This window comes from Vicugna pacos, chromosome 20 (assembly GCF_048564905.1).
Source record: "Vicugna pacos chromosome 20, VicPac4, whole genome shotgun sequence".
NCBI lineage: Eukaryota > Metazoa > Chordata > Mammalia > Artiodactyla > Camelidae > Vicugna > Vicugna pacos.
This window is the reverse complement of record NC_133006.1, coordinates 19,885,920-20,122,422: the sequence shown is the minus strand read 5'-3', so window position 1 is coordinate 20,122,422 and position 236,503 is coordinate 19,885,920. Positions and strand designations below refer to the sequence as shown.

At 41.5% G+C, this 236,503-nt stretch overlaps 6 protein-coding genes and 2 long non-coding RNA genes across 21 annotated transcripts; 2 read left to right on the top strand and 6 right to left on the bottom strand.

The window, feature by feature from the left end:
- Nucleotides 1-14,581: 14,581 nt before the first annotated feature.
- LOC140687869 (uncharacterized) lies at nucleotides 14,582-15,921 on the bottom strand. The gene is made up of 3 exons (XM_072945816.1): nucleotides 15,906-15,921; nucleotides 15,258-15,473; nucleotides 14,582-15,093 (listed from the first exon to the last, which is right to left on the bottom strand). Exons 1-3 carry the CDS (start codon nucleotides 15,919-15,921, stop codon nucleotides 14,582-14,584), a joined length of 744 nt encoding a protein of 247 aa, XP_072801917.1.
- On the top strand, nucleotides 15,008-106,602 carry KCTD20 (potassium channel tetramerization domain containing 20). 5 transcript variants are annotated; one of them, XM_015237498.3, is made up of 10 exons: nucleotides 15,008-15,136; nucleotides 28,967-29,173; nucleotides 54,969-55,091; nucleotides 92,368-92,573; nucleotides 95,219-95,492; nucleotides 98,185-98,287; nucleotides 98,652-98,772; nucleotides 99,850-100,047; nucleotides 101,464-101,574; nucleotides 102,940-106,602. In XM_015237498.3, the coding sequence occupies exons 4-10, from the start codon at nucleotides 92,414-92,416 to the stop codon at nucleotides 103,230-103,232; spliced, it is 1,260 nt and encodes a 419-aa protein (XP_015092984.2). In that variant the 5' UTR covers nucleotides 15,008-15,136; nucleotides 28,967-29,173; nucleotides 54,969-55,091; nucleotides 92,368-92,413; the 3' UTR covers nucleotides 103,233-106,602. The 5 variants fall into 5 exon arrangements, with proteins under 5 accessions (XP_015092984.2, XP_015092980.2, XP_072801216.1 ...); XM_015237494.3 differs by lacking the exons at nucleotides 15,008-15,136; nucleotides 28,967-29,173; nucleotides 54,969-55,091 and adding exons at nucleotides 75,897-76,035; nucleotides 89,744-89,797; XM_072945115.1 differs by lacking the exons at nucleotides 15,008-15,136; nucleotides 28,967-29,173; nucleotides 54,969-55,091 and adding exons at nucleotides 75,897-76,035; nucleotides 89,744-89,884.
- ETV7 (ETS variant transcription factor 7) lies at nucleotides 28,141-47,850 on the bottom strand. 5 transcript variants are annotated; one of them, XM_072945117.1, is made up of 8 exons: nucleotides 47,676-47,850; nucleotides 46,082-46,217; nucleotides 37,769-37,933; nucleotides 37,299-37,424; nucleotides 35,605-35,835; nucleotides 33,871-34,013; nucleotides 32,220-32,320; nucleotides 28,141-28,636 (listed from the first exon to the last, which is right to left on the bottom strand). In XM_072945117.1, the coding sequence occupies exons 1-8, from the start codon at nucleotides 47,679-47,681 to the stop codon at nucleotides 28,543-28,545; spliced, it is 1,002 nt and encodes a 333-aa protein (XP_072801218.1). In that variant the 5' UTR covers nucleotides 47,682-47,850; the 3' UTR covers nucleotides 28,141-28,542. The 5 variants fall into 5 exon arrangements, with proteins under 5 accessions (XP_072801218.1, XP_031544325.1, XP_072801221.1 ...); XM_031688465.2 differs by lacking the exons at nucleotides 28,141-28,636; nucleotides 37,769-37,933 and adding an exon at nucleotides 29,878-32,102; XM_072945120.1 differs by lacking the exons at nucleotides 28,141-28,636; nucleotides 46,082-46,217; nucleotides 47,676-47,850 and adding exons at nucleotides 29,878-32,102; nucleotides 44,516-44,646.
- On the bottom strand, nucleotides 50,466-67,918 carry PXT1 (peroxisomal testis enriched protein 1). The gene is made up of 3 exons (XM_015237337.3): nucleotides 67,746-67,918; nucleotides 55,906-56,036; nucleotides 50,466-51,132 (listed from the first exon to the last, which is right to left on the bottom strand). The coding sequence occupies exons 1-3, from the start codon at nucleotides 67,915-67,917 to the stop codon at nucleotides 51,028-51,030; spliced, it is 408 nt and encodes a 135-aa protein (XP_015092823.1). The 5' UTR covers nucleotide 67,918; the 3' UTR covers nucleotides 50,466-51,027.
- LOC140687710 (uncharacterized) lies at nucleotides 99,619-102,944 on the bottom strand. The gene is made up of 2 exons (XR_012062176.1): nucleotides 101,998-102,944; nucleotides 99,619-99,804 (listed from the first exon to the last, which is right to left on the bottom strand). It is a non-coding gene; the product is annotated as an uncharacterized lncRNA (long non-coding RNA).
- Nucleotides 106,603-109,035: 2,433 nt separating the features above from the next.
- Nucleotides 109,036-177,806, bottom strand: STK38 (serine/threonine kinase 38). 6 transcript variants are annotated; one of them, XM_072945110.1, is made up of 19 exons: nucleotides 177,328-177,806; nucleotides 169,458-169,556; nucleotides 163,708-164,023; nucleotides 159,352-159,423; nucleotides 156,337-156,458; nucleotides 149,342-149,514; nucleotides 142,541-142,676; nucleotides 132,833-132,884; nucleotides 131,797-131,919; nucleotides 130,192-130,275; nucleotides 126,395-126,518; nucleotides 124,004-124,158; nucleotides 120,777-120,879; nucleotides 119,873-119,934; nucleotides 113,960-114,077; nucleotides 112,780-112,903; nucleotides 112,491-112,586; nucleotides 111,497-111,591; nucleotides 109,036-111,020 (listed from the first exon to the last, which is right to left on the bottom strand). In XM_072945110.1, exons 7-19 carry the CDS (start codon nucleotides 142,669-142,671, stop codon nucleotides 110,890-110,892), a joined length of 1,398 nt encoding a protein of 465 aa, XP_072801211.1. In that variant the 5' UTR covers nucleotides 142,672-142,676; nucleotides 149,342-149,514; nucleotides 156,337-156,458; nucleotides 159,352-159,423; nucleotides 163,708-164,023; nucleotides 169,458-169,556; nucleotides 177,328-177,806; the 3' UTR covers nucleotides 109,036-110,889. The 6 variants fall into 6 exon arrangements, with proteins under 6 accessions (XP_072801211.1, XP_072801215.1, XP_072801213.1 ...); XM_072945114.1 differs by having other exon boundaries at nucleotides 142,541-142,673; XM_072945112.1 differs by lacking the exon at nucleotides 156,337-156,458 and having other exon boundaries at nucleotides 149,342-149,401.
- Nucleotides 177,807-178,027: 221 nt separating this feature from the next.
- SRSF3 (serine and arginine rich splicing factor 3) lies at nucleotides 178,028-185,084 on the top strand. The gene is made up of 6 exons (XM_006202064.4): nucleotides 178,028-178,183; nucleotides 179,965-180,172; nucleotides 181,430-181,564; nucleotides 183,722-183,760; nucleotides 183,992-184,078; nucleotides 184,257-185,084. The coding sequence occupies exons 2-6, from the start codon at nucleotides 179,967-179,969 to the stop codon at nucleotides 184,282-184,284; spliced, it is 495 nt and encodes a 164-aa protein (XP_006202126.1). The 5' UTR covers nucleotides 178,028-178,183; nucleotides 179,965-179,966; the 3' UTR covers nucleotides 184,285-185,084.
- A 10,859-nt stretch (nucleotides 185,085-195,943) lies between these two features.
- Nucleotides 195,944-221,896, bottom strand: LOC140687597 (uncharacterized). The gene is made up of 4 exons (XR_012061996.1): nucleotides 221,789-221,896; nucleotides 218,224-218,398; nucleotides 196,948-197,204; nucleotides 195,944-196,534 (listed from the first exon to the last, which is right to left on the bottom strand). It is a non-coding gene; the product is annotated as an uncharacterized lncRNA (long non-coding RNA).
- Nucleotides 221,897-236,503: the final 14,607 nt, after the last annotated feature.

Here is a 236,503-nt window from a genome sequence, read left to right as displayed (position 1 = left end):
TGAACCCATAGCTCCCCCAGAGCCTCCAAAAGGAACACAGCCCTGCCAACACCTTGGTTCTTGTCCATACAGACGGACTGTGGCCATCTGACCTCCAGAACTGTAAGATAATTAATTCACGTTGTTACAAAGCCACTGACTTTGTGGTACGTGGTTACAGCAGCAGTAGGCAACGATTACAGCTGGAACCAGAGGCCACGTCCTGCCCCTCATGGCTGTGGGCAGCTCCTATGGCTTTTCTGGCCCAGTATCTTCATCTGAAACATGCCTGAGACCTGCCTGTCTGTCTCACAAACTATTAAGAATCGTTCACAAGACAGCTTGGTAAATGGTAACTCTGTTCTCCCAATTGCTCAGACCAAACATTTGAAGTCACCCCAACTCCTTTGTCTCTTTCTCTCACTCCCCACATCTGATCCATCAGTAAAGGCTGTTGGCTCCACTTTGAAAGCACATCAGGACCTGAACCACGTCTCCCCACCTTCTCCACCGCCACCCAAGTCTAGGCCCTGACTCTGCTCACCTGGACCCTTGCAGTCACCTCCTAACTGGTCTCTCTGCTCTACTCTTGTCCTCCTTCCAGTAACTTCCCCCTTAGCAGCCACAGGTGCTCACTATGCAAGTTAGAGCCTGACGCTCTCCTGCTGCCAGTGACCCAAGGTCAGAGTCTTTATGGCTGCAAGGTCCTACCCACCTGGCCCCATCACCTCCCTAGTCCCCTCTCACTCACCCCACTCCACCCCCTCATGCAGCCCTGCTCACTGTCCTCCAGGCCTTCTCCACCTCAGGGCCTTCATATTGGCTCTTCTCTCTTTCTAGAACATCTTGCACTAGACCTCCCTGTGATTTGTTCCTTCACTTCCTTCAGACCTCTGCTCAAATGTCACCTTCCCAAGTTCGGGATTAACACACTACTATATATAAAATAGACAAACAATAAGGACCTACTATATAGCTCAGGGAAATATATTCAATATCTTGTAATAACCTATAATGGAAAATAATCTGAAAAAGAATATATATATATATATTCAGTTATATATATATATATATATATATATATATATATATATATATATATATATATAACTGAATCACTTTGCTGTACACATGAAACTAACACAACATTGTAAATCAACTCTACTTCATTCTTTTAAAAAGTCACCTTCCCGTAGAGGCCCTCCCAGGGCACCCCCATTAGCACACCCTCTCCCCCTTTACCTCACTGCCGGTGTTAAGAAATATCATATCTTTATGTGTTTAGTGGTTTAACGTCTGAGCCTCTTTTCCTCCCTTTTGTCTGTTTCGCTAGGTCTTGTATCCTGAGTACCTAGAACAAGGCCGACCCACCATTGGCTCTGAGTAAGTACTTGTTAAACAAAGGAATAAATGTATAACACAAACGCTTAGTAGACTGTACAATACCTAAAGATGTGTAGTTAATGTACAACAAATGTATTTGGACCAGTTCCATCTTAAAGCAACAGGGACCCTTTTGTTCTCCATCCAGAATGAAGCAGCTGCCCATGGAAAAGACAAAAGAACACCCTCCTCGTGGGCAGCATTTTAAGCAGGCCAGGGTGTGGGTCGTGCACTTGACTTGTGTGTCTTTAACCTGAAACTCCCAGGGCTTTCCAATTTTTCCAAAGTTGTTCAGAAACCCTTTGCCCTTTGGTGGAAGTTAAGAGGAAAATAGAAAGAGAAAGAAAAATACCATATGATATCACTTATATGTGGAATCTAAAAAAAAAAAAAGGACAAATGAACTTATTTACAAAACAGAAACAGACTTACAGACATAGAAAGCAAACTGATGGTTACCAGGAGGGAAGAGGGTGGGAAGGGATAGATTGGAAGTTTGAGATTTGCAGATACTAAGTACTGTATAAAATAGATAAACAACAAGTTCATACTATATAACACAAGGAACTATATTCAAAATCTTGCATTCTGTAATTTATGGTGAAAAAGAATATGAAAACAAATATATGTATGTTCATATATGACTGAAGCATTGTGCGGAACACCAGAAATTGACACAACATTATAAACTGACTATACTTCAATAATATATATTATAAGGGAAAAATAAAATATAGTCTTGAATCTTAAACCCTGAGCTCCCAGAGATTCCATAACTCTAAACCCCTATTCCAGTGTTTAGATTTATGGATTGCCTACTCTAATTTGTAATTATAGCCTCGTCATGCATTTACTGAGTATTATTTAGTGTATTAAGTATTTCTGTATTTACATTATATCTCTTGCATTTACCAACTGATTCATTACATGAAAATGTACTTTATTACTCTTTCCAGCTTAGAGGCAAAAATAAGAATGTAGAATTGCAATTTCAGATGTGCAGGGATCCATGCGAATGTGAGGAAGATACGTAAAGAGAGAGAATGAAAGGTCTGGGGAGATACAGAGAGCTTCGAAGGTGACAGTAACAGTCCAGATGCCTTCCTTCCTTTAAGCACAGGTCTGGGCAGGAAGGACTAGGGAGGATGGCCAGAAGCTATCGGGTATCGGCAGCACTGCTGGGTGTCCACACGTGGACAGTATTGGAGGAAATGAGAAAACGAAGAAGCAGGCAATTTGGAAGGCTTTATTTGTTGTCTAGTGTTCCTTAAAGAAACATCTGAGTTATATGAACACTTATAGTAACACACATCTGTATTTTATATGAAAATTGACTATTGTTTTCGAAAGCCTCAGAGGCTGCCTTATGGTTGTGCTTCCGAAATGTGGCTAAGTGGGATAAGGAGAAGAAATCATAGAAGAAAATATTTTTTCTTTCTTCTCATTTATTTCTTCCAACAAACATTTAATAAGCACTCACTATGCACCAGAAAGTATGCTCAGTGCCAGGGATATGATAATGGACAAGATACAGGTTGTACCCTCAAAGAGAATGCTCTGGGCTTCAAATGGGTGGGAGTAGGGGTGTGAGCAGGTGGTGGTGACAGTAATGCTCTGTTCCCCTGACAGTTGCTCTCTCTTTAGTGGCATAGGGTCTCAAGAGAAGACAAATTTAGGTCGATCTTAAAATTTGATTTTAAGATACAAGTAAGCTGAGCCAGAAATATTCACTGCTTGGTTATTCCGTATGCTCCTGTGGTCAGGGCAAACTGGATGAGGTTGGCAGAGAAGCTGTTCGGCAACAGAACCACCAAACCAGCCAAACACACAGGACACGTTTGCTCAGCTCAGCCCCTCTTCTTCCTGTGCTAACTTGGCTCCAGGGGGCACGCTGCACAGAGGGCAAGAGCATTTTTCCCCAGCTAATGAGAAAAGAGGCACAGTAATCTTTTAAAAAGCTGTCATTGCTATGGAAATGGTTTTCACCATGGCTGATGGTCATAGTGTCCTCCTACCTCATTCAAAGGACACACTGCTACTTCTAATCAGAGCATCGATACAACTCCACCAGGCACTGGTTTCCCTTCACCATGTTTTTTCAAGAAAACTGCCTTGATTTGGCCAACCTCTCCCTGGAACAGTGCCCTGAGCCCAGAGGGAGGTGAAGGAAACCAAGAGGAGCAGCTGCGGCAGCCCCAGAGGCAGGGAGAGGCGGGGTGGGTGATGTATGACCATGGCCATCCAAGAGTGTTTCCCCAGTGAAGAGTCTCCACAATCTTCCCAGGCCTCTCAACTTCAAATCCAGTGGCCTCTTCCCATTCCTCATCCTCCCTCAAGGTGCTAAAGCTTTTGATACCATGTCCACTTCCATCTTCCTGCAGATCTCTCCTCTCTCGGCAGCTGTGATGGAGCTCAGCTCGGCTCTCCTCCTACCTCTCTGGCCTCCCCAGCGGCTCCTCCTCTGTAATGTTCCAAAGAGTCTGCCTTCCAGTGCTAGGCCCAGGGATTGAGAGAGGGTGGCTGGCCTAGGAGGGCAAACCCACCCACCCCCAGAGACACCCTAGAAGATCCTCTCTGGGGCAGATATATCCCCAGACTTTTAAAGTCTCTAAACCCTGAAAAGACTGTTTTAATATTACCTCCCCCTCATACCTACATAGGCACATAAATTTGATGTGTGCTGAAATCAGATCTTTCCAGACTTTCTGATTGTAAAATTCTGCCTGTCCAGAATTCATCAAAGCAAGATTTTCTCCTTCCTTCCTCTTTTTTCTTGTTTTGTGCCCCTGCTTTACCTGGGGCTTCACCCAGGTTCTGCCTGTTGGGGAATCCCACCCTATCTGGGACGTGCTTCCAGACAGTAACCCCTAGAAAGCAGCAAACCTTCACTGCATGGAAACCAAGCTGCTCTTGTAAACTTGTTGATTGCCTTGGCAGAAAGTGGGTTTCAGAACAAAGTTCAAATCTGCTCAGAAATACCCAAGTGACCTGCAGATCACAGGACTTCTGATAAGATATGACGTACACCGGTGACATGTTTAAAAACGACAATAACCACCAGAGAAAATGTATAGAGTTGACCTTGAGTTATTGCGGAGCAGGAAGTTTGCCAGTTTTTCACAAGCATGCTGCCATTTTGGGTTTATTTTCTAGATTATACACTGACCTCATGTATACACCATTCTCTAATTCATGCTCCTGGAACATTACAACGTTACTCTGTAACTGCTCTGGTGCAGTCTCTTGCTCCCCTTCTCCACCCCTGGACTTTGCACAATATTCAACAAACAGCTGGCTATTCCAAGGGAGAGTGTCTGTGGACGAGAGTCACACCCACACACACTCATTGCTATAGACTGAAGGTTTGTGTACCCCTCCAATTCATACGTTGAAACCTAGTCCCCAGTGCAATGTAATTAGAAGGTGGGGCCCTTGGGGTGATTACATCATGAGAACAGAGCCCTCATGAATGGGATTAGCACCTTTATAAAAGAGACCCCAAAGGGCTCCCTCACCCCTTCCACCATGTGAGGACATAGAGGCCTGGTCCATGAACCAGGAAGCCCTCGCCAGACATTGAAACTGTAGGTACCTGAGTCTTGGACTTCCAGGCCCCAGAACTGTGAGAAGTAAATTTACCCAATCTACGGTAGTTTGTGATCACAGCCCAAACGGGCTAAGACACTCATGTGACCGAGAAACATGCTCACATTCACTGTAAACTTACAAGGACTCACAACACCCTGGAATTTCCCACCCCATGTGTAAAGGGGATAATTATCTGAGTATCTAATTTGTTGTCTGCCCTCCCTGTCTAACTCCAAGTTCCAGAGAAAGGGCCTGAGCCTGCCTGGTTCCTGCTGTGTCCACGCTGCCTGGGAGGCTCTCAGTGTTTGAGGAACGAATAAACGATACACAGATATGTGCAGACACAACCAGCTCACCTGCAAGCTGCCACACAGCAACCCTTTATTTCCATGATCTCAGGTCAACTTGGCCACAGCCCTGGCTGGGCTGGCAGTGGGGAACTGAGGCTCTGCTTGCCCAGGGTCCCATAGCCAGGAAGGGGACAGAGGTGGGGCTTCTCTGGATTCTAAATTCTTTCTTCTCTCTCGGAAGTTAAGTGGCCTCCCATAAACACACAGACACACACGCACTTAGAGGTGAGCAAATCTGCTGTCTCATACCGCCAGAGATCATCACGTCCACACACGTGCCTTCCGTGACCTATGCATGGAGTCACACATTCACATGTGCCCAGGTATTGACACTTATGTCCCAGAGGCAAGGTGTCATAGGGTGGGGCTCACAGACCTCTTGGCTGGAAGCCAGTCAGGCGGCTGGAGGGTCAAGGGCTGCACCCTGAGCTCATGTTCACGTCTCATCAGCACAGGTGGCCCCATGGACATTCTGAACCCCAAAAGTGAGTGCCTGTTCAAGCCCAAAGCCTTTCGCCTGGGTTCCTGAGATGGCTCGAGGGACCTGAGAAGTATCCAGCCCACCTCCTGTACGGCAGGACTCCTCTGTGCCGCATTCCCGACAGGCAGACTAGCACCCCCTGTTGGAACACTTGCTGCAGTTGGAACTCACCACTTTCAAGCCAGAACATCCCACTGCTGGCTACTGAGAATTAAAGACAGTCCTCCTTAGACTGAGCTGACACGGCAGGCAGCAGTCCTTCACACCTGAGGAGAGGTCACCTCACTTCCTAAGTACTCTCTGTTTCAGTTCATCACCCAAAGGCCCATGTGTCTAGGTGGTTCCCCAAGTCACACTGCTTCTGGACCAGTCCCCTGCCTGGGCACCCATCCCTGGGTACTCCTCAGCTGGTCCCTCTTCACTTCAAAACATGAGGCCAGTGGGGAGGGTATAGTTCAGTGGTAGAACGTGTGCTTAGCATGCACAAGGTCCTGGGTTCAATCCCCAGTTTCTAAACTAATTAATTAATTAATTAATTAATTAATTAATAGGGTGAGGCCAGTCCTGGACAGGGGCCTCGAGTCACAGCAGAGCCCAATAGGATCTTTGTACAAAACTTCAGATCACAGAGGCATCTTAACAGCCACTTTGTGCCACTGAGGGTATCAACTATGCCTGGGCCAACCCACAGCTCAGTGTAAAGGCTGGCTTGGGCCATCTGCTGATCCTCATTGTCACCATCAAACACACATCCCCTAGTGCCTATTTTCCAAAAGGTCAGGGATTTGCATCTTTTGAGGATCTTTTGAAACCCAAAAGAATGAACTCCCTAGTGGTGGAATCTCAGGCCCTGTGATACAGCAGTGGGGTCAACTTGTGGGGCCAGTGAGGTCATTACTTGCAAAGCTGGAGGACTCCAAAGACGAACACGGCTCCCCTCCATCCAACACTAGAGTTTGTGCTCTGCATGTGCCCCCACCTCTTCCCGACCCCGTCCAGTCCTCTATCTAAGACCACAGGCCATGCAATGTTATGATCCCTCCTCAGATCCCTGTCAGAACAGCAAGCCACCAGAACTCTTTTCATAAGATCTCCTTGTCCCTGGTCTAGCTTACAAGAACCTTAAAATGATAGAACCATAGGTGATAACATAATATATAATAGCCATAGGTAATAACAACACCTCCATTTATGTGGTTTCCCTTTACTATGTACCATCACATAAAGTCTATAACTTGACTTCTACAACATCCAGTAGGGAAATGAGCAGGAGAGGAATGTAACGCTGCCTCCATTCTACAGATGAGGAAACTGAGGCCCAAGGAAGTGAAGATCTTTGCTCAGGATTGCTGAGCTAGTAAGCAGCAGGGCTGGGACCTGAGTTCAGAGCTTGTAACTCCAAGTTAGTTCAGAGTTTTTGCATGACACCAGGTCAAGATCACATCATTGAACTTTCTAGCTTTCTAGAGATGAAGAGCCTGAAGTCCAGCAAGCTAGACGCAGCGTTGAGACTGAACTCAGGGTCTACCCTCCTATCAGGACTCCAAGATACCTACCCACTACTCCAGCCTGCTAAGGAGAGAGTGTCATTCAACCAACCTCAGACCACGAGAGTCGCTCCTGTCCCAGGACACTTTCAGATGGGATCTCCCGACCCGGGAGCTCTGTATCGGGTACCCGCTTGCAGCGTCTAGGCACTACTCTCTGTCTGCTGGAAGCTGTATCCAGTGAGGGGGAGTAGGCCCAGCTGTCTCAGGGTGAAGGTGCTGCCAGTTTCCAGACTGTCTCAGAAGATGCTTTGGTCAGAGTAATATATATCCTTTCTCCCAGGAGGTGAGCGCATGGGCAGCCAGTGCAGGGGCCGCCCCTACCACCCCATCATCCTATCCCAGGGCTGCTTCCCTCTCTCCCAGCGATAGGAGGCTTACCTCAGCTTCCCTGGAGAAAAATAGTTTCACTTGACAACTTCCTTATTACACCTAAACCCCAACAAGAAACCAGCGCTCAGAAAACAACCTTAGGCCTGGCTGGAGGAAGGCCAGTCCATGGGCTAGAAAACAAGCCCTTACGGGAAACACAAGGGGGTGGGAGGGGCTAGTTTTAGCACCTGTACACTCTCCTCAGTTCTCTCCTAAGAACTGAAGAGGGAAGAACTCAGAAGGAAAGGTCACTGAATGCAATACAGACATTCCTTGACCTGAAGACAAAGTTCAGAAGGAGTTGCTGAGGGGTATGTTTTTCAAATCCTGCTATCCCTGGGTAGGGTCGCCATGAATCTTGACAGAACATTCTAAGAAGTTTTTTTACACTTTCTGTAGTGCTTGAATTTTTTTTAAAAAAAAGAGAATTTATACCTGTTTGTAACCAGAAAAGAAAAACTAGTTTTATTCAAAAAATGTCAGAAATCCTGTTTAAGTTGATTGACACAGGGAGGCATTACAAAGTAAATATTGAAAGCACTGAGCTTTAAAGTCTCCCAGCCCTGGAACCATCTGCCAGCTGTGTGACCTCCAGCAGGGGATACAACATCTCTGAGTTTGTTTCTCACTCAGAAACTGAGTGGCCACCTTAGAGGGTGATGTAGGGTGAAATGTGATAATGCTCACAAAGAAAAGAAGAAAATGTATTGACTGCCAGGCACTTTCCTAGGTCCTTTCTGTATTGATTAAGGGCCAATATTTTATTATCAGTAGCAGAGTTATTAAGGCTTTATTCATACTGTCAGCAAAAAGGTTTTGGATCCAGCTATGTGCTGGGCACTGACTCAACACTGAATTTAGAGAATTTATTAGCCCAAGAACCAGCCCAGGCTTCAAACAAGGGTTAAATTATATCTCATATTTTTATTTATTTAACAAAACTGTTTTCTTAGCCATCTCCTCCAAGCCCTGTGCGCATCATACATGCTCCTCCTTATTCAGAGGTGAATTAGTGTTCCCCAACCCCCACCCTCATGGAGTTCGTAGTGTAGTTGGAAAGAGACATACAGAAAAAAATCATAAAATCAGGTGGAAGGGAATGGGGAGTTATTGTTTCATGGGTACGGAGTATCACTTTGAGAAGATGAAAAAGTTCTAGAGAGGGATGGTGGAGATGATTGTATAACAATGTAAATGTACTTAATGCCACTGAGCTATACACTTAAAAATGGTTAAGATGGTCAATTGTATGTTATGTATATTTCATCACAATTTTTTTTAAAGGCAGATGGAAGCACAGGGGCAGACAGCCAAGCGGGACATTGTGCGGGAAACTATCCTCTGACCCAGTAATTCCATCTGCAGAAAAGTACAATCTCAGGTTCTCACAGGAGGGGAGCCATCACGGGCATTCGGACCTTCTCTAATCAGGCAGAGGGGCAACCCAGCCCTGTCCTCAGTGCCTGTCAAAGACCAAGCCTTGGGTGAGGATCTGTGGAGAGACACTGGCAGCTGCCTGTGGCACCATAGGGTGGTGACACGATGTGTAAGTCCCAGTGACAAATGCAGAGAGTCCTAAGTTGAAAAAGTGTTGAGGATTTCAAAAAGACAGAGACCACAGACCATGAAACCAATCGCAAGCCCTTCTAAGTGCTGAAGCAATACAGGTCGCGTGGCCTCGAATGGGACTCTGATGAGGACAGCTCCCACCCACATGCCGTGAGGAAAGATGACAGAGGAAGGGGGAGAGAGAGACTGAGAGAGAATATTTTTTGAATTTTTAATTCCAATATAACATACAGAAAAGTGCATGAATCACAACTACACAGCTTGATGAATTTTCAGAAAGGGAATAAATGTGTGTACCCAGCACCCAGATTAAGATGCGGAACATCACCAGCACCCTAGAAACCCCTTCATGCTTCTCATGGGTACCACTGTCCTGACTTCACAGCTTAGATTATTTTGCCTGTTTGGGGGACTTATATGAATGGGAATTAGACTGCATGTTTTCTTTTATCTCTGGTTTTTTTTTTCTCACTCTATTTCATGTTTGTGAGATTCAGCCATATGCTTGCTGTGTGCAGCTGTAGTTGTAAATTTTCAGATTGACAATATCAAGTGTCAGAGAGGCTATGGGGCAACCAGACCTCTCATATACTGCTGGTGGGAGTGGAAAATGGTATAGCTACTTTGGAAAATTGAGTGGCAATGTTTAGTAAAGCTGAAGAGACACCTAGCCTGTGACCCAGCACCTCCACCCCTAGATACACACACAACAGAAATGCAGGCACAACCTCCCTCAAAACAACACTAAAAGATTGTTTATATCAGCATCACATATAATAGCCAGAAACTCAAGAACTTGAAATGACTCAAATGCCCCATGACAATAAGAAGAGTAAATAAACGGTGGTATATTCCCAAAATGGATAATTTTTTCCCCCAAGAGTCTGTATATTTGTTTGTTTAGAAAGACTATTTACGTAAAGTAAGCCAAAAAGAGAAAGAAAAATACCCTATGATATTACTTATATTTGGAATCTTAAAAAAAAAAAAAAGACAACATTACGTACAAAATGGAAACAGACTCACAGACAGTAAACAAACTTATGGTTACCAGCGCAGGAAAGGGTGGGAAAGGATAAACAGGGAGTTCGAGATTTGTGGATACTAACTACTATATATAAAATAAACAATAAGTTTATACTGTATAGCATAGGAAACTATATTCAATATCTTGTAATAACTTATGGCTAAAAAGAATATAAAAACAAATATATGTATGTTCCTATATGACTGAAGTATTGTGCTGTACACCAGAAATTGACACAACATTGTCAACTGACTACAATAAAAAAAAAAAAAGAAGACTATTAACCCTCTTGTGTGGCCTGGGTATGTAACACAGGGACACAGAAGATAAACCTGGTCTTAAGTGAAAAGGCAGGTATCACAATAAGAGGGGTGAGAACAAGAGAGAGCCCCAAGTCTCAGCAGCCCTAGGTAGAGCAATTCTGAGTGACATATTTAAGAGAAGGAGAATTTTCACATGAGACAATTAAACCTGTCTGCTTGGAACTCCAGTTCCCAGAAATCTGCCCCCAGCCTGGCAAGATAATTTGCATTATGGAAACAGAGTGCCTTTGGTGACTTGCAGGAGCAAAGATCAAGAGTGCAAACACACTCTCCTTGCCAGGGCCACACCCTCTGCCTGGAATCCACCAGTTCAAGGTCCAGCCTATCCTGAGTTTGGGCCTCCCACCTGCTGAGCTTCCTGGAGAGATGTCTTCTTCCTTCACAGTGAGAGATATCTGAAAGATTGTGACCTCATTCTTTCCCAAGCCAGGGGAGGGCTGAGGACCAAAGTCCCCCGACCAGAAAATAGTCTCAGAACATTCTTTTGGTTCGCATGCAAAATGACTGAATTTAGGTCTTGTGGCTAAAGTGCTCAATGAATCTCAATCCCCACCCACACTCCCCTGACTCCTCCCAGTGACTCCCAGAATCTCCTCCTCCTCAGTTGTTTCTGGGTCTCCACTCGAAGTGGGTAACTCAGGTGACCATCATGATAGCCTAGCTTTGACACTGGACAGAGCTGTACCGAAACCCCAGCTCCTCACTCCTCAGTCATGCAAATGATCCTATCTCCCAGTTCCTCCAATAGGAACTGATCCCTCAGGCCACTGGACATGCTGTTCTCTTTGCCCAGAACATTCTTCCTGCTACCTGCCCTCATCCATCTTCACACGACCTGCTCCTTCTCACTCTGCAGGTCTCTGCTTGGACATTACCAGCTCTGGGAAGCTTTCCCTGATCTCCCTAGTGTGGCTCAGAGGCCTCTGCTCTATCCCCCTGGATGCCCCTATGCTGCCCCATTCAGCACTTGTCACGTTGGGTTGTGGCTGTCTCCCTAGCAGGACAGTAAACACCCAGAGCAGAACAGCACATCTGTTACTAGTATTTTCTCCACAAAGTTTTGTTGACTGAATCATTTCTACCAGGCGTTGGCAAAGTTTTTATGTAAAGGAACAGATGGTAAATATTTTCAGTTCTGTGGGCCATATGATGTCTGTTGCCATGATTCAACTCCCTGGTTGGAGCGAAAAGGCAGCCATAGATAACTTGTAAACAAATAAGCGTGGTCGTGTCCCCCCAAAATTTATGGACATTGAGTTTGAATTGCATATGCTTTTCATAGGTCATGAAATATTATTCCCCAAAAAAATTTTTTTTCAACCATCTAAAAATGTAACTACTCTCAAAAGCTGTCAGGACATACAAAAATAGGTGACAAACCATAGTTTGCTAACCCTGATTAATACTGAGGATCACATGCTTTGGGTTTTCCAAGTCACTCTCAGGGATATAGTAGGATTACTTAGAGCAATAATATAACAGTATTTCTTAATATCAAGCAGAAAATTAAACTTGCAAGTGCATTAAATGACTTAGCCATCACATCCTGTAGACTATATTTAAGAAATCCAAGATGTTTTAAGATTAAGGAATTGTTACTATCAAGGAACTATGTCAATAGGTTGACAATTTCTCTAAGAAATCCTAATGGGAATTTTTTAAACTAGGCATGAAAGGACACTTATTTTTTTGTGATAAGAATTATTTATCTTAAATAATATCAAAAATATTATTCAGATAAATAAAAGTAACCACTAGAAAAACTGAAGGTAGAAATTAAGTGGGACCAATTGCCTCCAGGAAGTGGAAGGGAGTGTGGGTTTTCTACAATGCTAGGTTATGTTTTTGGTTCATCGTTGTTGTTTTTCTTAACCTGGTTTCTTATATTACTATGATGTGTTGAATGTTAATGAGGCTGTGGGGATACAGGAACTTCTGTGCTTCACTGGGGGAGGGGGCATGTGGACTGGTGAGCCATTCTGGACAACAATCAGACAGTATTAGTAAAAACTGGTGTCCATATTCCCCAGGGACTAGCAATTCCACTCCTAGCCATTCTCACATAGCTATTTAAGAGCAAAGAAAAAACACTCATAGATAGCTGAAGGGGTATGCCTGGGGTTGGGACGCGGGTTTTGTTTCACAATGTGACTTTTATGAGATACTTCTTTTTCCTGGCAGGCAGCCTTTGCCCAATTTGTCCAACTGTGATGACGTGTTCCTCACTGCCCAGAATTTTCTTGTGCGTGGTAAGCAACCTATTATGAAACTTGCTCATCTGTGACCACCTTGTTCTTAGACAGGAGTCTTGTACTTCGAACATGGTTGTCTCTCATATATAGGTGGTAAGTGCTCTGGCAGCATTTAGGTGCTCAATCTGTGGCCACCAATTTTAGTTTCCAGTTTGCTTTCAGGAAAATCCACAAGTTTAAATCTAAACCAAATGCATTCTAATTCAGAAACCAAAAGAGCACGCACCAGAAGGACAATCTGCTTTTATTGAAATCCAGAATAAAGTCAGAGAACTTGACCAAAAGGAGGGAGCTTGAAATCTGAGAGGAGACTCATCCAACCAGAAGCAGAAGGTGACTCTCAGAATCATCGAGCTCAAGGGGCTCAGTGCAGGTACCTCTCTCAGTTCTGAGAGTCACTGCCCCTCCAGGGGTTATCTCCTTTGGATCCTACTTCTGACATCATTGAACATCAACCTAAATAAGAAGATAAACTGAGGCAATCTCAGATTACCAGAGATTTGAGTTTATTTGGGAGTAGCAGAAGAATTTCAACTCAGGAAATGCATGCTATAGCAAGATACAGTGAGTCCACTGAGGGTTTGGGGTGGGCTCTATTTATGGGCAAGGAGTACAAAAAGGGGGAAATCCAGCCAGAGTCCAAGCAGTAAGTTCATTGGCTTGAGGATGGGGAGATATTCTTGGTGAATATTCATTGATAAGGAGGTAAGTCTCAGTCTTCTGTAAATCAGGCATTTAATGGCAATCAGTCTCTGCTTAAGTTATGTTCTTCTGAGGGCACATGTGTGAGATTTCCCATTTCATATTTTCATTCATGTTAGATTGAAATCCTTTATATAGATATGGATGATAGAGATACAGGTATAGGAAGGAAATATTATCACTTGTAAAAATATAATTATACAGCCAGAAAATTGGAACCAACTCAAAATTTTTGAACACAAAAGACCTTTGTGCAAAGTAAATCCACACAAAAAGTTTTTCTATTTACTGTTATTTACTATATTTTCTATTTACTATTTACTATATTTCTATATAACCAGTTAGAAGGTGTGATGGCAGAAAATATTCCAGCCACAATAGCAATTTTTAAATATTCTAACTACCTCTAAGAACTGTATTAGATCCATAAGCTATATAAAAGATGTAACAAAATATAGAAACATCCATACTCTTGAACGGAAAGCTAATGAAAAGAATTCAACTCTCGGTTAATCATAGTTCATCACACTTCACTTCCAACTACAATTTAAAAGAATGTGACACAATTAGAATTTAGAGATTGACAAAATTTCCCTGGCTTTATTTCACTGGGAAATAAAGTTAACAGATGAGTTTACTACAAAATTTTTGTTAAAGAAAAATAAGTTGTATGAGGAAGGGACATTTTCTCTGCTGGATATTAAATGTATCATAAAGCTACAGAAATAAAACAAGGCTGTATCACCAAGAACTAATGGACAAACCAAAAAAAGTAGATAACTCTGAAACTACTCCAAATAACATACGAATTTACTGAGAAAGGAAGCTCACCAACCAACGAGAAGAGGGGATTATGCGGCAAATGGTGTTGGAAAAACAGCCTGGAAGTCAGAGGATCATTTTAGATCTACACTTTATACTGTAGTGTAAAATACTTTCCAGACGCATTAAAGCATTACATGTAACAATAATGCCACTTAAAAAAAACCTAAAATAATACGCAGATAACTAAGTTTGGATGAAAGACTTTGTAGAATAAAAATGAGAGGCTGGCGGGGCGCCGCGCGGGAGGCTCGCGCACTCGGTGGGTCGGGCTGCGGCCGCGGCGGCGGCGCTCAGGCGCCGCGTGTGAGGCGCCCCGGGCGCGTCTGCGTTCCGGCTCCGCCACCCGCACCCCAGTGGGCTGCTGAGAAGGGAACGGCTCCAGCCCTGGGACCCCCGAGCACACCTCCAGCACGGCCCCCTTCCCGTCGCAGCCGCGGGCCTCGCTCGGTGCTGGGCGACTCCGAGGGGAGGCGGCGGCGGCGGCGGCGGCGGCGGCTGCGGGTCTGTGTGGAGGAGCCCTGCCCTCCAGCCTGGCTCCGCCGCCGGGCCCAGTAGGGCCCGAGAGAGCTCGGCGCCCGCCCTTCCTCTAGCCCCTCGGTCAACCGGCTGGAGCAGCGTCGTCCCGGAGGTCTCTGGGCCGAGGCGGCGGCAGCTCCTCCGGCTCCACCATGTCCGCGGGGAGAGACTTCGGGACTCTGCGGAGGAAATTCAAGCCGGCGTTCCTGCGGGCGCAGAGCGGTGAGTGTGCGGCTTCCCCGCGCCCCCCAGCCCCATGCGGCCCTTCCCCGCGCGGAGGCTCCGTGCGGGCCTCGCGTTCGCGCTCCGTTGCACCCCGCAGCCCTTGCCCGTGTTCGCCGACCCTCCTTAGCCACCGGCTCCTCTTCGCCAGATCCGTCGGGCGGATCTTGACCCTTGCGTCCCCGACTCCGCCGGCTCCTTTCCCCGGAGCCCAGCCTCTCCCGTCGAGCTGTCCTCACCCCGCCCAGTCCCGGCCTCCTTCCATCCCTTTCTTCCTCCGTCTGCGTCGTCTCAAAACCCCAGCTCCCCTCCTTGAGCCCCACCCTCGTCCCGTGCTCTTTTCCCAGCTCGTCAGGCGTGTGAGGCCCACCCGGGAAGCCCCACTCGGGAGAACCGGCCCCTTGCCACCGGGCGCGCGGCGGGTGGGATCTGAGCGTTGTTTTCCGCGGAGGCTTGGCCCCGAGAAGTTTGGAGGGAAAGTGGGGGGTCCTAGAAGACTCTTGGATTGTTTTCACCTGGGTGGGGAGTTGGTCTGGGTTGCAGAGGATATGTATTTGGAGGAGACTTGAGGAGGGGGTAGATGGGGAGTGAAGGAGTGGCGGCGGTAGTGGCGATTTTTGCCCCCTTGGGTTTGGCTGTGTCTTGTTGAAAACCTCGTTTTCTTCTCTTAACTTTAATCCCCGACAGTTCTTTGGCGGTGTCAGTTGCTTTCCCCATCTCTGCCAGATGCTTACCTTGATCGCTTTACTTGGAATTTTTCACGTCTCACCTGATTCTCCTGTCATGCAAACAGAAATTACTGGGACGTGTTAATCATTCCATTTCTTCTTGAGTATTTTCCATTTACAAATTTAGGATTCCTGTGAGAGCGGACTTTAGAATAACGAACATCTTTGTTTTGTAGGATTTCCTTTGGGGTTAGGGAATAATAGAGAAGGCATAGATTCATCATCTAGATATTTAAATTAGATTTAAATGTGTAATACCATTTTGGCTAAATTATTCTTTTATGGTTGATAGTCCATAGTCTCTGATGAGTGAAAGTATTATTTACCTATTGAGGCTTCTGCTGTCTCTGTACTTTGTATTAGATACAAGATTACGATTTCGTGATGACTATCTCTAAAATCACTTCATGTGGTAACTCCAATTTTATGCTGTAATATGCAAACTTCACACTCTACAATTTAGAGATTATCATCATCCATTGTTTTTCTCACACTTTTCCTGACCATCTTTAAAATTGAGACATTGAGAGATTAGTTCCTCCCAAGTCACGGGACAGTCATCAGGTGTTTTAGATTAAACTGTGGGAAACATTTATTTCTTTTGGTTGAAAAGAAGATAACTGATAGAAATTTGGAGCTTTCATTACTACCTTCAAATTCAGAGCTTTTGTTACTACCTCCAAATTACTACAAATTAGTATAAATGCAACATCTTATATTAGGATGGTACATTGTTGTTATTAATGAACCAATATTTCTGCATTATTAACTAAAGTCTATAGTTTATTTAGATTTCCTTAGTTTTTTTTTTTTCTGTTTAAGCATTCAATTCAGGATACCAGATTACATTTGATTTCCCTGTTTCCTTAGGCTCCTCTTAGTTTGTTTTTGTTTTTGTTTTTTTAAGTTATGTGTTTACATGCTTTTTAACTCTGTGAAACTGGGTAATTATTTTTTAAGGCTACTATATTGGTAAGTAATGCCATCCAACAGCTTTGACAATGAAACATTGGTCTCTGTTCTCATGGGCAATGTCTGCAGTTTTCTTAGCATTCGCAAAGGTCTGTAGAATCTATGTCATCTTGATGTAACTTTTAATGAATTTTTTCATTTTTAGGTTTTAAACGTTCACAATTCATCTTTCAAAGACTAATCTGTAGCAAAGCCTTGTTTCCTTAATAGCATTTACTACATTTATAATTCTTATTTTTTATGTTTGTTTTGTCTGTTTCCCATAACAGAATGCAAGTTTCATGGAGATTAAAAACTTTTTTTTTAATTCATTGTATACCCAGTGCGTACAATAGTGCCAGGCTTGTAGTGGGTACTAAGAAAATTTGGTAAATGAATGATGGTTGAATCTAATAGTAACCAAAGCTAGTAGTCATCTTTGCTATGGTGAAGTCTGTATTTTTGCCTTATGCAATTAATAGGTTAACAATAACATTTTATATTTACATTATTTGATTGCATACAGGGATACTCCAGATGCTCAGGAAGCCTGGACCCAATAATTTGTAACATTTACTGTGTTACCAAAAAAAAAAAAAAAAAAATACAACAGACTAAAGTATCAAACTTTTTTTTTAGTTGAATAAAATTATTTTGTTTTGTTAAAGTTATTGTTATTTGCTAGTTGTATAACATCTAAAAGTATGTCAGATGATTATTTAAAATTATTTTTTTATTTAAGTATAATTGGTTTACAATGTTGTGTTAATTCAAATGCTTATTAAAGACATGTTCATGGAACAGATTTGAAATTAGGTATACTATTTTATTTAGCTTTTCAAAAATTTAAGGTTCTGTGCTCTATAATGAAGATAAATTGTTTCAGTATATGAAGCCTCATATTAAATGAATGACATCAGTCTTGGTTATGTTCCTGTAAACTCTTATGGTTTCTTTAGATTTCGGTAGTGTACATGGTTTAATAAAAGGAACGTTAAAATAAAAAAAACCCCACAACACACCAGCAACAATAATAATGAGAGGAGGCACAAAAAAATGATAGACTTTACTAAGTCAAAATTATAAACTTCTGCACATCATAACCACCATAAAAGGTTAAAAGACAAACAAACTAGAAAAAATTATTTGCAACAAATAATACAGGCAGTGTCACTCTCCTTATTTTATAAAGGTTGCAAAAATAAATACAAATTTAAAAGTAATCAATAAGCACATAATAAATGTTATAAATGTTTAACTTCATTGTTAATGTATAACTACACCTTGTAAACACTGTTTACTTCCATTTATATATGTTATAACACATTAAGTAGAAAAATCAGAATATAAAACTCCTTATGCAGAATAATCCAAATGATGTTGAAACATACACATATGTTTTTTAAAATGGAAATACAACCACCTAAGTATTTTAAATGACTTTCCTTTGAAATGGAATTACAGGTGGTTTTATTTTTTTATTCTTTGCCACACGTTCCAACTTTTCTATGGTAAATGTGTATTATTATTACTGAAATTTAGTTAACAGTATTTCCCTGGCTTGGTCCCCACCAGGCGAATTACAGAAATGGCTTGCCTCTTTAGCAAAGGAGGTTTGAAGGGAGGATTCCTGGAGTATCTCCCCCAGTGATAGCTTCCAGGTTGTTGTGCTTCACAGAAAGCTTCCTTCCTATCCACATGGGGCCTCAAACCTGTCACCTTGGGTTTCAGGTTCACAGAGAAACTCTGGCTGTGCGGGCCAGGCCCTCTTTATTAAGACCTCCCTCCCAAAGAGAACACCAAGCAGTGACTCTGGCTTTCTGGCCACTGAACAAACCCAAATCAAATCTTCCCATCTGGGAGAGCTGTGGGGGAGAGAGATCCCCATTAGCATAAGGCCTGGGAGTGAGGGGAGGGGAGCAGAGGAGGGGAGAGGAGATTCGAGAAGGCCCTGTTCCTTGGAGGTGCCCCACGTGCCCCAAAGTGTCTATTTCTTACTCCATTCAGCATCCCTGTTACTTCTGCAAATGCGCTTCATTACACCCATCTTCCTGCCATGTCTGAATTTGATGAAAGGATGCAGTTTAGTCTCTAGGAACTGGGACCTCTTTTACAGATAGGAGATTATGCAAATTATTAGGCAAAGAGAAATTTGCAACATGCTGTAAATAACTGCTGTAGCTCAAGGACAATGAGAGCAGCAACTGCCCTTGGTCTCAGTGGGTCCCTCTATGTAGTGGGTTGAGCAATGACTCCTAGAAGGGTAAGTCCAAGTCCTAAACCCTGGAATCTCTGAATGTGACCTTATTCAGAAAAAGTCTTTGCGGATATAATTAAGTTAAGAATCTTAAAATGAGATCATCCTAAGTTTAGAGTGGACCCTAAATCCAAAGACAGATGTTTTTATAAAAGAAAGGCATAAGGAGATTGTGAGAGACACACAGAGGGAAGATGGCCATGTAAAGATGGAGGCAGAGATTGATGTGAAGCATCTGCAAACCAAGGGATGCCAAGGATTAACCACTAGAATCTAGGAGAAAGGAGAAGAGGGTACAGAGCTCAGTGGTAGAGCATGTGCTTAGCGTGCACAAGGCCCTGGGTTCAATCCCCAGTACTTCGATTAAAATAAATGAATAAAAACCTAATTACCTCTCTCCCCCAACACACACACACAAAACTTGAAGAGATATGGATTAAATAAATATTTTTTAAAAATCTAGAAGAAAGGCCTGGAATGAATTCTTCCTCAGAGCTTCCAGAGGAAACCAACCCTGTTGAAATCTTGATTTTGGACATCTGGCCTCCTGTGAAAGAGTACATTTCTGTCTTTTTAAGCCCCCGAATTTGTGGCAATTTCTTAGGGTAGCTACAGGGAACTAATACATACTCTTTCACACACAGCCATTCAGCAGTCTGGGTCTCCAGGTCCTGGTACCCCCACCCAGCTTACTGTAACCCAGTCTCATGATTCAGCTGCCTCTGTCTCCTCTGAGTCAGGAACCCACTGGGATATTCCCCTTCCTGGTGGAGGAAGCACTCGGGAGCATTCACTTTAATTGCCTGATTGTCCAGCAGAAGGGGTGTGTGTCAGACAGATGACAGTACCATCCTGTCATTTCAGAATGTTCCCTTCATGGCCCTAAAAAGTAAGTAAATAAAATGAAATAAAAGAGAAAATAATTCTTCTTGAAGTAAAAAATGTGAAGCCAGTATCAAGGGAACTGAAGGCATGTTTGATCGCTAGTGTTCCTCACAGCTTTTTCTGCCCTTAGTGACTTTCATTCTTAGTCAGCGCTGACTTTCCATTGAAGTCCAAAGTAGACCAGGTTTCTACCTGCAGAGGTTGCCCGCACGGTGAAACCTGAGGGCCAGGCCCTTCTGACGGTCCTGAAATTCCCCAGGATCAGATGGGGAGATTTCAGGCACTAGGGCCCAACCTGGAAGGAGCCATGTTTCAGGGAAGAGGTGGCCTTTTGCGTTAGCAGGTGACTGTGCTCTCGGTTACTTGATAAGTAAGATCACTCCACTTCCCCTAGGAAACCAGAAAATGAGCTGTCCAGGACAGATTTGGAAGGTCTTATCTTACCAAACAAGAGCTTTATTGACAGGTAGGCAAGCCTCTTGGGCCAACTTTGCTGGGAGCAGAGCTACCACATTGCTGCAGTAATGCATGTCTGTTTATTAGCTGAAACACTAGGGACCCCGTAACTCCCCCACACATGGGAGAGAGTCATGTTTTGAATATGTTCTTCTGGGATACTTTTAATAGAAAATAGCTTAGCATCATTTTTATTATTATGATTATTATGATTATTATTATTATTATTTTCACAGATGGGAGCATTCAATATATACTATTCCACAACTTGCTTCTTTTTTAAAAAAACATTCTTGTGGCAGTGATTCCACAACATTGTCTTAAGGGAGTTTTTGGCCAAAGAGCAAAGCCTCCCTTCTCCCTTTCAAGCCCCAGATTCTTTTTTTTTTTTTTTTTTTTTTAATTTAGTGTGTGAAAGGGTTCAGAACTCCAAGAGACAGTCAGTAGTATGGAGGGGTGTTATGCAACGTTTTAGTATTTCCCACACAAGATGACATGAAGAAAATTGCATTTTACCCACACTGGCTCCTTAGCCTTCTGCAGATGACCTTTCTCCCTGACTTTGAAAAGTTAGAGTGGAACTCTCAATCCCCCCACCTCAACTTAGGCAGGCAGGGAGGGGAGGGGAGAGGATGAGGACCCAGTGCTTCAGAGAATCTCTCTAAATATATTTTTGTGTTATGTGAGGACATTTCTGAAAGATATATTCTTAAGAAGTAGAATGGTTAGGTCACAAAGGAGACACATTTAAATCTTTGGTCAACCTGACAAATTCCCTTCCAGAACTTTGTACCCCTTCACACCTCCAGCTGTGGTCTGTGAGAACAGCTGCATCTTCTCACTCACGACACCACTGAACCTGTTCATTGCTGTCCATCGGATGAGCCACTTTCGTTTTAATTTGCCTTTGTTCAGTTATTATTAGTGACACTAAGCATCTTCTCAAATGCTTCTTGGCATCTGAGTTTGTTCTTGAGCAGCTGGTTCTTTAATTGAAAAAAAAATCGACTAATCAAGTTATATTGTTTCCTCCAGGACGTGCTCATTATGCTCAAGAGAATACTCGGAAACTCTTGCCTCCAGTAACACACAGGAGTTTCTCACTTCCTGTAGAGAAAGCAGTTATTCACTTCAGCATCACCTAAACGCAAAATACTCAGAGTCAGATATGAGAACTTCTTAAAGGAAACCACTTCTCCAGATTTCAAGGGTGTGTCACAGACAGGGCTTCAGGGGTAAATTTGTATACTTCACAGACGGGGAAAAAGTCATTTCACAGTGCCAATACAAAAAAAAACCAAAAAGCACCATCAGTTGTTTAGCTCAAATAGGTATTGAACCAAGTTAAATGTTAATTTAATATATTAAATGTTAAATTTATTTAAACTTTATTAAATATTAAAATCTTGATGATCCTGATGGACTGAACCCATTCATATTCTTCTCAACCTCCTCCGAGTGTCTCTTCCTCTACTTCACAGGCTAGAAAGCCGAAAAGTGTGTTTCCCAGGCTCTTTTGCAGCTTGAGTTTCCGGTGTGAGTTCAGATCTGACAATTACATGCTCTGGCCTGTGATTTGGAAGGAGCAAGTGAGCAGGGGGCAACTTTCTGTGGATCCAGCTACTGCTGGAACATGGAAGGTTAAGAGAAGCTGTGTATTTTTTTTATCAGCAGGGTCCCAGCATGTGGGTACCCCCTTCATAGAGCAAGGGTGGCCCCCTTGCTGGCTGGTGGTGGTGTTCTGGAACATTCCTAGAGGTCCCACCTGGAACCCACTCCTCCAACCCTTTGAATGACTTTGTAAGCCCTTGGTTCATTTTCTGCTAAAATTAGCTGACGTAGTTTCTGTTTTCCTTCAATTGAGCCCTGACTGATACAGCTCACAAATACTTACCTTGACGGAGCCATGTGAGATACGAAAGAGAAAAGGCTAGACAAAGGGCAATGTAGTCGTGAATCATGCTTATTATGGTTTTCCTAATAGCCCTTTAATCAGATATCTCGTCCCTGTAGGAAATTTGAAAAATACATAAAAAAATGCAAAGAATGAAGTAAAAACCATTTGTTATTCCACAAGAATCAAACATTGATGAACAGAAAACATTCTGTGCAGTTTGGTGCAGCCACTGTGGAAAACAGTATGGAGATTCTTCAAAAGACTAGGAATAGACTTACCATATGACCCAGTAATCCCACTCCTGGGCATATATCCAGAGGGAACCCTACTTCAAAAAGACACTTGCACCCCAATGTTCATAGCAGCACTATTTAAATAGCCAAGACATGGAAAGAGCCTAAATGTCCATCGACAGGTGACTGGATAAAGACGCTGTGGTATATTTATACAATGGAATACTATTCAGCCATAAAAACCGACAACATAACACCATTTGCAGCAACATGGATGTCCCTGGAGAATGTCATTCTAAGTGAAGTAAGCCAGAAAGAGAAAGAAAAATACCATATGAGATCACTCATGTGTGGAATCTAAAAACAAAAGAAAGAACAGAAAAAGACAAATGAACATAAATACAAAACAGAAACAGACTCATAGACATAGAATACAAACTTGTGGTTGCCAGTGGGGAGAGGGGTGGGAAGGGACAGACTGAGAGTTTGAAATCTGTAGATACTGACAGGTATATATAGAATAGATAAACAAGATTATACCATATAGCACAGGGAAATATATACAAGATCTTGTGGTAGCTCATGGTGAAAAAGAATGTGACAGTGAATATATAGTATATGTTCATGTATAACTGAAAAATTGTGCTTTACATTGGAAATTGACACAACATTGTAAACTGACTATAACTCAATAAAATAAAATTAAAAAAAAAAAAGAAACATTCCACCTCTCTGAAATGTTGGTCCTGATCAACCAGCTGCTGCTGTTTATTGAATGCAGAATGACCAGCAAGCCAAGGGGAGCCTGGGCTGATTTTGGTGCTCATCTAATGTGAGTGCAGAGCAGCTCCCAGTCCCTTCTCGAGAGTAAGGGAGAAAAGTTGTGGCAACAGAATGTGATGTTAATAACTTATCCAATTTGTCTCCTACTTTCCAACCCACAGCCCTGGTGGCACTAGTGGGAGGTTGAGTGTCTGTACTCTTTCTCTCTTCAGTCACCCTCCCTCTCTTTCTGGCTTACTTCACTTAGAAGGACAATCTCCAGGTCCATCCATGTTGCTGCAAATGACATGATTTTATTCTTTTTTAAGGCTAAGTAATATTCCATGGTGTGTGTGTGTGTGTGTGTGTGTGTGTGTGTACGCGTGCGTGTGTGTGCATGTATAAAATCCACAGGGATCAAAATAGCTCAGAAATCCCACCGATTGGACAGGACAGACCCTGTCAGGACCCTACATCACCTTCTTGCTTCCCTGGCATCCCTTCAGGGCAGAGGGCATGGCCACCACCAGTTTGGGGATAACTTCCCTGCCAGCTCCAGTTAGAAAAATCCAGGGAAGATCTCTGATTGGCGTTTCCTGGGTCATGTGCCATCTCTGGCCCAATCACTGTGGTCAGGGAAATGAGTGTCTCTCAATGGCCCTGCCTAGGTTAGAGGGCTCTCCCGCATCACCAGGAGCAGGAGGCTTTGATGGAGTAGGAGAGCCGCTCCCAGAGGCAAAATCAGTTATCAACAGAAGGATGGCAAGAGGGGTGCTGGGCTGATATCTGTATTACCTCACTGCCAATCCCGTTTAGGGATTAGGCATTGCAGATTCATGTTTCAAGTTCAGATACATTATTGAGGGAAATTTGAGGGATTCCATCACCTGCATTAAAACATCATCACAGGCTAATTTATCAAAGTACTGAGCCATAACACGAAGGCTTAAAGGGCTAGAACCCAGGACAGGACATGTAGTGGTTTGCTCGGGCTACCATAACAAAGCACCACAGACCAGGCGGCTTAAACAACAGATACTTACTTTCCCACAGTTCTGGGGCTGTTGAAGGTGCCAGCAGAGTTTATTTTTTCTGAGGTCTGTCTCCTTGGCTTGCAGACAGCTGCCTTCTCATCATGTCCTCACGTGGTCTTTATTCTGCGTACGTACACACCTCCGATGTCTCTCTGTGTCCTGATCTCCACTTTTTATAACACAGCAGTCTCTGATTGAATTAGGGCCCACCCTAATGACCTTCTTTTAACTTAATTACCTCTTTGAAGACCTTATCTCCAAACATAGTCACATTCTGAAGTATTGGAGGTCAGAGTTTCAACATAGGAATTTGGGGGATACAATTTAATCTGTAAGAGGATGTTAGAAGATACAGAGCAGGCCATGGACTGTGCAGTTTTTAATTTATATATATTATATATATGTATATAGTTATATATGTAGTTATATATAAACCTCATGGTAACCACAAACCAGAAACCTATAATAGATACACACACACAAAGAGAAAGGAATTCAAACATAATACTAAGGATAGTCATCAAATCACATGGGAAGAGAGCAAAAGAAGAAGAAAGAACAAAAAAGAACAGAAACAACCCAAATATAGTTTTTAAAATGGCAATAAGTATACGCCTGTCAACAATTACTTTACGTAAATGGACTCAATTTTTCAATCAAAAGACAGAGAGTGGCTGAATGGATACAAAACAAGACCCATATACTGCCTGTAACAGACTCACTTTAGACCTAAAGACACACAGATTGACAACGAGGAATGGAAAAAGATATTCATTATTTACAGTAGCCAAGATATGGACACAACCTAAGTGCCCATCAATAGAATGGATAAAGAAGATGTGATACAAACACACACACACACACACACAGAGGAATGTTACTCAGCCATAAAAAAGAATGAAATCTTGCCATTTGCAACAACATGGATGGACCTAGAGGGTATTGTGCTGAGTGAATTGAGTCAGTCAGGAAAAGGCAAATACTATATGATTTCACTTATGTGTGGAATCTAAAAACCAAAACAAATGAATAAACATAACTAAGCAGAAACAGAATCATAGATACAGAAAACAAACAGGTGGTTGCCTGAGGGGAGGGGGGGAGGAAGAGAGAAATAGTTGAGAGACATTAAGAGGTACAAACCTTGCAATTACAAAATAAATGAGTCATGGGTATGAAATGTACAGTGTGAGGAATATAGTCAATAATTACATAATGTCTTTGTATGGTGACAGATGGTAACTAGACATTGTGGTGATCATTTCAAAAAGTATAGAAATATCAAATCACTATGTTGTGTGCCAGGAACTAACATAATTTTGTCAGTCACTTAGTCTTCAAAAACAAACAAACAAACCCATGGAAAAAGAGATCAGATTTGTGGTTACCAAAGGAAGAGTGTTGGGGGTGGGGGGAAGAATTGGAAGTAGGTAGTAAAAAGTACATTCAGTTATAAGATAAGTAAGTACTAGGTACTGTACAACATGATAAATATAATGAACACTGCTGTATGTTACATATGAAAGCCATTAAGAGAGTAAATCCTGACAGTCTCATCACAAAAAAAATTTTTTTTCTATACTGTGGCTGATATATGGGTTGATAACCTGAGTATGTCACTGGCTGGAGTGGGTGATCATCTGACTGAGGGGAAATCCCTTCCTAATCGAATTTCTGGGATATCAAGAGCCATATTTAGAACCCCGGGGCTTTCTAGCCAGAGCACTGTGGATGATACACAGGGCTTCCTTGAGTTTGGATGTTTAAATGGGCCTAACCTGGAGCCGTGAGGTCTGTCCAGGAGACTTTGTGATCTCATTGGTCTTAGCTTGTGGCTCCCCCACAGGCAAAGGAGCCGGACAGAGAGGGATAGCTCTGGGCTACGTGGTCTCCTCCTGGGCTCCTGTCTTCATTATTCATACCCATTAGGATTGCGTTAGGTTGCACATAACAGAAACTAACAGCACTGGCTGTCTCGGGTGTGAGTTTCATGGTAGAAACCACAGGCCAAAGAGAAGGGGGACAGGCAGATGACAGGCGAAAAGTTGATGTAGGTGAAGATGATTTACTCCTGCTTTCACGTGCTTTTCACATCTCTGGCAGCTCAGTTTAAAATCAGACCCCTTCACTTGGCTGTATTTTATTTTCCTTCTAGGTGCTTATCAGCACCTGACAGGAAATGCTGTATTTATCACTTACTTATCTGCTTACTGCTGTTTCCCCAGTTTCTAGAACAGTGCCTGGAGTATCACAGGTGCTTAATAAATACTTGTTAAATAAATGAATACATTATTTCATTTGAAACTTCTTAACAACTTAATGTGGTAAGCAGGAGGGAGCATGCTGTTACTTATTTCACAGATGTGGAAACTTAGGCCCAGAAGGCTGACTTCACTAAAGCCACCAGGAACTGAGGGAGCCTTAATCCTTTTGATTCATAGTCAGGGGCTGGGTGTGTAAAGTGAGGGTAGAGAGGCTTTTGACACACCCCTGGCCCATATCCCAGAAAGGCCTCATCTGGGCCTCTGCTCAGAAAGTTGATAAACTACTCAGGAGTAAAGTGATAAGAAAAGGAAATAAGTTATTCCCAACAAAGAGACTGGGAAGATAGAAACTTCAGAAACCGTTGTCCTGTGGGTTGGGAGAGTAAGGGTGATAATCACTGAACAGGCAGCTTTTTGGTGCCCTCAGTTTCACCCCCACTCCAGCTACTAACTCTGCCCCAAAAGATAGTGAGCTCCCCATCACTGGAGGTGTTCAAGCAGGGGCTGGATGTCTACTTACAGAGCATGCCTGAGTTGGGAAGTTTTTCTCACATCTTAGTAGGAGGAGCAGGCATTCTCCATCACAGCACAGACGCTGTCAGCGTAGTGGTCCCATCACCAACACAAGAGGCTTTGCGCCACCTGGTGGGTATGGTTTTAAACTGCAGACCCTTCCAAGGATAGAAGCCTGCAGCTGTGTCCCCAGAATCCTAGGCAATGAAGCTAGGATAGAGTTTCTGACAGTTTCATGAGCACCACAGAGTTTGTGAGAACTCAGAGGCACCCCTGCACTCATCAGAGAAGTCACCATTACAGGGAAGACTTATTAACAGGACTCAGGCTGAGGCATGTCTCTGGGATTGGAGGGAACACATCCTTCCCAAACTTTATTCTAGATTCTTGGGATAATAACCTGGGAAACTACCTGAGGGAGGGAAGGAGGAGGTTCATTTGTTCACTCTTATTTGTATTTGGGAGTAACATTGAATTGCCTTTGCCCAGGTGTAAAATTTCCCAATTGAGTTCAAATCTGCATAAGTCTCGATGAAACCACCAAACAAACAACACCCCCCCAAAAAACCTCTATGTTTTTGCTCCATGGGTATCAAATTCAGAAAGGTTTTGTCTATCAAAGTGCATATTTTCATTATATTTGTTGTACTATTATTGTCATACTGTATCATTTATTATCATCAAAGACCTTTGTAACTGCTGGTAGATGTCATAATGAGCTTCATGTGTTAGCCTTACCACACAGAGTACATTTAATTTGAGCAAAACAAAGGCATTTGAGAGTTCAGTGGGCCAGCGCAGCCCCATCTGAAGTGAGCGTTGGATTCTGCTCGGCCCTCCTACAACCCTGAAATGGGCCCCGGCTCCCACCCAAGACTCTGCTCTGGACAGTGAATCCCAGGGTTCAGCTGTCCCTGAGGGGAACGTGCCCCTGTTCTGGGCCAGCTGCTCCTCTCACCGTTTCTCCTTCTGGTTTCACTTCATTTCTGAGAAAAGAGCACAGTTTTAATCAGTGGTCCATCCTAAGCCTAGATCTGGGCATCAGAGGCCAGCCAGGCTCCTGTGACACGTTACAGGGAAGCCCCCAGCACAGGGCAGGGAACCGCGCACTTCTCAGTAAAGTCTGTTGGGTGAACAATTGGAGGCTCCCTGTGGACTGGCTTCAAACAATGGGGTTGCTTTCCTCACGGCATCAGTTGCCTCATGAAGTAGGTAATGTGTAGGTGGTGCTGTTGAGAGTTTCTCCCTGCCATTCCTCGTGGGTCAGACACAGGATGACCCCTCCCTCTCCCTAAAGGCTCCCTCCTCACCTTCTCAGGGTCTCAGCCCCAAGTCTGGTCGGCTTCCCTGTGTGAGTGAGCCAGGCTGACCCAAGCACGAACCTCAGGGGACCCCTTTTTCCTCCCTCAGGGATGGGCCTCTGCAGTCAGCCTTGCTTCTGTTTCCCCTGCACCTCGAGTTCTCCCTGACCTCTCATGATGAGAAGGCCCTCCACGCTGCTGTACCTCCAGACCTCACTCCTACAAAAGGGAAGGAGAAAAACAGCAGAAGCCTGTGTGATCCTTGTTAGGGACACCCTCCCTGGCCCTTCCCAAGCAGAATTCACCAGAGCCACTTTTTTCCCCACATCCACCTTGCATTCACCTCTCCCTGGGCACTGTGACAGCGTCTGCTCAGCTACTTCTGCTTTCCCTGCTGATGTGTGAGCTTCCCAAGGGCAGGGCCTAGCTCTGCTTTGTATGCCTCCCCCACCCTTCCCCATATGAGCAATTATCTTATAAGGGTTAGGGAATTTTAAAAATTAGGATCATGATTAAAATACTTTTTAAACATGCACATTCTGATTTCAGGACAACCCGCTTTAAACTGGCCATCCGAACCTTGGGGCTGTCCCAGGAGCCACTTAGTTCAAAGGTCGTACTGAGTGGCCAAGCCAGCACGGAGGAGGGGACTGAGGGGACCTGACACCAGTATTGGACAGGCTCCTTCTGAGCCTCGACCACCTTCACATTCACCATTAGATGCTGGATGGCTTGGAGGCATCAGGATCTTGCTCTGTAAGTTTCTGTGTTTTCTGTGTGTCTCTACAAAACTTTTAAGAGAACACTGGGGTAGAAAATGTCAATTAACATCATAGGGAGGAACCAGAGGAAGAAGCCAAGGAAGGCTGTCACAAATAGGGTCCTGCATGAGAAAGACACTGGGTCACCAGCATCAGCCCAGGCTTCCTGCAGTAAGAGCTCGAGACGTGGCAGGGCCACCAGGATTAAAGAAAGGGCTAAATGTTACAACCTTAAACTTATGCAGTGTTATATGTCAATCATATCTCAGTAAAGCAGGGGGAGGTGGGGGAGGGCTATATCTGGAGCTTCCTTTTAAGAGAAAAAGACTTTGTTGGCAAGAATTCATAAAGGAGAAGATGGACATAATGGAGCCCACGGGTTAATGCTGTAAATGGCTTGACCAGGAGACAGTGACTTGCATCATGAACTTGTTAATATACTCACTTTATTCCCCATAAACTCTTTACTGTTGACATTAATGTAATCTGGCAAAAAAAGGACATGGCTGGCTACTTTTCAAACTGTGGGACTCTGTTTCCTGCTTCTTAAAATTATTTGTGAGGAAGTCTATTTTGACAAATGTTGTTTTCAGTGACCCAACACTTTACAGGAATCTAATTATGTAAAAAGTGGGTATAAACCCAGAGCCTCCCCTGATGCCAGGTACATAGCAGGTAGTCAATTAATGCTCATGGAAGGAATTGCTGAATAAATCCGTTTATTCCTGGTACCCAGGTGTTCATCCCAGACCAGGGCCTAATGTGCCTGGAGAAATGAGATATAGCTTAGCCCAGAGCTGAGTGGAGAGTCCAAGGGTCTGGGATCTGAGGTAGTGGACCCTATCCAAGCCCACAGCCCACTCCTGGCCCCAGCAGTCCCAGTGCTGGATGAGATTTAACTCCCCCTGCCCCCTCGATAAAGACATAATCCTTGGGATACACAGCTGTTGGCAACCATTAACACACCAGCAGGCAAATGCCAACATCATAACTGGAAGAAGAGACTTATGACTCCATCCTCTCATTTAAACCTTTGTGTCTTAGACCCATGAGTGAGATGCGAGACAAGAATAAATGAGGCAACATTAGGAGGCAGCACGCGGAGCAGGGCTGTATGTCCTTGGGCAAGTCACTCCCCATCTCTGGCCTCAGCTGCCTTATCTATAAGAGGAGAGGCTGGACAAGTTGATTTCAACGGTCCCTCCCAGTCCAGTTATGTAGTTCTGGGCCAGGGATGATGAGGAAAGCTGTGGTTCATCCTGGAGCAAAGTCAAGGAGATGGGATAGTCTCAGGGAAAACTTTAGGGGCCAAGGATTTTCCTGCTGGACCTTTTTGCCAAGGTCCCTGCTTGGCCCTTCTGGTGTGAAATTGTCAAGGGCCCCAGATGGGACTAAGTCAGGACTTCCTTGCTCGTGAGTGGTCACAGCTTTGAGTTTCCAAATCCTAGAATCCTTATCAGGCTCTCTGCAGTGACTCAAGTCCAGCTTGGGCCCAGCTAGATGGGGGGTGGTTTCCTGACATGCTGGAGGCAAGAGGCAGAGGTAATTTCCTCCTTCCAAAAAAGAAGATGTGAATCTAGGTTCGGTTTTCAATGAAGTGAAAGCACTCTCTTCCCTTTCCCCCCCAGTTTCCCGGGGGTCGCAAGGGCAGAGGCTCTGCCCTCATCGGGTCATCCCTGGGCTGGGGAGCTGAAAAGAGAAGCTGAACCTATAGGAAAGGCACTTTCATGCTTTAGAGCAGCTTTGGGTTTGCAGAGTTTTCTTAGCTCCTTACACAGCTGGCATACACCAAGCACTGCACAAATCCTGTCTTCTTGAAGTTTTCTGGGAATCCTGTGAGGTCAGGTCGGGAATCACATCCCCATTTTGCCGATGAGAAACATGAGGCTCCAGAGAGATTGAACAACCTGCCCATGGTCACATGGCAGATGCAGGTATAGGAGCATAGGAAGCTGGTGGGGGTCGGGAGGTCAGGGGGATCTTCACTGAGTCACAGTCACAGAGTAACCCCAGGACTGAAAACTGAGGGCAAGGGTGTTGGGCCAGGTGAAATGAACTGTTCAGTGATGATGATGAAGGCAGAGAGGTAGGACCATGACCTCTGCCTAAGAAGTGCTCAATACATTCAGAGGCACTAAAAGAAAACAGGTCACAGCACTGGATTCTGGGGAAACATCCCAGCTCTGTAAGCCTCTGCCTCCATTTCCCCATCTTTAAGCCTCAGAGGGTTGGTAGGTGAGTTGAATGAAATAAAATATAGGTAGTACCCTTGGCACAAGGCCTGGCACATAGTAGGCACGTAAATGTTAGGTCATTATTATCATTAGTAAGACTGACAAAACAGTCATTTTTTCCATTTCATACATCAGCATATTTTCATGAGCATGGCCCTTTTGCAGATGAAGAAAGTTGAGGTTCAGTGAGGGACCTCTGCTTTCTTCTGTAAATTGAAGGAGTTGGGCTGGATGTTTGCTCAGTGACCAGCTTCCTCTCCTGAGCTGGGCAGGTACTAATGGGGAGGACAGGGAGAGACCTCACGCCCTGTGACCCCCAGCCCAGGGCTGCCCTACCTGAAGAACAGTGCCCCCACAATGTCCTGGATGTGAGGCCTCCTGGTTCTCAGCCCTTCCAGGTCCCTGGGCAGCTTTGAGGTCTGAGACACCAGCTGTGATCCTATGAGTGTAAAACCCTGCTGGGGTTCCCTGCTGCCCTGGGAGGAGAGAGGAGGCCCTGTACAGCTAGCTGCCTTCATGGGAGAATCAGTCTCTGCCCTGTTGATACCTGGTGCCCGAAGTCCACCTGCCCTTCACTGAGAGACTTCCAATATCTCCTCCTTGAAATCCACCCTGTCCTGCTCCTGGCCCTCCAGCTGCTCCCTGCTGCTGCCTTTGTCCTGGATGATCTTCCCAGGTGTCTTCAGAAATCTGGAATTCAGGTCCCAGCAGCAAATCAGACCCTGCCCCAGCCGCAGAGGGCTTTCCACCCCCCCCCCCCACCCCAGCCCTACTCCTTTTCTGCACCTTGGCCCTTAGGCCACTCACCTGAACAGGAGTTTCTGCCCAGGTTCCTTCTTAATGATGTTCAGCTTATAGTAGTGGCGCAGGGCACGTGACATCTTCTCGTAGGTCATGTTCACCCGGTTCTGGAAGACAGAGCAGCCCCACATTACCCCCGGTTTCCCATCCTGCTTCTTCTAGTTCTTCGTTTTCACACCTGGAAGGGAGCAGGTTGGACTGGATGGTTTCCTAAGTCACTCAGCCCAAGGTTCTATTAGGACACATGAGAGCTCTCTCATATGTTTGGAAGGAGAAAGGCAGGGGAAGAGCTGGGGGAGAAATAATGGGATGGTTCTGCCACCTACCTGGCTGTGACCCATAGGGGGCAGGAGTGAAATGCATTGTTGCTTTTAAATAGTGAATAGCGAATCGTCACAAGTAGTAGCAAATAAATACGTATTTCGTGGGAGAGACAGCGTGGTGGGGTGGCACAAGGGCCTTGCCACCAGCTGTGTGACTTTGACCAAGTCATTTTTTCCTCTCTGAGGGGGCCAGTGCAGAGTAGGGGCAAAGAGGCTGGGCTTTGGTGTCACTTAAAGCCCCAGCTCCCCCATTTAGCAGCTGTGTGACCCTCGATAAGTTTCTTTACCTCTCTGAATCTGTTGCCCCAGCTGTAAAATGAAGATAAAAACACCCATCTCACAGATTTGTTGTGAGGATTAAACTAGCTAATCCATGAGAGCACTTAGCACGGTGCTCTGCACATAGTCTGTGCTCATTAAATGGAATTGCTACTCCCTGGGCCTCAAGTTTCCCTCCCTCCAGACAAGGTTGCCCCGACTGTAGTCATTTGCATCTTTCCAGCCAGCAGCACTAGGGAGAAGACACAAAATAGAGTGTGGTCCAGAGCTGGATTCAAGTCTCTGTTCTGCCACTTGCTGACTGCAAACTCTGACAAGTTGATAAAGCTCTCTGTGCCTCAGTTTCCCCATCTCATAATATCCTCCTCCTGAGGTGGTTGTGAGGATTAAATGAGTTAATGTGGGTAAAGCCCTCAGAGCAGTGCTTGGCAATAAGATGCTGTGCCATTTTAGGAAATGAATTTATTTATAGACTAGGACACTGGCTTTATATCACTGCTGTAAATCATGAGATTGACAAGGCAGTTGAATTTTATAATCGTAATTCTTACTAAAATAAATACTTAGTTCTTCAAATTTGGAGCAAACCACCTAAAATCCCCTAGCAGGTACCCATGGGCATTCCTCACGTTGGGAATGCTGTCCTCAGTCGTCCCCAGGCCTTTCCAGCCCTGATACCCAATGATCCCACGGGGTGTGAGACCTGGGTTTGTGTCCTAGCTTCCTCCAGGGACCCAGCATCCTCATCTGGCTTAACAGCATGCGATGTATGATTCATGTAAACGCTCTTTGAAAGCCTCAACTGCTAAACAAAGGAGGGATTAAGAAATTAGAGGGCAAGATTACTAAATTCCAGAGACAGTCCCCATCTTCAAGAAGTAACTGCCTGTCCCTTGGGATCTCTCCAAATAAGAGGATCCCAATACTTCTGGGGCTGCTGGTGAAGCCCGCAATCAGTTGAGGCCTGTCCCCTAGTACTGAGAGATCCACTCTGGCCCGTGCCCTGTCCTCTTCTGGTTATGTTGAAACCATCCTGCCAGCTGGCTGAGGTTCACCTTGTGATTTCCCCAGAGTCTGGCGAGCCCATTCGGATCCACAACTCGGAAGATCTTGGCGTTCTTGTCTTCCCACTTGATGTAGGGCTCGTACCTGGTGTCAGAGAGCAGCTGGTACACGTAATCCCACAGCAGCCGGCAGTCTGCAGTAGGGCACAGGGGGTGCAGACAGGGCACTTTCCTGGAGCTATAAGGATACGCATGAGAAAGGCACTCTGGGCTCTTGAAGCTGGGGCCCAGGAGTGTAGCAGGATGGTCAAGATAATGGTACTAACAGAAGCAGTCACATGTGGGGACTCATTACTCACTGTCTCATTCAATAATCCTAACTCCAGGAGGTGGCTACCTTTACCCCCAGGAAGGGGTGAGGAAATGGGCTCAGAGAGGTATGGACATGTCCCAGTCACCAGGCTCCTGAGTGGCAGGCAGAGCAGGGCGTCTAACCCAGCTCTGCAGGCACAAAAGCCAATGCCCTTTGCTTGGGGGCAGGTGGCAGGGGTGCTGGCCAGTGGCTGGTGGCCAGAGCCCTGCCTCCAAGTCCCTCTCTGCCTCTAGCAGAGTCTCCTGGATCTCTGTTAAATCAGGATTGTAGCATTCATCCTATCCTGCCCCCTAGCAGGAGGTTAGGGGAAATCAGATGTGCTATTATGGAGGGCAAGTGGCAGAGGGAGCCTGGAAGCAAGATCTTAAGTCCTATCTGGGCTGTCTGGTTGCCAAGCCACAGTTTCCTCATATGGGGTGATATGAGAATTAAGTAACATAATAGACCAAAAAACCCTTAGCACAGGCAGTACCTCTGCCTGGTACAGAGTAAAGGTTTAAAGAATGGTAAACATTATATTTAAAACATTATATTTAAAATAATTGTGTTTCAGTGATTTCCAGTCATTTCCAACCCAGGAGCTAGGATTCTGCTCCCTCTGTGGTGTCTTGGAATAAATGAAGTGCCTCCCCACCCCCCATGACTAGAAAACACATTTTGGGAAGGCAGGCAGCTTATCTGTCAGTCAGTCTGGCTGCCTGTCTGTTAGTCCTTTAACAGTGAATGTGGAGAATAGTATCACCTGGTTAGATCTCGGGCCCTAGAACCAGATTGCCTGGATTCACACTTCATTTCTGCTACTTACTGCTGTGTGATCATGGGAGGGTCACTTAACCTCTCTGTGCCTCATTTTCCTTATCTGTAAAATGGGGCTAATAATTCCAACCTCAAGGGCTGTTGTGGGATTAAATAAAAGCTTTAGAACCATGCCTGGTACATAGTAAGCACTCAACTATTTAAAAATAAGATTCTTATTAACTAAATAAGGGGTGGGGGGTGTAGCTCAAGTGGTAGAGCACATGCTTAGCGGGTTCGAGGTCCTGGGTTCAATCCCCAGCACCTCCTCCAAAAATAAATAAGTAAACCTAATTACCTCCCCTGGCCAAAAAAATAAACAAACAAACAAATAAATAAAATAAAATAGAATAAAATAAAAATAAAAATAAGGTTCTAAAAAGGAAGGGGAGATACTCCAGTCCAATCTGACTATGACTGGTAAATCGTCCTTGCCCTGGACACAGGGTAGGTGGGCTTGGTGATCTCGGCAGCACTCACTGCCCGCTGTGGCCAGACTGTGGCCAGCACACAGAATGGTCACCCCACACCCTCACCACCAGGCACAGACCCTCTCATCCTCCAGATCAAAACAACCCATCTCTCTCTAGGCCAGGGGAGCACAGCCTCCTACTCACCGGCAATCCTACCATCGATGGGGGCCTGGGGCGTCCTGGGGAAGGAGCAGACTCCCTCAGCCCTGCAGCCGAGCTCCGCCCAGTGAGATAAATTGAGGGACTCCTCCCTGCTGAGGGGCCAGCTGGCTGGGTCAGGGCCATTCCGATGGCTCAAGGAGCTGCCAAGCCCCGGGTCTGGTGGCTGCAGCAGGAGGCCTCTTTTGGGGGTCACCTGCAGGGGCCTGATGCTCTCTGCAAGCAGATGAGAACAGTTCATTCTTTGGGTCCAAAGCGTCCCCTAGTACAGACCCCCTCAGTGACATGCCAGAGCCCCATGCCGCTGTGCTCCTAGTGTTCTCCCGGGACTCAGGCTGGGGTTAGAAGATCAGGGAGACAGAGGAGGGGGTGGGTGAGGCCAGATAGGTCAGATGTTAACCCCAGCTCCCAGACAAGTAACTTAGTCTCTCAAACCTGCTCCCTCATCTGTAAAATTGTTCACAAAGCCAAAGGTGGCAGAGCCAGGTCCAGAACCCAGGTACCCCCTCCATCCACCCAATAAATATTTGTGGAGGACCTTCTATGAGCCAGGCATTATTCTAAGAATCTTGAGGACACATCACTGAACTCAAAAAAGCTTCTGCCCTCATGGAGCTTATATTCTACTGGGGTGGGGAAGGGAGACAGATGATTAAAATTAAAAAATGAAATAGAAACAGTATACAATATGGGGGAGTGAATAAAACACTACAAGGCAAATAGAGAATTCTGGGAAAGGCACAGGTGGATGTTGGTCAGAGAAGGCTTCAACGACATGTTAACATTTGAACAGACACCTGAAGAGGCAGAGGAGTGAGCTGTGTGGGTATGTGGAGAAGAAAATGCCAGGCAGAGGGAACAGCAAGTGCAAAGGTCTGGAGGCAGGGGCATCTCTGTCTGACTTGTTCAATGAGCAAGGAGGCCAATGTGGCTGGAGCAGTATAAGCAAGAGAGAGAGGAGTGGGAGAGGACAGCAGAGGGTGGGGTAAGGACTGTGGCTTTAACAGGTGAGATGGGAGCCACTGGAAGATTTTGAGCAGAGAAGTGACATGACCTGACTTATGAAACTCTGGTGGCTCTGTTGGAAATAGATCATAGGAGATCAAGGGCAGAAGCAAGGAGGCCAGTGAGGAGGTTCTCCAAAGGTGGCAGGGGCTGGACTCTAGGCAGCAGTACAGGTATGTGAAGTGGTTGGATTCTGGGTAGATCTTGAAGATAGAGCCAACAGGATTGGTTTACAGTTGGGATAAGGGTGAGAGAGAAAGAAAGCAATCAAAGATGTCATCCAGCGTTCTGGCCCAAGCAATTGGAAGCTTGCAGCAGTGAGTAAGGACTGCGAGTGACATGGACAGCCCCGTGTGCAGGTCCCTGGAGACCCTGACAAGAGCGGTTTCCATGGAGACATAAGGAGAAGAGACAGAGATGCCACACAAACAACTCTTTGCTGGAAAGGAGAGCAGAGAAGGAGGAGAGGAGAGGCAAGAAGGCCAGAGAGCCACCACAGCACCAAGGACAGTCCCAGAGGGCAGGAGGTGAGGGCTGGGGAGGCAGGGCAGAGCCAGATGAGGAGCTTGGCCCACACTGCTGCCTCTTTTATCACTTTGCCTGGAGGAAGCCCTGCCCTCCTGATGAGGTCCATCTGGGGGAGGGTCTCAGCGCCCCTAGAAGAGCCTCCTCACCTTCCAGGGAGCAGGAGCAGGGCTGAGTGAGCGCTGTCTGCCTGAAGGCCCCCCCGAAAAATGGCCCACACACCAGGGCTCGCCGCTGGGTCTTGATGAACTGGAGTAGCTCATACAGAACGTCACCTGGGGGTGGGACAGGAGAGCAGGCTGCTGACCAGGCCCGGTGGTCACCTGCCTCTCAGATGAGGCCTGGCATGTGCTGTCACAAGCTTGGTGCTGATGGAGATGTGAGACCATAGGGTGGAAATGTGGAGGTGAGAGTGAGGGAGCAGGACTGACTCCTGGGGCTCTGAAAAACAACAGCCAACAACAGACTCCTTTGCTCTAGCTGGGAACCACCAGGCAAACATGTATGGAAAGAGGGGCGTCTTTGGGGCTGGGAGCATGAGCCTCCCACCAACACCCCCTTCATCTCCCTCCCGGGGCCCACCTGGGTTTGCATCAAGAAGCCAGTGAGTGTCCCTGACCTGAACCTGGGGCGCGGAGCCGGAAGTCGTCCTTGGTGAGGATGCACAGGGCTCGGCCATTCATTTCAAAGCCATGCTCCCCCGTGTGCTGCAGAGAGTACTCCTGCTCGGCCCAGCGCAGCCAGTGCAGCACGTCCTCCCTGCTCCAGAGCACAGGCTGGATGCCTGCAACCACAAGGATGCGGGCATGGGGGCGGGCATGGGGCTGGGGCCAGGGCTCTCCCCACATCAATCTCTCATCCTCCTACTCAGGCCTTTGTTTGAATGTCAGCTCCTCAGAGAAGCCCACCCTGAATGCTTCGGCTGAGCAGATGCTCTCCTGTCCTTCTCCCCACCACCAGTCATTTTCTCTGTCCTGTTCTTTTCCTTTTGTCACCTTACTTTCTTTGCAGTTATGCCTTACATTTGATATAATTGTATGTTTATCATTATGTATGCATTACGTATATATTCACTTATTTTTAGTACCCCCTTTGCCCACCCCCAATGCCCATTTGCCAACTATTCATATAACAAATGTTTAATGTAGACCTACTATGTACCAGGCACTTGGCTAGGTGTGCTGGGTACAGTGGTGTGTGTATTCAGCACCTAGGACAGTGCCTGGACCATAGTAGGTGCTCAGTAAATACATGTTGAATGACTGATGAATGACCAAACAGTCCTACGAAAGAAATGTTATTGTCACTGTTTTCCAAATGAGGAAACAGGCTCACAGAAGTTGTGACTAGCTCGAGGTCATTAGGTATCATGGGGTGCAGCCAGGCCCAGAACCAGGTCTGTCTTGTTGCTGTACTTTTTCACTTTGTTGTGCCAGCTCAGATCTGGGTTTGCTCAGGGGACAACCCTGGGGACAGGGGAGGATCCCACACCCCTCTTCATCACAGTTGGCCTTTATTGTACTACATATACACAAAGCCATATAATTGAGATTTGATGGCATTAACCTAAGATTGACAAGTACCACTGGAAAAGAAGAGAGGGCCCAGGTGTGTGTGTGGAGTTAATTCAGTGGGACAGGAAAGTTAATGGAAGATATGATAAAACCACAGCTGGCTTTCTACCTGGAAAATCTATATTTGGACCCTCACCTCCCATCAGTCACAAAAATCAATTCCAGATGGATTAAAGCCTGATGAATAGAACAATAGAAACCCTAATAAAAGTGGTAATAGGACACTGTATGCACTGAAAAAGGGTAGCAGAAACCTCAACTGTGACAGGAAACACAAAGGTTGTGATAAAAACGAAACACACATTTGACATTAATTTTTGTATATGTGTCAAAAGATACCATAAACAAAACTAAAAGAGGCTGGATTTCAGGGAAACACTTGCATTGCAGATGACAGATAAAGGGCTAATGCCTGTCATAGGTCAAAAACATCTCCAAATTGATTTTTTTTAAGAAGACCAAAAAAACTTTACCAGCAGTTCACAATGCAGCAGGATTTCTCAGCCTCAGCACTATCGACCCTTTGAACCTGACAGTCCCTTCCTGTGGGCGCTGTCCTGAGCTTTGTAAGATGTCTGGCAGTATCCCTGGCCTCTACCCTCTGGATGCCAGCAGCACCCCTCCCCCATTCACAAGTTGTGACAACCAAAAGTATCTGCAGATATTGCTACATGTCCCTGGGGAAGGGGAGAAAAGCCGCTGCCAGTTGAGCAGCTCTGCGGGAAAGCAGATCCACTAATAAACATGTGGCAGGACACCTCTGTAGTCAGGGAAAGGCACAGAGAAGAATGAGGTGTCATTTTAATGATAATACCTATACCTGGCACGAATGCAGGGAAGAGGATGCATTGCGGGTGAAAATAGGGATTTAGAGCTTTCGTGGGAGATCAGCCCGGTGATACAGAAGTGCGACACAAAAAGCTGTATGGTGTCAAACTCGGACACTGCACGATGGTGACATTCAGGAGGCAGCCAGCCAAGACTTCCCGGACTCTGGGGATCAAATGCCAACTGCATTTTTGTACATGGTTTCCTAATCCATGATATTTGAGCATATCAGCCAGGAAAATTCAAAACTACAATTCCTGAGTCAGAGGGGTCTGTTTTCCTGAGTTTGGCCAGAGAATGTAGATGGATTCCACACCTCTCTGGCTGTTCTGCCTCCATGAAAACACAAAAACTACACTGAGAGGGAAAAACCTTGAATTTTGCAGACATAATCAGCCACAGATGTGGTCCTGCTCCCAGGTCCAGAGAGGTGGGCGGGGGACTTCCCAGCTGTCTCTGAAGGACCCTGAGGTCACACACAGCCCCCAGTAACACCTGAAACTTCGAAACCTGTCATTTTCCTGAAGTGTAATTCGGTTTTTCTTTCATTTCCTTGTGCTTACTTCTACTCTCACCCTTCATCCCATTGCAGTCAGTATCTGTAATACAGTGATAAAGAAAAGGGCCTTTTTTTGTTCCTGTGTCTTCAAAGAATGTTAAGGTCAAAAGGCTTTTCCAATAGGACTTGAACCCCAGGAAAGGACCAGAATCCAAGCACTGGCTCAGCCACTAAGGTTCCATCAAACCAGCAGTGGGTCAAGGCCCCTCACACCAGTTGCCACTCACTGGATCAGCCACCTAGCTTGGGGCCAAATCTCCAAGCTCAGAGTCCAGGTTCCAGCTCAGCCCCTTACCCATCAAGTCACTTCACAGAAGCCACTCATCCTCTCTTAGCCTCAATTTCCCACTCTGTTAAATGAGATAATAACTCTGCCACTCTGGGCTGCTGGGCTTAGACGTCGTGGAAAATTTAGACGCCTAGGCCATACACCATACAGACTTTCCACCCCCAAGTAAAGACCTAAGAGACATGGTGAACGCATCCACCAGAAGACATGCATGTTAGTGTCCACAGCGACTCTGATCACAATAGAAAAGGACTGGAACCATCCCAAAGATCCATCAGCCAGAGAATGGACAATCTGATTGCAGTGTTTCTGTGCAATGGAATGCTGGCTGGCAATAAACCAGAAAGTACAAACGACTTCAACTCATAACACGTGAATGAAGCTCAAAGATGCTACACTGAAGGAAGAAGTCAGATACAGAAATACGATCGAGAACAGACAGCGCTAATCTAGGGAGAGAAATCACAGTAGTGGTGGCCCTCTGGAGGAAAACTGACTGGGAAGAGGCACAAGGGAACTTTTTGGGGTGTTGGAAACGGCCTAAATCTTGATCTGTGTGGTGGCTACACAGGTGTACACATGCATAAAAACTCGTGGAGCCATACACTTAAGATATGTATACTGGACTGTACATAAGTTATACCTCAAAAAAAAAGTAAAAGTGAAAACATACAACAACAAAAACTACTAATGATGGTGCCAGGCCAGCTGTAAATGTTGGGACTTAAATGATTGTCTCAGTTTCCTTGTCTCCAAAGTGAGGTCGATGATAAAAATAGTACCAGTCACACAGGACAGTCATGAGGATCCTATAAGATAGTCCATTTTAAGGCCAGTGTCTGGCATGTGGTGTGTGCTTTCTGAGACAAAAAGAGCTTTTAATGTTGGAGGGAACACATGTGAAATGCTTGGCACAGGGCCTAGCACACCTGGGAGCTCAACTGATGCTGGCGAGTGTTAAGGTGTCAGGTCCCCCAAGATGTCTCTCTAATCTAGTGACAGGTGAGCCTAACCAGATCTCCCTTCACCAATCTAACCAAATCTTTGAGGCCTCACTTGCAGACCAGCCCATGGCTTCTCCCTCTCTTGGCAACAACCCACTATATTTTCAGTTTCTTCACATCAACCATCTTTTTCTCTCAAGATTCCAGGAAGATAACACCTTACTCTCTCTGCTCTGGGGGCCTGCGCACTGGGGATTTCCAGCCTGGCCGGCTGCCAACTTTTGGACTGATACAAACAGAGCTCCCGGCAGGGACAGCGGCCTGTCCAGGACACAGTGGGAAGGCTCAGGTGTCTCCCTGAGAAGTCAGCACTCTGTCGCCCCCATTTCCAGAGCTAATATTGCTTTGCTTGGTAATCACACTCAGCTTTATGGTCATCACCAGTTATGGGAGCAGAGCCAACACATACACAAGGGCACCATGGTAGGGAGGCCTGGGACAGTGTGGGTGAAACCCAGCCAAGGATTGTCTTGGCTTCTTCCCAAACAAGAGGTCATTTCCATTTGCACAAAGATGCACACTGTATAGCCCTGCCCCTGAGTTTGGGGACAGGGAGGCTCTTTGTTCTCAGATTGTTAGTTTGGGGAAACTCCCTTTTGTTTGTTGCTCGCCACATTCCCTTTCATTTTCAGGTAACGACATCACTGTCAACACTGCTTCCAGAACATTTACTTCTGGTCTCTACCCTCCCCACTCCATCTCACCTCTCTCTTTTACACCTGCATCCATCTTACTGCTTCTAATATGCCATGATCTAGAGCAGCATTTCTCAGACCACTCTGACCTCAATCCACAGTAAAAATTACATTTTATGTCATGACACACACCCATGTATATATAAATAGCCAAAACAAGTTAATTATGAAATCACAGCTACTTTGACTGTTTATGATGTACTCTGATATATCCTGTTTCATTTTTTAAAAATACTTACCTTCACTCACTAAATTGTTTTCACCTCCTCAGAGAGTCTTGACCAACACTTTGAAAATCATTGTTAGGACAGCTGCGTAAGATGTGGTCCTTGGATGCATTTCCAGCAGCCATAGCAACACCCAGGAGTTTACTAGAGATGCAGAATCTCAGGCCCCACCCAGACCTACTGAATCAGAACCTGCATTTCCATAAAGCTCCCAGGGGATTCATGTGCCCATGAAAATTTGAGACACCCTGGTCTAGGATACCAGGAATCCACGCTTGCTAGAATTGTATCTATTAAAATAAGAGCCCAGAGACTCTCTTGTAAGTGAAGGACATGAACTTGAGCAGGGGCACAGAAGATCTGCTGGAGCTCCCCAGGGGCTCTTTCCCCTTTTACATCACCAGGGGGTTGCCGAGAGGTGTCTTTCCTCTGCCTGTGACACCTGAAAGTCAGGGGTGGTGCTGTATATCTCTTCCTGTGGCTTAGTCGCAACTAGGAACTTTGAAAGTCAGTTTCAAAACACAAAGATATATCAGTCTCTCTACATCCAACAGTGGGAAGTTCACAGCTTTTTTCCAGAAATAAGTTCCTGGAAAGTGAGGAGACTCAGGACCAAGAACTAAGTCCTGTGTGTGAGGCCCTGTCTGATCATTAGTGGAGTCTCAGTTTCTCTGTCATTGAATGAGGCTGTGCTGGTGACCATCTCTAAACTGCCTCCTTTCAAAATCCCCTGAGTTTTCCCTGGAGGTTGCACCACCTCCTCCCAGACTTACTCCCTTGTGACCTCAGGCCGGGTCCTGCAAGTGGTCCTAGGGCCTGCATTGCCTTCATAGCTCCTGACTCTCCCTGACTTGGCCTCAGGCAGACCCTCATGGATGCAGACCAGAGGAGGGAGGAGGGATGTGCGAATCCCCCTTTACTCTCCACTTCCTCAGAGGGAAGCATGGTTGTGAATCTCCTTTTGTGAGTGGGGGGTTCTCTGCCGGAGCCCCTTGAACCCCACCCTCCATCCCAGGCCCCCTCCTGTCGCTGGACATGACAGTCATCTTCAGAGTGGACTTTCCACTGCTCTACTGCACATCTTTGTCAGGCCGATAAACGGAAAAGTAGGCTCTACAGGGAAATGGCTTGTGTGCTTCACTTGGTGCCGACTCACAAGGCTAAGAAAGATTTGTTTTGTTGCTCACCTTCCTGCAGCGGAAAATCAGCCCTGATGATGAGAATGGAAGCTGGAGGTGGAGATGGGAATGGGGTGGGTGACTGGGAATAAATGTCAGAGAGATGCCAACGATGGAAACCCAGTTTCCAGAAATGTAAGAAACGGGGCTGACATCGCCCCAGCCATCTGAAAGGTCAAACCCTCATTTTGGGTGTCAGCAGTTTGCTTATTTGGGATGCTGTTGACAGGAAAATGAGTCATTTAGTGTACCTTATCTTTCAAGACTGTTATATATTTACCAAGGGCCAGAACTGTATTGTCTGAATATTTTCAGAAGTAAATATGAGTCATGGAATCTAAGATGAGAAATATAGAAGACGCTGTTGTATAGAAGGTCCTGTCTGTGACCCTGGACTCTCACCTCTACACTCTGAAGGCGGGGAGATGCCAGATGCCAGCACCTGACTCTACTGGACTCAGCCGGTGCACAGGGCACCTTGGAAAGCTAGGAGTCAACACGCCTGGAAGCAGCCCTCATCCCATGATGGGTGGGAAGTGAGTGGATAAAGACCCAGCTTCCTTACCCCTGGGCTGGGGTAACTGTCCCCCACAAGTCCCCATTGGTTTTGAGCTCCAGTTGCTAATAGTGCTGCCTGGCCTGAGAGGACACTCTTGGATTTCCTTCTCCCTTCTGTGGGGAAGTATTTCAGAGTCTGCTTCTGGGGAAATCTAACCCATAGCAACGGGATTAGAACTCAAAATAGGTCCTGATTGCCCTGCACCTTAAGTCGAGTAAACAAGAAACAGGCTGGGTCAAGAGGGGAGGAAATTCATTAGAAAAGTGCAGGAAGACCTGGTGACTACCTCAGCGGGGCCCCACCGCAGGGAGCTTCAAAAGCTAAAAGGGTTGCGTAATTGTATTCTACAAGGTGGTGATTAAACTTGCTAAATCCCCACTTCCCCTCCTGTACCCTTTCAGCAACTGTGAGCTAGGAACCCAGCGGAAGGGAGGGGACTGAAGGTTACCTGACCTTGGGCAGAACACACCTCCTGGGCCTCAGTTTCGCTTGGAATATGAGGGAGTTACCAAGGTGACATCCAGGGTCTCTACCAGTGTCAACCTTCTAGAACTTGGTGAACCTGTGGCGGGTGGTCTGTGAATATGGGGGAGATGAGGGGGACAATCCAGAGGGCCCTGTGAGACCTGCAGAGAAACCTCCCTTCCTAGGTCTCTGTGTCCTCAGCTGCAACAAGGGGCCTGGATCAGATGACCTCTAGGGTCCTCAGCAACACCACTTGGGGACTTCAGGTCTGTCGCCAAAGTCCTGTTTTTCCTCATCACCACAGCTTGGGCCAGGAATGGAGCCCAAATCCTGCCCGCTGTGTAATCTGTGCCAAATATCTACTTGGAGCAGCCAGCCCTAAACCCCAAGCTACTGGGCAGGGTTGGTATTTGGACAAAAGGAAGCTCCCCGTGCCCTACCCAAATCACGCTGCTGTTCCATCTGCTGCTCTGAGGCACCAGGGCATCCTCTACCTGGGGATCTCTCATCTCCCCACCTTCCCTCTAACCATGAAAGCACAGGCTCTTGTTCCCCATTAGAAGAATGCCAGGCAGTGGATGGCAGAGGCATTTGCAGGCAGCAAGGTCTTCCCAAGACCTGTGAAGACATACCTCACATTCCGCTCAATCCCATTACTGACTCAAAAGTCAGGTTGAGGCCAGAAAATCAGAAGGGTGTGAAATTATAAAGCAGTGTTCCAGCCCCTGGACCAGCAGAACAGGATGTGGACTGGATGCTTTACAATGGGGTCAGATGCGCCTGCCCATAGCTGCTCCAAGACCCCTGCCCAGGTTAAGGATCCCACCAGCCGTCAGTTCGCTGCCTGCCCTGTGATTTCCACAGCTTAGTAAGTGTTTCTAAAAATCCCTTAGAAGGTTATCCGTAGAACCAGGATTTGGCCTTAGCATGGAGACCTTTGTGATCTTAAGCTTGTCACTCAGCTTTTCCATCTCTCAGCTCTGCCACATAAACATTAATCTAAAGCCTAGTTATGAGTTTCCTCGGGCAAGAGCATTACTTAGGAAAATGAAATGAAAGGACGTGGCCAGTACGTTCCCCATGGTTATCTTTGGGTGGATTTGATTGTTCTGTGTATTCTTATGCTTCTCTGTCATTTCCCAATTTTTGACAATAAGCATATGCTATTTTTGTAAGAACAAAAATTAAATATAATTATTTAAAAGAGGGTTCTACATACATACAACTGTTCACTGGTTCACCCTGTCTGATTTCCTCACTGGCAATGTCCTCAACAATTTGTCCTTAGGCTGGAAGGGACCCAATAGCTCATCCAGTCCCAACCCTCGTCTTACCAAGGAGGAGACTGCCTGCTCTCACACTAGGCCTTGTCAGCTGTATACCCTGCAGGAGAAGTCACACTGACCTCTTCTGACTTCCTCACCAAGGAAAGTTTAAAGAAAACCCAGCAGAGACAAAAGCAGATGGAGGGGAAGGCAATTCCTTAGATAAGAAGTTTATACATCAAGTTTATGTCCTTTAAGAATATTCGCCTTTCTCCTCCCCTCTACTCACGGAGTCTTCCTGGCAGCCTGCAGATTCCCCTGTCACCTAGCAGGTTCACTCGAGCTTCATATCTGGCTTGGGCCTGGGTGCCAGGGGGCGGTGTGGCTGCCTTGGGACTCACAGGAGAACCAGCCAATGCTCCCTCCTAGAGACAGAGAGAAAACCAGGGCAGTCAAAGATGAGCATCTTGGTGAAGGCTCAGTCATCCTTAAATGTATTAAGAATGTTTTTTCAAAGGGAGGAGTGTCCATCACCATGTCTGCCTGAAAGGTAGGAACCACATATATCTTCAGCTTGGTACAGTCAGCGTCTTATGCACAATGGACACTTGATAAATTTCATCTTTCTGATTCAAGTTTTTCATGCATCTGTCTGAGCCTACCAGAAGAAGGTTCCCCCGTCAAGACTTGACTTGTAAACTGGAAATCTGAGAGCCTAGAAACCTTGGTGAGAGGACACAGGGAACCTGGGGGCCAGGATAAAAAAGACCTTAAATCAGAAACAAACAAACAAAAAATGCTATTTTCAAAAGAGAAAAAGAAAGAATAAATTTCAGAATCCCAAGTTCCAACCAAGGGAAGTCTGTATCTTTACATGTTATAATCAGCCTAGCCCCTAGAGGTGATTCGGTTCATTCATCAGGATGAGGGGATTAAAAAGTGACAGGATTTTGTAGATCCCTGGAACTCATGCCTAGCCACAGGCTGCCACATCCTGAAAAGTAAAAGTGAAACCAATTCCAGCAAGAGCCATTGTCTTACTCTGGGAATCTTTGAGAGCCTTGTGTTCATCTTTTGGTGTCTGAGGAGGGCAATGTGCAGCAAAAGACTCTGGATCTAGAGCCAGCAAGGCAAACTCCGGAAGCCATGGCCGCCACAGAGGAGGATTCGACAACTTTTGGGGTAGTTCCCACTGCATTTCTTGTCTGCCCCCAGCCCCCATGTCTCAGGTGGTGCTGTTTCCCAGGTAACCCCACCTCAAAGATTGCCACCTGACAGAGGGGGCTTGCGAAGCTGGAGAAGGGGCTTAAGGCCTAGACTTGGCTCCCTGTCTACTCTTCCAAGTATGAGGAACAGGGAATCCCAGGCTGTGACTGCCTGGGAAATGCCAGCCAGGGAGCTCCAGACAGTTAGAGCTCTGGGTTTCAGCATGAAGGCCAGGGAGAGGTCTGATAAAATATGGTTGTGGGTGTGAATCTTGGAAAGAGAGAAGTGGAGGTGAGAAGGCGGCCCAGCTCTGGGGGGTTCTGAGGCTCTTGAAGAAATAAGGCAAATGTAGAAAGACCACTTAAGGAGGGGAGTCCCTACAGGGCTGCATTTGCCAGCTGTGAGGGTCTGGCTTGTGCAGGAACTACATCTGGTTGGCATAGGAGTGAGAAGAGGTATAGCGGAGCAGTATAGACACAGATGGGTTTCAAACAAAAAGTGAGGAGCTTGAAGTGAGTGAAGGAGAGTGAGAAGCGGTGAGGGATGGATAGTGAGGTGTGGGAATATATTGGAAAGCGATTCCAGCCAAGGTCTGATAAAATGGGTATGGGAATTGAGGTGGTGGAGGGCAGGTGGCTCCTTGTGCACGCTGCGTGCTCCGGCTGCCAGGCTCTTACCTGCATTACAGGTGAAGGTGAGGGAGCCACCCGCTGTCCGTGGTGAGCGCTCTGGTGGCTGCAGTTGCTGGGCTCTCCGGCGTTCTCAGGCCCTCCGCTAACTTTGCCCTCAAAACTGGAAGGTCGCGTGGGAGGAAATCTCTTTCAAATTGCGCCTGGTGCTGCGCGCTCGGGTTCCCAGGCGAGCAGGCGCGCAGGGCGCTCCGGTAATTGCTATCCTTCCGGGAATCGAAAATGAAAGAGCGGGATCCGGCTTCCACTCCCGCCTGGGTCGTTTTACGGGAGGGAAGGGGCTGGTCCCTGCGGGAGCGGAGTCCCTGGGCGCTGTAGCTCGCCGGCTGGGAAGCGTCGGTCCTGCTCTCATCCTTTCGCAGAGGGACAGCCCCTCCCTCGCGAGGGCTGCCTGGCACTGGCTTCCAGGGGGACTGAGATGGGATTCTGCGAGACCTGGAGAGCCAAGGGAACCCCTAGTCCTGGGCTCGCGACAGCGACAGATCAATTTCATGTCACCCTTGTGCGTCTCCGCAGGTGGATAGGTGGGGGCCTCCTATACTGTCTACGTGAACCAGGTGCTTCTCCCCTTAGGGGTGTGAAGGTCCCAGCCCTGACCTGGCCTCGGCCTTTCCTTTGGCCCAGTGGACGCCCCACCACCCCAGGCCCGAGCACCACCATCAGAGAGGCTCTTCCTGACCTAAACCAGAGTGCTCAGTGGATCCTATGGCCACCTTTTCCCTGGCCTCTGGCAGCTCTAGGTGTGGTGCCCACCCCATCCCCCAATGTATACCTGCCTCAGTTCCCTCTGCCTTAAGGGGAAGCCAAGAATGTTTGTAAGCACTACAGCAAATAAACATACACAGAGGAAAGGAAGCAAGAAAACAATAACCTGCCAAAAATCTGAAGGTGTAGATGCTGTTGGCTTGGCACTGATAAATCGTGAGCTCCTAGAAACCAGTAAGAACAAGACCAGAAACTCAACAGAAAAATGAGCAAAGGCTATGAATAGACAGTCCACATTAAAACAAGATGCTGGTTGGCTCCTGAGCATAGAAAAAGATGCTCAGACTCGCCCATTATAAAAGATGTGTAAATTAAAGTTATTCTAAAAACAAAAATAAAGTTATTCTGAGATACCAATTTTAGCCCATTAATTTGGAAAACATTCAAACGTTTAATAACAATCTGCTGTAGAGGCTGCGGGGAACAGAGAACACTGGGCATATGGAGTGGCATAACCCCATGGAGGGTAGGAGGGCAGGATCTAGCAAAGTCAAATGTATTTATCCTTCACTCTGTTATGGAAACGACAGGCCAGTTAAGAAACAAGCACCACTTGGAGGGTTGGAGTACTCAGCTGTATTACGCTGGCGGGCTCAGAGGGGCTTCTGCTCCGAAGCTCTGAGCACCTGCAAGACGTGCACGTGAGGTTTTATAGGGTAAAGTATAAGCTTGGGGTATTCGGCCAATAGGCATGGAACAGCTTTAGCAGCATTATCATCACAAAAGTGGAGGCGGGGAGGCAGCAGACCAACATTCCAAAGCCAGATATGTATCTTTGAAAATCCAGCTGGCTAGCAAAAAACCTGAACAGCAAACCAACACTAATTAGCCTAGATTTACAAGTTAGTCTAGCAGAACTCAGATCAGTATTCCAATACTTAGATTTGTGAGTTATCTTGTTAGCCCAGCCCAGCCTCTCCTTCACATTCCTAGACTTGTGAGTTATCTTGTTAGACCAGCCCGGTTTTTCCTTCACAACTCAGCAATCCCAACACTGGAAACATACTCAACAAATATACTGCACATATCCAAAATGTACGTGGTTATTTATTTCAACATGACTTATAATGCTGAATGATTAGAAACAACCCAGGCATCCATTAAAAGGGAGCTGACAAGATAAATCACAGTACATCCATTTAGCAGAATCCTGTGCATGGTCTGACAGCGCTCTCTGTGGACTGTGGCAGGCTCTCCAAGAGGCAGTACAGCAGAGTGGTTAAGAGCCTGGACTCTCAGGACAGCCTGCCAGGCTTGGACAGTGACAGCTATGTCACTTACTGGCTGTATGCCCTTGAGCAACTTAGTTAACCTCCCTACTGCCTCTCTCTATTAGCAACGACCTCAGTTTCCTTAACAGTAAAATAGAGCTGATAATAATCCCTGTCTCATAAAGTTCTTCTGAAGACTAAATGGTTTAACATTTGTAAAACAACTAGAATAATGCCTGACCACCACCACGCTAAGCAAAAAAATCAAAGTCTGTACCTTGCATATATTATACACTACCGTGTGTGTGTGTGTGTGTGTGTGTGTGTGTGTGTGTGTGTGTGGTGGTACTGGTACAAAGAAACTCTGGAAGGATATGTAACAAACTAATAAACATAATTGGGATTCAGGATAGAAAATAAGAGCAAGAATTTTCATTGCAAATCTTTTTATACGATTTTGATTTTTTAACCTTATGAATAAATAAACTCAAAAATGTAAAAAATAAATAAGGAAGACATTTTAGGAACTGTTCCCTTCCAGGAAGTCAAAACGTAGGTGATGATGGGACTAAATAGACATTGCCTGAGATGAATTTTTTAAACGGGGACATTTCCCTTTGGAAGGACAAAGATGATGCTACATACGATCCAACTCTACAAAGTAATGAACCCATATGAGCAGGGACAAATGGAATTTCTCCATCAAAAAGGAAATTACGCACAGGTGTCTCATGCTCAATAAAATAACCATGTTTATTTCATTTTTTAAATTACTAATTTTTAAATAACACTTTTCCTACAAAGAACTCAAAATGCATATACAAACTTATACAACTTTCTTGATACTTGTACTTCTTAAGGAGGGGAGGGAGGCAATATGAGGTAGACAGGAAGGTAAAAGGAGGACGGGGCACTGCAGACCTGGACATGGGCAACAGGAGTGGGGCCAACAGTCACTAGAGGGCCTGGTACCCAGGGAGGGGGCCCAGGAGAAAGCACCCATTTCTGTCTGTGACCTCTGGTTTGGGGATGAGGTTGTTTCACTCATGGAAGGAAACGCTGAAGGTTTCCTTACAAGGAGCGCTGGGACATCCACAGCGCTGGTGTTTTCTAAGCAGCACGACCTCCTGGGTTCCTAAGCTCCTCAGGCTCTACCATGAGGCCATCACAGACGTCTCCTCTCTGGTTGCCCTGAACAGACGAATGGCCAGTGAGTCCGCAGTTCTCCAACAAACCAGGCATAAAACAACAGTGGTGGGTGGAAAGAGAGGGAGGTGGAGAAGGGTCTTCTTCCCATCCGCCCTGGTGCATTCATGTTTTGTCAAAGGGTAGAAGGAAAGCAGAACCTGACATTTACATTCCTTTTACATCAAATGGTTATTCCAGAGAAAGCGCAGCAACACGTGAACTCCTCCAAAGAAAACTAAGACATAATGAGCCAGGAGAGCTCTGCCTTCCTGTTGAAAATCCTTTTTTAAAGAGAGAGAGAGAGAGATTAATTTTCTTTTTAAGCGATAAAATAATCCAAAATTAGAAATTCAGTATTAATTCAATCAACACCACAAACAAGCTTCTTGGGCTGCTTTATAACGTGTGTGAGTGAAAGAATCGGTCTGTTCGATTATGTCCATACCCTCCCCACCACCTTGGGAAGTTTTCTTTTGGACATGTTTTCCCGTCTTCACCATCAGCAAATTGGGACACACTTTTCAGGGTTAATAACCTCTTCCTCTGGCTTCCGAGAGCATTCTTAGTCCTCTCAAAGAAGCAAGGAAGTCTGCTTGATATCTAGGGGTAGGAAGAAAAAACGAGCACAGCAGGTTTACGGAGTCAAAAGTAAACCCCATTGTTTATATGGGAACATCAGGAGAAGCTCCGGGTCAGACACAAAGGGCTTCCCTGGCCCTGCCCTCCTCCTGCAGTCTGTTCTCAACACTGAGCCTCCCAGACTGTTGAGATGTGGCCCCTCTGCTCTGCTCTCCAACGGCTCAGCCTCACTTAGAACACCCTTATGGTGACTGCAAGGCCTTACCCACCACCCACCTCTCACCATACCTTCACTGCTTTCCCCCTTACTCAGCTTCAGCCACCCTGGCCTCCTTGCTATTCTTCAAACATGCCAGACATGCTCCTGCCTCACAGTCTGCTTTCTACCTGCGTCCACTGCTCTCCCCGATATCCACGGCCCCTTCCCTACCTCTGTCAAAGTGTTGCTCAGAAGGCATCTCAGTGAGGCTTTCCCTTAAAATTTCAAATCCCCCAACACTCCTCATCCTTTCCCTTGCTTTATTTTTCTCCAAAATATTTATCACTGTCTGATAAACTGTAGTCTTTATTTGTTCGTTTATTGTTTGGCTCCATGAGGTCAGGGAGTTTGTCTCTTTTGATAACTGCCTGACGCATAATAGGTGTTGACTGAATGCATGATAAACCATAAGCAGCAGGCCAAGGAACTGAGACCTTGTCCTGTTAGTAACTGGAGATCTCGAAAGGACTTTTTTCCCTTTTTATAGTTGATACCAGTTAGAAAAACCAAATGAACTTCCTTCCAGCGAGGCAGATGGAAAAAATGTACAGAGCACTGAGTCAGGCGTTCATATATTTAAATTCTGGTTTTGCCACTTAGTTGTTGAGTGACCGTAGGTTATCTAATCTCTCTGAACCTCAGATGCTTCTCCTGAAATACTTATTCCACTAATTCATAGGGTTATTAGGAAAATTAAATGAAACATGTGAAAGTATCTCAGAGTACCTAGAAGAAAGTGTTTAATAAATGTTAGTTTCTCCCTCCCACCCCTAGCTTTCTAACAAACTAAGAAATTCCCTGAACATTACTGTCAGGGTCCTAGAGAAAACAGATGGCACATGCAAATTAGGATCATTCAGGGAGGACTAGATAAAGACACTATCTAAGAAGTGGGGGAGAGGGGAGGCCCAAGGGTGGTGCAACAGTGGGGCTGATAACAGCAGAGTTGTTACCACTCCTAGGCCTGTAGGGACAGGGAGGGGCCAGCTTCTAGAACCCAGGAGAGACACCTGTGGGGAAAAGTTTCAAAGGCACATTTAAGATCCTAAAAGCAATGGGAAGACTAACTATTTTAAAACACACTGTATCTAGGAAAATTACATGCCCCAGATTAAACAAACAAACAAACAAAACAAGTCCTCGAACACAAATCCCTCAAAACTAAATGGCAAAATAGAAGATGTTATTTTGAGAATCAAGGCCAGTTTGAAAACACGGGAACACTTGCTTAAGTGAAAAGAATTAAAAAGTCAAGCTATGTGGTAGCTCAAGGACAATCAATTCAGCAGATGAAAATAGACCTTGGTGAACTCCCTGCTAGGGAGTTCCAAGAGCAAGAATAAAAGTTTATTTAAATACATCAAAAGCAGGAAGCTTTTTGGAGAATCAATGTGACCATTTGATTAAACCGAGTACAAAAGGTGAGTAAATGACTATATAGGAAAGAAATATACCATGCCAGACTTGAAATTCTCTTAAAGTTGCTTGATTTAAGCCTTAAAACAGCAGAATAAAGCCTTTAGCATTTTAGAGCCAAACTAGGAGGAATTTTAAATATTATTTTAAAAATATTCTGTGGTCTGTTTAAAGTATTCTAGAATGCAATATTTTAAAGTATCCTAGAAGACAACTTTTAAAAGTCTAGGTCAAAGCTAGCTTTGTAAAATGCTGCAAGAAAGCTAGGGCAGGCATAAGAATAGACATGTAGATCAATGGAATAGTACTGAGGGTCCAGAAATAAACCCAAACATTTATAGTCAGCTGATTTTTGACAAGGGTGCCAAGGCAATTCAATAGGGAAGAGGAAGAGTAGTCTTTTTAACAGATGGTACTGTGACAACTGGATACCCATATGGAAAAGAATGAAGATGAACTTTTAACTCACACCATGTACAAAAATTAACTCCATGGGTCAAAGACCTAAATTTCAGAGCTAAAACTCTAAATCTCTTAGAAAGAAACATAGGTATAAATCTTCATATCTTTGGATTAGGCAACGCTTTCTTAGATGTGACCCCAAAAGCACTAGCAACAAAAGAAAAAAATAAATTGAAATTCATCAAAATTTAAAACGTTTTCACTTCAGCAAACACCATGAAGAAAGTGAAAGACAAGAAGAGAAGCACAACATTAACCATCGGGGAAGTGCAGATCAAAACCACAGTGACATTTTGCTTCACAGCTGCTCGGCTGGCTACAATCAGACAGTTAGCAACAAATGTTGACAAGGATGTGGAGAAATGGAACCCTCATACCCTGCTGGTGGGCCACAGTGTAAAATGGCACAGCCACTCTGGAAAACAGCCTGGAAGTTCCTCAAAAAGTTAAACATAAAGTTATCATATGACTCAGCAATTCCACTCTGAGATATGTACCCAAAAGAACTAAAAATGTATGACTACACAAAAATTTCTACACAAGTGTTTACAGCATCATTATTCATAATAGTCAAAAAGTGGAAACAACCCAAATGTTCATCAGTTGATAAGTGGATAAACAAAGTGTGATATATACATACAATGGAATATTATATACTGTTTAAATAAGTGAGTTTGTTTTCTCTTTCAGTGGGTCGGACTCTGTTCTAACTGATTAACATAGATTATCTCCTTTGAAGTTCACAAACACCTCCTCTCTGCACCTCAGCTAGGCTTCATTCTAAATGCAAATCAGCTCATGGCACTCTCCTGCCTTTCCTCCCCAGAAGCTTCCCTTGTACTTAAGGTAAAACCCAAACACCTTATCACTCCCTCTAAGACAGAGGCCAACTCCTGGATCTCAACTCACTCCGTTGCAGCCATTCTGGCCTCCTTGCTGTTCGTTAAGTCTGTTCCTATCCCAAGAGCTTTCACTCCCAGGTCCCTTTGTCTGGAACAATTTTCCCCAGCTTTTCTCATGGCTCGCTCCCTCCTTTCCAGTCTTTGCTCCAATACCACCTCCTCAGAGAGACCTTCCCTGATCACCTACCCAAAGTCACTCCCCATCACTCAGTATCCTCAGTTCTTCTTTGAACCCACATTGCTGTCTGACTAGGCTAGAGTCTGGTATCTGCTTTACCGTTTGTCTCCCTTCTACATTGTGAATCCTAGGAGAGCAAGCTCATCTTCCATCCTGCTCTCTGCTCTAGTTGCCTGGAACTGAGTCTGGCATGTGTAAAGCACTCAAAAATATTTTGTTTGTGTGAAGTTGCTCTATCGACATTTTATTTGATTTTGTTTGCTTCCTTCTTACTTTTAGTAACGTTATTTGTGGGGATCTTCTGTCCTTGTTTTGTATCAGGGAACGTTTTCTTTGAGTGAATGCCTGAGTATTGCCACATTTGGACCAGAGCCTAGAAGAGGACTTGGCACACTTGAAGCCAGCATGATGGCAGCAGCTGTGATGAACAAGAAAGCACCACAGGTACCTGTTCTGCGATGAATTTAAGGGCAGGAAGTTGGGCTCAGAAGGGCAGCTGCCCCTCCTACCTCAGGGTCCCATGTGCTCATTCTCTCTCCACTGCCAAGCCCAGGTTGTTCTGGAAGAAAACTAAGCTGACTGCAGATTTCATTACCCCTAAGATTTCAAACAGTAATCATTATTCTTTCCTGTTTCCCTAATTATCTCTCACAATAATCAGGAGAAACAAATTAGGAGTCAGGCCTAGATAGTAACCTCTGGGTTGGTTCAAGGAGGTTAAGCACAATCTAAGGCAAAGGGTCTCCTCCCTGACTGAGCATTAGATTCACCTGGAGAGCTTTGAAAGTGCCTGATGCCCAGCCCACAACTCATGCCAATTAAATCAGAGTCTCGAGGTGGAGCTCGGGCAGCTATGGTTCTTAAAACTCCACAGGTGACTTTAACATGCATCCTACTTTGAGGGTGTGGAGCAGAGTTTCTCACACTTTAATATGCATGCAAATCCTCTAGGGTGTGTGTAAAATGGTAAATTCTGATGCCAGCATCTTGGGCTGGGGCCTGAGACATTGCATGTCTGACTAGCTGCCAGATGGTGCTGATGCTGCTAGACTGCGGACCACAGTTTGAGTAGCAAGTGTGAAATCAAATACTGGCTTTGACTCAGGTTCACAGCTTTCAGATCTAACATTTGGTCATCGGAGAGTATTAATCCATGTGTTTTGCTAATTCCTGGGCATCCCAGCTACTGGGCAGCCATTGTTTTGTTTGCTTTTTCCTCCTCCATGACAGGCCCTTGCTGGGGAAACTGAAGTCTCACCTCTTGAACCATCCTATGATCAATGCTGTCCCCAATGTTTCTCAGTTGCATGGCCAATTTGTGGATTACTTCTTCCTGGTGATGGTTCTGGCCAATGCTATTCTCCTTGGGCTGAGAAGGTGGGTTGTGACCTGCATTGACAGAACAGAGTTCAAAGAGAAAATAAGCTACAAGGATATATGGTACAACATGGGGAATACAGCCAATATTTTATAGCTATAAATGGAGTATAACCTTTAAAAATTGTGAACCAATATATTATACACCTGTAACTTATATAATACTGTACAGCAACTATACTTTAATTTAAAAAAGAATTCAAGGAGACAACTCCATTAACTATCTGTAGATCACTCACCACTAGTCACTAAAAACTATCTGAGACAATGAGAAGGACAAAATCCCAACATCATAATGATTATTGAAAAGCAAAGACTTGTTTTGGAATAGATCAACTCTGTCCAGTAGAAATAAAATTCCAAGCTACATATTAATTTCAAATTTTCCAGTGGTAAAATCAGGGAAAAATAATTTTAGTAGTATACTTTACCTAAGACAGCATATCCAAAGTATTACTGTTATAACATATAATCAATATAAAATTATTAATGGTATGTCTTATACTCTTTTAATTATATTTAAGTCTTCAAAATCCAATGTTTATACTTACAGCACATCTCAAATCGGGTTTTAACTAGTTTCATGGAAAACCTTAATTTATATTTCATGAAGTTTACAGTTAAAAAGTAAATTCATATACCCAAGTTGTTCCAAACATACTTAACAGTTTTCCAACAATTAAATTAAGTGTCAGTTTTTAAACTTAAATTAATTAAAATTAAATAAAACTTAAAATTCAGTTCTCCAGTTGCACTGGCCACATATCACATACTTTATTATTTTCCAAGGATTGAATTTTTAATATCCAGAGGGAAAAAGTATCTCACTTTATGCTGAAAAGTTGTGTGGATATGGATATATCCACACACAGTTCTGAAAATAAAATCACAATCTAAAGGGCCTAGTGGGGAATTTGGAAAACCTTTTTGGTTAATCTTTTTGCAAGAATAATTCCTTCATAAGGCAAATAATAAGCCTCAAGGTATTGGAATTAAAATGTGTTAAAAATATTGTCATACATTAAGAATTCTTCAGCTGCATTTAGGAAAACTTTTAAGCAAATATGCTGTTAAGGTTTTGTAAGTGCTATTCCATTGCCAGCTATCTATAATGTGAATATTTTATTTTCTCATATGGTGGTCATCCTTTTATAATCTTGATCTTGTTTACTAAAAACAGAGGTCTGGGACTTCTGGTTCAAGACTGAGCACAAGCATTAGCCTCTCCATTTCTCCTAATCTTTCCCAAGACCCCACCAAAATGAAAGTATAGGAAGAGGATGAGACCACAACAGTGAAGAGAATGAGAGGCGAGGCAGGGACAATAGCAGATGAGAGATCAGTACATGTTTCTGGAAGGCAGAAAGCAGATGACACAAGATACAGACATGTGAGCCAGGCAGAGAAAGTGCCAAGAACCCACAGCAGGGGGTCCTGAGGCTTGGAAGCCCGTTTACTCCACCAAGACCCTGAAGCTGGGAAAGGGAGACACGCCATTGACTAGAGATCAACCGTACCACTTGGTACCTGTGACAGATTTAAATTAAAAAGTCCAGACCACTCTTCTCTAATAGAAGGGAACAGATTTTGTGGAAAAAGCTAAAACTTTATGAATGTTGGTGCCTCAGATTAAAGTTGTCCTTGTTCTGGCATTTGGGAGGCCTGGGGCCAGAAAGCCAGCTTCCTTATTCATCACCCTAAAGACCCCTCAACTCAGAGGCCTCCTTTGCCCCATTTTATTCCCCACTCAGTGGGAAGTCGTGGAGAGGCAGTTGGGCATAGTGGTAAGATTCTGAAGCCAAATTATTTGGGTTCAAATGTAAAATCCACTACAGTTAAAACTAGGTAACCAGGGAAAGTTACTTAATCTCTCTATGCCGCAGTTTCTTCAAACATAAGATGGGAATAGTAATGTATTATTTTATCAATGTTAAGATTTTATAATTCTGCCAAAACAGAATGTGTTTTATAATCTATGGCATGTTGTATTTCAACTGTATTCTTTACCTCTGGAGTAGTAAACAAAATAATGGTAGATTTTACAATTGATGGAGTATTAAACCTAATGAAACACCACAGTAACTACCTCTTAGAGAGGTTCTTGAGATGGTTAACTGAGTTAATATATTTAACATGTGCAGGACAGTGCCAGGAACATGGAAAAATACTATACAAACGTTAGCTACTGCTACCACCTGGGAAAACAGTCTTACTCACATAACAGCAGGAAAAAAAAACACAGCAGCTACTCAGTCCATATTTCTTTAAAATAATAAAGGATAACCAGACAAGTGAGAAGAACCACAGAATGAAAGAGAGATACCCAGTAAATAAACAAAACAGTAATACCGAAGAAAACATATAATTCAGGCAAGACAAGAGAATGTTTGCAAATTCTAATGTATATGTTTAGAGAAATTTAAGAAAATATTACACTCAGGAAACAAAAGAGTGCCATGAAAAAAGAATAAACCTACAATAAAATCTTCCAGATTTTAAAAATGTGATTGCTAAAATTAAAAACACAATTGATGGTCTGAAAAAATAAAGTCAAGGGAATCACTCAGAAGAGTCATCAGAAGTTTAAAAATATGAGAGAAAAGAAAGGTGATCTAGAGAACCAATATGGAAAGCCCAGCATCTGATTAATAGGAGTCGCAGAAAGAGAGAAATCAAGGAGAGAAATTATAAAAATAAATAGCATAAGACAACTTCCCAGAGCTAAAGGACACCAAATTTAAGATTAGAAAGTCCCACCCAAAAAAAAAAAAAAAAAGCCCCACCAAGTTCCTAGGACAACAAATGGGGAGATAAAATCCTCATCTCTAGAATATACTGAAATTTCAAAACACTAAGCATAAGGAGATGCTAAAAACCTCCAGAGGGAAACATGAATTAGTTTGACAACTGACTTTCCATCAACAATGGAAGCTAGAATATAGTAGAACAATTAATGTCCTCAAGGATTTTATTAAAAAATTATTTTCAACCTAGAAGTTTATATCTAGCTAAACTCTAAATAATTTGTAAGAAGTGAATGAAGATATTTGCAGACATGCAAGGACTCAGGACGTTGTTCTCCCATATACAGTTTCTTAGGAAGTCTCTTGGGGAAGTATTCCAGTAAAACAGAGTATGACTAAACCAAGAGAAAAAAAAAAATTTAGCAAAGGGTGGATCTAACCCATGCGAAGGGGAGTCCCAGGATGACAGTGGTACCTGGAGGCCTAGAGAGTGATGAGACTGGAGCAAGAGAGCAGCGCTAGATGGGAAGTCCCTGGGGAAAGGGAGATTTGCTAGAAGAGACAGTATGGTTGAAAATTTGGGGAAACCTGAGGATATTGTAACTGTAAATCATGTGGGGGAGGCAGTGAGAAAGTCCAGAAAACAAAAGGTCATACAGGAAGTTTATGGTCCAAATGTGAAGCAAATTAAAATGTGGCTTAAGTTGAAACTGAAGAAATTGCTTTATAGTTCGTTCCAAAAGGGTATTCCTCTGTGTTAAAACTTTATAGTACTTTCCCTGTATGATTAGTGATGAAATAAAATTCATATTTAAAGGCAAGATGAGAAAAATTTAAACATAAAAGTTTTGCTTTGCCCATTTGGGCCTCCTCCCTCCCCTTCAGTGTGTACTGTGCATCGGCATTAACCAGACCTCCTTAGGAGATAACCTTTCTTCTTAATCTTGTAAGGGGCCACGATGACCCATGACCCACTACTTGTAGATCTGGATTGGGTAAACTGTCAATAATACATCATTTAATGTACAGCCCCTTGTCTCAAAAATTTATGTAACTGTGCTTTGACCTTTAACAGGCAGAACAGTTCTGGGAGCTTTCAATTATAATCCTCAATTTGGCTCGAAAAGAATTTCCATTTCTTTTTTAGGTCAATTGATCAATTCTTTTGTCGGTACTAGGCATAATATTAAGCAATCACAGCTTTAATCCCCTATTTCACTACTGGGAGGTGATTATTCTCAAGGAAAATCATTCCATACAGACTTTATTGCTAGTAGTGACCACCTCTAAATCCCAGAGCATTAAGAGACTTTGAAGAGTATTTGCCCAGCCTTTTACCTTTATAAAATAACAAGTAGACAAGACAGTACTGGGAGGCTTAACCTCTCCACATGCTGGACCATCTGCTTCCAGATTGGAAAACATGTGCCTCCCTTTTTTAGAGACACACCACCTCCCCGAACTCAAGTCTTCATCTCTCACTCAGCATGACCTCTTATTTAGTTAAGGCAAGTGGCTTCTTTTAGGAGAGCTTTAAGCCATTAGGTAGTGCTTAAAATTCAGTCACTTTGTACATTGAAATCTTTCAAGAATAAAATCAACAATAATTGCCCCCTTTCAAAGGATACACCTTCTCATAATCAATTAAATATATTACAGTTGACCCTTCAATTCCTAATAATACCTAATCTGAGTCATAATTTCCAAAAATGTGCTTACATTTAGCAGGACTACTGGTCAATCTCAGGAAGGCCCAAAGTCTCATACCAAGGACACACTGCTCCTTTAAAAAAGAATTGCTAGTATCACCCAGGACTGAAATACAGCAAAAGAGAATTAGCCATGCAACTAGAATGAAAGGAAGTTTGCATGGCAGTGAAGTTGGAATTCAAGCTGCCAGACTAGACTTGCCATCAGTACGTGTAGACTACTCTTCCAAGAGGTGCCCTGATGAAACAATGAGAGAGAATGGACAGAAGCAAGAGGAAGAAGTGTGATGAAGGAATTCTCTAAGCTGAGAGTCTTGACCAGGTTTGTAGGTTGAGGAGAGGAATTAAAGCAGGAGTAAGGGAAAATGGAAGATAAAGCAGGGCAAACCACTGAAGCAAAGTCCCAGAGGTTTAGGAGAAATGAGAATGGAAACATGAGGAAGGATTAATTTTGAACAGGAGGGGGTCTCCCTTCCTTTGATATATAATAGATAAGATATGATGCTCTTGTAAGGAAGTCTGGAATGAGGGGTAAGGAGATTAAGGTGTTTGCCCTGATGACATCAATTTTGTATATGAAACAGAAAACTCGCCTGCTGAGAAAGAGGGGAATCCTGAAGTGGCTGAAATTAGTCACTAACAGAAATGGAAAAAAAAGAAAACTGACCAAAGTTGCATAACAGGAGCTAAAGACCACCATCACCCCCTCAAAAAAAGAGAAAAAAAAAATATATATATGTAACCTTGATGTGCATTCTTTTTCCAGTTGGCAGGAGTCCTAAACTTGTATCTAAAGAAAAGAAAATTTTATCCTGTCCTCACATAGGAGAAAAGTCTTGACTCATTACTTTCTAATTACCTGTTCTTAGCTTCTCTATACCTCAGTTTCCTTATGTGTTAAAAAGGGACTTTAAGATTATTATGAATATTAAACAATAATGTTCATGAAGTCTTACATCATATGTCTTAACTACTACCACTGGACCTGGTGTTAGACTATATTTACATAGATACAATAATGTAAAACAAGGTTGTTGGTTTTTAACTTTTAGAATCAACTGATGGAAAAAAAGCACAGAAGAGTTGGTTGCAGCTAGAGGACAGAGTGTAAATGTTAAAACTCAAGCTAATAATTAAAAAGTACAGTTGTCCTTTGGTATCTGTGAGGGATTGGTTCCAGGACACTCCCCTCTCCTCTGGTGGATATCAAAATCTGAGGATGCTCAAGTCCTCTTATATAAGATGGTGTACTATTTGCATATTACTTACACATGTCCTCCCATATACTTTAAATCATCTCTAGATTACTTACAATAACTAATACAATGTAAATGCTAGGTAAATAGTTGCCACTCGCACAAATTCAGGTTTTGCCTTTTGAAACTTTTTGGATTTTTTTTTTTTTTTTGATCTGAGGTTGGTTGAATCCGATGATGGAGAACCCAAGGATATGGAGGGCTGACTGCATAGGGGACAAATAGCAGGCTCTGGAAGGCTAGTGATAAGAAGGCAAGGAAGTTAGCATCTTCCTCTTATAAAATAGAGTTGTGTGATACTGCTGAAAATATATGAAATAAGAAATAGAAGTTTAAATTATTTAAGTTTGCAAAGACAACAAATAGAAGTATTAAAACAATAATTTAACTACCAAACATAAGAAGAGTGCCTCTGGGCACTGGCGGGTACCGCACCACACTTCACAGATAGCACTGGTCCCAGAGCTCGAGAACTCTACACAGAGTAAAGAGTGGGAGGAATGAGATGGGGGAGCAGGGAGGGCAGGGTATCAGCCAAGGGTAAGCCCCTAAGTAGGTGGCTGAAATAGTAGGTGAAGTATGTAGCCCTCTGATCAAAATTGCAACTGTACTGCCTGTCATTTTAGTTTCTATTGTTGTTTTAAAGAGTATCTCACCTCAAGCCATTTTGAAATGACACCCTAACAATTAGTTGACACCCCAGCAAGGGTAACTTGACAATTACCTGAGAAAAGGTGAGGGCACCAGTAGGGGCTGAGCACTCACCCAAGAGGGAAGGTGCCCAGAGAGACGAAAGAGCAGCCAAATGGGGAGACCCTCCCCCAAACAAATGTCATCTACTTCACAATAGTTTTAGGGCCAGCCCTGCCTGTGCCAATCAAAAGCATAATGGTTTGCAACTATTATTTTAACTGATTCATTGTCACTAGGGAAATATAAAATCTAGTATATGCAGTAAGAAGACGGAATACCAGGTGGATAAGTTCCAGTAATCGACATTGGGAGAAATGAAAGAGCTTATGAGGATGTCCGCAACCTTGGGTATCTCCATTGGGTAGACAGAGGCAGAGAAGGAAGGACCTTAGAGATAGGATGCATCAAAGGATTGAGCGTGCCCCAAGCAAGAGGTGCGTTTTGCATTCTGGAACTCAACATAATAACTATTTTTATTTTGTACATGTCTGATCAACTAAATGGTGAAACCCTTGAGGACATGTATCTATTTCATAACTCTAGGATCTAGCTGGGTGCCCTACACAGATATTGTTGATTATGATTATAAAGATGCAGTTGCATAAGGGGGTGGAGAGGAGGACAGAAAAGGTTAGAGTTGGAGGGAAAATTCTGGCTACTCTTGTCAGTTTATCTAAGGACAGTCCTACCTTTTAGTTTGTCTTAAAGACGGCTCTCCTTTCATTTAAAGTTGCAAAATGGCAACAATAATGCACATTCACGTATTTTAAATGTGGTGGTGGGCAATGTATCCATCAAATTTTATGAATGCACATATGCTCAAGGTTATCCTTTGTAGCATTGGTTTCAATATTCAGTGTTTGAAAACAACCCAGAAGTACAGCAACAGGAAACATTTAAATAAATAATGGTGTAACCAGACTATGGAATATTATGCCACTGTAAATAAGAATAAGGAAGCTCCATATTAATGCAGAAAGATCTCCAAATCATGTGTTAAGTGAGAAAACAAGAACAGCGTGCTTAATATGCCACCTTTGTCTAAAAGGGGAGGGGGTATAAACATCTCTATTCACAATTGTTCATTTTCACATAAAGAATCTCTGGAAGGACACCCCAGAATCTAAGAACAATGCCTATGATAGAAGTGGTAAATTTGCAGCAACATGGATGCTCCTAGAGAATGTCATTCTAAGTGAAGTAAGCCAGAAAGAGAAAGAAAAATACCATATGAGATCGCTCATATGTGTAATCTAAAAAACAAAAACAAAAAGAAACAAACAAACAAAAACAAAGCATAAATACAGGACAGAAATAGACTCATGGACAGAGAATACAGACTTGTGGTTACCAGGGGGGTAGAGGGTGGGAAGGGATAGACTGGGATTTCAAAATTGTAGACTAGATAAACAAGATTACACTGTATATAGCACAGGGAAATATACACAAAATGTTATGATAAATCACAGAGAAAAAAATGTGACAATGAGTGTGTATATGTCCATGAATGACTGAAAAATTGTGCTGAACACTGGAATTTGACACAACATTGTAAAATGATTATAAATCAATAAAAAATGGTAAAAAAAAAAAAAAAGAAGTGGTAAGAGCGGGAACTGAGCAGATGGGGGCAAGAACGTAGGAGACTTTTCACTACATGCCTTTTTGTATTCTTTAGTTTCTCAACCATGAAAATGTATTTTTTTAAACAAACACTTATATAGCACTTATAATGTGTCAGTCACTGTTGCAAGCCACTTAAATAAGTAATGCATTTTTCTTAATTTTTATTAACATAAATATTTATTCAAATTTTAACTTTAAAAGTATCTCAGAAGTCATAATTGTATTGTGGTTATGCAGAAAAGTATCTTTGTTCTTAGGAGACAATACCGGGAATTACTTAGAGATGAAGTTAGTTTGCAACTTTATTTCAGATGGTTTAGCAAAGAAAAAAAACTGTGCGTGCATTCATGAGTGCATGTGCATATGTGTGTAGAGAGAGTGAGAGAGAGAAAGCAAATGCGGCCAAAAAATGATAAATCCATGTGAAGAGTATATGAGTAACCACAGATTTATTTGTGCAACTTTTTTGTAAATTTTAAATTTTCCAAGGTAAATGTTGGAAAGGAAAAGTATCTTAGACAAGTCCTTAAAACTTAATAAAACATTTCTGTTTAGTTTCTACAAACTCTTTGGACTGGTTTTCAAGGCCCTTGGAATAATCTCAACTTACCTGTCCATCCTCTTTACTCTTCTTCTTGAATCTTATGCGAGAATAAACTGTTATCTCTATTTGATCAAATCTCACCTGTGAAGCGTATCTCAAAAATTGCTTTATCTAAGATGCCTTTTTTTAGTCCTCCAAAATAATGCGATCTCTCACCACTTTAAATATCTATAGCACTTTCAGTTCTATTGAGATAACATCATAGTTTAGATTTTGCTGGTCATTGCATGTTTTCATTATGTAAAATAACATGATAATGCCTATTAGATGTGTATATCACTATACTCACTTACGGGATACACAGTGTCTATAATAATAATTATGGGTTACCAGTTACACCCTAAATGAACTTGGGATTGAAAGGAAAGTGTCTTCTGAGAACTAAGAGGCAAGTTTAATGTATGTATAGAGGAAATGGGTAAGATAGGCAGTCATTGGAAGAGGAGAGGCTACTAGGTCTCCCCTGCAAGCTGCTCCCTCTGCCTGCAGTTTGCATCTTCCTTAACCTCCTCAGGTCTCAGTACAGAGTTAAATCTTAAGGAAAGCCTTCTCTAACCTCCCTGCTAGGTCAAAAAGCCCCATTACAGCATCTGGACCTTTTCTTAGCACCAGTCACATTACATATTATTGGTATGTGTAACTGACTGCTATCAAGAGATAGCAGTACCTTTACCAGTGTCTGCTCCAGGAAAGAAAGGGCTGTTACTGTTTTTGTTCATCATTGTCACCCGAGTACCTAGCACAGTGCCTAGAATATAGTAGGCCCTAGTATTTTTTTTTTTTTTGAATGAGTGAAAAAGTAAATGTGTCTTTCACGAGGAGGCAGGGAAGGGGTGGTGAGCCTCAGAAGCACATACACCAAAAAAGGGGCAAAAATGTGCATTTGCTCACTCTCAAAGGGAGAAAGAAGTTGAATAACTGGATCCTCTACTGACTTCTACAATTAATATCTCCCATTTATACTACCTATACATATATATTAAATATATATATATATAAATATATATATATATATATATATATATATATATATATATATAATTCTGCCCTTTCCTATCAATAATTATTGTATTTTTAGAGGTGGACTTGGCCTCTTTCCACTTTCATTCATTTTTGTTTTCCCAAGAGCGTCTAATTTCTCCTAAATGATGTATCAGTTTGGTTGCTCTGGACTTCCCAAAATCCTACCCACCTCCTCTAAGTGTCTTTAAGTTCCCCATACAAGTATTATGGTCTTTTTCCCCCAAAGAGTTCTGTTCATATGTATAGTGTAGATGTCCCTAAAGTAACAGATAAATTTGGGCTCAGCGAGTCACTTTCCAGCGAACAATGGTTTGGGGCAGTATTTAGAGTGTCTATCTTACCTATCTACCTACCTATCTGTCTACGTACTTAACTACCAACCTGTCTAATTTTCTAGGTTCTTAGCCAGAGAGGCCCCCAGGGTCCTCCGTGCGACCTCCCGCCCCGCTGTGCTGCCGAGACCCGCTCTCCTGCGGGAAAAGCGCTTGGGGCGGGGCTGCGGCGGAGGTCACGTGGGCGGCTGTGACCAACAGAAGCGCACACGGCGCGAGGCGGCCGGAGGCCCGGGCGGTGGCGCGCGCTGCTCGTTCCTCGCTTCCGACGCGAGAGAGGCAGGGAGAGCCCGCGCCCGGAAAACACCTCCCGGCGCCTCCGATTACCCGGCTTTCGCTTTCTCGACGCCGTAATAACCACCCCATGTCCCTCTCACACCGCCTCCCTCGGTCAGTACATCCCCTGTTCCTTCAGCGTTATCATAAAACATAAAAGGATAAAGGCGCTGCTGCCTGACGGGCCTGTGAGGGAAGGAAATCGAGGGCTTGTGTCTGCACCACCTCTATGTGGGGTCCCCTTTTTTCTGTTTGGCGGTCGTTTAATGCACACTGGTGGCCGACCAGATGAAAATGCCAGGAGCAAGTGAGGTTTTACATATCTAGTAAAATGAGAGCTCTATAGACAAGAAAACAAACGTGTAGATTAGTTTGTTGGCGTTACTCTCCGACTCTAAGGTCTTAGCATTATTAATTCTTAACTCTGCTTCTGCTTTTAAGGTGAAACCGTTATTAGGAAAACTTTGGGGGTAAATGTGGCAACCGCCCACAGCGCACCTCAGTTTCGTGAGGAATCTGTGAGGATTAAGCAGTATAGTGAGTGTGAAAACTCTAAAAAATGTTTACAGTCAAATACAAGTTATAGAATAGTGTACAACCTTGTTAATACACTAGAAAACCACTGAATTGTGCGCTTTAAAATTTGAACTTCATGGTGTACGAATTACATCTCAAAAACCAAAATATATGTTCTAGAAGGTATTCATAGGTGACAGTCTCAGGCTTTGAGAAATAATTGTTGACACCTGCCCAGATGAAAATCCAAAATTTTACTCTATTGAATTCTTTCTAGAAAATGGCGACTGTATTTGATACGGTGATAAGAGACTATAAGGATGCTTGAAATTTCCACATTCTCAGTGGCATGTAATTCTTTTAAAATTGGACAGTAGTTTGAGATTGGTTTTAATAATTCCTTTCAGGTTTCTAGCATATTTTTAATCTAAAAGTCTAAAACCCCATATATTTAACTACAGCACTCTTTAATGCTTTTCAAAACATAACTCTTTAGTTTTCCAACATTTTGGGACATTTAAGAATCATACATTTTTGCAAAACAAAATTTCAAATTTATCTTTCCCTCATGTTCTTTCCTATATCGATAAAATCAAGAGGAAACCTAAACTGAATTTTCCCTACCATTACAATGCAGACATACTCAGGTCAGGTTTAAAGATAAATATTTATTAAAAGATAAATTTGATCTAGTTTAGTCTATTTGGGATCATCTTAATTAGTTGTTACTTCAATGATTCAGGGCTAATAGAAACTAAGATTTCTACCATGAAGCAAGGTCAGTTTTAGATTTTTAACACATAAGAACTTTGATGAATAGATTTATCACTACTACTTAATGTTTAAATGCTCTATTTAATGCCTGATTTTATGTCCCCAATACTAAGAAAAATACATGGTAAATAGAATATTTAACTTAGTTTAATGCAAATAATACCTTACCTGGGTTCCTTGACATGGCTGAAACTGGCTGGGAGCTGACAAGTTGGGTCATGTAAGCCTTCTGAACACTGTATTTCACCCACAGTGATTTGTAACAATTTGTTACTTTGGGAGAGGGATTCAGAAGTTCTTTGGGTTTACAAACAATAGCATCATGTTTTTTCTTCTTCATGTTTTTTCCCTGTTGGAAAATATATATTCAGTGGATTTCCCCATTTCTCAGTATATATTTGGTATGTTAGATGAATACTGATGTTCTAACACTAGCAGCCTTTATTCCGTATATTAAAGGATTATGAATTTGGGTGAAAGATGGAACAGGGTAATCTCTAAGGTCTTTTTCAACTTAAGTAAACATCTTTCAATGTTGTTTGGTCTTTACATCTGCTACACCACCCCACATTGTTATCTCCAGCAGTTTTTCTTCATCTTTTTAATAGCCACATTCCATCAAGGGAGCAGTCTAAATTAGTATTCATAGAAGAAGAGAGACAAATTAGTGTAGCCAAAAGAAAAACAGATTAAAAAAAAAGCCTAGACAGGTGGGGAAGGTCGGAGATGGAATACATTTTTTGTCCTACTTCAGGGTGTGTGTGTGGTGGTGGGGTTTTCCTCCTCAGAATGATTCTTGTATTCCCTCTTTAATTCTCTGTATGCATACAGTCCATCTCTACAGACACTAGTGAAGGCTGTTCTGTGTCCACTCCCCACTTTTTTTCTAATATTGTAGCACCAATCCATAAGTCAAAGAATTGAAAATTTTCATTGTCCATTCATGCACTCATTTAATCCTCTTAAAGGTTGGCCACAAAGTTTGACTTGCTATTTTACCTTCTAAACCTAAGCAGTTACTAGAAAAGGAAGAAATGGATAAGATAGGTCAGACCATAAAGCAACTAAAGAAGGTAACAGGGGAGGCCTCCAGGAGACTTAGGGCAGTACTATCCAATAAGAGTATGTAAACCACATGCATAACGTTAAGTTTTCTAGTAGCTACATTTAAAAAGTGAAAAGGAATAGGTAAAATTAATTTTAATTATATATTTTATTTAACCAAATATACCCCAAAGTTATCATTTCAACAGGTAGTCAATATAAAAAATTATTAATGAAATATTTTACATTCTCATTAATCTAAATCTTCAAAATCTGGTATATATTTTACACTTACAATATTTCTCAATTCAGACTAGCCACATTTCAGATACTCAGTAGCAACATGTGGCTAGTGGCTACTACCCTGGACAGTAAACACAATAATGCTGTATTGCAGCTTTAGAGGAAGAAGCAAGAATTAAAAAGAAATGACTTTGAGAGAAAGATAACAGGCAGCTATCTCAGCTATACAAACCAAGGTGGGGCAGGAGGGAGGGTAAGAATCATCAAGTAAAATTCAGACTCATTTTTCAAATGAACCATATTTTCCAGTGTAGAAGGCTGCTACAGTATTTTGATTATTGTAATTTGGGCCAGATTAGGGGAGAGGGAGATTTGGGGTGAAGGGTTGTAACTACCTGGGCATTTTTGGTGCCTTGGGCTGCCTGACATTTTAGCTATACTCATCAGGCAATCTTCTAACCTTAATTTGATTTCTCAAGTAAACTTTCCATTGGGAAAAGGACATCCCCTCCAGCTAATGTATTAGGGACAGATCAGCCCTGGAAAAAATTATTAAATTACTAAAGGGGGAAAGTTGACAGTCAAGATGCTGCCAGCCTTACCTATCAGTTCATTGTGAATGTCCTCCAGTGACTTTCAAATCTTCGAAACTCTGCTTACTTGGACAGACAATATTTATACACATAATCAAGGTCATCTTTTGGGACTTTTGGAGCCCAGGCCAAATACCACTTCCTGTCCCATCTTCCCACATATATGTCTGTCCAGCTAGGATCAGGTTACCATGAGCATTTTGGGCAAACTTGAAAGAAAATACATCACAATCATGGACTGGTCACTGATCTTTTGACCTTAGATTCCTTCTTAACAAGTGAAAGACCTGGCACTGGTGATTTCTAAGGCCCCTTTCACGTTTGGCATTTCATGACTGAATCCCAAACAATGGAATTTCTAAAAGGGAGACATGAAGCCCAAAGGGTGGATTTTCTCTCTAAGAAATCCTAGAATTTAAAAGCTGAAGTGGTTCCACAGAGTTCACCTAATGTGACCTGCGATGATATTTTTACCTCTTTGAGCCCTGATTTCTGTATCTATAATATGGGACTAATAAGGCCTGTCTTGCCAGGCTGCTGGAAGAATTAGAACTGGTACCTGCCTCCTGTTAAAAAAGCAAGACAACACACCCCAAGTCACCAAATTGAGACTTAATTATAGTTTTGGTTCTCCCAGAAAGAGGACTTAAACCAGTCAATCAGAAATCACCTGATCAGCACTAGTTAAGGAATCTGCCTGATAGACTCTAGTCATCCCCTAAAGGAAAGTAACTGCAACAACCAACCCAATTTTTTTTTTGCCAGTGTAACTTCTTTGTTCTCACTCCCTTCTGTCTATAAAAGTCTTTCACTTTGCACAGCTCCTCAGACCTCCTTTCTATCTGCTAGATTGGATGCTGCCCACTTCGAATCCATTTTTGCTGAAACTCTTAAAATGTTTAATATGCCTTAGTTTATCTTTTAGCACTACCATTTGGAAGGCAGTCAACAAATGGCAGCTATCATTGAGTCCATACTTTCTAATTTTTAGATGAAAATAAATGAGGCAGAAAGGTAATGGCTAACCAAAAGAACCAGATGCCAGATCTCCTTAATGCCTGTTCAGCCTTCTCTCACCTGAGTCCTTCTCAAAGTCAATTACTAAGTATATGATTTCTACCCCAAGGCTGAACATCTACTAATTTTCAGCATTTTATGGGCCTGCCTCCTTTTACAATAAATAAAAAACAAGAACAGCTGAAATTACAAGCTGAACTTATGGGTTAAGTGCTATACAGAGATGCAGAGCAAGAAGAGGAACTTCCTGAAATTTCTCTCTTCAACCTTGTTCATAGATTACTATCATGTGATTAAAAATCAAAAGGGGCTAAGGAAGGACTGAGTAATTCCTTATAATTCCTTCCAGATCCAGCCTAGGAGAGAGAGAGAGAGAGTGTGTGTGTGTGTGTGTGTGTGTGTGTGTGTGTGTTTGGCAACCTTTTAAGAATTAGAATCTATGAGGGCAGTTTACTTACTGTACCATTAAAAAAAAAAAGCACTAAGAAAAGAACATATTTGATGGAGAACTAAATATTCCCTTAAGAAAATATGTTAAATTCTCTTTAAAATAGTAACTATTATTATCAATGACTACAGATAAAAGGAGAAAATATTGAAAATATTATGTCACTGTAACATGTTTTTATTTTCATTCAAACTGCATCATAAATGTTAAGAAAACCAGTATATTTTGATATGCGGACAATTTCAGATGACATTAACAAGGGTAATTTTATCTCACAAGAAAGTCTTTAGGTATTCCTTTTAAAGAGAATATTGGTTTGGATGAAGTGCGTGTATAACATTAATACTAATAACACCTTAAAATTTTCTAGTGCTTTGAGGTTATAAAATACTTTTGCATATATTTTGATAATGTTTTCTTCCAACAACCTCATGGCATAGGTAAGTCAGTTATCATGACTTACAAACCCAAGCTTCGGGGTGACTTGCTCAGTTGGTAACTGGTGGAATGGCCTCAAACCAAGGTCATCTGGCTCTTTTTCCAGTTTTTTTTTCCACCACATCATACTGCCTTATGAATCTGATGTCACTTTATGTTTTTATACTTCCTTCATGTACTTTGTACGTTCACAAACACTGACTTATTTCCAAGTAGACATCACAGCTCCAAATAAGCAAGGAGAACACTTTGTTTAGGCTCCTTGTTGACAAGCAGAAGAAACCTTTCTGAATTTGCCTAGTTTTCATTATTTATCTTATTTATCTGCTTGTTTTTCATTGTCAAGGTTCTCAGAGAGCGGAGATAAGGGGCCAGGACGCAGGCTTTGGTAAACAGATTTTGTAGGTTTTTTCAGTTATTGAAAGTTTGGGGAAAGGAGGAGATGTGATTTGGGCAAAGTGAAAGAACCTCATGGTTTTCTGTGGTAACTCAGTGGGTGATTGGAATCTATTTTGTGAATGTCACTGGTTCAAATTCTAGTTTGAAGAATGTGTATTTGGGGGCTTGTCTATTTGTTTTCTTTTTCAAATGCAATTTATTTAAAACCCATATAAGGTTTAAAAAAAAAACTTCCAATATTCTCAGTATTGGGTTCAAGAATGAGACTTGTGTGCTGGTAAACAGAGGCAATGTGAGCAGTCAGAGCTGGTGGTGGGGTTGGAAGGTCAGTGTCTGTCAACTGGTAGCAGGAGTAATGAGAGAGAAACATATTAGCAGTTTACACACAGCTTCTGCTGTAGCCCAGGGTAATGTTCTTCTATATTTTTTGACTCCTCCATTCTGACTGCACAAGACTTCTATTTTACAGAGGTTTATTTGATTCTTGAATCTCAAGCTAAATAGTTTATTCTTCGTACTTTTAAAAAGTCACAGAATTCTGAGATGAGTTGCCCTGGCACATGAGGGGAAAAGGGAGGGAGTTACTGCCCTCAAGAAAATTTCAGTGGGAAATGTTAATGGATTACTTTCCTGACCATTATTGAAATTTAACGATTAAGCTTCAAAAAATTTTTCTGGTCTCCTTATCTTTCATCATTCCACTTTACTCCTTTTCTCTAACACTCAGAATATACTCTACTTACCTAGTTGACATTAACTTCTAAAAAAAGAATATCTAAATAAAATCCCGAAATTATATTACAAAGTGGAATATCTTTCAGAAGTATTTTTAAGGCATTTATTTTTCCATTTAATTTAACCTTAATATTGCCCCAGGGAACCAAGTGAATTTCAAATAGCTCATTGTGGAGAAGATATGTTTCAGCTCTTGGGTAGGACTGGCTTCTAGCTCCAAACTTTATCTTTAAAATTTTTTTTATCGTAAAATAAAACATGGAACCAGAAGACAACATAAAGAAAATGTTTGCCTTAATCAGTTATTCTAAGGCAAGCACCCTTGTAATCACCACTAGGTCAAGAAACAGAACTTAGCTACCTACCCTTGGAAGCTCCTTCCATGTGACCCTTCCCAACCACAACTGTTTAGCACCACCACCACCACCTAATAAGTCACTTGTACAGTAAGTACTTTCACTTCCTTTTTGCTTTAATAGTTTTACCCGCCAAATGTTCTCCCCTAGACAGTATATTCTTCCCACACACACATATTTTTAAAAATTGAGATATCTTTTAAGTCTTTTTTTTTTTAACTTTACAATTTATCTCTTGAAGGACAGAGGCCTTTTGACCTGTAGAGTCTCCCTTAGTCAGGACGTTGCAGATTGCATGAACATGGTGCTCTGTTCCCTGTGTTTCCTACAAACTGGCATCTGGATCTCAAGTCTAGATCAGATTTAGAGTCTATCCCTTAGCAGCATTTTAGGTGATGGTGTGGTCTTCCCTCAGGAGGCACACGCTGTTTAGTTCTCTTTTTATGATCTCAGGAACTATTGGTGCATAGTACCTATATCTATTAATTCACAGGGGGTTGCAAAATTGGGATAGTCTATCATTCTTTTTTACTTAGAAGCAGAATATTTTGATGTATATTCACTTCCCTTTATCTCCTGTTTGGCTACCCAAATAACCAAACTTAATTTTTTAAAGTTCCTTTAAAGGAGAGGTCCTGTAATCATCACCTGCCTAATTCCCTTGGGGTCCTATACCTTTGGACTGTGGCTTCATGTTCATTGAACTTGCAGATGAAACATCTCCACATGGAACTAAAGGACATACTGTAGTTGAATGTAAAGCAGACGTATATCAATAAAGATTTAGCAGCAGATTCCAGCCACTAGAAGTTTAAAATTCTTGCTTCTCTGGTCGATTATGTATTCAAGGTCCAGTCTTTATTTCCTGCTGGTCATAAGCCTCTGTGACTTTCCTGAAGAGATTGTTAATGAAGGTGAATTGTCGGAAGTGAAGTAAAAAAAGATTCTTCTGAATCTATTTTGGGTCAGTACGCAGGGTTCTGACCCCCTCTAGAAAGTCAGAAATTAATTATTTACATCTATATTTGAGCACAATTTTGGACTTCCAAATAAAAGTGATTATTCTTTCAAAAATTCCCATTTGATATGCCTGCAGTGATCTAGAGATCATACAATCTAAAGCACTTAGTGTAAAAAATTGTTTTTGCAAATTAATTATTTTGAGAAAGTTCAAAAATCTTGGGATTTGGAGGTTCTTTTTGTATTTACTACATACGATATAGTATGTAGAAAGGATAATTCATTTTTTATATGATAACTGATAATAGCTATTTTAAAATATTTTCATTCTAAGATAGAGTCAACCTTAAGTTATTTGGTTGGTGTTAACAGCTGAAGACATCTAAAGTGCCTCCTAGAAGTGCTTGGGAGTTCACGTGGAAGCAGTTAGGTGGAATTGCCATCACTCAAGGAATGTCGAACAAGAACATTACGATTAGATCATCTGAGTTCTCAGCCCACCAGCACCACTTAGTAGTTTAATGACCTTAGGTACTGTATTTGTTTATGTCTTGTTTTCCTTGTCAATCTGAGTAACAAAATCTATCTCCCAGGTGTCAACCAAAAAATAATGCAGGAGGCTGCAAATAAGAAAAGAGTTTATTTGGGGTCTTAAGAATTGCAATTTGGGAGACTCAGGTTTGGGTAACCCCGAAGGAGTGTTCCTGGGAAGAAAAAGAGTAAGGGTCTTATAAAGACAAAAAGCCATGAGGTTGTGAAAAAGTTGCCTGCCAAGAACTGTGATTGACTTTGACATGAGTCAGAAAATATTTGTCCTTAAGGAATGATGAGTTTGTTTTAGGGTAAGGGTCTAATAAGTAGAGACAATCAAGAGTTTCTGGCAGATGTTCTGAATGACTTCACCAGGTCAAAAGGTCAGGTTCTATCCAGACTGAGCAGGCATCTAAACACTCCCTTAAGGGCCTCCTGGCACCATTTTAGAGAGCTCTCTTATCAGTACCCACTCCATTTTGATTTTCCTTTCACACACAGCTGTTGAGCTCGAATCATGTAAAATATTGAGAAAACTGCTTTGTAATATTGACTGGTATAGATGTTATACTTAAGGAGACTTAACACAATCAAATGAAATGCATTGCCTTTTGCATTGGCTATTATGACAACTGAAAATTCCAGGTGGGCCAGTTTGACACTAGGTTTCATCATGCAGGTTTCAGCTGCAGATCCAAATACATCTGAGAGACTCAGATTTTGGAGATGCATTAAATTAGAAATAAAATGATAAAAAGCATATATCTGTGCTTTCTGTGACTATACATTTCTCATACTCCTTCCTGATGTCTACCCAAAAAAAAGTATCAGGTCTGATATGCTATTCATTATATGAAATTTTAGACAAAAATAGAGCCTTTTAGTCTTAACTACTAATTAAAAGACACAGTAGTTAGCCTAATTCTCCAACCTTGGGGCCAGGTTTTTGTATTTTAGAAATCTGCAGAGAAAACCTTTCCAGAAAGGAAGAATTTGTTTCAACAATTGTCTTGCAGGAACATCAGAAATAGTAATTTTCTTCCAGTTAATTAAAAATTAGCAATTCAACCTTGCTATATAGTATGTAGTTTCACTAGACTCATGATTTAAGAAAAATGTGTGTTTTATTCCCCCATCCCCACCCCTTTCGGTCAGAATGCACATCCAGGATAGGGGCTGCCAAGCAAAACGTGTTTAAGGTCCATTATTCTTAAGACCTTCTTCCCCCAAATGTATGGAAAGATCAGGGCTCCACAATTTTCTTAAAGCATTAGCTGTCCCAGGGCTGCGCGAGCTTATTTCACAATTCAGATAACTACTAACTTTTCTGTCTTATACTTTTAATAATTGAAAGAGGGTACCCGCAGCTCAGAAATCGACATATCCTGGCTGCGCAGGCGTGGAACTGTCCTCCTTCGGACCGTGGGGCGTGACAGGAAGGAAAGGGGACACCCGCAGCGTGAGGCCCAGGGGGCGGGCCCGAGCCCGGCCTTCCCAGCGTGCCCCGCGCGCCGAGGAGGACTCTTATTATGAAGCGCCGGATGACTCAAACGCGTGGCCGAGCGGGCCGGGGCCGGGGGGCGCGCGCGGCTCAGGCACCACCAGTCCCCGTGGGTGCTGCTCGCGGCGCGGTGTGCGCGCGCTTCCCGGGCAGATTCGGGCTCCGAGCGCGAGAGCCGGGCAGGGAGCGTCAGGTAAGTGGCGGCGCGGGACGAGTGCGACGCGGAGACCCACAGGGCGAGTGTGGCAGCGGGCCTGGCCCCTAAAGGTGCCTTTGTATCCAGGGGCAGGGGGCGGGTCTCAAGACGCTGCTCGGGCGGCCGCCCATCGGGTCGGACCTCCAGTTGAAAGGCCGCGGTGCTACAGTCATCCCGAGGGAAAACATTGGTAGCTAGGTTCCCGGCGCCCGTTTTCGTGCCGAAGATAAAGCCTGATAATCCCAGGAAGAAGGGGGATCGCCTTATGTGGAAATGGTCAACACAGTCGTGGGGACAGCTCAAGTATAAACTTGACTGTTTTCTGCAGGCCTTTGGTGTTCTTATCCCAACAGAAGTGAGATGATGGCGTGCTTATTGATAAAACCTTTGCAGGCGCGTTTTTTTCTGGCAATTAATTGAATTCATTAAAAATTAAGTAGTTGGTCCGACTTCCTCCCAACCTCTGTCTGGAGCAGACAGTGCATTTTGCTCGCTCTTTGTACCCCTGCTTCAAAATCTTGCTTCTCTGCCACCCACAAATTAGTAGCTTTCATCAGTGCCTCTGACTGCAGAAGAGCTAGGGGAGCCTGAACCGGTAATTTTCTTTTAAATAAAACCTTACTTTTTATACCAAGACAGTTTCTTAAGATTTACAAAACTAGTTCTGCACTATTTAAAAAAAAAACACTTCTATTTTGGAGTTGGTGATTCTTTTTGAAAATTCCTGGATTGAACTCGTTTACTTTTAAACAAGAAACCAGTGAACAAACTAACAGGATAAGGCTGTAAGGAACTGTTTACGAAAATGCATTTTCCAGGCCCTTTAATTGTGCCCTTGGTAGCTGTTAAACAAGCTGCAGCTGTTACCTGAGAAATTTTGGGTTTTTTAATGGTCTCCAAAACAAAGCGTTGTAGTTACAGCAGTTGAATGTGATGAATTAAGTCAAAGATCTTCACCCTCAACTCCTCCTCACCCTTACCCCCCCCCCAAATTCTGGGAGAGTAGTTCTCAAACATGCAAGTTGGCTCCTTAAAAATGCCAGTACCTTTTTTTTTTTTAAGAGATAGAGATGGACACATTGTAATTGACTGTATTTCAATTAAAAAATAAATAAAATTAAAAATGCCAGTACCACTCCCATAAATTTGATTCCAGAGATCAATGGTGGGTCCCTGACTGCATTTTAAGCAAGCATCCTCTCCCTTGGTCTGTCATTGTTGATGCAGGAACCACATTTTGAGAAACACCACCATAGAGCTGGCCTGAGAATTTTTAGAACTGCCTTTCTTATCCCATTGTTGATTTTACTCTCTTCTGCTTCCCAAACCAATCATAAGCCAAGAAGGTCTGACATCCCTGGAAGGAAATTTCAGGAAAGACAGTGTTTTTCTTGGACTCTGACAACAGAGTAGGAAATACTTTCATACATACTCTGATACTGCCTTAAAGATAGTCCATGCCTATCAATCTGTCCTTTTTACCTTCTGGGAGCTGCTTGCAGCATCATCAGCATGTAAATAATACAGTTAGGCCAAATCTACCCCCCCCCCCAGCTAATTCAGTCTCCTCCTTACAACCAGGGCAGCCAATGCCATGTAATTCCCATATCCTTGAGCTCTCAGATTTACTGGTATGTAGCAGTACCGGTAGCATTTAGGAGGGCTCTCAGTCCATCTCAACATTAATTCAGTCATCAGATATCCCAGTAATGCCTATGGTGTGCAGAGCACTGTAGTAGGCCATTTTAGCAACAACATTGCACAGATGGCACAGAGCTGGGTTACTCCCTCGAGGGCTGGATAACCTCTGCTGCCAAAAGCTTTTTCTGTTTCTTAGTGTATCTTTAAGCAGATGTGTAGGGATGAGATTAGAGATGGGTTGTGTATGTCTGACCTTTTTCTGTCTTTGGTTTCTTTTTCTTCTTTTTTTTAATGTCTGATTTCTTATTAATCTTTTTCTGTTGATTCACAAAATGTCACATCTTTCATTCTGTAGCCCTGGGCTTCCTAATTACTGTGTTATCTTCTGCTCCTGAATCTGAACATGCCTGCCCCTCCTTGGCTAACTTGGAGTAAAAAGTTTAGGGAAATTATTGGAATATTGAACGATTTCTAGTTGGAAGACCCAGAGTCATGGAAATAGGAGGCTTAGAGGTATAAGGGAACCTATTACAAATTTATCTAGTGCAGTCCTCTCATCTTTCAGATCAGGAATCAGAGAACAGAGTAAGGACTCCTGGCTCCTAGCCCAGTGTTTTTCCCATTAAAATCATCTCAAGAAAAATACTTCAAAAATGGAAGAGGTTTAGAGAAATTCAGTTGTAAGTAGATGAAGAAAATGGGGAGACTTTCACATGAGTACAAAAGCAGTATTATCTGGAAAAAATAAAGACTGAAGGAGAATGTGATCTAACCACATAAATCATAAAGAGTGGGAATACTAAAGTAGGGAACTCTGAAGCTTGAAATAAGTGATAAAAGAACATGTAAGAGCAAACAGTTATCTTGTAATCCCAAGAGATGTTATGAACTCAGCTTTTTAAAAAAATTCAGTAAAGGTTCAGATAAGAATATTGGTGAATTTTTATTAAATACTAGATGTTTGAGCAATGTCCAGAATCTTTTGAAGTTGTCACATAACTGTACTACTGTCCTTACCAAAGTTATTAGGTATATCTGTGGGAGACAGAATGTAAGACTGATCTACCTACTAAATCTGACTCAATATACTTCTTACGGGAATTGAGATTATTGGAACAGTATAGGCATTTCCGGAATAGGAGGAAGAAGTACAGATGAAAGAAGAGGACCTTTTGCTGTTTTTTGCTTAGAGTCCCCAAATTAGACATTGTTGGATTGTTCTTGTATATTCATGAAAGTTGAATTAGAAATAGTAAGGACTTAATTAGTAGACATTGTTATGCATCAGACACTGTGCTAAATGTTTTTACATCTATTGTGTCATTTATTGTCTCCATTTTATAGCCAAGGAATCTAAGACACAAAGAGCGTAAGCTTGCCCAAAGTCATACACCTAGTAAGTGGCAGAGCAAGTGTTCAAACTTAAACTGACTCCAAAGCCATTAGGATTTATGCTTAATAGTGCCTCATTATACGTCATTGGGTGGTGGTTAAGAATGTGGGCTTTGGAGCCAGTTTTTCCTGGGTTTGAATCCCAGCTCCTGTGTCTCTGAAATAGAGATTGTAATGGTATCTCTACTTTAGAGGGTTATTAGGATTGAGTTAATTCATGTAACAATTTTTAGAAATGTTCCTGACCATTATAAGTTCTCAGGAGATGCTGGTGGTTAATTGTTTTTTAAAATATTTTCATTTAAGATACTGTTTTCTTTAGATTCAGATTGTCCTTTCCAGTGTTGAAATATTAAGGCTTTTATGATAAGTGTAGATATAAAGTAAACTTTATCTCTGTTCTTACTATAACACAGGAAGGGCCTTACTAAGGTTTTGAAAAACACTGGAATATAGTGGAAAGATCTGTGACACATTTTGGTTAAGATTATTAAAGAAAGTTCACCTTCCTTTGAATAAAACAGTTAACAATTTACATTTATATAAAGATCAGTCTATACCTTAAAACTATAAAAAAAATCCTTACACGTGTTTGCCATAAATCTCTTTTTGGTGGGACAGGGTGAAATTTAATTTTTGCAGTTGTATCTGTGTATTAGTTTGCTAGGACTGCCATAAAAAAGTATCACAAACTGTGTGACTCAAAACAACAGAAATTTTCCAATTCTGGAGGCTGGAAGTCCTCAAGTTCAAGGTTTTGTCAGGGTTGGTTTCTGAGGCCTCTCTCTTTTTATTGTAGTGGCTGCCTTCTGCCTGTGTCTTGACATGGTGGATCTTCCCTCCCTGCCTGTGTCCTGGTCTCCTCTACTTAAAAGGACACCAGCTGTATTGGATTAGGGGGCCCTAATCTTAATCACCTCTTTAAAGGCCCTGTTTTTAGTCACATTCTGAGGATTTAGGTTAACAGACTTCATGTGAATTTTGAGGGAACACAATTTAATTTACCTAATAACAGTCTGTTTAGAGAATTATATGCCAGGTAATCTGAATGTTCCGTTGCCTTTACTGTTGAATGCCTTGTGTGTTGGGACTCATACTGCATCCTTCATCCTGTGCCTGCTTACCTAGCCTACCTTCCACCTGTTCCTTGGAACCATGCTTGCTGTTGAGTATCCTAAGAAACAAGCACACCATACCTTTGCATTAAGTCGTGTTGGATTTAAAGCTACCAGGATTATTCTGTCATCCTATTGAATAATCTACTTGAGAAGCTATTTCTTATATTTAACCTAAATTCCTAATTTGTCTGGTATTTCTAATGTTTCTCCTTTAATCTAGATGGAAAAATATCAAAATCTCTTTAGTAATATATATGTATTAGTTATAGATGTAGTAATATATAATTTTCTTAAACTTTAAAAAATTTCTCTTAAACTGTTTTAAGCTTTTAAAAAAAATCCAGCATTTTCTTGAAGAGTTCTGTTTTTAGAGCTACATTTTCCTTTTTTCTTGTTTTAAGAGTAATAATACATTCATTTTACAGACTTTGGAATATTCAATAAAAAGTTTTTTTTAAAAAAGATCACATATGAGCCTGTAATTAAGGGAGAATAATTATTAATATTTTCAGTCTTTTTTCTATGACTATATTGTTTTAGCCTGCTTTTTTTAAACCTAGTTTAGCAGTACTCTTTCTTGCTATTTCAATTATTCTAAAACATTTTTTTAGTCTTTTAACGTAGTGAATTACATTAATTGATCTTAGAATGTTAAGCTAATCTTTGTCCTAATGTAGTATCCTTTTTAATGTATCTGAATTTGATTTTTTTTAATAATTTGTTTAGGACTTTTAGTTTATGCTCATGAGAAAAAGTGGCCTGTAATCCTTTTTGGTAATGACTATGTCAAGTTTTGGGTCAGTGTTATGCTGGTCTTATGTAATTTGGATATATTCCCTCTTTTTCTCTTCTCTGGAAGAGGCTGCATAAGATTGATGTAATTTCTTTCTTAAAAGTGTGGAAGGATTTGCTGGTCAAGTCATTTGGTCAGGGAATCTTCCTTAAGGAAAGGTTTTAATTATGGATTATGTTTCTGTGTAGAATTTACGTATCATCAGAATAATGTAGATCATCTGTCTATTTGTGGTTAAACACACACACATACATTAAGATACTTGTTGCAGGGAGTTGGCACATAGGATCGTGGAGACTGGACTAGGCCAGCAGGAAGGGCAGGCTGGGACTCTTGGGCAGGAGTCGAAGCTGCATTCCACAGTCAGATTTCTTCCTCCTCAGAGAAACTTCATTTCTGCTCTTAAAGCCTTTCAATTGAGTGGATCAGTTCTACCCAGATTATCTAGGATAATCTCCCGTCCTTAAACTAAAATGATTATAACTTTAATCACATCTACCGAATACTTTCACAGTAACACCTGGCTTAGTGTTTGGTTGGATAACCAGGACAGTAGCCTTGCCAGGTTGACATATGAAACTGACCATCACAGCTTCTCTGAAGATTCAGTCTTTTGAGTCTTGGCTACCTTACTAGTTGTCTAATGCCTTCAAACAGATTTTTTTCCTGTTTCACCTGTCCCATTCAGATGGATGAATTATTCCAGGGGACAGGACTTAACCAGTGCATGGAAGTCATGGTGGGTGCAGGGAAGGAAGGCAGACTTCAGCTCAGCACAAGAAAAAAAATTTTCCCCCAGGAATTGCTGTCCGATTGCTGTCCATTGCTCCTACGGTGAGCTAATAAGCAGGAGACTATTTTGGGATATTTTTAGGTAGACTGGACTGAACTGGTAGAAATGTTTTTCTAGTCCTAGAAGGTGACTGGGTTCCAGATTTGTTTTTTGAAATTTATGATTATAAAATTTTGGGGCATTGGGAACCCATCATAAAGTTACCAGCATTTTAGGACATTAAAAAAAAATTCTGGCTATCATTTTCTGTCACCATTTTTTTATAAAAGAAAAGACATTTAACATCAAAAAAGCAGTAAAGATACAATTTAAGTACCAAGAAAGCATTATACTAACATCTATCATAATTCTTCAGTTCACCTTTTTAATATTTTTGAAATAGGATGTATCTTAAAATCACGTATACATTTAATATGATAGTGCTACTTATTCCTAAAATGCTGTTATTAGATTGATGATGTCTTAGTCAATGTCAGATGTCTTAGAACTGTGATAATAGTGTGTGTGCTGCATTATTTATATTGTCCTCATTTTTGCTAAGAATCAGTGAAAACTTTTGACACAAATTGATGGTCCTTGAACCATCTTCTGATACAGTGATTTTGGATTGTCTGCAGAATTTTCGATGTGTGCTCTTTTGCCTCAGTACTTGAAGCCTGGCTCCACTGTTTATTAGCTATGTGACTGTGGGAACTTCCCTTAACCTCTTCCTCAGCTTCCTCATCTATAAATGGGGCTAAAATACCACCTACTTCATGAAGTTTTTTCTGAGTATTAAGTAACATTTATAAAATACTTAGAATAGGATGTAGTGCACGATATATGTTAAATCACTAAAGTTTAAGTTAAGATGGGATGTTTGTGGTCATTTGACATATTGAAGAATCTCAACTGATTAATTTGTAATTCTAATGTAAACTGTGTTCTTGAGTAATTATGTTTTGGTTTGATTATTGGTTTAAGGATGTAAGAAAACTTTGTTGTTTGAGAGTGTTACAGTATTTAAGAACTTCTTGAGATATACCAGATTTACGAGTTTAATTCTTTAGGATTTACTAGAGTTTTGTTTTGAGTACTTAAAGATTGCTTGGTAGACAATTCAAGTGCTAAAATAAGAAATATATTAAGATTATAAGTATAGTTTAAAATGTTTGATGGAAATATCAAACTTAGGATGGTAATAGATTCAACTATATTGTCTTGTTTTATATTTTAAACTAAGTAGTGAGTAAAAGAGTTATTGTTCTTTTTGTTTAATAATTTTTTAAATTAGGTAATTTGATTGATAAAGTTGTAAAGGAAACTGTTTAAGGGTCTTTAGACAGTGATAAATTGAATGGAAAATCTTAAGTCTTAATTTAAATCCAAGTCACCGTAATGTAGTCTTTTCTGTGGTGTTCTTGGACATAAGTTATATTGACGAAAAGATACTAACAGCAGTAAGTTAGGAGTGTCATGTGGAGAAGACAGGAACATATATCCGAGCAATTACAATCTTATCACTACTGTCCTTGTGCTTTTATCTGCCAGCCTATAAACCTGGCCTTAGCAATTCATAGAGAAGGAAGGAGGAGGGATGTGGAATCAGAGGCATTTCAGCTTTTCCATGGAATTGGAATGCCCTCTTCTCTCTTGCATCTCTTGTTAAGGCTTTCTTTCAAAGTAGAAATAAGGAAGAGAAGTGGTTCTGACAACGTATATCTTCAAATGTTATGCTTTGCCCAACTTACGTAGTTTTTTGCCTTAAGTTCTATTTTGTAGCCTATCAGTATAGTTTCACCAAGCTCTTTTTTGGGTATTTGCCTCTTTTTTCCATCCTTTGCCCATTTTTCTGCTGGGTTAGTTTCATGCATTTTCAGTAAGCCTTCAGTGAGTATTATGATCATAAATCTTTGTAGCCTGTTGCAAATACAAATTTTCAAGTTTGTTTTTCTTTATAGGATCCTTTGCCATAAAAAATTTGAAAGTCTTTTTATAGTCAGATTTGCCTTTCTCTTTTTTAGCTTTTGAGGTTTTGGTCTTGATTAAAAAGGCCTCCCTACTCTAAGATTATAATCTGGTAGAATATTCTAAAAAAGAATATTGTTATGATTCAATCTCTCATTCATGAAATGAAAGGGTATACTAGATCAGTTGTTCCCAAACATAGCCAGTCCACAGGATCAGCTAAGGAGTTTTTTAAAAATTCACATTCTTGGATCCCACTCTTGATCTACTAAATCAGAGTCTCTGCGGAATGGGGCCCAAGAATATGTTTTTAACAAGTTTGATTCTCATTTTCAGCTACATTTGAGAACCACAGGACAAAATAATCACTAAGGTCTCTTCTGATTCTAAAATATCAATTTTCTGTATTATATAACTCTTATGTTTTACATTCTCAAACACTAGATTGTAAGTTCTTTTTAACTCTTTATTGTTAGTATTATTGATGTTATAATTTTAAAACTAGTTTATGGAGCAAGATTTTCAATATGAGGGAAAAGATACAGTACTAATATAAAATACCTAGATGGGTGGGAATAGCTCATTGGTAGAGTCCATGCTTAGCATGCACAAGGTCCTGGGTTCAACCCCCAGTACCTCCATTTAAAAAAAAAAAGAAAAAATAAAAACCATAGTGTTGAATTTGAGTTGAAATTAGCTACATAAACTCATGAATGTTTAAAAAAAAATCCCCAACTTTGCCTACTGAAGTGACCTAAGCAATGACACCCCAGTAGCTATGAAGAACCCTAGTGCTCAGATCCTAAGCGCCTTTGTCCACTTAAAGGAACAGAGTTTCCAGGGAGAAATGGCTGATTCCAGGTCTAGGGCAGAGATGGTGAAAGGTGAGCTTGGAAAAATCTTGTACAGGAAGTAGCCTCAAAAGCCAATAGAATTGTGTTTAAATGACACAGATGAAGAGTTGAAGGGAACCCCATTAGCCACATTTGGGACAATTTGAAAAAAGTGATGGTAATGGATTGTAATACACTAGGTTAAAACAAATCTTCGAGTTCATAATGATATTTAAAAAGGAAAACAATGGGGGAGTGAAGTATTTCTACTTCACTGAAGAATGCTAGACAATAAATGTAGGAGGAATGATAAAATTAGAAAGTCATTTTTGTGATTGCAAATGTAATAATTGATTCAGGCAAGAATCATTAATAGATGCTGAAACCACTGGGTGAAAAGTTCTTAAGAGATAGGGTATTCTATCTCTCTTTACAGTGAGAGACCTATAGTCACCACTTTAACCAAGTTATCAAACTTATCCCCTATATTGGAGTAACCTGGGGTTGTGTCTGTGATGTGATGGCAATTGGAAGCACACAGCTACCATCTGTATATATACATATTCTTGTTTAAGGAAATTTAACTTGTGTCTAATCACGTGGAAACAGACAAACCCAGGATGTTAAAACTGCGCCTAGACTTTATTTTTTTTTTAATTTGTATTTACTTTTATTTTACTTTTTATTGAAGTTTAGTTGATTTGCAATATTGTTAGTTTCAGGTGTACAGCAAAGTGATTCAGTTATATATATATATTTCAGATTATTTTCCATTACAGATTATTACAAGATACTGAATATAGTTGTCTGTGCTATACAGTATAAACTTGTTTATCTATTTTATATGTAGTAGTATCTGCAAACATCAAACTCCCATTTTATCCCTTCCCACCCCCATTCCCCCTTGGTAACCATGAGTTTTTATGTCTGAGTCTCTCTGTTTTGTAAATAAGTTCATTTGTGTCTTTTTTTTTTTAAGATTCCACATATCAGTAATATCATATGGTATTTTTCTTTCTCTTTCTGGCTTACTTCACTTAGAATGACAGTCTCCAGGTCCATCCATGTTGCTGCAAATGGCATTATTTTATTCTTTTTTATGGCTGAGTAGTATTCCATTGTATAAATATACTATGACTTCTTTATGCTATGAACATTGAAGTATATGCATCTTTTTGAATTAAGAGTTCCCTTTTGATACATGCCAAGGAGTGGGATTGCTGAATCATATGGTAAATCTATTTTTAATTTTTTGAGCAATCTCTATACTGTCTTCCATAATGGCTGCACCAAACTACATTCCCACGAGTAGTGTAGGAGGGTTCCCTTTTCTCCACACCCTCTCCAGCATTTATTCTTTGTGGACTTTTGAATGATGGCCATTCTGACTGGTGTGATACCTCATTGTAGTTTTGATTTGCAATTTGCATTTCTCTGATAATTAGTGATATTGAGCATTTTTTCATGTGCCTATTGGCCATTTATGTGTCTTCACTGGAGAACCCATTTTTGGATTGGGTTTTTTATTGTTGTTGTTGTTAAGTTGTATGAGCTGTTTACAGATTTTGGAAATTAAGTCCTTGTCATTTGCATCATTTGCAAATATTTTCTCCCATTCCGTAGGTTGTCTTTATGTTTTGATGATGGTTTCCTTTTTAGATCTATACTGTGCTGTATGCCAAAATAAATTCCATATGGTTTAAAAGATTAAATGTAAAATTAAAAAAACACTGAAATCAATTGAGTAAAATTTGGTACAACCATACAATAAAATATTGTGTACCTTGGAGATGGTGTAAGAGTATGATTAATGACATACAGCCAAGTTCATAGTATGTTGAGAATACAGTACAGTAGTATTTACAGCAGAATTTCAAAATTGTAAAAATGAAAACTAAAAGGAATAATATATTTATCTATGCTTAGAAAAGTTTGGAAGAAGAATTACAGGTGTTTTTTGGTTTTTTTTTTTAACCTTTTTTTGTGGGGGGAATTAGGTTTTTATTTTAATGGAGGTACTGGGGATTGAACCCAGGACTTTGTGCATGCTACGCACGGACACTACTACTGAGCTATGTTCTCCCCCAAATTATGGGTGATTTTTATCTTTTTGGTATTTTCTATCAGGAATAATGAACATACACTACCCTAGTGCAGAATTATTGTTTCTTTCTTTCTCCTTCCTTCCTTCCTTTCTTTCTTTTCTGCTGGAGTGAAAGAGCTAAAGGAAAGACAGCTTGGCAGGAGAGGGGGAAGGTATGGTTTGTTCCTGAGGGAAAAATGAAAAGGCACAGGTCAGATGCAAGTAAAGAGTTAGACAGTTGAGGCAAAAAATAATGTAAAGAATTCCAAAAGCAGTACAGTGTGTCATTTCAGTGAATCAAAAAGAGAAAGGTAGTATAATCTTGTTTATCTGTTCTACATATGCCTGTCAGTATCAACAAACTACGAACTCCCAGTCTGTCTTTTCCCACCCCATGACTTTTCAAATGATCACATTAAGCTGAGCTGTCATATTTCATTTATCCAAATAGCAAAGATAAGAAAGATTGAAACACTGAATGTTAGCAAGAGTTCTGGAGAATGGATGCTCCATGCTGCCAGAAGGAGTGTATATTGGTATATTTATAGGGGACCGTCTGGCAGTACATTTCAAAATTTAATTATCTTTTTCCATAACAATTTTACTTCTGGGAGTTTATTCCAAGGACATAATGGAGTAGATGCCCACAGAGGTGTGCAAAGATTTTACCATAACTTTTTTGATTTTTGAAGTATTTGTATCTTTCTGTATTGACTGAAATTTTTTTTCATTGAGTATATATTGCTTTTATAAGCAGTAAAACACCAATGTTATTTTTATTTATGGAAAAATATAACCACTCTATCACAAGATCCTTTTTTCATTGAAGTACAGTCGATTACAATGTGTCAGTAGTCTCTCATTACAACCATAACTCCTGTTTGATAAGAACTGCAGCAGCAGTGACCCTGGAAACTGCTGGTTTTCTCTTTGATTTCTGACAAGCAATAGAAGGAAAAACTTCTAGAATCAGTAATAGATGAAAGGCTAGATGATTTGGGGGAAGCATTGTGATTGGATGAAAAGAATATGGGAATCAAAGGACCTAGACTTGGAGTCTGTCTTTGCCTCCTGGCTAGAATTGTGATTAGGGCAAGTTGCTAACCTTTCTAAAATTTAGTTTTGTTTTTCAGCAGTGAAATGAGGATAATTACAGTCTCTCTCCTGGGGTTGCTCCAGTATCAAATGAGATTAGATTTGTAAAAGTGCTTTGCAGATCTGTGGTTTGGGAATAGCGATAGTTAACACTGATCGAGTGCTATGTGCCGTGCGTTGTACTAAGCACCTCAAGTGTATTGTCGCATTTATTCCTTACATCAGCTCTGTGGTTAGTAGTTACTACCCTCTCTTACAAGTGAGGAAGTTGAGGCACAGACTTAGGAACCTGCCCAGGGCCACAGTTACAGGAGGCAGAGCCATAATGGAAAATCATACTTGGGGAGAAATGTAGCAAGAGTCCTCTAAGAAGCATTCATCTCATCGGTCTGCCAGAGTTCTCTGAGGAAGACGGCAAGTGTGGCGGAAAGGAGAACCCAGCGGAAATAACTTACTAACAGAGGTCTCTTATTGGCTAAATTATTACGGGTTTGGGGACATATGGGAGGAAAACTATGAGATTTAGAAATGTTATGAATAGATTTTATATGGTCTTCATACTGGAATAGTCTCACTCAATATTTTTAGAAATAAACTGGAAAAAGGAAAACCAGAAAGCCTTAAACAGTCAAAAAACAATTTCTTCTGAGATGGGAACATTAGGGGCATGTTTGCAAAGGCCATGAATAGAACCACTGTGGAAACACTTTACTGGAATTTGTTTTAAAAAATATATGCCCACAGTATAGTTTGAAGATGGCAGCCTCTGTGACACTATCAGTTAATAATATCCTAGAAGGTGATCTTGTAGAAATTTTAGATTGTATCTGTCACCTCTGTTGTCTCTCCCCTCATCTTCACCCATTTTAAACCTATTCCCAGAGATCCTAGGTATCACTAGAGAGCATAGGTAAAGCAAAACTGGAAAACCTGTTCACCTTTAATAGAACACATTAGCAGAGTTCTTGTTACTGTGCATTAAGAGAAAGTATAGTGGAACTAGATAGACCATAGTCAATGATAGGCAGTTAAACTAGTTAAATGTAGTGGTTTTCACATAAGAACAGAAGGAAAGGACTAGGATTTGTCAGTCTGGAATGAAAGTTTGACAAAAGATGTAGTTTAAGTTTGGAGTATAGACGGAGAGTAGATTGTCTCATTTACCAAATTCTGTGGCATCCTACCTCATTTTCACCACTCAGCTTTTACACAGAGGAGACATGGCTCTGAAGTATAAAAGGATACTGCCTTTTAAAAAATCATACACTTGTATCATTAACAGTCTGAAAGCATTATGCTTTTGAGATACATCCATGTTAAGTTTGATTGCCCCCAACCCCATTCCAACTAGATTTTCAAAATCTAAATAGTTCTTTGGCAAGATACTGAATTAATTACATAGATCACATTTCCATTATCTTATTTTCTTCATAAATAATTGATTAGAGGAAATTGTAAGTAAAAGGAGGTCATTTTGAATTAATACTTCATTATGTTCTAGAGAGAAACCAGTGTATCCTTTTTAAGATGCAAAGAATATGTGGAGGAAATTCCACTATCAAAGATTATATGCAGGTTTTCCAAGGTGAATAGATTGCGATGCTAAATGGTTTTGCTGTTTCAGGTCAGTAAAATCAAGACTTAAAATAGGGGCCCTCACGGGAGGCCTATGAAATAAATAACAAAACATATTTGTGTAGCTCGTAGAGAGTTTAAAGATGCTTTCATGTACTGCATGGAAGTGATGCTTGAGTGGGCTTGCTGGACGTTCAGTTCTTTGCTTCACAGCTGTATAGTCTGAGTTCCACTATTAATATATTTCTAACTCCTAGTTCTTCTCTGAAGCAGTCTCTTCAGTTACTATTAGGTGTACCAGGGGTGTCATGGTCCTTTTGTTCTTGAAGTCGTATGCTGCTGTGACTTTTAGAATGGTGTTGGCCACAAATAGTTTTGTAGCAATAGAGAACTATATTGTTGAAGTGCTTTGCTTATTTCTTTTTTTTTTCTTAGATCTGTTCTGAGGACCAGGATTCATTTGGGGGATGGTTACAGAATGGAGCCATGGTAGGCAATGAAAATATACATTCAAAGTTGCATGAACCATCCATCCTGGAAGAGGAGCAGGCCCCTATGTGTAGACTGGTTGCTCTGGTGTGTGTTGAAGAATTTGGTGTCAGTTTATGTCTTAGATTTCATAGGTCAAGAGTTTTGATCTATCATTCTAGAATTACAGAGGAATTAGTTTATAGGGGACTTTGGGAAATGTTGGATTAGGTGATTTCTTAAAGTGTGTGCCATTAAGCATTAATCCTGAGACGATTACTTGAAAGGAGTTCTTAAGCCAAATTCATTTGGGAAAACTGCAAATTGGGTCCTCTCATGGAATTTCATAGTACGCTCTGATCTTATCCATTGAAGCATTGTTTGTAATAGTTAAGTCAGAAACAACTTAAAAATTAATAGATAGGAGGGTAGAATCATAAAATACTATACAGCAGTTAAGAAGGAATGAACTACATAGATATGTCTTCCAACATGGATGGATTTTAAGGATGTTTAGAAAAACATGTTACAGAATGAGAATGATATATAGTTTGTATATTTTTTAAAACTACACTTTTATACTAATAAAGCATTTTTATAAAGTCCAGAAGGATTCATACCAAGCAAGTCGTGATCCAGTTACTTGGAGAGGTACTTGAGGATGATGAACAGTGTCCTTTTTTGCCTTCTCTATAAGATTTGAATTTTTTAGAAGGGAAATATTCATGTATTATTTGTAATACCAACTAAATACAGATAAAATGCTCACTCAGTGCTTAGCAGGTTACTTTCTTTTTCTCATTGGAGAGATCTACCCTGCTAAGTTCCAAGTCTATCTTTATATTTATTAATTCATTATATACAAGTAAAACTGAGTTTCAGCCATGGTATTATAGACTAGGAAGAAAATGTTTTCATTATATTCTATTATAATGAAACTTTTTCACACATTGTAAGAAATAAATGAAATAACATACAGTAAATAGTCTGTGCAGATTCCTTAGCAAATCACCTTATTTAAGTTTATTTTGTTTTGGTTCAAGAGATCTTTTGGAGAGAAACAAAGAGGAGTTTGAACTTGGTTCCTGAGCAGCTACGAAAGAGCTGAGAAGCAGCATAGGTAGACAGAGTGACACAGTTCAAAATCAGTGAGGCTTAAAGAAGCAGACCCCCTTTTGGTCTTTCCAGTGTCGATAACGCTTTTCTGGGTTTCATGGATCTTCTTTACCTTATTCTCCAGGCTTGATTTAACATCTGAATCAAACTTGAAGGCAGTGGTGGTTCTATTTGACTGTATTAGTTGTTGAGCATTAATTTTAAGAGGCAGCATTTTTTGTGTGTAAATGTTTTTCTTTAAGAAAGGGAAATCTGAGAAAGCTATAGCTACATAGCAGATTTTCCCACAGAAAATAAGATTTCACTTTATTTCCTCAACTTGCCTTACATTGTAAGAGCCATTGTCTGAAAATTAAAGATTTCATCAACTGTGAAAGTATCGCTTCTTTAAAATTGTTTGTTTTCAGGCATATGTATTGGCTTATTTTTTTCAAAGGGGTCATTTTTATATTTCATGCAAGTTAAAACAAGGAGTAACTGATCAATAAACTTTATGCTCAAAAATGTATAAATACAGGTTATGAAGTGATTCAGAATGCACATTACAAGTGTTTATTGGCACCTCTCCATTCGTGCATGTCAGGCAATTCAGAGTATTAAAACATGTTCCTGATCTTAAATGACATAACTTCTTACTAAAATGGTTTTATCATGCAGTTGTTATGCATAAAAATTGATAGTGATATGATTCTTGTACCAGAACACCAAGTGGAACTCAGTATAGTATAAGCTGTGGAAGTGCTAAGCGAGGTAAACCTCAGGCCTGTGTCCAGCAGGTGGGCAGCCCCATGGGTGGGAGGGCCACAGGGCGCGATTACCTAAAAGAAAGGTGCAAATGCCTCGCACGTGGCAGTCACTCAGGAGGTGGTGTTCACCATGGTTGTGCACTTCTGGGGCAGAGTTAGCCAGTGACATCTTAGTGTAATTTTGAGGTGGGAATTGAGGGTTGAGCATAAGGTACAGAAAGTGAAAGAGAGAACTTACAGAGGAGAGCTGGAGCACTGTAAGTCAAATTTAGCTTTTGTGTGTGTGTGCAGGTAACTTCTAATTTCACCTCTCGTACTAGCATTATAGTTGTTATTTTCATTTCCTACTGCTTATTTGTTGCAGGAAGGTATGTGTCTCAATTTCTTAAAATATAAGGGCTGATCTTCTTTGATTGACTCTGCCTCCTTTGTGTCTCTGGTATAAACACCAGGTTATTATACCACCATTTAGTATGCAGAATCGAGCATGAATGTGGCCAAATCCATCAGTGGATTTGATATCTATTTATGAAGAAAGCTTAAAATTATTCCTTAGTAACAAGTTTATCAACATTCTTAGTGGTTTGGTAAAGACCATTTAAATCAGCCCAATTCCTCAATATAAAATCACAGAAATGTTTAAGATGTCATCTCTTCTCAGAATGAGAGCTGTCTCTCAGTTCTCTAGTTCAGGAAGAATTCTAAATCATGCATATTTCTGTCTTCCAGGGTTACTTTCTGATCAAGCAGACAGTTCAGGATACACAGGCCAAGGATGAATCTTCACCGTGGCAGTGAGAGCGACAGGTTATTGTGGCAGGAGGCCAGCTGCCTAACGGATGAAGCCTCAGCTGCAGCCCAAGAAAAAGAAGCAAATAGCCTGGCTTCCTCTGGTCTTCAAAATCATACTTACCCTCTGGGTCCCAGAAATGATGGTACGATGATTAGATCTTGACTTTATTTGGAGGTTTTCTGACACCTGAGTGCCTAGTCTACTCAGAAGGCATAAATGCTCTTAATCTCAATAAAAATAACCAATTAATTGGCTCAGCATACATATCACAGTTATATAAAGCTGACTATCCCCGAAAATCTCCAGTTAGTCTAGACATCTAACTTGGCGATAATGATGTAAGAAAAATAGTCTTGGGTTTGGAGTCAGAAGACAGATTCACATTCTAGCCCTGCTTCTTATCAGCTGTAACCATGGATGAGATCCTTAATGTTTCTGAGTCCTGCTTTCTTACTCTATAAAACAAGAATATTAATATTATTCTTAACTCACAAGGCTAGAAGATTGTTGAGTTCATGGATGTGAAGGCTCTTGATAAATTGTTAGGTTCTTTTAAACTTTTACTAAAAACAATAGCAACAATGATAACAGCAGGTGCCACGTATGAACACTCACTGTGCTGGAAACTTTACATACATTTTTTAGATCAAGGGTGGCAAACTATGATCATATCTGAACCGCTGCCTGGTGTTGTAAATAAAAATTTGAAGCACGGCCAGCACGCCCTTTTGTTTACGTGCTGTCTGTGGCTGCCTTAGTAGCACAGACTGCTATAGTAGCAGAGACTATGACCCACAAAGCCCAAAATATGTTCCTTTTAGCTCTTCACAGAATGTTTGCTGATCCCTACTGAGATTAATCCTTTTACTGATGAGGAAACTGGGGCTTTGAAAGCTTGCGTAACTTGCTCAGCTTCACACTGCTAGGAAGTCGGGGACTGGGATTTGAACCTGTATTCTTCTGGCCAGGCTTCGCTGTTATTTTATATACATTAACTGACGAAAGTGGAGTGTGACTGCCACTCCATAGTGCCCCGTTACAGAGAACTTATGCAGTGGGTCTCTTTTCCTCTCACTCATTTAAGCAGGGTGAAACCTGAGGCATCCGTCAGGAATCAGCCCAGTTCAGTTGCTTCATTGCTGGGGAGAAAATCAAATAAGTGTTCTAAAGAACTGAATTAATAACTTAGGTTCCTGCTTTCATTTTTAAGAACCATACTTGGAGTATTGAAAGCCTGTCTTGGTAATTGAAGTGTTTCTTGCTCCAAGCTTGCCCGGGGATTGTGTGGAAACTTAGCTCTTATGCATGCTATGTGTGCAAACACAGGGACATGTGGAAAATTTTATCCGAAGCTGTAGGATGTGAACCCTAAATAGGTCTTTGGTCTAGATTTTGGTTTCCTTTTACCTAGAAGCAAATGGGGAAAAATTGAGTGTGCTGTAGCTAGCAATTTAGTTTTATTTCAGGTACTTAGATAACCACATAATTTCCTAGAGGTCATGGGCAGTAATCTTGTTCATGAATTATTGGATACAGATTTAAGATACATGAGGGGTAGGAGTGAGACATTCAGTTGTATGTGTAACATTTTCTTTCGAAGAAAAGTTGAAGAAAATGTAGGAGAATGTTAACTAAGCCAGCCAAATCTTGGTGATGCGTGCATATTGTATTAACTCTGTGCTTTGGTATGTTTAAAATTTTTTATTTAAAAAATATATTATTAAAAAAACATTATTTTACATTAAAGTAAAATCTGTTAGAACTCCCTATTTAAAAGAATCTTCTGGTAATCCTTTTGTGAGTACTTTCCCCTGATTGTCTTCTGTGTACGTCCATCCAGATGGCGTGTGTTTAGTGTGAAGCCCGTTTCACGTGGTGTGCTATTACACATCTTTAGGTGCTCTCACTTACATTATTTTAGCTGATAGTCAAACCAGTCCTCTGAGGTAGACAGTGAGCATTATTCTCATTTTACAGGTGATGAATCAGGTTTAGAAAAAATCAAATTTGTTAAAGAAAATGGCTCCTTAGTGGTACTAGGAAAAAAAACTGAGATTCCGTGAATAAATCCAAAGCCGTTTCACCGGAACTTTTCTGTTGAGAGCAAGACCTGCCTGTTCAAAAAATGGTGTTGGTAAGGTTAGGATTCTATGCATAGTGAAGATGCGTTTTTTAGTGAATTTCTAGGAAAAGCGATGCATTAGGTAGTTAGAAACTATCACAATCACTATCTTTTATGGAAAATAAAATTTAGAAATGTTTTTGAAGAATGTGGGGAACCAGTAGTTTGGCAAACAGTTACCAAGTTCCTTAAATAAAACACAGGAAATAGGAGTGTTATTTAGAGATAGAAATGAAAACAAATTAAAAAGTGATGCCCCTGTGAAAACGAGACTACGGGAGGTGAAGGGGTATGGCAGAGGATTGCCAGAGGATTACTTGTTTTCCACAGAAGTTCTTTTCTAATGTTCAGCTATTTTTAACCAAGTGTGTAGTTTAAATAAAAAATGTAAATGATAAACAGTGTTAGAGTGTGGGCACTACTGCCTTTATTCTCCCCTTATGCACACACAGAATCAGAAGCTCAGGGATCCGGTATGAATCCCTAGTTTGTGCTTTTTCTTTACAAGCTCTAGGCAAGAGTTTTTGCCTGTAGATACATAAAGTTGGGGGGGGGGTTGTTTGTTCAATGTCTTTTGTTCTTGTTTTTTAAAGAGGACAAGGTTTATTTTTCCCCCAGGGCCTTTTGCTGACAAGTTATTTGGCTTTGTTTGTTTGATCTTTTAGAGCTTTCACTTGACTATGCCTCTCAGCCAGCGAATCTTCAGTTCCCTCACATCATGCCTCTTCCGGAAGACATCAAAGGCTCTTGCTTCCAAAGTGGGAATAAACGGAACCACGAACCCTTTATCACTCCAGAACGGTTTGGAAGCAGCACTGTGGGCTTTGGCAGTAACGTTCATTCCCAGGCGCCAGAGAAAGTGACGCTTCTTGTAGATGGCACACGTTTTGTTGTGAATCCACAAATTTTCACTGCTCACCCGGATACCATGTTGGGAAGGTAATTGATGATAATTTCCTTCCAAATTCACTCTGTTGTCTGTGAATAGAAATACCTGCTCTTTGCCTTGTGTTAGATGTGAGAGTAAAACGTTGCGTTGCTTTTTTTTCTACCTTCATACTTTGAAACAGAGTGCCAGCTGACAGAAGCCTTATGTGCTGGTGATTTGGAGGGAGGGGGTTCTTGTTTCATTTACAAACCCAGTGTAGTGAAGTGAGCCCCCATACAGGGGCATGTGGTCAGAGCTGTGGAAAATAATCTGCCGAATCTCGTTCCCGATTCCTCTATAAACTCCCTCTGAAACGTAAGTCAGTACGTAGTTTCTTGTATCCACAATTTGTATAAGCTCTCGAAAGTAATGTTTTCTGAGTGCCACAGGCCAAAGATACTAGAATAAGGTGAGATCTAAGTCCTGTCCTTTTTTTTTTCCCACCTTTTAATAAAAAAGTAGAATTGGACAAATGTTCCACATTACACAAGAACAAAGCCATTTGACCAGAAAGCATTTTGCTTGCCATCTCCTGCCATTTATGCTTGGCAATATGTGTTAATGCTGTAAGTTTCTCATGCCTGCATCACTATTCAGGTTTTCTGAAACGAGATCCTTATATCTGGCTGTTTTGTTGTTTGACAGCTGTTCTCCGTTCTTCGTGTTCTGTTCTCTGTACTGCTTCATTCAGACTGTAGTCTTCTCCACCCACCAATCTCCTGCCTCCAGCTTTTTAGGATTAGAGTTTAGGGAATGGGAAGAGTCTGCTGAGGAGGAGTGCTGTCCGGGAGCCTGGGCTGGGAGTTAGGAGATCTTTCCTGGCCAACCGCAGACCTTAACATGCAGAGCACACTGGGATGAGAGTATGATAATTTGTGTGTATACACACAGACACTGGGCTTTTGAGGATTTTCATCTAGTGCTTAGGAGTGGGTCTTATTTAATTTAAAGATCTAACCTCTTTCGGGACTTTGAATTAGTCTAAACTGAATTACAAATCAGACTGGACCACACTAACTTGCTGACTTTTAGGCTAAATGGAATCTAGCTATTCAAATATGTGTATATTCAAGCATACACATACAAATTCATGATGAACCATTTTTACCCAGAGCCAAACATATATATTTCTTAAATATCTGAATTAAGATTAAACTAGAACATTAAAACATTCTCTAAGTTGGTCTGATATTTTATCAGACTTGACTTCATGTCCTCAGTCTTACCACCATTTCCCCCCAGGTCACTTCCACAAAAAAGGTGTTCCTCAGGGTAGGCTGGCTGTTTGAAATAGGCTGCCTTTGAAAGTACTGCTTAAAAGGCACGCATTTTCTGGGTAGTAGGTTCCTTTATCTAGGTGATTTACCAGCTGAGTCAGCCAAGGTCATAAATGCTGAGAGTTTCCTAGGTTTGTTCTGTCCTGTGGCTGCATACAGAACAGTGCTCAGAAACCTAGCCAGTGAGCTGACCGTCACAGGGGGGACAGGCTGAGAAACTGAGGCCAGGTTAATGCAGATCATGCCACTGCTAGGTGAAGAACTCTGAGCCTGGATCCTGCTGAAGATAGATGGGAGTTAAGTTTATAACATTGTTCACTATTTTGATTCATAGCTGTCTTGGCTACACTTTAACCAGAACATTCCAGAAAAATGTCAGCATTCTTTGAAGACTGTCATCAGGATGGATTTCTTAACACATGGTATAGTGATTTGGAAAGCATATGAGTCTTTTGCAGACCTTTGAAAAGCAGCTAGTTCAAGGTAGGGGATACCAGCTGTGAACAGTTGAGCAGCAGGGTTTCCCAACAGGGTAAGGAAGGAGCTGGCAGTGAGTGCCCATTGGGCTGGCTTCTCATGCTGCAGTTCCTACGCGGAAGTGCGGCAGGAGTGGTAGCAGTCATGGGGCGAGTTTTCCTGGCGGGGACCTGAGAGAGGGAGGAAGGATGGGAAAAGATGAATATAAAAGCAAGACTTCCTGTGCCCTCATGACCTCTGAATTCATGCCCAGACTAGGCCTGCTTCTCTGAAATATGTCAAACTGCTGATGAGCCTAATACCTACCCTCCTTTTCTACTTGACCTGAAATTCCCATCGTTAGTTTTCCCTGGGTTGAAGAAGGGCATTTTTTTCCCCAGAGTTCTGCCATTAAAACGTACCAAGAAAGGGAAAGCATTAACATGTCTGCACCTACTGGTACAGATTCATCTATCAGATTAGATGTTGAAAGCAAAGCTCAGAAATACCGAGGACGGCATGCTGGATAGGTACATGCTGATGGATGAGGAGAAGGCACGGGGAAGCTCGGGAGCAGCAGGTGCTGTCCCCGAGCTCCGGGTGTGTGGGCCTCTCAGTGCTGGAGAGGCCGCGAGAGGCAACCCGCACGCACTCCGGAGACCTTCCGGGGCCAGCTCTGCGGACGGCTGTATTTCGTTTGCTGTCCCAGAAGCTCGCTGCAGGTGAGCTGTGGAGGCTTGCTGCTTTGTCCCTCCTTGCGCTCAAACTCTGAAAGCAGTTCTGCCGCCTTTTCCTGTCTGAAGGGAGTGTCCTAAGACTTACCTTAGAGGGGCTGGGTTCTAGTGCTCTGTTTCTAACTTACACTGAGAGAATGGAATGGAGGCTTCCAGAATGAGGTGAAGAAGGGAGAAGGCTTATCTGTGCAGAATCCTGCTGGAGAAGGTAACATTGTTGCCTGGGTATCTTTCAGGATGTTTGGACCAGGAAGAGAGTACAACTTCACGAGGCCCAACGAGAAGGGCGAGTATGAGATTGCGGAAGGAATCAGTGCCACTGTATTTCGAACAGTGCTGGTGTGTAGTGGCCTTCTTGATACATCCTCTTCCCTGGGGACACACAGAGTTGGAAGCCTTGAGAGTTCCATCGGACTGTGTTCTGACTTTAGGGTTTCTCATTCCTAATCATTGCCTTTCTCACTGTTTTCTGTTCCTGTAATTCTTAAGTCCTTCTCACTTGTGAGTTCAGTCAGGTACCAAGTTGTGATTAAACATGTCAGGATGGCCAGGAGCCACTTTGCCATCCAACGAGTCACCAGCTTGGTGACAGTTCTAGTAACCTACCACTTTAACAGAACCAAGAGTGAGTAGAGGGTTGAAGAGGGGTTTTTTTTTTTCACTTTGTTCTTTGCCTACATTTCTTCTTCCTAATCTGTTACAGGATTATTACAAAACTGGTATCATTAATTGTCCTGATGGCATCTCTATACCAGACCTTAGGGATACATGCGATTATCTCTGCATTAACTTTGACTTCAACACTATCCGATGTCAAGATCTGAGTAAGTACAGGAGCAGCTGCCAGCTACGTTTGAGCAGCTGAACTTTTAGTTTGCTTGGAACTGACATTTTAAATTACTAAACATAAAGCAATTCAAGCGTGGGTTGAAAGTCATCCGCAGAGGTTTACTGACTCCTTCCCTCTCTTGCTTCAGAGCACCGTGAGGAAGTGGGGTAAACAAGAGAACACGGAGTGGGTTCTAAATCTAGCTCGACCAAGTGAGTCACCAAGCTAAATCGCTTCCCCTCTTGGGACATTGGTGTCTCAACTCTAACGAAAAAGGATGCTGATCCTAAATATAAGGGAAGGCTCACTAATAAAGTCACACAACATAAATTGGCTGGGTTCTTCTTAGTTTACCATTATGAACTTAGTGTTGGCTAAGTGCTTTGTAGATGTAAACTTGTGTTAAGTTTCACAGTTCACCTTTGACAGGTGATAATCTCAGAACAAAAGAGAAGACTGAGAAAATGTAGCTTGTTCAAAACTCTAAACATTAAAGTTGGGACTAGAATTGATTGCCTGAATACAGTTATCATTACCTACGCTTCCTGAAATTATTTTAAAATTTATCCTTTGAAGTTTATGGTATATTTCTCTGCATATTCCATGAAGTTCTCTGGACTTGGGGTTTCTCTGTTGGGTCTAGTACACACTTACGGCAAGTCCTTTGGTGTGGCAAAACTTCAGAATATTCCTTTTTTGTGGCACTCTGACCTTGTGAAATTGGGGTCCAGAACATCTTCAGAAGAGGTACTATAAAGAGTCATCCCCAAATGATATTTCTGTCTCTTGTAGAAGTAATGTTTATGTTCTGACACTGTATGTCAGAAAAACAACTAATTGATCAGAAATGCTCAGGGTTTATTGAACAAGAGGAGATTGAAGAGTGGCAGAATGTGAAGCGTTTAACAGAATTGGTTTAATTATCATCTTGGAACAGGAAACGTTCTTTTCCTTTAAATGGGCCACTTCTCTGGACCTTAACAGTGCGAACAGCTGTTGCCTCATAGTCTCTTCAGTGCAGCAGTACCTGCATTTGGGCAGAGAGGATGTTCAATTGCATTTTGTCTCCTAGGTGCTTTACTGCATGAACTGTCTAATGACGGTGCTCACAAGCAGTTTGATCACTACCTCGAAGAGCTGATCCTGCCCATCATGGTCGGCTGTGCCAAGAAAGGGGAGCGAGAATGCCACATCGTCGTGCTGACGGATGAGGATTCTGTGGACTGGGATGAAGACCACCCACCACCTATGGGGGAAGAATATTCCCAAAGTAGGAGCCCCCTGCATGGTGTAGATTCTTTCGGCCAGAAACATGCTGACCAGAGTAGCAGCTAGATCCCAGAACCAATGTGAATATCATTGTTGAGCCTGTGAGGCCGTCAGTTGGGTCACCTGGATCGTCAGCTCAGTCTGTGATACAGGGCTTCATGCTGGGGATATAGTGAACATTGTTATACTTCCCACTGCTACCCCTGGTGTCCCATACTGTGTCAGCACTGAGGCAACACATTAAGTGGTGGTGTCATTCTTCTCTCCATTTGTTTCATTTTTAAATCCTTTTGAATTGGTAGTAATTCAAAATTAGAAAGTACAAAAGGATATATATTGAAAAGTCTTATTCTCATCCCTGTCTCATCTACCCAGTTTTCCTCCTCAGTTTCTTTTATATCCTTCCAGATTTGCTCAGTGCACATACATAAGCGATTATATAATGCTTTTTTCTCAAATGGTACCATATCATATAGACTATTCTATACCATCTCTTATATAAAAAGCTTCCACCATCTTTTTTATGGCTGTATAGTATTCTGTTGCATGACTGTGCCATAATTGATTTAACCAGCCCTGTTGATGTATGTTTAAGCTATAAATTGTAAATGATGCTGCAGTGAATATCTTTTTAAACATAGTCTTTTGACACATGTATAACTCTATAGAATAATAGTCCCAGAAATAGAATTTCTGTCAAAAGCTTTGTGCTTTTATAATTTTGATACAATTTGCCAAAATATCTTCCATAAACTTTAAGCCAGTTTATAGTCACAAAACAATACATAATAGGTTTGTTTCCCATACCCTCACCAAAAGTTTCATTAAACTTTTATCTTTGCCACTCTGATAGGTAAGAAAATAGCATCTCATTTGAGTTTTAATTTGCATTTCTCATTTCATGAATGAGACCGAACATCTTTTTAAGAGCCATTTTAACTTCCTTTTCTGTTAACTGTAACCATGCCTTTTGTCCATTACAAAGTTAGATTGTTCGTCTTTGTGATTTATAAAACCTCTATATTTATGTATATATATATAGAGAGAGAGGGGGGGGGGGGAAATTACCCCTTTCAATATGAGTTGCAAATAATTTTCCCAGTTGGTTTGTTTTTTTAGCTTTGTTAATGGTGGTTTTGGATAAGCAGAGATACTGTATTTTTATGTAGTTAAGTCTATCAGTTTTTCTTTTATGGCTTCTAGGTTTTATGTTATACCCAGAAAAGCCTTCCCTACCTATAAAATTTTCATGTATAGTTTCTTATGTTTGATTTCTTTTTTAACTTTAATCTGTGACCCATCTGGATTTTTTGGCATCAGGGTTTAAGTCTACCTTTCATTAATCTGAATCTGTTAGCTCATGTCCTTCCTCTTACAGACGTCTTCACTCTAACTAACCTGAGATTTTTTTTTCCAGTTCTTTATAGCTCCAAACTCTACAGATTTTTCAAATATATTGAGAATCGGGATGTCGCTAAAACAGTGTTAAAGGAACGGGGCCTGAAGAACATTCGCATTGGAATCGAAGGTAAAGAATATCCCAGTCAATATCCAGCTTGCACGGCTCACGGAGTAGGTTGGCTCCGTGGCCACAGCTTATGTCCTTAAAGCCCAGCTTCGAGGGGCCTAGAGAATAGGCCCACTTGGAGATGACATTCCTGTCCAAGTTTGAAGATTCCTGTTTTTGTTTTTCTTCACCCTTACATATCCTTTTCGTTTTATTTCTAGTTGAAAATGCTTTAAAGCAGCTTCAGGACTAAGTTCCAGTTTACTCCCTCAGAATACAGAGCAGTGAGGGCTAAGGACACTGGTGGGTAAATGGGCTCATGGGCTCCCCATGTGGGAGAGCTTTTCTGCCAACAGTCTTGGTGAGGACCTTTCTGGGACCTAGAAGGGTCCTTCTGAAAACTATAACCGGAGACTCAGAATTTAAATTTATTCCACTACATACCTCCAAGGAATGTCTAGATGTATTGACAGAAGTGCTCTAAGTGATCTTAGAGCCACCACAGTGGCTTCCAGCCTGTGGTCTCCATGGATGGGTCTCAGAGACTGATTCCTGCAGAGTGCTGAAGCCATTCTGGTCTCCCTTCCATGAGTCTCTGACCCTTGCGTTTTGCTGCTCTAGTTGTCTCAGTCCTGCGTAAAGAACCACCAGACCTTCATTGTGTCTTACTTAGGTTGGAAACTAAAGTTGGAAGAGATTTTTGAGATCATCTATTAAATCTTTTCCTACTGTATCCTCCCTTGTCTCTTTGGAAATTGCAGGGATGGAGTGAGAGATCACTCCATTTCCCAGAGCAGCCCATTAAACTGTCCTACCATGAGGACATTCTTCCATAGAGCTAACAGATAGCCTCCTCCTTCTGTCTTCTGTGTGGTTCTAGCCTGTGCAGCTATTGAATAATTTCTCCCGTTTCCATGTGACAGCCTTTCAGATATTTTAGGCAGCATTTCTGTTTTTTCTTTAGGCTTAAACATTCCACTTATCCTTAACTACTTCTCATGCAGGATGCCCTCTAAGCAACAGAATTAGAGGACTAGAGTAGCCATACCTTGGTACCCATACCACAATACCGATTTTTATTTTATAGTATTGAAGCCAGTAAAATAAACGCTTCCAAAATTGGTAAGAGGCTTCTCTCCCCTTTCCATTAGAAGGGATTGTTGTTACTCTCTTCTAGGGACAAGACCTACTAACCTGAGCAGGAGGGAAGCAAGAATGTACGTGGTCGGGGCTGGGAAGGCATGTTCAGAGGCTGGGCACTTCTCTAGTAGATCATGTACTGTCTTCAGTTTTGGGAGCATGTTGATGTGTTTGGGAAGGAGGGAGTGTAGAAGCCAGAGTGAGTGATTTGCTAGAGTAATGAGAATGGCTTTTTCCTTGTTTCAGGTTATCCTACCTGTAAAGAAAAAATTAAGAGGAGACCTGGTGGCCGGTCTGAAGTGATCTACAATTACGTGCAGCGCCCTTTTATCCAGATGTCATGGGAAAAGGAAGAAGGAAAGAGTCGTCACGTGGATTTCCAGTGTGTTCGAAGCAAATCCCTCACTAATCTGGTAGCTGCTGGAGAAGATGTCTTGGAGGACCAAGAGATATTAATGCACCACCCGCCCCAAGTGGATGAACTTGACCGGCTAAATGCCCCACTTTCTCAGATGGCTTCTAACGACTTTCAGGATTAGGGCCAGCTGTGGGCCACCCCTCTGCGGAGCTTCTCTGTCTGCGATGCCCACAGCTGACCTCCCCATGGTTTGTCTCACCCTGAGTAGGAGACGTGCTTCTCCCCAGTCCTTTCCCTTTCTCCCGTAATTAATGTGTGTCCTTTTCACTAAGTCTGTGCCTCTGGCAGGAGACGAAAAAGCACTCACTGGTAATTAAGCTACCAGCTTTGCAGCGGCCCTGGTAACTTGAAAATTTTGGGTCTGGTGCTGTTCACTGAGTCTTTGCATAACAGCAGAAGCAGGAAAGGAAGTCAAGACTCCTGTTGCCTCATACTCAGCAAAGCAGTCCTCATCCTTTACATGCTGTTCTTGGCTTTTGTTTTGTTTTGTACCAGGCAAATTACTTCGCAGCAAAGGGACCAAACTTAAAAGGAGACAATCTCTATCTTCTACAAGCAGGTATGAATGGGATGCCCATTAGAGGTTAATGAAGATGCCATTCCTGGTGGCCTCTGTGCCCAGATTGCATCTGGGAAGAACTAGGCTCTCATTCAAAATGTCCAAAAGGAAATTCTTAAGAGCTTAAATTCAGTTTTGTTTTTCATTATTACAGTGAACAATCCAAAACTTCAGATTCTTTGACAGGAATGTCTTAACAATGTTTATGAAACCTTTTTAGCTTCAAGGTTTCTGAGCCTAAACAAACTGATTTATTCACTTGGAATGAAATTTACAACTGAAACAGAAAAACTCCCACTCAGGCCACTTTGATTATCCTGGCTTAGAATCTGGTACGAAGCATACGTCTTCCCCTAGGGCAGCACACTGCTGTGGCTGTGGCTGTGGCTAGGAGACCTTAGATAACGGCTTTTAAAAGCTTCCCAGAGGAGCAAAATTCTCACCAGTGCTCAGTTTCTCAGTGGAAAGATTAATAAGAGCTTGTTGGGTGGGGGATGGCATGGAGGGTGAATCTGGGTAGGGAAATGTCACCTGCCCGGGCTTTGTTCTGGTGCAGGACTTTTTGTTGTATATTCTTTTCATACTATGGAGTTTTTTTATAGTGGGATATTTTAATTTTTGAAATAGCCTGTCAGCCACTCACACTGGGTAAGAAAACCATACTAATGTCATTAAAGGGAAATTAGGCCTAGTAATTTTATTGTCTGTCAGCTCTGTGTTAACAGTGCACAATGTGTGACAGCCCAGACCATTCTCCACACCTCCCAGTACTGAACCACCTTCCGTGATGTCCCCATGGCTGTTAACAGCAGAGCTAAATTTAGTCTAGAGCCAGATGTAAGTATCTTGAGATTTTCTATTTAACGGTAGAGGGTTGGCTTTCCAGTCACCTACTCTGAGCATTTACTCATCACAGATTACAAAGCAGCACATAGTTTCCTTCAAGTTCTTTAAAATAAGAGCATGACTGTTTTTTTTAAAATTTCATTTCCATGGGATACCGTAGGGCGAGCTACTTGATGCTACTTTCTGACTACCCTAGTCAGTCCTCCAAAGGCAAATTCAGATGTTGTTGATAGCTACTCTTTCCAGGCTGGAAGAGCAAGAATGTTCTTAAGAAGTGTATTCTCTGTGCAGAGGGCCAGGGCCAGCATCACAGGGGACATCAACGCTCTGTTACTTACTCAGAAAAAGTAGTGGTAAGGGGTTAAACTGAGCTATCCCCCACCTACAGAATTATTCTGATTATCACCGGCATCCATTTGTAAGACTGAGGGCCAGCGTTAAGGTTTAGGGTTAGTGTTATTTTGTAGCCAGAGGGGTAGTTTTATTTCTGTGAAACGAATTGGCTCATATTTGAGGTCAGGTTTAGCTTTGACTTTACCGTTACTACATTCACACTCACTTGTAGTTGACCAGCCCAGATATTTGTTGAATGGTGCTTCCTTTATGCTGATTTTCGGTTGACTTCCACACCGTCACAAAGGAAACTTGAGTTAACTTTTATGTAGTCTATGATAAGTGTGTAATTTTTGTTATACAGCTTATATATTAACATTTAATATGTAACATGCCTCAGCTAACACTCTAATTAGTCCTTGCTTAGATAAAAAGCCAGGTATGAAAGGATGGCATGTATTTAACACTGTGTTCTGTTAATGATTTTCCTTAGGCTTTAAAGAACTTAAGGTGTTTTCCCCCCCGAATTGGGTTGATCTGCTTTCGGCCCCAACCCTTGGGGTTTGCATGAGCTGGAAATCTGTGGAGGTAAACCTGCCGCTGTCACCAGGTGGTGGTGACTGAGGGAGAAGCTGGGTGCACAGGTTCCTTCTGGTGGAGAGGGAGGTTTCTTCTGCACCCCATGCCCTCCCAGCCTGGAGCCCAGCATCCCTGTAATTTGGTGGCTCCTGTCAGCCACAGCTGCTCTGTTCCCAAGGTCAGGACATTCCACGGTGGCAGGACCTCTCAGTTCTCACAGGGACAAGAGCTGGGTTGTAGTCATTCCCTTCAGAGTCAGTTACTGGCCAGCTGGGCAAGAGGTGTTTCTAATAAAGGTGGAACTCAGGTTTGGTGTTTTTTCTAAGTGCCTAAATAAGTAAGCCAGGCTGTTTATATAGAAACATCTTCATAAGCATCTAGGTAAAACCATTTTATCTTATTCAGAGGTATCTATCCCAGCAAGCCAAGATAAACCTGAATTTCAGGTTTAGAATCTGAGTTTGTGTCTGCGTATCACATATAGTTGATTAGGAAACATTTGCTATTGAGTTGGGAGCAGGCAAGGAGAGTGTTAAAGTGTGTCTGGTGAGACTACTTAATAGTTCCTCCACAGTGGAGGGAAAGGTATTAAAAGAATGACAGCAAAAAGGGTAAGGAAGCTAGAAAGTAACTGGACTTACTGCATAATATGCAATAGCCAATATTATTTTGAACTAAATTCCAAGAGAACAGCGTGGTGCCTAATGTATGCAGGTGTATAGACATACTGTGGAATAAGCCCGGGGGGACGGATGTATTTGCAAGTAGTGTTCTAGCGGGTGTTCTGTAAGTAAAAGCAATCAGCACAGGCTTTGAATTGTCAGAGCGGAATGGGGAGACTTTATCCAGTAATAGTCGACATAAAGTTAAGAATCAAGGGGTGTTCGCAATTTATTCAATGCCACTTCTTGCCATCATCGTGAAATTGTTAAACTGGGCATAATGACTTCAGAAAGCAAACCTGATGCCTTGCCTGTATGGGCGATGGAGCCACATTCATGCCCTGGGTGGGATCACCTCTGCAGGAGAACATTACATTTCCTTAAAGGCAAAATGCTTATAGGTTTTGCCTCTTTACTTTGTATTACTTTTAAAGTTGCACTTGTTCACCTACCAGTGTTTACGAAATCCTATATTTGGGATGCTTTTTCTATAATAAAAATTATCATTTGTGTCCATGTTGTTTTTTTTAGCAGAAAATAAAATTGGAAGTCAAGGTATTAAAAAGGACTGAAAGTAGCACCCAGACTGCCCAGAAGAGTCTCTTCTGTGCTCGCTTCAGCAGCACATATACTAAAATTAAGTCGTCTTTTTTCCTGCAGCAGCTGCAGGGCTCGCTGGGAGCCTGTGTGTGCTTTTCGCATCCTGCTAATTTCTTGCAACTCACAGGTTCCAGAGCCCTCATGATCAGCCTTCTTGAGTTTCTGGTTAACTTGTCTTCAAGACCCCTTGAACTCTCAGCTCCAACTACACAGGACCCCGCAAAGCCAAATGTCAATCTGAAAGGTAAGAGGACTCACAAACTTCTGTGTTCTAGTTTTGGTTTAAAGCAAGTGAGGAAGCGGGGCAGGGATGAAAAGCAGGTAGGAGATAGAGTGGTCTCTGATGGGCTGTCCTCTAGTCAGGTGTCTCCTCAGGTCACTTGGCCTGCGCGCTTATCGGTAATACTGACAACTTCAAGGGGTGCTAAGCAAGCCAGGGCCTCCCTAGCTGGCCTGCCTTTATCAGCACAGAGGTTAAGAACATGCTCTGAAGACATGGCCAGCAGTGCTTGGTCACAGGGACATATGCTAACCAGGACACAGTTCTTCCCTTCAAAGGGCTTTTATGATCATGTGTAAAAGACGGAACTATAAATAGTCCAGGTCACCAGAACTATGGAGTGGCCCGCTTTTACTGTGAGGATTCACAAGAGGATTCTAGAAGTGATACAGGAGCCAACTTGTGAAGGACAGATACTAGTTGTTTTGGACCTGTCAGCAGGGGAGGAGGTATCCCAGGCCAGCTCGACTATGTAAGCAGAGATGCAAAGGTGAGATAGTTGCTTTTCTCAGGAAAGAGGATGGGGGTGTGGAGATGCAGCCAGAGTAAAGAAGGACTCTCATACCTCAAAGGTGTTTGGTCTTCTTACATAAACTATTGGGAGCCTTAAGAGTCTTATGCAGGAGAATGCTATGATCAGACTTGAAATTTAAAAGAAAAAAAATCTAGGGGAAGGACCAGGGACAAAGCCAGCTAAGAGCCCACGGCAGCGGGTTCAGCAAGGAATGGTGGAGGCACTGGTAGGCTGGATGGCCATGCCCCACAAGTGTGCGTGCTTACCACTGGGAGCCATTAAGAAGTTCCTGGCTTGGACAGAGGATAGAACGAGCTAGAAAAAAAAGGCTATGGGGGGAAGAGTGGGATCTAGAGTTCTTCGGTGGGATCTAGGAAGGTTGGTCACTTTACGAATCTCACCACAAAAATACAGCTGAAGCCACAGTACAGGGGGGAGAGCACATGAATGAAGAGAAGGCAGAGGCATTGCTCTGAAGAGCACAGGCATTTTGAGTGGATTTTTTTAAGTCAGCAGTGTGAGTGCAGTAGGTGGTCATGTAACATGAGGGCTGAAGAGAAGCCAATGGATATGGCACTGAGGACACCAGTGGCCAGAGGAATGATTATAAAAACTACTAGCGTGTTTTGTACATGGGATAACTGATACTAACGTGCCACGCAAGGGGAAGGAATAGAGAGAGAGGCTTTCCAAAGCAATGACTCAAAGTAGTAGCAGGCAGTGGCAGAAGATTCCTATTATGCTACATAGATGAGTGTTAATTAGCAATCTGCTATTCAGAGCCTGAATATTAATCCCCAAGGAATTACCCTTTAACTTTTGAAAGTAATTCTAAAAAGAAACAGGCACTGAAGAAAATTTGGATGCACTCCTGAATCAGAGGCTGAATGACATCAGTATTCAGCTTCCTTTTAGTACGTATGCAGTGTAGTTGGAAGTTCTGTTGTATTCTACCTCCCCTTAAAGAGTAGGAAACAGTTATCTACGAATAGGACCAACACTGAGCCCATAGTTCCTTCCCAACATGTTTCCTGAAACCCATGAAACTTGGAAGGAATACATTCTGTCTGACCTGCACTTCCTACCCTGGTTCTTCCTCGTCTCTCTTGAGGTTCCTTTCCCTGACCCAGAGAAGGGGCTAAGAAGTGGGACTCCTCATGCACACAGCATCCAGAGACAGAACCCTGCTCTGGTGGGCACAGGGAGCTGAGAAATCCCACCCTGGGAGCGTGAGAGATTCCTGGCCAACCCTAGGCTGAAAAAAAACAGGGCTGGGCTACAAAGAGTTGTAGAAGGGTCTGCCAGTTGACAGCACTTTTGTCACCAGGTCTTCTCTGGGCCTTACTGCACTGATGACGAGAGTGCCCCCTGTGCTGTAACACTGAACCATGTGAACCACTAACCAGAGGCAGTCTCTCTACACGGACTCCAGTTCAGAAGACTTGTTCTCAGGGAGCAAAAAAGCAGGTACCATCATCCCTGAGACAGTAAAGCACTTGGCCTAAATACAGTGTTCCACCAGCACTCAGCCTCTTTGAATTATAGGCCACATTTCCTTTAAAACATCAGGTTTATACTGTTTTCCACACAGTTTATTCAGAAGTTTAAAAGTTAAAGTGGGCATTTCCCCCTAAAACAAATTATCCCCTGCCACTCTCCAACACACAGGCTGCCACCCTCCTGTTACTTCTCTTTACCCATGCTTACCACACATTCTTGCAAAACACATGGAGGTTAAGACCTCAACTATTTGGTAATGCAAAGAAATACATAACTTCCTTTTCACTAACAAACCATGAATGAAAGATTAAGGGACAAACATTACCTTCATCCAGAGTTAATATTTCCCTAATACTCTTTTTTCCTCTAAGACTTTAAAACCCAAAGTAGTCTCACTTACTACTGTAAATTTGATGTTCCATTTCTCTTTTCTGAATGGCAAGCTGGGACATACTTTCCTTTCTTAGCTGATAGTAACAACCTCAAGACTGGAATAAAATAGTCTCCCAGTTGTTGCATGGCCATGACACTGCAACAGGCAAAGTCACTACACAAGTGCACGTGATGCTGTAAGAATTATCGAAAAATTTTAAAGTGATAATGCATTAATATGGAGCCTCCACAGTTTTCTGGTGCAGCAAAAGTCCTCTAAAGGCGGTGGCAGCTGTGAAAGAAAAGGCACTTTGTGTTGAAACTCAAGAGGTTCTCTCTTAGGAGAACACTCCAGTAGAGAGGCCTGGTCAGCCCAAGCCTGCAGGTGACCCTTCAGGGTGGAGAGGACTATCCGCTAGGGAAGGCATCTGCAAAGCAAAAATTTGTAATCATGATTCCAAGGCAAAATGGTTAAAGTTGGAAAAGGAGAAACACCAAGCGAATACAAATACAGTTGCACCAAAGATTGAGGCGTGAACTTTTACAAGGATTTGAAGGCTGGCTCTGCACTTTGTACTGGGCCAGTTCCTTCAACCACTTCCAAGGAGGTTCTGGAGACAGAGCAGGAGTAGCACCTTAGCCAAGAGGGTCCCAGGCCTCCTGCTTCTGCCTGGGCTCGTCCCAAGAACAAAGTTCCTGTTCCACAGCAACATCCATCAGTGGGATGAAATGGGGTTTTCCACGAGGGCCACAACGCCTTGGCAAGGCCCAGTGGCTTTGGGGACCTTCTAAGAGCAACAATGGCTCAACCTGGTATCCGTTCCCATGAACATTCAGAAAAGCAGCATGAGTATTTCAGATGAGCTGGAGGAGATAATCAAAATGCACTGAGGGTCTTTATCCTAGTACCATAAATAAAGTGCACCATGAATGGAGGCTATACAAAGCCACTTGCCCGAGGCCGAGGTCTGGGGAGAAACTACCATCACCACCCACTGGGAGGGTGGGTCACTTCCTTCAGCCAGGAGGCTGGCTGCTGAAGAGTTACTGCTTTTTTTCCTTAGTACTCTGGAACTTTAAAGTTTCGGTTCTTTGAAGCTGTAAAGAAAAACAAAAAAATACTTGGTGGGCTTGGCAGAAAGCATGTCACAAAAATCACAGGAGTTGGCTGATGTTCAATAAGTATATGTTACAATCTAAGTCATGTTGGATGATGGCTGTTTTTTCCCCCTTCGTTCTGATGAACTTAGGAAAAAAGTTTTTTTTTACAAAATCAAATTGGCTCATGATGCTTCTAAGGAAGCAGGACAGCTGTTTGCGGCCGATGTAGCAGAGAGAGTTGTGTCTGCTCTGCAGGTCAGCAGACGCGCTATGGAAGGGAACCCACTTACTGTCGCACTTCAGGAGAGTTTACCATGACACAGTGGTGGGTTCCATAAGCTTCTTGGAAGCTCTTTCAAAAGAGCATGTGAGATGAAAACCGTGATGCTGTACAAGGAAGTCTGCTCTACTTAGAATTCCATTTCAAGGAAACTATTTTGCTGCTTTCATATAGGAGGGTATTGCCCCCCTCGCAGTCAGGCCCTCAAAGCGCTTGTACGTGTAATTGATGAAGACCCAGTCTTTGTTCTTGTAGTCGCTCTCAGGGTGATTACTTGTTGCCACTGGGAAAGAAATAGATGTGAGAATTGATTCACTGCCTTGCCCTGATGTTCTGCTCAGAACTGAAGACCTGACATCCTGAAGAACATACTACAGCTTCCATTTGGGAAAAGTTGTTTTTCACATTGAATTGTCTACATTTGATGTCCTATGTTCTTTGAACCTCATATTTTTCACAATATTTAAAAAGTTTTATTTTCCCATTTCTCTCATTTCAGGTTACCTAAGCTTTAATTTAATAAATAACAAAAGAGCAAATCTTTCGGATTTACCCACCCAGTTGAGCAGTCTACACATGAGAGTTTGTATTCACTTTGAATTTTGACAAGGTCTCACTGCTGCCCAGGGTTAACACTGGAAAGATACTTAAGAGAGCCTGAAGAACCTCCATGTTCTCTGCCCTGCTTTGTAAACATCCCCCCACAGTTTGGAGGTAATAATGCACTAATATGGCAGCAAGAGGTGGTGGCAGTATTACCTGTTGGTTTAAGAATATCAGATTCTGGAAACTCATCGAAGTTTGAGGTATCGTCAATGCTTTTGATTTCAATAGATATTGCCGCAGGTCTCTCTCTGCCAAGGACAGACATGCCAGAAATTACCAGGGTTAATAATCACATGGATCACAACGAATCAAGTCTCTCCAAAAAGACCCCTGGTCTCCATGGGGAGACTGCCTGCAGGCAGGCAGCATTTATTTTCTCTGAGAAGCTTGTGACTGCTGACCAACCACACTAGCTACTACATCCAAACAAAATTATGATGAAAAGTTACGTAACAATTATTCATAGTTAGGACGACAAGAATAATCAGAAGTGAAAATGCAAAGAGCACACTCCCCCTGACAGCCTCCCCTGTCTGCTGAAAAGGGGAGCAACCTGTGTCCCCTCGTGTAGGGCTCTGCCCTTCCTCTACCAAAAGTGCCAAGAGCAGAGTGGCTAAAAATGGACACGAGAGAGGCAAAAGCAAAAATCACAAACACGCAGATCAGAACATAATTATGAATGTTGACATTCATAGATGACAACTTCATCTGCTGTTTAGCAACCAACGGATGCTGAGTAAGGAAGTCTGGGAGAGGGCAGGCGGTACCACTACCACCCTTGCCATCACAATCTCATTCTCTCTGCTCCCCTCCCCACCCCATCCTTCTTCCTTCTCTACCTCCCAGTGACAGCCTCTACCATAAGGGAAGGGACAGTCCTGCTGGTGGCCCCAACACTAGAGAAGGTGGTGTGTCCTCGGTAAAAGCAACTCCAACACACTTGTTAGATGGTCCCTTCACTGTGGAAATAACTGCTGGCTTCAACATACGTCCCGATCCTCACCATGAATGGAAATCGGGAAACGACCCTGACTTTCTAAGAAGCTCTGTTCCCGTACTTGGCTTGCCAGTAATAGTCCTACTAAATTAGTCCTAGGCAAACTACAGACTTTCTGAAATTATCCTGAAAACTTTTATATGGATATACCTGATATGTTCCCAGTCAACACCTTCAAAAAAAGAATTACATTTGATTTCCTCAACTCCAGGGGCTCCAATTCTGTGTTCCCATTCACAGCAGAATCTGGAAAAGAGAGGCCTTTCAGCATACCCGGGTAGTCTCTTTGAAAGAAGAAAAGGAATAACTTCCCCCTTTTTAAAAAGAAAAATGGAAGAAGCAGGGTGCAGATCCAAGAAATGATGGGAAAAAAATTTAATGAAATCACTCATGTGAAAAAGCCTGGGTGGAAGAGGGCAGGGGAAATGTTCGCCGATACCTCAAAATTAGATCCTTGGCTTTCTCAGAAATAGGAACTTCTGGAGGAAAAGTCAAAGTTTCTTTCCAGTTCATCACCTTCTTATATGTCTCTTGCGGGGTCTCAGAACAGAAAGGTGGGTAGCCTGAAATAAAAAAGGAAGGGACTTGGAAGCTTTTATATCCCAGAGCTTTGAATCTGACTGAGATTATTCTCCTTATATGATTCTGTTTATTTTAGTGATCCTATATGTCCTTCCCTCCATGACATGGATAGGATTTCCACTCATCTCAAAACATCCAAACCAATTTTCCATTTCCCCCAAACTCCTAAACCCAAAGTGAAGCTGTACTTCCGGTACCACCAGGGAGCCAGCCAACAGCTGGAGCTGGGAAAGGAAGGGGACGTAGCAGAGCTGCAGATGCGGGAACCACTGTGCCCAAAGAAGAATACAAGGATGAATCATTAAGAAACAACTTCATTCTAGGAATATCCTTATACAGATAATGTACCAAACAAGTTGGATAACAAAAAGCATAGGTTTTAAAGTGACCACCACGCCTCCCCTTGAGAACTACAGGCGAGAGGATGAACAGTCACATACCCTATTACTCCGCCTGCCCTGCACACAGGTCACATCTGCCTCCGCAGGCCTCCCTCCAACGTCCCTGAGACAACACAGCCAGACAGATGCCACACCCGTCATCCACACAGGCCCGCTCAGCACCACCATGGATAGACTTACTCCAGTGCTCTTGGGCATATGGCCACCCCTGTAGACGTGCCCCCCAAATACAGATACACCATCCAAATAAGAGGGAGAGAAGTTAGAGGGCCCCAAACTTTGAAGGCTTTGAGAAAGGGGACAGCAAGTAAGTCAAGAGTGTGTGTGACACAGTCCCGTTAAGGCTCTCTATACAATGGATGTTTAATAAATGCCAGTGAACAAAAGAGCTGTGAGATGGAGAGGATGAATACGTAGAAAAAAAACACAATAAACAATCAGCAAAACAACCACAGAGCGCCAGTGAGCCAGAAAGCTGTGGTGTCCATTTTAAGGCCCAGAGCTTTCTACCTAGGAAACTTCACTTTAAAAGACAAGGGGTACAAGAGCTTAGCTCATCCCAACTGAAACAGAGTCTGCTATCAACAGAGGACTCCCCTGGCTGCACAGAACAAGTCCTGAAAGCGTGCAACTTACCGATGAGCATCTCATACATGATCACGCCGAGCGACCACCAGTCACAGAGCTTGTTGTACCCGGTCTGCATGAACACCTCGGGAGCAATGTAGTCAGGAGTGCCTACCGTGGAGAAGGCCTGAAACACGCACCACACGTCAGGAGGCCCAGCAGGCAGGAAGGTGCCCAGAGTTGTTCTGGAGACCAAAAGCTACGAGCACCACCAGCGAAATAAGCAGGACAGCCCAGCAGCTGAATGGCAAGCCCGATTTGCCCGAGCACTTCCCAAATGAACACAGCCGTGTCAGTTCACTAGGGCACAGGTTCTGTCAGAGCAGCTAGTCCCGTAACTGACTGAGCACCCAGGACGTGTCATGCTCTGTTCCTTTATACATTTATGAGCCTATGACAAAGCTTAGCAAAGAGGACTGACCTTATCTTCCCAACTGCAGATAACATGCCCAAAACTGCTTTGCCCAAGGCCTCAGAACAAGTGGAAGAGCCCAATTTGGAAATTAAACATCTTGCTCCAAAGCATCCTTCTTTGCAGTATATATATTTTTCGTTTGGAAAATCATTAAGGGAAGCTTTATTATCCAAAACTAAAGTTATAACCTACAGGTCAAAGGTTTATAAATGCTTACTTACCAAACTAAAAAATGTATGTAAATAGTTCTTAGCTAAGGAGTGTTTTTCTAAATTCAAGTAATCCACTCCCGTACACCAGGACTGCAGTACTAGGGGAAGGCCAGAGCCTTCCTGTGCTCAGCATTTGAGAGCTTACACATGGAAGGCTCCAATCTAAATGCTTTCCATTGTACATAACTTCTAAAATTAAAAACTACACCTGTGTTGTGTTTTTAAAATACTATGAAATACTACAAACATACAAGAAGAAAAAGCACAGATAATACAACACCCTTGTATCCATTACTCATACTAAACAGGGGTTAATAATCTGCCACCTTTGTCTCAGATCATTTGTCTTTTTAAGATACGAAACTACAAAATCGATGAAAGCCAGAATCCCTACCCACCTCCGAAGACATAACTACCTCGAAGCTGCTGTGCTGAGCTTCAATGGATATTCACGTAGATGACTTACTACTTTTTGTATACTTCAGCTTTTATGAGACTGAGGCGCTGCCTACTGCGCTAAGGAGGCAGGTTATTTCAGCTTTTAATAGAGTCTCATACCCTACTGCGTTATTCTACAATGCTACAGCTTGCTTTTTTTACTCTGCTATGATTTCGAGATTTATTCATGTAGCTTTAGTTAGCCCATTTCACTGCTGTACACTATCCCATTATAAAAATGTCACAATGTTTCTTATCCATTCTCCTGTAAATGTACACGTGTGTTGCTGCCAGTGTTTCATCAAAACAAACGAAAAACCAAATAAACATTCTTGTAACACCTCCTAGGCACTGGTGTGAGAACTTCTCTAGAGGATCTACTGCAAGTAATATCACTGGATCTTGCGTTACGAGCATCTTCAACTTAATCAGACATCTTCCAGGTGTCCTCCAAGGTGGTTACACGTTTTAAACATGCCGAGTGGGGATGAGCTCCTGGTGCTCTACATTCACCAACACTTGGCTTTGTCAGAATCTTATATTTTTACCAATCAGATGAATATGAAATGGGATCTGTCTATTTTAATTTGCATTTCCCTTATTTCTAGCAAGGTTGAGTGCATGTTCATATGCTAATTTGCCATTCAAGTCTTTTGTGTGTGAATTATTGTTCAGATTCTTTGCCCATTTGTTTGTTTTTGTAAGTTGTACTACGTTTTTTCTTTTGATTCATAGGAATTCTTTATAAATCCACGGCCTTAATCCTGATTCAGGACATTAATCCTTTATAGTTGTACGTACTGCAAGTATCTTCTCCAAGTCTGAGGCTTATCATTTTTTATGATTTTTTAAATGATGTTATATTTGTTATATACACCAAAGTGTATAATTACCAAATTATGAAGCATAATAAAATGAATACTGAGTCCAAATGAACCAAAATATGTATCACTGATACCATTCAAGCTGTATACCTCTCAGTCCATCCTCCTGCCTCTCCTCCTAACCTCTGTGCTGAATTTTACGTTTATTATTCCTCTGCTTTTAAAAAGGAATTTAATCTTGCCATATTGTGTCTCTCAAACTGAGATCTTAGTTTTGTTTCCAAGCTTTGTAAAAAATGGTATCATTCTACAAGCAGTCTTCTATTTGATTTCTCTTCTCAATGTTTTGTTTCTAAAACTGATCCATGATGTCATATGTAGCTTTAAGTTCAATTATTTTCACTGCTCTAAAATATTCTGTTCCAGAATATTTTGATGGACACTGGGTTATTTCTAGTTTTTTGCCATTAGGAAAATGCAATAAACATCCTTATACATGTGTCCTGGTTCAGAGGTGCAAGAGTTTCTCCAGGGTATCTGAATAGGGCTAGAACTTCTGGGTTGGAGAGAATACACTTCAACTGTAAGATAATTCCAAAGTAGCTGGACTGGACCATGTAGATTGTCTTTTCATTTGCTTATGTCTTTCAATATACAGGGGTTTTTTTTCTTTAAAGTAGTAAAATCACCAAGTTTTCCTTTATGATTTGTACTTCTTGTATGTTATTTAAGAAACCCTTCCTTACCCTGAGGTCATAAAGATATTGCCCTGTATTTTCTTCTAAAATTTTTTAAGTTTTATTTTCCATCTGCAGTTTATTTTTATGTATATTGTAAGGTAGGAATCCATTTTTTCCACATAGATAATTATACATTGTTTTCTTTTAAATATACATATTAAATAGCCAGGTTTTTTTTTTTAAGTTTTAAGTCTGAAACATGGATTGGACCCTCCCCAAGAAGCAGAAATTTTTATTCTAATTATAAAAGTTAAGAAACTACAGAAACCTTTCAATTTAGATGAAATATATTCCAGCAAAGCTTTTGAGTAAACCTTCTTTGTTCAAAGATTTCTATTATAAAACCAGAGACCTAATGCCACAAAAAAGAATTCCTTCATGATACTAAGGTGTAAAAAAAAAATCTTGGAGTTACAGAATACAGTAAACAGCAGGTGTAAACCTGTCACATAAGGGATGTTCTCACCAGGGAGCTGGAGTCCCTCTTTGGGAGCTCACTCTCACTTTAGTACAAGGTACACAAAGGTAATCCAGGGACTGCCCCCTTCCCAAACCTTCGTCTGTTTTCCATACTAGGGTGTCCTCCAACTTTAAGCCCTTAACACCTCAAATCTAGACCCTTCTTTTTCCTTTTGTTGTTTGGGTATTCATAGTGTCGATCAGAACTATACTGTAAAGAGCTTTGTGGATTGTTAGTATTTCAAACATATGATGTGTTCCAGCTTATGATTTAGGATTTTAGGGGAAATAAAGCAATATAATCTCCTACTTAACCACTTCTATAAACTCTACACTAAAAAAAGAAAAAAAGAATTGGCCAAGACTGGATGCCTAGATGTAGGTACTTCAACTTTTAACTCTGGTTTAATAACTTAAAAATGACTCATATTTATTTCCGAATCAGTTAGTGTGGCCTAAGGTTACCCAGGACCACACTGGTACTTAAAATATTAGAAAAGGATTTAAGCAGCCAAAGATGAAGCTAAAGCCTCCACATTTTTTAGTGATTCTCAGTGGACTGAAAAGTAATAGGCTGGGTGAAGGATTACATATGTTAAGCTTAACCTAGAGCAGTAAGTTTATATCAAGCATTAACTAACATTAACCTTCCATTCAAGCTGTGTACCTCCCAGTCCGTCCTCCTGCGGCAGGAGGTACTAGCTCAATGGGATTACTTACGAAAGGTCAAAAGCACAGTTAACTGCCCTTTTGAAGACTGAAAGGTAGCTTTATTTTCTTCAAGTTATCAAAAGAGGTATTATGAGTGACCTTAATACTTTTCCATCTCTACTGTAGACAGAATAAAAAGGCAAGAAGCTTAATCACAGCATTAGAACCTAAGTTTTATTCAGACTTAAAATAACATTTTAAATATTAAAGGACATTTAACTCCGAATATGGGAACTGTGAAATCTCCCTCACAGACTTGTAAGTGGTTCCTAGTAAGTCTGACATGACCCTGTGGTGTGTGTGTCAAAAAGCATAAAGCTTCTCAGAGTATAAGAATAATTTAAAGTATGTAAACTTAATTACCCCAAAAATAAAAATGGTCAAAGGTTAAATCCTGGCCTGCTTTAAAAAAATTTTTTTTTTAAATCACAGAAATGTCCTTACCTTTTGTTACCTTCCAAAATACAGATAAATATCAGTTTCCCAATAATGCAGGAGCTACTGTTGAAGAAACAGTCCCTTCAGTAGAGGGTCTCAACTTTCACTGCACAGTAGAATCACCCAGCATCCTTTTAAAAATCAGATACCCAGACTATATACCCCACACCAACTGCACCAGAATCTATGGGATTGGGACCCAGACATCAGTGTGTCCTGAGGTTCCCTAGGTGATTCTGGTGTGCAGCCAAGGTTAAGATCTACTGCCCTATGGAGAGACATAATAGAAGCATCTGACCAAAGTCATTCCTGACATTCCCTATGTCAGGAATACAACAAGCTATGTAAAGTGTTTCAACCATATACAAAATTTAGACATTTAAAGAGTATCACAGTTCCTAAGACGACTATGACATGACTAGCTATACCAAACCTAAGTATCCCTAAGTTAACGTTAGAAAAAGACATCAAAGATTAATTTCAGTTACTACATCTCCAAAAGTGTGTGGTTTAAGTTACTGCCTCTCCCAGTGCCCAGGTTTAACATAAAAATCGTAATATTCAAAGCGGGTCTTGAGGCCCACTGATGGGCCTCAAATAAATTTTAAAAATGCAAGCCTTTCCTTTGATTCTTTCTTAATTCTACAGGCTTCCATTTTCCCATATGACTAACAGTTATTTACCAGCAATCTACTTAGTGAGCTATTAAAGATATCACAGAGAACTCTAATTCAGTATTTTACTAAGAAGTCTGGCCAAAACAATACTTGGCAAATCTGCCAAGTTACAAACGTATACACCGACAAGCAGAAGTGCCACCATTTCTGCATAATACACATGATCATCATTCTGAGTCAGTCAGGTTTCCATCCCTTGCTGCTCTTCTTGCTTTCTGAAGACCAACTGTTCATTTACCATTACCACTTTCCATTTGCTATGGGTTTCTAGCAAAGTCTGAGCATACGACAATACACATTTCTATTATCTCTGGTCAGAAATTTTCCAATAACTAGACACCAGGCCATGTGCCTTCCAGAACAGAAGTCTGCCTGGGCAGCAGTATTTCACTGGTGAATCTGTACTATTTAAATAAATTCCAACATACTATCAAGGAAAATACAATAACGTTATTTTTAAGTTGTGAGGCATAATTTTATGTGTATAAAATTTATTAGTAAAGTAAGCATGTCCCTTAAATTTCTCTCCAGTTTTTAATCACCAAGTTCTTTTTTCCACCATAAATAGGAAAGGGTGGGGCAGGTGAATTAAGGAGTCTCGACTAAGTGAATCAAACTTTTATAAGTTTGAGAACCACTGCCTCAAAGTGCTGGGTAGGTATTTGTACTTAGTTTTATTTTAAGAGAACTCCAGCTTAACTATAACCCATTTACCACCATTTACCATGAAAATTGGGAAAAGGCAGAACAGGAAGGGAAAGGGTTGTCACCTGTAAAAGGCCTGAGTGACGTCATCCACTGAGAATGTCACAACAAAAACCACCTCACATTATCTGCCCTCCTTCAGGAGATTACTCTGGTGCTACCAGCACAATGACAGTGCTCTATTAAGGTCATTTATATCAAGCAACAGACAACATGCATTTATCAAATGCAAAGTTACATGCATATTTTTAAACTTACTCATACTTGGTTTGCAGCATTTAAGAAGCCACAAATATTACTTACTAGTTGACGTCTATTTCTTTTCCAGGTTTCTGCTTTCCTTTTGGAATTCATATTCTGAAAAGCTAAAAGTAGAGAAAACAAGTTCTAATCAAAGTTCAGATAGGAATGTTTACTACTTTTCTAGGCTCTGGTTCAAGCCACATGAGACCCTCAAGTCTTGCTTTTCTGCCCAACATCAATAACTCTGGATGGCACACTTCCCAGCAGGGTCCACAAGCCCAAATCACAGGCTCCGAAGCATTAACTCAAAGAATCTACACAATGAGAGTTGGAAGCAGCACTTCCCTGTGGATTATGTGGCCAGAGGACACGGACAGGCCTTAAAACAGAATTATGGGGAATTTAATCAGAATCACAGGGAATTCAGTCTCATCAGAAGCAAAGGTCCCAAAGTGGATCTAAAACATTCACAACTTCCCCAAATTACTATCATTTCCAAGAGTAGCAACTCTTACATAATCAGAGACTTCTGAATATATAATACACTATTTGGTATAAGCTTGTAAGGATGAATTGGAATTTTACTACATAGTTTCAATGGTTTGGTAGTGTTGGAGTGAAAGTAACTTACAAACTTCCTTGTGCTAGGACAGAAAGAAGCACCGGGGATAAATCAAACCTGGAGTTGTTCCCAGGACTTTCTCCTCATGCCCTGTGACCTTCTCAGCAGAGCTCCAAAGCAAGCTCTTTTGGACATCAGCCTTAACACATCCGGTAGCCCTCATCTGGCCTCACCACACAGTACAAATCACAGGCAAACCTGGGAATGGAGTATTTCTATTCTCTAAAGACTCAAACTGTGAGAATCTCCCAATCCATCGTGCATATTTTGGTTACCAGAGGAATAGCTCTTCGAGGCCCAGTTAAGGGATTAAAAAAAGGCTAAATCTCTGTTAACACTTACTGAAATCACTGGGGAGGCTGTGGCTCAGATTCCTATAAAATTCTGTCCTATGTGCTTTCTTCAGTCCTGTGCAAAGGCCAAAGTCAGAAAGTTTCACGTGACCCTGTGGGGAAGAAGAAACAAGGTAATGGATGGATGAACGTTCATGGATGTGGAACAAACAAAACATGATCTTCTCCAGCCCCTTGCAGTACCCAGTACAGCTCCACTGCTTTTTCTTTTGTTACAGGGAAAAACAGAACAGCAAATAAATTTTTTAAAGATCACCCCAAACCCTATTATACAAATAGAAGTATTTTCATTTTTGCATATTATCTTTGTTTTTGTCCAAATATAAACTTTTAAACTAGTTGAATCCTCCATAGCATCTAATTTTTTCCCTTTTTTTCATTGAAATATAGCTGGCATACAATATCCATAGCACCTAATTTTACTTCTTAAACTAAATCAAATATTCTGTTTCTTCAAAATCATCATTTTTAATGTCTACATAATATTCAAATGACTTAGTACCTCCTCGTCTGCTTGTCCCCCTGATACTGGATGTTCACTCCATTTCCAACTCCTTACTCTCGAGTACTGTGGATTACAGCAAGCACCCCTGTGCCAGAGAGGGCCTGCGTTCCCAACCCTAACCACGCATGGTACAGAGGATGGGCTCAACATTAATGGCTGTTAAATGATGACTAAATAAACAAACCTTTGTTCATATAGCTTCTTCTCCTCATGAATTATTTCATTAGGATAAATTCCAAGGAGTAAACTATTCCAAAGACAAAGGGAATAAACTTTACCTCACAGTTCTTGATAAAAGTTGCCATACTGTATTCCAATCAAAAGTCTCTGACTTTATCACTCTCTTTAAGGAAAACTCACACCTCCTATAAGCCACGCATACTTTAAATGTGTTGTCTCATTTATAAAATTCTTAAGCCACACTTCACTGTCATTCAGTGACTTGTTGATGAAACAGCAGAACCAAAGCCAGAAATCAATGCTTTTTCCTCCTGACCAGGACCACTTACCATCTCCAACCTCCTGATCTTATCTGGAAAATGGGAGTCATGGTATCTTCTTGGCAGGAATGATGAGAATTAATGCACATAAGGCTTCCAACCTGGTGCTTGGCACTATCAGACCTTAAGAAGAGGAAGGTGCTCTTGGGGTGGTGAAATTGGATAGGACCAAATTTCAAAGATCTTTTTCAGTGTGAACCAAATAACTTATGGACCAAATGTCTTACAGACATTTTGGACAGGACCAAATGTTCACTAACCAAAATGCTAAGTAGATAAGGAGGTAAAACTAAAAACAGGGTAGGAAATCCTAATGCTCAGGGATCTATACTGCTCAAGGTCACACAATTAGAAGTGGTGTGGCCAGGGTTTGAGCCAGTGACTTCAACAGCTGTGGTCTTTCCATGATACCACCTTTCTTCATGCCTTAACATGCAAACTTCCCAGGGAACAAGGCTATAGAAGCTTTGCGTTGGATCAGGTTTGGTTTTGTTTTGTTTTTTAAATCCCATTAGGTTTGGCTATGTGTGTATATGTGTGTGTGTACAAACACACACATGCACACACACAAAAGGTAAACTATCAAAGACAGCTTTGAGCCTGCTAACCTGGTATCTTCCTTCCAGATTTGCAAATAACTTGTTCCACAAGCCAGAGAAGTGTCTTACAGTTCTTATAATTACATGTTTTACCTGGACACCTCTAAGGGAAAAAGGCATCTTAAAAAGCAGTGCCTGGAGCAAATGCTATTTAAAACCAGATTTTCAGGGAATTCTGTAGCTCTCTGAGTATACAGCAGGGACACAAAACTTCCACATTTTTACTTCTATAATATGCACGACTAAACACGTAAGTGAGCTCACTTCTACAGGTCTGGGCAAGCATACTGAGAGAGTATGTCTGCACCAAACAGGGTTCCCCAATCCTCCTCCTCTAGACTGGCCCCCAGCTCTTGGCCTTCAGTACGTTGGCTGGACTTGAACACAGACTACAAGCTACAACTAAGCCAGCACTAAGGCACCCGGGGTACAGGGCCAGAGCATCTGAACCCAAGACCACACAATGTAGGGCTTCTGCTTCATTAAAAATATATCTGAACCTTGTGACATACAAAAATAATTTCATATATATTAACATTTTAAAAGCAGAATACCAAGCTATTTACTTTTAGGATGCTAACTATACATAAATTATTGACACAAACAGAAAAGATACTGAAGCTATTATACTAAAATAGTGGTTATCTTTGATGAGATTATAGTTATTTTTCTTTGTTATAACTCTCGGTATTGTTCAAATTTTCCACTATGTATATGTATTATTCTTATAATGAAGAAAAAAGCTGTTAACTAGAAGAAATACCTGACAAATCTGCCCTCCTGAAACAGAAAAATAAAGGTTTCAAAGAAAGTAGACCAAACTTCAACTTTTTCAAAGACTGTTATCAAAAGACAGTAAGAAAGAAAAGTACCCAAGGAATTAAATTTACTTTTCTACTTAAAAAAAAAATTCAGTCTAGACAGCAATTCTACATAACAGAACACAACAATCTAGACTTTAGAGCTGGAAGGGACTCTGGAGCATCTCTGGATCAATATATTCACTTCATAGCTAAGTGCGGCCCAGGTGGTGGAGAAGCTGCCAAGGAGCAGCCAACTATCCAGCAGCACAAGATCTGCTGTGAGTTTAAGAACCAAGCACCAGAGCTCACTGGCATGTCTAAAGGTAAAGATAAAGAGGCCATTACAGAGGCTGTGCAGGGCTCTTCTCTAAGCAGAGGGCACAGGATTTGGAAGTAAACTCTGCGACAGATTGTTGCTGCTGCTGCCTTACTTCCCGGATCTTGGCTGGGCTCCTCAACGCACGAGGCTGCCCAACAGAGGGGCTCTTGACAGGTGATGCACTAGTGTAATTACATGCTAAGAGAAGATGACTATCTTTGGCTTTATTATAAAATAACCTAAATCAATTTTATTCTTAATCATTTCCAAAACGTCCTTTATTTTTAAGAGGAATGTTCAGTCAAATTATAAAACTATAAGCCTTCCTGAGAAAAGAAGTAACAGCAAAATTACCTATAAAAAAAAAGAGAGAAATACACCAGGTAGCTCACAGCACCCCGGCTGTGATGACTACAAGCCATGTGGTGTTAAACCAGAGGCTGCTCAGACAGGTGAAGACACACGGTCAGGCTGCTACTCCCCACGGTACCTTGCTGTCCAGGAGAAGGTTGTCTGGTTTGATGTCTCTGTGGATGAATCCAAGTTGGTGAATGGAGTCTATGGCTAACACTGTTTCTGCTATATAAAACTGAGTCTCCTCTTCTGTCAGGGTATCTTTTTTCATCAACAGGGTCATCATGTCCCCTGAAAACAAGATACAAAGTACACGCACACAAACCAACGCATGAATAAGTGCCAGTCTCCAGATACATCTTTCCTATCTGCAAGGTGAGGCAGCGCTAAACGGGCCTCTGCGGTGTTCCAGAGACTGACCCACTATGGGTAGAAACGGTAACTAGCTTCTAACACTTAAAAGGTAAAATTCACAGCCACGGAGAGCCAAACACTTTCACCTAAGCTAATTGATCCTGACCATTTAGCTGTGATTTCCATTTCACTTTGGAGAAAGGAAATTTCTCTCATTTTAGGGGAAAAGAAAGAAGTAAATTTGCTTAAGATAACGTTTTGAGCTGGGAGATAAAGCTACTTTACTTTTCACTCTGCACAAACATCTGCGAACTGTCTCTTGTCTTCAAATGGCGTTTCCACAGAGGCTGTACTGCCGTTATTAGAGAGAGAAGCAGAAATGCCAAACAACAAAAATGTAAAAATTTGGGGAGGCTGAAAACAAGCTCTCCAATTTCTATTCACAAAACATTAGAACATAAACAAATAAAAAGGTAGGATTTAGGTAGCAAAGTATTAGTCAACAAAAGCTAAATATGAACTGAAAATGCTACACACTAGGATGTGTAACAGCTGCCTTCCAAAAATGCACAGTGAACACCTCCCAAGATCAGTGGGTCTCCTCCTCCAGTGTTTTACTATAGGTACTTAAATATACACCAAAATGCTTTATGCAACTTTTACAAAACAGTATCAGTATTTTAGCAGTTAAAAGGTAACTTCCTTAGTTTTCTGCAAAATCAAAATTAAATTATTTCTGCTTAATACCAGCAAAGTAAAATGGTGAAAAAAAGATTCTGATTTTAATAGTTAGACAAAAGCAAAGCAAATATGTATAAGTAGTTTAAAGCTAAAAGAAATAGGAAAGATTCAGTTTAGATCACATATAAAGCCATTTATGTTAGTAAACGGGGAAAAGAGAAAGACACCTCTGATTTTAACAGAGTATCATGCTTTTCGAATTTCATTTCATTTGTAAGTCTGGGGGAAGTTTTGCATTCTTAGAGGTAAATGGGTATTTTACCCTCAGGCAAAAACTAAGCCATTTATTAAAATGCTCCCTTTTTTGACCTAAGACTTGAAAAATATAATTCCCTAATCACTCCTGGCAGCCACACATTCAATCTGAAGGCACACCAGAGATGGGGGCGGTGCACTCAGCCAGCTCTAGTATCTGTGTGGCCTTGGTTAGCACGGTGGCCCAGGAGAGCAGCCAGTGGCCTCACCTGTGTGCGCCTGCCCAGATGATCAGAGCTCAGGCCAGACGGTCTATGGCTCTGCAGGCCAGCTCCACCAAGCGCAAACGGAGGGTCCAGGAGACGTGAGAAGCCATGGAAGATGGTGCGGGTAAGGCTTGAGGAGACACACGTCAACTGGCTGGCTGGTGACTGAGCTGGTTCTTACTCCTATTTAAGAACTGGCATCTAAATGTTAAAAAGTTTCTCCTCATCCTGTCAGATTCTTTTCTAGCCTTCATCAGTTGTTAATAAAAAATTATTGGTGACCCTACATCTAAACTAAAGATTGTCACAAGATCAAATATTACACCACAATTATGTTGGCTTTGCCACAGAAGCAAAAAAGAAAAAGTTTTCTTTTTTTCCCCACCAGTTTGCTGACAGTTCATCTGCTCACTGGGAAGCAGAATGTGTTCCCCAGGACAGATGGCATGTTCTGTGCTGGGTTTACTTTGGAGCTGTCTTAGACGATGCACATGCTGAGTTACATAAAACTTGCCATCTCAGAAATGAGAAACTGATTCTGGCTACTAATATAGGTAATGAGAAATCCACTCCTTATTAATATAAATTATAGAAAAAGAAACAGAAGAGTTGAAGCAAAGAATATTACAGCTTCAATTCTGTCACTGGGATAACTGATTACACGTATTCCCACTGACAGGAGAGCAGGCAAAGTCCCTAGTTTATTCCTACGTATTGAAAAAGAAAAAGAAAGAAAGAAAGAAATATCCATCTGAAATCATGAGAATGAATGAGAATGTTACTTTTATGGCACTAAAATTGTAGAAAGGCACCCCAGCACAAACAGGTTACTGACCTCCTTTACAGACCTAAAAAAGATGCAGAAAGCAACTTTGTAAGCACAATTAAAAGTTAGAAAGGAGGGTTAATTGATGTGAGAGAAAAACCACAAAACAAAAAGGAAAAATGACCTTTCATCGTCAAGTAATTACCTCCAGGCAGGAACTCCATGATTAGGTAGAGGTTTAGCTTATCCTGAAAACTATAGAACATTTTCACAACCCACAAACTGTCTGCCTCCACTAGAATGTCGCGCTCCGCACGAATGTGGCCAACCTGGAGGTATACGCATTTGATTAATGACAAGCCTTGCTCTGCTTTATTAGACTGTATATTTGTTTAAACAATTTAAATACTGTTTTGAGTATTGTGATGATGCAAAAGATTTAATTTATGCTTAGGCAAACCTACTAACTCAAAATTGACAACATTTGACTTGGAGATGTTCAGTAATGAAATCTTGAGTGATGAAAGGCTTAAAAAAAGACAAAATCAATGGCTTTAATTTAAATGGAAACTTTAACAGTGCTATAAATTGAACCTCTGATTGGTTAAAATTACCATTCTTTGGTGTATTTTTTTGTTCTAATCATCTTTTTTTTAATAAAACTAAGTCCCCAAGATGAGACTCTCTAAACACACCCTGCCTCAGGTCTGCAATATTATCTGCAGTGACAGCACCCTAACTGACAGTTCCAGAATACTCTGATGCCACAGCATACTGCGTGCACAGCCGTGCAGACCATGTGCTCAAGTTTCCCGTCCTTACTGAACTGAAATATAAGTACACCTAAGAAAAGTTATAGATTCAAATCTATGACATTTCCAGTTTTCTATTTTCACTGAAATATCTAGCTAAGGAGACCAAGATGCCAAAAGTTTGGGAGAAGTCATAGAACTACTTCATTAAAGTAATTTATTATTATCAAGTTCATCTTATCTACTTTAAATATTTAGTAGTATTCAAAACACTGCTGCCTCTCCTCTTATGTGTCACAAGATACAAAACTGTTGAATCAGGTCTAAATTTATTAAGATCCAGTCCGATCCTTGAATAAAAGTTTTTGTCTTAACATGTGCTCCTGGGCTGGACCTCCCACAACATGTTCAGAGGTAAAGACACGAGTTCACAAACTGGCACTTCCATTGGCACACAGCCTACGGTTGTTGTTTTGTTTCATACAATGTTTTGTATGTTTGTTTTATTGGAATGCCTTTAGCAAAGCCAGGCACGTTCTCTCCCATTTGGACACAGACCCCACTCCTCCCTCCTGTCTTACACCTAACCTGCCTCATTCTTCCATGCTAACTCCCATGGGCCTAAAGGCATTTAAGTTTTCAAGCTCTACTAAAATTGTTCACTAGGATTTTTTTTAAATTTTTCTATTGTTTTTAGGAAATGTTTAAATAGCTTCAATGTTTTAGAAAATTTACATTTTTACATCTCTCCTTATGGTATGAGGTGGGAAAAATGGAAGATAAAGATGATAAGGAACAGTGCTATAAAATCATGAAGAAGCAGAGTAAAGCATCTGCCTTTACTTGGGTTTAATACAGGAGCAAAGTTTTGGGAAAACACTAATGCACTTGCTTAAGTCCAGCCATGGCTATGACCCAGTCATTACTACACGAAGACCATACAAGGCAGCTTTCACCTGCCTCTGCTTCCCCTGGCTCCTGGTAAGGCCTCTACCTACTTCAGGGCACTACCTGCCACTTGTCACTCACCTTGGAGGACAGGATGGTGACTGCAACATTTCCTGTTTGTTGAGGGGAAAGCTACAGGCAGTGTGGCCACACCTTTCCCTTCTCTCCTGGAGTTGAAACAGCAGCTAAGAACCTCAAGATCAGGAGTGAAGTCAGTTGATTTTAGGGTAGGGGAGGGAAGAGCCAGAGGTGCAATCCACACCTTAAATTCCCCTTCCCCTGCCCCATAAATATTTAACGGGGTGGGGAATCACATGCTAGTTGCCACCCTGGGCACTAGGAAAGCAGGGATAAAAAGTCAGTCTTCTGTCCCATCTTACTATACTAGCGTCACAACTGGAGGCTTTCCTTCCGCGCTTGAAGAGAAACCTGAAGAAGCTAGCCAAATGCTGGTCTCTTGTCTTTTAAAATTTATTTTTCAGGTAGCAGAAATTTCTGCCCCATGGGACAGAAAAATGAACTCTCAGCAGGTTGCTTTAATTCCCAGTTTAGTAAATGCAAACAAAATTCTTTTTTTCTTCTAGATAAGGCACCTATACCTACAAAAAAGCTAGGCTCTGAATCTGCCCTTTGTCAGCCCCACCCGAAAGTGATGGATCTGCACTGGTCTACTTCTGCTCTGACCTAGCACAAAGCTGCTGCATGCTGCCTCAGGGTGACTGACTCAGGTGGAGTCTGTGGCCAGAAACTTTAGCGAAACGACACTGAGATCAAACCTAAGGAGCTGAGTCCATCAGCAAGGTAGCTCTACCAATTTAAGTTAATGCATCATTTAAAATCCTAATTTAAACAGATATTTCCTTTACTTTCATGTAGAAAAATTTTAGAAGCTGATTTTGAAGAAGGTACAGTATTTGAGAAAATATTTTTATACAATACGCTTGGTCATCCTCTGTTACCATGTTAGCACGCTGGGCAACTGGCACACGCTATGAAGGATTAACAGGTGAAAGTCACGATGTGTACTTCTCTTTACAGTTTTATTCTGAATGCTAATTATTTGATAAAGAAATGCTTTGAGCCTTGGTTAAAACTATAGGATATACACTCTGTAAAAATAAAATTTACTTGTGAAAAGCAAAATATACTCATCAATACAGCCTACAGCTTTATGTTTTCCTTTTCAAGATTAATTGAAACTCAGTGCCTACACCAATATCACACACTAATTTTTAGATAATAAATTGGACTGTTGCATATTTTTAATAAGGTTGCTATTCATATAAACTACAATGTCTGAAAATTTACTGCCAAAGCATTTGATATACTCAACCAAAATTCCTGAGAGTCAAATGCTGTTGGGTAACATATGAAAATTAAAATTCTAAATTTTGAGCAAGCACTTAAATGGAAGGCAGAGATGCCTCAATGATTATGCCTCCTCTCAAGAGGCAAAAGGACTGCATGTGGAGCCAGCCTCCACCTGGCTCCTGGGCTCTGTACCCAGAGCTCTTCCTTCCACAGGGTCTCTTGGCCCTTCTGTAGCAACTGATATCTTACAGGATATTTGCAAGCATCACTCACTAGAATCTGTTCTTAGCAACCTGCTGAATTAAACCAAATAAATAGAAAATACGCATTCTTGTTTTTAATATACTATCCAATATTTTAAATCTTATTTTTCATAAAGTACTTAATGCATCTTCTAAATCTATTTGCAAAGTAGGTTTGAGATTTAGAAAGTGTTCTTAATCAATAAAGGAGAATTTGCATTGCTCTACCATTTGCATTATATTTTTGCAAATTCATTCAGAAAGAAAATTGGTCTTTCTTGGGTAGTGATGAGCTACTCAGAAAACTCAACTTTGCGTGTACAGAATGAACCATGTTAAGATACATCATAAATCGCAAATTCCAAATCTTAAGCCTCAGTTCCAAAGTGTATATGGAATTTCTCTCTCTCAGCATTCAGTAAGGAACATGCTACCACAGCAAGTATGACCTCAAAAAAGACTCCTCATGAAGAGGACAACTGGTGATCAACCGGGAGACACAAAAGGCAGATGCTTCGCTAATAAGCTTTCAATTTTAAAAGACCTGCACATATACTATAGTTATTTATACTTTTAAAATATATGTTACTTCTTTATTGGGGAAAGAAAAGTAGTATTACATGTATATTCCTACATGACAGAGCTAAAGAAAACTGTAACAGGAATATACATGTCAATTAAGCAAAAAGAACAGTTTTAGGAGATAAATTCATAAGCTGATTAAAATCACTGCTACAGCTGTGCTTTACCTGCTCTTTTTCAAGCATATCTGCTTTACGGAGTATTTTCATCGCATACACATGCCCTGTATCTTTCTTCTGAACAAGCCGCACCTAAAAGTTACAAAGAAATGCCAAGTCAAAAGTTCACAACTGCCAAGCTAATGCTTTCATGTGCTATAGGAAGTAATATTTAATGTTAATTCAGTGTTCCAAGATGGATATATTACACACAGTGAAGTCAGTGCTGGAAACATCCTCAAATGTCTCCACATCTGAACAGCTCTGACTCCCTAGTTGAACAAATCAATCTAATTAATTTAAAACCCTCACTTTTGAACTTAAGGACTCACTCAACCTATGGCACATGTCACCCAGGCAGCTCAGAACACCTAAGGAAATGATTATAATGTTTAAACGATGTTTAAAACAACAGCAATAACTCAGGCATAGAAAACATGACTGGAAGGGGAGGAAAAAGCTAAAATGTATAATTAAGGAAACAGGTTTTCTGCAGTTTTCCTTTCTCTTTATTTTCCTTTTTTTTTTGAGAGAGAGAGAATAGATAACTTATGATAAAAAGAAAATTGTCTGGAAACCCAAAGAAAAACTTCTTGGCAATTCCCTCACATCGTCCTCCCCCTCCTCTCCCAAAATATATATTTTCTCCTCTCCTTGCACTGTTCTTCATATTTTCCCTGATTGAGTCCCACGTCCCTTCCTCACTCAACAAAAAACTCTTTTAGAGGTGGTCCTGTACCCTCCCCTTCTCAAGGGGCCAACAGGGATCCTGAACATGGAAGGATCAAATTAATCTTTCACCTGTGTCTTTCAATATGGACTCCCATTTGCCCTAGATACTGGTTTTTAATAATATGCTACTCCTTTTATGCAAGGAAAATGAAACTGCTGCATCAGCAGATCACCCACTTTGGGTGTTTTCCATGAATGGGGATGATCTTGCACGGGTTCCTTCACACCCTCCCCGACAGACGGCTCTTGTGAACAAGCAAGATGTACTTGCAAAACCAGCTGGGACAAGGTTGCGATGCTTTCACGTTCCACCCCCACCTATATAACTCATTTCTATAAATTCTGTCTCCTGGGGACATCTTTTTAGATCTGTACCAATCTGGCGGGAAGAAATTAAGGGTGGAGATACGCTGTGAGCTTGCTCCTGGAGAGGCAGTGTGAAACTGGGAAAAGCAAGAGCTTTAAGATCAGGAAGACCTAGGCCTCACCTCTGGTACCACTGCGAAATGGTTATGTGACATCTATCCCCTCGGAGTCTTAATCTCATCATCTATAAAATGAGTTATTGTCATGACTGTGGGAGAAAAGCACTCAGTAAATAATACTGATTTCTTTCTACCTTTCAACTCTCCCTCTAGATCAATACTTAAAGCATCCACATCATCTCTGGCAGAACAGAGACCAGTCAGACTTTTGGGCAGTGGAGGGGAAGAGAGAGGGGAGGACAGAGCAGCTAAAATGAGGGGCTGGCATGCCTGATACCCCCCACTCCCCAATATTTCAGTTACAGCAACAATCATGAGCTCATGGTATGTTAGAAGCTCTGAAGTTCTGTAGTATTTCTGTATTTGATTTATTATTATTTATGTGGGGGTTTTTTACCTCACCAAAAGCGCCTCTGCCTATTACTTTTAAGGACTCAAAATCTTCCAGTCCAAGTCTTGTTCGCTTCAAACGAAGAAACTCTGTTTCCTTCCGAGCGTGTGCTGATCTCCTCAGTCGTTTCTAATGTTTAAATAAAGAAGGAGAGAGGTGGGAAGGGGAGGAGCTGAAATTCTGAAACTCTGCAACACAGTGGTATTCGTGGTTTAACCCATCTGGAACGCAGGGCCACCCAAGCTAAGCATAATCCTTTCATACGTCAAAGCACCACAGAGGGACAAGTAAGAGGTCACTGATCCCTCCCCTGGCCTTCAGACACGATAACCAGACCATGCTGAACAGAGGGGGGCCTCCTCTGCGGACTCTGACGAACCGACCTCAATAATTCACTATTGTATCGTTTCTAAGGAAGGAAGGATAGCAGTCAACAACATTTTTCTCTAACCATTTTTATAGAAAGGAATGGTTTTTAAATTTCTCTCTGAATTTTTTACACACTGGTTCATTTCACACATTAACTTTCTGTTATTCCTGCAAGTCTTGGGTATTTGTCACCCTTATCCTGGGTTCTATGACTCATTCCTCTTTTTAAGAGCATTTCCACTGCTATTTCAGTTCCTTGCAGTTTCTTATTAACTATATTTTCTACCACATCTGTGGGCATTTGTGGGAAGGGCTGATTTGAGAGCTTTTTGCCTTCATAATGATTTCAGAAGTTTGCTGTAACTTCCATGGTGCCTTGTCAATGAAATAAGAATGCTATAATTCACTTTTTTAATTTTATTTCAACTCTTTTCTTGGAATTTTAAAGCTAATTAATTTATTATAGCTGTGCCTAGAGAAGGCTTCCTCTCCTGGGTACTTAATCATTAACCTCTCCCTCTGAGTGAATACCTAAATCCAGAGTACGCTATGTGAGGCCTCCTAATTTCCTGTTTCTGAGCCAAAACCCTTCCCCAGTGCACCGGTGCTAACAACCTGCTGGACAAGATGACTTGCCATGCTGGGTTTCAAGGAATATTTTTAAATTAATTACCTCTTCATCTTTTAGGCCTTCTTCTTCCATCACTTTTTCTAACTTCTTTTGTCTAAAAATAAAGACACATGAAATAACATTTGAATGATAACTTTCTGTAAAGTCTATATAAACGTAATTTTTTAAATGATAAAAGCAGGTAAATCTCAAAATGCCTCACTAAAACAGATTACAGTTACTAAGACAAGTAAAAAGATTCCTACTCTGTTAGTTCTACATTTTGACAAAGATTGTATAAGATGTCAATGCAACAAAGAATCTTATTTTGAAATGAAATGTTCTTTCTTTTTTTTTTTTTTTTTTGTAGTATTTCCTCCTCAACAAACCACAGACAGCTGGTGTTTGATAGCCTCTTGTATGAGGCGTTTCTCTCCCTGTCCCTGACTGAAATCTACTTCCTTATGTTCACATCCTCCTCCTCCTCCCTGTCACAAGCAAAGAGTAATAAACAGAAAAGGTAAAGGCAGGACTTGGAAATTCAACAGGCGGAACATGTTTTAAAAAGGTGATTGGCACTGCTATTAAAACTTAAGACTCTAAATCCTTGGAGTATAACACTTCAGAAACTGCATCCAAGAATATTTTTTGACCTATAGTCTCATATTGATTTGATAAAACTTTAAAAAAAAAAACTTCCGTACTACCAATTCTACACAACCTCTATTTATTTGGCATAATAAATGAAAGCACATGGACTGGAATCTCTCCTCTGTTACTTATCAGCATTCCAGACACCAGGCAATGGGAGCAGGGCAGGGAAGAAGAGAAGCACAGGGTGCACGAGTAACAGCACGCAGTCTGGTGCAGTGCGGCACATAGCACTTCCAATGCCACACCAAGAAGGGGGGCTCTTATTCTGTGAAAAACTGACAGTTATCAGAGGCTTGTGCACAAAGGAATGATGTGATGAGGTTTCTATTTCAGAATAGCAGCCAGCAGTAATGAGCTGATGGGCTGGCAGGGAAAGCAACTGACAAAGACTCAGGCACACTGAAAGCTGTCACAATGATTCAGATGTGCACAGCAGTGATCTGGAACTAAGGCTGGAAACCTAGAATGAAATGAACAGAGCTGTTTTGCAAAGATGACCAACTGGCAGCAGCAGTCAAGGGAAAAGTTTTACAATTTCTTGTGTGGGAGGATAATGATGCCACTAACCAAGACAGGAAACAGAGAGAGGAACATGGGAAGATAATGAGTTTTCTTCTGGTCAATGAGTATTTACTGCATCAATAGTATTTAGTTAAAATTAATACTGTTAGAAATCATGTTACAGTACAAATGCACAGGCTCAGATGATAAACAAGAATTTGTGTCCAAACTCCCAGGAAGTGAAAAGATCTACTCTGACCCTGAAGGAAAGAAGAAAGCATCTACATGGTTCCCAATCTGCCCACTTCTCTCCTGGTTCCCACAATATTCTGGGATATGCATCTACATGTGCACATGTATTGGATGGAGAAGGCTGGACTGTTGGCAGTTTCAGCAGTGAAAATTAATTCCATTTCCGTGGTTAAATAGCTGAAGCAGGGAAGAGTGAGAAGAATTAAAGCATGGCAAGAACTATAAGAATTCAACCACAGTCTGTTCTTTTTGGGCCTTGAGTATCAAACACCATCACCATCATACCTTCTGACTATGTATTTTTTGAATGACCACACCAGACTATGCTAGAAGTACAATGTGCTATCACACAGTGTGTGTCACAGAGATGGCTCCTTCTGAATGATTTTTTTTATTGGGGGGGGGTGTTTGGGGGAGGAGGTAATTAGATTTATTTATGTATTTATGTATGCATGTATGTACGTATGTACCATAGACTGAACCCAGGACCTGTGCATGCTAAGCACACTACCACTGAGCTATACCCTCCCCTGCAACCGAATTTCAAATCTAAATTCAAACTGGAAAGTATTCTACAGCTCAGTTGCAACTGTGATCAAATTAGTTTCAGTAGATAACCTACCTGAGGGTAAAGTTATCAGAATCAACTCCCTGAACACAACCAGATTCTTTCATTATGCTTTTTCTGGATACTTTCTCTATCATGCACAATTAACCAAAAGTGGCAAACAGTGACATCTTACAAAAGACTTAAAGGTGACGTCTTCTGAGACACAATACTACTTTGCTGGAATCATGTTGGCATTGTGATAACAAGAAAATGGCCATATTTTGGAGATGCATACTTAAGTATGTAGGATTGAAATGACGGATGTTTGAAATTTACTTTAAAACACAACAGCAAGAAAAAACAAAATGGAATAGATGAAATTTAGCAAAGCCTTGATAATTACTGAATCTGAAAGATGAATGTATGGGGGCTTACTGTATCAGTCTATCTGTGGGTGTGTTTAAAACTGTCCATAATGCATAAGAAAAGCAGGCCCTTCCACGTCTCTGGTCACAGTGCCAGGCGAGCTAATACTCCAGCCTTTGGTGAGGCCAGTCTCTGGCTCAACTCCAATGTTCCAAACCAGAACCCTGGGAGAAAAAGGCACTTTCACACGCAGATGCCACACCCAAACCCACCCAGCAAGGCTTCCATGAGCTCTATTTATTAGCATGTGAGGCCATTTCCCACATGAGATGGTAAATTCTTTTTAAGCTGGGCCAACATCCGAATCTTCCTTCTCCACTAAGAATAGGGCTTTGCACACAGCAACTTTCTAAAATGTATGTTGCTAAATTTAAAAAAAAAAGGTAAAAATGTGTCATAAAGTGCACATACATTCATGACTACTTCTTATAATTAACCCATTTCTATGCCTAATCTAGGCTCGCTTCCAAGCACAGCTACATTCAGAAGCAGCAGAGATGGAAGGAATAGATGAGTCCACTCTACAAGTGAGTTGAGTAGACAATATTTCTAATTTCTGTTGATGAGACACTAGATACCAGGAAAAATACCATAGATATGAACAGTGGTTATCTCCATGATCAAAACAGAATTCTCAAGAAATGCCCTAAAAATGAATATGACAGATTTTTTTCTAAAAGCTCAACAAATTATTTTGGTTTGACTGATATCTAATTGGTGAATACCCTTAGAAAGTCTAGATTTACCCATCCCTGGGTCTTAAATAAACACTTGCTCTCTAATAATAATCACATATTGCAACTCAGTACCAGTTCAGACCAAATGCATACATAGTTAGGAAAACCTGGGTAAGAATATCTAAGAGTGGCATCAGAAAATGTTAGTTCTCAGGGTAAAATGTAGGAAAGTTCTTATTCAATTTGGGGGAGTGCAGGGGGGACAGTATACAATTATTGCCTATTAAATTAGGTTTTTGTGGCTTTAATTAATCCACCGAAATAGAATTCATAAAGAACAGAAACACAGAATATTTTGTAGTGAGAAATGCCAGTTTCCTCAGTTCTGATTTCAAGCTGCTACAAATTACCCAAATCATTACTTTCTGATGAGTAACCAGGCAAGTATCAACATCTACTGGGTACGTAGATCGCATAAGAGAGAAGGGGGCGAGGGTATGCTCAGTGGTTAGAGCACATGCTTAACATGCACAAGGTCCTGGGTTCAATTCCCAGCACCTCATTAAAATAACTAAATAAATAAACCTAATTAATTCCTTCCACCCCTACCCCACACCCCAGAAAACAAAAAAGAATAGGAGAACTGCTTTTCCTAGAGAAGCTTACAACAGAGGCCACCATCGAAAGCAAAACACAGATTAAAAAAAGAACATGAACCTGCACTACTGAATGGGTTCAGTTTATAATCTGTTAAGTAGCACTAACAGGCATTCTGCAATACCGTGTAATGAGCACTAGACTCAGGGAGTTGAAACGTTTTTAAACCAATCTGTAGGACTTTTTGTAGTGTTTCCATGAAACAGCCCAATGTTCTCATATTTTACTTTTATACAAGAAACAACTCACAAATGATTTTTATTTTTTTCTTCTACTTCTAGGCTTTGGTCTCATTTCCCCCTGCGGTAAATTCCTTATTTTAAATTTAAACCAGTGCTCTACTAAAATGGAACGGCACAAAAGTTGCATATAAGTGGGAGAAATACTAGAGATTTTAGAGACAACAAGGCATATACAAACAAAATGAAAATCTGTATTGCAACCTGATCTCAATTACTAGCCCCCAAATTTACCAGCCAAATACTTGTTATTTCAAACTGCTCATCATATATTAGTCATATATCCATAATAAAATGTTTATCATCATTGTCTCATACCATTAAAACTCTGTTTATCAAGTTTCTATGTTTCCCCAAAACATCAAAATGCCTGAAAATCCATTTCTGACAGTTCTAATTTTAGTTTACTTACTACTGTGGTTAACTCCTGCCAATCACTATTTCTCTTTTTAGTGTCTAATTTTCTAGGAATGATAAAATCTAAAATAGTATTACTAAATTTTAGCAAGAAACTAAAAAAACCAATATCAACTCATGTCCAAAAAAGAAGGCACTGAAAGATTAACAATACTGATTCTGAAAAGTTCAAAGTATCTACCGCTTTTTAAAATGAAAAATAATGATGATTTGATAACAACAAAATTACAAGAACAAACATTCTAATCCTCTTAAATGTCTAACATTCTTTTTCCTATGTCTTTTGATTAATTTGGTCTTTAAGAAGAGCAAGACCACCGAAGCTTTTGGAAGGGCTTTCCATCTTAAGAATAAAAAAAAAAAAAAAAAGAAAAAAGCACTGATTTCAATCCATGTTGGGGTGCAATCTTAGTGTAAATCACAGTACAACACTTATTAACAATGTAAATAAAACCACTTATCATCTTGTTCCTGGAGAATGTGATATAGATCATTGATGCACAGTAGGACAGAGGATTAGTAGGATTAAAAACCAAGTATTACCAAATAAAACATAACTTAATCAGAACTCATAAGCATTTGCTTTGTAACTACAACACCAGAATCTGACTTCATGAGAGTGGTTATATTTGAAAATAACTATCTCCAACATGCCTAGAGATACAGTGTGCAAATTTACTCTTGAATCCTCACGACCCTAACAAAGGGCACTCTGCAGGCACTTGTCTGTCCAGTGAACAGCAGTTAGCCACCACCAGGTACACAGTATCTTGCTATTCTGCCAACATCTGCATATTTAAAGTCAAATCATATATCCTATGTAAATTATGATTTACACCCTTCTGAAGAACATGGTTGCAAAAATCCTTACCAAAATATGAGCATATTGAATCCAGCAATATATAAAGAGAAAAATGCATTATGATCAAGAGGGTTTTACCCTAGGAATGCAAGGTTAGTTTAACATTCAAAAATCAGTCCATGTAATTCACCACAGTAAAAAAAGAGAAAAACAGTATGATCACTCCATAAATAACAGGAAAAGCATTTGATGAAACACCCACTCATGATAAAAACTCTCAGCCAAAAAGGAACAAAAGGAAACTTCCCCAACCTATGAAAGCATCTCTGAAAAACCTACATCTAACATCCTAACAGTGAAATAGTGCTTCCCCCTTAAACCAGGAACAAAGACGTCTACTCCCACCATTTACATTCAACATCGTACCTGAAATCCCAGCCAATGTGAAAAGGCAAGAGAAACAAAGAAAAGGTATACAGATTGGAAAAGAAGTAAAACTCTCTATTTGGCCATGACACAATTGTTTGCATAGAAAATTCTATGGAATCTACAAAAAAAGCTACTAGAATAAGTAAATTAGCAAGTTGCAGGATATGAGGTCAATATACAAAATTCAGTTACAGTTCTATACACTAGTTGCAAACTGGAAAGTGGAATCAGTAGCATCAAAAAAAAAAACAAACCCTCAAAATACTAGGAACAGATGAACAAAAGACACAAAGAGCTCCACCCTAAAGCTACAAAACATTGTTGAGAAAAATTAAAGACCTAACAAGGTAGAGAGCTATGCATCAGAAGTTTCAACATTGTTAAGATGTCAATTCTCCCCCAAATTAATCTACAGATTCAGTACAATTACAACAATTAATCCATTAGGCTTTTCTGTAGAAACTGACAAGGTGATTCTAAAATTTATATGGAAATGCAAAAAACCTAGCGTATCTAAAGCAATCTTGGAAAAAGAAAAAAAAAAAAAAAACCAGCAAAGCTGAGGACTTACACTACCTGACTTCAAACCTTAACAACAAAGCTACAGTAATCAAGACAGTGTGATACTGGCATAGGGACAAACAGATCAATGAAACAGAATAAAGAGCCCACAAATTGATACACACTTACGTGGTATTTGATTTTCAACAAAGTGCCAAAGCAATCTAACAGGGAAAAGAAAAATCTTTGCAACAAATGACGCTAAAATAACTGGATATCCATAAGGAAAAAATAAATCTCAACTCCCACCTCATACTACACACACTTACTAATTCAAGATGGCTCACATAACTAAATGTAACAACTAAATCTATGAAATTTCTAAAAGAAAACAGAATATTTTCATGACTTGGGATAGGCAAAGGTTTCTTAGAGGCTACAGAATGCAATAACTATAAAAGAAAAAAAATGCCAAGTTAGATGAACTGGAAAGCCACAGACGGGGAGAAACTATTTGCAAAACATACATATGACAAAGAATTGGTACCTAAGTTACATAAAGAACTCCTACAACTCAATGGTCAAAAAATGTGAACAAACACTTCACAAAGGAAAATACAAAAGCGGCCAAAAAGCACAAAGAAAAATGTTCAACATCATTAATCATCAGGGAAATGCAAATTAAAATGACAATGAAATACCACTAATCATTCACAAGAACAGCTAAAGTTAAAAGACTGGTAACACAAATGTTAAAAATACAAAGCAACTAGAACTCTCAAACACTGTTGGTAACCTTCTGGAAAAAAGTCTAGCAGTTTCTTACAAAACTGAACATACACCTATGTGTTTATGATCCAGCCATTCCACTCTTAAATATCTACTAAAGAAATGAAAACAAATGTTCCCAAAGAGACCTGTACACAAATGTTCACAGAAACTTATTCAAAACATCAAAAAACTGAAAAAAAGCCCAGATTTTTATCAACATTAAGAATATATAAACAAACTATGGCATAGTCAGAAAACAGAATGGTACTCTGCAATATGAAGGAACGAGCTATGGACACAATAGAAACATAGATGAACCTTGAAAACATTAGGCTGAGTGCAAGATGCCTTATTCAGATGAATCCATTCACATGTTGCACTTGTATGGAACAGATAAGACTAATCTATGGTAGAAACAAAAATCACAACAGTGGTGGCCTGGGGTTAAAGGAGCATCTCCAAGAAAGAACTTTCTGGAATGATGGTTAATATTCTATGTCTTGATAGGGGTTTTAAGTTATACAGGTGTTAAGTATTTGTCAAAACTCATCAAAATGTACCCTTAAGATGGTGTAGTTCATTGTATGCAAATTTTACCTTCCCTTAAAATACACGTATATACAGATACATAGAACTGTGGTTTGTTATACAAGCAGGAACACTCAGAAATAAAACATATTGACATCTGCAACATACTTTGAAGTACAGCAAAAAATTAAGATGGATTAATGAATGGAAAGAGGGATGGATAGATGGGTATGTGATAAAACAATAAATGACAACCTTAGAATCTATGTAGTATATATATGAATATTTACTGTACAGTTCTTTCAAGTTTTCTGCAATTCTGAGTATCTTCATAATCAAATACTGGAAGGGGAAAGTTTTTTGGCTTCATCAGGGGAAAAAATTTTTAATTATGAGTTACTATATGGATGGGAGAACACCAGATCAATAATATTAACTGGTACTACCACCATTAACTAAGTGATTACTATGTGTGAAGCACTATGCTGGGTACCCACATATGTTATATCTAACCCCCACAGCAACCCTGCAATAGTTTCATTGCCATTTTCCAGATGGGAGAACTGATACACAGAAAGACTAAGAACTTGTTCCAGCCTCATATAGCTACTAAATGGTAAAGGCAGGATTCCAAACCTAGGCCTGGCTCCGTAAGAGCTGCTTGTTCCATTACATCACACTGCTTTAACAGTGAACTCCAAGGATTTGGCCCAATTAATTTTTTTATACTACCTGTGAATTTTATGTTATTGACTAGTAGTAAAAATAAGTGGGTTAACCACACACCTACAGTCAATTAATTTCCAACAAAGGAGGCAAGAATATACAATGGAGAAAAGACAGCCTCTTCCACAAGTGGTGTTCGGAAAGCTGATCAGTCACACATAAATCAGTGAAGCTAGAACACTCCCTCACAGCATATACAAAAATAAAACTCAAAATGGCTTAAAGATTTAAACATAAGACAAGACGCTGTAAACCTCCTAGAAGAAAACATAGGCAAAACATTCTCTATGAAAGTATCCTAGCAATGTTCTCCTAGGGCAGTCTACTGAGGCAATAGAAATAAAAGCAAAAATAAACAAATGGGACCTAATTAAACTTATAAACTTTTGCACAGCAAAGGAAACTATAAACAAAAAGACAACCTATGGAATGGGAGAAAGTATTTGCAAACGACGTGACTGACAAGGGCTTAATTTCCAGAATATACAAATAGCTCATACAACTTAGCAACAAAAATATAAGCAATCCAATCAAAAAATGGGCAGAAGACTTTAACATTTCTCCAATAAAGACATAGAAGTGTCCGATAGGCACATGAAAAAATGCTCAATATTGCTAATTATCAGAGAAATGTAAATCAAAACTATAATGAGGTATACCTCACACCAGTCAGAATGGCCATAATTAAAAAGTCCATGAACAATAAATGTTGGAGAGAGCATGCAGAAAAGGGAACTCTCCTACAATGTTGGTGGGAATGTAGTTTGGTGCAGCCATTATGGAAAATAGTATGGAGATTCTTTAAAAAACTAAAAATAGACTTACCATATGATCCAGCAATCCTAGTCTTTGGACTGTATCTGGAGAAAACTCTAATTCAAAAAGATACATGCACCCCAATGTTCATAGCAGCATTATTTACAATAGCTAAGACATAGAAGCAATCTAAATGTCCATCGACAGATGACTAAAGAAGTTGTGGTACATATACACAATGGAATACTACTCAGCCATAAAAAATAAAAGAATGCTATTTGCAGCAACATGGATGGACCTGAAGAGTGAAGTAAGACAGAAAGAAAAAGAAGAATACCATTTGATATCACTTACATGTAGACTCAAAAAAAATGATACAAATGAACTTATTTACAAAAGTAACAGACTCACAGATATAGAAAAGAAACTTATGGTTAGTAGAAGGAAAAGGGGAGGGGCGGGGTAGAGGGATAAATTGGAAGTTCAGGATTTGCAGATACTAACTACTATATATAAACAACAAGGTCCACTGTATAGCACAGGGAACTATATTCAATATCTTATAATAGCCTATAAAGAAAAAGAATATGAAAAGGAATATATATATATATATAACTGAAACCCTATGCTGTACACCAGAAATTAACACAACATTGCAAACCAACTATCCTTCAATATAAATACACAAATAAATAAATAAAAAGAAAGAACTGGGTTAATAGCAAGGGCTTTGGAAATCAGTGACACTGTCACTCCACTTTAATGGAATCGGCTATAACATGGCCGCTACTGCTGTCTCCTTTCAATCATATTGTGAATGTGTTTAACAACACTAAACATGAATGCCAAAACCACAACACAATATTCTCAAACAAAATTCTTTACCTCATTTCTCGTTCTTCATGTTGAGCGATCAGGTTGCTATAAAAATTCTCCAGTGTCACTTTGGTCATTGTCACCCTTTCCTTTGTGTGATTACTCATGGACGAGTAAGGTGTTGAGCCTGTCATTGCCATGGCTGCTAGAAACGAAGAAAAAAAGAAGTATTAGTTTTGGAGCTAAACTCCATCAATTTATACGCTGTCTTACCCTACTGGTAGGAATATAAATTGGCCCAAGTTTTCTCAGGACAAACAGCTAACATAAAACAAAAGCCAGACAAACTTAATAGCTGGTGAAAATTAAGCATATATTAATGATTTTAGACCCATAAATACCATCCCTAATTATAAGGCCTAGAGAAATGATCACACGGAGTCTTAAGAGGACATGCACAAGGATGTGCATTACAGAGGATGTTCATTATGCCATTATCTGTGTTATGGGAAGTTGGAGGCAATTCATTAAGGAAATAAATTAATTAAATGCTGTGGATGCATACAAAGAAATACCACACAGCAGTCAGAAGCAAATCTACTTGTACCTAAAAGCGACATGAATATATCTTTAAAACATAGTGTTGTATTTTTTAAAAAGAGAACAAGATCACAATACAACATACATAAATTAAGAATATATAATACAGAATAATTCTTCACCATCTAGGAATCTACTTTGAAGAAATCAAAGACCCATAAGAACTGATTAAGTTATAATAAAACATGCAATTAAAATATGTTTGAATGTTTAATGTCAGGGAAAATATTTCCAATCTAAAAGAAAATAGGTTACAAAATAGTACATATACCATGATTTCAATTTTATTTATGTGTTTACTGTATGTGCACAGAATTATTAGAAATACATATTAAAATGTTATTAGTGGCCTAACTCTAGGCAGTGAGAATAGATCATCTTATTCTTGTTTGTGCTTTTCCATATTTTCTTCAAAGAGTATGTACCATTATTAACTTTTCTTAAAATTCCTTCAAAATTTTCTAATTTATTGGCATAAAATTATTTGTAATCACCATTAGCATCTTTCTTGGATTTTCTTACAGTGTACTTTATATACAATATTATATGTTACTGGTGTACAATATAGTGATTCACAATTTTTAAAGCTTATACTCCATTTATAGTTATTATAAAATATTGGCTATATTCCCTGTGTTGTACAAGTTATCAATAACTTGTAAATTTACGATTTCTATAGTTAAAAAAAAATCTGTGACTAAAATCTTCATCTGCGGATATGACTTACAGTGTTTGGTAAGTGTTTGCTGTCTATTTGAATTTACAAGTTAAAACAACGACCTATGATGGAACAATATTACCAAGAAAAAACCTGATCATAATTTGAGTGACTGAAAATGCCTTAAAAGCAAGAGACCCTAACTTCCCAGTTTCACATATTTGAAAAAGGATATCGACAAGGTTTAAATAGCTTATAGAACCTTTTCCCCCCTAAATTTAAATTGCATTTTCCCTAGTTTTTTTTGTTTTGTTTTTTCCTACCAACCTACATTGTCTCACCTGGCCAGGCTGTTCACCAACCTTGACTTGCTCCAGCATTGGCAATAATGCTCAATATTTTATCCTTATCATACCTTCCTCCCACAGGACCTGCCTCTATATCTGTCTTTTCATCTCAATATGAAACTGAGTAAAAATCAGGAGGGATCAAGGGCCATTTTCAAAGACAGTACATTTCATGAAAAGTTTTCTTAAGGCTCTCTCCTTAATACTTAGCAGCTTTTTAAAACTGTTTTGTAGATTAAACTAACGCTGTTAAGGAATATGCAAACACTATTCCTAAGAAAAAAGACTTAAGCAATTTTATAAAAAGATACTCTAGAAAATCACACAAAGAATAATACCTTGAGAGCAAAGAGATTCAAAATCAAGGCTCCATTTCAAACATTTTGATTCGTAATGTGCCAAAATGATCAGTAATCACAAAGTCAGAACATTGAACTCATCTCTACCTTACTATAAAATGTAATTTTTCATGGAGAAGTTTCTGCCAATAACCAAAGCAAACTCAAATGTTTTTAGGATATCAGTAGAATTTTTTTAAAACCTCAGTCTGGTTTATGAAGCTTGGGTGTGGTTCCTTATTTGTCAGCCTGTACCCCCTCCACCCACAATGAAAACCACATGCACTCTGGTGAAGAAATTTTAAAACCAGATTTAAAAACAAGTCTGAAGCAACAGAGCACTCTGTACTCCTCCCTTGTCTGAAAATTTCTGAAGAGTGCCTCTCCCTCTCTCTCTATATATATGTATATACAAAACAAATGAAACTATTTCCACATAAAAATATCAGTCTTTAAGCCTAAGACAAATAGTGCCTTCCATGTAATAGGCAGTTAATAAACGCCAGCGGAGCAAGTTAATGATTTTCAGTTGTTAACAAAGGTAAAGAACAAAATTACATTTACATTGATCAGTATATAAAGACTAGGGAACAAAAGCTTCGACCCATTTAATTTGCTGGCATGACTTCCTAAACTTTGTAAAAGATCAACAGGAGATTAAGTGCATTCAAAGATGCTCATATAGTACGCCAACAATTTTCTAGCAGAATGGTTTTCAACCTTCGTTAAGTCTCTAATGTAATGGCAAAGGCTGCACTGTCCTTCCGTTTGACCTTTCTTCAAAACCTCCTCTCTCTTCTCTTCCTCTGCTCATAAAAGAGTTAGCCTAATTCTAATAATCTTTCATCAAAAGTAACAATTACTATTACCCTATAGCAATTTATAGGTTTACTGGGTCAACTAAGTACTTTTCACTTTTGACAATTCAAGCCTTCCTACCCTAACCTACAGGCCATTTGGAGACCCTTGCCCTACCTGTTTCATTCTCCAACTCTGCAGAATTAGGAAATAATAGGTAAGAAATTCTTAAAAGTTTTAAAAAGTTAACAAAAGAATATGATCCTCATAAGTCTGGGGTAGGTACTGTAAACATTAAAAGGATATCAAATAAAAACTACTGTTTTATCCAATATAGATAGTTATGCATGGTTGACCGATTGACTTTACAATGGTACTGTTATCTCTATAAATACCCCTTTTCTCACCAACTTATTTCTTTGTGACTGACAATCCAGTATCTTTCACAGACAATTCAACATTGGGGCTAAGGTTATTTCTTAAGAGTCACGTATCTAATTTCTCCTACTGAACTGTAAGCCGCTGGAAAGCAAGCACCCTGTCTTATACTACTATTAGTATGCTTCCCCATACCAAGCACAATGCTATGCACTTAGTAAGTACTTTATAAAAGATTCACTAGGAAAACACTGGTTTCTTAAGTCCATTACTAGGACCAGAGAATATGTATGTATGGGGAAGGTGGGGCCAGGGTTAGGTAGGACATGAAATGGGTTTCTATACAGAATTGCACAGAGTTGTTCCCGTCCTTTTATGAGGAAGCCGGCATCTGTTTGGATGGAGAATGGAGCCTGTTATTGAGTTGGTGGTGGTTTTATGTTTAGGGAAATCACATTTACTGACTGGCTAATTCTAATTAAGAGCCAAAGTGAGCCGAAACGGAGAGGAAGCACAGGGTCTTCTTCCCTCCAATCTTCCTCTATACATTTCAAAAAAAAAATCTCTTTGTGTCTTTTAGTCAACCGGTAGATCTGGTCTCTCCACTTGCCGTTCTCCACACTTTTTCTAAGTCTTTCTGCAGACTTTGCTCTAAGTCCTTAACTTAAGACTTTCCTCCTCCACTCTCTTCTTAAGAGTCTTCACTAAATTTTCCTTCCCCCCCCCCACATTATCTGAAGCACGGGACCCTAAGATTAACCACAGGGAAGGGGGCAGACTCAAAGGTACCGCCGCCCAAGGGGTCTTTCGATATCTCTGCCGCACACAACAGTTCTCAGGTTCTTAGACTCCAGGAAAAGAAAAGGAGGTAGAAATTGGTAATAACCGTAGGGGACTGAGCGGTGGCAGCGAACAGACAAAGCTGGCAACAAGGAAAGAAGAGAGCCTGGCTCCCCGCCCCAACTGCACAAGAAGAAAAAGAAAGGACGGGGTGGGGAGCCTGGGATGGGAAAGCGTGTAGAGAACCGACAAGGAGTCTCTGGAAACCGGGAGGAGGGGGAACTGTGAGAAGGTTTTAGAGAGGGGCCGAAAGGACAGGGCTGGAAAGGGCGCCAGCGGGAAAGGGAGAACCCCAAAGAGAGTCAGGGGAAGAGGAGGAGATGAAAGAAAAAGCCTGGGATAGACTGAAGACAACGGCAGCAAGACACTCACCAGAGCCCAGTGGGAGGCAGGGCTGGGGGCGGCGGCCAGCCGCAGACGCCGGCCGGGCCAGCGGTCTCGATGTACGGACAGAAGCCCCAGCGGCAGCAGCCAGCCGACCAGAGGAGAGGAGGGGTCGCGCGAGGGGCTCTGAGGTAGCGGCCGAGTGGCGGTTGCGAGTGAGGACAACAGGAAGTGCCCCAACTGCCGGAAAAGAAGGCGAGCGGAGGGGCCCAGACAGCCGGCTCCCTTGCCGCGGAGAGGGGCTTGGCACAGCAGCCAGCGGCCCAGACTGCGCAAGCGCGACTTCCCGGCGACGCGGCGGGGAGTCCAGATCTGCGCGTGCGCGGGCCCGCCCCTCCCCGCCGCGTCCCAGCTGGTGAGGCTGAGTTGATGGCAGAAGTGTGAGGTGTGGGTCCTTCTCAGGGTGGGCGGGGCGGGGCTGGGGGAGTCTTTTTGACTTTTTATTTTAAAATAATTATAAACTCACAAAAACTTGCAAAATTAGTACAAAGAGATCTCCTATACCCATCACCCACATAGCTCCTTCAACATCTTACATAACTGTACTATATTATCAAACCAGGAAATTGACATTGGCGGGATACAATTAACTAGACCAATGCAATTAACTAGATTACAAACCTGATTCAGATTTAACCAGTTTGGCAAGGACTCATTTGTGCGTGTCTGTGCGCTTGTGCTAGCACTCCTCTGCAGTTCTATGAAATTGTACCACCTGTACCGTCATATCCATTGATTTTCGACCATCATCACAATAGATCTGCTGCAACCCTTGGCCCCACCTTCTATTCCTTGAAGTAAAGATTAACACGCCTTGTCTTGGGATCGGGCAAGTTCTACATAGGCTTAGACATCAGCTACCAAGAGGGCATCCCAGCATGCACAGAAAAACATGCTTTTCAAGGCTACCCAGCAGCTTAGTCTGTACCACCCTTTGGGATAAAAAGGTCCAAAGCCTTTGGGCACACGTTCCTTGAGAGTGAAGCGCAGTGCTCTTCATCAGAAAGTATCAGGCTTCTAGAAACAAAGACATGATCCCTGCCTGCCTTCAAAGAGGCCATGTAGGCAGAGAAAGAAGCATGTGCCCAAGTCATTCTTAGGGTGTTACTGACATTAGGGTGCCCACGCTCTTGCACAACTGTGTAAGATCATACGGCTTGATTTTATCCTTAAAGCTTGAGGTCCCAGATTTTATTTCCTTGTCTTGAAAACATAGGCCTTCCTTGACTGTTTCCATCTTTCTAGACTTAAAAGCCCAGTATCCTTTTGTCTAGCACACAAAAACCTCTTTACCTTTCCTACTCTTCTCCCAGAGGCCCTTCTCCCCCAGTGCCTTTTGTCAATGTCCTCCCCATCTTTAATGACTTAGTAGCAGTGCCAGATGTTTGCATAGCGCTTTTCAGTTTACAAACCACATTCAAGTACTTAATCTCAGTTGATCCTCACAACTCCTTTTTTCTTCTTCCAGTTTTACTGAGGTATAATTGACATACAGCACTGTATAAGTTAAGGTTTGCAGCATAATTAAAGAAATAGAAAAAAAGTTTTCCTTGTGATGAGAACTTATTTTTTTCTCTTAAAAACTTTCATATATAACATATACCAGTGTTAATTATATTTATCATGTTGTACATTATATCCCTAATACTTATTTTGTAACTGGAAGTTTGTACCTTTTGACCACTTTCATCCAATTCCCCCTTCCTGCCTGCCACTGTACCCACAAATCTGATCGCTTTTTCTGAGTTTGTTTTTGAAGTATAATTAACCTACAACACTATGTTACTTCCTATTATATAGCATAGTGATTCAATATTTCTATACATATCAAAATGACCACAATGAGCCTAATGATGAGTAAGTCACCGTACAAAGATATTATAGTTATTGACTATATTCTCCACACTGTATGTTTCCTACCTGTGACTATTTTGCAACTAAAAGTTTGTACCTCTTAATCTCCCTCACCTATTTCTTTCCTCCCCTCTGGCAACCACCTGTTCTCTTTATCTGTAACTCCTTCTGTTTTGTTATGTTTGTTCATTTATTTTAGATTCCACATATAAGTGAAATCATACAGTATTTGTCTTTCTCTGTCTGACTTATTTCATTTAGCATAATATCCTCTAGGTCCATCTATGTTGTCACAAATGGCAAGATTTTATTATTTTCATGGCTGAATAATATTCTATTATATATTTTTATATACTATATAACATTACATTAATATAATAAATATAAGATCTTACTTATCCATTCATCTATATCCTGTTGCAATTTTTGGGGGGTGGGGTAATTAGGGTTTATTTATTTTTATTTAGTTTTTAATGGAAGTACTGGGGACTGAACCTAGGACCTTATGCATGCTAAGCACACACTCTGCCACTGAGCTATACCCTCCCCACCATCCTGTTGCCTTTTTGATAATAGCCATTCTGATCCTTATAACTCTTCACAGGTCACATAGGGTAAGTTTTTAGTGTTAAAGAGAAAACCACAGGCCCAAGATACCAAATAGATTTAATACCTGATCTAATTGCAGTTTCGACCTTCCCTCAGGATGTGGAGAAAAGGGATCCCTCCTGCACTGTTGGTAGGAATGTAAATTGGTGCAGCAGTTATGGAAAACAGCATTAAGATTTCTCATAAAATTAAAAATAGAACTACAGTTTGATCCAGCTTCCACTCCTTGGTACTTATCTGAAGAAAACAAAAACAGTAATTAGAAAAGACATATATGCATTCCTATGTTCATTGCAGCATTAGTTACAATAGCCAAGATATGGAAGCAACCTAAGTGCCTATGAACAGATGATAGTTTCAGACCCACTAGCCTTTCCCCTCTCTTTAAATGTTGCTCTAAATTGTTCTTTGTCCCAAGGGAATCACCTACTTCTGCTCCATCAGGCTGACCTGTGATTGCTTCACCAGCTGAAGCTCAGCTTCTTGGCAAAGACCACAGTCCTCTAGATAACAGGCATCATACCGCACCCCACACCCTGCCCCCGGCAGTGTGTGCCCCACTCACTGGGGGCCATGACATCAATTATAGTCAGAAAAGTTGAAAGAACTCTACAGTGAATATTTATACATATACCATATAGATTCTACATTTGTCATTTGTTGTTTTATCACACATCCATCTATCCATACCTCTTTCCATCCAATTACCTCTGAATATCCCTTCCAACTGCAAGCAGGAGCTATGCTTGATGACTAGCTAGTCCAATGGTTCTCAGACTTTAACACATCAACCCTGGGATTAAATTAAAATGCAGATTATGACTCAGAAGGTCTGAGGCAGAGCTGAGATTCTGCATTTCAAACAAGCTCCCAGGTGATTCTAACACTGCTGGTCCATGGACTTTGATGTAATAAGGAATCTGAATACGTATCTAACTGAAAAATAAGAAAAGGAAAGTGCCCACAATCCAGGAGCCTTAGGTCCCCACCAAGGCAGAGACTGGGGTGAGGTAAGTGAGGCACCTAGGACACAGCACTCGAGTTCAAGTGCAACCCCTGCACTTGCATGATCCTGAGAGTGTTTCCTTACACTGTGAATCCTAACACATCACTGGCCCAACCTAGTCCCAGCCCTGGTCACTACCAAGTAACATTTTGGTAGTTATATAACAGATTTCTAGTCCTTCAAACTACTTTCTTTCTTTCTTTTAGTATTTTATGTTTTGTTTATTTTAGTGAATTCCAGTTAGCTACTAAATGGCTTCACCTGACTGAAAGTATCACTCTGGATAATAATGTTTATTTTTAAGTACGTTGAGATTCACAAATTTCAGTAGAATAAACTAACTGCCAAGTGGGCAGCAATTTTCCTTTTTCTTTATATCAGTTTCTGCTAAGGTTGGCTGATTCCTCTATTTTTATTTCTATTTTTCACTGAGGTATAGTTAATTGACATTATATTATTTTCAGGTGTACAGATTATTTTCTAATACACACATATGGGGTTATATTGTACATGATTATACTGTATGCAATTATATCTGCAATATTGCATATGTAGGATTGTACTTTTATTTTTTGTTCATGTTTAAGTCATGATATTTTTAAATCCTTAAGCTCTGAAAGCTTTATCAACAAATTCACTAAATAATCCTGTTCCTCAAAAAAATGTGCATAGTTGCTTTCTCTGGAAAAATTATGAGTGGTTATTATTTCTTTCATATGCTTATCTGTTCTTCCCAAATTTTCCATATTGGACCCTCATAACTTTCAATTTAGTTTTTATTTGTATCAAAGTAATACACCCATGGACTTGAAAAAGACCAAATGATCTGCAAGACTTAAAATGATAAACAGCAGATCCTTGCCCCACCCACTCCCACGGGAGTCAATCAGCAAGCAGCTGCTCTCAATGCTTTTAGTTGTTTCTTCTGTTTACTTCCTTGTTTCTAAATATTACTTTTTCTTATATTTTCATTTTTAGATATTTTTAAGTTTCCTCAGTGAAGATGAGGATTTAACTCACACCACAACTTCCACATAACTTCTTCCACCAGTGCCATTTTCTTTGAATCAATATTCAGTGTTTGTAATGAACCAAGTGAGATAGAATAATTACCATCTTCTTAAGCCAATTTTTGTTTTCCCTGGAGTTAACAATTGTCTCATCTTTTTTTCCCTTGCATAGTTTTATTTTTAAATATCTACCACTGATTTATCTGCAAGCTCCCTGCCAAACTGGAAAGCTTTTATCAGATTATGGTCAAACGGCTCCATTTTTTTCTCTAGGGTAATCTTTCCTGGAACCCTCTGTATTAGTCAGGGTTCTCCAGAGAAACAGAAGCAATAGTTTAGAGAGGGAAAGCGAGGGATCTATCTTTAAGAACTGGCTCACACTCTTGTAGAGGCTGGCAGATTCTAAATCTGTAGGGCAGACTGGAAGGCCAGAAACCCAGGCAAGAGGTGATGTTGCTGTCTTGAGTCTGAAATCCACAGGGGAGGTGAGGAGGCTAGAAGCTCAGGCAGGATTTCTATGTCTTCATCTTGAGACAAAATTCCTTCTTCCCTGCGAAACCTCAGCCTTTGCTCTTAAGGTGTTCCACTGATTGGATGAGGCCCACTCACATTATGGAGGGTGATCTGCTTAACTTAAAGTTGAGTGATTATAAATGTTAACAATATCTAAATTATACCTTCACAGCCATATCTGAACTAGTGTTTGACCAAACTGGGCACCATAACCTAGCCAGGCTGACACATAAAATTGACCATAACAACTTCCGTTCTCCTAAGTAATCTCTCTCCCATTGTTTTTTTTTTTTTTTCTCTTTAGTGTTTCCCTCCCACTTAGTTTCATGGTCTTCTCTTTAAATTTCAGCCATAGTTTCCAGTAAATATGTCCCAGGTAAATTAAGACAACCTGTCAAAGAATTGTGCTAAGGTAAACAGAGTGGGTGGGAGAGTCAGGGGGCACCTCCTCCACCCCCATCCAGCTGCCTCCTCATCTCCTTGTTTTTCCCACTGCTCCAGGAGAGCAGGAGGGAGAGTGCTGAACTCAGACAGCGCAGACTCTGTGGTAACTGCCAGTAACAAAGCCTGGTCAGGAGAAAGAGAATTTATCTGCAGCCCCAATTCTTCAGGGAAGCATTGGTATAATGAGCCAGCCCTGCAACAGCTGTCTGACTGGTCACCTTTATCCTAATGCTTAGTCTGCAAACCTGAAGACTCAAAGTCAAGAAAGCACTAAATGCAAAAGTAGCTTTCCATATTGTTTCTTGCTTTCAGACTTTTACAGATATGCCAACACAGAGCTTTGACCATACAATTTTGCCTGCGTAGAGATTTTTATTTTCTTTAAACTGAATACTTAATGATGGGGCCAGAATAATTGAGAAGTCTTAAGAAATACAGATTTTAAATTAATTTTTTCCAAATGACTGTGTGTGTATCACGATGAGTCAATGTTTCTTTGGAAATTGAGGGTGAAAAATCTCAACAAATGAAGGATGTGAAGTGTGGCAGGCCCAGTATCCAAACAAGGCACAAGCTTTTCCCACCTATCTGGGAGTGAAAACAAGAAGGAGGGAATTAAACAAACCTTATGAAGCAAAGAGAGGAGAGCTATAATTTCTGAAGAAAAAGAGTGATAGAAACAAGTTCCCTAAAGCAAAAATAAATCTGAAAGCCAGACATGAAAGGGATAAGATGTCCACTCACCTCACTGTGCTTGGATGGGAACCTTCCTGTAAAGCAAGGGAGTTTCTGAGTCTCCCACTGTTGAAAGGTTTTCTTTCAATTGGTGGGGTGGAGAGCTGCGTGAGTCACAAGACTCTCAGGCTCCCTTAGGAACGTGCTCAAACTTCCCATGTTTGCAGAAGCCCTAGAGCTGTTCTAACTGCAAAATGATAGCTGATCTCATAAATTCCCTAAAAATAGAGGCATATGAATCTCAGTTGTTCCAAATTGAGGTAATAGGACACATTAAAGTGTTTCACATCCATAAGTTTGGAAAATGCTGGGTAAAGTAAAATTATGAGTTTCTTTATTGCAGGACTTCTCAGGTCCTTTAATAGTATTGTGATTCTCCATCAGGAACGTCTATTATACAGGATATCTCTAATTTATTTGAGATGTTTCATGGAGCCTTGAGAACACAGATCTAAATAGCTAACATCAGGGTAGTGTGTGTGTGTGTGTGTGTGTCTGTGTGTGTCTGTGTGTGTGTGTCTGTGTGTGTGTGTGTGTCTGTGTGTGTGTGTCTGTGTGTGTGTGTGTCTGTGTGTGTGTGTGTGTGTGTGTGTGTGTGTGTGTAATCAGGGGAGAAAGGGGCCAAGAAGATCACTTGCTAGTGCTTGTTGTAGCTTCAAGTCAAAGGAGCAAAAGGAGACGCAAAAGCTTATTACCATCTCCTGGCTTTGAAAAATTATCTCATAAATTCCCCTTTAGTTCTAAATTGCTAACAACTGTTTCAGACTCCAGTAATATCAGAGCTAAAAGGGAACCTAGAGATAGTTCATCTAATCATTCCAATTTACAAATGAGAAACTGGCCCAAGGAAAGGAATTAAGTTGTCCGAAGTCACAGATGAATTAAATTGCAACGCTTGGTTAGAATGAGCTTTTCTGACTTCTAGTCCATTGATCTTTGTCCTGCCCTGTGGTATCTCTCTATATGACTGAATCCACAGACTAGCAATGGGCTGTTACTGCACGATTTTGACAAATCTGCCTATAATTAAAAACAATATCTAAGCCCAGCTGATGGCTCATGTCATCTCAAACAAATCTCAATATGATAAAATAATTCAGACCATCGCTGGCATTTGAAGCAGCAAGATTTGACCTGTGGTTTTAACACCATCTGCTTCATTTATCTCTGAGCTCACAGTCTCATGATGTCTTCCTTTCAAACTGGATTGTAAGTCACGTAGATGACATGGTCTGGCTCTCTTTATAGTTTTTAAATAGGTTTATATTGTTCAAAAAATAGATCAAGGATTATAAAAGGTTCAAAACAAAAAATCTCCCTCCTACATCTGTCTCCCACCCTCCCATTTCTCACCTTGCCTCTCCACGTAGTTAACCATTGATATTAGTGTTTTGTGTATCCTTCCCGAGTTCTTTATGCAGGTATCGATAGAGAGACTTATTTTTCTCCCTTATTCACACAAAATGGCATGGTCTCTTTATTAGGCAAGACTCTTCCCCTTTAGCCTTGGTCTCTTCACTTAGAAAAAAGGATTGTACCAACTCTGTCCACAGGCCATTCCTCTCTGACATTCTCCGATGCCTGGAATGTGTCAAGCCCCCTGCTGCTTGACAATATTTGACCTTTTGGAAAATCGCACTTGCATGGCTGGTTTTGTTGGTGCCCTCAAATTTAGAGCACTCAGGGTGTGGTGTGCAGACTTTGGTATTTCATGCTTTAAGAAAATCCAATACACAAATGTCAACATTTCCAAAGCAAATTAGGGAGTGGCTGTTTGTATTGCAAACGAATCTTGCAAAATGATTCACCAAAGGCATCTTTTATGTATTTACATATATTTATTTTATAAAATAAATAATACTTGGTACAACATTCAAAAGAATGTACAATGAAAACTCTCTACCTTGATCCCCGGTCACCAAGCTCTCCTCCCCATGGGCCACCTTTGTCACCAGTTTCTTGTGTGTTCTTCCGTATTCTTTGCATATGCAAACGTATCCGTATAGATCCTTTTCCGATAAGAGCATTCTAAATGCGCCGCTTTGCAGCTTGTACTTTTCACTGAAAAAGATATCTTGGAAATCCTTCCGTATCAGGATAAATAGAACTGCCTCATTCTCTTTTTTTAAGGGTTGCATAATTTTCAATAATGGATATGCCAAAGTAAATTAATCTAAGAAGAGTTGTTCTTTTTTTACCAGTGAATTCCATTAGTCCACGGACAATCTGATTTAATCCCTGAAGTCCTGTTTTCAGTTGCACTCTATTGTAGGAAGCAAGATTCTCTCAGGGTGCTTCCCTTCCTGCACAGCACACAGAGCAGGCATCAGTGCCTACAGCTGAACTTGTGCCAAACAGAAACTGTTTCACCTCCTAAATCTTAATCTTTTTCCAACGGAAGTTCTCACATATTAATTACTGTCTCAACCCTACTAGTACAGAAACATAGAAACAAAGAGAAAAATCATTTTCTCAATAAAAAAAATCCAGCTGTCCAGATAACGATGCTTTCAGAGTGGTAAAGTAAGATGCAACTGACTTGATACTGTAGAATTACGTGCGCCATCTCATGTGCAATTCCGTATTGACCCAGCTTGGTTCTTCTCCAATGTCTCCTCTTGGAGTTGTACCTTATTTTATTACTAGTTTGCATCTGAATCCACTGGGGAATGGAATGATTCTGCTTTTGTTTCTTGGCCAGGAATCACTTGACTCTGAAAATCTTGTGAGAAGATGTGGTGAAGAACAGAGTCCTCACCTCCTAAATCTTAAGATTGAATCTCAGACTGCTTTAAGATCCTCAAAGCTTAATCATCCTGATTTTTTGAATGTTCTTCCCCTCTTCCAATTTTTGGAACAAGATTTTCTCTCTCTCTCTCTCTCCGACCTGCTCCTCATTACTGAAAGCTGAATAAGCTAATGTAGAATTTTTTTAAGCACCAAGCTTTTGACACCTGCCTCATTCTCCACAGCTCTGACCAAACGCCTGATGACCACTAGCAGCTCTTATCCTGGGTGGTCCCCAGCTCTGGCCTCATAACAATAAAACTCCTCTATAGTCATACTCACTCAGTTAATGTGATTGAATTGAATATATGATAGGTTAAATGATGTAAGCAGGAACTGTGTACTCTAAATAGTAGGTATATGAGTATTATTATGATTATATCTTTTCACTGGTTTGTGTGTGTGTGTGTGTGTGTGAGTGTGTGTGCCCCAACTCAGAGAAAGAGGACATGGTACCCACCGATATTTCATAATCGTAATTCTAGTTGACCTTTTATTTCACTTACCTAAAATATTCACTTCCCTTAGTTCTGTGACATAACATTCTCCTGCTTTTCTTCCTACCTTCTGAGTTTCCTTTGCTGATTCTTCTTCTGCTGAGCCTGAGTTTTCCCAAGTCTGGCTCGGTCCTCTTCTCTCTCCCCAAGGCATGTCAGTGGCTCCTGGGACTCCAGACACAAACTGTTCTGATGAACCCCAAATTGATGATTTCAGCCCATATTGGTTTTCTGAGCTCCAGACCCATGAACGGACTGAGATGAAGCCTCAGCCACGTATAGGAAGGAGAGCTCAAAACAGAAATAAAGGTCCTTGAGGTAGAAGGTTTTTCCCACACATCTAAATTTGTACCCAGTCTACGGCTACTAGCTATTTCAAATCTCTTCTACCTTCTTCTGTTCTTTGATTTTACCAACCCTTCCTGCCTACCAGCTCACCCCAATTAACAGATCCTTTCCCCTCTGACTTCACAGAGGCCATTGGACAGCTCCCTCACCTTCTGCCACCAAATCCACAGACTTCTCCAGCCTTTTCCCCTCCTATTTAGGCCAGTTTCCTACCTGAGTTTGGCTCCTTTCACTTCCTGGTTGCTCAGGGGCCTTTTGCCAATGAGAGTCCACCCACTCCATCCTCTCACCTTACCTGCTCTCTCTAGTTGCTGCTTCCTATAACATTTACACATATTCAAAGGTTCCCTAACCTGAAAGCCTTTTCCTTTGACCCCGCATCCAGCTCCTGCTACTGCCCTTTACTGTTCCTCTCACAGCCAAATTTCACGAAGATTTATCTGTGTTTACTTCTACCATATTTATTTCCATGCCTCCCACATTTCAGCTCCTGTAACTTTGCTTCCTTCCCACAATCTGCTGAAACTATTCTTAACAAAGTCAACACAACACATTCCTTAATCCAACCGTCCTTATGCTGCTTTGACCTCTCTGCAGCATTTGTGATTACTGACCAGTCCCTTCTTCTCCTTTCCTTGCAGTTTTCCTCGCGGCAATATTTCATAAATGGTTCTGGGTGGCTTGCCAGGTAATTGCCAGCCCAGGGACTGTATTTTCTTTTTACCATCACAAACACCTTGTCTAACTTACTCATTAGGTCTCAGCTCAGGGCACCCTTCCCCGTCCCCCCAGACCAGTCCCCACGGCTTCCTGTGCTTTGCCTGAGTAGCAATTATCACAGATTGCAATTAGACATGTAGGGTCATTCTACACCCCCAGCTTTTCCCCTGAGTCATATCCAATTTCCAGGGACTTCTGTGGTGGCAAGACACAGGGGAGGGTGGCTTTCAGCTTCTGAATATCACCTGCTACACTGCCAGGGCAGAAAGGTACCGAGAGCTCACGGTCCTCATGATGCTAGTTTAAAGGAACCCGAATGCTCCCCTTCATCTTCCTCACACATTTAAATTTTTTTCCTATGTTTTTCCAGACTCTGTTCAAAATGATCATTGGAAATGATTAAAGCAGCAGTCTCTGAGGGTGGCCTAATAGTGGCCACATGATCTCTCTGTATGAAATTTTACCTAACAACCAACAACTGAAGACACCAAAACAGTGACCAGGGCCTTCCACTCATCCCCATTCCTAACTCCACCCTAGAAGGCCTGATTCAGGCATCGAGGCACAGCACAGGCCTTGTATGGAATACATAAGCTTCTGAGCTCCCCAGCCACTCTTTCCACAGTCTGGGGACCCTAAACAGAGTAGACTCTTGCAAGCCTTGAGTGTTGTCTCTGTATGTGAGTCCTTTGTTTCCCAAAGCCAAGAAAAGACTCCTCTTTTAGCTGAACCCACCCTTCTCTGAGTTGAGATAACAAACATTTAGTTCACTGAATGGGGGGTAAGGCCATGGAGGAAAGAAATCCTGGGGACGAAAGCCACCAGTTAATATTCCAAAGTAGCCTCCTGACATGGTGCCGTGGATAGGAATCGAGGGAAATACGGGTTTGAAGGCAATAGATGAATCCAGAACAGCCTGATTTCCTTAGCAGAAAAAATAGATGTGGCAGAAGGAAAAACATCATTTTGCCAGTGAGTAGAAAAAGAAGAGTTGTTTCATCTTCAGCATTACACAGAGGAATTTCTGGGGGAAAATGTGAAGAGCTTGTGATTGGCTGAATTGCATAGGGTATGAATCATTTGGAAATATTAAGAAAAATAAAACATGTACTTGTGCCCAAATGTAGCTAGCAAGAAAGTTAATAACAATCACCCACATATCTCCCTTTAATTACCTAATTAATCTAATTACCTCCCACCATTTCTTGACCTTTCTCTTCCCACGTATTCCCACTTATCATTTATTACCTAAATGACACAACACAGTAACCCCAAACAAAAAACCCACAAATAACCAAGAGAAGCCACTCATTTGAGAAAGACGCCCGTTATATTTTTGTGTAACTCTATATTAACATACCTTCTTCTTTTAGAATCTCAAACCCTGAGAGGCAAATATAAGATGCAAGAGGAAGGCAAAGTGACCCCATGTTTTTCTGCAAATACTATTCCTTCTCCAGAGGCCGGGAAGCCGACTCCAGAGGCCTCTTGCTTTGTTATAATCCCTCAGGACACAGCAGAAAAACAAGCATGAAGTGTCTGCCTGTAGGTGATTAAACTTGACTCTACCAGGACAGAGTCTGTCCAGCTGCCTCCTCTCTCAACACCAAAATATATCTTGAAATATGCTCTTTTTTGGCTTATTGAGAAAGATTTAAAACAGTTAAATATTTTTTCTCATTGACATCCACAGGGTAGATATCTGGCCTTTGGGGGCCCCAGCAGCTGACTTTCTCCCATGATCCTCTCTCTAAATATGCCTTTGTTTTTGGAGGTTCTGCTTTCTTATTCTTACTTAGACTTCCCTTTGGAGAGATAGCTTTGGAGAAACCAAAATAATTGGACTCCAGGGAGAGCTGAGTTGCAGAACTGAGGCTTAAATGAACTCACAAAATAATTTTTCTCTGTATGATGTTTTTATTCCAAAATCTTGCTTAAAAACTGGTTTCTAATTGAAGTATTCTATTTTCTAATCATCATCATTATTATTAACAATCACAGATTGAGTACTTACTCAGTGAACATTGTACTAGGCTCTTCAGCGAGGTTGACCTTCTGGCATCCATGAGAAACAGGAATTGTCACCCTTATTTCAGAGATTAGAAAACAGAGTGTCAGAAACAAAGGGCTAATTAGAAAACTGAGTGTCAGAAATAAAAAGGCGAATAAACAGGAAGCTAAGGAAGCTTAAGCCACAGGGCCCTCTCTTACATGGGCCTCTTTCAAAGCCCTAAACCTAATTCTGAATCCATAAACTTGATTCTTCTCCTTTGGAAGAGCCTTCAAAACTGCATAAACTTTTGTCCCCACAAAATCTGGCCTGTCCCTGGTGTGGAGCCAGTGTCTGAACCCAGAATTATCTGACTTGGAAGGCTATACTCTTCACACAGAACTACTTACTGTTCATCATGAAATATGAGTCCAAAAATACTTTTGCTCCTGAAATGTGCTGTAGCCTTGAACACTCCACTAACCTTAACAGAGCACTCTGTTCTGACAGTACTTGAATCACTCCTCTGGAGAATCAGGGACATCTACCAGCAGATACTCACTTATCACCACGTGGCTAGCAGGATGGGAGAGGCCCTATGAAAGAGTGGTTCAAAGGACAGGCTTTGGAGTTGGCTCCCTGGGTTAGAATATCCCACTTCACCCGTAGATGTGCATGCTTGGGCAAGTTACTCAACCTCTCTGTGTCAGAATTTCCTCTCCTGAAAAACAGGTTCAATAACAGTTTCTACCTTATAGGAGTGTGTGTGTATGCATGTGTGTGTTTACATGAATTAAGTGAGTTAGGAGTTTTCCAAATTGCAGATCATGATCCATTAGTGGGTCCTGAAATCAACTTAATGGGCTAACCATTTTTAAAAAATCAAATAGAATCAGAATACAATCTAACAGAAAACAGAATGCATTGCACACAGTCAGGGCAGTTAATTGTTTTCTGAAATCTCTGTTTCCATTGTGTATATGTATGAGTGTGCTGCACTGTTCTGTAAAATGTATTTCTTATTGTGAGTCACCATCCAAAAAGTCTGAAAACCTCTAAGTGAATACAAAGTATATGGGGCAGTTTGTGAGCCCTCAGTAAATATCACTCATTATCATAGCGCCCCCTGGGGAGTAGCCACAGGTGGGCTTAATGTCGTCCAAATACTTCGTGTTATCTGTTGTCTCATGATATCCTAATATTCTTTACAAAACAATAATTATAAAATCATGCATGTGCGTGTAGAAAGTTAGAAAATCCAAATAGGCAAAAATAAGGCCGTATTATCATCCCATTACCAGAGATGACCACTGTTAACATCTCAGTGAATAGCAATCTGAATCTTTTTCTATACACATACATTTTAACTTAAATAAAATCATATCTTTAATATTATTTTATAATCTATTTTTTCAGAAAACAGTCTCTTCCTTTCTACTCTTGTAAACTTTCATTTTGTCTAATCTCCAGGCTATATTCAAAATTTCCCCAAAATGTCCTTAGCACATTCGTTGAAAGCAGTATTGGTCCAAGACTGTTCATTGATCTGGTTGTTATGGTCCTTAATGTCTTTGTCATGACTTTGACTTTCAGAGAGACCAGTCCAACTGTCCTGCAGAATGTTCCATTTTCTGATTTGTCTGTCTACTTCCTTGTGCCAGTGTTTATCTTGCACCCTGAATTTACTGTAAATTAAAAGTTGTATCTAAAGGTATGAGAGACTCAATTTAAACATTTTTGGCTAGACTACAGCTTAAGTAGTGTGGTGTATTCATAGTACATCATCAGAAGACACCTCACATCTAGACTCATTACTGATGCTAAGATTCAATCAGTCTTAGGGGAATGAGAGTCAAATTCTTCTATTATGTGATTATATCAACCTCACTGCCAATTTGGCTAAAAGTCAATCAATGTGGTTTTTATGTGTGTGTGTCAGAGTGTGTGTGTGTATTGGGGCAGGGGGGAAGTCGTTAGGTCCATTTATATATTTATTTTTAATGGAGGTACTGGGGATTGAACCCAGGACCTTGTGCATGCTAAGCATGTGTTCTGCCACTTAGCTACACACTCCTCTCTCTCCAATGTGGTATTAATTGGCACTATTTGTGTGTCCAGTTCTATACCAACCATTCATTCAATTTTTAGCTGCTTTGTGTAGGTATAATTGACATACAATAAATGGCACATTTTTAAAGGGTACCATACTGATTTTCTATTGCTGCTGTAATAAATTATTACAAATTTAGTGGCTTAAAACAACACAAAATTTATTGTCTTACAATTCTGTAGGTCAGAAGTTCAATATTGGTCCTACTGGGTTTAAATCAGGGTGTCAGTAGGGCTGTGTTCCTATGTGGAAGCACTAAGGGAGAATCCATTTCCTTGCCTTCCCCAGCTTCTAGAAGCTGCCCACAGTCCTTGGCCCATGGTCCCCTTTGTCCAACATGGTTTCTCTCTGACCATTCTTCGTAATCATCTCTCTCTGACCATTCTTTGTAATCTGACTCTTGCTTCCATTTTTAATGGCCCTTGTGATTACATAGGACCCACTCAGGGAGATTATCCGGGATAATCTCCCCATTTTAAGGTCATCTGATTCTCAATCTTAAGTCCATTTTGCCATGTAACATTCATATTCATAACTTCCAGGTATGAGAATGTGGACATCTTTGGTAGCCATTATTCTTCCTACCACAATCCACTCTTTGATCCTCAAAGATTTATGTCCATCTCATATGCCAAACATACCCACCCCATTCCAAGGTCCCCCAAAGTATCAACCCATTAAAGCATCAACTCAAAGTCCAAAATCTCATCTAAATCTCATCATTAAAATCATCTAAATTAGATATGCTTGAGGTTTTGGATATAATCCATCCTGGGGCAAAATTCTTCTCTATCTGTGGGACTATGAAATTGGAAAATAAGTTTTCTCTTCCCAAAAGATAATGGTGGGGCTGACATAGGATAACAGTTATAGATGTTCCCATTTAAAAAGGAAAAAAAAAAAAAGAAGGAAAAAAGGAATCATTGGTCTCAAGAAATTTCAAAATCCAGACTTGTCAACTCCATTAGGTTTCAAGGCCTGGGAATAATTCTTCATGGCTCTCAGCTCTGTTCTCTGAATTTGAAGATCCATGCTCTGAGTCATCCTTCCTTTTCATTCTTTTTTTTTTTTCTTTAAATGAATGTAGTGGGGATAAAACCCAGGAACTCATGCACACTTAGCACTCTACCACTGAACTACACCCACCCCATCATCCTTCCTTTTTCATAAAAGGTACACATGTTTACAGCTGAGTAGTGTTATCAGCCTGATTCCTATCTGTAGAACTTTGGTTATACAACAGACTTCTTTCATTTTATCGCTCTTTGTCCCTTTCAGTTCAAGCTGTCAATGTTTCTGTTGGTACAAAATTCTCAAGAGCTTTGTGGGTCTCCTATGCATGTCATGGGGATTTACTCCAGTAGACAAGAAGCTCCTCTACTTATCTTTCTGGATAATCCCATCTCTTTCTTTTGTTGAAATGACTGAGGGGATCTATGAGTCACACCCTTAATCTCTTCAAAGAGCCTTTCTGGTCTAATACAAAGAAAGTTGCTGTGAACATTCATGTATAAATCTTTGTATGAACATATGCTTTCATTTTTCTTAGGTAAATACCTAGGAGTGAAATGGCTGGGTCATATGGTGGGTATATGTTTAACTTTTAAAGAAAATACCAAACTGTTTTCCAAAGTCATTGTACATTTTAAATTCCCATCAGCATGGTATGAGAGTTCCAATTCCACATCCTCACCAATATTTAGTATGGTCAGGCTTTTTCATTTTAGCCTTTCTAATGTGTGGATTACCTAATGATTTTAACACCAGTTGACAATACTTGCCTGAATTAATTTCATTAGAGCTTGCAAAATACTGATTTACTGTTTCTATATTGATTAGCTGTCATTCTTCAGTAAAATAGAGCTTTCTCTCATAAACTGAGATTATGTAATTATCCTAAATATAGTTACCATTAGAAAGAAGGTTACATGTTTAATTCCTTTCCTTTAATTGCCAATTTTCAAAACAAAGAGTTGTTTTAGTACCTACATACTTTTTGATTCAGGTAGGTCATTTTGCAATATGAAAGCTATGACTATGAGACTCCAAAGAGCTCAAGGAAATTGCTCAAGGTCTCAATCTCACCCAATGATCAAGAATCCTGATAAGAGTTGGCCTCTAAAATAAAAGTCTCGGTTGCCAAGGTACTTTGAAGACTTGTCACAGTATGCCTATACTGGGCCCCAGCTTCCTAGTAACGTGGTCAGAGTCTATTGAGAAACATCTCATCTCCCCATCATTAACTACCTCTGTGTCATCAGGGTCATTACCTGAGTGTCTCACAGGCTGTTGTCCTTCCCAGCACTTGCTGGTATGAGGTGGAAGTTGAACACTGTGGCCCAACAGGCCTGGAATACTTTCCTTTGTCATGAAAGCCCCCTCTTTGACTTCTTTCTGAGCAGACTGCTTTTCTTTCAGAAGTTAGAATTACTTAGGGCTGATTCCTGGGCTCTTTTCCAAGCAAGGAAGGGGCAGAAAGTAGCAAGTAGCAGAAAAGCCAGGAGGCTGACAACAGGTTTAGATGGTGGAGTCAGTACAGGACATGGAAGCTAAGGGGTAGACAGAGTGGTATTCAGCTGAAAGGCTCTGGAACAGAGATAGCAGTTGTTAAAATAGTCAAAAACATCTGTGCTCTTTGGTAAATAGCTGCTGCTCTGCAACCCCCACCCACACCCTAGTGCCCATCTTCCTCCCACCCTAGCACCCAGTCTCTTCTCTCATCACCCTCCCATGATTGTTTTGATTAGCTAGGGTCCAGACCGAACCATGGTTAAAGATTTTGAACAACTCCCCTGGGTGTGGACACAAACTGGGTTGGAATTCTCATCAGTGTGACCTGGCATCTATATTCTAACTTGAACATGAACATAGTGTTGTCAACACTGTTGAGACAGTCTAGATGCTGCCTACCCTTGTGTCATGTATTGGGCAGGTACTGGTTTGTGATGTCACATGAAGTATTTCTTACTACTGAGGTTGAAAGTTTAAAAAACTCAGGCTAGGGCATACCGGGCAAAGGAGACTGAATGCAGAGGTACACAGCTTCCTTCTGAAAAGGAAAGATAAGATGACTAGGAGGTAGGCAGGGCCAGTATGCAGGCTGTGAGGGGTCAGTCAAGAGCAGCCGGGAAGCAGTGAGACTCAGATGTGGGGCACAGGATGGAGAGTTAGTATTTTGGAGGTCTGAAGTCCGCTGGGGACATAAGAAAGAAGCATGTGTATTCAATGTATGGTTCAGGCATGAAGGAATAATCACCCTTGCACAGATAAAGCAAAGAACTTAAGTCCTGAAAGTAGATGAGGTCCCTTATGGACAGAGACATACAGGGAACCAGGAAGAGACCAGGAGGGAAGCAGCGGAGGAAACAGAACTCTGAAGGGCATTGAGAAGGAGGAGCCAAAGACTTGGGAACTTGCAAAACCAGAAGGGAAAAGATAAAAATGTAAGAGGAAGGGCTCAACAGGTTGAAATATAACAGGACAAGTAAGACAGAGGCCTCCAGCTACCTGGGGGACCTCAGAAGTAGTATGGCCTGTGGTCAGCATCCTGACTGCAGGGGTCAACCCTGGCTTTGGTAATTCTGAATTCTGAGACCTTCAGCAAGTGACTTAAACTCTTGTGGCTCAATGTTCATAGCAGCACTATTTACAACAGCCAAGACATGGAAGCAATCTAAATGTCCATCAACAGATGATTGGAAAAAAAAGTTGTGGTATATCTATATCTATATTTATATCTGTATCTATCTATCTATCTATCTATCTATCTATCTATCTATCTATCTAAATACACACACACACAAAGGAATACTACTCAACCATAAAAAAGAATGAAATAATGCCATTTGCAGCAACATGGATGGACCTAGAGGTTATCATACTAAGTGAAGTAAGTCAGACAAAGATATCACATGATATCACTTATATGTGGAACCTAAAAAAATTGGCACAAATGAACTTATTTACAAAACAGAAACAGACTCACAGACATAGAAAACAAACTTATGGTTACCAGGAGGGAAGGGGAGAGATAAATTAGGAGTTCAGGATTTGCAGATACTAACTACTACATATAAAATAGATAAACAACAAAGTCCTACTGTTTACAACAGGGAACTATATTCAGTATCTTGTAATAGCCTATAATGAGAAAGAAATGAAAAAGATATATATATATGTATAACTGAATCACTATGCTGTACACCAGAAACCAACACAACAGAGTTTCAAAAATTAGACGAGAGAGAAGAGACTGAGAGAGAGAGACTCTCTGAACCAAGTTTAAAAGATTATTCATGCTATATATAAGCATGTGCTAAATTATGACAACCAAGGCACCAGCTACGTAAACTTTTTAGACTTTCTGGGCTTGAATTTCTTTGCATTGGTGTGTAAACTCTAGGAACTTAGAAAGAGGAAAGAAAGACAGACATGGGGGAGCTGAATAAATAGAAACCTCTTTCAGAACACAGAGTTAAGCACACACTAAAAATTGTGACACTGGCACTTCCACTCTGCCCTCTTCAGTTGTTTCTTGTAGTTGTTTTTGAGGCCAAGCTTGCTTCCCTGTGCTTGTGACATCCAGAGTGCAAGCCAAGGTCACCGAAATAAAGATTTCTCACCCCTTGGCTGCACAAGCAATCCTTTCATTCTGGCCTGGATCCTTTTCCAGACCTCATTGTGGGTCTGAGAACCAAATAAGGTAATACACTGAGGCAGGCATTGACGTTGAGGCACCACCAAGGCAGGAAGAGGGTGGAGCTGAAATCAGAAAAGGAGACTCAGGAACTCAGCTGCCTCCATGGCCAGGCACAGCAGGGGAAGGACAACTGTTCATGTAACATGTTGTTCCTTGGGGTTCCCAGAGGAACGTGGGGAGCCGAAAAAAACCTCACTCACTCCCCCAGAGACTCCAAAGGCACCCTTTCCAAATGGCCACAATTTCTGAGCATTGTTGCTTTCTCCACTCCTTTAGTTATCACCAGGCTTTAGAACCAGACTTGGGATTTGAATCCCATCTCTATCCCTTACAAGCTGTGTGACCTTGGGCAAATAACTTAGCCTCTATCCCAGTTTCCACTTGTTTTAAGTGCTACAGTTATATGTTATAAATAAAGTAAATTCCAGAGAAAACCAGATGGTTAAAATTATTCTACCTGTTGGGCAGGGAGTTGCTGCATGTGGTGAAAGGGTGGGGTGGGGGGGCAGGGATGTCAGGGAAATAGAATTACTCAAATGCCACAGGCTTCAGTTGTTATTTGATATCCTTAGGTTAAGAGAAATCAGATAATTAATTGATAGTTATTGGAAAATAACTGTGGACCAATTTAAAATGAGAGTTTTAGTGGGGGAGGGGATAGCTCAAGTGGTAGAGCACATGCTTAGCATGCATGAGGTCTTGGGTTCAACCCCCAGTACCTCCATTAAAAAAAAAAAGAAAGAAAGAAAGAAAAATGTTTCAAACCCAGGTTACATTTTAGGTATTTTGGCTCTTCAGTAAAATTCTTATTAATTTTCATTAAATATAACTATAAAAGATTAGACCATACAGAGAAACAGCCAAAAAAAGAGAAATCTTTTTTCTCATTTCTAGAGGTAAATGTTATTATTTTGGTATATAACCTTTCCTACTTATTTCTGTGTCTATATACGTGTGTATATACATATATATATCTGTGTATGTGTATATAGGTGCATACACAAACACACACATATATATTTGAAAAAATGAATTATGCCTGCATTGTCCTGTAACCTATGTGGGTTTTTATAGGGGTTTTTTTTGGAGGGGAGGGAGGGTTAAGAATAGCTATGAATCCTCTTAAAACCCACTAAATGGCCACCAGCTTTGCCAGTTTAGTTAGACACATAATTCCTCTTTGCTGATTAAATGTTTCCCAACCTTTCTGATTCTGTGACACACTTAAAAGGACTAAACTTGGTAAATGAGGAGTATAACCTGAATGGAGCTATAAACTATAACCTGAAATGAACAAGTTATAGTTCATAAAATGAACAGTTTATAATCCCATTTGCTGGCCCTGCACCTTAAAATTTAAAACAAAAATAAACAATAAATGCTTGTGAAACAAGCTACAGAATTTTATCTGGAGAATAAAGCTTTATCTGGGTATATTTGTTATTTAAATTCTTAAGTGTGTAGCAAGCAATCGGCAGCAATCAGGACATGCTAGGGAAAGCTGAGAAGAGACCAGGAGCAAGGGGTGCAGTTCTAGGGGTCCCTACGTCTCGACCTCTCTCTGCTCTACGACCAAGGCTAGGACTTTTGCAGCAGCCTCTGGGCAAGTGTCGGGAAGGCTGGGAATGAGCGCTTCATGCTCATTTTTGATGAAGATTTATTGTCTTCTAAGTGTCAGGCTGGCTTCAGTCTCAAGACAGGAAGGGATCTTACAGCTGGGAAGAGGTTTAGGAAGAAGTAAGCAGTTAGCCTCTCTCTTCTGAATTACTGAATGTAAATGTTCTATAAAATGCTACACTATTATCACATCAGCAACAGCATAATTATTTTTCTCTTTCTCTTCCAGCTCTCCTCTTGTGACTTCTCTCCTTTTCTTTTCTATTCTTTTTTCTTTGGACTTTTTAATTATGGAAAATTTCAAATATATTGAAAAAGTAGATAGGAGAGTATAACGTATCCCATGTACTCATTACCCAGCTTTAACAATTCGCAGCTCAATCTTGTTTTTTTTTTAACATTTTTTATTGAGTTATAGTCATTTTACAATGTTATGCCAAATTCCAGTGTAAAGCACAATTTTTCAGTTATACATGAACATGCATATATTCATTGTCACATTTTTTTTCCACTATGAGCTACCACAAAGCTCAATCTTGTTTTATCTTTACCACTAATCCACTTCCCCACCCCCATATTATTTTGAAGCAAATCTAGCACACATCATTTCATATGTACGTGTCTCAGCATATATCTCTAAAACATCAGGGACTTTAAAAATCATTTAAAATTAATCATAATTCCTTAATGTCATCAAATCTTTCACCAGTGTTCAGATCACTACATCTCTGTCCAGAGCCGAAACTCTTATGTAACATCTACAGATTTGATCTGTTATATGTCTTAGTTTGGGCTGCTATAAAAAAAAGTACCATAGCCTGGGTGGCTTACAAACAACATGAATTTATTTCTCACAGTTCTGGAGGCCAGAAGTCTGAGATCAGGGTGCCAGCATGACTGGGTTCTGGTGACTTCTCCATGTAACTTCACATGGCTGAAAGAGGGCTAGAGAGTTCTCTGGCTTCTCCTAATATGTGTACTGAAAAGGGGGTTTCTGGACTTAATTCCAAGGGCTGTGTGTGTGTGTGTGTGTGTGTGTGTGTGTGTGTGTAGGCTTCCCCACACCAACAAGCAATTCTCGAACACCAACAGGGTGTCTGTGAATTCAGCTCAATTCCAACACTATCCACCAGGAGACAGAATCTGAGATTCCACAGCTAAAGGGCTTAGTCCCACAAGACCACCCTCCACTTAGAAGCCAGTCACAAGCCCAGGTTGTTATCTGTGTTTCCCACCTGTGCTTCCCACCTGTGCTATAAAGCAGAGGTTCCCACAACTCCTTCCTTTTTTGATTTCTTTAATTTGCTAGAAAGGCTCACAGAATTCAGAGAAACATTTTACTTACTAGATTATTGATTTATCATAATAAAGGACACAGGTGAATGTCCAGATGGAAGAGATGTGTAGACTAAGGGGCAGGGAAAGGGTGGGGAGCTTTCATGCCCTCTCCCAGCACGTCCCCTGTGTTCACTGACCCGGAAGCTCTCCTAACACTGTCCTTTTTGGCTTTTACAGAGGCTTAATTAATTTTACAAAGGCATGATTGGATTAACCATTGACTGACAGTGATTGATTCAACCTCCAGCCTCTCTTCCCTCCCCTGAGGTCAGTGGGCGGGCCTGAAAGTTCTAACCATCTAATCACATGGTTAGTTCTCCTGGCAACCAGGCCCCATCCTTGGGTGGGATCCAAAAGTCAACTTACCTGAAGCGTTTTGAGGAACTGAGGACAAGATACCAAATTTTATGCATTGTTCTTATCTCTCAGGAAATTCCAAGGATTTTGGGAGTTGTGAGCCAGGAACTGTGGATGAAAACCAAATATATATGAGAAATACCTTTCAGTCATCAGAATGACCAAATATATAATTTTCCTATAAATTACGATATCACAGATACATTGCATTCGTAAGGGCTCTACCCTCAAGATCTAATTAACTGCCAAAAGTCACACATCAAAATACCACCACACTGGATAAAGTTTCAATACATGTGACTTATATGTGGAATCTAAAAAACAAAGAAATGGAAAAAATAATAATAAAAATAAATAAGTAAAAAGCAAAGAAATGAATATAACAAAACAGAAACAGATACAGAAAACAAACTTGTGGTCACCAGTGGGGAGAGAGAAGAGGGGAGGGGCAAGATAGGGGTAAGGAATTAAGAGGTACAAACTATTATGTCTAAAATAAGCTAGGAGGATACAAGCTACAGTACAGGGACTATTGCAATATTTTATAACTTTAAATGGAGTATAATCTATAAAAATTTTGAATCATGTTGTATACCTGAAACTAATGTAATATTATAAATCAACTATACCTCAAAAAAAAATTAAAAAATGTTTCAAGTATCAACATACGAATTTTGGGGGGACACAAACATTCTGTCCATTACATTAGGTTTATAAGAATTGCTTAGAGACTTAAAACACTTTTGCTTGTTATAATTTTTTCTTTTTTTTTTTCCTTTTTTAAAAATTGAGGTGACAAGGGAAAAAAGGTGAGAAGGGATAAATTTGGGAGTTTGAGATTTGCAATTGTTAACCACTACATGTAAAAACAGATAACAAACAAATTTCTTCTGTATAGCACAGGGAACTATATTCAATATCTTGTAATAACCTTTAATGAAAAAGAATATGAAAACAAATGCATGTATATGTATGCATAACTGGGACATTATGCTGTACACCAGAAACTGATACATTGTAACTGACTATACTTCAATGAAAAAAAAATCCAGGTGAAATGCACGTAACATAAAATTAACCATTTTAAAGTGAACAATTCAGTAATATTTAGTACATTCACAATGTTGTACCTAGTTTCAAAATATATTCATCTCTCCAAAAGGAAACCTGGTGTTCATTAAGAAGCTGCTTCCCACCACCCCACCCTCATCCCTGAAAACCACCAACCTGCTTTCTATCTCTGTAAATTTACCCACTGTGGATATTTCATACAAATGGGTCATACAGTATGAGACATTTTGTGACTGGCTTCTTTCACTTAGCATAATGTTTTCAAGGTTCATGCATGTTGTAGCATGGAGCAGGACTCATCCCTTATGAATCATATTCCGCCGTATGCGTATATTACAATTTGTTTATCCATTGATGGACATTTAGGCTTTTCCTAACTTTTAGCAAAATTGTGAATAGTGCTGCTATATCCATGCATGTGCATGTACTTCAAGTATCAGTTTTCAGTTCCTTTGGTTATATACCTAGAAGTAGAATTACTAGGTCATAAAGTAATTCTATGTTTAACATTGTAAGGAACTGAAAAACATTTCCACAGCAGCTACACTGTTTTACATTCTCACCAGCAACATGTGAGGGTTCTAATTTCTCCATATCCTCATCAACATTTGTTATTTTCCTTTTTAAAAGATTATTTTAGCCATCCCAATGCATGTGAAGGTGCACCTAACTGTGGTTTTGATTTGCATTGATAACCAATGATGTTGAGCATCTTTTCACATGTTTCTTGGCCATTTGTATATCTTCTTTGGAGAAATGTCTATTCAAGTTTGCCAATTTTAAAATTTGTTGTTTTTGAGCAGTAAAAGTGCTTTATACTAGTTCTGGGTACTATTCCTTTATCAGATATATGATTTGCAAATACTTTTCTCATTCTGTAGGTTTTTGTTCCATTTCAGCCCCAACTGTTGCAACACCAACTGGTATACTGCAATTCAATTTGACATTAGATACCCGGAGTTAGCATCAGACTCTCTTAAGTTTAAGAGCATGGTTCTCAACAAGACTGTCTCCACTTCAGACACCAGTCTCAATTTCTGATGGTCTCTAGGTTACCTGCACTTTTGACTATGTGGCTACAAATGTAGGAATTTCCATGATTCCCTCAGGTTCAATAATTCACCAGAATGAATTACAGAACTCAAGAAACCACCATACTTGCTGTTCTATTTTTATTATAAAGGATACAGATCAGAAACAGCCAAATAGAAAAATGGGCAAGGTTGGGGAGGGTTCCCAACACAGTGTTTCTGTGTCTCCTCCCCATAGACTCAGAGTGCATTACCCTTCCAGCACATCAGTGTGTTCAGCAACCAGGAAGCCCCACTGAGCTTCTGTCCAGAGTTTTTAATGGGAGTACCATTATGTAGGCTTGATTGAATAAATCAACGGCTACATGATTGAATTCAATCCCTAGCTCCTCTCCTCTCCCCAGAGGTAGGACTAGCTCAAAGTCCCAACCCTCTAATCATGTGGTTGCTCAGGAAATTCCAAGGGTTTTGGAAGCTTAATGCCAGGAACCTGGGACAAAGACCAGACAACTTTATTACATAACAGTTCCCTTTCCACTTTCTCAATAATGCCCTTTAATGCACAAACATTTTTAATTTTGGTAAGGTTCAATTTAACTACTTTTTCTTTTGGTGCTTGTGCTTTTGGTGTCATATCTAGGAATCCATTGCCAAATCCAGGGTCATGTAGATTTGCCCCTATGTTTTCTTGTAAGAACTTTATGGTTTCAGATTTAACACTTAGGTCATTGACGCATTTGCAGTTAATTTTTGTATACGATATGACATAAGGGTTCAACTTTTTTTTTTTTTCATGTATCAGTTGTCACACCACCATTTGTTTGACAGACCATTTGTTTTGAGAGACTATTCTTTCCCCATCGAAAAGTCTTGGCCCTTATCAAAAATCAGTTGGCTATAAATGTATGGGTTTGTTTCTGGACTGTCAATTCTATTCCATTGGTCTATGTCTGTCCTTATGCTAGTACCAATGTATTGATTACTATAGCTTTGTAGCAAGTTTTGAAATTGGGAAGTGTGAGTCCTCCAAATTTGTTCTTACTTTTCAATGTTAATTTTGTTAATGTTAATTTTGGTTATTTGGGGCCCCTTGCAAATCAACATGAATTTGAGGATTGGCTTTTCCATTTCTGCAAAAAATTTCTTTGGAATTTTGATAGGGATTACATTGAATCTGTAGATTGCTTTGGATATTACTGCCATCTTGACAACATTAAGTTTTCCAATACATAAACACGGGCTATCTTGCTTGTTAGAATTTTAAGTCTACTATGATAGACCTTTAAAATGTTTCAGAAAATTAAATGTATTAAATGTACAAATGCTACTCGATACATTTAAAGAAGATAAATCATTCAAGTGTATAAATAAGTTTACTTGTTTAGAGAAATTCTGCTTAACTTCTGATTCTATTAAAGATTTATCTAAGGACAGTGGAAATTATTGAACCTATGAAAAAACATTAGATTTTTAGAAAGTAATATAACAATGATTGGAAGTTTAGCTTAACCATACAAAAAGAACTAGATTTAGGAATTTGAAACTTTGGTAAATTTAATATTAATCAAAACACCAGAATCCATCATTATTCTTTCTCAGGCACAAGAGCACCCATTAAAAAATAAAAAAGTCCAATTGTCACCTGGAATCTTTCTATGTGAAGGAAGTGGAAAATCTCCTGGGTGCATACACTTCTAACATCTGATTATAGCAGCTCTCTGAACCTTCCAGAGAGAAACATAATAAGTACTTAGTTAATGTTTATTGACTGAATGAAAGTGACTTTGCTTCACTGAAAGCACTTAGTAGTCTCTTGGCAAATACTTAGTGATATATGAATAAATACATGTATAAAATGAACTTTTTTCATATTAATAAAATTTCAAATCTATTCCTCACTTTGTGCTTTAGCCACACTGGTCTTTTTTCCCCTCCTTTTCTTTTTTAGTTCCTCTAACTTACTACATGACTTACATATTCTGTACCCTCTTCTAGCAACATTCTCTCACTCTCTCACTCCTCTGACAAAGTTTGTCAGATATCTCCTGTTATCACTAAATTATAACTTCCTCCAGGAAGTCATCTTTGGTTTAACTACTCAAGTCAATCTTTCCTGTGACATATGTTCTTAAGACACCATTTCCCTCTCCAGACTATTTTCTACATAAGTAATTTCACAACCACTTGTGTGATTATCTCTAATTCCCCACTATATTGGAACGTAGCCCTATGATGGCAGCCTGTGACTCTGTTTTATCTTACTTTTTCCTCCAAATCCATCTGTGTTTGAAAAATAGAAGGTACTTAACAAATACTTCTTGACTGAATGAATGATTGTTAAATATGTAATATGACCCAAAAAACTGTTTCAGGGGATCATATAAAAATACATAGAAGGGTAATACCTCAAAGTGTCAAGGCGATTATGTTTTTAAAAAAAGCTTTAAATATGTAACTTGCAGAAACACTATTTTCACATAGTTGTCCAAGATACAAAATTAAAATGAGTTTTTAAATGAGTATTTGTTGTAATTGTGTGAGGTTATTTTCTACTTTTCCCTGTAAATAACACTGTCCAACAGAAATATAATATGAGCCATACATGTAATTTTAAGTGTTCTAGTAGCCACATAAAAAGTATAAATAGATTTAAGTTAATTTTAATAATACAGTTCATTTAACCCAATACATTATTTAACCCAACAAAAACATTATCATTTCAACACATAATCAACATAAAAATTAGTGAGATAGTTTACATTCTTTTTTTAAAATAATAAATGTTTGAAATCCAGCTTGTATTTTATGTTTATAGAACATCTCAGGACTCAAATAACCACATGAGCCTAGTGTCTGCTGTATTGGACCATACAGCCCTAGCTCAGTTTCCAGTCTTCTCTGCCTCATTCTGCGCCCTGGAAGGCGACCTGCGCTTGCATCACCCAGCTCTTTTGCCCTCAGGTTTCTAGCTAGTTTTGGGCAATGGGAGGCACCATTAAAAAATGGGACTATGGGAAGAGAGAGCAGCCCAGTTATGTCAGACCACCCCCTCCCCATGCCCAAATTGGGCTGCCACAGTTCCTCTACCTAAGGCCATTATGGCCTCTCTTCAAAGCTACACGTTTGTCTGGCCCGGTAACACTGCTCCCTTCTTTTCCCCACTGGGCTTAAGAGCTGCCACTGGAAGCTCCCCCTCCACCCCACCCTTTGTGGGTTTCCTTACCCACATACCTCTGAAAAAAACTGCCTCTTCATTTAATCTTTTGTTGAGTATGCTATTTTTCTCCTGCCAGAACACTAACTGAACCCAGTAGTTAAGAACTATTGTTATGGCCCATGCTCTTATTAGATTTTCCTTCATGAACACCTTAAGTCAATCACAATATTTAAAGTTTTAATTCTTGTACATAGATACAAATGCTCGGCCATCAGTAACTTTTTCTTTCTTAAATAAAAAAAACCCCATTTATCATATTGATAACAGGTGAATTTTAGACTTGGAAGATAAGTTAGAGCCATGGTTCTCAGGCTTGAGAAGTCTGTGTCTGAGTAATTTCTGTATTAGGAATCCTGTTTGCAAGTAACAGGAAAAAAAACGAACTCAAAGTAGCTTAGGCAAATCAGGGGAAGAGGCAAGGAACTTGTACGTTCAATTAAGAATCCCAAAAGTGGAACTGGGCTCAGCGCTTCTTAAACAAGAGTTCTAGAGCTCCTTATTCCCCAACTCTCAGCTTTCCCTCTCTTTAGGTTGGGTCCACTGCAGGCTGCTTTCTCCCTCTTGGAGAGAGGATGGCTGCCAGGCTCAGGACCCTAGCAATCAGAGGAAGGGAGCACATCTCTCAATGGCTGGCCTAGCAGCAGTGCTAACAAAATAGCTAAGAAATCATGGAGGTAATATGGTACATCAATAATTACATCGCTCTTACAAATTTATAAGGGCATTTTTTGCAGTATACAACTTGCAGAATCTTAAATTGAAAGAGTTTCTTTAAAAGGATAATAGTTTATGGCTATGATGTGGCTAAGATAGAACCTGATATAAAGTCAACTTCAGGGAGTTATCTGACTTTAGGGTCCAAATTTGCAATCACTTTAACCAGAAGCCCTAGCACTGTTTATGGCTTGTAAAAAATATGGAAGCTAGAAATTGTTAAACCCTTATATTCTACATTTAAGTTAGCTATTAAAAGTTCTGAAGTTATTGTAATTTTTAAAATTACAAGTGCCATTAACTGACAGGTCTGATTGGATTACTCATCCATTCCTGAACTAACGGGGGTGGGTAGACAGGGGCACTAAGAACCAGAATGATTTAATTAACCAGGGTGTTCATGTCTCTACTTCTGAAAAAGCAGGGTGTAGGACCCAACCACACCTAAATCGATAATGTGGACTACTGTGAGAAAAGTAGTTCCTCAGAGAAAATCAACAGATGTTTGTTTACTACAACACATGATCCCCATTTCCTGTCCAAGAAATTAAGAAATGGTCTCGTGAAGCTTTCTCTGGTGGTAGGATCTAGACCACAGCGGTTGGTGGTTGAATACATTTAAAGAAACATTAAAATATTCCATAATTTAAATGGATAATTCACTTAGCTGCAGTTACCAGAAGATGGAATGGGTGAGTGGATGGGCAGAGAGGTTCAAGAGGTATTTGAGAATATGGTTGGAGGGATTAAGAGTGCTCCATTGAAAGATGCATGCTAGACTAACATTACATACACAAACAACAACAAAAACCCAGGAAAAATGGTGGGAAAGAACGGGATATTGAAGTGTGAAAAGAACATTTTAAAAGAGTCAGCATTTTGGGGGGCAAATATTGTGCCAAATGAGTTACACACATCACTTAACTAATTAAATAAACAAATGTGTATTGATAACCTGCTGTGTGCCAGGCTTGTTTCCAGGCAAAAAGTGAAGTTCCTGTGCAGGCAGACAGCACATAACAACCCTGCAAGGTTGTTGTAGTTATCCTATTTTACAGAGAGGAAACCAATCCCAAGGGTAAGGGATTCTTCTCCAGACACTTTAGCACTAAGTAGCAATTCTGTGGTCCAAATCAAGCAGTGCCTGACTTCAAAGGCATTGCTTTGATAGAGGGAAGTAAAAATTGGAGAAAAGCTTTCACAGAAGGAGTGGAGTAAATCAGAGAAAATATAAGTGAGCCAGAAGAGGAAAGCATTTAGAAAAAGAAAATTAAAAAGAAAAACAGAAAGCATTTGCTAGAATGCCTCGCCTGGGAAACATCCCAAGTAAATCCAGCTCAGGGAGGGCCTGGCTCAACAAAAGTACTTCCCATTTCCTCTCTTCCCTTGCAGTATGAAATCCCATTTTACAGGTAAGAAAACTAAGGCTCAGGGCCATTAAATTTTTTTTCTCCCCACTACAGATAAACATTTTAGAGCCACAATAAGAGATACGGCTTCAAAAGAAAATATCTGGGAAAAACAAAACAAGTAAATAATTGGCATAGCTTTCAGCTAATGGCGGAAACATACAAATGGTTATTGTTTTCTTAAGAGCAAATTTAAATAAATTTTAGCAATAAGTTAGACTCCACTGAAAGGGGGTAGGGAACACCGGGCAAACTTCCTAGCTCAACTCACTGTTTTAGAGAGGGAGATCTTCGTGATTTTTTTTGACACATTCGCGGTATTTCTCTCCCCAGAGTTAATTATTCTCGTGGCTGTTTTTTTTTTTTTTTAATGGAAGTGGAAAACAAAGTAAAGTGTGAATGACCCATGGGTCCCACCCCTGCCCCCAGGTCAATACCGTTGGAAGGAGACAGGCTGGCACTCGTTTGGCGTCCCAGAATTTAAATTCAATCTTCTTCAGGAACCTTCTTTCACTGTTATTTGCTAAAGGTGATCGTTTCCAGACTGCCTGACCACTCTCATTTGCCTTTCAGTTTCTAGTAAACATTTCAAGAGTCCAGGATGATGACGCTACCATCTCTGCCAAACCCTGCAGTTTGGGTGAGAGGTGGGAAACCAACCAGAGTTGGGCAGCCCTTCCAGGATCGGGCTTTTCCTTAAGTGTGGGACCTGGGCGGGCACAATCTGGCGGCAGCTCGGTCACAAACAGTTCCGTGACCTTGAGAGCAACTCCGTAGCACGTTTGCAAAACTGACGGTCTTAGTTCCTGCCTAACCGCTCACAAGGATAAGGTAATTAGTGAATTCATCTAATACTTTAATCTCATTAGAAGCAAAAGGCTCTAAAGGCGCCTGGGAACCCTAGCCTATCTGGAGATGAGGGAGGGGGGACTGAGGGTAACTCTAATGCCGGCAGCGGGGAAATTACACTCTCCGGGCCTCAGGCGACCAGAGCGTAACAGCGCTCGTCTCCGCGGACAAGGCGGCACAGCCAGAGCGCGCTCCCAGTAACCGCGGTTCTCGCTGCGTTTGTAGCAGCTCCGTCACGACCTCCTCCGCTTTTCATTGGGCGAGCCCGTCCAATCATGTGACTCCAGTTGGCGTATAAATAAGGGCGGGGAGAAGGCGGTGGTCCGCCATTTCGTGGACGCCAGGTCAGCGAGACCTTCTGCGGGAGTCTCGCGTGTGGGGAGCGGGACGACCCTGCCGAGTGTGTGTGGATTTGAGCCTCCGCGTTTTTAACACAAGATCTCGGTAAGAGACCAGCGACTTAAGGAATGAAGTGGGAAGTGGAACTTAACAGGACCCAGGTCGGGCCGGGCCAATGGCGGTGCCAGACTGAGACAAAGAGACGCAGCCGCCATTTTGTGACGTTCAGCACGGGGCGGTGGCGGGGGCTCTCGGCCCCTGGGAGGATGTTCCCAGGTCTGGAAGTGGAGGTGTTTTTAACCCTTCACTGGGAGTGGTAAGCCAGAAAGTGAGATTGCCCGAGAGTTGAGGCGAAGAGGAACTCGGTAATCGGTTGTACTCGGGGCCGCGGCCTTTGAATTTATGGCGCCTTTTTTTGGGGGGGGGGACACGTTTTCTCAGGTAGCGTCTCAGGATTTTTTCAAGTCACGAATCAAGACTGGATTTTTCGACCCATATTAAGTGATTTTTGTAGTCACCTCATTTTTGTAATTTTAACTTGACTTCACTTTATACAGCCTGAATCTATAGTTTTTTTTTTTTTTTGAAACCGATCTTCCTTGAGCTGAATTGTTCTTGTAGCTGCTTCCTGTTAATACGTAGGCCTGAAACTGGTCACGGTAGTGCCCCCCCCCCAAACCATTCCCTAGCAATGATTTAGTCTCAGAACTTTTGGGCACAGGGTGAGGTCATGCAAATAGGATGTGTCTGGACTGGCGTTTTAAAATTTGATTAGCCCAGAGTGAGAACATGGTGTTTGCAACAGCCCTTCAGCTGAGTTATGGGACAGGCTGCTTTTTCTGTGCAATTGATACTGGCTTGTAAGTCGACTAGATTCATTGCTGAGGCGCCTTTATAAGTAGTGAAGATTTATCAGATGTAAGCCCTCAAAGTGCCGTAAAATCATAACGAATACCTATTATCCCCACCCGAGGCGAAAGTAACGTAAGATTCATTTTAAAGTGCACGATTCAGAGGTATTTGGTACAGTCCAATGTTGTGCAACATCACCTCTAGTTCCAAAACATTTTATACCCCCTAAGGAGAGGTGTACACGTTAAGTAGCCACTCCCTGTTTGCCCTATCCCACTCCTCCCCTACCTAGCCCCCGGTAGCCACTACTCTCTGGATTTACCCATTTTGGATATTTCGTATGCGTGGAGTCTACGTTTGTGCGGTTCTGCGTCTGGTATCAAATTTAGCATCCAGCCTTCAAGTTTGTAGCATTTTTGAGTACTTCATTTTTGAATTGTACTTCATTCCTCTGTTGCGGATAATTTAACCATTTGTTGCTGGACTTGGGTTAACATCTTTTGGCTGTTGAGAATACAGTGAGGTACAATTTAAAAAGTTTGTCTTGCTGCTTGAGGATTATGAGGCTGGTTAAGTTTTTTGTGAAGGCACATTTGTATCACTTTTCTAGTGGTTTAGCCTTAACTGCTGTATTTCTTAAGCATTTCATTTCGTTTTTTAAGTATTGTCAGTTTACAGTTCATTTTGTTTTTGAGTCTTCAGGATTTGCTTACCTTTCTCAGTGCCTGGTGAAAAAAATTTTTTTGAGGTTCATTGAAATAGCAGGTAAAGTCCCTAACTGCCTACTTTGTGGTAAATGCTCCTCCAGGGTATTTTTTTCCCCCTCATTTTTTGGGGGAGGCAGTCTTTTGTTTTATTTTTAATGCAATTTGTGCTGGCTTCCAGGCAGTTATCTGTAATGATTGGGGTGAGTCTGGGTGTTTCAAGGGCAGTACTTTTACTTTTTTGGTTTTTAGTATTTTTGAGTTCTTTCCAAAGACTAGTTTTTTCACTGTGTGGATTATGATATTTGGGGTATTTTCTTTTTGTTACAGAAATGCATCGTGATTCCTGTCCATTGGACTGTAAAGTTTATGTAGGTAATCTTGGAAACAATGGTAACAAGACTGAATTGGAACGAGCTTTTGGCTATTACGGACCACTCCGAAGTGTTTGGGTTGCTAGAAACCCTCCCGGCTTTGCTTTTGTTGAATTTGAAGATCCTCGAGATGCAGCGGATGCTGTCCGAGAGCTAGATGGGAGGTAATTTACTAATTTATACTAATGGTAAATGTTGCTTGTGTTTAATATTTAAAATCTCTAGGATACGTGACTTTTAGATGGCTTCTTGGCTGTCTGAAGTTGATGTTATTGGAGATTCACATAAACCTGTTTTTGCAATCAAAAGGACTGAACAGTTTTAGTGAAGATATGTAGGAAACATTTCTGTTCAGTTGACCATTGAAGAAAGTAACCTTTAACAGTCCTTGGTTGAGTGGATAGGTGCATTCAGAAAACCCTTGAGACGTTTGAATCTAAACCTTCCATAGAGCACTGTTGTCCCCTTTGAATTGTTTGTAAAATAATTGTGGAATCAAACATGGCCTTGTGGCCACAAATTGATTGTAGCTGGATAGTGGTTACATGGATTTATTGTACCATTATCTTTTACACAGGTTTGAAATAGTTTGTTTAGGAAGTGTGTGGATCATACAGCTATTTCCCTTTGCATTTACAGTGTCCTATTACCTGTTGTAACACCTGTGTCTTCAGTGAACAGGTGTTGTTTCCCTTCTCCTTCCTGGTATTTGAAAACCACTGGATTTCATGAAAGCAAGAATTCAATCTTCAAGATCCCAAAATTAAGGGGTCTGAGGGTTGGCAGTACAGCTTTATAAAAGGTCATTTATTTAAGTAGATTACAGAAATTAAAAATTTTCCAGGGTCCCACCTCTTCCTAGTCATTTTCCAACTTTAGTGGCTTATCTAAATTCAGTGTTTGTGGACCAATGAAAAGGTGGGAGATAACTATTTTTCTGTATTCTCAGCTGCAGTTTATTATGTATGTGTCAACTATCGTGTTGTGATTGAGGGGAGATGGTGATGTTAAATGACCAGAATGCTTCTGTCCTGTTTATTGCTGTTTAATTGGTTGGGGGGGGTGGAGACCGATGAATACGGTATAGTAAGGTTAGTAAACAGTTGTTGGGACCTCAGAAGAAGTCACAATAGGATGTACAGATGAACTAGTTCTTTGAGGATGAATCCAGAGGTTTTCACACTTAAATTGCGACTGTTAACATTGAGCCCAATGATCTGACTAACAAAGATGTAAGGAAGTTGGTGTTCTTTACTAGAAAAAAATGAGGGAACTGAAATTTGTTTTGGTATTAAGGATTCTGCAGACATTCAGGTATGTTCTTTGCAAAGAAGCTAACTATAGGAGAGTTGTTTTGTTTTGCTTTGATACACTTGAAGGTCAACTTTCCTGATTTAAATTTAACATTTCTTGCCCCCTAGAACACTGTGTGGCTGCCGAGTAAGGGTGGAACTGTCCAATGGTGAAAAGAGAAGTCGAAATCGTGGACCGCCTCCCTCTTGGGGTCGTCGCCCTCGAGATGATTATCGGAGAAGGAGTCCTCCACCCCGCCGCAGGTACTTAGAGCGTGTTTTGAGGTATTGATGTAATGGAGTAGCTAATAGGAGCAGGTATTTCTCTTAAAGTTTTTGGTGGGTTTTAAACTGAAGAATCAGAGGTTTTTATGAAACATTTGCTGGGTGTAGTTTGGGGTATGTGAGTTGTGCTGAGTGTTGGCTTTTGTCTTTAGATCACTGTTCATGTTGGTAGTCAGTAACTTCTATCTTGGATCTATCTTCTAGTTCATCTTCTAGTTGCATCTTTCCAAGTCTTCCCTTATACTTCAATTTAGGCCTTTTTCCATTTCTTGACTCCATAATGACAGACATTACATTCAACTCTAGCTCTTCACAAAAATGTGTTTTCTACTATTAGCACGATTGTAATATTTATCAAACAGGCAGCTGTTTTAATGTTAACTGGTAAATTAGATATCATTTCTGAAACTAACTTAAGTCACTGACCAAAAAAGGGGGCTAAAGTAATCCCAGTCATCTGTTCTTCAAACCCAAATAGGAGAGAATTCAGTTTTTTTTATAATTGAAAATGGCATCATTCTTGGGCCAGGCAGTATTGTCTGGATGCTGACTCCACATCTCCTCAAAACTTCAAAATAGTTTCTATAGGACTGAATTTACCTCTTACAGGTGAGTGGAGTCCTTCTAGGAGATAGGAGTTCAAAATCTTGCCCCTTTTGCTGTGTTGAAAGACAAAACAACACACTGTTGCCCATCATAATAAAGAGTATTTGTTAGCTAATAGATGGTTGTACTGATGGCTTGTTTTTCATTTTTTTTTGTGCTTTTTGGTCCATCTATTAATAAAAATGAACCCCGTTACAGAGTCACCATCATGTCTCTTCTCACCACCCTCTGAGTCTGCATTAGCCAGTCAACTAGCCCTTTCAGCGTCATGTGACCAGCGCGCCCCATTCAGCTTGGCTGGTGTCGTTTCACATGACCCAGGCATGGCCAGTCGTCAGGTTGCACCGCCCTTTGGTTCCCGAGCATGCTGTTTTCTCTCAGCCTTCTCTCCAACCTTAACCAAATCGGCAGCAGCCACCTCGACCGCCCACACATTCCTGGCCAATCAGCTCAGCTGTTTATTTACCAAATGTCTTCACAACAACTACAGCAGCAGCCTTCGGCTAACAAAAAAGCAGGAAAAATCCACAACACCCCCTTCGCCAACCAACTAAATCCAACGCAACATCTGGCAAAACCTTTTCAGCAAATTCTTCCTGGCCGTCAGTCCGGCAGCCTCACCTCACCATTTCTAGCTTGTTGAAACCCAAAAACTAGTAAGTTTTTCCTGCTTATACAGTTTACTGCTGGTTAAAATAAGGAGTAAGCGGCTTAAAGTAATTCTTTTTTCTGGATCAAAGGCTGGCTGTGCATAATTGAATGGTAACGTACATATATATTGCTTGAATAAAACTTTTAAGGGTGATAGGGAACTCATAATGTAACTAGACCTTCAAGTGAAACTTATTTGCATGTGTGAGATGCCAAACTAAAATTTTTAATAACTCTAACAGATTTAGCTTTCTTTTCTAGCAAAAATTTGTTGTATCCTATCACCTTTAAATGGTTTTACTAACAGTTCTCAAATTTTTTAAATTTTGGGGGTGAAGTGGGCCAAGCTAAGGTAATTTTGATAAGCCTAAACACACTCTTAAATGTGACGATCACAAATGCAGTTCTAATGTAGCACTTAATGGCATCAATATTTACACCTAGCGCGTTTTCACAGAATTACACTATCCACCTGGTACCTAAGTCTTGTCATGGACTTACAGGTTTGCATGGGTTCCAAATACTGGTTTATGGTACTGTTTTTGGAACTACTTGTGGGACTACATTTTGGTGTGGTGTTTGGGTAGTGAAGTTAGTTTGACGTGAAGTCTTGCATTGGACAGATCTGCTGTGAAGCATTCTTTGTTAAAGTGAATCCATGGTTGGAATACCTGCTTTTCACTTGAGCTTTTGGTTCCTTAATCCTTCTATACTTTTTTTTTTCTTTTCTTTTTTTTTTAATTTTTAATTTTTTGGACGATGGGTGCCAGTTCTTCGGCACATTCACTGGGCCCAACAGTGAGATTGAAAAGTTGGGAAATGCCTCACGCCATAAATGCTAATCGACAGTTAGCCTAATTTTCCTGTTTCTGCTTTTAGATCTCCAAGACGGAGAAGCTTCTCTCGCAGCCGGAGCAGGTAAATAACTACCATTTTGGGGCCACATTCTTAGGCATGCAAGTGTTTTGCTGTTCCTAAGGTGTTTTCCAAGCGATGTGGTTATTGGTAATAGACTTTGATTTTAGTAATGAGTCAAATAGCATATAGAGCCAGTTGTAAGAATGAACCAGCTTTTTAGTTTTCAGAAACTTGGAAATATTTGTTGTGTATAGTTCTGAATGGCCCTATTTTTCTTTTCTCTGACTTCAGGTCCCTTTCTAGAGATAGGAGAAGAGAGAGATCGCTGTCTCGGGAAAGAAATCACAAGCCATCCCGTTCTTTCTCTAGGTCTCGTAGGTAAGATCTTAAATGATCTATGCCATGTAAGACCTTGCATACGTAATGTACTAAAAACAAACAGGTCGTCTCTTAAGCCATTTGACACAATTTTAATAACTTTACCATGAAAAATCTTTGGATGACATCAGAGTGTAATCAAGTTACAGGTGTAACTTTTATTTTTCTGTTTCTTTAGCCGATCTAGGTCAAATGAAAGGAAATAGAAGACCTGTTTGCAAGAGGAGTGGTGTACAGGAAATAACTTCATTTGACAGGAGTATGTACAGAAAATTCAAGTTTTGTTTGAGACTTCATAAGCTTGGTGCATTTTTAAGATGTTTTAGCTGTTCACATTTGTTTGTCTCTTGGAACAGTGACACATAAAGATGTAATTCTCTATGGTTTAAAATGGATCATATGAGGCATGTAATACCAAGAATTGTTACTTTACAATGTTCCCTTAAGCAAAATTGAATTTGCTTTGAATTTTAGTCATACATAGACATAATAAACCTCTATAATAAACTTCTAGCTCCTCCAGCTAAAGTGTGATTAATACTATGGAAACAAAACTGGCAAAAATTGTAACAACTTTGCATAGCTGGGATATGGTATGCAGCTATAGTTGAACAAGCAGTCTAAAGCTGCTATGAATAAAAGCCAGCAGGTAAAAATTAAAGCTGCACCATTAAGCTAGATTAGAGGTTTTAAAATCTCACTAGTCTTCACACTGGACAAGAGGTTGTCCAGTTGGTGTAGAATCTTAAGTTTCAAGAAAGTTAGTTTACCTTTGCTTTAGGTCATAAGTTCTTTTTGTGATTGCTGTATATGAATACATAGCTTTTTTGTAACATTCTTTATTGGGAAATTTGAGACTATCCAAGATACCAGTGTCCTGCCAGTTTAAGGGTACATTGTAGAGCTGAACTTCTGAGTTACTGTGCAAGATTTTTTTTCATGCTGTCATTTGTAATGTTTTGTGAGAATCCTTGGGATTAAAGTTTTGGTTACAATTGTTGTTTAACCTGAAAGCCTGTTTTTCCTTGCTAAAGTAAAATCTGTGAGCTTGGTACCAAGTCCAGGTATAACATTCCTATTGGAAGCCATACTTATTTTCTTGTAAAGTGCTTTTGACAATAAAAATATTAGCATAATTATGTAATAGTCAAACCCACTATTACCATAGTTTCTTGTCCCATAAAAGGCAGTTGGTTACACAAATCTTACTTTGTAAGAAACACAATTGAGGCTTTTGAAGAAAAGGGAATTTTTGGTTGTCCACCTAAGTGGTAATACATTTTTTTTAGGAGTAGAAGCCACTTCAAAGTCTTTGATACTCAGTGACCAACATTTTAAAGTACAGCCATCTGATATAACCCAAAGTTACCATAAAAAAGGCTTTTATCATTAGCATGAGAGCTTTCCACAAAGCTTTAAAAATTGCTTCTATTTTATATAATTTGAGGTGTTGCATGGGAATTCTAGACTGATCCATCATGATGTAAAATCCACTATGGTTCAAATGTAAGTGCAGAACTGACTATGGAGGCATGCATAACTTTCCTCTTAGAAATCTAGAGGAGTTGTGACTTCAAATTTTTGTGCAATTAGATTAAATCATAATGCAACAGTCTTGTGGCTTAGTTTCCTTAAATGTGCTAAAGATAGTTTTGGATTATGCTGTACTGTCTTTAATATGAAAGATAAGTCATTGCTTTAATCTTTAAGGATATTTTATAAGATGTAGGTTCTAAACAAGTTATTTCCAGTGGTCCTTATCGGGAGAAGAGAGTTACTGGTGACATGGGAGAATTGTCAGTGAAGTTCAGTATGAGCCTTAATATAGAAGACACTTTTGAGACTGCCTATTGACTTACTGGGAGCTCTGGCTTTGGGCCTTTAGTCTTGACATTTCATAGCCTAAACTTCGTTAGGAGCAAGGCAAGATAGCTAATAATTCATGGAAGTAATACGGTACATCAATAATTACACTGCTCTTACAAATTTATAAGGGCATTTTTGGCAGTAAACAACTTGCTGAAAGCTTTTTTTTTTTTTTAAAGGATGGTAGCTTATGGCTATAATATGGCTAATACAGAACCTGATAAAAAGTCAACCTCAGGGAGCTATCTGACCTTAGGGTCCAAATTTGTAATCACTTTAACCAGAAGCCCTAGCACAGGTTTATGGCTTGTAGAAAAAAAAAAGGAAGACAGAAATGGTTAAACCCTTGCATTCTACATTTACATTATGGCTATTAAAAGGTCTATAGTTCCTGTAATTTCTGAAATTATAAGTCCCTTTAGCCAGCTGTCATGCATCCTAAGTTGAGGATGTTAATGAAAGCAGTCACAAAAACTTGACTTTTGGGGTAGTGATTACATGTGTTCACTAGAGGTCACTTAATACTTGGTGATAATGTAAGGAAACATAACATTTGAGGATTATAGTTGGTTTTTATACTTGCAAGAATATATAACATTTTGTAGTTCTCAGTTCATTGTGGGTTACTTATGACTTCCATGTCTTAAGCAGAAAAAGGTGAAGACAAAGATAAATTAGAGAAATTTTATGAGAAGTAGATACCATTTATCTAGGTTTATACTCTTTCCAGTTCAAAAGATCACATGGTCAGTAGATGGCATCTCTACCTTTTTAGTTAGACTCCTGTCTGGATGAGAAATCCTGGTTGCTTTTTATTGTAGTCATTAGTTCATATTCGTACAGCGCTTTATCTGGAATGGCATTGATTACAGAAGGTTTTCAAAATCACAGCCTGATTCCAGGCACATTGATTAGTTTTCCCATCCTGGTTATATAAGAACCACTGGTTTAGTACTTTGTCTTAAATGTGCTTTTATTTTCAGAATCCTAAACATGATTTAGTTGTCAGATCTAGTTTGGTGGGTAATGTCTTCTAGTTGTATATTTTTGTACTAGACTGTTGCCTTCTGGTTTTTCTTTTCTTTTTTTTGAGAACATGAAAGATTTTTATAATTAAAGTAGCTGAAGAAAAACTGGGTTGGAGTATATTTTTATCAAAACAATCTGATAGTGTTGAATTCAGTTTTATGTGTCCACACAAATTCTCTTAATTCTGTTAAAGATTCATTGAATACTTGAAAAGAATTCAGCTATATACAGCATACTTGTGAGGTTCTAAGAAGATACATTGAAAATTTGTCTTGATAAACATAGTGTAACTGCTTGATTTTGTTCATACAACTTACCCCCTTATTGGGACTGCAGAAATTCATAATACAGTATTTAGACTCATTGTTCGGTATCCCAGTTCTTTTCTCTACCTGGACGGAACACGTGAGAACAGCCAAAATGTTTCCTAGACTAAACACGTGAAATAAACGTGTAGAGCGTTAACTTTTCTCATCTTTAGTTTTTCCTTAGTTCTCTCTGACATGCATAAAACATTGTATTATATGATTATTTTACTGAAGTCTTAAAATCTGGCCATCTAGTGCCTTAACTGTGTATGTATTTATAGTCTTGAAGTGAAAATCTCTGGAAACATTGATACTTAGCTTCTTTGCTAAGTATCAGTACTTAATTTGGAGAGGTTCTTTATTTCCAGGGCAGAATTTAAGCCTTCCAGAAAAGTGGTTTATAGGTGACTTCCCTTTCTTTTTGAAGTCTTACTTGTGAACTGGCATCTTCGTTTCAGTACATAACGCATTCAGATTAATTTAGGGCAAGTCAGCATCCTTTAGTGGTCTTTATTTTATATATATATATATATATATTATATATATATATATATATATATTTTTTTTTTTTTTTGCCAAGTCCCAAAACTACAGTCAAGGGGGAAAGTTGCTGAAAGATTGCTTAAGAAAGCTGCCTTGGAAGGGAGTGGGGGTTATTTGTATTGATCATTTGAAAGAGGGAATGAAAAGGATCAGTATAAAAATCAGCACTGTTTTGAGAACTAAAAATTATTTTTGAAAGAATAATTCCCTCAGGAAACAATTTCTAGGTCCTTTTAAACTTAGGCAGCTGGTACTTTTAACCCAATCCAGCTGGCTCTGCCATATGTTTTATAATGAAACTTAGTTTAGATAAAATGATCAATGTTAAGTTTCAACAAGAGTACTTTGCAAATAAATACAAATTGGAATATTGATTTGTCATTTAATCTTGTGTCACACCTTTCCCACGTGGTAATCTGACAAAGGCATTTTATGTGGAAGGGGGTACAGTTAGAAGGCACAACACCAGCTCAGTATCTAAAAGTATGAGCTATCTGATCTGTGTTCAGTATTAGGATGTTGAAGCCTTGAACTAAACAATTTCATGTTCACCTGTTTTAGATTAGAATAAGAGCTGTTGGTTGTAGGGCTTTTAAATGCCCTAAGAATCTTGGCATTCTGGAGTGCCAAGATTGGATCTGGAGTGAGATGGCAAATAATTAGTTGAGGGTCCTTTGAAAAGCCCCTTAGCAACAATAGAAAACAAGTGAATGGAGTCAGATGGTAAGGTACTGGGGGGTAGGGGAAGGACTAAAGGCAGAGCTCACAGATAAAGGCTACATAAAGAATCTGAGGTGAAGGAGAAATGAGTACCTTAATCTAGTCATAATGTAGAAGTGTAGAGGTAAGGAACAAATTGAGTGCACATCTGCTCTAGGATTTGGAAATAAAACTGAAAGGACTCTTAAATTCATGAATTTGAAATGATTCTAGTCTGATGATGATTTTGTACTTTTCTTCCGTCCTCCTTCAAATAAACAGTGTGGGATAATTTGTGCAGCTTCAGTACTGGCAGGAAGGCCAAGGATGAAATGGCTGGTTTCATGTGTCCCAGCTGTCTGGAGTTTAATGGAGACAAGAAATTTACTGAAAATCCTGGTTGGTCTTCAGTTGGCAATCCATCTGACATGAAATTAGCTTCCAGAAGTGAGGTTGGGAGCAGAAGTTGCCCAGTAAGGAGTAGGTGAACACTGATAATTTGGAGAGGACTAACATCTGAATCTTTGAAAGCAGCTGCCTTTTAGGATGCTAGAAGCTTTGGTGAAGAACTGGAGTGGTCAGGAAGGGAAGGTTTTTAAAAATTGATTAATTTTTGCCCTATCTGCCCCACCACTTCTTTCTCTGGCCAGTTACGTTCTCCAGGAAATGAAGTTTTGTTTTTGAGTACTGCTCTGCCAAACATTGTCCAGGGCCTTTTTCTTATGTGATGCTTAATCACTTGAGAGGTGAGTATCCTTGTTAAAGAGGGCGGAAGAAAGTTCCTGACACTTCATTCCTCATTGAACTGAATAAGTACAGGTGATCTCCAACTTAACGATGGTTCAACTTCTGAATTTTTGACTTCATGATGGTGGAAAGCCAATATGCAGGAATTACTTCAAATTTTGAATTTTGACCTTTTCCTTGGCTAGCGGTGTGCAGCACGATACTCTTGTGCTGGTCAGGGGCAGTGAGCCAAGCCACAGCTCCAAGTCAGCCATGAGATCATGAGGGTAAACAACTCTGAAACACTTAAGAAGCTTTCTGGATCCGTACAGTCATTCTGTTTTCCATTGACTATACAGTATTCAATAAATTGTGTGAGGTATTTAACACTTTCTTAGATAATTTTGCCCAACTGTAGGCTAATGTAAGTGTTCTGAGCACATTTAAGGTAGCTAGGCTAAAACTGTTGGGTGGGTAAGCATATTAAACATTTTCAACTTATGATGGATTTGCTGAGATGTAACTCCATTTTAAGTTGAGGAAGATCTGTAGTGTATTCAGCACTGAGGCCATACTTCAAAGCCCTTGTTTTCTGTTCACTGCATTTTTACTTTACAACCCAATCGTAACATGCCATTTTACTGCCATTCAGTGACTGTCAGGATTTAGGGCATGTCTTAATGGTAAAACACGCTCATGATAAAAATTATATTGCATATACACTGGAAAATAATTACCTCCTTTCTAGAGGTAATTTAAATTCTTGTTTTCTAGAAAGTTAAGCATACTGTGATAAGCAAGTATTGATAAAACTAGAAATGCTAACCGGGTGTCCTTCAGCTAACCTTATCACATCTGAAGCATGCACATCTGAGGTGTATATACTATTCAAATCTACCATATATGTCATCATCTAGGCAGATACCACAGTTAAGCAGTCAGTTAAGATATTTCTTGACAAAGGCCTGCCCAGCTTTATCCCGATGCTTAGTGATGCTTAATTTAATGTGACTAAAATGTTACCGTCAAGGAAGACAAAGCTGTACTAATGTGGCTGGGTTGACACTGATTGTCCATGTTCCCTTTTAACCTTGTGTCATGGGCATGCTTCAAAGCTGTGACTATTTGCTGTGGTTACTCCAGTCTCTTGGTCTTGACATCACTCAATTTTAACCTGTTCAGGAACGTGAGTGCAACATTGGTGAGTACTGCATTTTATATAAGGACTGGTAAACAACAAACTTTCTATTAACTTTCTCAACTTCATAGAGAAAATACAATTTTTTTTCCTTTTCTAAAAAATGGAATCTTCCAGAGAACACCCCAGAATTCCAGAAAAGGCTGTTTTAGAGATTCATGAGAGCACATTCTCTGTTTCCAAAACCTGGGTGACTGAAGTTTGGAGTATTATGCAGCATTTCTTAGTTGCTGGCACATTTTGAGTGATCACTCAGATGTTGACAGTGGACCTGGTGATTAAAGCAATTGAACTGGCCTCCAGAGGCTGCAGTCTGTTGACCTGGAAGAATGCTCCATTCCTTTCCTCAAATGATTTAGATTAATTCTTATACAGGTGAATGGAAGGGTGTTTTTTTGTTGTTGTTGTTGTTGTTAAATTCAGCTTTATATTAGTCTGTTATTTTCAACTAAGCTGAAAGGGCAGAGTGTTAAAAAGGTTTGGGCAAAGGGTAAGGATGGGCCAGCCTTGTATTTGTCTCTGGTTGGATCTCTCGGATGTGGTTGGGCCCAGGAAGGGTTTTTAAGTACTTCCCATGTGCAACATCCAAGATTGGTTCCTTAATGGCCAATTTTTTGGACTTGACAGGAAGAAAGTAATTTAAAAGGGTGTTAGTAATCTAAGGCAAATGTACTCATCTTGTTTTATTGAGGAAGAGACTGGTCACAGCCCAGCAGTGATTGAGCTGGAATAGTGTAACCCAGGTTGCAGGACTAGGTGCAGATTAACTGGAAATGGCCTTAGAGTCCATAGTCCCAGTCCTTTAAGAGATGAGAAGGTGGATTTGCCCAAGGTCACGCTGGGACAAGGACTGCTCCAACAGCTAATCCAGTGGTAGTTCCAGGGAGCAGTATAAGGTTAAGGTCTTAAGGCTTTGAAGCCACTAGCCAGGGTTTGAATTCCTGGCTTCCTTGCTTATAACTCAGTAACTTTGGACCAGCTGCAAAATCTCTGGTGCTTCATTTTTCTCATCTATAGAATGGGTAACAATAGGGAACAACTACCTCCTATTATGTTGAGAATGTAGTGATGTGATGCACATACAGCACTCAACACAGAATGACACTGCCTAAGAAGCGATAGCTAACACTATGACTAGTGTGCAGTAAGCAGTCAAGGAATGGCTTTTAAGCAAAACTGACCCATTTTGGTGCTGGGCAAGCAGGAGTGCCCCCAGTGCATACTAGGAATGTTTCCACTGACCCTGATCCTTACCCACTTTTGACTTGTCCACTTTGAGGGGACATTAATTTGAGGGGTCCAAGGTCAAGAGGGACATATTTGTGGTTAAAGAGATGTGGGCAGATTTCAAGAAAGGGGCTTCTCCAGTCACAGTGATAGGCAGGTGGGAAAGATAAGATGAAGGATTAAAAGTGTTAGGTGTCTCTTTAAAAATGGGTTTTCCAATTAGGCCAGCCTGTATTCAAATTTCCGTCTTTTGGCTGTGTGTCTGGGGCAAGTCACTTTTATCTTCATTTCTTATTTGTAAAGTTGAGGATAACAAAAACATACCTCAGAGGGTATAACTGCTGAATCTGTGGTTTTTCCCCCACCCTTTGCTGCATGTTGGAATCACTGGGGAGGGGGGAAGTTTCAAGAACTAATATTTGAGCTCGGCCCTTGGAGGTTGATTTAGTTTGTCTGAACTGGGAACTTGGTGTCTGCATGCTTTAAAAGTTCCCGAGGTGATTATGAAGAGCAGTCAGGATTATGTCTGTCTCTTCTCTATCCCAGTTCTCCCAGGCCTCTCTGTATATGGAACAAGGCATATCTGTGCCCTTAGCCTGGGACTCTGCCCACCAGCTGTACCATCTGCCCACTCCTGTTCTTGCCTCTTAAGCTTGCTAAGAGAGGCAGTTCTGGTTTGGTTCTGTATAGAGGCTGTGGAGCTGGACTGAAAACTCCCAGAATTCCTTGGGCACCTGCTTTGGTGTCACCTAGCAGCTAGATGAGATTGCTTTCACCAGAAAGTGCTGCTTTGCTCCTTCAAGTTCACAGTGCTGGATGTTGGGGGGAAAAGGCAGACAGCTAGACATGAAGGGAGGTAAAATTGAATTACCATGTGCTGAGCACATGTATGGTGCTTCTCATCAACTCGGTGATGTTGGGGTTATCCCCCTTTTACCCAAGAAGCTCACACAGGGAGACTGGTCTTAACCCTCTCAGACTTTGGGCCCCCTTCTTGTAAAAAAAAATAATAATGTAAATGTAAAATGATTGACTGTTCTAAAGTGAAATGTTTTCTAGTTCACTATTTACCCCCAAAATCAAGATGAAGCCTTAACTATAATATAAAAATAAAAGGAAGGCAGTTCATAAAGTAGTATGTATTTATGTTAGGTATGACTGCTAGAAGACAAGAAGTCAGATGCTTGAACCCACCTCAAGCCATTCCATACCTGCCCTACAAGAAAATTAAGAGTGAAGGCACATGTAGACACCAGAATAAAAACTAGAGCCAAGAAGTAATAATACACCAGACTTAACTTGAATTTGACAGGAGAGAAGGGCAAATTAGCTTAACTGAAGAAGGGATAACATGCCAAGACAAATAACAGACTGCTGAATTGGAGAAAGGAGGAAGTACAATATTCTCAAATGAGCTGGGCCTTAAAACTATAATGTCAAAAATAACTCCTATTATAATGTGGGGCAGGGGGAGAGGAGTAAATAAGGTACCTACCCCATGGGGTTGTTACAAGGTTTTAAGTGAATTAATACATGAACTGTGCTCAAAACAGTTCCTGGTACTTAAACACTCTTTAATTACTTAATAGTATCTATCCTTTGATAGAAGGGGAAAAGTTGAGGAATCCAAATACACAAGGTAAATTACCCAATTACTTCTAGACAATGTCTTTATTCCACTTAATAATTTGTTTAATGAATGGCTTTATCCAGGCACTTATTTTCACCTGTAGTTGGTTCATTCCCGTGGGCATGGGCAGTTCTCTGTGTGCCAGATATTGAGTATCTCCATCCCCTTCCCCTGAAGTTGGTTAATGTGCTCCTTGGCCAGTGAGACCACCATTTAAAAAAAGAAAAGAAAAATTTTTTTCTCAGGCACCCACTAGGAGGCAGTACTGCCCCGTTGAGAATACTGTGCCTGAGGTCACACACCTGTTCAGTAGAATTGAGTCTCCACTGACTCAAGTCTTTTTCACCACGATAATAACAATAAAGACAATAGTGGTAGTAATTAGCATTCTTTGAACTAATGTGCCAGTATTTTGCTAAATGTTTTTACATACACATACCACCAGCTCACTTGAACCTTCACCACTTGAGGGCAGTTTCTCATTTTGCAGATGAAGAAACCAAGGCTTAGGTCTAAGACTCATGTTAAGTGTTTTGTGTAGAAGAGGTTGTACTTGAGCTAAGTTTTGAAGACTGAATAGAAACCTGGATATATAAAGAAAAAAGCCATATGCCTAAAACTAAAGACAGGAAACTTCAAGGTTTTATGTGGACTGACAAGTTTAAGACCCTATGAATTTGTTCAGGGTTTAGAACTGGAGATCAGTAGAAAGTCAGAGCTAGAAGAGATGGGGATTGGCAATTTTCAAACTTGAAAACTAGCCAAACCTTTTTTTGGAATGAAATCTTATATGATAAGTATAAAGTACATAAAATTTAAATTATTGCTATAAAAAGTATAAGTTCTAGTAGATAATACTGGCTTATAAAGACAGAAAATAATGTTTTGATGAATGCAGTCTTAGACTGACCTCAGAACCCACTTTTTCCTGTGTTTTGGTTATACAGAGAAGTGAATGCAAATGTTAAAAAATTTTAACACCTTATTTTACAATCCCAGAAGTGATAGGCTAGGAAAGACTACTCCAAAACAACTAGAAAGTAAAGATTCACTTCAGCATGTTAATATGCATATGGTCAAATAGATTTTATGGTTTAAAAAATACTTTAAAAAATCATTAGACATACATGTGTATTTTTAAAATACAATCAAATGTCTGTGAGACTCCTGTAGCACCATGTGAGAATTCCTTATGCCATACGCTTACTGCACAGAGCCTGAGGTGAAGGGACAGGGGAGTGAATTATTCAGACTCATGAAGCCCAGGTAGGGCCATCTTCCAGACACTTGGCCTACTGAGTCCCAGCTCAGTGTTCCTCAGAGACCAGTCATGACATCTGATGTGGCAGGGTGCCACAGCCTGGCTGTTCAACCCCTCACCTGAGAGGGCCCTGGCTGCTTGCCCATCTCCCTGGCAGATAAAGACTCAGAGGGCAAACAGTACGTGGCTCCAGGACTCAGTGCAGGTCTGATTCACCCAGTGGTTTGTGTCAGTGCCAGCCCCAAGGGCTGTCTCCTGATCCTCTGCTCATTTTCATCACTTCCCTCGCTGTGGCCAGATTGTGGAGTTCTTGAGCAACAGGCAGACACCTGTGCATTTGAGGATGATGCTGGTGCTTTTATGAAAGGTTTTCCAGGCTGCAGAGGGACTTGCCTGCCCTATTCCTCTGGGCGGCTCAGAGCACTGATTGTCCCATTGGCCTCGGTTTCAGTATCAGGGTGGGGCAGTGTTGAGGGGTGGAGTGCTGTATTACCAGGGCACAGACATGGTGACAGATGGTGGTTCTGGAGCATGGGCGAACAGGTGGGCTACCTACTCCCAGGATTTCAAAAATACCATTTATCAGCCTTTTGAAAGAAGCAATCTACTTACCAACGGCAGGGCATTTAGAAATTTATCCTGTCCTTTTTTTCTTTTTCATAAAAGCATAGTAAATCATTATTAGGAGATATTTCTTATCACAGTATAATTAGCATTTTTGTTTAGAGAATGCATTCTGTTGTTACTGAAGAGAAGAATACCATGAGCAAGCAATGTTTTTATATACAAATGATTTAAAAATAAGTTCATATGCTGAAACCTTTGGTTGGACACAGGCTGTTATTTAATAATAAATTAACCTGACCTTGACCCAGAGTAGGTCCCACAGAAGCAGGTTCCTACAGTATCGCTCTGCTGGGAAAGGCTTTGCTCTGAGGTTCTGTGGTCACACTGCAAGACAAGGGGAAGTTTCCACTTTCTCCAGAGTTGGAGGGCTGTCCCTTGATCATACTGCTGTGTATCTGTATACCCGCTCCTGGGACATCACCGTGGCCTCTCATGATAGTGAGGCCTTTGACCTCTTTGAGAACTCAGTCTCCACAGCCAAGAAGTGGGAGCCACACTGCTTCCTTTCCAGGCTTATTGGGACAAAACCTGAGGTAATGTGTGTAAAGCTTCAATAACTGCCTGCCACAGAGGGTGCCCCAAAAGTTGCCAATCTCAGCGTTTTTCATATCAGTTCTACTCCATCCCCTTTAATTACTCATTTTTAATTCAAAGGTAATCCACAGTAGAAAAATTAGAGAACACATAAACAAAAAAGGAAGAAAGAGACTCAGTAGCTTCTGGTTTTCATAAGTTTTTTTTCTATATTCTGTGTGCTTGGAGTGGGAAGTGTCTTCATTTGTGTTTAGGGGGTGTTAGAGAGGTGCTATCATAGCCCCACTTTGTAAATGAGGAAACTGAATTCCAGAAAGAGGGAGTACATTTTCCAAGGTCATGCAGATAGTAGGAAGGTTAAGCCGGCTTTGAAACCCACAGCCTGTGAGTCCAGGCCCAGCTCTCATGTCAGGATAAGGAGGGGCCTCAGAGATGTCCTGCACTGAAGTGTCCTCAGGCACCTGCCCCTGAACCCCTCACTTGCGCAGGGAGCCTCATGATGACTAGTGGCACATAACCATTCCCCGCTGAAGATAAACTCCTATTTTGTAGCCTGCCCATTCCTAGAGTCCTGGGAGTGGGCAGGTTGTGAATAAACAACCCACTTATGTAGGGTTTTCAGGCAAGTCAGTTTTACTTTCCCAAGGGATACTGTGTTGACACTGCCCTTAGGTCTGAAAGCACATAAGTTCTTCCCTTCTGGGCTTTTCCTTCACTTTAAAGGGTGCTTTTTACTCTGCTTTCTTCTGGTCTTTCCTGTTTGCTAGCTGGCTGTCTTGGGGTTCCCAGCAAATATTTCCATTGTTTTCTAAGAGAAACAAACATGCACTGTTTTAATGCCTAAACTAACAAATGTGCACCGTTTGTTTCAATGGTTAAAATTATGTTTTGAGGTGGAAGTCAAGTGGATTGTGGTTAAAATTATGTTTTGAGGTGGAAGTCAAGTGGATTGAGGGCAAATTGTTTCCTAAAATCTATTAGTATAATTTTAAAGAATTCCAAAAAGATAGAGGCACGAACGCTAATTGTGTGATGACTGTAAGTAATCATGTGTGATACAGGCCCTGCCCTATGGTGGGCCAGGTGGCACACAAACCTATCTCCTGTGCCAACACCGCAATCAGATCTAGTAGCCTTGAGGTGAAGGAAGACATGAGATGTTCACTTACCTGCTTTGCCCATCTGTAGGAGAGGGGACAGTGGGCTGGAAGTGGCATGTACCTCACATGGTGGCCTATGCCTTCTTGCTGTATCCAGAGCATGTGGACCAGTGTCCTGCCAGCTGAGCTCTGACTCAGCCTCATCCACTGCTTCAGGCAGAGGCAGCCCTTGATTGGAGACAAGTTTGCTACAGTGGGACCAGATGGCCTGCAGGGTCCTTTCCAGCACTGACATTCTAGGGTTTGGCAAGTTCAAAAAAAGAATAAGGTTTTTTTGTTTTGTTTTTTTAAGGATGGCAGGTCCAGACAGTTGTCTTCCTGGAGGGGAAAGGAAAAATGTTAAATGCACACAGTGGGTGACAATTCATCCAAGGCAGCATCAGGCTATATAACAGGTTTTTTTCCTACAGAGGCCAGACAATTTGATTAAAATTGGAATAGTCTCTTAAAACTTGATTCTCACACAACTCTGTTAACAGTTATTATCCCCATTGAACAGATGCGGAAACTGAGGCTTAGAGAAAGAAAATATCTTACCCCAGAGTAAGGAAATGCTGCAGCCAGGACTGGGACCCAAGGCCTGACTCAGGCCCAAGCTCTTCTAGCACATTTTAGCTGTGTGTATATGCTATTAACAGGCCTGGCATTGGGATTCATATTGATTCACAGGCTGCATAAATACCCAGGAAACCCCTGGAAGAACTGGGTTCTTTCTTAGAGAGGGCCAGTGGGTATAAAGGTCACGGTATGGGAGAAGGATGCCAAGGAGGAATGAAGAGTGCCAGGGCCAGGAGTTGTCTCTGCAATAGTAACCAGTCACTTTCTGTCACTCAGATTAGCATCAAGATTTTGCACAACATCTCTAGATTGCACACTGGGAACAGAGGTCCTATGGCTGTCCTCGGTGGGAAGAGTATAGCATTCAGAATCTGGAGACCTAGTTTTGGCTCCTGGCAATACTGTTATACAAGCCTAGGTATATTACTTGGTTTCTTGGGCTTTGGTCTTGTCATCTGTAAAATGGAACTAATTATACTACATCATAGGGCTATTATAGGGTTTAAATGGAAAAAAAATCAATAATCTTTAGTGAACACTTGATAGGTGCCTGGCACTGTTCACCTGTATTAACTGATTTAATCTTCACAGCAACCCTCAGAGAGTAGGTGCTATTACTGTCTCCGTGTTGGGAAACAGGCACAGGAAAGTTAAGTAACTTGCCCAATATGACATTAGCAGCAAGTGAGGAAGCTGAGATTGAAACCTAGACAGTGTGGTTTCAGAGTAGGTATTCAGTAAGAACCCATTAAATGAATAAATGAATTCTAGGGCTGGTGAATTCCAGACAACAGCATTCTGAGTGTCAAAGACTATTCAAAGTAGATGGGCCCTTAGAGGCGCATTAGTTTAACAGGCTGTTAAATGGATGAGGACTCCAGGGGTCAGAGGGTGAAAGACCTGCGGGAGGTCTTGGTAAATCTATAGCAGAACTGTGAGGACCCAGGCCTCTGGGCAGCCTTGCCCAGTTGGGGTGCCCATGGTCCACAATTCTGAGCTTATATTCTAGGAAACACAACTCAGTGGAAAAAGTGCAGTCATTTCAATAATCACTAATGCAGAGTCTCTGAACACTTAAGGAACTTCTACTCTCCGACACAGTGTATCTATTAACCCTTTCCCCAAACACATTAAATAACACTGTTAGGAAGCACTGTTAGGAAAATGGTAAAGGAAGAATAAGGCACTAGGCAATGCTGTATGGCAACTCATGCCTACAAAACCCCTGCATTTTGGAACACATACAAATGAAGGATAAATTAGAATGGCTGCCTATGGGGCAGGGGGGTGGGAGTGACCCACAGGGTAAAGGGAAATACATAAAACAAGAGAGGACTAGCCAGGACCAGTGGTGACTGTGAGCCATCATCTGGGGAGTAGGACTGACTCATTTCACTGCACCAGAGAGCCAAAAATAAAACTGAGTAAAAATAAAAGACAGGATGAAATCACCCTGCCTGAAACACATTGGCTGTGGACTCAAGGAGGAAAGGGGGGCACACATCCTGGACTGCCTCACCAAAGGCAGAGGCCTGGAAGTGTCCCTGAGCAGGGTAAGCGAGATCAAGGACAGAGCCAGTCACATCAATGTGAGCTCAAGCGCCAGTCTAGAGGTCACAGGCAGACCCTCCAAGGCCCTAAGGAAGGAGCAAAGGTTAATATCAGAGGTCACACAGTCACCTGCTGCTGCATCTTCCTCATTTAGGTTTAACTGAATCCACTATTAGGATGACTCAAAGGATGTCAAGAAGACACACATGTAGGCCAGTAATCCCATAATTGTATGACTGTTGACTTGGTCCTCATAAGAGTCCTGCCACAAGCTGGTCCAAGTGGCACATCCACCCATCTCTCAGCCAATGGACTGTGCCTGTCAGGATCAGGTGAAGGAAAAGGGCATCCTCATTTAGTCAGTTTGCCTATCTGTAGACAGGTAACAGTTGGATGTAGACCTCCCATAACTGCCCACCTGGCTACCCTGGGAAGTGGGTATCCCCTGGGCAGAGAGCCTGCAGTTATGAGCTCAAATCACAAGGTGGCAGCATGGGGAAGAAAGCTGGTTCTCAACTCCATGCAGAGGACATTCAGGTTTGCTTGGGGGCACAGGAAAGGGGGGGCCATGGTCCTTAGAGAGCCAGAATGGCTCATTTATTAAACATGATATAAGGCAGAACCCTGTAACTCCAGCGGCTGGGGGAAGGGCATTAAGGAGAGGCAGGCATGATTTTCTAGAAAGGGGTCCTCAATCAATAATCCACCACAGAGGTGGGTAACTCTACGTGTATGTGAATATATGAGTGCTTATGTGTATCTATATGTGAACGTGTGATTGTGTATGTCCAGTGTGTCACTAGTGTGAAGTGTGCCTGTATGTACATTAGTGTGAGAGTGTGACTATGAGTGTGAGGATTGGGGAAGGGGGAAGCAGCAGGCTCAGGTGTCGCCAGGGAGGCTAAGAGGAAACTATAAAGCTGGGCAATGTCCTCTTTATCAGAGAGCACTTCTCCTGGGTCAATAGGGGCAGAGCGCAAATACAGATAGTAGTGACTGGGAGGTGCCAAGCATGGCTGTGGTACTGGAGAGGAAGTGGCACTCTCATGGGAAAGGAAAGGCCCACACTAAATTCCACTTAGTTCTAAACTCAGAAAATGAACTCTGGGCCCACGTTCCAACCAGCCTGGCCATTTGCAAGTGGTGCAAGTGGGACAGGTAATCTTCCTGGGCTTCAGTTTCTCTACCTGTAAAATGGCAGAAATAATTGGGCCTGCTTTCCCAGCAGTATGTGAGGATTAAGAGAGAGAGCTATGTATGTAATGCACTTAGAAGAAGGCCTAATGTGTGATAAGTCTGTTGGTTACGGCAAAAACATGAAATCATGCTATTCAAGGAGGCCCAGGGACAGCCTGGTCCACACCTGCCACTGCTAAGTTCAATCTCCTGTCCTTCCCCGGTCCCCAGTCTTCTAGAGGGGACCTTGTTGATGGTGCAGTGGGCCTTCTCAGGAAGTGGTGAGTACCTCATCTCTGGGGAAGGGGGAGTTTATAGGGGACAAGCCTGCCTGGAGGGGGCTGTTAGGCCTGTGACCTTCTAGATCCAACTCCAGCTCTGACACCACTCACTCCAGGCAGTTAAGAATATTGACTCACAAAAACTGCTAAAGTTTTGCCCTTGTTTTCTCTTTTCGTTTTATTAAGGACTGGGTGGAGAGCATTTGGTGTCATCAGGGATTACTTTGAAACTACCGCTTCACATTTGGATCTGGCTTGAGTCAACTGGTCACCATGGAATTTCTTTTTTTAGTGCATAAATAGCCAAGTTACAGGCAGCTGTTGCCTTGTCCAGGGCAGAAAGCAGCCCGTTGATGTAGAGCTGCCTGGCTCGTATTTCTTGGGCAAACAGATGCCATGTCTTTCAGCTCACCAATTAGGAAGCCCAGAAACTGTGGTTTGGAGACCACATGTCTAGTTATGTCTAGTTATTCAGGTGGCTTTTACCTGGGAAGCCCTCTCTGAATGTCAGAACCACAAGATAAAGGACATATATAGTAGCTGGGGGCTCTGCTTCTTAGAGCCATCTCAGGATGCGGTGAACATTCAGTGCCAAGTCAGTGAGGAAACTGTTTCGGAGCCAAAGCATTAAAAAACAAACAAACAAACAAAAAAACCCAAACCAGCCATAAACCACTGAGCCTTTACTGAGTGCTTATTTTATGCAGGTTCCGAGCCCAGGGAGGGCCTCTAAGGGGAGGGGAGGCCGAAGCTGGAAATAAGAAGTAGTAGGAGTGATTACACTGGATGGGGTTAAGGCTCTTCAAGAGGTGGGAATGACATGAGCAAAGGCATGGAGGTAGGAATGTATAAAGTATGTTACAGGGAAGAGTTCAGTTAGAACAGAGAGTTCAAACTAATAAATAAATTTAATACACATCCATTCAGTGTCTACTATGTGCTAGACACTAAGTCACCCAGATGAAGTTGAACAACAACAAAGAAATCCTTCTTCTGTGGACACTGTACTGAACAGCAACATAATAATAGCTCACATTTATTATTATTGTTGTTGCAGCAGCAGCAGCAGCAGTAGTAGCAGTAGTAGATACCTGGCACTGTTTTAAGTACTTTGTATTTATTTACTCATTTAATCCTCAGAACACCCACATAAAGTAGGTATGGTTATCTCTAGTCTACAGATGAGGAAGCACTGGCACTGAGGCAGAATTCAAACCCGGAACCCATGCTCTGACTGCGACACTCCACTACTCCACTATCCTCAGTGAGAAAGGGCGAGAGGTCAGGTTGTCAGGTAATTGACTGGTCTGGACAGTGGTAAATGCTGGGCAGAGGGAGTGGTGATCCAGTGCTTTTGGAAGATTAGCCCATGGGCATGTGACTGGAGGGACTTGGGGGTTCAGGGGGCAATTGCATTCCCTTGTCCTCACTGAGGAGGGGCAGAGGCGTGAAGACAAAGAAGGATCAGTAGTTAGGGCTTAGAACATTCCTCAGGGCATACCTTGTCTGGAATAAATGAACTTGGCAGAACTTGTTCCCTCCCCATCAAAGAGGACTGACTACCAGTTTTCTGTGGATTATTCTTTGTATTATCATTAATTGCAGTTCACTGGGGGTGGGGGGGTCTTTCTGGTGGGTCAAACCCTTATCCCAAAACAAGGGGCTTGAAGGGTCTCCAGACTTGGCTAGAAGACATGATGATTTGCACAATGACCAGCCTCAAACCTTCTCCCCAAATTCCATCAACCAATCCTCAAACCCAGTGTTCTGGTGAGTCACAAACCCACTCCCAGTCTCCCTCATCCCCTGTCCCTTCCCCATAGCTCTACCCTGCAGGTCCCTTCACATTTCTTCATCAGAAATCCCAATGCCAGCCCCTCTTGAAGGCCAGTCTGCAGGTGCCTGTGCATGACTGGAGCCATGCGTTTGTTTCGGTGGTACCACTGCTTTTGCCTCCCTGCTTGCCAACCACTGCCATGCCTGCTCTAGATTTACAGAAGCACAAGCCAGATCCCTGTTCCAGCCTCTTCCAGGTCTCAGTCATGTTTCCTGAACGGATGTAAAATTTCACTCTGACTTAGGTGAGAGCAGCCAACTTTATTTTGGCTGCCACCATCCGGCTGCTGCCAGTGCAGCCTCTTAGAGTGCCCCTCCCTGCACCTGCACTCATGGCCCTCTTGGTTGCACAGCTTTGCCAAGCCTTCTCCCTGCTGGGTTCTGCCTCAGGGAAAGGCCCTGCCCCCTGGAATCCCAGAAGAGCCTGGATCCTCAGGCACCATGCCCCCTCTGTGTGCCTGTTGGCCATCCTCTCCTCCTTCCTCTCTAGCTTTGCTCTGACCCACAAAACAGAACTAACCTTGTGCAGATACCCACTCTGGGGCAGGCTGGGGTCCAGGGGTCACATACTCCCGTGAGTTGGCAACAACTCTAAGAACGCATTTCAAGATTGCCCTTAAAGAACATCCTCAGCCAGGCATAGCCCTTGAAGGCTGGGGATTCCCACCCAGGAATTTTTCCAATAATCTACCAGCTGTTTCTTCTCTTTCTGTGGTTTTATATTTCTTTCTGTTCCAACTCCTCCTTTCGCTTTCAGTATGGCAGCTCAGGCCAAATGGTGGTGGAAGGTGGGGAACTAGCATTTGCTAAGGCAGGAGCTATGGCCATGGTCAGCTGTGCCAAGGGAGGGGATGGGATGAAGGAGGAAACGGGAGTGGAAAAGAGGAAGTGAGACCAGCAGCAGGGTGGCCCTCTTGTTTTTCTGGTGATCTTCATGTCATTCAGCTCTGGGCATATAGCCCTGTCTCCTCCTGGCCCCTGTCAAAAGTGTACATTTCCTACTTGGGAGGGTGACACATTAACCCAGTAACGCCAGTTCACTTTTCAGATGTGCTAGCTGTTACCTAACAGAGCAGAGACCAAGGAGAAGGGCACAGTGAACATGTAAGTTGTGAAGAAGCGTGTAGGAGGGGTTGGGTGCATGGAGCACATGTTTGAGGAGGTACCATGGCACCTCTGAGCAGGAAGGAGGTACCAGACGCTCCAGGGACTTGGGTAAAAGGATGAACCCCTACCTAGGAGGACCTTTTTCACTGCATAATTAGGCTCCAAGAGGATGGGTAAGGTGAGTAGGCAGGCTCTCTTGGTGAGATCATTTCCCTGATGTGATGTTGGGCATCACAGCATTTGCCTGTGTCACTGGGTCTCCACAGTGGATCCCATGGACAACTTTCTGATGGGATAGCTACTGGCCTCAGCTTCAGAAAAGGATTAAACTCAGCTGTATGTAACAGAAAAGCAAAATAAGGGGCTTAAACCAGAGAAAGCTTTATTCTTCTCTCATGTACAAGAACTGAGGAGACAGACAGTCCTGAGCATTTTAAAAGCAAGACTTAAATGAATAGAGGCATCCAGGTACCATTCACCTTCTTGACTCTACCTTAGGGATTTTTCCAAGTGGGCAGCTCATTCTGTGTAGAGCTTGATAAATGTGCTCTGCATGGCCTTCCTTCTTGTCTCATGGCCTCACGGCTCCACATGCTTCTTGGGCTCATTTCCCAAATCCTTATCTGGGGGTCTGCCTCTGGAGGACCCCTAACCAAGATACTAATGTGGGTGAGCACTTAATACATTCAAGGTATTGTCTCATTTCCTCCTCAGCCTTAACTGGTGAGATGCCATTATTAAGCCCCATTTTAGGGATGAGGCTATAACTTGCTCAAGGTCACCCACTATTGGGGCCAAGACTCAAAAAAGCTCATCATTTTGTGATACTTCCTGGGATCGATCCTAGACCTGAACCCCCAAATCAGATAACGCACACTTTTAGGCTTTTGACCTGTTCTGCCAAGTGGCCCCTGAGTAAAGTCTAGCCGACTGCCTCATCCTACCAGCAGTGTGGGAGACGACTCATTTATCACATCCTCACTGTCAAGGGCTCCTAGCTCTTTCTAGCTAAGCCCCTGTGAGCCCATTCCTCCAAATTACGTCTTTTTTTAAACGCAGAAAGCATTAATATTAACTAGCCTGTCAGCCTTATACTAGCAAACATGCAATATCTATCTGTGAGTTGAACTAAAGAGATGAAACCAAGTGTACAAGTTCCTACCCTGAGCAGAAGAGTCTTCCTGGGAGTGAAGCTTTTGCCCGACTCCCCTCCCTGGAGCCAGGTGGGTGGAGATGGGTGGGTAGGCAGATGGGAAAGGGAGAGGAAGGATCAAGGAGGAAGGGCACCTGATGGTCACTGTGTTGTGAGGCCTGGGGAGGGAATCTCTGCACAACTTTGCCCTCTTCTGCCACATTCCTTTTCTTTGCAGAAATACTGGTGAGGTGGGAGTGGCTGAGCCTACAGCCCCCTATCTCTTCCCCTTAGATGTTTGAATAGCCTACCAGCTACTCCCCACCCAGGTGTGCCATATGCCTGAGGGTGACAGGAAAAACATGCAGGCAGCTAGAGGGACTCACCGGAATTCCTCTCTCACCTGCATGTGAAGCTGCTGTTTCAGATATCTTTGGTGAGAAGGGAACCCTACCTATGGCCCCAGGATGGGGATGTGCCTACCTGACTCCTTTCTAATAAAACTCTCCTACTGCCCTTTATAGTATCCAAAATGCTTTCACATCAGGGAACTCCTTTGATCCTTCTTCAATCTGTAAAGTGGGCTGAGTCAGGGTATCATTATCCCCATTTTACAGATGGGGGAGTTTGAGGCTCTGATTAAAATGATGGTTCAATGTCACATGGTATAACTCAAGAATTCTGTAGCCCTGCCTACTAATTATCATAATTATAGTGATAACAGTGTTCATTGAACATTATTACATGCAGGTCCTGTGTGAGTCTCTTTATTCAAATTATGTCTTTCAGTCCTCACAAAACCCTCTCAGATGGATAGTCAACTGCATCTGGCAGAGTTGAGATCTGAACCTGGGGTGTCCAACTCCATAGCTGGGGGTTCTCAAAGTGTGGTTCCCAGGCCAGGAGGATCAGCCAAGAACTTAGAAGACATGCACATTCTTGGGAACTGCCCCAGAACTACTGAATTAGAAAATTGGGGTGAGGCTTGGCAGTCTTTGGTTTGACATGCCCTCCAGGTAATTCTGATGCACTCTCAAATTTGAGAGTTGCTGTCCTAATACATTCTTTTAACTCAGTGGATTTTAATCCTGAATACACAGTGGAATCACTTGGGAGCTTTAATAAATACCAATGCTGGGCCAGACCAGAATCTCTGCAATGGGGCTCAGGCATCAGTTTTTTTAGAAGCTCCTTATGTGTACTTCACTGCCTTTGACATGCACAGGGAGGTAAGCCCTGGAATGCTCCACAGTTTACCAGAAAGTTCTAGAGTAGAAGAGGAGGGCAGTCTGTTTCAGAGAATCCTAGAGGGAATGAGCGAAGACTTGGAGTCCAGAAAGGAGAGACTCCGGGGGCTTAGCCCCTCCTTCTTGAGATGCCTCCACATGGGCCTAGGAAGCCTGCAGCCCTGGTGGCTGGGGCCCAGAGTGCAGAGTGCCCCGACTGTTTGTCTTGGCGTTTGCCCAAGCAGGCAGTTCTGTGTAGAGCTGCAGCTCTTTTGTTTGTGTGGTTTAACTGTTGGCCCAGTTTTTCCAGGGCTAATTAGATATCCCTGCAAGGAGCACATCCCTCTCTAGTCCATAGGATTCCCAAAAAGGGACTGAAGGCACTGTTTCCCCTTAGAGTTCAGGCAGGGCAAGGGTATGGGGTTCTGGCTCCTGCTTCTAACTGTATCATTCTGGGCCTCAGGTTTGAGGATCTGATGAGTGTATCAGTCAGGGTCCAGTCAGAAGACAGAAACCACAATGGTCATTTCAACAGACAGAATCTACATAAAGAATAATTAAGTACTGAAGAACTGCAAAGACAGAGAGAATGTCGAAGTATCAGTGGGTCACAGCCACAGGAAAACACAGGGTTTCCCTAGAGCTGGAGGTACAAATGGAAAAGGCTGCAGTTGTTAAAACTTAGAATCACTTTGCTGTACACCTAAAACGAATACAACATTGTAAATTAGCTATACTTCAAGTAAAAAAAAAAGTTAGGTCAATAAACAGGTTCCCTTTGCTATGAAAACTGTAGTCACAAAGATTTGTCATAAACATGGAAATGAGAGAAGGCTGCTTCCTGGAGGAAGTTAAGGTTGGGCTGGGGCAGAAAAGATGAATGGGAGTTAATCATATGAAGAAAACAGAGTTCCAGGCAGGAAGAACAGTATGTGCAAAGACTCTGAGTAGGACATGGGGAGCATGAGAACCCAAGTCTTGCCCCTGACCTCTGGCCAGCTGACCTTGGCCAGCCCTCCCAGGCATGTAGTCCACCTGCTGGGACCCACCATCACCCCAGTTTGGAGCCCTATGGCTAACTCTTCCTGGATCATGCTGGAGGCTGGCCATCCTCAGCTAGTGTAGAGCTCAGCCTCCCTCAGCTCCAAGTGACAGGCTGGCCTCAGAGGCCTCCTGAGGGAGGCCTGAAAAAGTCCCAAAGCTGGAAGCTGGTCTAGGGACTGATAGGGACAGTCCTGTCAGATAGGGAGCTGGGCAAGTCCCTGGCGAATCTTTGAAGAGTTAGTGAATCAGCGTACCATATAAATGACCTTTGTAAAAAGAAGCCCCAGGACAGCTGGGGGCACAAATGAGCAATGCTCACCCCCTTCCCCCAACCACCAGAACCTCAACTGGGAGTCTTGGAGCACTCAACTCACACCAATTAACTCCTACTCCTTGACCCGGTGAACGGACAATGATTAAGCGTATTTTGCAGGCAGGGAAACGGAAAGGCAAGGCTGGAGAGAAAAGCTGCTGTTTGGTGGAGATTCCAGGTCTGATCTTTTTGGGAAGCAGTTGGGCCTTTGGAGAATAAGATTCTGAGGAACCACATGGAGGTTTTGCGAGGACCCAGAGAGCCTCTGGGATGAGCAGGCAAGATTCTAGTTTTCTAATGGGACAGGAAAGGGGGAGAGACAGACTAGAGGAAAGAAAGGGAACCACTCTTCCTAGATTTCCCAGTGCCTCCTCTCTGCCCTGTTTACAGAAAACAAAGTGCCTCTGGCTGACCCTGGACCGGTTCCCTTGGAATAATTATAGCAATCACTGTTAATGCTCCCAGGAGGGCACAGTCCTTCCCCATCCTGCCACTGACTTGGCAAAGCTGAAGGCCCAGCTGGGGGCCTCATGCTGGCATCTGTTGGGATCTGCATACTTGAGGTCCCCAATCCACCTCCCCCAACCTAGACAGCACTGAAAGGTGCCCAAGGCCATCCAAGTTTCCAAGGGCCCAACTAATCAAGCATTGAGAGCTGTGTCATCCTCATCACTGGGAACATTTGATGAGGAGGAACCATCATTGAATGGGCTCCTCCAATACCCAATGGGAAAATAAGCCTCTCCCTTCCTGACATCCCCCGTCTGCCTGAGGTAGGTCTTTCAGAAGAACCCACCCAACCAGAGGCACTGAACAAAGACTGTTTGAATTCTCTGAAGCTCCCTTGGAGGGCAAGGGTGAAGGTGTATGCACAAATCCCTGTTGGGTTGGGGGGCCCTGCAAGATGCCACCACCCATCTGCCTGGGCACCGGGGCTACTGGAGGACAGGGGAACCACCTGATGGGATGACATGAGCCAGGACATAAGATTTTGGGTAGAGACCTGGGACTTACAGAGGGGCAGCCCCCATTGATTTATGCAGGTCCAGAGACACTCTGCCTTAACACCCCTTGCATGCCATCTTTCCTAATAGCCTGATGTACCACAGGCAGGGGGTTTCTTTCTCCCTCCTCTACTTTGTTCCCATCCACCTCACCCCAGGTCTGGGGGTGTGCTGGAGCCAGCTCATACAGGCTTGCAAGAGCCAACTGTTGAATATTCAGGAATGAGCTGGTTGTTAAACAAAGCCATCATTAAAAATTAAATTATATGAATCAGTGTTTCTCAAACTTTCATTCATTATTGCCTCCTAAGAAGTCTTTTTATACATTTTTTCCCCTAGTCTCCTACCACCCTCCCCATGAAATCTTAATATCACAGATAATATCTTATCTTAATATCACAGATAAGCTGTATGTCCATTTATGTACTGGTTTATGTATTTGTGCTCTATACCTACAAAAGAGTAAGACTTTTTTGCCTCCTGCCAAGAACCAATTTTCACCCCTGTTGACGATGCATGATATAAACTCATAATTAAATAAATTATATTAAAGACAAAAGTAATATATACTCAAAATTCATCACTTTCTAGTTATTTTACTATCATTTTATTATTATTGACATTTTTGAAGTTATTGATATATCTTTTTCCCCCTGGAGAGCTGCACATTTACCAGCCCAACACTGGACAAATCTTTTAGTAAAATAACAGACATTTTGAGAAGTGGTTAAAGAAACAGAGGTTTGGGGGGAGTGGGGGAGGGCATAGCTCAAGTGGTAGCATGCATGCTTAGCATGGAGAGATCCTGGGTTCAACCCCCAGTACCTCCTCTGAAAATAAATAAATCTAATTATCCCTCCACCAAAATAAAAAAATTAAATAATACAATAATAAATTCTAAAAAATTTTTTTAAAAGAAAGAGGTTTGTCCAGTAAAAATCTCACTTGAAGGTATGTAGGAGAATGTGGAAAATTCTAGGGGACGCAGGAAGAAGAGGGAAGAGGAGCTCAGAGAGAGAAAAGACCTTCTGATGCTAATTCCATATTGGCTGTTGGGCGTCTCTCTTACGAAAAGTTTGAAAAGGGGGGGAAAATGGTGGGGGTATATATGTGTATATATAATCCACATCCTCGTGCTCTAAGTGTTTGTGATTAGCAATTGCTTGCTTTTTCCTAATGTGTAATGCAGACCTTTATACACCACTGTTAAGGGTCAGGGGCATAAAGCTGAGACCCTCTTCTCTCCACACCCACTGTCCCTTTTCCTCCCAGTGTCTTATGTCTAGAGTGTCCTGTAAATACCTGAATCTCTACTCGAAATGGCATGCTGGGCTCTATGAGGAACACAGAGAAACTGACAACGTGCCTGGCCTTGAAGACGAGGAGAAGACAAGACTTTCACACGCAGATACACAATGCGGAAGCACTGCATCACTTCTTTCTCTCCGGGACCCAGTTACCTCACCATTGAAATGGAAGGGGTGGACTGAGTTTTCAGGAGGACCTTCCAGCTCTCACTATCCTTGCCTGGAAAGCTATCTGCTCTTCCTTCCATCTGGACAAAGCTACAAGGTTCTGCCCAGGCACTGTATCCTCCCTCTCCTCTGGCCTCAATCATCACCCATTTGCCTGTAGAATGGCCTTTTAAAACTCAGCCCAGTGCCACCTGCTTCTTCGACAAAAGTCCCAAAGTCTACAGTATGTGAGAGGGTAGAGCATGAATTCAAATGCTGTGCCATTACTTGTCAGCTGGAGGACTGTAAGCATTATCAATCTCTCCCAACACCAGCTTCTTTGTCTTCAAAACAGGAATAAGGCCCACAGTGTCGAGCCTTGTGTGAAGACACAGGAACTAGTGTGTTACGCATGAAGCTCCTTGTTATGGATTGAATTGTTTCCCCTCCACAAACTCATATGCTGAAGCCCTATTCCCCAGTACCTTAGAATCCAATCTAACTGGGGTCCTTATAAGAAGAGATTAGGACACATAGACACCAAGGGTGCGTGTCCAGAGGGACAACTGTGTGAAGAGGCAGCAAGAAGGCAGCCATTTGTAAGCCAAGGATGGAGGCCTTCAGAGAAATCAAACCTTCTGGCACCGTGATCCTGGACTTTCAGCCCCTTGAACTGTGATAAATTTGTTCAAACCACCTAGTCTGTGGTATGGCAGTCCTAGCAGACTAATGCAGTCCTTAAGAGGCATTGATTCTTTCTGCCTTTAATTCATGTCAGTCTTGTTTTATGTGTGGGAAGTCTTGTTCCTCTGCTTATAAATGACTGAAGAGTGAGATCCAGCCCGGTGTATCTTTTCTTGTGTCCCCAGAGCACACAGTTCAACGTCAGGCAAAAAGGGCACAAAGTCAGACTTCTCTCCTTACTGTCTGCTTCACCCATCTGTGGACAACGGTGTGGGGACCCAGCTGCCATCCATCAAAGTGCTTTTTAAACTGCAGGTCATGGACTCAATTTAGTGAGTACATGAGCACTTTTCAAAAATAATGACACAGAACAGCAGAGAATAAAAAATGCCAGCGTGCATCTTGGGCAGTAAGGGGAAGCATTATTTCACGAAACTTGCACTTGGTTTTACATATTTGTAACTAAACATTAAAAAATAATTATAAACTATTCTAAGTGCTATGAATTGTGTTTGTGTGTCTGGTTACTGCATTGTGGTGTTAAATCCGTTTCTTATTGTGAGTTATAATCCTCAAAGTTTGAAGAAACACTGCCCCCTACCAGTGTTTTTAAATTTCTCTTTGATTGAGTTTATGATTGAAAAGCCAATCAGCAAGTGGTTCAGGGTTGCCCTGGGGTGGTTTAGGGGCAAGGACCAAAATGGGAGGAGTCACCCTGACCAGCCCCAATAGCCTTGGAGCCCTGGCCTTGGGTGCTTTCCTCTGTGTGTCCTAGAATAAGTGACATGACTTCCTTGGGCCTCAGTTTCCCCATCTGTATAAGGGGACTTACAAAAACTACTAACAGGGGTTCTGTGAGGATTATCAGGAGCCAAGGAACCCAAAGGTACCCACTCGCTGATGTAAGAGGCAGTTTTATTTAATTATTTTGTTATTTAATCATTTCATTCATGTCTGCCTGCTCTAGTAGGTTAATTGTTTCTTTCTTTTTCTACCTCAGGAGAAAGGAATGTACTTGCCCTTCACCCCTCAGGAATCCCTGGCTAGGTGTTGAAGGGGTATCCAGAAAGGTATTTCAGAGGCTAAATCCCGAAGTGAGACTCTCCTAAGGATTTTATGCAGATAAAATCAAGTTCTGGTATATTCTCAAAGTAGCTTCCAAAGAGGAGTTGATGTCCCAAGAGGCCAGGAGGAGCAGCGTCTCACTCTTTGCCCAGGAATCACAGGGATCTAGGCCTGCTGCCACCCCTCTGCACTCTGGCTGGGCTCCCAGGAATGGTGCCTGCAAGACCTGAATCACTGCTAGAAGCCATCTTGGGCCCCTGGGAGTGTAGGGTTGGGGCAGCTTTCCCAAGATGGTTCCCTGAACCTGGTGGTCCAACAAACCCCTCCCTTAGCCAGGCTGCTTCTCTCCATGACAGGCCTATCATCTCTGGTCCGAGGCCTCTCCAAAAACCATGTTGGCGAGCATTTATGACTCAGCAACTGGAACAGGTATAGGTATAAGTAACTGGCCCCTACCCCTACTCTGATTCTGACCCTCCTCCAGCTCCAGTTCTAGTCTCCCCTCTCTGACCCCAGAACCATATCTAGGTCACCATCCTGACCTCAACCCCCTGGTTCAGAGCAGAGAGCACTGGATACAGAGGCAGGAGCTTTGTGAATATTGTACTATGTAAATGTGTTACCTATTAAAAATTTAAACAAAACAAAGTTAATTATAAAGACTATGAGGCAACAGGGGGAAATGCTAATAAGACAGGTAAGAAAAAAGATAAAACACTATATTCAGTAGGATTGTAACTATGTAAAAAAAATGCACGCTAAAATTTCCATCTGTGGAAGGAACATTTTAGTTCTTTTTTACTTCCTTCTTTTTTTGTAATTTTTCCAGAAATTTCTGTAATAAACATATACTTCTTCTACTAGAAAAAAAATAGTAACAGAGAATACATAGATACTAACAGAATGAAATATTCTGTATAATCTCAATTGTGAAAAAACGGTATTGAAAAAGACTGGAAGGAAATATGCAAGATGTTCACAGTGGTTGTCCCCTGAGTATGAGATACAAGGTAATGTCTAAAATATTACTGTATTTTGTGTTACTTTCATGATGGATAGACGGAAGGAAGGAAGAAAGGAAGGAAATCCAGTGGAAGGGAATTCTTCAAAATAACAGCTGTATTAGGGTAGTAAGATTACAGGTCATTTCTGTTGCTTTGTTCAGTTTTCTAAATTTTCCATTATGTGGTTTTGGTGTTATTTTAGCAGGAATGAAACCCTCACTGCTGCAGAGTGGGGATCTACTCCCCAAAGTCCTGCTCAACTGTGCTAAAGAGCTAGAGCTCCTAGTTGCTTGTTATTCGTTGCAAGTGACAAGGCCCAAGGGGTTGCTCTGGATAACGGGAGATTGCTACTGGTGACATGTTGCTGGGGAGAAAGAGCAAAACATTAGAGAACCCTTAGGCCCTTAAAATGTCTTAGTCGGCAAACATGGAGCCCTGACTGCTGGGGCTTGGTGTCGGAGAGTATAGGGGAGCAAGACCAATCCTGCCCTCCCTGGGCTCCAGCCTCCTACAGCACTCTAGGTAAGTATGTTTCATGCAGAGATGGACAAGGAGTCCTTAAGGAGGTTTAAGCAGAGGCCCAGCAAGATTAGGCCTTGTAGAAAATGACTAACTTTGCCAATGGACAAAAAAACAAAAACAAAAACAAAAACAAAAACCCTTGTCCAAGGGTTGAATCCTCACTGGTTCTCACTTGCCTTGCCACAGGGAACACATGTCCACTCAGAATCTTCTTGATGGAAGGACACTGTTAGTGATTACAAAGCAAACTGCCCAACAAAGATTTTGGTCATCCAAATTCAGAGACCTGGGTTCTGATTCTGGGTCTACCAGATATGGGACCTTGTACAAGCAATTCCACCCTCATGAGCCTCAATCTCGTAATCTGTAAAATGGGGAGAATCATCGTAATAAAGAATAATACCTGCCTTGACGACCTCCCAGAGCTTCTGTGAGGATCAGATGACACAGTATATATAAAAAGCACTTTAAAGGTATAAAGAACATCAGCTGATGAATGGATAAACAATACGTGGTATATCAATACAATAGAATTCTGTTTAATCTTAAAAAGGAATGAGGTACTGATACATGACAACATCAACCTTGAAAACATTATGCAAAGTAAAATAAATCAGAGGCCACATATTGTATGATTCCATTTATATGAAACAATGTTTATGTTTATATAAAACATAAACATAAACACATATACATTCTTTTCAGATTCTTTTCCATTATAGATTATTATAAGATATTGAATATAATTTCCTGTGCTATACAGTAGGCCTTGTTTATCTTCTGCTGCATTTCTATATACTAACGAAGTATCAGAAAGAGAAATTAAGGAAATTTACCACTGTATCAAAGAGAATAAAATACCTAGGAATAAACATGCCTAAGGAGGCAAAACCTGTACTCCAAAAACCAAGACACTGATGAAAGAAACTGAAGACAACACAAACAGATGGAAAGATATACCATGTTCTTGGATTGGAAGAATCAATATTGTTAACATAACCATATTACTTGAGGCAACCTACAGATTCAATACAGTGCTTATCAAATTACCAGTGGCATTTTTCACAGAACTAGAGCAAATAATTATAAAAATTTGTAGGGAAACACAAAAGACCCTGAATAGCCAAAACAATCTTGAAAAAGAAGAATGGAGCTGGAGGAATCATGCTCCCTGACTTCAGACTATACTGCATAGCTACAGTAATCAAAACAATATGGTACTGGCACAAAAACAGACATAGATCAATGGAACAGGACAGAAAGCCCAGAAATAAATCCACGCACTTATGGTCAATCTACGGCAAAGGAGACAAATGTATACAATGAGAAAAGACAGTCTCTTCAATAAGCAGTGCTGGGAAAAGTGGATAGCTACATGCAAAAGAATGAAATTAGAACATTCTCTACCACCATATACAAAAATAAACTCAAAATGGATTAAAGACCTAAAGGTAAGACCGGATACTATAAGACTCCTAGAGGAAAACATAAGCAGAATACTCTTTGACATAAATCACAATAATATTTTTTTGGATCTGTCTCCTAGAGTAATGGAAATAAAAGCAAAAATAATCAAGTGGGACCTAATTAAACTTAAAAGCTTTTGCACAGCAAAGGAAACAATAAACAAAACAAAAAGACAACCTATGGAATGAGAGAAGATATTTGCAAATGATGTGACTAACAAGGGATTAATTTCCAAAATATATAAACAGCTCATATGGGTCAACATAAAAAAAAAACAACCTAATCAACTACATCTAACAGACAAATACTCAGTCACTTCATTAAAAAGACAATTTTCCCCTTCCCTTCCCCATGTACTTTGGGGACGGGTCAGTTCTCAGTCTTGCAATCTATTACTTCCCCTGTCCTCTCCTCTTCCTCACAACACAGCAGGGATTCGTGAGGGGTGAACATACCCTCTCTGCCAGGGTTTCCTAGACAAGAGTAACCAGACACTGGCTTAAAATGTCTTCTACCTTGGAGAATCTGATGAAGCAAATTGGAGCAGGACCCAGGAATCCAAGTTAATTCTCTCCCAAGGAAGTTAGAGAAATACTGCTCTGTGACATATACTGAGTTCTCTCTAGCCTGGCTTATAGTAACCTTAATGATCAAGTTCTGCAGACTGACTTGTTAAGGAAGTGGAAGCTTAAAATATTTATAAAATCATTTCTTTCTCCCCATAGACTGTCTTTCAAGATTACTGTCTTGCAAGGAGGCCCCCACTACCACCACAAAAAGGAAGGAGAACAATGACTTTGTTGTACAAATTTCTATCTGCCCCTCTTCCGACGCTCCAGAAACCTGTTGATTCTGGCCTGGGGAGCCCCAGGGGTCAACCTGATTAATGGAGCTATGCTTTCAAAAGTATATTTTAAAATCTCCATTCACTAACAATAACATCTTAATATTAATTGAGAACTTACTATCTACAAGGTGTTGCGTGCATTATCTTCTTTAATCTCCAGAGCAACCTTACACTATAACTACCCCCAGTTTACAGATAAGGAAACTGAGGTGTATAGAGGTTAAACAACTTGCCCAGGGTCACACCACTTACAGTGGAAGAGGCAGGATTTGAACTGATGTCTGGGTAATTCTTAAGTTTCTTTTAATCACTAAGATATCCCTTCCCTACTTGAGCTTGAGGCCTCTTGGAAACTGTCTGGTCTGATCTTTCTATTTTATAGGTGTGGAGATATAGGCAGAGAGAGGGAAAGTGACTTGTCCAAGGACACACATCTAGTCAGCAGCAAGGCTGGGAATGGACCCCAGGCCTGGGACTCAATCCAGTGCTCCTTTCCTCAGCCTTTGTGCCTTGGTGCTGGCATTCAACGTGCAACATACGACATTCAGTATGCCGTGTACAGAGCTGCTGAACTGCCTGAAGACAGTGAGATCTGCCTGATGGTTTCATAATTTCACTAGTTCTTAAAATGAGAGGGGCCTAACCAAGAGCACTACTTCAACGCTGCCGTATTGTAAATTTCTATTCACTGATTTCAAATGTGTACATTTTTGCTTATGTCTCCAAATCATCTGCAATCTTTCTGTTATGCAAGTTTTTAGGAATCTGGTGATTTTTTTAGAAAAAGGGTGTGGCTGGTAGCCTCATCAGGGCAGCTCGGGACCCATAAAGGCTTGTTTCACCTTTGCAAGGTGCAAAGCCCTGAGGCAGGGAACTCCTTTGAGGCTGTAATTGGGGTGAGAAGCCTTTTGACCTCCAGCCACAGGATCTTTATCCCAGACTATTTCAGAACCTGGAAGGTGAGCTTCCAAGTAGAGGAAGAAACAGAGTTCATTTTTGGTGAATGGCTACAATGAGCCAGATCCTGTGTTAAATACTTAATCCCCACCCTCACCCTGTGAAGTTGGTACCATTATCCTCCTTTTACAGATGAAGAAATCAAGGCTCAGAGAGCTATGTCTCACAGCTTTTAGATTAGTTGACCTGGAGTTTGAACTCAGAGTCTGTTGGACTCTAGAGACTCTATGTAGGACACCATGGCGCCATCAAGGGTGAAATGCCACCTGCAAACTTTACTAAGGCCTGCAGGTCCCACCATCTGCTGCCAGACATGGTTCCTCTTCATCCTCCCTCATTCTTGATCCTCCCCTGAGCTGCCCATTCCTGATTATGTGCTGCTCTCATCTGGTCATGCTTGTGCCCATCTCAGCTTTCATCTTCTGGCTGGAAGGAGATGTTCTAGAGAGGGTAATCGCTGCACGCCCACCCATGCCCTTTCTGGGGGACTCCTTATCTCAAAACTGCAGCTGTTGGCCCTGGGATGGACACCTGACCAAGGTCAGTTCAGGTGTCATTAGCCCAGTTGCTTGTACTCTGGCCTTACTTAGCAAAGAGGACCTGTTTCAATCAGATGTTTTTTCAAGAAATGAAACTAGACATTGAATCAATAGCAGCACTTGAATTATAAAGATTGATACTAGAAAGGAGACTAGGAAATGGGGAAAGGTGTGATGATCTACTTCTGAATTGACGAATAAATAAGACTATGTAATGAGAAAAAAATATATGTGCAGAGAGTGGTAGAAACGTTATAAATACATATATATTATATATATATGTAAAAACAGCTGCAGTTTCTGTGAGGCCATGCTGTGTGGCAGTTCCTGTTCTTGGACTCCCATAATTCTCTGTGTCTTTTCATAAACCTCCTTTTCCTGGAGTAAATTGAATGGATTTCTTCCCTTCCTTGAAACCAGAGCAGCTTTGTCTAGAGCAGGAGGAAACCTGAAATAATTTATAAGGTTTGAACTCCCTTATAATTGGCAAAGGACACCTTTGGGTTAAGAGCTCCCAAAGGGCTCCAACTGACAAGACTCAAGGAACAACTTTCAAGCAGTAAGTAAAAAGCGGTCACATAGTTTTCCAGTTATCTATTGCTGTGAACGATACCACCCCAAACTGAGGGACTTAAACAATCATCATTCTTTTGCTTATAAATCCATAATTTGGGCAGGCTAGGCAGGGACAGCTTGTTTCTTCTCCATGTGGCCTCAGTTGGGGTGGCTGAAAGACTGGGATTGGACTCACCTGAAGGCTGACTCATTCACTCACTCATGCACTCACTCATTCACAAGTTTGGAGGGAGACTGGTGCTAGCTGTTGAATGGGACCTCAGCTGGGGATCTATCAGACACCTACATGGGGCCTCTCCATGTGGTTTCTCCCCTTTTTTGCAGCATGGTAATTAGGTTCCAAGAACAAGCATTCTCAGAGGTGGAAGTTGTATCTTTTACGACCTTGGAAGTCACATAGCATCATGGACACACTCAGATTCAAGGGGGGAGAACATACATTATGTCAACATTACATTGTAAGAGACCATGTTGGATGGGGTATATTGTGGTGCCCATTTTCAGAAAATATAATCTGCCACATAGAACTAACAAGTTATAGACATCAGGGAGATGGAGAAAGCCCCTGACCAATGCATATTAGATCAGCAACAGATTAAAACAAATGTATATTAAATCAGCAACAGATTAAGAGCTTCAATAAAACTGCTGCTGCAGTAAGACAGAATTATAAAAAGCAGAGAGAAGTATGAAACACATCATGTGGGAACATTTAATTGAGGTGCAAACAGCCTAGCAGACCCCAGTAACCCCTGGGATTCTCACTATCTAAGAGTACACTAATGCTGAACCTGAACCATCTGTTAAGAAGGGGGTGGGATGGGGTGATATAATTTGGAATGATTTACATCAGAAATCATCAAAATAATGTTTTGGGTTTTAAATGAATACCTTCAATAACATGTTAAATTTCCTTTGTTATGACAGATAAATATCACTGCAGTATCCTATAATTAATTTATGTTTTACCTTTCAATAAGAAAGAACAATCTACCTTATAGTTCTCTTGGAGATATTCCATTATCTCCTAGCCTCCACTGCTGTGGAAGATAAGTCTGCTGTTACTCTTAGTTCCTTTGTAGGTCCTCTGTCTTACTTCCCTGGTTGCATTTAAGGCTTTTTTTTTTTTGACTCTGGTGTACTATACTTGTTCTTACATATATGTCTACCTGTGGAATTAGAAAAAAAAATTCTGCTCAGAGTTCAATATAATTCTTCATTCCAATGACACATGTTGTCTAATAAAGAATATGTCTAGTCTGTCCTGAGTTCTGAGGACAGAACCTCTAAACCCTTCCTGATTTTCCTAAGTGATAGGGATGTCTTTGTTAACCATAGTAGGGTCCTCAGAATACACCTGAGTTTATGTTAATGAGTGATTCAGGATGCGGGCTGATCATACCAGAAAGACCAATCATGTGACTAGAGGGTTGGAGATTTGAGCCATGTGATATCAGCTCAACTTCCTCAGGAAGAGGAAGAGGGGCTGAAGATTGAGTTCAATCAGTCATCCATATATAATGAAATCCTGATGAATACTCTGGACACTTGAAGCTTGGGTGAGCCTCCTGGTTGTTGAATGTATCAGTATGCTAGGAAGGTGATGAGCCCAGATTCCATAGGGAGGGGGCGTGGAAGTTTCATGTTTGGGACCCTCCCAGACCTCATACTATGTATCTCTTCATTTGGCTGATTCTGATTTGTAACCTTTATAATAAAACTGTAATCATAAAGTATAGCACTTTACTGAGTTCTGTAAATTGCCCTAGCAAATTATGGAAGCTAAAGGGGTCATGGAAACCCCTGAATTTGTAGCCAACTGGTCAGAAGTGAGTATGGCCTGGGGCCTTTCAAACTAGGTGGAGTAGGGCATTCTTACTGGGGACTGTGCCTGTAACCTGTGGAGGCTGCACTAACTCTGGGTTACTGCCAGAACTGCACTGCAGTACTGCAAACATCTTTCTACACTCTGGAAGGATTTCAGTGTTAGACACATGTGCTCAGCAAATACTACACTGGGTTACTGAAAAACCAGTAATGACTTCCCACTGCTTTTTGTTCCAATAGGAGCAATAGTGGTTCCTTTGCCTGACATCAAAGATATGCCATTACCTATAGGAGAAATAATGTCCTACCTTTAATAGTGAAATTAAGCAGTATAAAAGAGGTAGTGTGGTAGATGGCATTAATATTCCTTTAGTATACATGATTTGTGCTCTGTCCAGATTTTCTCAGATCCCTTTTCAGATTCTATTCCCTCTCTTGATTTCTGTGTGATTTTGTTTCCAAGAACCATGCGCCTGTGACTATTTTTAAAGTCCTGGTCCAGGGCTACTGGAACTGCTTCACCTATATTCAGAAAGCCAAAAGTGCCCAGTTGCTTATGTCCCCTTAGAGCAGTCCTTAACCAATAGCTGACAGCTGTGGAAATATGAAAGCCAAGCTTCCTTGCCTTGAGTTGGGAGAAACTCTGAGGTATAATTTATACCCCTAGAACACCCCTGGATAAGGCTCAGCTCAGGACTTTGCCTGAAATTATACTCTTAGTTTTGTCTCCTTCCCTGTCCTGCTCCCCCACTCCCTTTCTGGATTCTTCTGGGAACACTTCCTTAATAGATCACCTAACCCACAAATTCCTGACTCAGGATCTGGGTCAGGGGAAACTAATCCAAGACAGTTCCCAATTATTCACTCCCAGCAGGTTGCCATATGACTTACAGTGCCTGGGGAGAGGGGGAAATCTTCTCAGCCCTCCTTGAGTCAAGCTTGGCCATGTGATATGCTGTGACCAATGGAATATGATGAAAAGTATGCCACACATTACTTGAATCTTAAGAATCATCACATGGTACAAGAATTGTACAATTGTTCTTTTCTCTGGGGAAAGGCCAATATAGGAGGTGCTCTTTCAGCCTGGGTTCCAGAATAAGATGTGTGAAGCAGAACCACATCTGATACACAGCCAACATGTAATGTGAGCAAGAATAAACCTTTAATACTGTAAGCCCCTGGGCTTTAGGGGCTATAACTGCAGCATAACCTAACGTATATAACACAGGCAGTGCAGCATAGTAGTTAAGAGCATGTGTCCTGGAGTTAATGTAGCCTGGGGTCAAAGTCAAACTCTACCACCTACTACATGTATAACCTTGTTCAAGTTATCCAGCCTCTCCAAGCCTCACTTTCCTCATTTGTAAAATGGAGATAGTAATGATATTCAGAACCTCATAAGGTTGTTTGGGGATCAAATGAGTTAACATTTGGTAAATGCTTGATAAATATTAACTAAGGTGAACTATAATAATGAAGTTCAACAGTGCATCCTCAAGTTTGCAATGTTTTCTCCCACAACCACTGAGCTCGTTGGTTGTCTCTCCAGCATCCATTCCATTCTTCCCTCAGTCCTGATTTCTGTTCGGAGATCTATGTGGTTCTGAACTGATTTCACTGTGACTTCACTTGGCTGAAGATGTGCCAAACAACCAACAGTGTGCTGTAAACTGGATCTCAGGAAGGCAAGGAGAGAAATCAGTTTCCATGATGCAAATACTCCATCCATGGCCAATTTCAAGCTACCAATGGTTTAACAACTGGCTTGCAAAATTCTTTTTTTTTTTTTTAACTTTTTTTTATTGAGTGATAGTCATTTCACAATGTTGTGTCAAATTCCAGCGTAGAGCACAATTTTTCAGTAATGCATGAACATACATATATTCATTGTCACATTTTTTTTCGCTGTGAGCTACCACAAGATCTTGCATATATTCAAAATTCTTGAATATTTAACAATCACCTAGTGAGCCAGTACAAGCCAGCTCCAGAACACCATATGCCACCTCTCTAACCATAATATATAAATGCAATATGCTCCAATCAATGAGAACCTCAGGACTTCTGCAACTCCAATCAAACATAAACAATTCCCATGAATTTTTCAAAATATAAACGAGCTTTCCAAAATGTATTAGGTTGAACATATGCAACTGCCAATATTTAACTAGTTTTGATCTACATAAAAGGCAATTTCATATGATTCAGCCTAATAGATCAAATACGCTGGAAAATACGGCATTAGAAAGAAAGAGGAAGGAATGAAGAAAGATGGAAGGGAAAAAGGAAGGAGGAAGAGAAGGAGGAGGTAGATGCTACCAGAAGCAAATCTGGAGAATGACCATGTGGAGTTTAAAAACAGAGTTAATCCTTTACAATGGGAATTAAATATAACTTTGGACAATTAGCTTCTTCAATATTCAATTACATACCCTCTTGGAAGTATCATATTAAACCATACAAGCTTATCTAGCAACTTCATTCTTCCTAACTTGTTTTTACGGCACCGTGATTCCCCTTCTATCAAGGGCGAGACATTCAGAAGGTCTGAGGAGAGATTTTTGGTAGGCACCCTCCGACACGTTTTTGGGGAAATTCTGGGTCACGCCATCCAGGGAGTTCCATTTTCCCCGGGCCATTTTTCTCGTCACTCACTGGCAGCAAGTTGGGGAGTTAGGGACTCGAATGGGGTGGGGTTCCTTCACCTCCCTGGGCCTCAGGTAACTCACCTGTGCAGTGGGGATAAGAAGGCCCCTCAGAGGCCGGCCGTGAGGATTAAACAGGGAAATACATGCGCTGGGTACGACGCTCGACAGGACTCACTCAGTAGGACAACTTAAACACCGAGCGGCGTTTACGCAGCCCAGCCCCACGCAGGTGAAGAGACTAGCGCCTCCATTCCCAGCGCCGCCGCCTCAGCCGCTTCCGCCTCAGCCGCTTCCCGGCGGCCCCCGCGGTGGGCGTGGCCCTGCTGCTTCCCAGAATGCTCTGCAGGTTGCTGGCGGTACACGGGGTCGGTCCGTGCCCCACCCTGGAGAAGTCCACCGCGGCCATGCCCTCTTGCCACGTCCTGCCGCGCACCTCACACGAGCAGCATCTGCACGTCGACATCCCACAGCCGGCACGGATACCCTAGCCTACACCTCTGCACATAAGACCCTCTTTTCCGCGCGTCTACCCACACGGAATAGAGCCACGGAGCTCGGAGCATGCACAGAGCACAACACGGTTCATCTGCTGACGAACGGCGGGTCTCAGTCCTCACAACCAGTACGGAGACTCCAGCGTACACTCAGCCTTCCCTCTGCTTCCCAAAGACATAGATGCGTATATTCCATGGTACATCAAACATAGAACAGGCAATACACAGTGCACCACTTATACATGTGCACACTACAAACATGACATATTTTGCCAGAAAACTACGAGTCATTCACACCCCCAGACGGAGTTAGATTTCACACACACACACTACAAGGTATTGTCCCCCCTCACCCAAATGACATACATACATTCCACACTACACCAGACACCAAATATACCCCCATTAAACCCCCATTGAAAAGGACATACATTCATTGCACACAATCGGCCTACATGTTACCCATAACACATCATAATACGACACACTACACAAGTCCTGTGCATAATGAATGCCCCTTACAAACACATGCCCACATCACATCATCACACACTCAGCAACATACACCCAACACACAAAACCCCAATGTACCAAAATATCCACACTCCACTCCACTGTGCACAAGCATGAATAATGACATGTAACCACACCTCAGCAGGCTGGACATTTATATACACTACATCAGACAAAAAATCACACCCACACTTGATCCACCCAACCCCTAGATACATCTGTATCCATGTGCCAGGGCCTAGTCTGATTTTATCACTGAAAGTCCTAAGTCCTAGGAAATACCTCAATCCGGGGAATCCAGGACGATAGTCACCCTACACATTGTTCAAATGAATCAGTACTGGACCCTCAATTAATACCAGTGCTAAAATCTGAGCTGCTCTGGGGACAAAGAGATAGGGGGCCACAGGGGCCCTGAGCTAAGGTGACTCGGGCATGGCTCCCATCCACCCCCACCCCTTGTCTATAGAAGGAATGCAGCTAAGGAGGAAATGCCCTAAAAACAAAGTTGCTATCAGCACCTTCCAAAAAATGGAAAGAAGGAGAGAGGCCTAACCACACCTAACTTAGGGGTTTTACCCTTGGCAAAGCACTTTTACTGAACATATTTCCTTTGATCATTACAAAAACCAGTGAGGTATGTAGTGTAGGTGCTATTATGATAATGATGCCAAAAAGCACAGGCACTTGCTTGAGGTCACACAGCACAAGTCAGGCAGAGCAAGTCTGGAAGAAATCCCATCTTCCTGTTCACCCCACCCAGACCTTCCCAGTCCTGCCAGCTGTCTGCACAGCACCCCGCCTTCCCCCATCCTGGCTGAGACACAGTGGCTAGAATCAGGAACCACCTGTCTTGAGACACCACCTTCAAAAGCCTTTCATTCTGTCCTGTTAGGGCAAGGCGCCCAGGCTGCCCTGCCCTCAGGGCAGATTAGGCCTCTGCCTCCCTGATGGGGTTTAAGGTACATCAAAAGGGATCCTTGCACCAAAATAGCTCCCACAGGCCTTGTCTGGTAGATTGAAATCACACTAGGAGTGTCCCCTTTTAGGTAAAGGCATTGTACCTTGATGGCCTCTGCTCAAAATACATCTGTATTCCTGGGAGAGACTCCCACGCTGCAGCCTCCAGCACCTGTCATTCAGTGCATTGCAAGAGATGTTGCCTAATGCCAGTTTGCTGATGGGATTCGATTGTCTCTAGCAAGACCTGTGGGAATGGGGCACACGATGGCGAAGTCTGACTGTGTCTGAGGGAGAGTGTGAGAAGGGTACAGAGTGACTTGGAGAGGGGAAAACAGGATAACAGAGGTATGAGATGTTGAAAAGGATGGGGACACACCCTTGGCAGGGGTGGAGGATACCTTGCATCTAAGTAAGAAGGCAAAGGGAATGCCATGGGATGCCAGGAAGTAGAAAAGGGTCTAGTGTCTAGGGTGGGCATAGGGGAGGTGGAGATGTTGATGGGAGAGGGCTATTTATGAGGAGCCCCCTAGGGAGGGAGATGTTTGTGGGAGACACTGGTTCATTGATGTCGGCACCCTGAGCAGGCCACTTGAACATTGACAAATTATTTCTCTGTGGAAATTGCAGAAGAAAATCTAAAGACATGGGAAAATGTTTGTGATGTATTGATAAGCGAGAAAAAAAGGAGGTTACAAAACAGGGCATAGAGTGTGATCCTTATTTTGCAACACTGACTGGAAAGACACCAAAATGTTAGCTGTGGTTATCTCTGCTGTAGGGAGGATGACTTGCATTTCTCCTTGCAGCCTTTCCGTATTTTCCAGATTTTCTACATGAACTTGAAATATGACTTTTGTACGTATCAGGAGGGGTTATTTTAGAGAAAGATTCATTGGCTGTTTATTGAGTGCTTCTTAAATTCTACAATGTTGGCACCACACGTGATGTAGAGAAATGTAAACTATGGTCACGGTTCTCAGATTATCCTTAAACCCAGTCATGACACAGGGACACAGTTCAGTACACAAGAATGTGGTTGCTGGAACCAGACTCCTGGGTTCAAGTCCCTCTGTGACCCGGGAAAGTGGCTTGACCTTTCTGTGTTTTGGTTGCCTCATCTGTAAAATGGGGATACTAATAGTACCTGTAAGGATTAGTTGAGCTGATACATGTGCACATTTAGAAGAGCAGCTGGCACAGGGTAATCAGGACCTAACTATTAGCTGTTATTGTTATTAGTGGTTAAGAGCTTTACCTCTGGAGCCATCCTGTCTGGGTTCAAATCCTTGTTCTGTCCCTGCCTGGCTTGGGCAAATGATTTAATCTCTGTCTCTACTTCAGTTTCCTATCTTTAAAATGGGGATGAAAGTAATGGTGTCTCATTCATAGAGTTGTTATGAAAACTCACCAAGTGACTAAGGACAAAGTACTTAGTGCCTGGCACATGGGAAGTGCACAGTGAGTGTGAGCTGCTGTAATACTAATGCTCACTATTCCTATTATTATCATCATCATTACTGTTATATTGGGAGAGGCATGGATTAGGGCACCATCCATCAGAGCACCCTGTGCAGAGCCAGCAGAGAGGTCCAGGATACATGAGATGGTCTGATCTGGGTATTACAGGATGGCCCCATCCACTCTCTCTTGCCTCTCCTGTGTTGTCCTCCCACTCAAGTTATTCTGGTCCTTGAAAATTTAAAACTATGGCCCCAGGAACCACTCCTTGCACATACACCCTGATCCTTGTTTAGCCATACACATGGTGGATTTATGATGAGCTAATGAAGGCAGGCTTCCAGGACTCTTATTTGCATGGGAAGTTCCCTGGCAATATTATATTTATAATTGTATCTTCTTTTTCTTATAGAGGACTTCCATCATTGCATAAACTTAATCCCTACCTAGACCCTCCCTTAGTTTTAGAAAGGGGATTCCTAATTCAGACTTCCAAGGCCTCTGTTGAAATCCCACCTGTTTCTTTAACTGGGCCTGGTCATGGAGACCTATCTGGGTAGCATTTTTGCCTATCTAAGCCTGTTTTCCTTTGTTATTGGTGCATAGTATTTCATATCTCCTCTTGTAGCCATAGCCTCAACCTGTCACCATTTGGGCTGGTAATATCATTCATAAATGAATGAATAAATGAATGAATATACTCTGGATCTGCTTTGTTCTCAAGGAAAACCAGCAGGAAAATGGCTTAGTCTTTGGGTGGATCAAGCCCTTGGCAGACAGGAGAAGCTGGAAGGCCTTTTGAAACTATGTGAAACAAGAAGCCTCTGAAATCCCAGGGTGGGTGGCAGCTTAGAAACATGACTACAAGTCCAACTGGGAAAATGTTTTACAACTGGAGATTTAACCAGAAACTGAAATGGATGAACGGTCACAGATCAGGGAGAAACGAGCCCTGTTATACCTGTGTTCTTTACTGAGAGCTTGTGTTCTTCTTACATTTAGGCTTTATTAATGCTGCTCTGCTGGTCCACTTTGTTAAGGATTTATGTTTTTATTGAAAAAGGAGTGAAATTGACAAGAGAAGAAGCCTGTTTTTCTCAAAGTTAGGCATCAACTCCCAGTGTCTCCCTGGCTTTCTGGACTATATTTGAGGGGACTTTTCCAGGCTGTTCTCAGAAACTTCCAATTTATCTCATACAAGACACTTCTTCATACTCTTTGTGATGTTTTATGTACCTCAGCTATATCTTTTCTGCAACTTTTGGCTCTGGGAGGGTGAGGACTTTCATATCCCATCCGTGACAAACACTCAAAGCTAAAGAGTTGGGATATTAAATAGGTGTGATGTTTAATTTTGTGTCAACTTGGTACCCAGTTATTTGGTCAAGCACCAGTCTAGATATTGCTGTGAAGGTATTTTTCAGATGTTATTAACATTTAAGTGAGTAGACTTTGAGTAAAGCTGATTACCCAACATAATGTGGTTGGGCTGCATCCAGTCAGCCGAAGGCCTAAGACAAAAGACTGAGGTCCAACTTCTCCCCACCCCAAGAAGAAGGATTCTGCCTCTAGATTGCCTTCAGACTCAAGACTGCAACACCAATTCCTGCTGAAATGCCATTCTGTCAGCCTGTCCTATGGATTATGGGCTTGCCTCCATAATCACATGAGCTAATTCCTTACAGTAAATTTGTCTCTCAGTCTCTCTCTCTGTTTCTCTATATCTATCCATCTATGTCTCTCTCTCTCTCTATATATATATATTATATATATACACATATATATAATATATATACATGTATATAAATATGTATTTCCTATTGGTTCTGTTTCTCTGGAAGAACTTAATATGATAGGTCTGAATGTAAGTTGTTTCTGGCTTGAAAAAACCATTCTCAATGTGAATGACTTTTCATGATTTAAGTGGTTGGACAGGTGCAAGGCATCCTGGAGACCTCAGCAAGTCTTCTTGTATTTCCCTCAACTTCTGAGTCGGCTTGGACTTAAACCTGCAGTCACAAATAAACATTAGGAAGGAAAATATGACTCCTCCTCTGGGACTGCCACCCCCACCCCCATGTAGTTAGCTACATCTAAACTTATGTGTGTTTGTAATAGCAAAAGCCTGGATGGGGACAGCCTAAAGTGGTCCACCTATGTGATGGAGTTAACTGTAGCAGTACAAAGGAACAGGAGGCTTTCTCTATACTGATGTGGGACAGCTCTAAGATAAGTTGAGTGAATAAAAGCAAGGATCCCAATACTGTGTTTTAGATAGGTGAAAAGAATATATGCATATTTGCTTACAGATCCAGTCTCTCATCCACAATTCCAAAATCCAAAAAACTCTAAAAACTGAAAGATTTTTCTTTGGTTTGTGACAAATTTATTTGGTAGTAAAACCAGAGCTGAAAGGATATGAAGCCATTTGTATCTGTTACTTACCCCTGTTAGTGTGAATACCTGTGAATACCTTATACCTGAGACCTAGAGTGACCCATGGAACTCTTTGCCTGTGACCGAGGGGTTCCTTAGACTTGGAATTGACAATGTTAAAATCCTGGATGGGGGGAAGGAAGGTGTTACAAAATGCATGGTATATGTACTTCATTACTTGTCTAAAATCTGTAAAGGTCTGCATTCTGAAACCCATTTGTCCCCAAATGTTTTGGGTGAAGGACTGTGGACCTGGGTATTCATAGACCAACTCAATCAGGAGACATAAGCAACCAGCCACAGCCTCTGGGAAGGAAATGGGTGGCTGGAGGGCAGGGATAGGAGGGAGTTTTTGCTGCATATCATTTTGCATCTTTTGACTATATTATCTCCTCAAAAAATAAATACAGGAAATTATGGAAAAACAAAACTCTTGAGATTTACAAATGTTAGCCACTATATATAAAAATAGATTTGAAAAAAGTTTCTTCTGAATTGCTCAGGGTAATATGTTCAATATTTCATAATAACCTTTAATGAAAAAGAATATGAAAAGGAATATATGTATATATATGCATGACTGGGACATTGTGCTGTACACCAGAAATTGACACATTGTAACTGACTGTACTTCAGTTAAAAAAAAAAAACAAACTCTCTACACTTTTGATTAAACTACAAATAGAATTTTTTTAATTTTTGAAAAAATAAGTTACTGTGCTGTTGCTACTGATGCTGTCAAAGCCATGTTTGTCTTTCTGATTCTGCTGATTCCTGTCCTCAGAGCTACTTGTCCGTCGAGCCCTGATTTGGGAGTCAAGAGACTTGTTTTTCATTTTCTGAGCTGAGTGCTGGGTCAGTCTCTTCCTGGAGCAGCAGGTGGACCCTGGCTCTTGTTTCAGCTGCTTGCTCCACAGCCCCAGGCAATTTTTTTTCCTGGTTGGTAGTTATTATTATTTTGAAAAACCAAGAACAATCATGCAAAGCAAGTAGAAACAGGCTGGGTCAGCTGAAAATGCCTACATGCTCCTGCCTTGGGTCTCCTGGTGATATAATTAGCTGGTTTTATCCAGTGGTGAGTGGGCGGCTTGCTCCCCTGGCACCCGGCAAGGCCAGAGGGTGATGCAACAAAAGGCAAGCCCGGGCAAGGCCGAGCCTGAGCTTTGCCGGCCAAAGATGCTGATGCGATACACTGGGGCCGGGAAGGGGAGGGGAGTGGGAGGAGTGGTTCAGAGCTGCAGGGGTGTGAGGGACCCGACTGCCCAGGAGAGATGACTGCCCAGGAGAGACGCTGGCCTTCTGCTCACTTAGCCTTGAGCTCCCACCCCACCTGCCCCAAATCCCTGCTCCGTCCTCTCTTTCCCCATCTCCTCTTGGTGACAGAATATATTCCTAGTTCTCTCATTCTCACCAGAATAGGAGGGTCTGCTGAGAACATCTAGAGGTGAGAAAGGGGGCCCTGCACATGGGTAGACTAAATCAGGGTTCCTTCCCAAAGCTGTGAGGCTGGAGGCGGGGGAGGTTTCAGTCACTGGGGAGATTTTTCAAAACACCTGCATACTTTTGTAGCTAGTTGACCCTGACACAATTTTAATTCAGTCTAGATAGGGCCAGAAATTGTAACATGTTTTTAATTGTGTTAATTATCTTAAATGGATTAACTATTAAAAATATATTCAGGAATAAGCCTACCTTTCACCCCACGTACTACATAACACAACTCCAGGGGTGCTGTCCCCATACACTTGCATGGTGCTAATGGTGGCCGTGAAGGAGGCGACTCTCCCCAGAGGTAACCACTATCATTATTTTTTGTGTCTTCTTCCAGAGAGAGTCCGTGTGCTTGTAGGACCTGAACGTTTTTCAAAATGTTTCTTTCCTCCCACTCCCTATGCTGAGAATCCTTGAGCTGGAAGGAGGAAGGTCTAGTGGAAGAGCTCAGGCATCTGCAAAGGGATAAAGAGGATTGGGCCTTCCCTGAAGTCTCACCCCCACCAATCCCCTCCCCCAACGAGGTCCAGGTTAGGTCCCACACACCCCCATCAAGAACCTGTCAGTGTCTCTATAGCTGCATTTCAGACAATAAAAGAACTTTTCTTAGTAACCTCCTAGGCCCCCAGGAGGTTTTCAGATGAGTTTGCTGAGTAGGGAATTTTCCTGCATTTCAGTCCAGGGACTTCTCAGCAGACTTTGATGTTGACTAGTCAAAACAAAACAAAACAAAACAAAACAAACCTGTGTACCAGAAGGGGGAAATTGGGTCCTGCTGTGTGACTTTAGACAAGTCATACTGTCTCTTTGTGTCCTAGTTTCCTCCTCTGGGAACTGGGGAGCTTCATGTCTACTTTGTTTTTTTTTTCAACTTCTCAGGGAGGTTGTAAAATCATGGATATGAAAGTCTTTGTCTTATAGATGAAGATATTGAGGTCCAAGGTCATGCAGCGCAGAGGTGGCACTGTTCTTGTGGCCAGGTCCAGAAACTCAGCAGGAAGAAAACCTTGTGGGAGCCTGGAAAGGATGGGGTTCTTAGCTGCCTAGCTCTTCTGCTGTAGCAGAGGTGGCCAGCACGTCATCACAAATCTGTGTCCTATCCAGGGATTACACAGACCCTTGCATCTAAGTGGGACCACATGACAAGTTCTCACCAATGGAATATGGGTGGGAAATGATGTGTGTCACTTCTGAACCAGGCATGAAGAAATACATATACCTTCTTCATATTCTTTCTCCTTCCTTCAGCTGAAAGCAGAGATCCTGATGCCCTAGGGGATGTTGGAGCCAGAGGATGGAAAGAGCCTGAGTCCCTGAATCATCACATGGAGGTCAACCATGTTCTTGCCAACAAGAACACCTCAATTGTATTCATATGTGAGAAATAAACTTCTTTTTGGTTGTCATCAGAATTTGAGAGTTTATTTATTACAATGGTTAGTGTCATCCTAACCCACACCCCCACTTTTCTTCCTAAATCCAGCACTGAGCTGCTTGCCGGTACCCAAGAGGAGACATCGGCAATCAATCCTCACAGCAGGTGCAGGATTATTAGAAACCACTGAGGGTGGGGGAGAGGGAGGCATCATCTCCCCCAGCTCTGAACTTGGGGCCACCAGTATTTGGGGATTGGGGTTGCAGCTGTTGCATTCCACAGTGGCTCTGGTGGCATTTTGACCATGTGTGACACAGCATCATCCTAGGGAAGCAAAGATGAGGACAAACAGCTGATAGGAGGGGGAGCAGAGAAGGTGAGGCCACAGCCAGAGCCCTGGGTCTGCCCTGACTCTTTGCCTGTGTCATCTCAGCCAAAGCCAGTACCTCCTGGGGCCTCCGTTTCCCCATTTATAATATGGATCTAAAACACCTGTCCTAGATGGAGAGGCAGAATGGGAGGGGGGGATGGTGAGGAGTGAGATAATAGACACGAGATCCTGAAATTACTTTGTAAGACTCCACACTGCTATGTGGTCAGAGCATCCAAACTCGAGACCCTGAGAACTTTGATGTATGCTAGAGCTTTTTGTTGGGAGGGGCTTAAAAATAATTTGTTAGGAAGGAAAAAATGAAAGAATGCATAATTCCTATTTTGGGGGATCATTCAGAAGGCTGTTCTGAGCTAAAGGACCTGTGGAGAGGGATGTCTTGGGGATTTTAAGGCCAGCTCAGAGGACTGTGTCTGTGGGCAGTTCCCCTTGCCACCAAATATCTGTTCTTAGGTGTTCAGTGTCTGAAATTCCACCATTAGTGCTTCATTCCTTTGGATCCATTTTAATTCCTCCACAAAAAATGAAAGCAATGATAATCCTAAACATGTGCAGACTTGTTTTAATAATCCAGAAAGATACAGACAGGCCCAAACACCAGGTGCGAGTGCTTCATCAGTCACTTTTCTCCTGACAGGAAGACTGGGGGCAATTCTACTCCAAAGTGTATATTCAAGAGAAACCACTGCACATGTGCCCAAAGACATGGATAAAAATAATCATAACAGCCCCATGCATAATAACACAGACTGGAAATAACTCAAGTGTCCATTGACAGGAGAAGGGAATCACTGGATGTTAAATAATGCTAATGATTGAGCCCTGTTTTAACTATGCATTGCTGCATAACAAACCATGTTAAAGCATAGTGGCAAACACGATCATTTATCTACTCACAATTCTACAGTTTTGGCAGGGGCTCGTTAGGGATGGCTTGTCTCTGCTTCATGTGGCTTTAACTCAGGAGGCTGAAATTAGGATGAAAGATCAGCTTTTAAGATGGTCCCATTCACGTGGCTGGCATGTTGATGCTGACTGTCTGCTAGATCAGCTGGAGCTATTGTTGGGGGGGAGGGTAGCCTCCATTATCTTGCATGTGGCCTCTCCATATGACTTCTCAATCATAGTTGTCTCAGAGTAATCAAACTTCTTTTTCTTCTTCTTTTTTTCTCCCTGACTTTTCAGTTTGGTTTATTTATCTTTTCACAGGAGATTGTTACCCACACCCTTCCTCCCAATTATAATAGTTTTATTAAAATAAAGGCTTACCTTTGTAGCAAATCTTTACTTTATGGATTGGCACAAATGAACTCAGATAGCGGGGGAGGGTACAGCTCAGTCGTAGAGTGTGTGCTTCACATGCATGAGGTCCTGGGTTCAATACCCAGTACCTCCATTAAAAATAAATAAATGAGTGAATGAATGAATGAATAAGCTTGATTCCCTCCCCCCCAAAATAACAAAAAAGTAAAGAAAAACATTTTTTCAATTAAAAAAAAGAACTTAAATAAGTTACCCTGTATAGCAACATCCTGGTTTATACTAATTAGTGGGAAATCGACCAAATTTGTTAGGATTCTGGAAGCAGAAGACACACATAGCAGGATCTGGAGGCTTTGCTGTTAGAAAAAATAATGCTCTGGATAGAAAAATAGAGCCCTCAGAACAAAGAGAAAGAAGAAAAACACTTTGTAGCAATAATGACGAAATGAATAAAGACCAAAATGTGCTCCCAAAGCAGAGGGACCGAAGGCATTCTCTGGGTGGCATCTGTGTACAGAATGAGGCTATGCTGGTGGATAAAAGAGCCACGGTGAAGTTGGAAATGGCTTTAGTTTAACTGTGCATAGTCCAGGCCACATGATTTTTGCGCAAGGCCATTCTTTCATTAGCTCTTCTGCCCACCTGGGCAATGGACTTCACACATACTCTTATCACCTGGGCAAAGTTTAGACGGCCCAGGGTAGAAATGGCAAATAATTAAAATGAAAACACGATCTGTGGGTTCTCTGGAACGGCCCTCCCCCACTCCCTGGCTTTCCTATAGTCCCTCCCAAGTCCCTGCTGCCCCAGCACTGGGTTCTCCCTCCCACTGCCTCCTTCTAGACCCATTGCTTGCCCATCAAACTTCTCACATGGTATCTCAAGATCCCCAAGAATGCAGAAGCAGAAGTTGTTAGACCTTCTTATGGCTTAAGCCTGGAACAGGCACAGGGTTACTTCTGTACCATTATATTAGCTAAAGGAGTCATAAGCCAGACAGATTCAAGGGGAGGCAACTATAAAAGAGTGTGAATACTCAGAGGTGGATTCATTGGGTGCTGCAGACTTCCACAAACCACAAGCACCCACTGCCATATGGGTAAATCTTAAGTAGGTTATACTGCAGGAATAAATAAGCTTCACATTTCAGTGACTTCACACAACAAAGGATTGTTTCTTTCTCACAAACATATCTTATGCAAGTTGGTGGGGTGCTTGGCTCCACAGTCACTCAGGAACCCAGGCTGCTGGAGGCTCTGCCATATTGAGGTGGCACCGTTTGGGACATGAGACCTCACTATTGTCACACTCATGGAGGACAGAAAGGATGGGAAATTTCACTTGACCTCAACTCTAAAGAGACAAGTGTTACTTATGTTCACATTTCAGTGGCTAGAACTAGTCACATGACCCTGTCTAAACTGCAGGGAGAGGCTGAGAAATGTAGAAAAGCACACAGAAAAATGAAAGACTATTATTGTCTTGATCACATGTAATAAAACTATTGAAAACAAAGGAAAGTCCACCATAAAATTCAGGATGGTATTTACTTTGGGGTAGGGGGAGAAGGCACCAGCATAGGAGAGGAACTCACAGGAAGGTATCAGTGATTTGTTATGCCCTAGTTCTTGGTTGAGCACTAAGTGTTAATTATATTATTTTTTAATGAATAAATGAGTAAACAGATGAATGAATAAGTAAAAGAGAAGGCTCAGAAGCAGCAGCACTGAAGTCTAACCTCAGAGTGCAGGCCAAAAATGGCCCTTCCATTAATATTTACTGAGCTTTGGCTGAGGCTGCTAGGCCTTGAAGGTACAAAGATGAATAAAATATGGGATTATCCCCTCTAGGTTTCCAGCTCAGGGGATGCAGTAGGAACATACACCAAACAAGCCAGCAAAGTAGAGTTGAGTAGATTGCTTACCAGGAGCTCTGGGGGCCAGAGAGGGCCCTGAGAAAGCGTTATCCTCAGGGGTCATATAGGTTGGGTTATGGAGGATCAGTAGGAGTTCAACAGGTGGAGACAAGAGTAGAGATGGGGCAGATTGGTCAGAAACACTCAGGAAGAGGGAATAATATGTGCAAAGTCACAGAGAGTCCGTCACTCCTCAAGTGGCCTGTGATTACAGCAATTTTTCACCACTTTCTTGTCTCTAAATGATCTGATCAACTCATTCACACTGTGTTGTATCACCCAGAACCCTCTGCAGGACTCAGGCACTCATTTGCCCCACTGATTTCTATGTGCCAGGCAGTATGCTAAGCATTTTACCTGTATGATCTTATTTAATGAAGAACAAAACTTAGTGCCAAAGGAATGAATTTCTAATGGTGAAATTTTAGGCTTTGGCAAGGTGAAATTTCTAACTTAGGGAGGCTGGAAGTGTTTGTGTGGCACATATAGGTCACAAATTTCTCTAGTTCACTGTATGGTCAGTCCTGAAATTTAGACTGGCTGGGTAAAGCTCCCAGAAGTTTAGGGGGCGGTATGTGCAGGGAGATCCCAATCTCATTCTTCCATTAAAAAAAAAAAAGCAGGTGGGACTTCTGGTCAATAATACAATGTCTCTGTTCTGCCTCTTCTCTGGGGTCTCACTTCTTGGGAGCCTGTGTGGAGGTGAATTCTGAAAGCTGACTGAGCCTGTTAGGGACTCCCCAGACCTTTTCTGAGAAATGGTGACATTGTTCCCAGCACTTCCTCTCCCTTCCCAGGCAGCTCCTGTAGCCACCACTGAGAATTCTTCACATCCTCCTTTTTCAAGCTAGGGCTTTCCACCTTTCCTTTCCATCATCACCTCCCTCCTACGTGGGGTCTGGTCTGGATCCTCTGTCCCCTAGGCTGAGTCTCACTACCTCTCTAAGCCGCCTGCTTCCTGGGGAGCATGCCTGGGCAGCCAGCTGTGGTCCTGACTAGTACTCAGACCCTCAGGAACATGTCCTAACATGTTGAGCCCTGGCATAGAAGAAGCTGGTGGCTGTTTTGTCTTTGGGGCTGCCTGTTTTCAGGAAAGAGGGGGTGGGAGGAGCAGGAGGTCCCCAGAAACCCCAAGGAGACCTTGGTCTGAGAATTTGCAGTTTGCAGCAGATCCCTTCAGATTGGCCTGGGATCTATTGTGTGCACGTGTGTGTATGTGTGTGTCAGATCTTGCTAGTGACTTCTAACAATCTGTTTCTTTGCCTCTTCAGGGCAGAATCCCTCCTTTAAGATTATATCTACACATTCAAGTGTATGGTTGGAAATTTTTTTTGAAACTTTTTTAAAGTATTGAACAGTACTAGACACTTAATAAGTGCTTAACTGTATTTGTTGAATTCTGTTGTGATAGTGCTGAGGTAAAAGGCATAACAATATTTACTTCCCAAAAACAACAACAAAAAGAATTATTTCATGGTGAAGTTCAGTACCACAAAACTTTAAATAATTCAATAGAAGCCTTCATTAAAAATTTTTCCCCCAAAGTAAACACTCGGACAATGTCAAGTCTATTTGAAATGCCTGAAAGACAAGGGGTTTCGAATCAGTAGGAGGATATGCCCATTTTCTGTCGGACATTTGACAACTGAGCCTTTGGGTGGTGTGTGTGTGTGTGTGTGTGTGTGTGTGTGTGTGTGTGTGTGTGTGTGTGTGTGTGTTGGAGCTGGGGAGGAGGGGGCTGGTTCTGGGATCTTGGCCTTTTTGAGGTCCTTCTGAAGTCCAGCTATAATCCCGGCCTAACTTCAATATTAGGTAGGCAAGAGGGTCTGGTAATGGGCCCTCCCACCCCTACCCAGGCTCCCATCCCAGCAGGAGAGGAGAAGAAGGCCTGTCCTCCCTGAGGTCAGCTGCGTTAGAGGAAGAAGACTGGGCATGTCTGGGCAGAGACTTCCAGACACTGAACAGCCCTAGATGTCAGTAACTGTAGCTGCTCCAAGCCTGGATTCTACTTTCTAGTGGGATTTCTGTTCAGATTAACACTCTGTTCTCTGCAATTTTTTTTAAAGTAGAAACTGCAGCTGTTTTAGGTGAAGGAAGGAAGCAAAGGTGGGATGCAAGGGAAGCTAGGGGTGTGGAGGTGGGTGGGAGCAGAGGGGCACCTCACTCACTTTTTTGTTTCTATCAGAAGCGCTGGTGGACATTTCCAGAATTACCCTTTATCAATGTCACCTCAGTATACTGCCTGGAAATGAGGGGTGCTGGGTGCTTCCCTCATTCTAGAGCCACTGAAACAGAGAGGGTAACAAGCTGAGAGCTCTGGGTGAGAGGCAAAAGGCCTGTTACACCATTGCCACTTATTTGCTGTGCTACCTGAGTCAGACCGCTGAACTGAGCCTCAGTTTCCCCAGCAGTGTATGTGGGCTGTGTGGGGACTACCCAGTACATGACTCATCCCTTCCTAGCCATCAAATCTGCTGCTATCACAGAGCTTTCTCCT

Bases quoted from the DNA above. Each gene is read 5' to 3' on its own strand.
- LOC140687869 (XM_072945816.1), bottom strand. The intron at 15,094-15,257 runs GTCGGCGAACAC...TTTCCTCCGCAG, and splicing joins GGAGCCGGTGGCTAAGGAGG to AGTCCCGAAGTCTCTCCCCG.
- ETV7 (XM_072945117.1), bottom strand. The intron at 37,934-46,081 runs GTGAGTAGAGGG...TTGTGGTTGCAG, and splicing joins CAGGCTGCCAGGAAGACTCC to GCATCCAGCCTGTGCTCTGG. The intron at 34,014-35,604 runs GTGAGTAGGAGG...GCCCTACTGCAG, and splicing joins CATCGATGGTAGGATTGCCG to ACTGCCGGCTGCTGTGGGAT.
- PXT1 (XM_015237337.3), bottom strand. From the start codon at position 67,917: ATGAAGAAGAAAAAACATGATGCTATTGTTTGTAAACCCAAAGAACTT. The intron at 56,037-67,745 runs GTAAGGTATTAT...CTGTCAATGCAG, and splicing joins AGCCATGTCAAGGAACCCAG to GTCACAACCCACCTTCTCAG. The intron at 51,133-55,905 runs GTGAGACTTCAG...TCTTTAAAAAAG, and splicing joins ATCATAGGATGGTTCAAGAG to GATTTTCAACAGGAAGGCAG.
- KCTD20 (XM_015237498.3), top strand. From the start codon at position 92,414: ATGAATCTTCACCGTGGCAGTGAGAGCGACAGGTTATTGTGGCAGGAG. The intron at 92,574-95,218 runs GTACGATGATTA...TTGATCTTTTAG, and splicing joins TCTGGGTCCCAGAAATGATG to AGCTTTCACTTGACTATGCC. The intron at 98,288-98,651 runs GTGTGTAGTGGC...AATCTGTTACAG, and splicing joins CTGTATTTCGAACAGTGCTG to GATTATTACAAAACTGGTAT.
- STK38 (XM_072945110.1), bottom strand. From the start codon at position 142,671: ATGGCAATGACAGGCTCAACACCTTACTCGTCCATGAGTAATCACACA. The intron at 131,920-132,832 runs GTAATTAATTTA...TTTAAACATTAG, and splicing joins AAGGCCTAAAAGATGAAGAG to AAACGACTGAGGAGATCAGC. The intron at 111,592-112,490 runs GTATATCCATAT...TGTCCTTGGCAG, and splicing joins GTTGACTGGGAACATATCAG to AGAGAGACCTGCGGCAATAT.
- SRSF3 (XM_006202064.4), top strand. From the start codon at position 179,967: ATGCATCGTGATTCCTGTCCATTGGACTGTAAAGTTTATGTAGGTAAT. The intron at 181,565-183,721 runs GTACTTAGAGCG...TTCTGCTTTTAG, and splicing joins AGTCCTCCACCCCGCCGCAG to ATCTCCAAGACGGAGAAGCT. The intron at 183,761-183,991 runs GTAAATAACTAC...CTCTGACTTCAG, and splicing joins TTCTCTCGCAGCCGGAGCAG to GTCCCTTTCTAGAGATAGGA.